Source organism: Sander vitreus, chromosome 17, assembly GCF_031162955.1.
Source record: "Sander vitreus isolate 19-12246 chromosome 17, sanVit1, whole genome shotgun sequence".
NCBI classification, from domain to species: Eukaryota; Metazoa; Chordata; class Actinopteri; order Perciformes; family Percidae; genus Sander; species Sander vitreus.
Window position 1 is genome coordinate 23,396,509 of NC_135871.1, and position 226,891 is coordinate 23,623,399.

At 38.9% G+C, this 226,891-nt stretch overlaps 10 protein-coding genes and 1 non-coding gene across 15 annotated transcripts; 5 read left to right on the top strand and 6 right to left on the bottom strand.

The window, feature by feature from the left end:
- Positions 1-8,312: 8,312 nt before the first annotated feature.
- Positions 8,313-10,489, top strand: myoz1a (myozenin 1a). The gene is made up of 5 exons (XM_078273649.1): positions 8,313-8,397; positions 8,669-8,856; positions 9,354-9,633; positions 10,009-10,171; positions 10,258-10,489. Exons 1-5 carry the CDS (start codon positions 8,313-8,315, stop codon positions 10,487-10,489), a joined length of 948 nt encoding a protein of 315 aa, XP_078129775.1.
- A 2,190-nt stretch (positions 10,490-12,679) lies between these two features.
- hhat (hedgehog acyltransferase) lies at positions 12,680-27,843 on the top strand. Of its 3 annotated transcripts, none has more exons than XM_078273313.1 (12): positions 12,680-13,620; positions 14,192-14,338; positions 14,436-14,500; positions 14,801-14,914; positions 15,010-15,204; positions 16,465-16,677; positions 17,049-17,226; positions 18,139-18,289; positions 19,627-19,662; positions 22,582-22,783; positions 23,287-23,431; positions 26,908-27,843. In XM_078273313.1, the coding sequence occupies exons 2-12, from the start codon at positions 14,218-14,220 to the stop codon at positions 26,991-26,993; spliced, it is 1,506 nt and encodes a 501-aa protein (XP_078129439.1). In that variant the 5' UTR covers positions 12,680-13,620; positions 14,192-14,217; the 3' UTR covers positions 26,994-27,843. The 3 variants fall into 3 exon arrangements, with proteins under 3 accessions (XP_078129439.1, XP_078129438.1, XP_078129440.1); XM_078273312.1 differs by having other exon boundaries at positions 12,680-12,846; XM_078273314.1 differs by having other exon boundaries at positions 12,680-12,846; positions 14,201-14,338.
- Positions 27,844-35,770: 7,927 nt separating this feature from the next.
- kcnh1a (potassium voltage-gated channel, subfamily H (eag-related), member 1a) lies at positions 35,771-77,591 on the bottom strand. Its single transcript, XM_078273022.1, has 13 exons — positions 77,519-77,591; positions 72,698-72,724; positions 70,542-70,665; positions 63,400-63,506; positions 63,002-63,130; positions 61,720-61,838; positions 61,073-61,465; positions 52,841-52,998; positions 50,398-50,666; positions 43,466-43,665; positions 41,566-41,818; positions 39,320-39,516; positions 35,771-36,640 (listed from the first exon to the last, which is right to left on the bottom strand). Exons 1-13 carry the CDS (start codon positions 77,589-77,591, stop codon positions 35,771-35,773), a joined length of 2,919 nt encoding a protein of 972 aa, XP_078129148.1.
- Positions 77,592-81,391: 3,800 nt separating this feature from the next.
- Positions 81,392-83,124, bottom strand: mrpl57 (mitochondrial ribosomal protein L57). Its single transcript, XM_078273682.1, has 2 exons — positions 82,996-83,124; positions 81,392-82,136 (listed from the first exon to the last, which is right to left on the bottom strand). The coding sequence occupies exon 2, from the start codon at positions 82,119-82,121 to the stop codon at positions 81,810-81,812; it is 312 nt and encodes a 103-aa protein (XP_078129808.1). The 5' UTR covers positions 82,122-82,136; positions 82,996-83,124; the 3' UTR covers positions 81,392-81,809.
- Positions 83,125-84,202: 1,078 nt separating this feature from the next.
- On the top strand, positions 84,203-90,750 carry LOC144531976 (cytochrome P450 3A40-like). Its single transcript, XM_078272388.1, has 13 exons — positions 84,203-84,374; positions 84,530-84,623; positions 84,897-84,949; positions 85,318-85,417; positions 86,528-86,641; positions 87,164-87,249; positions 87,363-87,505; positions 87,611-87,735; positions 87,897-87,981; positions 88,655-88,815; positions 88,948-89,174; positions 89,318-89,480; positions 89,588-90,750. Exons 1-13 carry the CDS (start codon positions 84,304-84,306, stop codon positions 89,660-89,662), a joined length of 1,497 nt encoding a protein of 498 aa, XP_078128514.1. The 5' UTR covers positions 84,203-84,303; the 3' UTR covers positions 89,663-90,750.
- A 3,734-nt stretch (positions 90,751-94,484) lies between these two features.
- desi2 (desumoylating isopeptidase 2) lies at positions 94,485-114,124 on the bottom strand. 2 transcript variants are annotated; one of them, XM_078272389.1, is made up of 5 exons: positions 113,463-114,124; positions 100,821-100,893; positions 100,494-100,587; positions 98,442-98,583; positions 94,485-95,344 (listed from the first exon to the last, which is right to left on the bottom strand). In XM_078272389.1, exons 1-5 carry the CDS (start codon positions 113,508-113,510, stop codon positions 95,069-95,071), a joined length of 633 nt encoding a protein of 210 aa, XP_078128515.1. In that variant the 5' UTR covers positions 113,511-114,124; the 3' UTR covers positions 94,485-95,068. The 2 variants fall into 2 exon arrangements, with proteins under 2 accessions (XP_078128515.1, XP_078128516.1); XM_078272390.1 differs by lacking the exons at positions 100,494-100,587; positions 100,821-100,893; positions 113,463-114,124 and adding an exon at positions 100,310-100,440.
- Positions 114,125-116,505: 2,381 nt separating this feature from the next.
- On the bottom strand, positions 116,506-123,599 carry mtrf1l (mitochondrial translational release factor 1-like). Its single transcript, XM_078273532.1, has 8 exons — positions 122,484-123,599; positions 121,970-122,049; positions 121,624-121,728; positions 121,167-121,245; positions 120,710-120,873; positions 120,090-120,207; positions 118,644-118,780; positions 116,506-117,511 (listed from the first exon to the last, which is right to left on the bottom strand). The coding sequence occupies exons 1-8, from the start codon at positions 122,911-122,913 to the stop codon at positions 117,302-117,304; spliced, it is 1,323 nt and encodes a 440-aa protein (XP_078129658.1). The 5' UTR covers positions 122,914-123,599; the 3' UTR covers positions 116,506-117,301.
- Positions 123,600-125,376: 1,777 nt separating this feature from the next.
- Positions 125,377-130,233, top strand: fbxo5 (F-box protein 5). Its single transcript, XM_078273652.1, has 6 exons — positions 125,377-125,492; positions 126,072-126,707; positions 128,275-128,445; positions 128,654-128,744; positions 128,901-129,122; positions 129,510-130,233. Exons 2-6 carry the CDS (start codon positions 126,094-126,096, stop codon positions 129,768-129,770), a joined length of 1,359 nt encoding a protein of 452 aa, XP_078129778.1. The 5' UTR covers positions 125,377-125,492; positions 126,072-126,093; the 3' UTR covers positions 129,771-130,233.
- Positions 130,234-141,205: 10,972 nt separating this feature from the next.
- Positions 141,206-143,866, bottom strand: vip (vasoactive intestinal peptide). The gene is made up of 5 exons (XM_078273770.1): positions 143,772-143,866; positions 143,389-143,493; positions 141,983-142,108; positions 141,646-141,757; positions 141,206-141,214 (listed from the first exon to the last, which is right to left on the bottom strand). The coding sequence occupies exons 1-5, from the start codon at positions 143,864-143,866 to the stop codon at positions 141,206-141,208; spliced, it is 447 nt and encodes a 148-aa protein (XP_078129896.1).
- An 11,643-nt stretch (positions 143,867-155,509) lies between these two features.
- Positions 155,510-155,582, bottom strand: trnar-ccg (transfer RNA arginine (anticodon CCG)). The gene has a single exon. It is a non-coding gene; the product is annotated as a tRNA-Arg (tRNA).
- Positions 155,583-159,359: 3,777 nt separating this feature from the next.
- Positions 159,360-217,214, top strand: anapc1 (anaphase promoting complex subunit 1). 2 transcript variants are annotated; one of them, XM_078272940.1, is made up of 53 exons: positions 159,360-159,543; positions 160,841-161,080; positions 161,524-161,688; positions 162,055-162,097; positions 162,209-162,306; positions 164,014-164,096; positions 164,249-164,322; positions 164,494-164,639; positions 164,719-164,876; positions 165,216-165,347; positions 165,591-165,809; positions 166,942-167,037; positions 167,326-167,416; positions 170,285-170,350; positions 170,484-170,621; positions 171,037-171,180; positions 174,169-174,229; positions 177,878-177,933; positions 178,303-178,434; positions 178,535-178,609; positions 179,641-179,742; positions 180,175-180,344; positions 182,257-182,348; positions 183,188-183,336; positions 185,766-185,844; positions 186,258-186,294; positions 186,779-186,852; positions 187,171-187,349; positions 188,118-188,204; positions 188,373-188,512; positions 188,912-189,030; positions 189,292-189,422; positions 189,578-189,718; positions 192,377-192,529; positions 193,704-193,785; positions 194,039-194,130; positions 195,769-195,903; positions 196,205-196,287; positions 197,221-197,299; positions 197,424-197,498; positions 198,232-198,284; positions 198,477-198,624; positions 198,791-198,987; positions 203,185-203,271; positions 203,651-203,768; positions 207,656-207,733; positions 207,974-208,041; positions 208,260-208,398; positions 210,276-210,362; positions 211,773-211,868; positions 212,258-212,447; positions 214,611-214,742; positions 216,283-217,214. In XM_078272940.1, the coding sequence occupies exons 2-53, from the start codon at positions 160,865-160,867 to the stop codon at positions 216,423-216,425; spliced, it is 5,928 nt and encodes a 1,975-aa protein (XP_078129066.1). In that variant the 5' UTR covers positions 159,360-159,543; positions 160,841-160,864; the 3' UTR covers positions 216,426-217,214. The 2 variants fall into 2 exon arrangements, with proteins under 2 accessions (XP_078129066.1, XP_078129067.1); XM_078272941.1 differs by having other exon boundaries at positions 198,794-198,987.
- Positions 217,215-226,891: the final 9,677 nt, after the last annotated feature.

Here is a 226,891-nt window from a genome sequence, read left to right on the forward strand (position 1 = left end):
AATACTCAACAGGAGAAAACACACACACACACACACTCTCTCTCTCTCTCTCTCTCTCTCTCTCTCTCTCTCTCTCTCTCTCTCTCTCTCTCTCAGGGTATGATAACAGCATAATCAGTATGGTTTCATATATTTTCTCTTTCTTCTCCGTCCCACCTGATTCCTGCTTCATCATGGTCTATTCTTCCTTTCTTTTCCTCCCTCGGCTGCTCTTTTCTTATCCTTTCCGTTTTCTTTTCTCTGAATATAAGCCATCTGAAGCAAGAAGAGAGTAATATCTAACATTTCCAGGCTTAATTTAAAACACCTTCACCCAGCTTGACACAAGCATGTTTTAATATCTAACTGAACACCCTGAGCTGCTGGTTAAATAAAGCTGTTGGTTAAAGTTTTCTTTGTTGGCAACAACTTCTCCTGAATGAAAAAAGATATGCTGATTGATGTTTCGTACCTGCTTTTGTGCTTCTTTAACAGAGATAAAACCTATCACCTATCAGTACCAGTATCACATTCATTATAAATGATTAAAATATTGCATGTTTCTCCTTATGTTTCCCAACCACATTAACTTTACACACCGGCAAGCACAACACACACACACACACACACACACACACACACACACACACACACACACATCGCCAGCTGTAAGTCATGACTGGTTTCCCGAAGTACGAGGCTCTGTTGCGGCATAGCTCTCTCTCTCTCTCGTAGCCCTTTCACGGAGCTCCCGCAGCTCTTTGTTCAATAAACTGTCGGTACACTTACAAAGTTCTCAATGCTTCGGTTAACATGTAGGGACCCTCACAATGCTACCGTTGAAGTTTGGTGATATTTTGAGCCTTTTTAGTGGTATAAATAGCGATTTGTTTTTACTTTCCCTGTGCCCTGAATACTAGCGTTGTAAGCTAATCAGCGGTCCGCGCTAGCTTCGTTCAAGCTACAAACACAATCAATTAGCATGAAAACATGTCCCAGAGAACGACAGAGTGGGTACACATCCGTTATTAACCCCTAGGTTCGTTTTGCGCCGGAATTGTCCTTTAATCAGTTTTAGCTGTTATATACTTAAAGGTCCAATGTGTAGGAATTTCTCCCATCTAGCGTTGAGATCATATATCGCAATCAACTCTCTCGCACCACGCAGTTCAAAGTACGTATTACAGCTACGGTAGCCTTCACGCTTTAAAAAGCTGGTCTCTTGCTCTTTTCAATATCCTTTTTCTTTTTCTGGGCAAAGAAGAAGACTCCTGTTTGTGAAATTTGGATTTTGAATACGTGTGGTCCTCCATGTTTCCATCTTCAAACTTGCTGGGGCCGGGAAGCTACATAGGGTGACCTGTACCGGTTTCGGTGACCTGTCCCCGGCTGGAGTTGTCCCCGGAAATGTTTTCACTGTGACTGACAGACCCGAAATTGGAATGAAAGAAAGAAAACATTGACCAAACCCTACACGTGCAGGCTCAAGACAGCCAGAGCAAGCGCTGCTCAGAACTCAACTTCAGTAAAGTCATAGACTGTATAGAGTAAAGTTAGAAAGATATTCACAGATTCGAACTTCCGGGATCAATTACTCTACAGCGAAATGTTATTAAATCACAAACGACGCATCTTTCCTACTGTAGTAAGGTAAACAAAGAGCTACAAACTCATTTTCATCTAAACGAGCCGTCCTCCAACCTGGAGAAATAACATTGGTCTCTACGAGCAGCTGGTGGTGAGACGGCAGTAAGACGAGTGCTTAGGGACCGTCTACAAACTACAACACCGAAAAGAGATACAACAAAAATATTTATTAATTATATGATATAATAAGTTAGTGTCTTCAAACTTACCTCAATTATAACTTGTCTCCTGCTAGTTGTACTACAGCAATTACTTAACCGTTAACGTTCAAATAGACAACATTTTCTTACAGGGGAGCATGCCCATGGATCCCCCTAGGGGGGCTTGTGCCCCAGTGCAGCTCTAGGTCTAGTGACGCCCCTGGGGCAGTGTCCCCGTTTTAAGTTTACAAAGATAAAAACATTACCTGTTTTGGAGGTATTTACGCATCTGAGCTGAAAATGTCCCCGGATTTTGTCTCACAAATCTGGTCACCTTACATTAGCAGCACTTATGAGTTTATCATGTGACAGCGAAAACGCGAAAGGCGGAGCAGTATGTCCTGTATGTCCCTTACCGGCTAACGTATTTCAAGATGGCGCATGAATATGGAGCGTCTACCCCAGTTCATGCGAATGCAAATGTTAAATTTCAAGCCAAAAGGAATATTTGAAATTGATGGTGGAGGTAAATATTCATGAAAAAGGACAAGTTTGTGAACGGGCAACACAGATTCTGATAATGAACAACTAAACACGTTACACACTGGACCTTTAAGATTAATTGAAATGTTACTGACAACTTCCAAGACAGATCCTGAAGTTATAAATTCTGAGGGTTGAATCGCAAGATTGCTATAGCAAGAGTTTCCTTCAGCATATATACAGCTCCATAAAGTGTCTAATGTGCCAAGAAAACTTATCCTTCTAGACAAGCCTGGTGAGGCTAGTTTTCAAGCTTGGTTTGAGTACTTTATACAAAATAAGATAATTAATTAAACAGGATAATTGAGCAGTACTTCATCTCTTACAGATTAGATTTACACTTAGTTTTGAGAATTACAAACATTTCTTTCTAAATTATTTACCTTGCAAGAGTCCCTTTTTAAATGCTTCAATGCTGTTGTCAATATCATGTTGGATCTTACACTTATACATTTTTGAGCACACAGATGCAGAGAAAATCAGACTATAATTGATAAAAAAATATGATAGTAAGATTAAAGGATGAGAATTGCAACATGCTTCTAACATAACTTCTAGGGGTGAAAAGATACAAGTAATGTGCAAGCAAATTATAGGCTTTGCCCCTAGAGGGTGCCACATTCAAAGACATATCCTACAGGGAAGCGAGAGACAGAGAGAGAGAGAGAGAGCGAGAGAGAGAGAGAGAGAGAGAGAGAGAGAGAGAGAGAGAGAGAGAGAGAGAGAGAGAGAGAGACAAGTCGAGACAGAGCTGCACTTCCTGACAGAATGCACAGAACTGCAGCCAGTCCGAACTAAATATTTCCCCAAATTCAAACACAAACACCCTACATTTGACCAAATAACCAACATAAATAAAATGCCAATCCGGTTGGGAGAACACACAGAGAGCTGCAGTCTAGCAGCAGAATATGTCTTTACCTGCCACACTTTGAGGAACAGTGAGTGATTTCCCCCCCCACACACACACACACACACACACACATACACACACACACACACACACACACACACACACACACACACACACACACACTGTAATATTCTTGTTTTTATGTTGTTGCTGATATCCATCAGTTTTGTTCTTATTGTTAAATTTTGTTGACATGATTGTTGCTTTGCAATGTTTTATTGTCTGCATCCTACTGTACAACTATATGTAAATGTGTTAATGTTTCCCTGTTTATGTGCTTTAGCAATACTGTGTCAATATGGTCATGCTAATAAAGCCTCTTTGTATATGAATGGGTTTTTGAAATCCAGGCTGTTTTATCCCCACAAGGCGTGGTGGGGTGAGGTGTTTGCAGAGAAAACCCAGAAAATGCAATTTCAGGACCTTTTTTTCAACACACTGTAAAGTGGTCTTTTCCACAGATCCCTATTTATCCACTGACTATGAGGGACGTGGTGGTAAGAGAGACTCTGCTGTTAACTGACAAATCACAGCATCTATCTACCAATGGCTAACCATAAGCAAAACAACAAATGTTTTCCTTTTCACTTTTTAGAAATGTCTCTACATAAGCATAAAAATAAACATCAAACTCCACACGCAAAATTGTGTGCACAATGTCTACATAAACTGTGCCATTGTTGCTACTTCTGTTTCATTCTTAAAATAGCTTTTATAATAATAAAAGTAATAGTAGTAGTAATAATAGTTTTATAGTACATGCGTAATCATTAAAGTTATGTGAATCAGAGTAACTTTGCCTCAGATCTTGACTTAATGTGTGAAAAGTCATATCTCTATCCTTTCACATTGCATTTAAAACATTTGTCACTACGTGGTGCCTTGGAGTCATCTCTGACTGAGCATGCAGTCAGAAGGGCATTTTGCTGCCAAATTCCACACTGAAAGGGTGTCTATATATAGGGCTGTTAATATCCAAAATGTAAGACTATTTATAGAGGAAATTACATTTTGCCAGGCTACTGCTGTAATTAAGAACATGTTCTTAATGCAACTGCTTAAAAAAGATCAAATAAAAGTAAGTAATAGAAGTAAAATAGAGGTACAACAACTTCTAATTCCTCACTTATCTTGATGTCACATCAACCATTAATGTCTCCGTTCTTTCTCTTTATTCTAATTTTGTTTACGGAACTCTAGTTGCAAATGAATTATTTGCCCCCAGAGAAAAAGAGAAGCACACATTAAATTATAATACATAATATAATAACACATGTAGAAATCAGCCTGAGAGGGCCTATGTACAGTAAATGAATATAAAGAAGTGACTTGAGGGAGACTCCAGCTCCAGAGCCAACAGGGACTCAGACAACGATGGATTGCCTTGCTTTTTCCTTTATGTAGGATCCCATGTTGTCAGAAACAAGATTGAAAATATTTCACTTGAAAAGCTGACTGTGTGATCTGTGCGTGTGAAGTTATCATACAGTGGGTGATATAAAAAACCCTCTCTAGATTTTGGATTAAATAGGAGTTTATGGATAGATCTAAAATTACCGAGTACTGAGGGGGTCAAGCTCTGTTATTGTGAGAGAAGGCTGGACAGAACATGCTTGAAATAAGGCTAAACTGAGACAAATGTAAGCAAGTATGTAAATGTAAGAAGCATTTGCGCTGAGGAACTATGGACTCAATTCAGTATTTCTAAAATCCTAGCCCAAAACTTAAAGAATGTGTTTTGGTCCAATTTACTTTAAAAATCAACACAATCACAAAGGATACTGCAGGACCAGAGATGTATAGTAACGAAGTAGAACTACTTCACTACTGTATTTAAGTACTAAAAGGCTGTATCTGTACTCTTCTGGAGTATTATTTTTTTCTCCTACTTCCACTTTTACTTTACTACTTTACTTTTACAGTACATATTTTCAATGAGTTTAATACTTTTACTCCGATACATTTTTTATGTGCTGCATCGTTACTTGTTACAATTATAAAAATGTTACGAATCATTCCAAACCCACATTATCACTGTCCGAGTGGTAGATGACTCTGTCACCAGGTTTGATGAAGATGGCTCATCATTGAGCAAATCAAGCGATCAAGCTGTCTTATAAGAAGACCGCACGTGCTCCCGGCCTTCAAAAATTCACCTTCGAATTTGAAGAAACAAATCAAGGTAAGTTAGAAATATAATACACAAATGGGACACCAGCTTGAGCTATCAGTAAGCGCTAGCTAACTAGCTATCCGCGGTTCATGACATGCTGCGGTGTGGTACATTCCTGTCCTTGTACTGCTGCTACAGCCAAAGGAATTGTGAGTATCCTTTAGGCTAAACATTTGAAATAATATAAACAATATGATATTCAAACTTTTGACTGCTTTCTTTAATAACTACATAACCCAATACTTGTACTTTTACTTTCAGTACTTGAGTAGTGCATTTTAAAATAAACACAAAAAATGTTGAATACTTTAGTACTTCCACTTAAGTGTGGTGCTTAAAGAGCACTTCAACTTCTACTCAAGTCACTTTTTTGATAGAGCACTTGTACTTTTACTCAAGTCTGGGTACTTTATACATGTCTGTGCAGGACAAGACATGCATCTGCTTTAATGTTTATTGGCCTTTGGATGCTCTCCAGTTTATTTGCATGTGTTTGCACCAGTTGTTTTAGCCATGCAAACACTATTGTTAGACTATCTGACAGCTTTATATTCACATGTCCATTATGCCCAGTAACATGATGCTTCAGATAAACTGAAAATGTGACAATCTAATGTCAGGTTAGAGTAATTTAGGGAGTGAAGGAGCTAACCCTGCACTTGTGTCTACCCCAAACACACCCCAGAGTCCTTTGAGGTTATCTTATAGCTGAGTTCTGTTCCCCTCGTTCTTTGCTACTAATTATAGGCGTCTGAACCATCTGTGAGAATGATTCTGTTCCCTTAATGTCCCCATCAGCACTTTCAGCTGCCCCCCCACCCCTATTCATACTCCTACCCTACCTCAACCTCGTCCTCCGGTCTTGACACCAAAACTGCTGCTACCCACACCCCTAACCCTCTGAAAGATCTGCCATCTGAGTGTAGGGTGGGTTTTGCACTTCCAGGGAACCTGGGTCCAGCCATACGTAGGGTCAGAGGCACTGAAGGATTTGTAAATTTGTGATCCAGATCACCACCATTGAGCCCTGGGTCTCTTTTTCTCTGTTTGGTATTTATAGATCTGTCTCTCCTCCCAGGATTGCAACAAAAACCTGGTGAGTGGATATGCATCCCATTGGTGTGCTTTATTCTACTAAAACAGCTTGGATTTAAATTCAAACTACTATAAATATGGGATGAGGGAATAAAAATGTGCAACATGTTCCCAATCATAACTTTTGTGGCGTGTGCAGCTGATCTAAGGAAAAAAATGGAAGAGGACTTCATAAACTCAGTAAACATTATAACTTTGGTTGGATGCTTTTGATTCTACCAACGATTAAAGTAAAATGGCTCTGGGAGTGACTTTGCTGCTTTTAGATTTTCTCCGTACGTCTTAAAATGAGCAGAGGAATGACTAAATGTGCTGACCATCCCTCTCTGTGGGCGTTGCAGATATTTTATATGGTGTTACAAAACCCTGACATGGGGAGGTAAATCTGAGCGCAAGAGGTCTCTAAGCTTGTAATTATTTAAGGCAACTAAAACAGTGTCTAAAACCCTTCTCGTTAACATCCACAACTACTCCAGATCTCACTAGTGTTTTGAGAGAGGTTCAAACATACACTTAGAATCGATTTCTGGAGGTGTGTATTGTGTCCTTAAGGGTTGTGTCAAGCCCATTTGATAGTCGAATGACGCCATTACACTTCGCTAAAATGTCTTGGCTGGAAATGGCTTTTAAAAATAGCTGCAGTGGGTTGAGTTACAGTCAGTGGATGTGATGTGATGTTTTGCCACTTAACTGGGTCTTAAGGAAATTGTTGAGAGCTGAAGGCGCTGATATGCATGTAGCAAGACAAAAAAACGGTGTAAAATACAACACATAAGATAATGTAAGAACCAGATACATATCCCAGACTAGGAAGCCATTATGGGTTGTAAGAAATGTGGTTGTTTATGTTAATATGCTTCAATGGTGAGTGATATCTCGACCGATGAGACGGAGGAAAGTATTACTCCCACTTTCCCCCGCCTACATGTTCCTATGCCGGCTGCAGATTGGGGAATACGATCAGCTGCTATTTTATGATCCTACAGCCTTCAATTTTACTGCAGAATAGCAGCACATTGTTGACCAATACCTCCCTGAACCACAGCATTCTTCTGTTTATGTTGACTTAGCCTGTGTGCAGATCTTGTGTCCCCAAACTAAACTGAAGTACACATTAAGCTATATTTTTCCTTTGGGGCAGATATCTGTTTCGTTGGGGAATGTAGAGAATCTGACATCCCCCTTGAACTTGAAAAATGAGGAGGGCCCATGTTCTATGTCTGTCTGTCTGATACATTCAGGTCCTGTGGATTCACTTTCAGGGGTTGTTGATGGCTATACACCTACAGAACAGGCTTTACTGTAGGTATTGACGGTAAAGAGTGATCTTGATAAGTTGGAGATAATCGCAAAGCAGTCAGGTTTCTTTCAAGTGTATGAAATCCTAAAACTGTAGGAAAAACCCTCCCTTTAATGCATTTTAACCTTAGTCTGAACCTGCAGCTATGTATATTTTGAGTATTATCACTGTGAAACAGTTTTTTTGAATAGGAACAAGGTTACGTGAAATAAAACTATTAATAATATGATAAAATTCATGACATCAAGCAAAACTTCCTCAAGATGCTGCATTGAAAACATTGTTTGCTTTAGTTGTATTATGTAATAAACATTCTGAAATAGAAACAATGTTATTCATATAACAACTAAATGTTTTCTAAAGAAGTTTGACATTACTTTGTTTTTGTCTGTTGTGAGAAAGAGGTTCACTTTCATTACTTCTATCACTACTGAAAATGATCAAAAAACATATGTTCAAATGTACGTTTGTAACCATAATATGGTTACTGCTAACACTGAGTTATTTCCTGAACCTGCAGTCATGCCTCTGGGAAAACCTGCCCCGTTAAATAAGCGGAAAAAGCTCTCCAAGATCATAACTGACCTATCGCATATCAACCAGGATGGTAAGGCTGGCATGAACATGTGCAGTGCATCTCTTTCATATAAAAACAGAATACATAAATAGATGGATGATAGGTTATAGATAATGTAGGTGGGGAACTTATCTTACAAGATACGTGGGGTTTCGTCTTCAGTAAGAAAATAACACAAAACAACAAAATGTATTAACATAACTTTTATATATTACTCTGGGTTGACTTTGTTTATTTAAAAGAATTCATGTATTTTGCACAATCAGGATACCGTACGTATGTTCGAATGTCCCTTACCTAGAGTATGACTCGGAGCCAGAGGCATCTGAGTTGGACCTGGGAACAAAGATCAGGACTCCCAAAGACATCATGCTGGAGGAGCTTTCCCTGCAGAACAACAAAGGCTCCAAGATGTTTAGGATGAGGCAGAAGAGAGTGGATAGGTTCATCTACGAGAACAACCCTGACGTCTTCAGCAGTGAGTCTATGGTAAGAGCATAGTTCATGGAGAAAACAAAATCACTTTTTGGGAATTTCAAAGGAAAATTTATGAATTTTATCAAATTTAATGATACAATGTGAATAAACCCACCAAAAATTCAACATAGGAACTTGTGGCAATTTTTCGAAGAAAGTTATCTATCCGTGTCACTGTACAATCCTTAATCCGTCCTAAAGCACTAATTTCCATTCATATTATAACCATTTGAAAGAAACACAGTACTAGGACTGAAAACAGACTTTTACATTTTGAGTCACCTGGACCCATGATGTTTCAACCCTTTGCCTTAGATCTTTACTGATCAATCAAACCAGCTAGATATGAGTTTTTTAATTGTCTGGAGGAAGATAAAGTCCTCCAATACACAATTAGGACTCAGTGTTCTCAGTAATGCTTGTCAGGTGTAACTTGAACAAGTAGATAAACATGGTCAATCATATGCTGTGTGGCATATGGTTGATTATATTGATCATATTTCTTTCAGGACAACCTCCAGAAGTTTGTTCCCTCTCTGGGGGCTCAGATGGGAGGTGACATCATAAATGTTGGTGGGCATTTTGTTAGCAAACAGCTGCATTTTGGAGGGATCCTTCCCGGAGGGGCCCCTGTGCCTCCTCCGAAACCTGGAAGCAAAGGTGCAGGAGCAGGAGGAGCAGGAGGAGCAGGAGGAGCAGGAGGAGCAGAAGGTGCAGGAGGACTGGGTGGGGGTGACCATGGGAAAGATGGAAAAGGAGAAAGAAATAGTGGGTGGTCTCCACTGAAAGGTTGGTATCATTTTCTTTGGCCATTTTTAAGAGGATTTAGTTTAATGGTCCAGCACCTCTAAAGCTAACTCACACAGTCTCTACACACAGATTTTGAAATATGGGGACAGAGTCTGGCTCGCTGCCTCCCTATGTTCCCAGTCTTTGTTCTAAGCTAAGCTAACCAGCTGCTGGCTCTAGATACATATTTAGCGTACACGCGTGAGAGTGGTATTGATCTTCTTATCTAACTCTTAGCAACAAAGCAAAAAAGGATATTTCCCAAAATTGTCAGATACATAAATGATCAGTCCACAGACTGTTAAATATATTTTACAACTTTAAACTTTAAATCGAGAGTGTCTTATGCTCTAGACTTGGATGTTTTCTTCACAGGAGGTGGGGGGGATTATGCATCTAAGCTGCTTCATTTGAAGTCATACGTGTCACCATGGGAGAAGGCCATGAAGGGTGATGAAACTCTGATAGCCACTCTGGAAACTAGAATGCCTGTTCCCACTGAAAAAAAGGATTCGCGCAAGTACAAATGCTTTAACAGGTACTTCCCTCAAGGCCATTGCAGGACATTGTAGGTGCTTTGTGACAAACAGGGGCTTTAATAATCCACTCACCTTTCTCTGCCAGGTCTGCCATGCCCTTCGGCGGCTTTGAGAAGGCTAACCAGTTCATGAAATTCCAGTTGCCCGAAACTGAGATCAAACAGGAGCCTGAACCCACAGTCGTGTACCAACATGACATCGCCTGCCGGCCCTCCTTCAACCGCACTCCTATTGGCTGGGTGGGCAGCAGTGAGCCCGGCACCATTAATATGGAGATAGATACTGTGCCCTTTGATGGAGAGACTGACGAGCTGTGAAAAAATACACTGTGCACATGCACACATGAATGCATGCATATACTGTATGCATATACTGTATGTTAGCATGCACACGCACACACACACGCACGCACGCACGCATGCACGCACACACACACACACACACACACACACACACACACACACACACACACACACACACACTCATTAGCTTACATTTAACTTATATTGATGAATTTGAATCTCAGTGTGGTTAACTGAAAGCGTACATAAAATGTGATCATGTTCTCCTTTTGCTCTGTATCTGGTTGTAAGGCAAAGAAACAAGCTGTAGATGTTGTCGGAGGAATGAAACATCAAACGTTTATTTGATAAATTCTTAAGTGGAGTCTAAACACTCAATATGTCAGAGAAGTTTTTGTTCTTGGTGAAGAGTTGCAGATTTTGTCAATGAGGAAAGAATGAATCAAGTGTGACGGATTGATTTATGCATGTTACTGTTGTGAACACTGTTTTGATGTTGTTACCATATTTGTTATTTCCCATTGCCTTTTTTGTTATTTTGTTGAGCTGTGAAAACCCTACACACCTGTCTCGTTCACAGTGCATGCATATAGTTAGTTGCTGATCAATTAACCTACTAACTATACCAACGCAGTTTCTCCACATTAAAACCTAGAGTGATTAAAATGTCAAGGGAAATCATTTTGTGTGTGTGAAAATTCTTACCAATTTAATTTCCAATCTTCAAATATATTCGTACAATACAGAATTTCAGCAACCTTTCAATCAGAATAGCTTCAAAGTTAAAATCAAAAGAGGGACTATTTTAGCAATCAATGAGAGATCAGTCATAAATGCATCATATTTTAAAAGTTGATCATAGTTTTTGTTTGAAAATTCTTCAAAGTAGCTATAGCTTTCAAATACACCTAGTACTTTGATGAGGTAAAAGTATAAGGTAGCAAAATGAAAGTAATTAATTACAGTACTTGACTTTCCACCTCTGGCTAAAACCTACAGCATATTAGTAGGTCTTTCTGTCATAAACGGACAGCCACTCCTGCACAGTTGGGGGCAGTCATGCTCTAAAAGTTGTTTGCCTGTCAAAATGAATGAAACCAAGAAAAAGAAGAAGAAGAAGTCAATGAACGTTATGACAGGGTGTTATGTTCCTCTAACAGCATTGGGATAACACAATAAAAGGGAGATATTTAGACTTAATCCAAAAAGGAGTAACGTTAGGTATGTTAGGTTAAGAAGTAGGGGAACACAACAGAAAGAGCAAGTAACAATAAGCAGGCTGAGGATTAAACATAGCTATCAGTTTGATGGTTTTACTATAATGAGTATAGGAAAGCATCCAACTGTTTTTTGTGATCATTGTGTACCAAAAAACTAGAGCATGCTTGTTAGTTGCTCTTTATAACAGATGGTTAGTTGCGGGAAAGATGTATCAGAAAGAAAGGACATGTTGGAAGAAATGAGACGATTTGGGTTAATGTACGAAAGTGGACAAGGCAGGAGATGCTTGGCTAGTTTCAGTGGTGGAATGTAACTAATTACATTTATTCAAGTACTGTATTTAAGAAAACATTTGAGGTACTTGTACTTTACTTGAGTCTTTTCTTTTAATGCCACTTTCTACTCCTACTCCACTACATTTCAGAGGAAAATATTGTACTTTTTACTCCACTACATTGATCTGACAGCTTTAGTTAGTTACTTTAGAAATGAAGATTGTTGCACACAAAACACATGTAGTTTGTAAAATATGATGTTTTATTATAAGTTAAACTAACATTACCCAACAATATAACAGCCAACAAGTCTAGCTGAAATGATTAGACCATTAAACACAGAACTGTTTTGATCATTTCCAGTTTCTAAAATGTGAGAATTTTTCTTCATTGAGTACTTTTACTTTTAGGTAATACTTTAAGTCCATTTCCCTGTTGATACTAACATACTTTTACTTAAGAAACATTTTCAATGCAGCAGTTTTACTTGTAACGGAGTATTTTTTAAGTGTGGTATTAGTACTTTTACTTTAATAAAAGATCTGAATACTTCTTTCACCACTGGCTATGTTACCTTATGACAACAGGACTGATGAGGAAAATCCGACATACTGGACATTGTAGGAGTCAGCTGGCTAACGTTAACTCCAGAAGATGGCAGTAGTGCAACATTAAGGATGCAAGATGCCTTTAAAACCTAGCTAGCTAAAGAAGAAGAAAAAAAAAAATCATGTTCCTTTGGTCCAGGCGCAGAGCGTTCTCTTAATACATCCATGGCGCAGAGGCTCTATCCATAGACAGTAAAAGAAAGGCTATATCAGACAATGCAGTCTACAATTTACAGCGTCGCAATGGACACCGGCCCAGTAATATTAGGTAACACTGCAACTTGTTCAAGAGGCTGTCTTATGTAGCGTTAGCTAACTGGCATTCGGAAGTTTTCAGTAGCCTTACAATGTGGGAATAAAACGAAACACTGAATTAGCACCAAAACACACGGTGACTTGGTTTTACTGGTCTTGTAATAATCTCAAATGCCAAGACGGTACTGAAGAACGGTAGTATACTGGTGTGGTCACTGAAGTAGCTAGCTAGCTAACAGCAAAGATCTGCGCAGTGTTACCTAGCAACGGCAGTGATTGGTATTTGACTGTTTGGCGTAACCTCACGATGTATATGCTGCATTCACGTGCTCCTAGGATGGTCCCTTTTCCCGATTTGGGAAGTTGTTTTTCCGACTTTGGTGTGTTTATAAGCTTTAAGTCGTAATGTGGAAAAACAAAGTGACTTGGTTTTACTGGTCTACAAGGAGGGTGTGTTGCATTGCATTGCTCAGAGCCTAAAACCATATATTTTTCCAGTTTATTTCCACTTTAAAGCTTAATAGTACTGATTTTGTCCCAGACTTGTTGCAGCACCAGTAACAACTAAAATATCTAACGTTATGGCTAACGTTCCACCATGGATGTATTAATATAAGACCTCTACACCAGTAAAATAACACAATACATTGCTTTACCTGACTTATCAGAGTTAATGCTAAAAAATAACTTGTCACTCTACGTGCACGGTGCACAGCAACCTCAATACCACAATACCATATTATAAATGACATGATGATCAATGATACATAAAAATGTATATGCATACGTGAGTTAATACAATGTTTCTTATCATTAACATTTACTTTCGTACAAGTGGTGTAGCAAAAATGTCGCCGACTTCCGAGTCATTCCAACTTGAGGGGGCATTCCATGGGGCATTCACGTAAATGTTCCCACTCGGGAACTCATTTTTACGATTATTCTGAAACCACGTCATTAATATTACTTCAGTCAGTACGATGAAAATAATACCAAATACATAGGTATAATTTTAAATTTGTTTCGTTACTTTTGTCAACAGTAGCGTACCTCAATTTGTTGTTTGATGTGGTCAGATATGTTTCCAGACTTTAGGATGGAGCTAAAGATGTATTAAGTGAACCTCTAAGTGTTGCACCCTGGTTGCACCATTGTTTCATTTGATTTAAAAAAAATCTCTGCAGGTGTTCTTGTCTTAATGTCCCTGGATCACTTTTTCAAAATTAGTATTATTATTTATTGAAAACAGACATTTTAAAATAGAGTTAAATAAAGTAATTTCAGTTTCACATCCAGATGATATTTTATGTTTTTAATCCAAACTTAGTGTTAGTGCCAATTGACTCACTCTGTTTTAGGTGTACTAGGACAGTGACTTTGCCTGATGACATCTAAATCAAAGGCCCAGTTGGCACCCCTGCCATGGACAGAGATCCTTGCATATTGGGTGCTGTCCTTTGGCTCTCATTTGTACTCTTTCTACCAACTGCACAGGTTCTCTAAAGGTAAGGTAGATATATATAATATCTGTGGTTTAATGAATTGAGCAGGAAAGGTAAAGAAAAATGAAGCTGTCATTTCCTGTTTTTTGTTTTTCCTCAGAGCATGAAGCAGGATTAGAGAGAGAATTCCAGTTGGGAAAAGGCCTTGTTACAGGTTTTAAAAGGGTAAGTTTAGTGTGGAAATTACTGACTAAAAGCCCAATCTAAACCAACATTATCGTGTATCTCATTGAAATCACAGGTTTGTTTTAAGCACATAGTCCTAATGTCTAATAATATTTTGTGTCACAGAATGCTTTGAAATGTTTTTTTTTTCTTCCGTTATATATGTTTTTTAAAATACTTTATCCATTTGATTGATACATAAAAATGTACTCAAAACACATTTTGACTGTTCAAAGCCTCTATTTAACAGGCTTCAAGTGTAATTTAAAGGCCCATGGTGACGTTATTTGCTTTTGTCAGGACCTATCAGACTTTGAGTGGACTTTCTGGACAGAATGGGCTAAGAAGTCTTTGCTGTGGACTCTGATTGGTCATGGCTTAATATCAAGATTGACCAGCATCTTTTACCCCAAGGTACAAAGCAGCTGCTACAGTACTGTTTAAGTGGAATATTGCTATCAGGTGGGAGATGTTTTAATCCAACATTTTTTTGTATGTTTCTCTAATAGTTTAGGGTGCCAGCACTCACGACATATGGCCTCTTAGCAGCCAGCAGTGTGTTGGGGATTAAAGGTGTGAGTGTGCTGCTGGTACATCTGGGCCTGTCCTTTTCAGTGGCCCAACTGCGAAAGCCCGCTTTGTCATGGGCCTGCAACCTGCTGCTGCTCTCCACACTTCACATCCAACCACTGCAAGAGATCCAGGTGGGTTATATCACTGAATTATATCTGTTCCTGATTTTGGATGACTGTCCTTATTTTCTATGAAGGATAAAAACATATGTTTCAAATTAAAGTGAAAGACACATTTAAAATGCTTTTTGCTATGTAAATATGAATCAATTAAATATGTTTAAAAATGTTTGTGGGTTAAAAAAACTAAAGTCACAAAACTATAAAGATTTAGGTTGAGGGCAAGCATCTCCACTTGATGTGTGTCTATACTAGCATTGTACAAATTGACCATTACTTTTATATTAAGAATAACTGTTTGATCAGATTGTATTACATTTGTTTAAATCATCACTCAATGTCATATTTGCAAAGAACACAAGAGGGCACAGGATACCAAGGGGATGTACAACCATTTAGCGACTCAGCTGCATTACAGTGTGTCCATACCACAAGATAAAAGTTGAGTGAATTTATTGGAAGCATACATACTAAGCATGCTATTTCCAGTTTTTCCTATTAAAGGATGGGAAAACACTTCCTACAACCAACATTTGAGTGTGAGGCAATGGAAGACATACTACCAGACAGTATTCATATTCTTAAAGTCAAACATTTATTGCAGTGGAAATTAAAGAATATCAACAAAGTGGCATTTTACTTAACTGCCTTTTCTTTATTAATACAGCATAACGATGACAACAAGTATTTCAATTCAGTTTTAATATGACTTAAGGAACACTATTCCATTCCTGTCTATACTGATTGCTTTTTATGGACATTGGTTCTTAGTGTTTCACTACGTTTGGGTTTTCTTAGCATCCTCCTCTTATAAACCTGCTCACACATCAAGAATGTTTACAACCAGGAAAATATGCTTCAGTCACAATGGTTGGAAATTTGAAATTAGTAAGTGAAATAGACGTGACAGACCTGTGCATGCTTATACAAATGTGCCTCTTTCACTCCTTTGCTGTGCTCACACGCTTTTGCATGCAATTGAGTCCTGTGTTCACACACGATTTTAAAAGCAGTGAAATCCCCAATGCTGTTAAGCAGACCTCATTAAAGGTTGTGTTAAGCATATGTTTATTAGTACGTGTTGACAGATTTTCATAACCATTTGTCCAAATATGCTGTGACCTGCTAATATTCTCATTTTAAAGTCACATGTTTAAAAAAAAGTATGATTTTAAAAAGCATATTTAAATTTAGTGTCAGACTGTCACTATTAATATAAGGATTCCTCAGAAATGGTTTGAAAATAATTGGCCTTCCCACTTTATTACACAGAGAGGCTGGTATAAGACCGAGGAGGAGTACTATCTGCTACTGTTCAGTGTTGCTGTCTGTGGTCTACGCTTCATCAGCTTCAGCCTGGAGCATTGCTGGTGCCCTCCAGACCATGGTGGAGTTGTGCAGCTTTGTTGGTTGTTTTCATACACCTTCTATCACCCTTTTTTCTACAATGGACCCATCATCACGTACAAGGACTACGTTGAGCAGGTAAGAGAGCCAACAAAGGCTACTCCTGAATTAAACTGTGATTTAGTCTCTTTTGTTTTGTCTGGAGGAGGCTAATTGCTGCTACAGATGATCTCAGGTCACATTTTAACATAGTAGACATCACATAAGTGGTGGGCTTTTTACAAAAGGATAGTGACTTGAATGTTTTAGATTTGTAGAGAAATAGCTATCTGACTGTCACTTTTACATCACTTCTGCGCCTTTTATGCCTGCTTGTTTTTTTAATACCCATCTTTGGAGTAGGTTTGTACATATTCATATAGTATGTGCTTGCTCTTTTATTACAATCCTGTTTATTTTTTCCTTTAACCAGCAACTCTTAACAACAAGCTCACTTTCTACACTTGCAGATGCGGAGGCCTGCTGAGGAGTGTGACAGGGACAAATCTGTTTTTAGTTACTCGGTGCTAAGATCAGGACGGATCATACTGTGGTGGTGCATTGCAGAATACATGATCCATGTAATGTACATGCACTCCATCCAGTCTAATGAGACCTACTTAGAAATCCTTCCTCCCTGGGCCTTGGGTAAGTCTTTATACTGTATGTATGTTTGGCTGTTATGTACAGTATAACATTGACTTGCAGCTTTAATGTTTCCCTGACAGACTTTGAACATGTTTTCAAGATGCAGAATTTAAAAACATGTTATCCCCACAGGATTTAGTTGGTTCTAAAACTCCATCAGATATGCTAATTACTGTCTTACTCATTGTCCTCGATTCATAATGCAGTCATCATGATCTGTGGTGTGATTTTGTTTATATTTTAATAAAGTGACAGAGTTTGTCTGTCTGTTAAGTATTTATTTATTTACTTTTATATTTTCACAAATTAATCAGCCAGTCTAACCCTGTCTTTGCAGGACACTTGAGTCCTAAGTTTTGGCAAGTATATGTAATTTACACAGGTGGCCGCTGTGCATGCACAGCCTCAAGTTTGATCACTAATTCAGTCAGTCATTTACTTACCGTTGTCTTATCTGCCCCCTAGTTGCCATAAGCAGATATAGAAACGGTATCATTATCATTTACTGGCCTCTTTTTCGCAGTTCTGCTTAGCTTTTCTCAGCAGCGCTTTAATGTCAGCAGCAAATAATGTTTGCCGTCATATATTGATTCTTCTTCTGTTGCTCCTCCTGAGGTTTTCTTCTCTCTTTCCTAATTAAACGTTTTTTTGGGAGTTTCCCTATTTTGAACAGAGGGTCTAATAATAGAGGATGTTGAATGCTGTACAGATTGAAGAGGCCCTTTGAGGTGAATTTGGGCTCTATAAATAATAATGATAATAATAATAATAATAATAATAATAATAATAATAATAATAATAATAATAATAATACATTTAATTGACTTATAACAAAGATATAAAATTGTCTTTGGAAAGTAAAGAACTTTGCTTAATCATTCTAACAACACACCTTTTTTTCCCCCTTCACAGGCGGTCTGGCCCTGGCCCTCGTCCAGTTCTTCTATGTAAAGTATCTGGTGCTGTTTGGCCTTTCATCCATGCTGGCTACTTTAGATAAACTAGTCCCCCCAAAGCTTCCTCGTTGTGTCAGCATCATGTACAGTTTCACAGGGATGTGGAGGTAAGATCAAACAGTGGAACCAAGTACAGTTAAAACCACTGACATAAATACAGTATTATATTAGTCTAGCAGCATTCGTTTACACTTCAGTGTCTGGAAAAGTTAAAATACCTGGTGTTGTTTAAGGAAAAGGTAAATCGAAGGTGAAGTACTGAACAAGTGCAAGTGCTCACTGTGCTTTGGCAATTAGATTCAGACTGGGCACAGTGAATTGTCTCATCTTCTGTCATTACTTGCAATCAGAACAATAGGTCACCTCTGCACCAAGAACATTATGTCATTCTTCAGTGCAAAAAAAAAAAAAGTGCTGCAAATTAACCTGAGGCAGGAGAATAGAAGTGTGGAGAGTTGCAGGAAAGGAGATTTATACATAGCTTTTGTAGTTCCAACAAAGACAAGAAAGTCCACATCTATTTCCGAGCAGGTCAAAAAGGTAGTTGAACCAGAAACATACATGCTACGCACGCACACACACTTTCTGTCCTACCTACCTTAAATGGCATGATGATGATCTCTACATTTATTAAGCTCATTTAACACTTCTGCAACCAAGCAAAGGAATAGACTATGCCTGGTTTATGCTGAAGGGGTCACAATTGCTCAAGGTAAATGAACACACACACATTGCAGTGCTTGTTACATAGTGATAAAGCCCCTTAATCAGCAAGACTTAAAATATAAAAAAGCCAAAGGCAACAGCATTATATTTCAGGACATTCAGCTATATGGTGAACATTTTGTGGCACAGTGCCATTTGTGTTTCCCATTTAGGAAAATAAGAAATATACGTATGGTTGATGCAGTGCAAAATATGCTGTAATTTAACCATATTTTTTGGTTTTGAAACCAAAAACTGATGCCTAGTTTTCAGCCTGGCAACCACTTTTAACTCTTCTCGCAAAATCACTCTGTTCTTAAATGTAATTAACAATGAGAAAATGCTCTCTTAATTCAGAGCACATACAATTAGATAACTGTATGTTTGGTTTTGCCGTAAAAATGCACTCGCTGTAGACCAGCTCGACCAATATGCTGACACCAATGGACTTCAAACCAGCCTGTGTGTGCTGAGCTGGGCAATGTTGACAACATTGATGGAATGCATAAAACTGTCCACTGACATCACAAAACAGCTTCAATTTACAGGCAGCACAAAAAAACAACCAACCCAACAACCCTTTTTCTAATCTTCTTAATGATAAAGAGTGTGCACACATCCATCATATATACTGCATATGTTTATATGAAGCCCGGTGCTCAGATGTTTCTTACTCAGTGCTATATTATTATGTAAATTTGTGACTCAATATTCATTTCTTTTTTTTGTTCACTCTCAGGCACTTCGACGAGGGCCTGTATCGATGGCTCATCAGGTAAGAGGCACTTCATGAGCGGTGGACAGACTAATTCAGATGTTAATACTTACTAAAAATGTGAAATGTCAGCTAAATCAAATAATCTCTCTAATGTAAAATAAGCTCTATAATGTATATGTCTGTCTGTCTGTCTGTCTGTATATCTATCTATCTATCTCTGTCTACCTATATAGCTATTTACATGTACATACAGTAGCTTTTTATCTATCTATAGTTGTATTGCCTAATATGTAGAAAAGTGTGCTTAATCATACTGTATCTGTTATGTATTGCACACTTACTGTAAAGAGTTCATTTCCTGCAGGGCATTGAACTTGTTGAATAACCTTAAAAAGGTGCCATTCTCCAGCTGCCTGCCCACATGTTTTATCATAATGGACAAGGATGCTGCATTTGCATGTAGGCTTTCTCATGCATATTGTTCCCTAACCCTGGAGAAATGCCTCCTTGTTTAATATGTGCATATGTAATGGCAGCGTTATGTGTTTGCTCACTTGTACTTTGGACAACGCACATTATCAGTTTTGTCTGCTTTTTAATGATGCACACTTGGCTGAATGCAGCCTAATGGGAGGTTATGTTCCGCTTGGTAGACGCGGGTTGCTACATTAAGGCAACGCTAGAGTTGCACGGTTGTCAGTAAACACACTGATATTCTGTGAAAATGTTCCCTTGTCTCGGTTATTGTTTGCTAATTAATTTTTGTGTTGACACATATGATGGCGTACATGTACACCTGCTTTTCAGATGTTAAAGATGAGTTTAGAATGAAATCAGACTGCTAAAGAGGCTCCACATAATTTGCTACAGATACCTGAATTTAAATTGCAAATGCAAGTTTCCATTTTAATCTGTGTCCAATGGACATTGTTTTCTTCTGCTTAATGGCATCACTTGCAATTATCCTACTGCAGATGCAAGTGATACACATGACCCAATGCGTTCCTTCTTGTGAAAGTGTTTTTAAAGAGGTTTTAATGCAGTTCTGAAAATCTGTTGAAAATGGACTGAAAAGTGCTAGATGAGTGTGTAGGTGTTAAATGATGAGCAGCTAAGTGGCTCATTCTTCACCATTCCATTACGCTTTCCCTGTATGCCACTGTGTCTCATCAGGTTCTCTGTTTCATACTGTAATCAGCCAACAAAAGAGCTCTTACTAGTTTTTTTGTTTGAGTTATTGCTGCTACATATGAGGAGGAACATTTGATCCCAAATCGTGGAGGAAAAAAAAAGATCAAGTACACTGTGTGTCTCTATAGAGCACAGAAACCAACAATAATAGTTGCCTGATGTTAGTATGATAGTTGCCTGTTGTCTGATTTTTACTGTCAGTCTCCAAACCTTTTACTATATGCATGTTGTCTGCTCCATCTGCTTGCAGTAGTCAGGTGTTACACTGTACTTTGGTTGAAATAAACACATAGTTTACTGATTTACATGTGAGTCTTTTATATGTGTTTTTATATGTTTGCTGTATACATGCTATAAGTATTGCTTTTTTAAATGGAGTCTGGTGGGTTTAGCGCTAGCGACTTCAGAGCTGTTTCTGGTTAAACAGAAAGGTCTCAAAGAGGTTTTAAAGGTCTATCTCTGAAGGGATCATTTCCATAATGTTGTCAGACACTTAGAATATTAATATGAGCCTGTCAGTGGCAAAACGAGCACTGTTGTGAAGTTAAATACAAGCTGGACAATTGCCCTATTAACTTACATTGTAGCTTGTTTTGGCGCGGCTGACTGCAGTGATCTTGCTTAATACTGGACCAGTGTCAAATATTGTTGTTCCCATCACTCACTTAGACACAAAAACATAGGAAAATAGGGTCTAGGTTGAAAAAAAACGGTAGTTGCCCTTTAACATCTGTTTAGAATCCGTCTACACCTAAATAATTTAAATAGACGGAAAGGTGCTCAGTATGTTTATGTATTCAGTCAGCTCTTATTTTAACACTCTGGTTCCTCTCCATCTGTTTTTGCACCTACTTTCGTGCTCCAATATGGCCAAGCTGGCCACTCTATTTAAGGCTCATAAAATGCTGGCTCATCTTTCAGGAACATTGATTATCCACAGGGTGGCTGAGATAATTAGTTCCCAGCTCAGCAACACTAGACAGAACGTGATGTTTGTTTCCAAGTGTGTTGGAGTGATGTTGAGACTCTCGGTACCTCTGGGACAGACGAGGCTCTCACAATATCTGAGGCCATTTGTCTTCACAGCATGCACCACAGTCTTTACTGATTGGTGGGATATTATTCACATCATGTGGGCTATCACATGAATACACAGCTGCTATTTTTATACCAGATGCTGTGTAATCTTATTTGAACCTCAGTAGAATTAAATGCATGCCTTATCTGCTAGATATTTGCTGTTTGTTTCAACCAAAATGTTGAAATCAGACCTTACCCAACCAAAACAAGAGCAAGCTGAAGTGATGAATAACAAAGTATATTTGACAAAGAAAGTGGGTTAAATGTGTGTCAAGGTTTTTGTTTGAATCACAGAAACCACTTTGGAATCATTAACCCAAATGCAGCATTATTAACAACTTGGTAGGATTGATATTCCCTCTAGTGCCTCTATTTTTGCACTGGGCGTCAGAGCAGCGTTTATTTGATTAAAAATCATTGAACATCATACGATCATTTGTGTGACAGGTGTTCTCCATGCAATTCATTGCTGCATTGTGGTGCCATTTTTAACACCCCGTTGTTTCACATGTGCACTATTCACTGGCTGCAGTACATCTGTGTCCATGTCCTTACAAAAGATCTGTCTGTTATTGTATCACTTATTTATGTACTGTTTTCTTTGTGTTAGGCAGGTTATGATCAAATTTAAAGAGCTGTAACATTTTATTCATTCGGATTGTGTCATTCTGACAGATTTTTTCATGTTGTGTACTCATGTTACAGATACATCTATGTGCCGTTGGGAGGTTCACACCATGGTTCTCTTTACAAAATATTATCCACTGGCCTTGCATTCGGATTTGTATGCCTCTGGCATGGTGGCCATGACTACTTGCAGTACTGGGCCCTGATGAATTGGGCTGGAGTTCTGGTGGAAAATGGACTGAAGTCTTTCTTTTCCTCGTCTTTTATTCACTCCATTGTTGTAAGTTTGAAATTCAAATCCAAGTTTACCTCTGACAGTGCAGAGAAAGGATGTCAAAGAGATTAAAATTGTACATAGACATAATTCCCTGGTTATTCAATCAATTGGATTTTCAGTTAAGATACGTGAACATAATGAAATCTTTCCTGTAACTAGAAACAAAGGGGTCATGTAATCTGATTTAATAAGAGATCATGCCTGGAGCTGCTACAGTAAGTACAGACTGGAGACAAACTGGTTGGAACCTGTCACATCTAATTGGCACAATACAGTTAACGGCCATCATTTATGTGAGTAAAAGTCTGTTTCCAATACATTAACAATAGAAACGTTGCTACTTTCGCCTCTAGTCTTGGGAGAACGTTCATGTTCTCAAAATAGTAAGTAAAGTAAGTCTGATGGCAGACTCTGTAATCCTCCTAGTTTATGTTCACACAGTTCATTAGTACCAGGTGCTTTGCTGGTTCTCCTGCAATTTACTTATTTATTCCTTGATTTCCCAGGAGCGGAATTTATCTGCGGCGATGGAAAGGCGTTGTGTTGCCCTTCTCTCTGCCTTCTCCACTGCCATGCTCATCCTCTCTAATCTGGTGTTCCTCGGGGGGGTACATGTTGGCAGAATCTTCTGGAAGCGTGTCTTCATTCAAGGTATATTGCCTCCCTCAACACTCACACATATAATATAGTAGGTCTGTATATTTCGTAGCGTTTTCAGTGGATACTGGGGTATTTTATGCATTTGCATGGGCAAAGTCTCCCCAATAGAGAGAGAGTCTAGGGGACTGGTTGTGCCAGTCCCTGTTTTGCTCTTTGTGTCTTAATGTGGCTAATTTGGTACCTAAAGCAAGATGGCAGGCCCTCCTGATAGTCTGTCTACTCACGAAAAGCAGTCTGAGCTGCACTCGCTGCTGGGTTGGGCGCAGAGTCAGTGCCGAGAGCTTAGCTCAGTGCTGATACTTCATCATATAATATAATAATATAAATTTAAAGAACATATTTGCTCATTTTTAAAGCAGCATTATCTAATTTTTGGCCACTTGGGGGCAGTGAAACAAGATGTAAACACAACAGTGACATTAGTCTGTAAAGTTAGCATTATGTGCTAGCAAACGGTTTGCATTTTTACACATTCAGCAGACCCAGAACAACATTAGCATTTTCTGATGTTAATGTCGCACAGTCTTTCGGCCTCTTAAAGTAGCTATATGTAACTTAAATTTTTTTCTGAAACTGTAATTTTTCATCTGATAATCAAAAATGACCTGTAACAGCGAGACTAACGAGACTAACAGTGAAAAGAACGCTATTTTTATATAGTTTTTATTTATGCCTTTGCCTGGATCCGATTTTTCCTGCAAAGTTAAAAGTTTCATTTAGCGCGGACGTATTATTCTTTTCAGTCCGTGTTTGTGTTGGCCTACTATTTATAGGCCCCCTGTACTTGTAGTGTCCTTGGGTTTCATGAAATGCGCTATATTAATCTGAGTTATTATTACGTTGGTTGCTACAACAAACTCTTAATGCTTTGGCTCGTGACAGTGACAGTGATACCTGGTTTAGCTCACGATACATCCAAAGTAGACTAAGTTACCGTATGCAACACTTGAAATGCAACGATGCATCTGTAACGTATTCTCTTATTGCAAATAAATTATTTTTGTCTGAGCAAAACATTCATCGCAACTCTATATGACCTCCCGGTAACGCTAACTCAGTAATATACAGTGGGTAACACAGCACCGTAAATAAAAGACCTTTACGACAGCAGGTGTGGTAAAAACTCTACCGCTTTTGTCCAAAGCGGCTGCTGGAATCAACACAAACTGAAAGATACATATAGCCACTTTAAAGTCGAGCTTACGCAGCCTGACAAAAGTCATATTCTAGTCACCAGTTAAGCTTTGTTGTGACAGTAAAAATTTGTTGGAAGTCCGGCAGGCTCACAGCAAACTGTGTGTAACATTATGCTTCTTCTTAGTAGGCTTGATGTAAATAAGTTAATAGAAATCTAAAAATAAGAGCAGGGTGTTTTAAAATACCATTTCTGTTGTGAATTATTCAGAGTAAGACCTAGAAACTAAATGGAGAATCTCAGTTTGCCTTTACGCCGGTTCATTTAGACCATTAAAATACTAAAAAGTAAAGATATAACATGGCACTGCCTGATGCTTACTTAAAATGTTTAAATAGATAATTGAACAAACCACTTCATGTTATTGCTTTCACTGAGTAAGTTTTTGTACTTTAAATTGAAATATAATGCCTGAAGCTTTTCCTTGTGTTGTTAATGTTAATGCTAACCTTAATAAACCACAGGGGGGGGGGTGAGATCAATGCTTTTAAATCAGCTGGGATTTTTACTGGTGCAGTAGCGTAAATGCACTCTTTGACCTTTCTTACACTGTGTCTAAGTCGTACATGTTGACTGAGGATGCGTGTATATTGTATTCAGATGCCACCCAATAGCCCCCATGTAAGATTACTGTAAAGTCATAGTGCTGAGTGACATAGAGAGTTGTTAGAATTGTAACACACCGGTAGACACACTGCGTAGTATTAATTCAAAAGTATGAGTCTATGATGAAATCATATAGTTAGAATGAAAATGTTTTATGTTTTACTCCAGTAGACTTTTGAATGGTGCTTTTATGTCTGTTTAAGTATAATATCAGTAAAAATACAGTCAAATTAGTTTGACCTGATGATGGCGCAAGATAAAAGGTTCAGTAGTCACCAAAGAGACCACAATTTATCCTGAGTGGAACATGTCTGTACCAAATTTCTTGGCAATCCATCCAATATTGAGATGTTTCAGTATGGACCACAGACAGACAAATAGACAGAGCAATCCCTAGAGCGATGCCACTAATTTGGCTAAAAAAAGAAAAATGTTCTTGTTCCGATCAGTTTACTGATAATGTCTCCAGAAAGATAGAAAATGAAAATCTTGACTGAGAAGTTTTCAGTTTCTACTTCTGATCACTAATCAGTTTAATAATTAGTTTTAAGTTGCCTCTCTGTAAGTGTTTTTTTCACCTCATTTGAACACGAGGCATTCTATTAATCAAGTGGCAGAAGAAACTGTGGTGTAATTATAGCACTGATTGATTAGAGCCATAGTAACATGCAACTGGAGGAGATTTATTCATTTGTTTTTTTCCTCTCTCTTTGCGGGGACTTAGTAATTAGTAGTAGCAACAAATTAATTCATAACGTTCCAAAATGGCAAGTAGATGGGACATATTTCTCAGTTGTGGCCAGAAGTGTTTCTCGTTTGACTAGCGGTGTATGATTCCTTTAAGTTCTGCTTTTTACTCTGTTAGTTTGAAGTCAGTATCAACAAAGATTGAATTACTGGTTGGAGAATATATTTCACACTGAGGGCATTAATGAAATGTACATACCTACAAAGACAAAACGCTGGGACATCTTGGAACAGCAAGGCTTGCTCATGGTGCGTGCAGGGCACGAGCTGAAAGGCTTTGTAGGATTCATTTGGATGTCAGAAATACATAATATTTCAAGTTGTGCAAGGCAAATTTCTAATGTGATTAAACCAACATTAATAATTAGCTGGCATTTACTGGAAATTATGCACATTTTCTACATACTAACATTTAATGTTGTTTAAACTTAAACACAAAACTTCTCTTCAGAATATAGACATTTTAACTGCAAAAATATGTCTTTTCTAGCCCTAGCCCATGTAATCTTTCTCTTCCACAGACAGGAAACGGACAGTACAGCTGTGCATAAAGCAGCCCATGTGTGTGAATTAGATTTTGACATGAATGGAAAAGAAAAGACCATTGAAACGCATTGTGGGTGCAGGTGCAGGTTACTGAGATAATCTGGAGGCAAGCCAGTTGGGGAGGAGATGCAGACAGCTGTCCTTACCTGCCTGCTCGACCCTCTAAGAAGCAGCTATAAATAGAAAAAGAGAGTAACCGTAACACAGTACAGTATAGAGAATTAACCAATTACTGTATCTACTACCCTCTGTATCTCTAGCGCTTGTAAAAGAATGCAACTCGTTATAGTAGTTACCTTAAAAAGCATCAGTGCATAGCAGTATGAATATCTACAGATAAAACAGATGAGTACAGGTTTTCTTTTAATTTCAGGCTGGTCCACCATGGCCCCGCCTATGCTGGCTTTCCTCTACTGTTTTGCTCAGATTGGACTTGAGTGGACTTCTCATCCACCATGAGTCACCTTGACTTTGTATCGGAGCGAGATTACCTGCTACCAGACAACCAGCACAACCTGCTGAGTCCAATGCCTTGTCTTTACCAGCCAGAGTCTCTGTGGCGAACCTGGCTCACAGCCACAGAACCCGTCCAAACCTGGCTGAAGTGCAGCTGAGCAGCCACTTTTCACAACCTGCAAGACTGGGCAAAATCTGTCTGTAAGCTGAGACTTAAAGGATCAGTGCTGATTCTCTCTAAGGAGAGAGTTTCCTACTTTGTGGAAAGTGCACACAAACTGTAATAGAATGATATTCAGGGCAGTGTCTAATAGGAGCCTCTGCAGTGTTTTCTACCCAATAAGCTACATGGAATCATTGTTATTCTAAGAAACTGTAAAAGAAAATATGGACCCTGCATCTGTCTTGGTTTTATGACTCTGATATGGTATTGCTCAGTGGTGCGGTAAGACAAATGCTAATTTTATATTTACATCCTCCTCTAGCTCACCACAAACACATTTGTATTTTCAGAGGTAGACAAAAGGCCCAGAAGACTGAATAAAGCAGCAGGAACCTGATCAATGTCATTATTTCCCCAACAAATGCAATTTGGGTGAGGTAGAATGACACTTTATATTAGTAGATGTAGTGCTAAAAAGCTTTAGCGGAACTACACACTAACTTTTCATTCAGCAAAGTAACAATGATAGATGACATTTATCCATCAGAATACAGGGAAAGCTATTTTTGAGCAAGAATGTTAAAACAAGCTGTTTGTTTTGTGCTAATGTGTTATATAATGCCTCATATTTCCAAAATGTCAACTGTATAATACCTCAGTCTACGTTTGGATTAAAACTTTGTATTTCAAGTTTTCTGATTATAAATATCCATCCATGTTATAATGAATAACCATACTGTACCTGATGCAAGGCATCATTCACAATTTCACTGTTCAAGCTGTGTGTATGTCCTGATACATACAAGTCAGGAGTGTTTGGGTTATGTTGAAGGGGTTAATCTGATACCCCACAGACTGAGAAGCTCCTCCAACATAGACTTATAAAACTCTTTCAGAACTTTTTGTCTACTTTTGAAACAAGTTCTATGAGTATTGTTTAAAGGATAACACTGGTGTAACATTTTTCTTCAAATCCTGTGAAAAGACCAAAACCAACATGTTCCAAATCTGTTTCCGACTTCCCTACCCTGTCTGTGGCACTCTGCCCTCAGTCTCAGTTTTTAGCAAACATTACTATAACAATAGTCAATAATGTATTTTCAGCTGCAGATTGATACATAACAGTATTTGGTGCACTTACGTAGGACAGTTTTATGTGAGATCAACACAAAATACTCATACTTATGAAGGAACATGTCAGCCAGTGTAACAGTGACTCATTGATTAAAAAAAGATTTTAGACAATCATGGCGCTCTATGACAGAGGATTAAGCTATATCAGACAATACTTAGTGAGATCGATTTAGTTGAATTAGTTGTTTTTGGTCTTTTCGTCAGTTTTATTGACAATAAGTAAAATAAGAATATCACCAGACTTTTCCTTTAAGAGATGTTGAAGATGTTTGTCAAACTATTGGAAAGCGTAATGAATTCATTCATGCTCAATAAAGGCAAGGCTTTCCCATGACAACCAGCTTTAGTAAAGGGTTAGAGCTGCAGCAGTTAGCCAATTACCAATTAGTCGAACAGAAAATTTATCGTTAACAATTTTGAAAATTGATTCATCGTTTTACGTTGTTTTTTTAAGCAAAAATGCTATATCTTTTCTGGTTCAAGCTTCTCACATGTAACAATGTTCTGCTTTCCCCTACTCTTTATCATTGTAAACTGAATATCTTAGGGTTTGGACTGTTTGTTGGACCAAAACAAGACATCTGATGACCTCACCTTGGAGTCTGAAAAAATGTGGACTTAATGTATTCTGACATTTTATATCCTAAACAATCCATGAATCGAGAACATAATAGGCTGATGAATGGATGACAATCATTGTTATTTGCAGCTCTATTTATGGTCATCAGGTTGAGGCTGTCCCACATGAATGATGAGTTGATCTGATGTAATGGGAGAAAAAGCTTTATCTTTTAACTAAAGTTTGACCAATGAGCCGCAGTTTAGTCTCACACCAAAAAGTACATTACAAACAACTCTTGGTGATAAATTTCCAATCTCAAAAGTTTGCATTTTACATTTCAGATTACAATGAATAGTTCACTTTGTAATCCAGTAGGAGATGACTAGTTTGTCACCAGTTTCTAAAGACAAACGTCATGTTCCGGGAAGTAACGGGAAGCTGCTTTAAAAGCTTATCTGTGCTTATTTGTCTTTTGAGCTTAAAAGTGTGATGTGGCAGAAACAATCTGATCCTCTGACTATTTACTGTGCACAGCAATGAAAGCTTCAGGGTATGGTTTCCAAGGAGATTAGTTTAAGACTGAGTGGATTTTAAATCAGAGGTGTCATCGCTGACTGATTCATCATTAACATGAAACTCTCATGTTGCCTTTGGTCCTCTGGTTGTTTATTATTGCGCCACAACAATTGACTGTTCCCAAGGTTTGTATGTTCAGGTTCTCAATCAGTGAACTGTCTTACCTGTACAGGTCTGTAATTTGTCAATCAAGGTACAGTATAATAAACAGTCTTATAATAAAATAACTGTGTAATCTACAGTCTGTTGTTTTGCGGTGAGCCTCGAGTGTCTTCATTAGTTGATGTCTGTTCTTGGGATTATGACATGGCACTGTGTGGCATTAAGTAGGATTAATGTGAGCCTGGGGTCAGTGAGGAATCCTCTTAAATGGGCACAAAGTGTGAAGTTTATCTGACATAAGAAGATCAGCAAGAGAATAGACCTGCTGAGGTACACTTTCTCTGTAAAGTGCCCTTATCACTGGCAGAGTAGCTAAAACAAAGACTCACCGATGAATGGATTATATACGCTGCCATGCATTCCCAAAGAGAACAGACGGTAAAGTATGTATAAAATATTTATTATGAATAGTACAGTATGTCACAGTTCATAACAAAGAGTTCCCATTGTGCTTGAAATAGTTACATTTCTCATCACTTGACGGGTGTGAACATAGAGGCATGTGCATATTACATAAACCATACACCAAATTCAAACTTTTCTCTTTCTTTAGAATCTAAACATTGCAATATAATGTGTGCATATATATGTGTGTGTAGGGTTTTATAATTAGGCAGCTTTCTAGAGCTGACCACAAAAATAGTTCTGTGTTCAAATCGTTTCAAAGGATTAATTTTGATTTATCTCACTGCAGGCCTGGAAAAGGAACATGGGGCAATATTATGAAGGCACAGTTTTGCATGCTTCTCAGTAACAATAATAACAAAAAATCTTTAAATAAATGTTACAGCACAGAACTACATATTGCTTTCAAGAATCCTGTCTAAGTTTTAGAGTGCATCTACATCCCATTTTAGTAACACATACAGTGGGGCAAAAAAGTATTCAGTCAGCCACCAAGTAGTCAGCCACCAATTGTGCAAGTTCTCCCACTTAAAAAGATGAGAGAGGCCTGTAATTTTCATCATAGGTACACTTCAACTATGAGAGACAAAATGAGAAAAAAATCCAGAAAATCACATTGTAGGATTTTTAATGAATTTATTTGCAAATTATGGTGGAAAATAAGTATTTGGTCAGTAACAAAAGTTCATCTCAATACTTTGTTATATACCCTTTGTTGGCAATGACAGAGGTCAAACGTTTTCTGTAAGTCTTCACAAGGGTTTCACACACTGTTGCTGGTATTTTGGCCCATTCCTCCATGCAGATCTCCTCTAGAGCAGTGATGTTTTGGGGCTGTCGCTGGGCAACACAGACTTTCAACTCCCTCCAAAGAGTTTCTATGGGGTTGAGATCTGGAGACTGGCTAGGCCACTCCAGGACCTTGAAATGCTTCTTACGAAGCCACTCCTTCGTTGCCCGGGCGGTGTGTTTGGGATCATTGTCATGCTGAAAGACCCAGCCATGTTTCATCTTCAATGCCCTTGCTGATGGAAGGAGGTTTTCACTCAAAATCTCACGATACATGGCCCCATTCATTCTTTCCTTTACACGGATCAGTCGTCCTGGTCCCTTTGCAGAAAAACAGCCCCAAAGCATGATGTTTCTACCCCCATGCTTCACAGTAGGTATGGTGTTCTTTGGATGCAACTCAGCATTCTTTCCCCTCCAAACACAACGAGTTGAGTTTTTACCAAAAAGTTCTATTTTGGTTTCATTTGACCATATGACATTCTCCCAATCCTCTTCTGGATCATCCAAATGCTCTCTAGCAAACTCCAGACGGGCCTGGACATGTACTGGCTTAAGCAGGGGGACACGTCTGGCACTGCAGGATTTGAGTCCCTGGCGGCATAGTGTGTTACTGATGGTAGCCTTTGTTACTTTGGTCCCAGCTCTCTGCAGGTCATTCACTAGGTCCCCCTGTGTGGTTCTGGGATTTTTGCTCACCGTTCTTGTGATCATTTTGACCCCACGGGGTGAGATCTTGAGTGGAGCTGGAGAGGAGCCCTGGATCGAGGGAGATTATTAGTGGTCTTGTATGTCTTCCATTTTCTTATAATTCCTCCCACAGTTGATTTCTTCACACCAAGCTGCTTACCTCTTCCCAGCCTGGTGCAGGTCTACAATTTTGTTTCTGGTGTCCTTTCACAGCTCTTTGGTCTTGGCCATAGGGGAGTTTGGAGTGTGACTGTTTGAGGTTGTGGACAGGTGTCTTTTATACTGATAACAAGTTCAAACAGGTGCCATTAATACAGGTAACAAGTGGAGGACAGAGGAGCCTCTTAAAGAAGAAGTTACAGGTCTGTGAGAGCCAGAAATCTTGCTTGTTTGTAGGTGACCAAATACTTATTTTCCCGAGGAATTTGCAAATAAATTCATTAAAAATCCTACAATGTGATTTTCTGGATTTTTTTTCTCATTTTGTCTCTCATAGTTGAAGTGTACCTATGATGAAAATTACAGGCCTCTCTCATCTTTTTAAGTGGGAGAACTTGCACAATTGGTGGCTGACTAAATACTTTTTTGCCCCACTGTATGTATGGTGTTGGTAAAGAATTCAGCCTCTTGAAACAGGCGTAGGTGATACCCCTCCACATGCCATATCTTTGTTGTCGGGGCTACATTCAATTAGTGGCACAAAATCAGATTTGTAGCTGAAACAGATTTTATCTTACTGATTTTAATATGAAAAATCAATTGTTCTGTTCCCATTTGGTACTGTAAATGTAAAGAAACTAAAATAAATGTAAATTTACAGTGTAAATATAACATGGGAGAATACAGTACTTTCAACAAAAACAAATTAAAGTTTAAGATTCATAGTTTGTGTCATTCAAAATAACCGTTACAACAATATACTTTACAACTGTTACCAATTATGTCATTCATCTGTGTCATTGGTGAAGTGAAACAGCAGTTTATTTGGGCTGAAATGAAAACATTCCACCATAAGTAACTTCAATGAAAACAAGTCAACTGTCATCTGTTGAAGACAATAAATATTATTTAGCAGGTTTAGTATGGTTGAATCACATAATAAAATGACAAACAGCACCTCATTGTTGTTAGTATTATTTAAAGTAAGAGCAGGCAAAAATATATATATATATATATATTTATTTGTTTTAATTTGTTTTAAACAGTTTGTGATTAAACTGTTGTGTAACATTCAAAGATTCACACCTTTAACTCTACATAACGTGACTCAAAGTGTAATCTCAAACTGTCATTCATACTATTCCAGACAAAAGCTCTTAAGCACCATTTTGTGTTCAGAAAAAGTCAAAGACATCAATTCAGTTCCAATACGTTTTTTCTCTCTAAGGAAAACATTCTAAAACAAACTTTCTAGCCCACAAAGTCAATAGTTTGACATGTATTCACTTTTTTCCAGAGAGTTAGATGAGAAGATTGATGCCACTCTCATGTCTGCATTATATGGAGCTAGAGCTGGAAGTCAATTAGCTTAGCTTAGCATAAAGACTGGAAGCATGGGGAAACAGCTAGCCTGGTTCAAAAACACCTACTGGCACATAACTCCCAGTAAAACCATTCATTTGTTTTACATTTCTGACTAAACAAGGGTTTAATGAATGAGCTTTAGATTACCTGGTTAGCGCTTATGAACTTTTAGCCAGGCTGATTGTTTTCCTCTGCTTCCAGTCTTTATGCTAAGCTAAGCTAAGCTAGTCAACTCCTGGCTCTATCACCGCAGTTGACGTAAAAACATGAGATTTCTCATCTCACTCTCGGCAAGAAAGCAAATAAGCATATTTCCTAAAATGTCAAACTATCCCGTAAGATTGTTTAAAAAAAAAAACTTTGCATGCTATTTATGCGCTGCACAATCCTTACGTGTACTTGGTTGAGCTTCTAGTGATGTATTAATTTGACAGATTTGACTGATGCCAAGTAGCCAAATAAGAGCCTCAAACTCGCCCAATTATCATAAAAGTAACCAAAAAAAAAGAAAATTTCCACTTAAGAGTTCTTTGTGCAATACTTTGATACCTACTATGTAGTTAGGTGTGTGTGTGTGTGTGTGAGATGATTTATAAAAAATAAATAAAAATAATAAACACACAGAGCTTGGTTGCAATTACAACAATAAACATAACTGCATAACATTACTGGATTTGTCATGTGGTAATCTCCACCAAGTCTTTTGAATAACGTTATATAATGAATTGAGATTTGTCAGTCAGTTTAGTTTATAAGTCAGTGTGCCTGAACTAAGTGCCCCGAAGTGATTGTGTAATATCAATGTAATCCCTTTTTACCAATTTTATTTTTTAATATTTAAAGATGTCAAAGATAAAGGCTGTGTCTATCATTACATTGTGTTTAGATTCTGTCTTTCACAAACGTGACTAAATTCCTCAGATACTGTCGGCCCTCTTTTAGCCTCCTTTTGATTTCTGAACTTGTGTGTAAGCAGCAGCTTTATGAATTCTCTGATAGAGAAGTCATAGTCAGATGATTTTAATGCTTTTCCCTCTGTAAGATCAAAAAAGCAGACCCATAAAGACCCACAAACACTGGCTCTAAACCAAATGAGTTCTCACTTATGTGATGACATGCCCATTTATTTTTAAGCAAGCTACATTTTTAATGGAAATGGAGCCACAAAATGTGTTTGAGAGAAAAACCCTGTTCGTTTTTTCCTCTCAGCTGTGTCCTTCTCAGCTTGTCTTTAGTCTTGAGACGAGAAAAGGCATGCAGGGAACATACATTTTCCATATGAATAATAAATAATATAGAATGATGGTTATTTTTTGCCATGTGAAAGACTGTAGAGAAGCAAACTAGTAAAGCTCATGACTAAGACTTGCAATAAATTTGTTCTGGATTTTACTAAACTGCAAAAAACTGTTTGGTTTAAAAAATAGTCACGTTTTTTAAATATTAGTTTTAAAGTTCTACTGTAGCAAATAAATATGCATACCTATTGCTTGATGATCATGGCTCTGCTTTACTTCGTGTTTAATGCATCTTTTTCTGTGGACATAAGGGTTCTGTAATAAATGAAAGTTACTACAAAAATGCTTTGAAGCACATTTCCTTCCTGTTGACTGATTCTTGGTTTTGGGTTAGCAAGTAGATATTTCCTCCAAATATTGGCCTCAAAAAAAGCAAAGCAAGAACTGCATTGCAAACACTTAGCCTTAACATTTTCATCATCTTTGTCCTTTATTAATAGTTAACTTGTGAAGACAGACGATTAAATCAAGCATGCTAACAGGTAACAAATGTAAACATGTACCTCAGTGGCCATTAAAGGCAAAATACATCTCTAAAGCATGTTCCATTAATTATCTAGGTCAATTTACGTGAACATACCTGCACTTTGAAGTTTTACTTTAATTATATATAAATTTTATTTTTGAAATATTGTGCAGTTTTAAAATAAGGTAAGGGGTGCAGCCATTATCAGTATCATCTGCATCACCTAAATATGCATCACCAAAACAAAAAATGCACGGCTCTAATACAATATATGTATCGTGTGTGTGGTTGTAGTGTTTATATATGAGAATAACAAATACTTGATATCAGAAACGATGGAACTCTGAATGCTTGTTGAGTTAACAGTTGTATTATTCCTAATAATCCTGGCAGTTGATATAAAAAGAAGAGTTCATCAATTACTTGAGGAAATTACTCTGAGACAGTTTCAACATCTGGAAAAACTGTCTTTTCCCACCGTCATGGTGAAATAATGCAAATGAGTCGCTGTGTGGCCTCAATTAATAAAAGATGCACCATCTGCAATTTAAGTCACACGTCTATTTTACGTGACATGCAAAGAATCTCTTACAAACGATTCAATAACAAACCAGTAGGTCATGCTGTTTCTATTCTCTTCCCAACAGAGATACAACTATGTTCTTCTGTTGACACTCGCAAAATCGAGATAAAATCAAACCGCTCAAGCTATTTTTCCATCATAGTGCGATGGGAAAATAAATCAAACGTATGTACAAACATAGAGCTGTCAGTGTTTTTGTAACCTTCCAGTGTTCAATTTTACAACAACAGAATCTGGGCTACGACCTCGACTTCTCAACATGACGTTCCCTTGTTAGCCAACAGCTACACCCCTGGTGCGTCTTCAAGACCACACTGTTGCCTAATCTAAATGGTGTGCCCAGTGCAGACTCAGCTCTCCAAGTAATGTGGATATTACTGGATTCCAGCTGAGTTCACAGTTAACCTGATCAGTTAACCTTCCACTCTTCAAGAGAAAATGTCCTCTTTGTCCAGTTCTGGTGAAGCAGGTCTAGAAATGTCAAAAAGAGGCTTCGGAGAGCCAGCACTTGATCTCCTCACTTTGAGGAGTTGAAGTGCTTCTGTGAGTTGCGCCTCCAGGCCGGACATTCGAACATTCAGGTTCTTGAGGTCGTCCTTCAGCTCTAGCTTGAGCTCCTGAAGCGAGGCCTGAAGCGTTTGCTCTTGGATGGGGTAGAAGGCGCTCTTGGTCTCCGGAGGCTGGACGGGACTGCGGTCCTGGGGCGTCATGCGGAATTCGCCCACTTTGTCCAGGCGCAGGTCACTTTTGGTGATACCGCTGTCACATGAGTCTGTCTTCTTTAGAGACATCTGTGACTCATGCGCCTTGGTACGTTCAGGTAATGTCTCCATGGATTCGGCTTTAGACACTTTGTTCCAGTTGTCGGCTTTGGCCATGGACTCTTTGAAGCGACCCCAGCCTTTGACTTTGACGGGTTCGGCAGCCCGGCCTCCCACCAGAGAAACTGGAGTTGGGACCTGCAGCTTCGCCTTGTTTGAGGGATTACAGTTAGGGGATGTTGAAGATGAAGGCCTTGAAGATGAGGGTGTTGCTGGGCTTTCCGTCACTGTGACGATGCTGGTAGTTGTGATGGCTGTTGTAGTTATCGGGATGTCCACGTACATAGGGCCCTTCTCGATATCAAGGTCATCTAGTTCTGGTTTGTCGGTCACCAGGCGGGCTTCCTTCTGCTGTCGAAAGCGCTGGAAGAGTTTTCGTACCGGATGATCTGGTGGCAAATTTAGAGGGGCTTCATTTTTACGTCTCTGTCGCTCCTCTTCCTCTCGTTTCACATCACTGATCTTTCGGAAGACGATCTATAAGAGAATTTAGAGTTCTCATGACTAAAACACCATCATAATAACCATGAGGTTTGTTGTGAATGCTACATGCACAGAAGCAAATTATATTGCAATGCTTCTTCTCAAAGTCAATTTAGTCTCATGAAGTGAAGAATTAATAGTCAAATCAAAATCAGTTAGATGAACAGGTGCATCTATCTAACTGATAGTATAGTTTGTGTGAGGAAGTCAATTTTTCAAAATATGTGTGCTTTGTAAATGTCACCTTTAAACGGGCTATTCCCATGACACAGAGGGGAAGTTCATATCATGCCCCTGGCTTCAGTGGGCGTAGACACACTGTTATGCCTTATTTCCACTGCATAGTTAGGCTCGACTCAACTCAATTTTGAAACCAGGTCCTTTTCTCTAATTCGTTTTACACTGCAGATAGTACCCCATCAAATGTAGGTGGGATTTTCAGCTGATTGCAATAGAAACGTCGTGTGAATCTGCCGTGACATAATCCTAAACACGGCACTCGCTGAATCCAACCAAACAGAGGAACGTCTGCACCTTGTCAATTGTACGCCATAGTTTTGCGGGCTGCCATTTTTTTCAAATCTCACGCGGCTGTAGTTCCAATGAGACAACGTGTAGGGGGACCGAAGCAGCGGGACGCGCGAGCTGTAGTTCCAATGAGACAACCTGTAGGGGGACCAAATAGGGAAAAGTTACATAGTATGCCTTTAAAGAAATTGCGGTAGCTTGGTTAATTCAAAATGGCAGGTTTATGCAGAATGTCCCGTGTCCATGACAATTCTAGTGACGATACTCAATGTGCAATCAGTGATCTGCAGTGTTTTAACTCCACCCTCTAGTATCGGCTCAGCTTGCTTGGAACCTTAAACCAAGGTGTTATTAAAAAAAGTACAAGGTACCAGCTACTATCCACAACTTTTGTCAATGGAAAACCAAAAAAGAGCAAGTTGAGTTGAGTAAAGCCATTCCGTACCACGCAGTGGAACTGCTTGATAGCTTAATTCATATTCCATATTTTTATGTTCTAGGTTTTTGTTTTATTTGGTTTTTAACAAAAAATAATTGCTATGCATGGTAGTTCATTCTTTTTCTTGGAAACAGTAGATTGACAAAACAATCCCAACTTAAGATCAATTTACTATTTTTCTCAGCTGAGGGTAAGCAAAGCCGTTTTTTTCAGAAAAGCCAATTAAAGAATCACTCTATGATTTATGATAACGTATACATTGTCTGGTTAGAAGAACAGAGGTTAGCTGAAGATTTTTTTTTTTATCTATATATTTTTTTTATCTTTTTTTTGTCATCTACTCGAATGTTGTTCCGGGGCATAATGCTGAAAGGCAATAAACACAAAAGCAGTCATTATTAAAAAAGGTAAGACAAACCATTTTTCTTTTCAGTCTCATAGCAACACTGTTTTTACAACTTTAAACTACTCAAATGTGGAACATATCGTGTGCTAGATTTCCAAAATCGAAAACACAACCTCCCAAGCTCCATTTGAAGACAGCGTTTGGCTCCTTATTCAATCTATCTCTGGATTTCCCTGCTGTATACATTCAGAAAGTATGGGACCCTGGTGAATAGTGAGTTAAATGCAGCAGATGAGATTGCCTCTTCATATGCACACTTTTGGGCAGGCTTAGCTTATTATCAATGAGGTAAGGATTGGTAGCCACACTTGAGTTGTTGATCGCAGCTGTTCATTTTTGAATGAAGGATGTAAGAGTGGCTTTAATATGTGGTGGCTGTTAATGGAACTGTGTTTTTGTTTGAAGTCTAATATATGTTGTTTAGATGGGCTTGTACGTCGACATTACTGTTATTAAATCTAGAAAATGTACCTTTTTCTAAAGGATTTGCATGTGGAATGTTTCTGGTAGCAGCCACATTTTGGGCTTTCTTGCTAAAAGTTAGATGATAAGATCGATATTACTCTCATATCTGTCTTTAGAGGTGCTGGTAGGTGGATTTTGTACGTTTAGACAGAGCCAGGCTAAGCTGACCATCTCCTGGCTGTAGCTTCATATTTAACTGACACAGAGTGGTTATCAATCTTCTTATCTAACTCTTAACAAGAACGCGACTGAGCGCGATTCCCAAAATATCAAACTATTCCTTTAACATGAGCAGCAACTGTGGCTAAACACAGAGAGAGAGAGAGAGAGAGAGAGAGAGAGAGAGAGAGAGAGAGAGAGAGAGAGAGAGAGAGAGAAACAAGCTGTAAAGAAAAGCACACATGTAGCCCACACACATTACTATGTGACCTCTGGTAAGCACAGTGCAAAAAACTACACAGCAATTATGACTCGTCACCAAAAATAAAAACAGCATGCAGGATGTCTAAACGTTTAAAGTTCAAGCTCTTATTTAAAAAAAAAAAAAGGGTCTGACCAGAGAAGGAGTAACAGGTCAAAAGGAGTTTTTTGTAATTGGTAAGAAACATGGTAATGGAAACGTCTATATAGTTTGACAAATTGTGCTCCGTTCTTAACATATATATTGTGTAAAACTTGAATTTACTCAGTTCAATAAATGATTTGTGTGTACAGTTGTTGTGGAAACGAGAGAGCTGAAGTCTTCAGACATTGAAAATACCATGTAAAGCCCAAATCTGAACTGAGTGAACTGTAACTTTTTGTTTTTTTAGCTGCTCTTTGAAGAGTCACTCACTCTCTTTCGCAGGTTGTAAGTAAGCAGCAGATTTCTTGAGAAGTGGTTGGAAAACGCTGTGTAGAACTCCAGCACTTTCTGCAGGGCGTCACGTTTAATGACGTGGAGGTCGCAGTAGGTCAGAGCTCGGACGTTGGCACAGGCTTGAGCGAGAGTCACTTCTTTCCAGAAAACATCCCCAAACACATCTCCCTTACCTTTGGAGAGAGGACACAGTTTAAACCAGGTAATTCTTCCAAAACGTAAAGAAATAGAGAAATATTTACCTGTTAATTCAGTACCACTTCTTTTTTTTTTTTATAAGGCATGTTTTATAAAGGGTTTAGAAGTTGTAATGGCTTTAATTATGGTTAATAAATTATTTACTTTTTTTTAATTTACTATAAATGAGTTTTGAATTTTGGGTAGCCAGTTTAAAAAAAAATCCCATTTGCAGTTCTTAAGGCAGGTCTCCAGTTGAGAGGGTATTTCCATACAACTATACAACATTGTGTAGATACAAATAAATACAATTTATGAAAACTTTATACTGTATAGTGCTAATAAATGCTAAATAAAGAGCTGAAAGAACTAACTAAAGAAACTAAGTAATGGTGTGTTTTACAAGCTGTCGACCTGAAAGTTCTTCTTTTGGTTTATGACAGACTTACGAAGCATTAACATTATTTATTAACTACTATAAAAGCTATTGATTATAGCTTATTAACTTAGACAAAAAGCTTATTAGATAATTTAAGAAACTTAACTATTTATAAGTGCTCAACATGCTGTTATTTGTGCAGCGCAGTCAGAGCTGACCAAACTAGATGCAGAGAGAGCACTATTTTCATGTGAGTTCTATGTTTGAAAAGCTCAACTTGACCATTATAAATATAACTATGAACCATGCAAGTGTTAGTGACTCATTGTAATCAAAATCGACAGCTTCTCATACACTGTGGCTGCAGAATATTCAGGAATGTAATTTCACAAGACTGAAAACATCTGATTACTTCTTTGAACTGCAGGATAAAAAACTTATTATTAGCTTATTAAAAAAAGACCAAGTTGCAAAAGCAATAATCAAACTATCTCTGACATCCAGATGAGTTTCAATAATTAGGCTAATAACATTTAGATCTGCTGTATGTAGAGCGGTCTGGAAATGAGAAGTCAAACAGCACCAGTCTGAGGATAAAATTAGATAGTGTGTCTTGTACTTTACATGTTTCGGTTTTACACTGCCATTAGGTTAATGAGAACCTGGTTTAATAGTAGTAACTTGTTTATCACTTCAGGCTCCATTACAGTCTCCATCCGGCCAATGGTTTTAGCTGGATAGTATATTGATCGTTGCAAAGAGGAACCGATAGCAGGTTATTGACAAAAAACAGCCAACAGCCCACACTGGGCCTGCCAGAGCAAGCGATCCATTATTCACTAAATCAATTATCTGACAAATTAAAATGAAGATGTAAATTGGAAATACTCTGCTGGGATTTAACCAGGCCAGCATAAGCAAGGAAATAATTATTTATCACATTGTTTGATTACATCAAGGTGCTATGGAAGAAAAACGGGGCTCACAAATATTAAAAATGTCAAGGCAGTTAGTAATTGGCCTGGTTCTTTCCTGTTCAATATGCATTAGACATGGGTTACTACAGTTAAGAGTACTTCATAGAGTCAGACAGCATCCAAATTATACTCTAGTCAGGTCGAGAAGGGTCTCATTTTACTCCCACAGGTCTCTGGTCTGTAGTATGTGTCCATATATCTATAATCCAGACCGTATTCAAAATGTTACTGAGAGGGATCTGTGACAAACAAGTTATTGTTCAAATCCTGAGTTCATGACTCAGCAGACAATGATCCCCAAACTATTAACTAACCATCTATTTTCACTGCAGTCGGAAACAGCTTGTAAAGTGAATAAAAGAGGATTTTAAGTAAAAGGAATATATTGTTACTATGACGCAAAACCGTTTTGGAGGCCAGTTTAGCTGAAATGTTTTTCCACTGTCATCATCACTGCCAATTTTTTCTGCATCTTAGATCTTAAGAAATCCATAACTTTATGTAAAGAAAAAGTTGAGCAGATCTGGGGCAGGTCTGTCAATTGGGGGAATGGGAAGCCTTGACTGCCTCGTTCATGAAATAAACACAAGTGGTGAATTGCATTATTAATTACGTCATAAATGCTCAGTGTAGTTTGGTGAAAAGACAGATATGCATCAGAAATTGTTACAAATGTACTTAACACTCACCTAAAATGGCCACCACCTCGTCATCCTGAATGACCTCCAGTGATCCAGACACCACAAAACAGAGACTATCCACACTTTCACCAGCGTGGTAGATCAGGTCGCCAGGGGCGCAGTGGATGGTCTGAAACTCCATGGCCAGCGCTCTGAGGCACCCATCGCTGGCCAGCCGGAAAGCCGGGTGCTCTTTAAAAACCTTCCGGTTAAGATGAACACAAATATCTGCTCTCATGTCCTTTGGACAAATCTGCAACACCTGGGAAGAAACAAGAGTAGAGAGAAAAGCTGTATGATGACTCATCAGATAATAATGAAATATACTTTAGAGCTAGTAGACATGGTATAATGCTCCTAACCAGAGGGTAAATGGTTAAAGGTTCACTGACATTAAATATAACCTCATTCCTTTCTTGCACAGAAAAGTGCCCTGTGCTCCTATTGGTTAACGTCATGAAAGTTCTTAAGGCAAGACATGCTAGTCTGTTTTTGTATCGATGTATTGAACTGGATACAGCGCGACAGTGTTAGGTGGGTATACTGTGGCTTCTATGACCGATAATGGGACGACAGCAACTTAATTGACTTGAGCATAGATATTCACACATCTGTAAAAGGCTTGTGTTTGAGAGGAAAAATTGCTTACCTTTGGCCTGGCACGAAATAGATGTCATATATTTTTGGGAATTTTGCAATATAAATGTTTGTCTGAAACTTAAAGTCAGTTGAACCCTACAGTCATAAAGAGAACATAACGACAAAATATAAATGTTCAGAGAACTTAAAAAAGCTCTTTTGAATCGTAATGATGTTAAGGTCCGTCTGTGATATTTGTGTGTTTTTATACCACAGATGATTTAGAGCTTCTTTCTTTTTCAGTAGCTGGAGGAAATACTTCACTAGGATATGACTTATCTATTGGTTGGGACTGAACATGTCCAGTATTAATTACCTCGCCTATCTGCTGTGTGTCACTCAATGGTAGCATGTTGTTGAAGCACACCTAATCAACAGGATGCCAGGCGGTCGCAGGGCTCTGCTTTTAAAACAAATCTCTTTGAAGATGAATGTCAAGCAGAGAGGGATTATAGGCCATTTTTAGACACTACACAGTAAAGAGAACACAATAAGTATCACATTTCGATTTTGACTACATATTTCCGAGTGATAAAATCCTATTATAAGATAAGATATAAGATATTATAAGTTATATAGTTATGTTTCTAATTTGAGGTGAAACTTTTTCCATGATTGGATTTTTGGACAGGTGGATTTAAATGGGACAGCGTTATGAATGCTTTCTGGCTTCGAAACAATCAGAGCACCACCGGTTCAATCTATCTGCTGCCAGCTTTTAATGCTTAATTTCCACACTCAAATCATTTCAGCATCATCTGCTTTCAGTGGGATGGCTGGTGTAACTGTGACACAAAATAACCGTATGACAGTTTTTACAAAACCAGTTAACAAAAAAACCCAATTATTGATAGATAGAGAGATAGATAGCTAGATACAGAGAGAGAGAGAGACAGAGAGAGAGAGAGAGAGAGAGAGAGAGAGAGAGAGAGAGAGAGAGAGAGAGAGAGAGAGAGAGAGAGCAAGATAGAGCATTAACAGCATATGTTTGTGTTTTTGGTTCTGCAGCCAACAACCTCAGAAAAAAAAAGTGAATTCTATAATATACAATATATATTTGATTTATATACTATTTATATCAAACAAATGATTCTTCATTTGTATACATTATTAACAATCTTGTAATTAACACATTAAGTCAAAATTGGTTTTCATTATTTCCATAATAATGGTAGTCTTGAGGATGATAAAGAAATAGCAGGATTACAAGGAAACTACCAGTAATCAAATGCCTTAACAGAGCCCTTAAAGATGAGGCAGTCTGACGTACCTTTTCAGTGTCTATACCCCGTGACATGGACCAGGTGGAGGCAATGTAATCCATAACTCTTTCACTCAAGCCCTTGGGCACCTGGTAGAGCTTGAGGAAGTCCCGGACGCTGTTAATCATCTCATGGTAACGATTTGTGTTGGCGTACATCTGCTGGAAGATTGTTGTCACATTACCAAAGATGGTGGCGTAAAGAAGAGCTGGGGAAATACAGAGAAGAAAAGGGAGAGGTTTACATTTTGATACAAGTTGTAGATATCTACCAAGTTTTTAGCTGCTTGTATGGGCTCAACTTCATGAGGAAAGGTAAATTATGTGCTAAAATAAATCTGTGTAAATGCAAATAATCGTCAATTTATTGATTTCATAGACACTGTGCACATACATTTGGGTATCTGGAGTGCCTACCAACCCACCATCTGTAAATTAAATAAAATTATTTTTTATTTTATTTTTTTTAGGGGGGGGGGGGTGCCAAGATCAGAAAACATGGGAATCAATAAACTATTCCGATTGGGCTCTCCTTGTTATGTCATATGCAAGCTCATTACAATCTTCACCCATGGTTTGAGAACTGTGGTGCACCATGTTTTTCTAGCAAGCCAATCAGAGCCGACTGGGCTTTTCAGGAGGAGGGCTTAAAGGGCAAATGCTAGATCGGATCTGCTAGACGTGTCGGCGTAGTTAGGTTTAGGCATGAGGAGTGGGGATTGGTTAGGGTTAGGGTAAGAATAACAGGGTAAGCCAATAAGAGGCAGAATAAGGCAAAAATATATGTGGGCCACAAGGCACGTCCTGCGACGTCGACATGTCTAGCAGATTCGATCTAGCATCTATCGGCTTAAAGAGACAGGTGCTAAAACGGAGCGTTTCATAAAGAATGAGAGAAAGAATGTTTTTTTTCAACATGAAATCATGTAAACATGTTCGATACAAAATACAAGTATGAACCTGAAAATGAGCATGATACATCTCCTTTAATAGGCTTATAAACCCAGGGCAGTACATTTTAAGAATAAACATGAAAATCTTTAAATCAGGGTTCAAAATGACATAAAAAAATTACAAAAACCTGGTTTACGAGGACAAAAGTCTCAAAAACTTGGTTAACGAGGACATAACATTTCCAAAAACTGGTTTAAAAAGACAAAAATAAATCTACAAATCTGGCTACTGCTACTTGGGCGGCGTGATTAGCGCAAAACCTGAAAAGTACCGTTACTCTCTGTTCCTCACCATGGGGCTTCTCAGGTGCTGCGTGCAAATTACTTCGCCAAAATAGCTGAAGTAGCAGTGCCTTGCCTTCTGAGAATATAGTTCCCAGTTTGTATACGGTTAGAAGATGGCTGTGTCTCATGTGACCAGGGGCACCGCCATGAATTTTGGGCCCCATGACAAAAAATCAAATTGGGCCCCCTCTGCGCAGCTGTTGTCACCACATCTCTAGGACCTAACTGTCCCATCAAAAGCTTTACATGTCTGTACAACTGTCTTGCTTCTTGTAGTTCAATACTAGTACTAGCACAATATTTACTGCTGGTGATTTGTACATGCATGCAAGTCTAGTATGCAGTTCACTATTTGATGCAAGATTAAAAGCAACCATAAAAAAATGTGCTGAAGGCCATCTTTTACAGTCTCAATGTATTTGTATTGTAAAATTTGACAAAATGGAAAATTCTCTTAACAAAATTATTATTATTAATTATTATAATTATTAATGAAAGCTTTAAAAAAAGAAAAACGAACAAACTTAAATATATGTTAACTTTTCAATCAAAATAAATTAACATCATCCTCTCAAAACAATGAAAACAGCAGATTTTTTAACTTAGCTGCACATATATGCCAACAAGAAAATAAAGTGGACATGTAAAATGGAATTTCCACACCAGGGTTATTATAGTGCTACAAAACAGATGAAGTGATCACTAAATCAAAATGTTTTGAGGTTTGGAATATGGTCATAACAAACTAACAGTACCAGTTAAATTAAAAAGGTATGAATAAGAACAAAGGACTCCTGGAAACCCCAACTTTTCTCTCAAATAACAGGCATGACATTGAACACAATGTTGCTCACCTTCTTCACTGGGACAGGGAGGGGCACAGTTAGGGGGAGACTGGGGTCCTGCTGACTCATCTGTTGTTAAGTCTGCTAAAAGGGGTAGGGACAATGATTTAATATGAATATCTTGCTAAACGTTTCCCTGCACTGATTAAATGGTGATTAAATGTAGGCTAACACTAGTCTGTAGCTAGCTAGCTTATTTCACTATGGACATTTAGCCAACAGGTTAATACCACTCACAGACTATAGGCTATCCACCTTTCTTGGTGAAAAACTGGGTTACGGTTTGACACCCTTTCCTTTGTCTTTCCTCTCTCTCTTTTCTCTCTTTTCTTTTTTGAAAACCAGATTTTGATTTAACGTTACTTGGCAACACTGTGGTCCCTGTAGTTCTATCGCATCTACTGACTGCAGCCAAAGAATTTCTAATAAGGGAAGAAGTTCCACTCTCTCGTTACTTCCGGCTTCTGAACTGGTTGCAGTTCCACCAGAGTTCCATAGGCCAGTGCAGAATGAATGGGACTCTATGGAGCTATACCCCTCAAAATCCACTTTTCTCAGGATATCATTTTTTGTCTAGTAATTTGAATGTTGCATTCGAAAGGGGAGGCTAAGAAAATACACACTGCTGGGTGTTAGATTTTTTTAAAGTGGCTTTTTTGTTCTAAAAAGCCTTTTAAAATGTCAATGACGTCATACACATATACGGCCAGAGATAATGTTTTATGGCAAGCTCTGAGTCGCTTCCTTTGTTCTCTCGAAGCATCGACAACACAGCTGACAGGTTAGGCTCTCCCTGTTAATACACGTGCTAGAAAGAGGTTTGCTAATGTTTTAAAGACCACGCCGAAATATTCACTCTGACATTCTGGTTCTGCTTTGGATGCCATCAAGCGGGATCTCCGATCGTAATTAGTCCTTCACTGACCAATCAGCATTCATTAGCAGAATGCTAGCGTGTTATGGGCAACAATGACTCAACCTGTAAGAAATTGAAAGGACACAAGTACTCGTTCATTCAACTTTTGACCTATAATCCATGTTGAACTTGCAAAAACTACAATCAAATCTGAGATTTCTCAACGACAATCAGGCGAAAGAGACACATTTAGCCGTCTAGCTCCATAAAGTCCCATTCATTTAGCACTGGACCGCGATCACCCCCAGTGGAACTCTGGTGGAACTGCAACCAAATTTGGTACAATGGGGCTGAATAGGGAGTGGAACGGCTTTCCATAGACGGGCTTTGCTGCAACTAAACACCGTCACTGAGTGCATACGGCAGGACCAAACCATTTCATGCAAATACAGGGGGGTGGTCAGTCTATTTGGCTGTTTACTTTTTGGTCAATGGGGATATTTAACTTTTACTGCCAAAAACAAGTAAAAACAAAGAGATCATTAATTGTATTTATTATATTTGAAATATATATACTGAATGATGATGGTTTAATATTTTTATATTAGTTTTTACCTATTTTTTGGGGCCCCTGTCAGTCATGGGCCCTTGGAATTGTCCTAACTTTTCCCCCCTATATGGCGCCCCTGCATGTGACCTTGTTATTTGTACACGCTGTGACTATACAAATCACAACATGTAAATAGGAAAATGTTGGCGTTATTTTGTCACTTATTGGGAGCAGTAGCCTAGATGGAGCCGGCTACCTCCAGGATCTATGCTAAGCTAGGCTAGCGGTGGGTGCGTCAGACAGAGTTACGACACGCACGGAGATGAGAAGGGTATGTATGGACTTATCTAACTCTGGGGGATACGATAAATAAGCTAAAGTCCCAATAAGTCGGCGTGTTCCTTTAACTTGTCTTGTGATAGAAGAATTAAAGAAAGAGTACAGCAGTGCATCTTTGAGGTGGTTGAACTGTTGAAACAGCTGGCGTGTGAGTGTGTGGATCAAAGCTATCAGATGTCTGCTCTGAGTCTGTAGTGTTCTCTTGGCAATGGGTTGCCCTAATTAGCCCTGCTAGAAGGGACGGAGAAGAAACATGCCAGCCACACATTTCAATTATTCTCAGATGATGACAGTAACCTGTACATGCATTTGTCTGTTTGTTTATTTCACAGCACACAATCAAAGTGTTGTAAAACTGCACAGGGAATAAAACTAATTAAAAAAGCGCTCAAAAGTCCTCAAGGGCGAGGATAACCACAACTTTCCTACTTTCATCACCATCGCTCACTTGTACAGCCATGCAATCAAGCCCTGCAGTATGGTATAATATTCTTTATCACCTATACACAAAGAATATGCTCTTGTTTGTAACACACTTGCAGGCATCGAAATCAGCATGTTAACAGATCAAGAAAGGTTTTGCAAAAAAAAGCCAATTAAATCTAAGATGATTTGACAATCTTCTCCTTCCTCGAGCTTGAGCGCAGATGGCAACGCTCACTTCTCTGATAAGCAGAAAATACCGTAACAAAAGAAACTCAATCTGTCCCTGTGGAGTGGTGCTTCGTTTTGTCCCCAGCATAGCTCTGTACTTGCTGACATACACAACTTCGTCGCAGCGTTGTTCGCCATCCAACAGCTGGCTTGTTTGAGGTTAGTTAAAAAAACTGTTGTCAGAAACTCAATCCCCAGGCCAACAGTTGCTATAGAAACAGGAAATATGTATAGTGCCCCCCTACCCCACGCCATCCCCCAAAATCCCTCGTCACACTGATCTTCTACTGCCAGCACCGAACCAGTGCTGGTGGTAAAAATAGAACAGTATCAGAGCATCCATATTTCATAGAGAACAGCTATGGACTACAGTAGATTGCATCTACAACTGAATCCACCTGAGGCTGTCTGGTTTATTAGATATTCAGATGTGTATCTCACAATGAAACATTTAGACAATTCTGCAGATTAGTTTTGCTAGTTTCCCTGAGAGTGTATGCATAAACCTGAGCATCAAAAAGGTAAAGAGAGAGTGGGGGGGGGGGGGGGGGCAATCGTCCTCTCATCTCATGGTTGAGATTGAAACTGAGAAAAGTACACTAGAGGTGCAGGAGTGATTGCAGAGGGATGAGAGGGAGCACTGTGCAAAATTGATCCAACGGTCAGTTATTGCTACAAGGTGTTGCTGTCCACGCGGAGTACACAATGGCACCACGCTGTACACTGTATTGTGAGCCACACAAGCAATAGATACGTTATAAATGTTTAATATTGATATGTGGAAAGAAGGGCAATCTGTGAAAATATCCCTCCTTCCTATCAGATTAGATGTATTGTAAGTTAGTGGGGGCAGGTATCTTAATTAAATTATAATGCAGTCATTGTTACATATCTGCTGCATTGGTAAACCACATTAAGTGACATAAATAAACATTGTTCATACTGTTAATATCATGTTTTTATCCTTTTTCAGATTTAATGTATTTGATAGCAGTTTTGTTCAGATTTATGACTCATGTTTCATTGTACCAAAAACATATACAGACTACAGACAAACTGCCAGTAAGCCACAGAATTCGTGAAAATGCTCCACTAAACTTCAGCCTCTGAGGAGAAGCTGTCTTATTCACGGTTTGGATTGCTTCTCTGAGACATTACAGAACAGTTCCGCACAGAAGACTGAGGTAATGAGTCTATTGTAGGCAAGAATAACAGAGCTCCCGCTGTACTGTATAATGTCACTGTAGACTGGAATTGCCAGCAGTGTTGATGAGACTGAAAAAGAAACTGGTGAAGGCTAGATAACAATTTGAAACTCATTACAGCTTTATTTATTTGACATTATATAAATGTCACATACAGTGTTATACTGTTATTGATATACTTTAGTTTTACTACTTATAGTAGTAAGGCCTATAGTTACTCAGTATTTCCACTAGAAACTGTTAATCTGGTCTGAGAATGCTACCTCTGTGTGTCAGACCCAGAAAAATAGCTACATAAAATTGCCTCAAAAACAGTGCCACACATGGGGGAGATCAACACAGCTGTACACCTCAGTCACAAAGCGAAATTCATCTGTGCATATTTGAAAAATATCTGGTTGTAGAAGCTTGGTGATGTACGGACTGTCAGTGGCGATAGATCGATAGATAGATAGATAGATAGATAGATAGATAGATAGATAGATAGATAGATAGATAGATAGATAGATAGATAGATACGGATATAGATACATTAGTCACTGCTGATTTCTTAGTGCAAAATAACAACCCATCCCAAAGACCCAACCCATCTCCACAGAGGCCAGAAAATGTGAACAATTATTTTTTTAAATTCACAAAATTAATGTCAGAAGTTTTTAACTGGAATAAGAGATTAACTATGCAACCATCATTATCAACAGATGTTCACAGCAAAATACTGCCGCATTGACATTCACCTCCCCACACTTGAAAGAAACATGAAAAGTCACAAATATATTCAACACACGTCATTATTGAACACAGTTTTTAGAATTTAAACATGAAAGTTCCAATCTCTCTAGTATATCATTGCAGGTAAAAATGGGAATAAAAACAGACATTTGTAAACCAAAACTGTGCCCCAAAAGGGGCTGTGCTTTCAGCCTTAAAGTGTTCATGTTTTGTTGGAACATACAGAGCAGTAAATAGAGAGAGATGAGAACACAGGCCTATGCTACTGTTGATGCTACCATAGTTCTGGCACTAAATCATATCCAACCTGAGCAGCATATTCTGGGTTAAAAGAGAGTTAGGAATATTGCTCAGCTAATCATCTGTAAAGTTCTATTTTCTTTTTTTTTCTTCCTTTGTTGGCTCTATTCATAATTCATTTATTCATCTACCTCAGTGGATTGTGGCTTTAAAGAGTATATTTAACGTCTCATGTATCATGTATCTGCTACACTGGATGAAAGATAAAACGTCTCCACTCACATCCAATCATCATCATGGCCACTGCAAAGATTTTCTCACAGTCTGTCGTAGGGGCGATGTTGCCGAAGCCGATGCTCGTCAGGCTGGTCATGGTGAAGTACAAGGAAGTGATGTAGACAGAGTCTTTGTTGGGCCCGCCCTCCCACTTGCCTAAACTGGCGTTGAAGCGGTACGGTGTGCCCGCCGTCTCAGCCAGGATGTAGAGCCAGCTGTCCATGCGCACGATGTTTGTGTCTTCATCGATAACCTCATAATCACCGATGCTGAACCTGGAGAGCCAGAAATGGTCAAGAAATAAATAAGCAGTGATGTATTAGAGATTGCATTTCATTACTATTAGTTTATATGATGGTTTAACTTTTTCCAACTAAATGCTGTTGCTCAGAGTGTGACTATTTTTGGAGCAGCACCAGCTTCAATTCTTAAATATAATTCTACACTTATTTTATATAAACATTACATTTTACTTTAGGTATGTCCTTTGGATGTGCTTTTTAATATAAGCCATTACAGGTTTCTACCACACTGTCACATGTATTTTATATTTTTTCAATGTGAGTTGTAATTGTGTGTGTGAAACAAATAGACATAAACAATTATTCACGTTTGATTATACTGTCTGAGCAAATAAACAATGCTTATAATATTGGTTAGAGCCTCTTGTGGGATCCAGACTCCTAGTTTGTTAACCATGAGAATAAACAAATATGAAATCTTGCATATTAACATTGTTTGAAATCTTTTAGACTGATATGATGTTGTAGTTAGGAATATATTACTTTAAGATGCCTTCTAATGGTTATTTTGTATTGTTGGAAGTACGACACAACATAAATTGCAAAGGAATAATTGGTGTTCATCAACTATCAAATACATTCTCCCTGTTTGTATGTATGCAGGACATTAAGTTGTCATGCTGGTATGTGTGTGAGTGAAGAAATTCCCATAAACATAATAAATCAACACGTAATGGAAACTCAATGCTTCCACCACACTCGCCCCCTGAAGAGTAGATGATCTGATTATACTTTGGAGGCCTGCGCCATAAATTTACATGTTAATGAGAGAAAAACAAATTCTCTAGAAACTGCTACAAATCTTTCTGGCTTTAAGGTATTAAAAACATACAGTTTTGATGCGTGAAAACAAGTATGTTGACAAAACATAACGCATTAATTAGCTCAATCAATGGCCTCATTATATTAATTGGCTTGGCTGTTAATGTATCACAGTGATGACAGCAGTCTATCAGAATGTGTTATGTAATTTATATGCAAATACAGTAACCTCTGTACACTTCCCTTTTTGACAAAAGTTACTGTATAAAAGCAAATTTGAAAGTCTACATATTCTGTAATATATATATATATATATATATACACACACACACACACACACACATACAGTGTTGGGGAGTAACGGAATACATGTACTGGCGTTACGTATTCAGAATACAAATTATGAGTAACTGTATTCCGTTACAGTTACAATTTAAATAGTTGGTATTTAGAATACAGTTACATTGTTGAAATCAATGGATTACATGACGATACTTCTCTGTTTGAAAACGAAAAAATTAGCTATTTGCGTGATCAGTCACAATAGAGCCGGAACCGGCACAACAGAGCCAGGGCAGGAATGTGTTTCTATCTTGGAAATTCAAACAGCATTTCACATTAAAGAAAGAACAGGGAGAAGGAAATATAACTGTGCAGTGCAGCCTCTGCTTGCCAGCAACCAACCTCCTTTCAATTACTCCACCTCCAACCTGAAGAAGCATCTTAAAGTAAGTTATTTTTTTAATTAGCCAAGGGTAGTCGTCTGCTGTAGTTTTACTGGTCAACTTGCTATTTTATAATTGACGTGCGAATTTACATTCTCCTATGTGCTGATTTACTAGCCCCAGAACCACTGAAAGACTGACTAGCCCCGTTTGACATGCTAGCTAACGTTAGCTAAAATTAGCTCGTGGTAGCTTAGACTGAGATTTTTGTAGTATGCAGTTCGGGACTACAAATACAACAATCTATCTGCTTGTTCAGGTACACATTCAGCCAGTTGGAACAGAAGAACACACCAGAATAGGCCTGTTTAGTAAGCTGTGATGTGATGGCCGCATTCCTACACTTATAAAATGCAATTCAATGTGGAAGTAATCCAAGTATTCAGAATACGTTACTCAGATTGAGTAACGTAACGGAATACGTTACAAATTACATTTTTGGGCATGTATTCTGTATTCTGTAACGGAATACGTTTTGAAAGTATCCTTCCCAACACTGTATGTATGTATGTATGTATGTGTGTATATATATATATATATATATATATGGCAGGAGAAAAGTGGGGGACATTGTTTGATGAACACTACAAAGTAAAAATTAATAATAAATTGATTATAAATAAATATCATGAACATATCAGTATGTAAGTATGAACATACCAAATGCAGGCCAGCCAGTGAGCGGCCAGTCCAAAAACACACACCAGCAGGACCAGTACAGCCGCCCCATACTCGATGTAGTGATCCAGTTTACGGGCAACCCGACCCAGACGGAGAAGCCTGACCACCTTAAGTGAGCTGAACAGACTGCTGATCCCCTAAAACAGAAGTGAAAGAAGAGAGAGACAGAAAAAGAGGCAGACATTAGAAGCAATATTTATACAAGACAAAAATAATAAAAGGTTAAGTAGAATGTTACCCAACACCGGAAAGTATATTAATAACACCAAGAATAATTCACAGTAACACTTGACTTTAAGTTCCCTCATGACAATATTAACATTTAACACAGTTTTATAATACACTATAATGTAGTTGTATGCACTTATAAGGACATTTATAAAAGTAAAAGTGTTCATTAATGTACAGTATTTGTCATCAGTTGGGATTTATAATGTGCGAGCTGGATAAAATTAACTTTTTTGGGGGTAATGAGGGAGGGACAAGTGCTGCTCTTTCACTATCGACAGACAGACAGACAGACAGACATACATACATATATATATATATATATTTATTAGGGCTGTCAATCGATTAAAAAATGTAATCTAATTAATTACATACTCTGTGATTAATTAATCGCATACATAATTAACGGTGCCTGAACTGATACTTTTTAAGAAAGTAAAAACAGAAAAGAAAAAAAAAAGGGTACTAAACAACAGTTGGTGACATTAAAGAACGGCTTGTTTATTGCTAAGGCCATATGGTCAAAATTAAATGTTTGATAATAATTTATAACAATAACTTAGTTCACTAGTAAATTGCTGTTGAACGACAAAAACAACCACCAGATGGTAAAGAACATTTACAATAACTACAAATGCACCACGAGAATGTAGTTTACCAGTTTCTCCGACGGCAGTTGCAGATTGTTACATCCCGGTGTTGAATCCTCTACAGTAAAACACAGTCAAACTTTACACCGTTTAGCGTTAGCTGTCAGCATTGTAACCGTGTTTAATCCAGCTACTAGCTAGCGGTAGGCTAACGTTAGCTGCTGTCGAGTATAGTGTTAACTAGCGTCACATGCAGCGGTGTTTGTGTTGCCGGTATCGTTTGTTTCAGAGCATCAGAGAGAAGCGCAGACATATCAGTGGCACCAGATTTCAGTAGCCAGGGTTGGCAGGAAGAAGATTTTTACAAGTAAATGTTCCAATTAATGATCCAGGCAGAACATTCTCGTTTCCCTCCTTCATTTTACAGTCCAATGGTGGCTAGAACGGCTCCGGGTCAAACGTCAATATGGAATGGATTAATCTGCGTTATTTTTTTTAACGTGCTATTTTTTCTCAGATTAATTAATCGAAATTAAGACCAGAATGTGCTGCCTGGATTATTAATTGGAACATTTACTTCTTACAACACTTACAAAATCTTCTTCCTGCCAACCATGGCTACCGAAATCTGGTGCCACTGATATGTCTGCGCTGCACTCTGATGCTCTGAAACGCAAACACCGCTGCACATGACGTACTTAACACTATACTCGACAGCAGCTAACGTTAGCCTACCGCTAGCTAGTAGCTGGATTAAACACGGTTACAGTGCTGACAGCTAACGCTAAACGGTGTAAAGTTTTCCTGTAGAGGATTCAACACCGGGATGTAACAATCTGCAGCTGCCGTCGGCGAAACAACACAGAAACTGGTAAACTACACTCTCGTGGTGCATTTGAAGTTATTGTAAATATCCTTTTCCCATCTGATGGTTCAACAGCAATTTACTACTGAAATTAGTTATTGTTATTGTTATACATTATTATTAAATCATTTAATTTTGACCATATGGCCTTAGCAATAAACAAGCCGTTCTTTAATGTCACCAACTGTTGTTTAGTACCCTTTTTTTTTTTTTCTTTTATTACTTTCTTAAAAGGTATCGGTTCAGGCACCGTTAATTATGTATGCAATTAATTTCGATTAATTAATCACAGGGTATGTAATTAATTAGATTACATTTTTTAATCGATTGACAGCCCTAATATATATATGTATATATATATATATATATATATATATATATATATATATATATATATATATATATATTTATTTATTTATATTTATATATTTTCTGGCCTGGGAATTGAACCGACGACCTCCCGGTCACAAGCTCGCTTCTGTAACCTTTAGTAGCCTGGGAAAACCCTGATGAACTTCCGGCAAATTTGCTCTGCAAGTCAGTCTGGCCAAGAGCCCATTCAAGCCTATTTCCAATTTTTCCAAATTGAGGCACCAATCACAACCGTTGAGGCGGGCTTTACACAATGACAATAGCGCAGCGACGGCAAGCAGCTTTTTGTTTACATTCAACATAACGGTCACCGAAGCACAGCAACCGGTTGATGCCACTGTCGCTGCTACGTCACCCGGATCGTTGGTCTGATTGGTTGAAGGACTATCCAATTGCGCCCAGAGGCATTTGAGCGGCGTCCGTTGGTGACGCCCCTTTGGAAATGGGCTGTGAATGAAGCTTGCCCAGACCCAATCTCAGTTACAACTGAGAAGGGTCTGGTGTCAACCAGGTTAAACCTTTAGGCCACCACTATCCAAACTTTGATAGCTTTGTGTAAAGAAATACTGGGCTAGAACTTATACACACATATATGATATGCAGTATTTGTTTCTTGCCATTCACTTATTTGTAATGGATTTAAACTAAAAAACGTCCGATTTAGCAAACCTCAGTATAAGGTGACAACTGTTAATTCACTCCAAATGAGCTTTTCTATCATACAAAAGAAGCAATGAAACCCACTGTGGACATAAAGTATGATGTACTCCTGTGTTTGCTCAGGGTCTCACTTCTATATCAGATAAACTAAACAAACATCAAAACACTTGAAAGCATTTTAAAGACTCACTATGAAAGTCTATGAACCTACAGTAAATGTGATATGAAGATATCAGCAAACAGAATATACAAACAAGAGGAAAAACACAAGATTCAAAGAGTTAACATATGCTGAGTTGATTTTTAAAACATTCCTGTGCAATGTGATGACATTTTACAACTTTTAGCGGTTCCTGCCGCCTGCCTGGCAAGCAGCTAAATGTCGACTCAGCTTAACTGACACCCACTCAAACAGACAATTGCAGTCCCATCAGTTTGCTCCTGGTATTCTGTGTGTGTGTGTGTGTGTGTGTGTGTGTGTGTGTGTGTGTGTGTGTGTGTGTGTGTGTGTGTGTGTGTGTGTGTGTGTATATGGGAGGGGAATTGATCTGCTAATGTGCTGTGGTCTGCAATGTGAGTACAACTGCAGCGCTCGCTGTCACTTGATCTGATCTAGCTGCCTGCCAGACACCTCAGCTTCTCTAAATTCACTTTACAGACCTGAGCTCCAACACAATTCAATCATCAGTGCAATCGTGTTTTTGAGTTCTGCTGCAAACTCTGCAAACACAAGTTGGGAGAAAAGTGAATCACTCAATAGATATAAAAATATTTCATTAAAAGGAATAGTTAATCATTTTCGAAAAATATGCTTATTTGCTTTCTTGCAGAGGGCAAGATGAGACTCTGGTGTCCATATGCCTAATGTGAATGACAGGGCCAAACAAGCCTCTCAAAAGTTATATATGTAAAATTATAAACTTTCTGGTGTGCAAGAATGTTGTGGTAACTATTTTATGTTTTGTAAGCCAACGAGTTCTACAATGTCCAATAATGGTAAACATCATAATGAAAAGTCATACATTTCAGCTTCTGATACCCAATGTGGCCAAGTTAGCCAATTAGGAAACTCAAGAAAAGATGCTGTCAGGGTGGCTAAAAGAAAGAGGTGGTTCTTATAATGCACAACACACTATGTTAAAAAGTTCCTCTATTAAAGCATATTTGCATTGCCAGGATGACTTTTATTTGGAAATTGTAACCGTTGTGTTGCTACAGTCAATTTGTCACAATTGACATGTTTGTTACTGCTGACGTTACGACTGAATCAGCTACCATGCAACTTTAATGATGCCGTTGTTCCTTTTCAAATTGTATTGCAGAACATAATCTGATAGACGTTATCTCCTGGCAATGAAAAGCTTTAACAGGAGAAAAAAAAACAAGCATCACAAATCTTAACTTGCTTTCTGTGACATTTATTTCATGCATTGATGCTTCTGCTGTCGTAAGCTCATCGAGCACCACAGCTGAAATGTTGGTGCAAGAATAAATGTCACAATGTGGAGAGTGTGTGACTATTGCTGTTAAAGCCTGATGGAGAGTTTATCCATCAGGTCTTGATTGATTTACTGACTAGTGGATGTGTCAAACACAACGACAAATAAAGGAATCTTGAATATGGAACGTGTTCGTCAAGGGTGCATGTGTGCAACACAAAACTGTTCATAATCATATTCTAATCAAACTGAAGCCTACTTGAGTGACAGCTCGGTGGTTCCAATTCTTCCCATCACGTCCCATGCATGAATACAGGCAGAAGAGGGAGGGGAGGGGAGGCCATGCAAACAGAACGGATGAAAAAGAAGAAAACAAAAACGAAGCACAAGTAAGAGAGAAGACACTTGATCAGTAGTAAGCGATGAATAAACACATGACAAAATCAATATTCAATAAAGGCTTCAAATAAAAAGAAACATAAAACCTTTCTCTTTTTCTCTGTAAAGTGTGTGCAGTATGACCAAAGCATGCACTAAAAGCTCTGTTAACTTTGTCAGCTTTTGTAGCAACATACAGTGAATCATTAGTGTTTTTGGGTTATCAGTCATTAGTAATTCAAATGACATGTCTCAATGTGACGTGCGGAGTGCTTTAAGATTGCCAAGAACAACTTTGACAGCCGCTCCTTGTTAATGATCTTCCCCTCCCTACTTGGAAACCTTTTGGGGAAAACAGCCATCAAAGTTATTCATGTCAGTCGTTATGGTCTGTGGCAGCAGCATGATGTTTCGGCTCCCGGTTTAATAACACGGGCGATTGTTTACCCGCTCTCATTTAGCCTTGCCATGGATTGCCTCAAAGCAATTTGGAGCAAATTGGAGTCACTGAGTTGTTGCAGAGACACACTGGAAGATGATCCTGGAAGTGGATAGTCATCTTTCATGTTAGTTTACCACCACTGTGTCCATAATCTTACCGTAGGCTAAATGTACACTTGAACCTCACATGTATGAAGCTGTACTGCAAAGTGTAGGGCTGGAACTAACAATCAGTTTCACTCTTGTGAATTCTTTTTTTAATTAATTGATTGCCGTTAAGTCTATTAAATGTCCCAGAGTCCAAGGTGATGCTGACTAAATGCTTGTTTCAGTCCCAAAATAATCAATGTACAATTATATAAAACTGAGAAAAGCATCAAATTCTCACATTTGAAAAGCTTTGTGAACCGTTGGATGTTCGATAAATAATTTTAATGACTGCAACTTTAATAACTGATAAATCATTTCTCAAATAATTACATAAATGACTTGTTTCAGTGGACAAAAGCCACTGCCTGACAGAACAATGTCTAAATAATCTCTTTTCATGGGATTTGTTGACAATAAGAAAACATATCTTACAGGATAAAGCTGATGATTAATCTTTCATTTTCGCCAACTTTTATAAAAAAAAATTAAAAAGACCAAACCCAAAAAATCTATTATGTAGTCAAAGCCTGATATAGCTTAATATTCTGTGACATAATGCATTTAAGAGCCATACTGTTGGACTGGGTAACATGTTATTTCATTACAATTACCACATTTTTATTCTGAACAATGCGATGGCTGCAATTTCAATTTTTGGAAACCATTGATAACATTTTGATCAACATATCAAATCACTGACCCGCAAATTGGCAATGTTTCTTTCAATTAAGAAATATTGCCAAAGTTAGAGCTGTTGTTCCACATTCTGAGCTTGAGATGATCATTCATGATTTTATATCATGCAGTTTTCACCTGTCTCAGCAAGTCGTCCTAGGACCATCTACAACTGGTCCAGAACTCTGCTGCAAGGCGGTTGAACAGGTCCAGCAGGATGTCACACATCACTCCTGTTTTATCCTTGTTACAATGACTTCCGATCAAGTTCAGGATCCAATTTAAAGTTCTTGTTCTGACTTATAAAGCTTTGCATTGTCAGGCACTGTTTATATCTCTGACCTGCTCCATCCATACACTACTAACAGGTCCCTCAGGTCTTCTAACCAGGGATTACTGGTGGTCCCGCGCACTCGCTTTGAAGCGGTGGCTCCAAACCTGTGGAACCCCCTTCCAAATGTGTTACGTTCTGCAGTCTCTGTTGAAGCTGAAGACGCACTTGTTTAAATTCTGCTTTGCTTGCTTATTTTCTGTTGGATCCTACTGTATTTTTACAAATGTTTATCATGTGACGCACTTTGTGACTATGTGCTATATCAATTTATTAAAACTTTATTATTGTGAACACAAGCTATACAGACAATCCTTTTTTTTCTTTTTTCTTGATAAAACTAAAAAGATCAAATAACACCAGCCTCATCTTTTAAATTCACAAGAGCTTGTTGTTTTTCCCCTTCTGCTGACCCCTGACCACTTCTGCTCCGGCCACTTGAACTTGTCAGCGTTTAGGATGCTGAAGCATTGAAAGACTAGAGGCCAAAATGCTGGACCTGCAAATACAACTCTCGGCCAACCAACAAGCCTCTTTTTCTAAAGCTTTACCACAGTATTTCATATTCACATTATTATTTTGTACTGTGTGAGCTAGCCGACAGCCCCTGAGAGCCGACATGCAGTGTGCTGCTCGCTGTGTGACGCGCCACGTCGTTTAATGCTTTCACAGCATTTCAGAGTGGCAATAACACACACACAACATGAGACATGACACATTTAAGCACACACAAACACACAATGATGCATTATTAGAATGAAAACTGGCAAGTGCAGTACCCTGAGGCTCCATTTAATCAATTTGTGTGTGAACATTTGGACCTGACTCAGAAGCTGTGGTTGCACCCTAAAATATATTTTCAATCAGACGCAGCTAGAGATGGATGTTTTGCAAATAGATTTTATCTGCCAACATACAATATTTTAACATGATGTAAGCATTCTGTAAAGTTATTCTTCTCCCTTAATGAAACACATTTAGGTAGGCATGGTTATGTCATACCTGAACAACAAATAAACAACCTGTTTTTCTTTCCCCTTTGCACAAGAAAACAGAGTTTCAGTAAACCTTAAAACACCTTCATACAGTTACATTTATTAACGTATGAGTAGATAGTGATAGAGTTGAAAGTGACTAACTCAAAATGCTTGTTTGGTAACACAACATGCCTTAGTTCACAGTATGATTCAGTCCCTTTTTCAGCTGTCATTAGGTGTTAATGTGACACAGCGGAGTGCTGAAGAGTGCCTCGGTTTAATAACGGAACGCTTCTTCCCCAATTAAAATGTGCCAATTATCTCAAGATCCTGTGATAGCTCTGCAGACACTCCTTATTTTGGTCCAACATTTATAGATTCACAAACAAGCCTATTGCTGTATTATGTTGCTCATTCCCACCTCGTTTTTTCACTGTCGCTATACTTAACAACAACAACCAGTGAACAGGATCTGATCGCCACTGCCATGTCATTATTAATGTGCCTGTGTGGAAACCTAATAACTTGTTAATCACCTTAGAAAGGATCATCTCTAGTATTTTTAACGCTGTCTCAATTTATTGGCAAAAAGACAGACAGAGCACATGTGCACATTTTCCAATTTGTTAGCATTAAGATACCTCTATTTTTTTATTTATTGCAATTGTAAAAAGCAGCCACTATTTGATTTTGACCTTATCTTCATTCTTTTGTTTGGTCTGTTTCTGGCTTTGTCTCTAAAACGTCCGCTATTGCTAGTATAAAGTAAAATGTCATAGTCATGTTATGTCATGTTTGGCCTTTTTTTCTTAACAAATGGCTTAAACAACTAATCAATTATCAAAATAGTTGCTGAAAGTGATATATTCTAATTGCTTGTTATGTCCCACTAAGAGTCCAAAACTCGAAAATATTTGGTGTACAACCACCTAAGAGAGAGAAAAGCAGCACATCTCCTCATCTGAAAAGCTGGAACTAGCAGACGTTTGCCATGAAGTCTTCAAAGATGATGAAAAGGAATAACAGATTATCAAAATATTTGCAGATTCTGATTCCTTTCGATCGACTAATTGCTTCAGCACAAACACAGAACCACCGCACTCACCTCATCTACATTCTCGAAGGCGTTGATGACGTCGTACGGCAGGCAGGACAGCAGGTCGATAACAAACCAGGTCTTCAGGTAGTTCATACGGATCAGCTTGGGATCTGAGATGACCTCGCCGGCGGGTCCGACAAACGTGGTGTGGAAGTTCAAAACAATGTCCACCAGGAAGATGACGTCCACAATGCTGTCCACCACCAGCCACGTCACATTGTTCTGCTTTGTCTTGAAGGAGACATTGTAGGGCACCATGATGGCTGTGTAGAAGGTGAGAATGAGGATTACCCAGTCCCATGTGGTCTTGAAGAGACAGTAGTGCAGGATGATGTGGGGAGGGGTTTTGGGGGTCTCCTGTTTGTATTGAGGTAGGATATCTGAGCCGAGCTGCAGTACCTGACGAAAAACAGCAAGTCAGGAAAACTCAGCAGACAGATGAATGTATATGCACAGCAGAAGGCCAAAAATAATGTAGCTTGGAGTTTAAATGATGGCGGCCTGACTGTAACTATAGCTCAAATGCAAGTCTTAAAAGTTGACCTGATCTAAATGACTTACAATTTCTCAGTGTCCATAGTTTGTTCCCTAGTATACAGAACTGAGTTTTACTGAATCAAATCAGAAATCAAAATCACGTGTATCCTTCGTACCTCAGCTAAGCGGGAGTGCTTGTGGACATTCTCTCCTTTGTGAACTGTGGGCTGCAGCTGTTGTAAGACTCCTCTACTGCTTGTTAGAGCTCGAGTCAGTCGGGCAAACTTTCCCCAGCCTGAGGATTATAAACATACAGTACGCACAATCTTTAACATGATGTTTTTCAAGATGTTTTCTGGTACTGTATATTTCCTGGGGCTACAGCATGTTTTCAGAGCTTGAGAGAGTTGTGAAAAGGAAAAGACTCACAGAATAAGGTCTGAAAATACTTTTTTAAAGTATTAAACAATTGCTAAGGACTCCAATCTGTAAAGTTTTGTAAAAAAAAAAAAAAAAGCATACATTATAAATTGTAACGAGTGTAAACCTCACAGATGTTAATGGTGCTTATTTTTTGTTCTTGTTCTTTTTCTTAATAGTTTGATAAAGTAGATGTAAATTAGTAGTATGTATGTATTGTTTAAAATGGTCTATTTAATTTATTTTGTTGGACTGTAATTTTGTTTGTGGTGAAGACTCGGGGTAGGATCTGATAAGATGATGGCTTATACCTATCCCTTTGAAAGGGTGTGTTATGTTGACATTTTTTGCAATTCTTTTATACATTTTATATATATATATATATATATTTATATATATATATATATATATATATATATATATATATATATATATATATATATATTATGGTGAGGACAGTCCTAAGCTTTTGTGGGCTACTGCATTTTTTGTCTTCATAGGATTCTTTTCCTACAGTCCCCACTCTCTACTCAGACAGTGCAAACCCATGCTTGGTATTGTTGCCTGCAGGCCTAGTCCCATGGAAGATAGAGGACTAAAGCTAAAGTCCTCACTGATACAACAGCCTTCACAGTGGAGCGCTGCCTGTTGATGCAGAACTACAATCTCAATTTTATTCTAATTACACATCCTATTTTGGTCTCTAGTTGCACTAATGTTTGTTCTATTTTGTCTGTCTTCATCTTATTTGACAGAGTGGGTGTTTGCCAGAGAAGATGCACAAAGCACAGGGTCTGATCATGATCGCTGGTAGACTAATGTTACCTCTGCCTCTCTCACTTGATAATCTCTGAAAAGTTTTAGATCGCGCGTGTCTGCCGTGCAAATTGAAAAACATTTTAAAGTTTTTTTTGGGCCATTTGAAGTATCTGCATTTTTCCTACTTTAATCACTCTGGAGTACAATTAACTTTCATTGGCAGCTTCAGAGAGACATCCTTTTAATAGAAGGAAATAAATGAAATTGGTTGACTCTAACCTTTTGAAGAATCATCTTCAATTGGCTGTTTAAAGGCTGTGATGTCACTAAACGTGCAAAGAAACAGGACCACTTTCTCTTGTTCATTTCGAATGGGAGCAATCTTCACAAAAAACCAAACAGGCGTCCCTGAAAGTATAAAAAGAACAACACACATATATTTAGCTGCATCATCTGCTTATTTTTAGAAGAAATGACAATCGCTACCTTTTTCTGGGGAAGGTTTCTTTTGCTCTGGCTCTCTACCAATTAGCACATTTTTACAGAAGCAGAACTGTTCTGGGCTGCCTTTGAACTCCACTGTATGTTACAGGAGCTCTGAATACATTTGCATGCCAAGAGAGTGGAAAACTTCCCATTTTTCTCTTTTCCTCATATAATATGGCATTGCTACTTACTGTTCTTCTTGTACATCAGTATTTCAAACGAGTTCATTTCATAATTCTCGAATGTTAGTCGCACGTTTTCCGTTGTGTCCTTGTCCGTGAGCTCCCCGTACATGAAGCTGGAAGACACAAAGGAAAACAACAATTTGAATATTTAATAGACAGCGGCACATTGGACAAGCATGCTCGTTCTTGCACTTAGAGTGTTCCGAGAAAGGCTCGAATGTGTGAAGGTCTTAATGTGTTAGTTCCCAAGTATTCCCTGGTTACATTGTGGTACTTTGTTCTGTTCTCCCATTTCTTTGACCACACCTTTTTACTTCTTATTCATGTTTTCCTCCAAAATTTAACTGTATATTTTCTAAAAACAAAATATGCCATTTATCAGGAGTAGACGCCTAAACTGTGCAGACCAGCTACTGAGGGCTATTTGGCGATCTCTAGAGACATACACTGCAGAATTAGGCTGTATTAAATATAGAGCAGAAGTAGATTAAAACTCCTTGAAATGTATCCTGAAAGCATAAAAAAGATAAATGTAGCTTGATGTCTAATTGGCCGAATGCAAAGTACCTCTCAAAAACAAATGAAACCTGAAGATGGATCAAGTAACCATGCATACATTTAACCACGCTGCAGAGACATTCATCTCACTTTGCTTGTTACTGCCACCATCAGTAACAGCTTGTTCCAGCATGATCTAAATATAACTCCCAAGTTTGTTGTGAAATAAAAAAAAGGAAGGCTAAATTAAATGAGACTCCATCCTGACGCTGCAGAGTCTTTTCAGACCAGTGCTTGATGTAATATCACTGATGAACGTCCCCCTTTCTACTCTTTTCTCTCTCTCGCTCTCTCTCTCGCTCTCTCTCTCGCTCTCTCTAAAGAAATGCGACTTGCTTCAAAGACAAAACAATTCCTCAAGTGACTTTCTTGTCATGCATGAAAAATTACCACAGGTTTGTCACTGTATGTTTACAGGATCTAGCAATGGACAAAAAAAAACATGCATAAGAGCAGTTGAGATGGAAATAAGCTCTTTGATCCACACACAACGATGCTCAGATATTAGACTTAAACACTGGGGAGATGAGCATACATTTTATGTTTGAGTCATCCTCAAAAACATCAAACATCCCTAACCTTAACCCATCCACACAGTGAATGTTTAATGGCCTCATAATCAGGCTCATGGAGATGTGTTTTGACATAAAAACAGCTAAAAAAAGACCAAATGATTAAAAGGTATAGAGGTATATTTAAAGAATATAGAGATGAACCGACACTGTAGCACAGTTTGTAAGTTAGGCTTTGAGCTAAATGATAACATCAGTATCTACAGCTGAGGGTGACACCATTAGTTCTACAAGTATTTGGTCATGAATCAAAGTATTAAACAATTTAAGATTTTGACCTGATGATGCCGCTACATGGAAAGTTAAGGGATCACAAAATTATTGCCATTCATCCTCTGGGGAAAGAGATACATTTTCACCTAAAATCTTTAAAAATAAATAATTGATACATTAAACTACGCTTAAATAATACATGTATTTAGTTTACTTTTTTACATGGTTACAACCAGCTTTTAGTCAAATCTGTTACAGTGTAAATATTGACAAACATCTCTTATCTGCTTTCCAAATGCCCTTGTTGGAGTATTATCTGCATTCTAGTCATTATAGAGGTTTTGTGATGGTTTTGTTTTCGATTCGTTACTTCATTTCTTTAGTTTACTGCTAACCAAGCAAGCCTAGCTGTATGGGGCTAATGTGTCGTTATATAACAATGAAATAATGAAATCTTACTGTTACGGTACTTATGATATTTTACTCTGTTTACTCTTGTGGACTATGTATACTGTATGTTCATTGATTACTGTGTTGTGCTTTCAATGAAAACCTAATGTTGACCTTTCACTGGCAGTACTAATTCATTGGGTCTAGCTCTTATTTGAGAAATATTGTTTTCTGTCAATGCATTTGCTGTCCAATACTGTTTTCATTTTCACTGTTGCTTCCAGTAAATACAACAAAGCTAATTGTCATTTACTGAAATTGTTGGTAATATTTAGCCATACATAGGATAAAACCAACTGCATATAAACTATTTACGTGTAGACAAAAAGAGACAATAGAGTTTTCTTGAATTGGATCTTGAATACAGAAGATTTTAGTTCTGTTTTCCTTCCTGTTACAAAGACAAGACTTCATTTCATCTAGCATCCTAAAAATAAACCTAAAACAAATCGTCACACACGCTGTTCAATATTTGTATTGGCAAGTGTTCTAAAGCTTATGCTTAAGGACGTGAGGGTCTAAATCAGTAATAGCCGCAGTTCTGGCTGTGACAAACGCCTTCTCCCACAACACAAGAAATGTCCCACGGTTTTCAAATCTGGCAGCACAAACTGTTTCCATGTGATCCTATTAATATAATGCTTACTGGCATGTTTATTACTGGCACAATAAACACAGGTCCAGAAACTAGTCAATAAAATATGTAGTTCATTTTATTCTTTTATGTGAACAGTTTTGGCGCCCTCTCCAAAACTGTTCACATAAACGACCCCGGGTACACAGTTTCACGGTTGCAGTCAGTGATGTGGACGCAGTTTCAGTTGTTACAACCTGATATTAACCTGATATTATTAAAGATTTGTGTCTTAGTTATGTGGCTTCTACCACTGACTGTAAATAGTAATAGACAGAGCATGTGTGACGTCACCCATTGGTTTGTGGAGATCTGCCATGAGCCGTCGAGTTTGCCGTTACGGGTGCAGCCATCTTGGTTGGGGATGTGACGATTTTAGACGAGAGGGAAGAATCATAGACTGTTGGGCGCTATCTGACTGTAACGTTAGCTGAGAGTTGGCAACGCTGATTACACTCTACGTTACACACTTTCACTGGCAATCTGGATGCAACCGCTGCTGAAAGCTAGCCTACATAATTCGAGGTAAGATTTAGCTTCGCTAGGTTTTAAATATATCTTTGTCCGAACCATAGTTTTTAAAATCAACAAGACCATAATTCAATTAATGAACATCATTCTGTATTGCAGAAGACTTAAAACTAGCGATTGCGACTCATTATGGAAATGTTTACTGAGGTAATAAATCAAGTGAGAAGTGGGTCACTTTCTCATAGACTTCTACAGAAACCGGCCTCCTTTTGCAACTGCACATGTCTCCCCCTGCTGGAATTCAGATAGAATGCAGGTTTAAGGCACTTCCGCATTTGCAGCACTTCGCCGAACCGGATGCTTTGTCCATTAATAGTAACAGTCTATGAACATAGCCATACTGAGAAATACAGAGAGAGTTGTGTGGAGCTGATAGTCTTGATTAGCTTTGTAGCAACTCATTTGGCAATGGCTTGAATGTAACAGACGTTCATTAATATCAAAAAGTTACGTACTAAAGCTTTAACTGTCTTAAATTATGGGAAAATCTGTTGAGATGCTTTGCTGAAGGGATTTGGAAGATGTAGTTGATCCAGGATCTCCTCACAGTTGTTCTAGTATAAAGAAAGGCCCCTGAAACTAGAAAACTGAGCTCCTCATATTGACCATGAGCATAGCAACCCTGTGGACAGGCACGGATTAATGCACAGGCTTGCGTAGGCTGCAGCCTAGGGGCCCCACGTGAGCAGGGGCCCCGGATTGGCCAGACAATGTATTATTATTTTAAATTTACTTCAAAAAAAAAACAAGCAGGTGATTAGATCTAGATGTGACTTGGGTCACATCTATCCAATCATAGGAGGGAGTCTGAGACAGAGGGGCCGGGTCAGAGACTCCAGCCACCCGAAGTGGAAGCGGAACATTCTCTGTAATTCAGCGGGAATATTTTTTTTGCGTAATTCTGCGTTAAGAAAAGCATTAAATCTTCACATTTAAGTAAAGAATGTCAGGAATAAAACTCAAACAACATCTTGAAAACGTTAGATGAGCCTTTAACATTAATCATTTAAATAATTATTAAAAGGTGCCGTAGGTAGGACTGTGAAGATCCAGGACCTAGCCAAAGAACCTGAACATCGACAACTTCTGCTCGTGGGTCAGCCACACCCCTGGCAGAGATGGAGGGAATCCCCGCCCCCCCTCCATCTGTTGCTGCGGAGGAGAGGACACAAAAAGAGGCCGAAAAATCCTGCTACCTATAGCTCGGAGCCTGCATGTTGGGATAAAATTGATGAATACATGAGGGCATATTGGATTAAAATGGGACCTAAAAGTTGCCAGAACAAAGACGCAAATGTTGCTGCCTCAATAAGACAACATAAACACCAAAAGAGGTAGGCTACTTTTCCAAAACCCTGTTTAAAATGAAATGGCAAATGGTGAAACGCAGCCAAGAGAATGGCTGTTGTATTCCTCCTCAAAAGGCATCGTGTTATGTCGCACAAATTATTTGGGAACAGTGATATTCAAGTGACTGGAAAAATGCAGCTGTAAGCCTAGCTGAACATGAGGGATCCGAGTGCCACAGATAGGCAATGCTTGCGTATGTTACGCGCTGTGCTGACGGTGGGCGGATAGATTTGGAACTGAAAAAACGAGTTGACAAGTTGACAATGAATGCGAATATTGGACCGAGGTTTTAAAGAGGGTGGTTGCGGTGGTGAAAATCAAGAAAGAAAAAATTCTAAAAGGTAGGATGATTATGCAACAATATGTAGCCTACATATGTATTATTGTGCTGCTGTTTCATTATTGCTGTTCATAACAGTGTTATTATGTGCTGCTGCTACCGTTTTTTTAAATTGTATTCACAGTTTAGTGTATTGCATAGTGGTACTCATGTACTGTACAAATTTGAGGTACTTGTACTTTACTTAAGTCTTTTTTTTATATGCCACTTTCTACTTCTACTCCGGTACATTTTAGAGAAAAATTTTACTTTTACTCCACTACATTTACACTACACTTACTCCACTACATTTACACTACATTTACTCCACTACATTTACACTACATTTACTCCACATTTACTCCACTACATTTACACTACATTTACTCCACTACATTCATCTGACAGCTTTAGTAACTAGTTACTTTACACATTAAGATTTCTGCAGACAAAACACATATAGGTCTAGTTTAAACAATACAATGTTTTATAATAAATTAAACTACCCAACAATATTTTGGCCTACAAGTCCACCTGAAATGTTTAGCCTATTAAACACTTAGTTGATTGACAGAACTGTTTGGTTTGTTTAAAAAATGTGAGGATTTTTCGACATTCAGTACTTTCACTTTTAATACTTCAAGTACATTTTCCTGATGATACTTGCATAGTTTTACTTAAGTAACATTTTCAATGCAGGATAGTATGGTATTAGTACTTTTACTGAAGTAAAAGATCTGAATACTTCTTCCACCACTGGTAATGATGTTGTGATTTTGGCTCAGTAAAACCAGGTGTTCTGCACTGATGCAGATGCTGTAGCCTACCCGTTGATTTATAAAGCTAAAAGTGATTACCAGCTTGCTGTTGAACTGTGAATCCAGGGAATTCTGCTGCTTTGCTGTTTATAGTTACATTTCCACTGTAATTGTTTTGGTGCTGTGGTGGCAGAGGATAATATCTGGTATTCTTTCCACTTACATCTCTGTTGATGTTAGTTTTGGTTGTAGTGCAAGTGTTTCTTGATCATAATTAAAGGGCTGCTTCTAAGCACTGGGCCTTATGCTTGTTTGTATTTATGTTTTGTTTGTAATGTTCAATTTCTCATTTTACCTATGTGGTGTGGTGATAATTGTTTGCTGTGTGTGTGTGTGTGTGTGTGTGTGTGTGTGTGTGTGTGTGTGTGTGTGTGTGTGTGTGTGTGTGTGTGTGTGTGTGTGTGTGTGAGTTCACCTTATTTGCGTGTGGACCATGTATGGCACTAAATACATTTTTCCAGTAAAGCACAATGATTAAGGGGGGGCCTCACACAAAGAGCAGCCATGGGGCCCCTGACCACCTTAATCTGCCCCTGCCTGTGAAGTAACATCTCTGTATCCATCTAATTGTTTTTGAAGCTTGAAATGATAGCATGTTAGCATGTAAACACACTAAAGTAAGATGATAAACATGCTTAACATTATTTCTTCTAACATCAGCATGTTAGCACTAACATTGTGAGCATGCTGACGTTAGCATTCAGCTCAAAGGACCGCTGTGCCTAAGTAGAGCCTCACAGAGCTGCTAGTATGACTGTAGACTCCCTTCACTACAACAGACTGATTCAAGGACCACATTGTTTCAGCCGGTGACCACAAGCAAATCTCACTATTTGATTTGAAAATAATAGTTAAAATCTTTCTGCTGTACTGCTGATGCATTAACTCTCCCTCTCATCCTGCTAATGAATAAGGAATTATGCAAAATAATCTGAAAACACTGCACACATGTTGAGTATGTGCAGCATTGTTTCTCTTTCTCTTAAAAATAAGTCCAAATGTTCCAAACCACAAACATGAGCATGAACACCTGCACACTGTAGACACCTGCAACCGATTACATTATCCTCCTCAAATAAGCCTCTCCAATTACCTCAAAATAAGGATGCTCTGCCTGGTGGTAGTTCTAAATACAAATAAACACAAGTAGATACAGTACATAGAATAGAAAATGTCTTCTACAGTGGCATAAAATAAACTCATTGTATTTTCAGATAAAGTAATGTCAAACCACTACAAAAGGTCCATGACTATATGACGCAGGGTTCTAAGTTAGAGTTCCACACAACTTCTTACTCCAGGCACATTTAAAAAAAGGAAGTCATCCTTTCTCACACTGTAGTATAACTGCAGCAACAGCATGATTATTTTAGCTTCGCCAACCAAGATGAAGCTCATCCAAATTAACAAGCTGTTAGCCGTCACAAGTTCTTGCATTGTCACTTCATCTTGTACTGTATCTTTAAAAAAGAATCTGTAAAATACTACAAATTATGCCAATTCCACAATAATAAGTAATTATCTTATCTTAAAATTAGTTTGGTATCCGGATGAGGTAAAACACAAAATGCTGTGTTTGATATGTTCTCTCATTATGTTTCTGTAATAGATAAACACATATGTGAATATATTTATAAAGGTATCTTACCCCTTTAGCATTTGAAAACTGTAATATGGTAAAACACACCGATCCTCTTGCTTACCTGCAGGTGCTGCTTTTCTGCATCACCTCTGCTCTGTGGTAGCCCGACAACTTGCAGAAACCATCATTGCTGTAGACGATGGGCCAGTCTACTATCTGAGCATTTCCCAGGACAAAGTTGGTATCTGATGGAAAGTAAATAGGGAAGATGGTTGCAGTATTTCCTAAAAAAAACAACAATATACAAATACAACTACTTAAACTAGTATACTTCTATAGCTTGGGTTGAGAAAAGGTTGAGGCTTATTATATTTGATCTAAATCAAAGTCAAGGATTTGTTGGAGCTGCAACTGAAAAAGAAATTGCAAAAAAGTTATTCAAAGAGTTACAGGACATACAACTACAAAGCAAATGTTAGGGCAAAAGTAGATTTGAAATTAAATTTTTAAGTGTCTAACCCTGGAACATTTTATTGTAAAGTATATAGTTGTTTGTAGACTACTTCATAGATTCTCAACACAAATTTACAAGGAAGAGAAACATTGAGGATAAGAGTGCAGTTATAAACAGCCATTATGGGCTGTTCAGTGACAATATAATGGAGGTAATCTCCTCACCATGGACATAAAAGTATGATTTAACGTCCCTTCATGCTGTATATGTCTATTTAAAATGTTTTTTGAAACAGATGTCTTGTTAAAAAATGTGCTTTGTCTTGTAAGGCTCTCCCCAAAGACTTAGCAACCCAGCCTTCAGGAGCTAACACACTTTAAAGATTTTCATTAGTGTCCATAATGGTCTACAGCCCATTACACACTCCACACGGGGCGCTTACACACAAATAGGCCAAACACAAATTCTTGCTTATGTAGAAAACATCCAAATATCTGCTTACTTTACTTCTTATTAGTAGTTAGTTGCTTGTTAGCAGTACTTTTCACAAGAACAGCTTGTGTTGTATTTTTGTCTGTTGCTTATACAAAGTGTAAAGGAGAGAGAGCGAGAGAGAGAGAGAGAGAGAGAGAGAGAGAGAGAGCGAGAGAGAGAGAGAGAGAGATGGTGTTTTTCATTAAATGGTCCAATTTCTAGCTAGTGATTATTATGAGGATGTATTCCTTATTGGCAAGTATACTGTACAAATATTTATATCTGCTGTCATTGATTAAATGTCATGGCAAACAGAGTCATTCTCATGTGGCATTGTTTGCATATTCAAATGTTAGCAAAGCCTCCAAGGAAAACTTATTAATGGTCAAAATGTTGATAAACCTAAGTAATCATTGAGTTGCACATTTGTAATGGCCTATTTTGCTTCAGTCCTATTTTAAAACCTTAGTGATTTTATAATTAACAGTCACATACTGTTACTCAGTGTCATTACTTAAACTCCAAATGGTCCTCATGTCACAATACATAAAAACAATGGATAACGCAGGTGTTTTTCATTTTCACAGCTGGCTTTTTGAACTAAGGATGATTGTAACAAGCATGCAAATGTTGCATTGTGTAGTAATTGCCATGGAACAAATATGCAAACAATTTGCCTTGGCTTTAAACAAATGGCTACAAAAAGAATGTGTGTTTCAAATGTGCACAAACTTTAAAAAAAAATCCCAAATCCATACTTTTGGCAAAAGGCAAAAAAGGAGCAGATGTAATGGTTTTAAATGGGACAGGAGAAATGATGATAACTGTGGTTAAACCCTCAAAAAATTAAAATCTCTCTGTATGGCAGATCTCAAAACAAACCACTCTGCTACAGTATGCACACAGACTACAACAATGTGACGATAGCAGTGAAAGAGCAGGAGAAGAAATGAAAAACACCTGGCACAAAATAAATTTATACCACAAATGAACACACCCACACAAAAGATTCTTGATCAAGACAAAATAAAACACCTTGAAATGACAACTAAAAGGCATGGGAAAACTGACAAAATATGATGCACGAGATGTTCCATGCCAACGTGTTATTTTACAATGATCAGATGAACGTTAATCTTGCGAGTAAAGAAAGTCCATTACTGTTATTAGCCCTGGATTTGCTGTGTTGCAGCAAATGTTCACAAACATTTTTAATAATCTCAAAATGTCTAATTCGTTAAGTGCTTTGCAAATAAACAGCATTTGGTATAGAACATGTAGTGGTACATTAAAAAGAGATAGATACTGTAAAGAAAACAAGCAGCACACCCAACTAAACTGTATAGTACCTGTCTGTCTATGTGACAATGTCCAAACTGAAATGTTTGAAAAGGAAAAAAGGTTAACATATTACAGTGAGACACATCTGTTGAACCTGAATGGAGGCTATAGGCTAAAAACAATGCAGCTAATTTGTAAAGAAACTATTACATTTAAGTTATACAGAAATGGGTGTTATTATTACTGTTGACTCATGCTAATTAAAGCTGCATTAATCAATTTTTGGCCATTAAAGGAACAGATAAACTCAGAAACAAGCTAAAAGACACACAGCTGGCCTTAACTGCTGTGGATAACATATTAGCATACAGTTTACTTACACATGCAGCAGACTTATAGCCATTTAGCATTCATTTGGAGTCATGTTTCTGGCCATCATATGCATTTATGTCAGCTGTTCACTCTACTTTTAGCTTTCTATTTGTCTCCACCAACTTCTGAGAGAAATATGTGGCTCTTTAGCTGCTAATATATTCAGCTTTCTTCAGCTAACATTAGTCGCTAACTTTGTCTGCCTGTTGTTTGATGCTAGGCAAGTCACAGATATTGAGCTAAATTAAGATACATATCACCATAGATCTATAAAGTTAAAAGTAAAGAAAATGTAGTCATTAGATTCAATGTAAATATAAATAATGTGAATTAATGCAGCTTGTTTAGCTGTCCAGCCCACAACTTTACTGTTTTGGTTCACTCTCACCACTCAGCGTTGTTTTTGGCAGCAGGAAGCTGTTTTCAGTGAAAAAGCTATAATCCCTGTACACTACCTGCTCAGCAGACACAGTTAGTGACCGGGGGCCAGTTTCACAAAAGCAGAATATATAAATCCAGGATAACTGATAAAGCGAGGCTTGACCTAGTCTAATCTGTGCATCCTGGCTTGGTGCGTTTCACGAAGGCCAAGCCAGGCTGAGGAGGAGCGACTAGGTCGAACCAGGATGAAGTAATTCAGATAGATGCGTGTCCATGGCACCGTGAGGTCGATCACAAATTTACTGATGCCAAAATGGAGAATACGCATTGTACATACTTTATACAGAGTGAGCAGCAGCTTCTTGTGGAAGTATGATGACGTGAAACACTTTATTTGTATAAAAATAAAAGAAACAGCCGCTGTAATGAAACAGTGAGAGAAAGCGTAGCAGACGATCATGGACCGACCGCATAAGTAGCCTTAATATATACATTAACTGACCACTGCTCTGAATTGTAACCGTCATAATCATTCCATTCAAGGATTAGGCTACTAATCATTTGCACAAATTAACAGTTGTACTCTTTGCCTTAAAAGTAAGCAGAAGATAATGTTACTCAGGAAATTTACCATGAAGATCAATTTTCTACAACGCTAGAATATGACGCGTAAATATCTCTTTCACTCTGTTCCTCCCTCTCTCTCATGGGCTAAAATATAAATTTCCTAAGTCATATTAACTTCCACTGCTCGCTTTTAATGCAAAGTGTACAACTGTTCGTTTTTGCAAATGACAAGTGACTCATTGAATGGTTTCAGTTAAGAGCAGTAGTTCATAAATGTATATTTTTAGACTATCATTCAGTCTGTCCGCTAGCCTATTATCTGCCACGCTTTTTCTCGCGTTTCTTTTATTTTTTATAGAGGACGAGTTTCCTTCTCTACATATTATATGCCTTGCTCCCTTGTATATATGGACATAGACATGAATGGAACAGAGTATATTCATCAGTTATTTCCCCCCCCAGCAAAATATAAGGTCAAAAACCATTGGGGTGTCCTCTCCCTGTACAGTAGCCTACATCACTAGATAGTTACTGGTCCAGTAAACTAAGACTATAATTTGGGAGGATTGTACAATTAGGATATCTTCTTTAAATTGTACAGTTCTCCCAAATTATAGTCCCAGTTTACTGGACAACACAAATTGTGTGCTAAGAATGCCAAATACAATGTACATGGAAGCTGAACAAACTTCTTTATTGTGCATTGGTCAACTATAGAAATGTACAACATTGTCTGTATTGCCCTTAGTAACAGACTTCATTTAAAACACATTTGAAATTTTATCAGCCTTTTCTACTTATGGGGAAACGGGGGAATCCCGGCTTAATCCCTTACCTTGGTTTTGTGAAACAGGGCCCAGCTGGTGAACATAGTGAAGCATTTATCAACTAAAGAGATATATATTTCCTTCAGAAGTTGTTAGAGATCAAAAACAGAGGCATTGGCTTTTTCAAATATGCAGCAGGACCACAGAGGCCAATAATGCACAACTAAAACCAGTTGTGCATTATACAACTTCCCCAGCAAGATTAACTGTACCTACCTGCTCCTCACCTCAAAACATTTCAACATGCAAATAAACTTTACAGTATTGCTACGTAGAATAAAACTAGACCCAACAAAACATTTTTGAGGATTTCGGGGTGTACTGTACGTGTCAATTAAGTGGTCCAAGAACCCCTTATATTGCATTATGGGCTACATTTCATGTTAGAATCCTAGTTGCAGCCAGGTCTATATAAGATAAAGATAAAGTGATGAAGCTGAGCAGCTCAGATAATTACAGGCCAATAGCTCTGGCCAGTGTTATGTCCAAAGTGCTGGAGACAGTTCTATTGTGTAGACTTGAGAGGTATGTCCTGTCTACTGATAACCAATTTGGTTTTAAAAGAAAGCATGGCACTGATTTATGTATTTTTGCACTAAAGGAAATTTTAGATAAATAGGCAAAATTCCACAATGTTCATGTGCTTCATTGATGCTTCTAAAGCATTCGATCATGTTAATCATGAGAAATTATTTTTAAAATTATCTAACAGTGGGGTCCCTGGATTTTTAATAAGAATCTTGGTTTATTAGTACTTGCATCAGACAATGAGAGTGAGATGGGGGAATGTTATATCTGTCCCCTTCAAGTGACCAATGGTGTCCGCCAGGGCGGAATTCTGTCTCCTTTTCTTTTTAATATGTATATGAATGATTTGTCTTTGATTTTAAATGCATGTGGTACAGGTTGTAGGGTTGGTGACTCACTAATTAATCACCTTATGTACGCAGATGATGTGATCATTTTTAGCCCATATAGTGCTGGTCTCCAACAACTTTTGAGAATATGCACACAGTATGGTGCTGATTTTTATATAAAATACAATGCCAAAAAGAGTAAGATCATGATTATTAGAAGTAGAGAAGACAGACAGTCAACCTTCCCTGACTTCGATCTGTCTGGTACTGCACTTGGGTTGTGCAGTGAGATTACATATTTGGGCCATATTATTGCAAATGACCTGTCTGATGATAAGGATATCTATAGGCAGCGTCGGAAGCTGTATGCTCAAGCGAACATGCTGTGTCGTAAGTTTAGCATGTGCTCTGTATCTGTGAAGATCTCACTCTTCAGAGCGTATTGTACACCTTTGTATACTGCCTACCTGTGGTGTCGTTATAAGCAAGGCAGCATTAGAAAACTCATAGTGGCTTATAATGACAGCATGAGGCTGCTGCTGAGAGCTCCAAGAAGCTCCAGTGCAAGCCATATGTTTGTCAGTGTCGGGGTACCTACCTGCTCTGCTGTTTTACGTAACCTGATTTATTTTCTGTATAGATTTATGTGTACGGTATCTGAGTCAAAAAATGACTTGATCACTGTTTTAGCTAACCCTGTACGCAGTTCTGTCAGATTTTCTTCCAGACTGTGGAAACATTGGCGAACATGTCTGTATGTCAGACACTGAACATTGTGGAAGGTTTTGTATTTTTGTATTTTATGTTATACTCTGTGTGTTTTTTATTGTGATATGGATCCCCCTGGGTCTGAAATAAAGTTTATATATGTTATTGTCCATGTTTTCAAATGGAACGGAGTCATCATTAATTATATTAATTGCACTTGTGCATTTCCTGCTATGACAGGTTTAAATGTAGAGAAGAATGTTATGTAAAAACAGACTTCTGTATGTTATTCCTTGTATTTGAAGTTAAATTAAGGTGGCAAATTACTAGACGTGAACATTACATCTGAAATAGAGACAAAAAAGTACACTCTAATCTTGAACATTGAAAGTTAGGTAAAAAAGAAATATGTCATTGTTTGTGAACGCCGCCCACCCACCACTGTGTCTCTCACAAGTCACTGGGTCTCAGTGGCATCCGGCAGATTATAGCCTTTGCTCTTTTCTTCCTAGTCTGGGAGAGATTAACTGTTTGCTAACATGGACCCCTTAAATGCTCTTTAAGGGCTAAGACATTAGCAACAAAAGCCTAGTAGTTTCATTTCAAAACTAATCTGTAGCTTAGAGGGGACTCTTGCTGATGTTTTCCCACCAGAGACCATGCTGCGCTGACTGAATTCTACATGTCTTTAAAAATCCATTAGTATATTTACACTTCCTGCGTTCGCATTAATCCTGTAGAAAGTATCCAAACAAGATATTTCTGGTCAATATAATTTTTCAATTAAGACTTTCAGAAGCCTTATGACATCAGTACGCTATTGAATGATAGTAACCTGCTGTGATTTTCGCTCTCCATGCACTCCTGCAGGGACTGGCAACAGGAGCTCTGTCAGAAAATGAATTCAGTCATTCTGAAAATTATTACTAAAATCATTTGACGTTTTTAACACCTTTTTTTGCTACGTCGCTCAATGAAAAGACGAACTTTTTAATGCACATGGAGGAGAGGGCGCTATCACTAATTAGCCCCCTTTGTTTTTTTACTTCGTTAATAAGCCTAATTGATTGGCTTGATTCGACAGGCTGATGGTAAATGAATGTGCTCATGTTCTAAATACAGCTTTAGTTTTAATAATCCTTTAGTTCCATGTACGATATTAAACCCTCACCCTTACCGTTCGACCGTCTGACAATATTCTCCAAAAAAGTATTCTGTGGGGCCACAAGTCCCCTCCGACCCCCCGCCATCCTGCCTCTTCACTCAGTCGTCTGCAGGTGAATCTTTACTCCTCGATCTGCCGTTTGTCTTCATGGTCTCTCCGGCTCTGAGACGCTGCGTGGATGTCTTAGTACGAGCTGTTTGTCTGGTCTGCTCATCGTCTACCTCCTCAGCCCGGTGCGGCGGCGCCTCCTAACGCACCTTATCATCCAGGAGACAAAAAAAAATGCATGGGCTCACCGCACAGGAGGGGCCGGGGCTCTGCTCCTCTGTATGTGCCACTAACACGACCTGGAGCTCCATCTGCTGGATCAAACAAGGTGTAAACTGACAATTCTGTGATGTGGTTCCTGCCCATGTCCTGCCCTCAATAAAGTCACTGTACATAAGTAAAATTCTGAGGTAGCCTACTTTTACTTGAGCAATTTCATAGGCTACTTGAGTAATTTCATTTTGCTACTTTATACTTCTACTCCACTACTTTTATTTAAAAAAAAAAAAAAAAAATATATATATATATATATATAGGCTAGGTACTATACTTTACAGGTTAAGGTTAAGATTTACATTTGTTTGTAAAAACACATTATAAAATGCATTGTTCAACATTTTTTAGCCATTTTATGTCATTCAAGAGTATTTTTTCTGCAGAACAAGTAGGCCAACTTTACCTTTTGATACTTTAAGTACATTTTGCTGATAATATTTCTGTATATTTACTTGAGTACGATCTTGAATGCTGAAGAGAAAGGTTTGGATGGTTTAGGACTGCTTGTCAACAAGATCATCCTCTTTATAGTGCTATATGTATTACGCTGATGCAATAAAAATCTTCTGTTTTTAAGAATTCAAGCTGGTTTAATATTTAGCAGAGTGACTATGTTAAACCAAACTGAGAAAAACAGTAGGCTACAGGGAACAGGGAAAGCTTTCTGCAGTCGACCCAGGAGGATTGTTATTTATTTTTAAATGTATTAATCGCTTACAGTCAGGTTTTTGAAATGGTTGTCCCAAAGTAGCAGCAACACTAAGAGGTGGATCTTTTACCTTTTGACTCCTGCAGTAGAATTATCTCTTTCAAAGACTGCATTTTCCCTTGGCTTATTAATCCCGTTCAATTATTTTGGACCCTGCAGTTCCCATACTAAGACAGACCTCAAATAATTCTTCCGGTAACAACACTTCCATTATAATCAAACAAATACACAAAAAAAGACTAGGAAAAAACAATAGTAAAAAGGTTTCTCACACCTATGGTTTCTCAGCTTGTTTTCTATCCTCTTTTTGTTCATTGAGTTCATGTGTTGCCAAAGGTGTTAATTAAAACTGGATGGCTACTATGGAAACCAGCATGGCTCTGTGTGCTGCAGAAGCACAGGAAATGTCAGTTTTTTGCCTAACCAATTAAAAAGGTAACAAATAATACCTGAGCCATGCTGTTGTTTCTTTGTCCACTTAGTAGTAGAGCACACATCAGTTCTGGCTAGCAAGGGAAAGTAAAGTGTTACCAATAAAATACCAAATAGCCCCATGTCAGTGGCTGTATTTAATGGCAGAGGATTGCTGAGTCAGTGTTTGCTCTTTGTTTTATGGTGCACACACCTTCTAGCTTTCTAAGAACCCTACAAGGTCATAAAAAAGGTGCAAATGACTACTTTAATAAGACTACCTGCTGCTTTACTTTATTATTTAATGATATATTGACTAAGCAGTCTATGCCACTGACTATGCGCCAAGCCACAATTTCTCTGCTGCCTAAGCCCAGTAAGGATCATTCTGAAATGACTAATTTCCACCCTATAAGTATGTTAAACAATGACTATAAACTATTTACTAAAATCCTTGCTATGCGCATGGAGACTGCCTTTTCTTCATTGATACATATTGATCAAGCAGGGTTTATTAAAGGTTGACTTGCCCACTCCATCTAATGGCGACAGCAGACACTCTACAGCATCTAGCCATTGCCATATTGCTGGATGCTGAGAAAGCCTTTGATAGGGTAAAATGGCAAGACCTGTTTATGTTTTGTCGTTATCAGCAGGGTGAAGGCCCTCTATAACAACCCTATGGCTTCAATTAAAACTAATGGCATTATATCTGAACCTTTTCAACTCCTAAGATCTACCCGGCAGGGTTGTCCCGCTTCCCCATCCCTCTTCATTTTGGCCCTAGAACCTCTGGCATGTGCAATCAGAGCTGAGAGGAAAATCACTGGCATCAAAATTGGGGGTTGTGACTTTAAGGCCAATTTATATGCCTATGATTTGTTATTAACATTATCACAACCACAACAGTCAATTGCACAAGTGGTGAAATTAGTTGAGGAGTTTGGAAAGTTTTCAGGATGGGTGAAGCCATCCCACTAAACCACTTGACCTATCTGTCACATCTTGGTTCTGTTCCCATTCAATGGAAACCACAAGGTATGAGATATCTTGGAATTAACAAAGTCTCCCATAGATGAGATTTCTGATTTAAATGGTCCTCCCCTTCTTAAGACAATTAGGGAGGATGTCAAGAGGACAGTCCAGATAGTAAAGGATGGTGAAATGGTACCATTTAATGAGTTAAAAATCTGCTATGATTTAAGAGATGTCGACATTTTTGCATATTTACAACCCCAATCCTGGGGTTACTTATTTCAAAAGAAACCTACATGATCTGGACAAAAATCTGAGGGAGACTGCCACAGGGAGGAGAACAGTTTCAAAGCTATATACATTATTGTCCACTGCATCCTTTGACAGCTTATCCTCCATCAAACATCAATGGGAGAGGGACTTGGGCATATCTCTGACTAATGCAAAGTGGGAAATGGTTACTAGAAACAAAACAGCTTTATCTAAATGTGTAAAATACAAAATTCTAAAAGTAGCCTACTACACAGAGCGTATATAACCCCAAGCAGACTTAACAAAATGGACAACTCCCTCTCACATCAATGTTGGCATGGTTGCAGTGAGACAGGGACACTGATACACCTCATGTGGCAGTGCCCCGCAGTGAAGAGTTTTTGGAAAGAAGTTATATCTAGATTGTCTTCCATTCTAATTGTAAAAATACCACTCTGCCCACTCATCTGCCTTCTAGGCAGTAAGGTAGATAATATACAGTCAACACGTATTCAACGCATCATTGCTTTGGCCTTTTTGTCTGTTAAGCGAATTATTATGATGAACTGGAAAACTCATGAACCCAATTGCTTTAACACAGACAATTGGTTAAAAGACTTTCTAGACTTGCTGTCAATGGAACGGGCTGCATTAGCCCTCTATAAATTTGACAGAGGAGATGACACTGGACATATAAATGAACTAATGGTCCTGCAGCCCCCCCCCCGTCTGTTGTACTTTGTATTATAACGTTTGATGCGTTTGTGGTCTTGTGTTGTATGTGGTTTGTGATTGTCAGAAAAAACAAAAATCTAAATAAATAAAAAATAAGACTACCTGCTGGCTTGTAGTTATGTATTAGTGTTAGAATCAAAAAGGGTTATGTAATAGCAATAACTGTTATCAGTCAAGTCATAGACCCAGTATTTAGTATCTAACAGATTGCAGATGTAAACTGAGGTTTAATTGAGGGTCAAATTCCTGCACAATGATCTAATAGCCACTGACTAACAGGTATTAAAATATCAGCAGAAGCAAATTACGAAGATTTAAGAGAATCACAGTGCTCCCCATACAAAGGACTTACATTTTATGAGAATCTATTAGGTGAGAGCATTTCCATAAACCTTGAAATTGTATTCCTTCCTGGTTTTTCTAACTTCAAAGGTTCAAAAGGAATTGAACACTCTAATTTCAGCTACACGTGGGCTTCGTGACAGTCACAACTCTTTAATACATTAAATGTAAAACAGCAGAATGCATATTAGAGTAAAATTAACATTTAATAAAATGACAATTTTGCCCCAACCTCTCCTGACTACTCCTTATGGAACACACTTCAGCAGTTCATCTACTTATAGAGTTTTTATAACTGGAGGGATGCCTGGTTTTCTCAACTTGAAAGCGTGTTTTGTTAAGGCGAGCGAAAGTAAGGTCCCACAGATCAGGTGTAGAACGTTAAGCAGTTTTTATCCAATGAGCTGCATTTGAACTTTTCACGGTAGCTTTTCAGTTGACATACAAACTCCTGCACCTATAAATACACATAAAGAAACCAAACTTTCTTTCATACAAACATGTGATATTGTCACATTATGAAGATAGTATTTGCATGTAATGTCTCTGCTCACATTAACTTGACCATGTCTTAGTGATTTTCAGATGACTCAAGTGATCTGTGATGTGCTTGTGTTCAGGAAAATTGGCGAATTTGGCCTCCTTGATCTTCAGCCAGTTCTGGGCTCTGCGCTCTGCGGCGTGGCAGTACTCCTGCTCCGGAGTCATGTATGGCCGGCTGATCCAGTATTCGTTCTCAGCCTCACGCTCCAGATGCTTCAGCGTATTGCGTGTCATCTGCCATGTAATCTGTCGCGGGCGCCGATACTTTCCGATCCACTGCTTCCCAGGAATGCCTTTCCGCAGCAGGGTGAGGGTGAGGAACATGGTGGCAAATTATTTCTGAAAAGGCAAACCCGTTTCAAAAAAGATCAGCTATTGCTATAACAGAAAAAGGTGTTCAACACAGGTATTGTATACTAGTCATATCCCAACAATACAGATGAGTTCGGTTTTATAGACCTCATTTAAAGAAGACATTTTGACTTCTGCATCAATCAGCAGCTATGTAACAAGGATTACATGATGTGACGTGTTAAAAAAAAATTCTGTTGGCCCAAAGTTGCTTAAACAACAATTATTGCAGATTTAACAAATAGTTAAAAAAAAACAAAAAATCTGTGGCATTACTAAATGCAATTGTAACACCATAGAAATCACCTGTAGATACAAAAATAATCCTAACAAAGTTAAGTTTGATCTGAGTTGGCTAATGAGCAAGCATCGATTTTTTAAATCTTTTTTCACAGCAGACATTATGAGTTGTTATAGCAGGAGAAGCACAGAAGTAAAGTTGTAGTTTCTTTCCACCACTGATACAGTATACAGTGTGCATAGATTTATATTAGACAGTAATATTTACATGTTAAAAAGTGTGCATTTTAAACTATAGAAATATATAATTTAAGGGTACAATGGATGTTAGCGTTACAGGGTTATTGCAATTGTTTGTTTCAAACTGTTATCATTACATCTTCTACTCTCCCAGAAACGCTTTGTTTACCTCCGTGAAGTCAACATATGACCCCAAAATTACGGCTCGTGTGTGTGCAGAAGGCTAAATAACAATGTGAAGCTAGCAGGCTATCTTAGCCGTAGGCTAACGTTACAAACCAAGGGCAGCTTAAAAAAAAGGCACCATTTAATACTAATAACAGGTATAGCTACATTTGTAATACGCGTATTTTGTTCGTTACTTCACCTTCTAACTATGATGAATGCAGTTCACTTTACGACGACAAAATGCAAAAAAAAAGCCCCAAATCAGATGAAAATCACCGGGGAAATGAGCCACGGTTGGTTGGGGGTCATTGATCGAACATCCGGGTCATCTATCTACGGTGAAAGAGAAGGCTCAAACATGTTCAAAACGAAGACTTTTAGCGATTCATTTTCATTTGCATTTAAAAGTGCTACGTTGTGTATAATTGTGTTATTAATACAAGGAGGACATATTGCGCTACTTTGAGCTCCGATATTAATTTATTTGTATTTTATTTTTCTCTTTATTGACACATTCAGGTTGAACCGGTTGAACATAGTAGCAGAGAAGGTTTAGAATTATAAATATATCTGTTCCAGCAGTAAAAATGAAACATCTAAAATAAAACAATAACAAATAAGAAGAAATAAGAAAATAAGTACATAAATTGTAAATAATGAAAACATCAAAACAATATGATAAACAAAAATGGTCTTCAATTTAAATTAAAGGTTACTAGGCCTACATTCAAGTTTTATTAATGTGTACAGTGTTACACCTCTTAGCAGTTATTTTGGACATTTCAGGGATTTACAATACGACCGAAATGTATTCCAAAAAGCATTAAAAACACTTTTAGCATATTTACAAGCAGTAGGCCTTTAACCATCAAAAATAAGTTATTGTAAATATTGAATTCATGTTGAATTTAAATGTTTCCACGTCTTTTGTTTGCTGGATGATCATCTGCTTGGTGAGAAAAGAGATTATATTAGATAATACATCCATGAGCCACACTGAGTTGTTGGATGGAGTGTGTTTGCTTTTCTAGCTCAATCTGAGTGAATTTAACAGTCTTGGAGTCACAGCTAAGTGTGTGCCTGGTGTATCCTAATGCCCTTAGCATACCCAGGTAGAGCTCTGTGGGCTCCACTCATAGCTCCTGTACTGTAGTTTTTGCAAGTTCAACATGGATTATAGGTCAAAAGTTGAATGAACGAGTACTTGTGTCCTTTCGATTTCTTACAGGTTCTTTCTTACTTACTTCTTACTTTCGAATGCAACATTCAAATTACTAGACAAAAAATGATATCCTGAGAAAAGTGGATTTTGAGGGGTATAGCTCCATAGAGTCCCATTCATTCTGCACTGGCTTGTGAGCGCCCCCTATATGGAACTCTGGTGGAACTGCAACCAGTTCAGAAGCCGGAAGTAACGAGAGAGTGGAACTTCTTCCCTTATTAGAAATTCTTTGCCTCGGTACAGCACAGTAACATAACGTATAGTTTGTGTCAATCGGCAGTCAAAATGGTTGTCTTTACCTTGTTTTCAGCAACCACCTGGACTTTGCTGGCTCTCTTCTTCACCATGTTTATACTGTGAGTAGTTTCTGTAACTGTCAAAGTAGTAGTATGAGGTTGTCAGTTTGGTCGATTTACTGCACCCTACCATAACGATTGCTCCTTAAGATGTTGCAATATATTGAAACCTGTGGGTATAACTCTTTTTTCTTTTTCTATTTTTTATAATGTAGGTATGGCATTTGGCCATATAGGTTTTTCAAAAAACTGGGAATACCCGGACCAAGACCTTTGCCTTTCATTGGAACACTTCTAAACTTGAAAAAGGTAAGGAGCACACATACACACAAACCTTAAAGACTGGTGTGTAGGCTAAGGAGTTCATACATTTAAGAACTGAAGGTCTTCTTAATGTTCTTATCATGTGTAAATCTGCTGACAATGAATGCCTTTTTTATTACTTAAACATATCTCTGCAGTCTCCGTAACCTGCCTGGCACTTATACTTTTCTTATCTGTACATTTGGATGAGTGTAAGTTACCTGTTGGAAACTCTGTGGTCCTTTTTAACACGTTTTTTTGTAATGACATTTCTTGTAGGGAATGATTTCTTTTGACGGTGAGTGCCAAGCCAAGTATGGGGACGTCTGGGGGTGAGTTTCATATTTCAAGGCCAACACCTACGGAAGACATCAGTGGTAAAAGTAGTACTCAGATAGCCTACTTTACATAAAAGTACCAGTAGGCTACAAACTAGGAGCCGGGCCCCCTCTTATGGTTACAACATAAATCAGAAGGGTTATGAGATGATCAAGGCGACAGGACAGAAGAGCTTTTTAAAATTAAAATATTTCCTCTTTGGGCTGTAAATAATGAAATTATATTGAAATTATATTATATTATATCTGAAAGTGGAAATCTCTCGTTTGGTGGAAACATGATATAACTACATGTTTTTTTAACATATTAATGTTTAATCAAAAGCTCATAGTTTATGCTATGATGTTGTGTTTTTGTGCAGGGTATTTGATGCACGGTCACCAGTTTTAATGGTGGCAGACCCTGAGATTATTAAAACTGTTATGGTGAAGGAGTGCTACTCTGTGTTTACCAACCGCAGGGTAAGAGAATCATCTTGTTGCATGTTATTGCACACTAGAGTGTATGAAAACTCAGCATATCATGTTCAATGACATGTTAACATTTGCAATAAGATTTATATCATGTGATCGTATTTGATATTCATCAAATTACACAACTCTGGGTCCAATGCAGCATTCTGCCAGGAGGCATGTGGCATATTACAACACCTTTTCCTGCAATGTTGTAAGAATCACAAAAGTAAAAAGATACTTATGGAATGGCAAATCTGTATTCTTGGTTCTATATGGTTAGAAAAACTATTTTGTCCACTCTATCAGGCCGAGGTGTATCCTATCATTTTAAAGTTCATATCTCAAAGTTATTTTACTGAACCATAAGGGAGGAATAAGGCAGCTAAGTATGCCTTGTTCAAGTCAGGATGTTTGGATTTGTAGTAAAATCCTGTATATTACACAGAGATTCAGATATTTATGCTCGAGGATTACACCAGGCTGCACACACAACAGGCAACTGGGGGGAAAAAAACCTAACGGCACTCTTCATTGTTCCCCAAGTGACGAGAAGTAAGAAGCATCTGTGGTTTTAGTAAAAATGTACAACCAAAACTGATTCTGCTGAAAATCCCTGGGGCTCATTTTAAAGTGAAGTTTTAAAGTGCTGTATGACTGCTGGCTGTCTTTATGTTAGTCCTGTTACATACTGTTAGTATGTCACCTGCCTAGGGACTGCAGATGAAAAGTAGTTATTTTTACTAATTCTGGCATATTTACATGGTGTTTTTTATACAACAATGTTCATAAATATGCATGGACCCTATCAAATAAACCAATAAAATAAAAAAAATAAAAAATAAAGTCAAAACAAGGCATTTTGACATATCCTCTTGTGTCCTCCCAAACCTTTGACTTTTGTCAGGATTGATACAGTTTCATTTTGTTTGAAACCACAGCAAGGAAGTTCATTTTATGTGCAGTATGAAGATCCAGCTCTGATATGGGAAGTTACATAATTAGAGCAGACAAAATAAGTTGTATGATATGAGAAGAGGATATTTTGGAGGAAGCAAACTGTAAAACTCTTTTGTACACAAATGTAAACATTCAGTGTAACTGTTCTTGTGTTCACAGGAAAATATGGTTTCAGGACCTTTGTCTGATGCAATTACAACGGTTAAAGATGAAAGGTGGAAAAGAATGCGGAGCACTTTGTCACCGTGCTTCACCAGTGGAAGACTGAAACAGGTCAATACTATGTTCGTGCAATCTGCTCCCTTTGACCTAGTGCAGGCAGCCATACAAATACGTTTATATTAGGGCTGCATGATATGAGGAAAATATGCAATAACATTGTTGAATATCACTATAAGGATATTACTTGTGACAAACCAGTTTTAAAGTGTACTCAGTTCTTCCTTGCATTGCTTGTTGAGTTAAAAAATGAAAGGACATTATTTCCAACATTCTTTTATTAAACAACGTAATAAAAGGCTCCAAAAAAAGAATGATGGGTGCATTTGAAAGTGCCATTTTCTACTGATACTCTCTTTCAACCAAAAAAAAAATCCCTGTTTCAGGGTATGGTTTATTGCGCCAGTTAACATCGCAATGACAATTAAAAAAAACTAATATATTGTGCAGCCTAATTTATGTCTGTAGTATGTCTACCTCATGTGTCTACAGTATGCTCATATGAGAGAAGTTGGCATCAATAATAGAAATGCCTATATGTACAGTACATTATCAACATTTCTTTTTTTTTTGCAGATTTTTCCGATTGTTGCTCACTATGCGGACCAACTCACAAAAAAACTGGGACGAACCAATTTGGATGAACCAATCGATGTCAAACAGTATATTACTTAATCTACTTTATGCCACCATGTCATTGCATTTGTCATAAAATAAATAAACATTATAGCACTTAGTCCATGTATGTCCTTAAAAACCCATCTCTCTGCTGTAGATTCGTGGCACCTTATAGTTTAGATGTTGTGACCAGTGCATCTTTTAGTGTTGAAGCAAACTCCATAAACAATCCAGATGACCCACTTAATCTTCATCTCAAGAAGATTCTCAACTTCAGAATGTGGCCTTTTATTTTAATAAGTATGTGGTCCTTTTACCTCTTTTATACGCAGAGATCATTTAATCATATGAGTACCTTGGGATCACTATTGTGCAAATAATGGTAAACAACCCTTCTCCTTTCAGTGATATTTCCCTTTGGTGCCAGCCTGATGAAGCTCCTGAATATTGACATTATGCCCAAACTAAGTGTGGATTTTTTTTACAATATCATCAAGAGATTTAAAGACAATCATCGTGCAGAGAAATCTGTAAGCATTTCATCTGTACCAAAGTGAAAAGAAAGTTAAAGGAATAGCTGACATTTTGAGAAATACTCTTATTCACTTCCTCGTCAAGATTAAGATGAGAACATTGATGCTAATCTCCAGTTTTTTTTTCAATGTTGAATGTTCTCTCTGTGCTGATCTAGAGTCGAGCAGACTTCCTGCAGGTGATGGTTCAGAATGAGATACCAGAAACGGAGATAAAGAGTGAACAAGATCAGCCAACTAAAGGTATGTTTGCATCACAGTTGTATTTCATGAAAGTCGAGGTAAGACTGAGTTGAAAAACTGTCCTCAGTTTAAATTTAAATTGTTCTGCACCTTCATTAAGCTTAAGAAAAATACATGTCTATTTATCAGCATGAAGTGAACTTTTGGGGGGACTAAATCTGCACCCAAATTTGCTAATGATTATTCTGGACAGCGGTGCATAAATGTCTGACGTAGAATAGCAATATGTATTATCCTATCAATATATTGGGGGTGGGGGGGGGACATTTTGAGCATATTTAAATATTGGGGGGGGGGCTCCAATATATATTATGATTACTGCCTTGCTATTTATGAGGCGATTCATATGATGGGCATTTTTCCACAATTTTCTGACATTTTATAGACCAGACGACTAATCGAAAAAATATCTGTTGGATTATGTGATCCTGATCATTTTGACGTTGGCTTTGATAAGGTCAGACATACACATTCAATTTGTGCCTATCAATATTTCTAAACTATCTTTTAAATTTCTTTTGACATTAAAAGTAAATGAAGTAAATGAATATTCAACAATAATGACACCAGTAGTAAGGTAGCTGTGAATAAGTTTGGTGTGAAGAAACATTTCAAAAGGTCTCCGCTTGTAAAGTAGTTTTCATGCTCAACATTTCACTCTTTGTTGTTGTAGGTTTGACTGAACACGAGATCCTTTCCCAGGCCTTCATTTTCATCTTTGGTGGCTACGATACCACCTCTGTCACTCTCACTCACATCCTTTACAATCTGGCCACCAACCCTAAAGAACTGCAGATCCTGCATCAAGAAATCGATGCCAGCCTACCGAGAGATGTAAAGTCATTTTGAATGTGATGCGTGACATTTGCAACTTACTTTTTTTAATAGCTGACATCATATACAGTATTGTTCTAATCCTTATCTGATTCTATTTGTTTTGATGCCTCCTTTACCTTTTGCCTCTAGGCTCCCGTTTCATACGAGGATCTGATTGGTCTTCAGTACCTAGACCAGGTTATTTGTGAGTCACTGCGTTTGATTCCCACTGCACCTCGGCTTGAGCGGATGTGCAAAAAAACAGTCGCGATCCACGGCCTCACCATCCCTGAAGGAACCCTGGTTGGGATTCCTGTGTACATGTTACACATGGACCCACGCTTCTGGAGCTCACCTGAGCTTTTCAGACCAGAGAGGTAAATGCACACTGTACTGAGGTTTCATTCTTTCCATTAATGAATCCACCACAAGGTTGACACAGTAGCCGTTCTGTAGTTCTGCTCTCACAACGATGACTCCATGACTTTAAGAGTATCTGTGTGCCCGTCTGTATGTGCAGGTTCAGTAAAGACAGTGGGGATGAGGTGAACCAGTGCACGTACATGCCGTTTGGGCTCGGTCCTCGTAACTGTGTCGGGATGCGCTATGCTGTCCTCACCATGAAGATGGTTCTTGTCAGTCTCCTACAGAGTTACACTTTGGAAACATGCAAAGACACTGTGGTAAGAGTAACACTCCACACACAGCAACACACACATTCATGTGCATTCAGACTGCCCTACTTCTCTGCTGTCGTGTTGCTGATTTTATTTTACATTCCTTTCATCAGATTCCGTTGGAGATGGACTGGATGTTACGGCCGAAACAGCCAATAAAACTCAAGTTTGCTCCCAGACAACAGTAGTCTGAGAGAGCATCTCAAATATACCTTGCCTCTAAATTATAAGATAATTCCTATCAAACTCAGATGTGTTTTAAAATGTGGCAAATGCTAACAAGTTTAGATTTAAAGTTTTGTCAAGTTTGTCAAGTGTTGCTTTACAAACACCCTACAGCACAAATACAAACTCACAAAGACATTTCGGCCAGATTTGTTCTATCATGTAGCACTAAACAAGGCTGTTGCCTTTCGCCTTTATTATTTGCTATTGCGATTGAACCGCTAGCCACGGCTATAAGGTCTAATCCAGCCATTCATGGTATGCAAATGGATGACTGTATTCATGGTCTGGTCTGGTATCTACTTGATATATTGTTGTACAGTATCCCTTTACTCAGCTCTAGGGTTGTTATATAAAAAATCCAATATAAGATATTGTTGAAGAAAAAAAAGTCTTTACACTACTGACACTCATATACTCAGTACTTAACTCAACGCACCTTGAACATCAGATTTTTCTTGTAATGTTAATAATCTAATATATTTCATTCACTTCTCCACTTTTCATAAATTGTCTTGAACTATAACTTGATGTTTAAAAAACACAAACGCACAACCTTTTCTTTATCTTTTTATGGTAGACTACAGGACATACATTTAATAATGTGAAGGTGTAAACAACGACTCACCTCAACTGTCTATTGTTAAAGAAAATATACATTACAGATTTGTGACTACAAAAAGGACAATACCTGCATAACTCCTTTGCAATTGAAACATATTCCTAAAAGACCTTTTTTGTAAGGGGAAGATTTGAGACAATACAATGATCCAAGTGCCCATTTAGTTTTTTGATAGGATTTTGATGCAAAAATCTTATCTATTCACACTTAACTGTATGAGCTTCATAATCTAATACTATATCTAATACTATAACAACATAAGAAGCTGCTGGTCATTGACAGTAACATACTTCACTGATGGTTGTAGCTGTATTATTGATGGGTATTAAGTCTCCCCCTAGTGGCTGACTCAGCCTCACCAGAGACAAACGCTTGCGACCAACTTCACATGAACTATATTTTACTGTCTTAATTAAAATGTAACCTACTTTTCGTGTTTTGTTTCAACGGCTGTGGTAATATCAAAATGGGATGTCAAATGCAAATATTTAATTGAATTAGCCTACTGATTAACACTGACATTTGAATGTGTTGTGAATTTAGAGCCTCCATTGAGTACCTGCAAAAAAACTAAAACCAGACTGACACTGAAAGAACATACAAACTACACTCTAACGGGTCAGGACCAGGAATTAAACAGCTATGTTTAAGAAAATCCAGTGGGTCACATATTGCATTCATTTTGTCCACTTAAAGATATACTTCGACCAACTACTCGCTTTTTTATTTTTTTATTATATATTCTCATCTGTCGTTTGTGCCAGGGTTGCCATTGTGACCTCAGCATTCCATACGTTAAAAGTTTACTCCATAGCGTTCCCTACACAAACTTTAAGGGAAAAGTCAAAACATTAAAAATTTTATTTAACCTGTTATCCACCAGAGGGTTGTATCTTCAAAATTATTTTCGTGATCTCACAGTCACAGATGTATACTGTCTGCCCGGAATAATACATTTGCTCATTCATCATAAACTAATTCATCAAAACAGCCATGGCACAGAGTAGGAGTCACATATTGTATACCTTTCTTTAATAACTTTACAACAGGGTACAAATCAGGTCCACTCTTCTGAAGGCTTTGTGAAAGTTCACTGTAAAACCACTGGAGTCAGTTTTTATGGGGTATGAATAACTGAGGTTTCCCAATCTACATTCATAGCTTACACACGTGATGCAAATGTCCCACAAATAATTATTTGAAAGGACATTTACTATAATAATACCACATGTAATCAAATGAGGGTTTCATTCCAAAATTACTTGTGTGATGACAATCCAATGGCTGTTAACAAAAAAAGATTGGTGAAGTTATAGCTATCTTTGGCCTCAGTAATGATTTGTGGTACTTTCAGTGTTGAGATATTAACATAAAGTAACTATGTTCTCCCCCAACATTTGGAAGCTGGTAGAAATTAGTGTTTGATGAGATATTGTTTATTTGTCAATACAAAGAAATGATCTTGTAACAGCCGAAAAATATCTGAAGCTGTGTTTTTGGGAAACCCCGTTGTCTGTGTGAAAAACCAAAGACAAGTAACAGTACAAATAACAGCCAGCAGAGGGCGCCAACATGAGCTCTGTGTGTGTGTGTGTGTGTGTTAAAAATAGTTTACTTTTTCTTATTCAGACTTACTAAAACGTATAAAGTAACATTTAATATTGATATTATGTAGAATCCTTTTAATCCAAATCACAAATACGCTGGTTTCGTGAGAAATGTCAGTCTTTGCTTTAACACTGCTTCTGTACTGTTTATTTGTTAGAAAACAAAGTCCTGAAAGTAACATTTTAATCAGTAGTTTTAATCTGCAAAAGTATCTGCCACTGCACCAAAATAATGTTACTGAAACTGTAGCTTAAGGACAAAAAGTTTACAGAAATACAATATCTTGAAGATGTGGCAATATTTAAAACACACACACACACACACACACACACACACACACACACTGGAATTTGCTACATTTGTTAGGATGGATCTCTCTTGCAGACTGTGTGTGTTTGATGTAGGGAAATTTGGCCCAGTTGGCAGCTTGTTGATACTAACCATTTATAATACAAGTGTGTGTGCACAACACACACACACTCACACATCCATGCACAGACAGGAAAACAGAGAGCAGCACAGGCTTACATCCAAACATCCAGGTTGTAAACAAAAGCACTTTTTTTAATCAAAGAGAGGAGTATAAAACTGTGCTTCCACAGTGTGTTCTTGAAAAGCTCTATGGAGTGACTACTGCATTAGAAAAAGCAACAACGCAAACATAAAATGTGGGATAAAAAAAGTTAAAAGGATTTTATTACAAAGCCTTTTAGAGTCCTGAGTTTATCAAACAAATAAAACAGACATAAAGGCCAGAGTCCATATATCATAGAAATACAGGATTTAAAAAAAAAAAAAAGGAAAGAAAGTGACAGTTTTCCTGGTTGTAGTTCAGTCTTCAGACTTTCAGCAAAACAGGTAAATTCTACTTAGAAATGTGTTTTCAATACATCCATTGCTCTTGTTTTGGACGATACACATTATGCAGCATATGTGTTGTTGTTGACAGCATATAAAGAGTTTTTTAATGAGGTGCTCATCACATGGGAAAAGCAGCATCTTCTTGTAAAGTGTAACATTATACTGCTATAGATGATTAAGGACAGTAATGTAAGTATAAACGCTTGAAATAAAACTTAAGATGTGTTGCTGTGATGATGCTCCAAATAACACCGAGCATCATCCGTAACTGAACACAGATGTGAGGAAAATGACTGACAGGAGTGCAGACTGATGGCAGGTCAGTTAAAGAGGGTTGGGGTAATGGGTCAGTTCCCATTTAAGACACACTCTTCCTCAAATTCCCTTCCTCGGCTTCAACTGCCTGTCGTCTTCAGACATTGAATGTAGATTACAAACCGCTATGGGCTGACATCATGTCCTTAATGTAAACTTGAACCTTGATTTACTCTGGTGAGGATATAACATTTTTGCTTAATGCTTACAAAGAAACACACTGACAACTGGGAGCAGCCCAGTACAACCACAGTCTTCTACTGTTGGCCACTGGAACACTTGTGGGTTTAGTACCTTGCTCAAAGGCACCAAGGCAGTTGCTACTAAGAAATAATTCACTCTTTTACTCCGGAATTTAAACCAAGAACCTTCTGATAACAAAAAGTATTTTCTAATTCATATGTCACTGCCTGCCCTGAAACCTAATTTCTAAATTATTTAGAATTTCTTTAACAAATATTACATTATTGGTTAGGAAATAACTTGCTTTTTTGATACATTTAAAAATCTGCTTCGTTGGGTTTAAGTTTCTCAAATCATGCGTGGTTATCCCATGATAAAAAAAGGAACAAAGAAAGGGACTTGGGAAGCAAAAATTACCTGGAAGTGAACCCATCCAAGGTGTGTTAGAAATATTCACCCATTTAGTCGCTGGTTCTGGATGTGTATGGTGTTTGAGGAGCGTGAGGCTGATGGTAGTTTTTTTTATCTTAAGTCTATCCAGCCTGCTGTTTGAGAAAAATAAAACAAAAAGGCTGAGGCCCTGATCCGGACACAGCATGTTGAGGCAAAGTGTATAGCTCCCAAACTCCAGCTGCTGCTTTCAAAATTTTACCAGCCAAATATGTAGGACATCTTAACAACTGTTGGCTGCAGTGTAAACATTTACCAGCCACAGATCAAATTATACCAGCGCTTGGCTAGTGGTAATTTAAAACTAAAATGACGAAATGTTCCGGTCTGTTTCTCTTCAGATGGTGTCAGATTGCAGATGTTCGGGATTCAGTGTCTCGTTGTGGGCCAAAATGCAACCACCATGGCTGAGTGTTGACACCAATGCAGTTGTGCTTTATTGTCCTCTACCTTCTCCACAAAAAAAAGCATAGATTGTAAGGATGTTCAATATGAAGAGACCCCTTAAGGCTTATTCACATTACAGCAGAAAAACAAGGGTCTTGTGCAGTGTGTTCCCCATTAGTTTGGTGGAGTTTTTAACACTCTGGAACTCCCGGTGGTGCTGTGGTAAACAGCGCCACCTTAACAGTGTTTTTGTAAAAACCTGCTAGCCTTAAAACTATCCAGTATTTCACAAGAAAAAAGAAGAAGAAAAAACAGTGAAAAGTTAATAATAATCATTATTTTCCTTTCTTATGCTTTCAATCCTTTCAATCATCTATACTCAATCACAAGTGCTTGTTGGATGGTCAAAATAGTTTTGGAAACGTCTGAACATCTAGGATTACTCAAATCACATTGTTCAATGTCAGTCCTTATAAACTGAGCCAAACCAATGCTCCTTTTCAGCATCTCCTCTCACTGGTTTCCACTACAACAAGGCGGGGATTAGCACCATCCACCAACTAGCTGCTGGTTAAAATCTTGATGTGGCTGGTAAACTTTGAAACACTTTGATGGGTAAACAACCGGCGTTACTTTTATTCTGTTGGCTGGTAAAATAATGAAAGACACTTGAGGGAAATAGTTTGGATGGGATGTTGGAATCCATCAGCCATGTTCAGAGAGATGATCCTGCCTTTGTCAGCAGCAAGAGTTCCTTCCACTGCTCTGGATCACTGCAGAGATTTGGCTGACATTTAGAGCAGGTAGCAGTTCAATGCCTTGCTCGAAGACAGTCAGAAGACCGGACTTTTGGCTGCAGCTGGACTCATCAACTGCTGCAGGTATTCTGTTACCTGACAGTCTCTAAAGTCCAGCCCAAGTCTCCCAGCAGACCTTGCAGCTTCTACCGGCGGGGCTGGTGGCGGGAATGACGAGGCAAGGAGGAAGGGCTGGAGGAGGATGAGGGTGAGCAGGGCGACATGGATGCCAGGGAGGCTGTGGCAGCGGCGTCCTCGGCCTCCTCCAGCTCTCCTCCTCCGTGGAGCTCCTGGCTGACGCTGGACTGTAAGGCAGCCGGGGTCAGCCACTCTTTGGGCAGGCAGCTCTGGAGGAATGGCACGCAGGAGCTGAAGTAGGCCAGGCGGTTGACCCAGCGAGGGATCTCCCTGCCACACAGGATCTGAGGAGAGGAGACAGGGCCAGGGAGGAGTGGAAGATGGAGAAAATGTTGTTGTAGTTCTTATAACAGCTATCACAAGCTTCTACAGTTTAATATTATCCTTATGTTAAGGCTGTGTTTATATAGCGCTTTTATCATTTACCCATTCACACATAGAGTGTATTTAACAGACCTATTCTGCTAGGTGGCACATTAGTATTGCCCTTAAAACAAAGACATAACATCAAATAAAACACAAACACCATGCCAAGCTTGAGGGTAGTAGCATCAGTGAAAAATAATAAATAAAAGTGATGCATTGTAGAGGAAATCTGTTTCTAATAACAGTTGATTCTTCTGTTAATGAAGTTACAGCTTTGAGAAATTAATTTAAGAAATCTTAAATGAATGTTAAAATGAACATAATTTGTGTTGATAAGCGTGCTTCTCCATTTCAAAAGTGGTTTTCTTTTTGCTTTGCTCTCTAAACTAAAAGGCTTTTATGATCTACACATTTCCTTCTTCTTTATGATGTGTTAATGTTTTCTAGGTCAGAAGAAATCTGAGCGGCGATAGAAGAGAAAAGACATTCAGAGTCTTTCCATGCATAGCTGAGCTAGCTGTGGAATAAATTTGAAACAATGAATGTGTTTTCATCAACTGAAAAATACATCCTGCCATTCTCATGTGAATGTGTCTAAAATGTCTAAAATATCCTGGAAACTGTATTACAGTTCCTGACATTCTATGCACACAAAAACAAATCCCATGACATTCCAGAAATCTCATCGCTGCTTTTTGCAGATGATGTGATCCTGATGGCATCATCGGTCCGTGACCTTCAGCACTCACTGGATTGGTTCGCAGCCGAGTGTGAAGCAGCTGGGATGAGGATCAGCACCTCTAAATCTGAGGCCACGGTTCTCATCAGGAAACAAATGGACTGCCTACTACAGGTATGGAATGAGCCTTTACCCCAAGTGAAGGAGTCCATGTATCTCAGGGTTTTGTTCGTGAGTAAGGAGACAACAATGGCAACAACAACACACCTTCCACGTTCTGTGTGTGTTCTGCGGAGGCTCCAGGCAGAGCTTCCGCCGTTGCCTACGTACACACACACATGGCCGGCTCGACGCACGCACCAGCGCACAAGTATAAACATCAGGCCACTTACATAGTATACGGCGAAAGCTCTGCGTGGAGCCTCCACAGAACTGTAAAACAAGTTCAAGTGGCCTGATGTTTATACTTGTGCGCTGGTGTTTGTGTCGAGCCGGCATATAACGACCAGCCACGCTGAGGCGGTACTAAAATCTGCAATGGAAAACGGACGCACAGGGTGTCGAGTCGAGGCGAGTCGAGCAGGTACCATGTAATGGAAAAACGCCATTACATGCAAATCACTCTGGCTTGCTCTGACTATGCAGATGATCTCACAGATAAGCACAGCCTCAACTAAAAGGAAGAAGCCTCGATCTGCTAGAGAGAAACATCTAATCCATAAAAAGTCTCCTTGTGTAGTTGACATAATAATCATCTGTAGCTGCAGAATTCACACTGCAGAAAGGCATTTTCAGAAATGCCCTTTTACACTCACAAGATAAGCTTTCAAATCACCAAAATTAGCTTTTCGTAGCAGATCAGCCGTCAGACACTTGAGTATGATTTCTAATAAAAAACACTGAGTAGCAGGCAAGAGAAGATAAAGAGAAGAGGCCTGACGCTCTTCTTCAATCCTTTTTAAACCCTTCCTCCGTGCAGGCCTCCATTCATTGATTTTTCGTCCAATTGGGAGCAGTGCACCAAACTGTAAACATTTATATTTTATCAACTTATAAAGTTGATCTAATAAACAGTGGCTCACCAATAATCTTGCTCTCATTTTAGTTCTATTTTGCACTCCATCAACTTCTAAGAAAGCTTTAGCTGCTAAATGCTCCACTACATTCACCAGCTAGTGTCTAACTCTGTCTGCAGTTTGGTATTCAGCGGCCAATGACGATGCTAAAGAGAACAGAACAAAACAGTGAAGTTGTGGGCCATAAAACCAAAACAATAACCTCAAAGGCGCAAAAACTCTCTGCAGAGCTGAGGAGTCGGGTGATAACTCTCTATGGGTTTGTCACTGCTAGTGACCCCTTTTGCACTGCAGATATTTTTATTCCATATTAATATGTAAATATGGATCAGAGTAGCTTTAAGAAGGGTACCAGCATGTGACATAATCAAAAGCAAAAGATTAGTATCTAAATAATAATAATAATAATAATAATGCATTTTATTTATATAGTGCTTTCTACTACACTCAAAGACACTTTACAGAGTTTTTAAAAAGAAATCCACACACTAAAAAAATCCACACACATTAATCAAACATTAAAAGCATAAAAAGTTTTGATTTGCCTTTTAAGAAAAGGTCTGACAGAGTCTTGCACATCAAACGTTCTCTCTGGAGAATGAATTGTTATGCTTGAGCTTTCAAAGCTGCAACAACCATCCATGTGTCCAATCATGTTCTCCTCTGTCTCTCTTTAAGTCAACCTTCCATATTAATGAGGTTACAGTAAACATGAGAATCGAATCCTGAGGGCAACACTGCTTCCCTATGGAACCAGCTGTGTTTTTGTTTCTCCATATTCTTGTGTAATGTGTGTTTGTTTGATTTTGTGTGTCATCATATTGATGTGATGCATGTTTGTGTCCATGTACTATATGTGTGAATGTCTGCATTTTAAACTCTATGTTTTACATGTTGTATGTACATCTGTGTATGTGTAGTATCGGCGTATGTTTTGTGTGCGAGTGTTTGCCAGTTGGCTCTGCATGTCTGGGCTTGTATCAGTGTCTTAATCCCCATCTCAGTGCTAGATGCTTACTGTAAGACTCACTGCTTAGTCACACCAGGATAAGCTGATTGAAAGTACACACACACACACACACACACACACACACACACACACACACACACACACACACAGAGCTAGTTTAAGTGATTACACTCAGATCAGGAGAGACAAAATCTAGAAACAGTTATTTAATTTAGTGAGTTGTTTTTTTTCTGCCCTTCATGTGAGGTAAGATCAGTTAATCAGCCATCTTTGTGTGCACACACACCTACCTCTGACAGTGCTGAGGAGAAGTGATTGCAGTTCTTGTGCATGAGGTGGTAGGCGTTGCCTTTGTACTCCTTCCCCATTTCCTCCACGATCCGTTCCACATCCTCCTCTGTGAAGTCTGTGCTGCCCAAGACTATGGCTTCTCTACAGAGACAAAGGGTGCGGAAGCAGGTGTTACTAGACATAATTAGTCACTGATAAAACTTTGGGGCATTTTGTTTAAACCTCTTTTGTGCAATCAATGGACCTCATCCAAGAACAGCTTAGACACAAAATATAGCTGAGGCTGAAGAGAATGTCATTAGTTTTGCAAGCTATTTAGTCATGAACCAAAGGATGGGACAAACAGAAAAAAGTCTGGGTATCTTCAATGTCCTTAGGGTTCATCCTCTTGGGACCATGAATGTCTGCACCAGATTTCATGGCAAACCATCCAATAGTGGTGGACCCACAGACTTACCTTGCCATCCATAGAGTCAAGCTGCTAGCATGGCTAAAAAAGTCAAATTAAGTTGGAATGGGATTTACCGGATCTATTCAATAATGTGTCACAACTTTTCAACTCGATTCAACTGGTTTGTCTCTTTAAAGTGTAAAGGAAAGAATATCTTGATAAAATATTTTGCACTGGGAGAGCGCTTGATTGGCTTTGCATTTGGCAAAGAGACATCTCAGTGGGTGATATGCCGCCATTTGTCCCAGATGATCTATACTTGTAGTCATGTAGCCTGCTTGGAGACAGCAAGTGTGTGTGGTGCGTGTGTGTGTGTGTGTGTGTGTGTGTGTGTGTGTGTGTGTGAGTGTGTGTGTTCGTGTGTGTGCCAGAGTCTGTCTAAAGCCACAGTGCAGATCAACTAGAGCAGAAGTAATACACAGCAGCACAGTAGCTCTGTGTAGACGCACACACAAACAGACCCTGGGCTGATTCTGGGAATCCAAAAATGTATTGAACTGACTGGGTGCTCTGCTGTCTCGCCACCACAACAGACGTGAATTTAACTGCAGTAAAAAATAAGACAAAATGGCACAACACAGTGCTGGTGTGAAAAGAATATCACACATTTACAAGCCCTTTACTTCCTGCAGTTAAGCTGTTAAAAAAATATAATAAACATCGAACAATATACTGCAGTCAAGTACAACACCACAAACCACTCTTCAATCTTTAAAATCCCCATAGAGTTGCACCTGACTACATGAACAGAACATTAAAAAGCTTTAAAAACATATGGTTTATTGCAGTAACCTTTCCATTTTAAAAATGACAGCATGCCGTATCACCACTTCTGCTCAATCTTCTGTTTCACTCTCTCTTTCTGTCCGAGACAAGTCAGCTGCCAGGAAGCATGAGGAACAACTTGTGAAATCATAAAATATCTGTCACATGCTGTACTCTCCATACATGTATTATTTTATGTCTTCTGTCCTATAGCAGCAGCAACCAGTAGCCATCATTACAGGAAGATACCAGCTCATTGGTGCAAAGTCTTTCTATGGAATGTCAAGCAGCCTGCACAGTCAGAGTGTATCCAGCAGCTTGTGACTGGGTGAATAGCTTGCTGACTAGATTACTCAGTATGTTTACATGTAGAAAAGAGGACAGGCAGAGCACAGCTCTTCACAGCACCAAACAGCCTGAATTTCACAAATAGTCAGATGTTCAGCGGTGGAAATATCTAGAGGCTACTTTGTGTTTGTTTCAATTTAAGTCACACTTTATTTGTGAACTGTGACTTACTGATTGAGCTACTGAGTGTGTGTCGCAATGATGAACTGACCAACTGGACTTTGAATAAATCCAGCTAGTGGTTGTATGACAGACAGACAGACGGAGTGACTGGTTACAGGAACAATTAACACACAGACTCACCGTAAACAGACTGACTGGCCCAATATCTGACTAGCTCTCTGGTTTGTTGTGAACTGTCTGACCAGTTGCTGACAGGCTGGATGACTGAATGAGCTGGCAAAATGCTGGATGCACATTTGGGAAACAGAGAACACATGTATACCTGTGATTCTGTGCATATAAAAACTAAATATTTCATACTTACTTGAACTTAAAGGTCTCGCCAAGTTCGGTTGCATCACCTGGTGTAATCTCAAAGATCCCTGAGAATGGGTACGGGTGTCCGCCATAGGCAAACTCTAAACACACACAACATTAAAACACACATTTGAGCACCAACAATTCTCATGCAAAAAGTCTCTCTTTGCCAAATGCAACAATTGAAACAAAACAATTGAAAATATTTTTTTTTGCCAGACGTGCTTTACCAAAGCATTATATTCTGAGTGTATTAAAAAAAAGACGTCCTTTCTGAAACGCCATCCCACAGGAAGTCAACTGACAAATGTGTCACATTTCTGGGTAATCTTACCTCTTCCATAGATCTCAATCCCTGAGTGAAAGACTCCGATGCCCAGAGTGCTGGTAAACTCATTGATCCAGTACTACAGACAGAAACAGACACTGAATAAGATTTCTTTTGCATATAGTCAACACTGCATGGACAGACAGTTTTAACATGCTGCATTTAAATAATATACTAAAGTATGTAGTGTACACAAAATGTACAGTATTCTCTGAAATGGGTCAACACAAACATAAACTCCTGTGTATTCATGACACTTGGGGCTTTAAGCAATTTGGATCTTTCAACGAAACATATCCAAAATATTTATGGTGTCCGCTAATTTCAAGTGTTATCCGATTTTATCTAAATTATTATATAATTAGTAGTGGACTATAAAAAAGTAATAGTGAACAAGTGATGGTCACTAACCAAGTGCCAACAACCACTATGACCTGAAAAGCGTTCAATATTGTTTTGCTGTTTGTGCTTTTTGACACTAACACACTACACGGTCAGCCAACATTAATCAGATTAGGTCTGCAACTAATGACCATTTTCATTACGAGTAATCTGTCAAATATGTTTAATTAATCCTTTAGTCTATAAAATATCAGAAAATAGTGATGTCCATCACAGCTTCCTAGAGATCAGAGTGATGTTGTCAAGTTGCTCATTTTGTCCAGTCAAAAATGCAAAATTATGTAAAAAAGAAAAGAGCAGCAAATCCTCACATTTGAGACGCTTTGACCAGCAAATATTTAGTATTTAAGTAATTACCGGTACTCAATTATCAAAATTGTTAAGGATTTTTTTTATGAATTTTCTATCGATCGACTAATTGTTTCAGCACTAAAGCAGACCACCGCATAAATACAATTCTTATTATTTTTCTATTAACATATGAATAAATCTGAAATGTGTGATGTAACCTTTACTTGGAAACAATTTTATCACTGCAATTACACCACAGATGCTGAGGAGGCAATGAGATCTGTGAGACTGATATTTACACAAGATCCTTTATACACAAACAATAAAAGACAGGCCCACATACAAACACAAGAAAGTGCACACAAAATCAATAACTGCAGCAGCAGTGATCTCTGCGTTATTTGAGTGTGTCTGTATAAAATCCTGTGGCTACAAGGTGATTGGTCAGGCTGTTGCTAAGCAGAGTTCATTTGTGTGAAAAAGATCTGTTATCACAGAGGATGGAGCAGGGGAATGTGTTAGGGAGCTTGATTTGACATCTGCGGAAGGATGCCAAATAATAACTCAGTATTTATTGGTATATTATTGGTTTATCGGTTTTATTACAGGTACCAAAATCAATCACATAAACAATATTCCATATAAAAAGTGTTTGGCTCAGCTGCCTTTCTACACATGCTGCACATAAACAAAGAGTCACACCCATGTCCAGTGTTTGACACACTACACAACATAAAAATATTGCAGGTAATACATTTTTATTAATCGATGATTAATATTATCGACAGTTACAGCCCTACTAGCTAATGTTTGATATTTTTGCTTGCTAAGGATTCATGGATTTTCAAAATAATTGGCAATTAATTTTCGGTTGATCAACTAATCATTTAATTGTCTAACAGTCTCAGCCCTAGTGATGATTGAAGTGTCAGAGAATAGGTAGTGACAGGTAAATAAAATGTTCACAGCTTTTATTTTTCTTCTTTTACAATACCACTGAGCCACTGCACACCAGAAATCCCAGAATATGATCCTGATGCAGACAACACCAAACTGATCACAGGCAGACACCTCTCCTTGGTGTTAACGGACCATTTGCAAAACATGTTTAGCAGCCTGATAACCACAGCAAAGTATTTAAAGCTATTATCATACTTCCTGTCTAGTGTTATGCAATTACAGTATGTGGCTGCACACAATCAGTGGTGGGAGAGCTGGCAGTCATCTGCATTGCAAATAGTTCTCTGCACACTATAACACACGCACAAACTGTGATCAGGTAATGAGGACACTGTATCGCCCTGTGGCTGCTTGCATTACATTTCAGACAGAGCAGGTCTTCTTTTACTGTATGAGTTCAGGGTATGGTGACTTGTGAACTCTTAACTACTTGTTGCACATCATATCAGGTAATAATAAACTGGTAGATATACAAGTTTATGCTGTTGTACTGTCAAGTGAGTATGTAACGCTGAAGAGAAGTGTCACCTTTCTGACTTTCTGAGCAGAAACATGAGATGCATATTGTGAAGGGTAACATAACCAGTGTAACTGCTTACACTGGTTATGTTACCCTTCACAAATAAAGTGAGTTCACTAAATGGCTAAACTTTGACTATTGGGATGGATTATTTATCTCAATTAAGTTTTGAGTGTCTGAATTCTTATTTTCATACTATATGGAAACTGATGTTACGGTATTCTGCCTTGGTTTCTCTACGGCTTTTGAAGTTACGGCAAAGACAACACACAATTTTCTCCCCAAAACAATAAAATTGACTCAAGATATTTGTCCACATGATAAAGCAGATCTTTACTGTTCCAAAAATGACAATAACTAATTTTCGACCAAAATTGAGTTACGGTCTTTTCGCTTTGCACGGCAGAATATTAAGAACATGCATGCAGTGGAGCTAAAGCATACAAAATATAGTATAGTGTGTTTTAGGCCTGCACGATTAATCGTTATAAAATCGCGATCTCGATTCACCCTGTTCACGATTTTATTTTTAAATAACTTCGGGTTTTTTTTGGTTTTTTTTAATGACTTCAATGGTCATTTAATTTTACGAGCCGACTGCATCACAAATGCTACTACTTTCTTCTGTGAGTTTTAAACATAGACTGTATAATAAAGGTTTTAAAGCGCTCCAAGCGCTGCAAAGCTCTCCCTTCTCTTCATTGAAGCCTCTGTGTTTACAGGCTTGTGGTGATGCGCAATGTGCTATAGGTGCCAAAATAAATCTATGTTTGGTACTGCCAATTTGTTTTGTTTTGTCATGGTTCATGTGTGCAAAAAACACTACACTTTGTGAGAAAAAAAACGTGGCAGAGAATCGTGATATCAATTCTAAGCAAAAAAATTGTGATTCATATTTCTCCCCGAATCGTGCAGGCCTAGTGCATTTGTTTCAGTTCATCACATGCTAATCCATGGTAAACACAGCATCAAACGTAAAGATCCCATGAAAAGAAATCTTTTAACTTCCTCAAAAAACAGTGCCTCTTCAGCAGTGACCTCACTAGTGGGTGTAACTGTAACGTCCCATCTTTCTACCCCTTCTATGAACTCAAACTGCCTTTCTCTACATATTAACAGCCCATTGGTTTACACTTAAGACTGACCGATCAATGATCTGTTTCAACAGAAAATACATTAAGGAAGAAAGGATGCCAACAGAGCTTTTCAAAAAGGGAATTATACAGTATGTTCTTACAACTACTAAAGAATAAGTCAGTAAAATCATTAACAGTAACAATTTGCACTACTGTTTACACACTTTTGCTAACTGTATTATCAGTATTAACTGTATTTTTTTCTCAAGTTTTCAGAACTGAATTGTACATTAATTTCACTACAAGTGAACACATTCCTGTAAATAATTTCTTTCTTTTTGCCAAACTGAATCCTGTTCATTGCCTCCAAGTAACCTTGATGAGCAAAAATAACAAGCATGGCTTGGAGTCAATGTAGGTAAAGGTAAGTCTGCTGAGTTGACTGCTCAGCTCTCTTTGTCCATTCGTTTAAAAGAAGAAAGAAAAAAGATAAATGTCTGTTCTTGGTTAACTGCACTTCTATTCTGGAAATGTACTGGTAAAGTACTGAACTCATACCCAGTTTATTCAGGGTAATGACTAATTCACATTTGGATATTTATCCCCCACTCTTATGTCATTTTGACAAATAAATGCAGTAAATTGGAAAACATTAGAGACAACATAAGACTGCTGAGCCAAGGTGGTTTTCTTTCTTGTGCAACATCTCAGCACAATGTCTCACACTGAAGAGTACCTCTGTTTCCTGACCTACATAAGGTTAAAACGTTGCACAAAAAAGCTACTCTATGAATCAGCGAATGGCTTGGCTTCATGACAGGGAAAAATCCCCTTTCAGATCCACTTTATTGGACTTAAAAAAAATCGTTCCCCCGAGTTTTGTAGAACATCGATCTCAAATCAGCTACCACTTATCATTTTATGTATATCAAGCTTGGATGACTCACAAGACAACCCCATTTCATTTAGATATATTAAGTTGTTGACAATTACAGGAGGCTCAGCATTTCACATCTCACCATGCAATTTCTGACATTGCTGTTGGCAGGGTTTTTTCCAGCGGAGATAGTTTCTCACATCAGCTGATCTCTTTTTATAAAAGAACTTAACAAAACAGCATTATTTAAATCCTGCTCGCATCAGTTGTGTGGTTGTTTCTCTGAGCCTAGTAATAAAAAACATCTGTGTTTACAACAGCTGGTTCTCAAAAACTGAGGAGAAGCCTTGGCTGCTATAGTCTGCTGGCTTAAGAAAGTCTGCTCAGAAGTTCAGACACTAAGTGTATCAGCTTTTCCTCACTGCTTCAAGTCTATGCACGGCTTTTGCTAAGAAGCGAGAGCTTTAAGTGGATCCTGTTCAAAAATCTGAAGACTAGGAATCCATAACAGCATTTAAATAGCAAAAATAAACCCACAGCTACGGGAGACCCCAAAAGCCACAATTTCACAAAGCCACAACTGATTTCATACAAACGAACACCAATAAGCATGTATACAAGCTTGCTCTGCAGTTGCACTATATTTAAATCCCTCTGAGTGGAATGTCAGTTAGATGACCAAACATGTAATTGCAAAAGCAGCCACAGGATGAGTCTCTGTGTGTGTGTGGGAAATATTTTAAGTAAACTAATCTGCTAGTTTAGTACGCTACTCCCCCACCTCGGTGGTGCAACAAGACTATTATCTGAGCCCTCTTTACTTTAAAGCTCGTTAAAACCTGCCTCCGCCACAACACAGACAGCGGGCTGAGTGTGTGTGTAAGCATGTACATTTGTGTGTCTGTGAATGAATTAAAGACAGAAAAGGGGAGGGAGGGAAAGAGAGATGGATGAAGAGAAACTGGGTGCTGCAGTTAATGCCTGTATACTTAATCATCCCACCATCCTGTAGTGCAGTGCTGTAATTTTCTCTGTTAAGGATTCTGTAATCTCTGACAGTGTTAAACAGAATAATTAGCAGAGAGATATCAAATTAGGGCTGCAACTAACAATTATTTTCATAGTCGATTCATCTTTCGATTATTTTCTTGATTAATCGATTAGTTGTTTGATCTATAAAAATGTCAAAACATGGTGAAAAATGTGGATCAGTGTTTCCCAAAGCCTAAGATGACGTCCTCAAATGTCTTATTTTGTCCAAAACTCAAAGATATTCAGTTTACTGTCACAAAGGAGAGAAGAAACTAGAAGATATTCACATTTAACAAGCTGGAATCAGAGAAATCTTTTTTTTTTTTATAAAAAAAAATGACTCAAACAATTAATCGATTATCAAAATAGTTGGCGATTAATTTAATAGTTGACAACTAATCGATTAATCGATTCATCGTTGCACCTCTATATCAAATGTCTTTAGTTTTAGCATGTGCAGTGCATCACTGCTTTGAAACTCTGTATCAGATTGTCTGCTGACTGAAACCAAACTGAAAACACAAATTGAGGGATGGAAACGGCTACCAGGTTGCAGCCACAAACTGGTACAGTTTTGCTGTGCTGCAATTAATAGTCTGCTCTAAAGTCTGCTCTGCTCCACCAAATGTTTATTGCCTACCCTGTTCCTAAATTGTTAATCAAAAAGTTAATTTTGGACACTGCGTGGCTAAAATGACAGATGACTACCTTAATAAGGTGATTTACTTCAGTCATTGATCCCAAAACTAGACTTAAACAGTGGACATGTTATGTCTGTTGTAGTCTCGCTTTGCCAGACATTCCACAAACCGCGGCGCTGCAGAGGAGCGTCTGGCGAGTCCACACAACATTCCGGGATGGGAGAAAAACGTGCTGGGGTTTATTTGCATTTCTTTAAACCAATCACAATCGTCATGGTCGTGGATATAGACTATGTCTGTTGCTGAACTGATGAAAGCAGTAAAGTGTGAAGGGCTATATTAGGGTGGGTGATACAGTAGATATATACAGTCTTCTACCACAGTATGTATATTGATGTATATTGATACACTCAGTGGCCATTTTATTAGGTAAACCTGTACAACATAACGCAATCAACAGCTCTGCCATGAATTCTACCTTTAAAAAGCTTATCATGTTCGGGTTCTAGTGACATTGCTGAAATGTGTTAATTCAATTACTGATGGATTTTCATTGGATTGCATTAGATTGTACAGGTGTACCTGATAAAGTAGCCACAGAGTTTATATTGTGATATAGCAAAAGCTCTAGAAACACAACTGAGAAATTCTTAATACACAAATAAAACCCCAGATTGGAATTGTATCTAAAAGTTGAGAAATTACTATCATCTTAAAGTATATAAAGTCTTAAACAAACCTTAGCCTATAGTACTAGGGTAAGTGGTAAGGGGTTCTAGCAGACATCTGTGTTTCTGTATGGTGCAAGATTTTGACAGACATGCAGGGACATTTTGCTACACGATACTACACTATCTTGCAGTGGATGCTGTGGTGTCCCAGAAATGGCACCGCTACACTGTTCACTCACCAGCTTACACTCTCCTAAAGGATTATTTGGAACACCTGTTAAATTTCTCATTTATGCAATTATCTAATCAACCAATCCCATGGCAGCTGCTTCAATGCATTTATGGGTGTGGTCCTGGTCCAGACAATCTCCTGAACTCCAAACTGAATGTCAGAATGGGAAAGAAAGGTGATCTAAGCAACTTTGAGCGTGGCATGGTTGTTGGTGCCAGACGGGCTGGTCTGAGTATTTCACAATCTGCTCAGTTACTGGGATTTTCACGCACAACCATTTCTAGGGTTTACAAAGAATGGTCTGAAAAAGGAAAAACATCCAGTATGCGGCAGTCCTGTGGGCGAAAATGCCTTGTCGATGCTAGAGGTCAGATGAGAATGGGCCGACTGATTCCAGCTGATAGAAGATCAACGTTGACTCAAATAACCACTCGTTACAACCGAGGTGTGCAGCAAAGCATTTGTGAAGCCACAACACACACAACCTTGAGGCGGATGGGCTACACCAGCAGAAGACCCCACTGGGTACTAGGCCTGTCGCGATAGTCAGTAAATCGATTAATCGCACGATTTTAAAAAATGAGCTAGATAATTTTTCCAATCGCGAAAATTTCCATTTGCATGCTTGTTTGTTTTCCTTGTCTCTCTCTCTACCAAAGAGACTGGATGACCACTCTCGGTTCCTTAGCGTAACGAGGAGTGAACCCTCTTGTCAGTCGCATGCTCTTTGTGTGGTGAGGCGGGATTCCTGGCGGAGAGAGAGAGACAGAGAAAACGCTAGTTGTTGGAGCAGCGTTTCCCGCAGCACTTTGCAGTTACGGCGCCGTGAAAAAGCATATGAGCAATATCCGCCGCGTTACTCGGCGTCCCGTTTTCTCCCTTTCATTCCAAAGCACACAGTTGACAACCTGCAGGTGGAGACAGGCTCGGACATACACACCGCTGTGGACTTGTCAGTCTCGCAAGTTTCAGGAAAGTGGCTGCATGTGGCCGACAATGCACAGAACATTAACCGGTACAAGCCTACAGCTGTCTGCGGATACGGAGTGCGGAAAGTGTGTCAGAGGCTCCCAGACGGTGAACTGAGACTCCGTTACCTGCTTGTCGGTCAATGGTTAATGATCGGTTATTTAATTTCATTGTGCTTTCTTTTGGAAGGCTGGCTGCCAGAAATCGCCACTTACTAGCTAATTAATTAGCCTGAGGTAAACAATAGCTATCAGTAAACAAAAGTGACGTGGTGGCTGGTGGCTGGTGTCTGGTGTGTGCGCCGTTTTTTGTGTGTGCGCCAGTGTTTGTGGGTGTGTGTGGGTGTCGGCCCGTCCCCGCAAAGCTCCGACCTGCAGACAGTAGAGGAGCAAAATAAAGTAGCTGCACTTTCACCAAAATGAAGACTGGAAAACAGAACTATTTTGATACATTTACTCGCCATGTGGCAGATAGCCACATAGACATAGATATAATTTATTAATTATATATTATTTCAATTTAATATTTAGTGTTTAATAAATAATTTTTAAATGTAGTACAGAGTTTGTAGTCTATCGCACAAACAAACACTCGACGAATGCTGCAAACATTTGACAGCCAGTACGAATTGCCTGGTAGAACATACGTGTCACAAACGGTAATTCCACAACTGTAAAGACGACATACTAAAGGAGATCAAAGACATATTGTGGATATTTTAAAATGTCTTCCAGTTCCAGTGTTAAATATTCTTTAGAAATAAAAGTTTATTGATCTTTGAAAAGGTGTACCTGCATTACTATGCCATTATCATTATATCAGATGAAAATTGTCTCAGACCGACAATATTATCGTTTATCACAATAATTTCTGGGACAATTTATCGTCCAGCAAAATTTGTTATCGTGACAGGTCTACCGGGTACCACTCATCTCCACTAAAAATAGGGAAATGAGGCTACCATTTGCACAAGCTCACCAAAATTGGACAGTTGAAGACTGTAAAAATGTTGCCTGGTCTGATGAGTCTCGATTTCTGTTGAGACATTCAGATGGTAGAGTCAGAATTTGGCGTTTAACAGAATGAGAACATGGATCCGTCATGCCTTGTTACCACTGGGCAGGCTGGTGGTGGTGGTGTAATGGTGTGGGGGATGCTATCCTATCAATATGGGCTAACATTTCTAAAGAACACACTTTCAGATACAGTAAACCACGGTGGTGGCTGGCAAGCAGACAGGTGGTGTGCAGATAATGCTGTCTCATTAGAGCAGCGTACTAAAGCACTCAGAGCTGGCCAGGAAATCCACTTAACAGAGATGGGAGCAGGACAGCGGGGAGGACCCGAAAGAGTGGGAATTGCGGAAGAAGAAATGGTGGTGGTGGGGGTCTGTACTTGTGTCTGCACAGATATTCCTGAAAGTCACGTGACAGCATTGATCGTCAAAAGCAAAGGGGAAATTGTCTTTTCAGCAGTCTTTTTGAGCAAATGTTCAGTGTCTTACTTACACCACAGTGCAGGCAGATTCACATGTTGCCCAAAATGACAGATACTTTCACCATGCTGCCCCTCAGCCCCCAACCAGGCTGCACTTCAGTTAGCACTCGCTGCCACTGTTTATTACAGAGTGTGAACAGCTGAGATGGCGGTGGGGATCCTGCAGAATGTGTCGCCATGGTCTTGACTTCTGCCATTATCTCCTCTTTGCAGTTTCCCTACTTCCTCTTAGACAAACAGCCAATCACCTAACCAGTCATTCAACCGGTCATTAAGCCAATAAATAAGGCCCAGAACGTCTGATGACTGTGAATTCTTTCTAAAGTTTAGCGGAAGCGCAGCGTCATACAGAAACGCACTGCTGTGGCAATTAAAGGTCCAATATGTAATATATTTACTGTAATAAATCCAAAAATGACCCCAATGCGTCATCAGATATTAAGGAAAAATGCTAAGTTGAAATACTATCTTTTCTGACAACAATGCTAATGCCAGTATTTTCTCCTTTTGAAATTTCCGTTCCGTGATGGAATTTCTGTTTGTGTTTTGGCCTGTTTGTTGTTATCAACTGCCCAGTTTGTCAGCCAGGCCGGGTTGCCAGATATACCTGTAAAAACGTAAACCCAGCGCGCTACAGCTGTAAGGTTAGTACAGCCATAAAAGCAGCAAACAAACGAACAGGATCAACGGAGATTGATTTTACCCGACAAAAAAAACGGCATGTTTCTAATAGTTGCGTGACCAGAGACGTAACAAACCCGCCTGGGGGTAAATATTGGAGATGTATTAGAAAGATGGAGACAGCTTAGATCAAAGAGCGACGCAGAGTTGGCTACTTTCCTCCTGAACAGGTACAGCATTAGCTCCAGGCCAATTTATCACGGCTACTAGGACTGGGCATTTTATGTCATTTCAACATCTGTGCTCGTTACTCATATATTATATAGCTAAATGCTCGGGAGGTTACTCACGAAAAACAATTGAGACAGCCAGTAAAGTGTCCCGACTGGTCTGGCTAATGCCACCATGCTAACCCTGCTACTGCTAATGTTATCGGAGGACACAGGCAGCACGGCTGTTTACAACGTGTAGCCTGTTCAGCGGCTGTAGCCGACAACGGTGAGTTATTTGAAGCCAGAGAGGGGGCTGTAAATCGGGAAAGAGAGGACCTTGAGTATGCAGTGTGTAGCGTTTATTGTTGCCGTAATTCTAAGCCAATAAAGTGTGTTCAGTCGGGATGGAAAAAGGACTGGCAAGGGTAGTGGGTATTTTTAGTGGTTCTATCGTAATTCTAAGCCGAGGAAGTGTGTCTGTCTGAGCGTGTGGGAAGGGCGACGAGGTTGTGGGATTTTTAGCAGTTCCTACGGTAATTCTAAGCCGAAAAAGTGTGCCTGTCAGTTGGGTACAGAGCTCCACATGAGCACGGGCTTTTATGACTGTCAATATAGCCAGCATCTAATGTTAGCTACTCCGCTGTGCTGTGGAGTAATGTCTGGCTATGTGAGACAAGCGTCTAGCAACATTGTTGTGGATGCTCCGGTATCAGCCTGGCAACCAACGTGAACTTTGAGTCTGGGGAGGAGGGGGCGGGGGAGACGACTCTCTCCAGTATTTTTAATTTGTACTGCAGTAACTATTTTAAACACTAGCTGTCAGTATTACATATTGCACCTTTAAAATGCACATTGCAGGTGAAAAAAAAACGTTGTAGCATGTACCATGTTGCACTGTGCTAACTCTACTATTTAGTAGAGTGGTATGAGAGTGGATTCTAAATCTCGGCGAGAAGGTGAATACGAATATTTCCCAAATTGTCAAACAGCTCCATTAACCCTAGTCAATCAAGAGTCAGATGAGCCAAAATGAAAAGACATTTGGGCATCATCAATCCCTGCTCTTTTGTTTTCTGCAAGTCAGTTAACCAACTAGCCGACAGCCAGTCTACCAGTCAGTCAGTAAGCACGCAGCCAGTCGTAATCCCCAGCAGTCAGTCGGTTGCTTTTCCTACTCAGTACTCAGGTCAGAACAGCTTAATCAATAGACACAGGAAGTGTTTAAGGTAGAGGATTGAATGAATGGACCGCAGCCATTGCCTCATTGTCTTCAGTGAGCGCTCGAATGCCACTGTAAACAATGTGCACACTTTTTCTGTCTCTCACAGAAAAACACTCCCACATACTCTTTTACACACTAAAAATACCTTAACCTCAATATACTAATGACAATTGAAGCATCAACGAATCAATGAACAGAAAACACGAGTGCCCATAACTGTAAATTCAAGTTACACATGTGTGTGTTAGAGTAGCTTTTGTAAGCCCTTGCATGTGAAAGAGTGCAAAGGGCAAGGCCCCTGCAGCCATTTACATGGATGGATGTGAAACAGAGATAAAATCTCTTCAGTCTTTTACAGAGAAGAAACTAATGTAGACTGCAAGTCAAGTGGAAAACCAGAGTAAGTGAAAGAAAGAGGGGGAGGAGAGGAGAAAGAGGGGGGGGGAGAGGAAAGAAAGAGTAGGGGAGAGGAGACAAGGGGATGACAGAATGTGAAAAGGAAAGGTAGGAAAGAAAGAGATGAAGGAAAGTAGAGCGTGAATCGATGGATGAGGAAGGAAGGAGAAAAGAGTGGAACATATACAGTAATTTTGCGGATAAATAGGAGTAGGAACAGTACTTACGCTATCAAAGCCAAGTTCTGATTTCACACAGTGTTATGCTACTTATAATGTGCACTGTATTAATTTATACTACAAGGAAACATCTTTGTACAGAGTCAATGTCTGTTTAATGACTGTAGCTCTCATTTAAACAACCTTCAACCTTCTGACCTCAGGCATGTGATGATATATGTACTATCAGCTGGAAGGGAACACGGAACAAGAGGATTATCTCCCCTTATTAACCTCTGGCTCATGTGTACCTGTTACAAAGAGACTGCCATGAGTTTTAAGTAATTTTAAAACTTTTTGAGCTGCTTTACCTGGTGGCCCCATTTGAAAACACTTTATTTACAGATGTCTTCTACTGTACTGTATGTGTTTTGCACTGAACCCACAAACAAGCTCTGGGTCAAATATTATCTGAATAGTGAAAAGCCTATCCAAAGGCACATTATTTCAAGAAAACTTTTTACAATTGATTATGCCTCTCGCTGCAGTGTTTCATTGTGTATTTTGCTGGAAAACCGATGAAGAACAGGTGAAGCAATTCCTAAAGGTAAAATTGTATTACAATAAGCAAGTCTGTTGTTGTGGGCGTATGCCGAATTGAAGAGTGGTTTATATTTATTTGAAAAAAGATCTTCAGTCTTTAGCTGTTGATAACTAACGCATCATTAAAACGCATTTTTTATAATGGAATTGGGCGTTATGTCCTGGCATTGACGAGAAAGCAATACACGATTGAACCAGTAACGTCACTTGGATAAAGTAGCAAAGAAGTAATAAAACATCCATCTTTCTGGTTCTCTTAACCACTTACCATATCATAAACGTTCAGGATGATCGGCTCGTTTGCCATCACTGGCATCAGGCTTTTGTCCCCCTACGTCCCTTCTTCTCTGCGGGTCTTCCTCCTCTGCACACCCCTTACGTTACCCCTTCCTTCGGAGCGAGCTCCAAACTCTCGGACCTCCAAAAAATATACCTCACTCCTCCCCTTATTCCTGGCACTTTCACGACAGATGATCAGCTTGATAATTCAATTTCACAATACGGTGTAGAAACGTTTTATTTCCGAGGATATTTTTACCGTCCAACATCTGACTGGCTTTGTCACCCCCGTTACGGAGCAGCAGTGGCGGATAGATGAGCCACTCGTCTTGTCAAAACGAACTGCCTTGCTATAACGTTACCCGTTCAGCTAACGTTACCGAGGTCGAAGTGAAAAAGTGGACTTTACGGAGGGGGGGTTGTCTTCTAGGAGGCGTGTTGGCACCGAAAAATCGCAAATTCATTTTCCCAAACGAATTATTCAGCAAAAAGACACAATGCTGAGGTATCAAAACATAATTTCTCAGTGAGAATGAATTGCTACTCCCCTATTAGCTAGCTAACGGTTGCGCTGGAGCTGGCAGACAGGATGAAACTGCTGGAAGAAAAATTGGACAAGAGTGGGCGAGCAGAGCGGTACGCTGAATCCACACTCATTTAATCAACCTTGGTGCTCTGAGCATTATGGGTGATGTAGTTGTTTAAAAACATCCTCCTTCATATTGTACATGACTGTAATGATCTTGTACTAAACCAAAAAGAAGAAACTACACGTTGTAGCCAAAAGTATGTGGACAGACTTTACATTTGCACTGGGATTGTTGGACCAGGTTCCTTAATTGCATTAAGGGAAATTTGAGTCATTTATTTTAGCAAAATTGCCAAATAATTATGTGGTTCCAGCTTTTCACATGTGAATATTTGCTGGTTTTATTAATTTAACAGTTAACTACATACTTTTGGGGTTTGTGGGCTGCTGTTGGGGAAACAACCTATTTGACCAACCAATAACTTAGGGACCGTCCGGTATTTATGGAATGGACCACCGGAGGAAAATAGGGGAGGGTCGTGTCTTTTTATTCTTTGCTGAGGGGAGGGTCATCCAACATTTTCAGTCCGGGGGGGGGGTCACCCAACTTTTGCATTCATGAAACAGCAAAATTTCAAAGTGGCTTGTTTGGTGCATATTTTTTCCATGTAGCTCCATGTAGCTCTCTCAGTCTCTGCCCTTCTTCGCTACCAGATGGGTCTGACCCATGAGTTTGCTGTGGGGCAGGGCATAGACATATGGGGCAGGGGGAGCTGCCCCCCTGGTGGCTGAAACGGATAATTGCATTGTTTAAAAAATGAGTGGAATAATTCTGGCATGATCAGATATTTTATAAATATCTTAAATAACACAAAACAACTAAATGGTGGTAGGTAATACCAAAGAATTTCTAATAAGGGAAGAAGTTCCACTCTCTCGTTACTTCTGGCTTCTGAACTGGTTGCAGTTCCACCAGAGTTCCATATAGGGGGCACTCACAAGCCAGTGCAGAATGAATGGGACTCTATGGAGCTATACCCCTCAAAATCCACTTTTCTCAGGATATCATTTTTTGTCTAGTAATTAGAATGTTGCATTCGAAAGGGGAGGCTAAGAAAATACACACTGCTGGGTGTTAGATTTTTTTAAAGTGGCTTTTTTGTTCTAAAAAGCCTTTTAAAATGTCAATGACGTCATACACATATACGGCCAGAGATAATGTTTTATGGCAAGCTCTGAGTCGCTTCCTTTGTTCTCTCGAAGCATCGACAACACAGCTGACAGGTTAGCCTCTCCCTGTTAATACACGTGCTAGAAAGAGGTTTGCTAATGTTTTAAAGACCACGCAGAAATATTCACTCTGACATTCTGGTTCTGCTTTGGATGACGTCAAGCGGGATCTCCGATTGTAATTAGTCCTTCACTGACCAATCAGCATTCATTAGCAGACTGCTAGCGTGTTATGGGCAACAATGACTCAACCTGTAAGAAATTGAAAGGACACAAGTACTCGTTCATTCAACTTTTGACCTATAATCCATGTTGAACTTGCAAAAACTACAATCAAATCTGAGATTTCTCAACGACAATCAGGCGAAAGAGACAAATTTAGCCGTCTAGCTCCATAAAGTCCCATTCATTTAGCACTGGACCGCGATCACCCCCAGTGGAACTCTGGTGGAACTGCAACCAAATTCGGTACAATGGGGCTGAATAGGGAGTGGCTTTCCGTAGACGGGCTTTGGTAATACATCAGATTTCATATACTGCTTTAGTAAAAAAAAAATATGACCTGGCTGACGATGGGAGCAGCAGGACGCAAAAAACGAAAATGACTGTTGTCTGGACATCTTACCGTGCCAAGGTTGCAATAAAGGTTTCCTAAATGCCACATTTGATGCCAGCTTACTAATTGATTGCAGGTTTTGTGTAGATTTGGACTTTTATACGTTTATTCCACTTGGTTTAAACGGCGAAGTGGAGAAAGCCTAGTGACAAGTCCATAGCAACCAGTTTGTGTGTTGAATGTTACCCAGAGTGCCTTGCTGAATGGTCTCAATATTTTATCGTTTTCATGTGAATACTAGTTTACTAGAGGAGTAACTTAGTATTTGAAGTAATGCAGTAATGCAGGAATTGTGCATTTAGTTTCCATGCTTATTTTTTTTCCACAACAATGTTAGTGAGTAAATCTACTGAAATGGCCGCCACACCATAACAGAGGAGTGGGATGCGTCATTTCAGAATGCAGAGGTTTAGTCTCGGATGTCATAGTTGTAAAGAAAAAACAATGGAAGTCTGTTTATATTTGCCAAACGCAAACCAATACAGAACGTATTGATTAATTGTTGGGGGAAGGGTCATGCCTTTTTTCCAAATCGTTTTGGAGGGTCGTAGAAGTTCTTTTACTGGCGAGGTGAGGGTCATGTCTTTTTTGGCTAAAGGTCCCAAAACTCCTCTGGTGGCCCCTTAAATAAATAACCAACAGTCCCTTATGGTTTCCTGATATTTTAAAGGCCAACAAATGAATCTATTATTCGCAAAAATAATCTACAGATTAATCTATCACAAAAATAATCAGCAGTTTCAGCCATACATGATCATTGAGACATTAGCATGGTTTCAACTTTCCCCTTTTCTTGTTTTAACATGACAGAATCAGAAGCATAAAACTGGCTTTATAAAGATATGGTTTTTCCAGTTTAGTTTGAAAGAACTTGACTGGCTTGCACAGAGCCCTGAACTCAACCCCATCCAACACCTTTGGGATGAACTGGAACACTGACTGCGATTCAGGCTTTATTACTCAACATCAGTGCCCGATCTCAGTTTGAGTGTCCGTATGCAACATTTGCAAAATCTGACGATATTAAATAAAGGCTCAATAGCATAACATTGTCTGCATCTGAGAGCCACCCGCTGCTGAATAAATGTAAACAGAAACTCAGGTGTTGGAAAGGAATGATCAACTAATGAGACATTATTACAGATCATGTGTTACGATCACACCATAGTTGGGTCATTTTATTAGCCACTTTTATGTTTGTGCTGACATTGCTGTCACCGTCACACACTGGACATGCGTACGGACATGAAAGTGGCTATACTTTTTTGGTTTGTCAGAAGCATTAAGACTTGGTCACTCTTTTAATCCATCATGGTCCTTTATCTCAGTTTCTCTTGCAGAATTTGAAGCGGAGTAGGAATTACCAATATTACAGTGTTTAGCATGCTTTGCTAAAACATGTAGCAAGAAGTTTCCATTCTATCACAATCCATATTTGTTAGATCCAAATTCATCAGCTGTCCAGGTTGTTTTCTCCCAGCAGTTCTGCAAGCATCTCCTGGTTGGAGAATTCCTGTAGCGCGGAGTTCATCTCGTCCAGCAGATCCTCTCCCAACAGGAAGCTCTTAATGTCGTGCACTGTCATGCTGATACGGTGGTCTGTTATACGGTCCTGGGCAAAGTTGTAGGTTCGAATCTTCTCTGATCTGCCTTTGGTGCCAATCTGAAGGTGAAAGATGAGGATGAAGAAGAAATGTTTCCAGGGGGGCAGGGGTTGATTTAGGTTTTAAAATATGTGAAACATTATTTAGATTTCATATTGTACTGTATTTTCTATCTTTATTTTGCTTTTGGTCTTGCTGCCTTTACTTTTGTAATGGAAAAATTACATAGACCATGATTTTCTTGACAATGATTGTTCATTTATTGAGTGATTTTTTTAATTATAAGTAAATCCTTCAAATATGCCTCTGAAACATGTGTCTCCTAAAGATATTTCCTGAAAGTAAGTCCTCCAGTGTTGAAGACAGCTGAAAATGTTATGACCCTGCAATTCTCCACTGTAAGCAAATGGTAACAAAACACAGGCGCCTCCAGAGATATGCAAAGGTCAGCTTGCCCGAACCTAAGGTTGGAGTCTGAACCAATCTATAGACGAGATAAATTTCTGACTTCTAAGATTGAATGACAACTACAGTCATTTTTTGACGCACTAGACAGATGTACAGGGACAGCTCTGGCTCCTAGAAGTCTGAAAAGTAAGATGAAGTGTGGTGTTCAAGATTAGAATGTTTTCCAAACATGGCCGTGTTTCTGCTGGGGAAAATGGGATATAAGGAACTGTCATATGTTACGCGAGGCACGGAACTGTTGTCACTTTGTAACTCTGTTCATTGTGAATTGCTGTTCTTGTCATTTTCGATTGTTCTCTCGAGAAAATAATTAAACCCTTCCACCGAATACCTAAACTTTTAATCCAGTTTGCAGCCTGTCTTTATTTTGTTTCAACAAGGTCTCTTCTTCACCCAAATTCCTCCCTCGCTGAACAGAAACTTCCATCACACTTTGCACTTGTTATTCCTTCCACTTCTTTTTAGCAAACAATATACAAAATGACTTGAACTTTCAAATATGTGGAGCTTTTTATAATTTATTCATTTACATGTTTGGCTGGTAATAACATGTTATTTAATTAACGGTAACGTAATAAAATTCAATGTCCTAGATGTTTCACAAATAAACATTATTCATATTTTGAAAAGAAAGCATCACTTCCCTCACCTGTATTTTATATTATACTGTAATGTCTCCACCTGGAGATCACATTATACTGTATACATCTCACTGTGTCTCACCTGTATTTTACGCTGGTTGTAGCGTTTGCTAGTCTCCTCCTCTAGCTTCATGCTGTACAGTTTTGCTCTCAGAGCCTTCATGGCTTTCTCCTTGTTCTTTATCTGTGACCGTTCCTGCTGGCACTCTGCAACCACGCCTAACGAACACACACAAGTATTAAAGTACTATTCTTATGTGGGTAAGTTGTACTCATTTCATACCCACTCTTCAGAGAAAGACAGACCCATGCAGACAGACAGCACTTAACCTAACTTTGATTGTTAAACATATGACATAGAACCTCATGTGAAGAAACAACAATACTGTAACTCCTAATAACACCTCTGATAATGTCTTTAGCTGAAAGTGAACTGACTTGACTTCAGGCTAGGGCTGGGAAATATATCGATATTGATATATGAGGCTAGATATTGTCTTACATTTTGGATATCATACTATCGTAAGGTGACAGAAGTGTTGTCTTTTTCTGGTTTTAAAGGGTACGTTACAGAAAAGTAATGTCATTTTCAGAACTCACAACAGCGTTCTAGCAGTTGTATTATTTGCCTTTACCCACCTAATCATTATATCCACATTATCAAAAATCTCATTGTGTTAATATTTTGTGAAAGCACCAATAGTCAATCCTACAATATCACCGCAATATCGATATTAAGGTATTTGGTCAAAAATACAGATTCAAGCCACATCTGCCTGCGTGACACGCAGGTCTCAGGCGCGGCTCGTGCATGCTAGAAATAGGACCGACGCCTATTTTTCACGCAACACACAAGCGTGTTGGAAGCGTTACCAGGCAAAATAGAATACGAAAAGATGTTTTTGTTTTTTTGGGCATTTCTGCCTTTATTGGATAGGAAAGCTGAGATATGAAAGGGGAGAGAGAGGGGGGAGGACATGCAGGAAAACCGTCACAGGTCGGATTCGAACCCTGGACATTCTGCATTGAGGAATAAACCTCTGCATCTGTGCGCCCGCTCTACCAACCAAGCTAACCGGCCACACGAAAAGATGTTCATATGTCATTTTGACACAAATACATTTAATAAATGACATTTTGATGTTTGAAAGTCTCTAGGTTTTGACATAAATGCAGATATAAATGTAATTTAAAAAAAAAAATAATAATAAATATCAATTTTCAAATATTGCACCTGTCAATACAGAACCAAATATTCTGTAGCCTATTTTGCCGTCAATACTGCCGACGTTGTCTTTGCTGTAATCAAATCAGTCTATATTTATGTTTATGGGAAACATACATGTGTACAGACATGGCTAGCAGCAGCAGCAGCGCCGCATCAGACACGTTTCTGGTATGCAAAGACATAGAAAACGCCACGCAGCTGCCACGCAACAGAAACGCCACACTCACGCCACGCAGGCATCGGGCAGGAGCCTTAATGTATGTTCTATCTATTATAACACAAGGTGTTTACAGTTTTTACCTGTAGGCAGATGGACTATTCTGACTGCACTGTCTGTGGTGTTGACATGTTGACCTCCAGCTCCACTCGCTCTCTTAGTTTCTATCCTCAGGTCCTTTGAGTTTATAGTGAAAGAGATCTGACAGGAAAACACAAACACTCGTAGTTTACTTACAGTACATCTAAATTAACAGCAGATGAGCAGAAGAACAGACCTACTCCATACATTCTACCTGCATGGTAAATCAGTGTTAAAATGAGGAATGGAGGCTAAAACAAGCACCATCATTTGAACAAAAGACATTTTTGACTTCATGATGATGACAGATTTATCAATAAATGCCAAAAATATAAAACTTGCGTTTTTGTATTTTGATATAAAAATGCATCACGAGCAGGTTGAAATATAAACAACAACCAATGAAACCTCACAGAGTTGAGTGCTTTCGCACAAACTAATCTTCACTGCATGATATGTGATACATATATTCCATTAGTGCGCAATTCAGAAAAATTTCCATCCAACATCTCATTTCATATTAAGGAAACAAGAAACTCTCCAAATGTTTTTGTCCTGTAGGAAAACTGAGTTTTTTTAAACTGGGTTGTTTGTACCATCCATCCATCATGTAAAGCTGTACCTCCGTGGGTTGGGGCAGTACAGCCACAGTCATGGTGCTGGTGTGCATTCTGCTCTGTTTTTCAGTCCTGGGAACCCGCTGAACTCGATGGACTCCAGACTCAAACTTCATCCTCTTGTAGCTCTGAGGGCCGCTGATGCTGGCCGAGGCGTGACGTAGTCCACCTGGTCATAGGTTAGCAGTAAGTACCTACTAAAATGTTACTGGTAACTGGTAGCAATGACATGTAGTTATTTCAAATGTCTATTTAAGTGTTTACATTTTCAACCTTTCCTTAAAAAAAATACATGTGACGCTTCTTCAGCTGTCTCTTTTTCACACAGGGCATACCTCGATGGCCAATCCAAGTCTGTGGCACAGACTTGGATTGGCTTGGATTTACCCAGACCTTTGGTATGCTCTGGGTAAACTAGAGCCCTTAATGTGGCTATAATTACAAGTGTCTGTGTCCGCTGACCTATTTCGCTGGTCATGTGCTCCAGGATGTCGAAGGACCAGCCGTGGTACTGAGCGTAGCCCTGGTACATGTCAAACACCTTCAGGAGACAAGTCGGCATTTAAATACACAGAAAATGTACTTGTTTTGTGTTGCTTCATTATGAGCACTCTCTCTTCTTCACATCTTGAATCCCTCTTTATTCATACTAAGGTTGTTTGTGTTGTCCTGATGTAAAATCATATGGTGTTTCTGAAAGCAGAGGCATTCCCAAGACTTAAAAACATTTCTGTTTGTTGCAATTGCCAATTTACATGGGCACCAAATGTGTCTAACTTATTATGAAATCTATTTATTTATTGTTCTCTCTCTAAATAAATATGCGTTAACTTTCTTCTTCAGGTATTATTTTAAAAAGTCCATAATCTTAACAAGAACTGTTTAAAATGACAAATATTAGAAAGAAGTACTTCCAGACCTCATCAGTAAACAGCATGGCCTCCTGACCCCCGACACCTGCTGTAACTTCCAGGACAAGGTCACTCAGATCTGCCTCCTCTTCAGGGATCAACAGATCCAGGATCTGATTGGTGAAGTAAGTTGATTTGACAAATAAACAAACAAAACAGATACGTGTGAATAACTGAATATCTGAAGTGCAGCAAGTACAGGGACAAAAAACAGCAAATGGAAACACCTGGAATTTGCTCATTGGTTTAACATTAGCTCTGGTAAATGTACTATGACCATACTAATCCTTCTTTTGCGTTCTGCTACTTTATGCTCCAGCAGCTTGTGGCAAAAATGAAATGTCACAATTCTACCTTTTGTCTAAGATGTTGAATATCTTGCAAACATCCTTCACTTTCCAGCTCCGCCAGTTCTCGCAGGGCTGGGTCTTCATCTTTGAGGAAAATCATAAAACATACAGTGAACTAGGGTTGTATATGATATGATGATTATACAGAAAAAATATCTTATTTGTCAACCATCAGAAAGTTTGCCAAAATGTTTATACAGTGCTATCCATCCCTTTAATTTCTCTGATGGTACTGGACTGATCTATGACAAAATTGGATTTTTACATTGATGTGAAGTACCTTGATTTGTCAGGTATTTAAATCACTGGATAAGCCTGAAACAGTTATTACCATCTTGGTTGATCCATGAACAGTTTCAATTGCAATATATTTTCCTGAAAAATTGACTGTGCCACTATTTATCACTATGTATCAAAAATGTACATTGTATCCACAATTGCCTTCCCTTACAGTAACATTAGTGTTTGTTAAAACTATTTCTTGTCCTTGTGTGGCAGCAGCAGCAGAGCAGTCTCACCTTTCAGGAGTGTCTCGGTCTCAGCCATCTCTTTTTGTTTGGTGTCCAGCTCTCTGATGCTCTGGATAAGAGGAGCCAGCAGGGACACTTTGGTCCTCTTGACCCTCAGTTCGTCCTCACTGTACTGCTCCTCTGTCACACTGCTGTTGACTGCTCTCAAACATTCACTGTACTCTGTCTCCATCCTCTTGAGGTATTCCTGCAGAGACCTCTTGGCAAAAAGCTCATCCACAGAGAATAACTTGGCCACCATCAAAGGTGTACCAGTGTGAAGACTTCTTGTAGTTCTGCCACAGTAGTTATTGGCGTGTTTATGAAATCTGACAGTTTGCCTGATGACATTTGGTGATTTTTGAAAACAAGGTATCGACAAACTAAAGACACACTCCTTTCTTTTCGGAATGAGGTTTAGGGCTCTTCTGTAAGCCATTGTGTAAGCAGATTTGTTTGGAAAATTTACTGTGTAGCAGAACAAACATATCCCGATATGACTTGGCTTTGGCACATGTTCCTTTAGTTCGGAAGAAACATTCGGCCAAAATCCATTCGAAAATGTTAAGATTTTATGTTTTTATCACTAACAAAATGTATGCCCCTGTAATTGCTTTATTAAGATATATTATGTATCCGACAAAGGCATTTTTTAATTCGGCATGTATGTATTACGACAAGCAGTGCTTTATTTTGATGAAATTAAAAAAAAAAAAATAGCAGGTTTAGCTACATCACCAACCACAATCACTTTTGTGCGGTATTTCTGTTGAAGACGACTACCACAACCTCTCCGGGTTTTTTTAAAATGTGTAATCACAAAATCCTAATAGCTATCAGGGCTGGATTTCAGCCCACTAATTCAAATGAGAGCATTTGAGAAAATAAACAACTCACTGAGTGTTTCTAGCTAGCTAGACAATATGGGATCTTGGAATCAAAAAACAAACGACCAAATGCCTCCGTTAGATATATCCTGTTATCGAAAACATCGCTGTAGCTATAACTAACCCGGTCTCAGTCATAAATTGGTCTGGCAACCAAATATTAATGCTTGTTATACAAATGTTGTTCCTTTACCACCTCGTTGAAGGGCGCAGACATTTTGAATGTGACACGCATGCGCAGTAGAAAGACATCTTCTTCTTTTTGTAGAATTCCGGTCATAGATCTTTTTACCTTTTACAGTCCCGGCCTCCGGCAGTGTAGACGCTGCTAAACATAAGCGTATGACTGCCCTCCAGAGGTCAAGGTTTGAACTACATTCTTACAGTCATGTGTCATGCAGGAACTGAAGAACTGATTTGGAGGCCAGTTGATGTTTCTCTTTGTGTCCAAACAAAGATGCAGAACAGAAAAAGTCCTGCCAGCTTAACAAAGAATACTTTTCTTTCCGTCCTATAATTTCTTCTACATTATAGGAAAACATGACTACTGTCTCTAGACTAAAGACATATTTGTCTGCAGACAAAATTACAAGCAGGGCCGGCTAAGGATTGTTCCCACCCATAATTATTTCACTTACCAACAAAATAGAAAGCCCACTAGTGAAAGCAAATGCAGACGTCAAGGGACATTAAAACGAGGTTTGTTGTGTGTCCCTTAGTTTTTGGTTATTTCAATAAAAACATAATTATAGGCTAATTTAAAAATATGCACAGTGTGAGTACAATGTCAACAAATACAATTCTTAAGGGATAATGCAGGACTTAAGACCTAGCATTTCAGTTGATATTTTGGTTTACTGGTGCATATACTCATACCTAAAGTGCCTTATTTGCAAGCATTGTAGCAGGAAGTAAGGGCTTTCGGGGCAGTTGCCCGATTTGCCTGTTGATCTTCTGTAGTTTTAATTGGAATGACTGTGTGGACAACTGGATTGACGCTGGGATCATTATTTAATTAGCATTATGCACATTGGTATGCAAAGATGTTAAACGTCGGTGCTCAGAAGGTGCCCCCTCCCCACATCTACATACACAACATTCACACTTTTTCTGTTTCTGCCTGTTTCACTGCTGGCCTCAAATAGTTTTCTTATTTCCCTATTTCACTGTTTTGTATAAATGTATATATATATATATATTTTAAAAAAAAGACCTAATAAAGTTTGGTTATGTTTTGGGTGATAAGTCTGCCACTGTGTATGTCGTCTTTGTCTGTCATGCACAACAAATACCATAAAGTGAAATGTTTCCAAACTACCACATCCTGCAACTTCCCCCCTGTCTGGTTTCAGTGAAAGAACCACTTCACACATTCCAGGCGGGGGTGGGAACTGAACTGTCCTGTGAAGACCAGTCTTTTAGCTCTTTTTCTCAAACAGTGGGATTCTGTCATGACAGAAGTTAGAAGTGGACAGCTAAAGACCTTAAACTCGTTATCTATAAAGCCGAGGCGAGCTGCAGATTCAAATGATATTGTTATTGATAATTGTTGATAATGCTCAGCCTAAAGAAAATAAAACGAATAGTGAATGTGCACTATTTAAAACTAAAACTGTATCAGAAATATATACTTAGGCCTACTATCTAAAGGTTGTTAACAATCATGTCGATTTACCATGAACTCCTTTAGCAATATTAAGCACATGATGTTGACCGTTCACTACCTATTCAATAGCCCTGCTTATATTGTTGAGAGCCTAACATTTAATTCGGTTGAGGTTTACTAGTGTCAAATACATCAGTACTGTAGTAGATATGACACAGTTTTACGCTTTACGTCGGGTGGGAAAATACCCATAAACCATTAGGACCACGTTGACTGCGCGCTGACGTCACAAACTTGTTGAAGTCTAAGCTCCCATTGGTTGATGGTTTAAAAGGACAAAACTCCACTTCGCTGTGATTGGTTTGCGCCTTTTGCGCACGGATTTCAAATAGATGCAGCAACTGGCGGATTTTCAGTTGTGGAGTGTTTTATTTGGGTAGAGCTGGTGTCAGTCGAAAGTTAGCTCAGCGCCTAAAAGGAGGGAAGAAAGGGTCTGCTTTGGATAACGACATTACCAAACGTCAGGTAAGAAGCTTAACCTAATATCTTCCATCCTTTCAACTGCTAATATTAATCAGTAAGTATCACGATGTTCACAATGTTAGCTAGCTTCTTATTTACAAGCTACCGTCACTTCCCATACATTCCACAGTGCCAGCGTAAATGCAGTTCAGTAACGTTAATTTAGGCTTTTTAACATTGAAATATTCAACTGTTAATGTGCAACAGATCATAACCCCTGAGGGATTTAATGAAATAACCCACTTACTTATTATGCATTTAAATACTGCAAACCGAAGTCCGAGTATGTTCACGTCACTGCTACGTTTCCGCCAAATCTAGCTACATCGCGCCAAAATCAATTATTTAAAAAAATAGTTTGCATAAGAGTTCCCAACTATATTCAGAGTTGCTATGTTAACAGTTAAATAGCATTAGTCGTATGTCATGTTTCCTTTATGTCAAGGAAACGTACTAGTTTACTACGATTAGCGATAGCTAGCTAAGATGGCTTGCATGAGAGAAGCCATGTTGCTTGGCAGGCTTGACAGTCACATTCAGTATTTACCTAACGTTACCTACTTATTTGTCTCCTTCATCCAGAAATATACATACTGCAGTGTATATGTCCCACTGTAAGAAAGCCATCATGAAATTCCCTCGCTACGAGGCTACCATGGCAAACAAAATGGAGAAAAGGTCTGCTGCTGCAGAGTCCAGGGTGCTTAACCTCAAATCTTCCCCAGTGAAAGAGCCCATCCCCATCAAACCTCAGTGTCCACCTGCAGGAGTGACTACAGTGTTCTCTCTCAACAACAACACTACAGCGGTCCACAACAAGGAAAACAGTACCAGCAAGGAGCATGACCGGATTCTGGATGAAGGGTTTGAGGACAGCGGCTATCTGTCTCTGCAGAATAGTCACATCGATGATCATCATGGGGATCCGGAGGATGAACACATCCAGGGAAAACCTACAGTAACCCAGCTGCCTTCTGCTGCTGCACACCAAGAAAAGGCAATATCACCAAATAATTCTCCCTCCAAATATAAAGGGAGGACACACTCTAACCCTCTAGTGACAGCTTCCACTCCTGTGGATCATCATAAGAGGAGGACAGCAGCACAGTTACTGTCATCCACCCCGTCAGACCATCACAACGACCCCAACCTACCTATACTGAATTTCCAGCAGGCCGTGTGTGTAGAGCTTGCCAAGAGCTATAAGAAGAATAAAAGGTAGGATTACGTTCTCAACAAAGGCTTTACTCCATCCTTGATTCAATTGTAAAAGGGGGTTTGTTTTCCATCATTGTCCTGTATTCATTGAAACCATATTAAAGTGCTCATATTATGCTCATTTTTAGGTTCGTAATTGTATTTAGATGTTATATCAGAATAGGTTTACATGGTTTAATTTTCAGAAAACATCACATTTTTGTTGTACTGCACATTGCTGCAGCTCCTCTTTTCACTCTGTGTTGAGCTCTCTGTTTTTAGCTACAGAGTGAGGCATCTCACTTCTGTTCCATCTTTGTTGGGAGTCGCACATGTGCAGTAGCTAGGTAAGGACTAGGGCTGCACAATTAATTGGATTTTAATCATGATGTTGGCTTCCCACGATCAAATTCACGTGATCGAGCGATATTTAAAATGCTTCATTCTGTTCATAGAACGCTCTGTATCAAAGTGCCCCTTTAAGCTTTAACGGCAGACTGTTGTACGTCCCGCTGTTGGAATCCTCTACAGTGAAATACAGTCACACTACACCGTTTAGCTGTCAGCATTTTAGCCTTGTTTACTACTGTAGCTAATGGTAGGCTAACATTACCTGCTGTGTAATGTGTTTACTAGCGTGACATACAGCGATGTTTCTGTTGCCGCTAACGTCTGTTTTGGAGCATCAGAGCGCAACGCAGACATTTAAGTGACACCGTAATCCGCGTCGCTATTTCGTCCGGTGGATACCAGGCACCGGATTTTAACATGCGCCGTTAACATGAACTGAAAATTACGTTGCCTGTATCTTTTCACAGCAAACGCGCATGTTTGGAAAGCGGTCGCACAACAGCTGAAATGGCATACTCCATAGTATCCTTCAACAAAGGAGGAATGTAGCACAATATGGATGTGAAAGCAGTTATAATTAGCCTATGTGACAATAACATTTTGTTTTGGTTAAAATCAACAAATAATCTTGATCAATATATTGATCAAAAATAATTGTGATTATCATTTTGGCCATAATCGTGCAGCCCTTGTAAGGACTACCAGCCAGTTAGAAGCAGAGTATGAGGGAGTGCCACGCTAGCAGCTAGGCGAGCATCATAACGTGTGTTACAAAGTGACGCATGTTCGTCACGGAAGTAAAGGCTGGACTACAATAGAGCTGTTTGGAGCAATTGGTGAACAGTGTTTTCTGTTGGAAATGGTAAGTCCCTTTGGGGTGGACTTTGGGCTTTTTTTACTTTGTAAACCTATAACGTGAACAAAAAAGATGTATAATACAAAGGGGAAAAAACATAATATGAGCACTTTAAGGGTTAGTACCGTAAACGTAACCATAAACATCCACTGTTTGCTTTGTAAAATGTTAACAAATCCTACCAGACTTAACACTGGCACACATGCTTAAGAGAAATGTTGGGCTCTCATTTCGCTGGGTAACTCTCAGGGCAGTGTAGCCCAGCCTCAACCAAATTGAAGTTTGATTCCTTGTTTCAGTTGTACCTAATGTGTTTGGACTTGCATCACTAAGCAATGTCCAGTAAATAAGTGAAATCACAATTGCTTTCCTGTGTCTCAGGTATGACTGGAGCATCGTCACAAAGGTAGCAGAGGATCATCTTTTGGACCGGGTGATCGGAGGCCAGATGGGCCGGGAGTACGTTGACATATTTTCATGTCTTTTGTCCAGGAACATGAGAAGCATCCTGACCAACATCCTGGCCCTGCTGGGAGACATGGACCTCATTAGGTAAATTAAAAACGCTTCCCTATGTGGAGAGGGTCTTCAGTCTGCTTAAAACCAAACCCAACTAGCAACTGCTTTAAAAAATAAACTAATTAGTGTCATCTTGTTGATTTAAATGTTTATGAAAGTAAAAGTTTAGAGAGAAATGTAATCAAGATACTTTTTTTTTTTTTTGTGTATATTAATAAGTTCACGTGTTCTCGCCTCACAGCTGTAGGAAAGTGAGCAAGACATGGAGGACGATCATCGGTGAGGATACAGCAGCTCTGAGCAGGTGTCAAAGAGCCGAGCAGGCACTCGGGGTGAGGAAACGCACACAAATCCATAAAAGTGCACTGGCTCTAAAGAATTTTTAGGCATATTTGGTTAAAAAGCTTTAAAGTGCTAAATGTGTGTCTGAAACTTACTCCATGTGTCATTTCATGTTCTAATATGTAACTCTTTTTCTATATTTTTAGGAGTCAAGGAGCTCTTTGAGTCAAAAGAGTTGTAGTTTGACAAGGGACGTAGCCGTGTCCAGGGTGGTGCTGTCCTGCATGCAGACACTGGCATCCTCAAGTACTCCATCTTCTTCATCCTCCTCTTCCTCCCCGAGCTACAGGGTTAACAGACTGAATACCCACTCTCAGAAGCACCGACAGGCCAACAGTCAATGTACACGGTTCAATGAATACGTGCAGGTGAGCATTTGTGTATAAATTATTTTCATTATCGATTTATTTCCCTAATTAACTCATTGGTTTTTAATGCGTCAGAAAACACTGAAGGCCCATCACAATTCCCTAAAGCCCAAGGTGATGTTTGAGTTTGTTGACCCACAAACTCAAAGATATTCATTTTTAACTGTAATGTAAGACCAGAAAAAGCAACAAATTCTCACATTTGAGAACCATCAAATGTTTAGCGTTTTTAGTTGAACAATGACTAACGAGTAAATGATAGTTGCTAGCTGCCCTACTATAAAGGTCATTAGAAGAAGCCCCAAATTCACGCCATGAAAAAAACAAACATTTAATTTTTTTGGGCCCTAGCTTTAACAAACCGGCACGTTTTGTTCTTCTGTCCAGGCCGCCAGCAGTCTGAAGCAGCACGAGTCTCTGCGTCCCTGCAAGCGCTGCGGCTCACCAGCGACACATTTGTCCGAGGTTCAGAGGGCCACGTGCACGCGTCCCAGCTGTCTCTTCGACTTCTGCACCCACTGCCAGGAGGCCTTCCACGACTCGACCCCCTGCAGAGTGGTGCAGCCCCGACCCTACTTCACCACCCCTAAAACCACCCCCATCATACCAGGCAGCGCTCGCAGCAAGAGGAACGTCCGGCGCCTATAATGGAGCTTTCCGGAGTTTTTATTCACTGACTGTTTTTAACTGAGTGGGTCATGTTTCTCTTGACTGATAGCTGCTGGCTCAATCCAAAGGTCGAGAAGCGAGGAACGTTTTTTAAACACGAGCTCGGCCTGGAATGGCTTCTGTATGTGCACTGCGGCAATTACACTTACTGAAGCACTTGTGGTGACGCTGCTGGGACAATCAACCAGAAAGTGTAATCTGGCTAAAACTGTTGTCGTCTATGAGCGACCAACCCATCCGATGCCAAAAAAAGATAAGAAATGCAGACTGATATGCTTTATGTTGTAAAATTTTATTATGTTTTAAAATGAAATGGATGTAAATATATTGTCACTTTTTTTTTAAATAGTTTTGTATGTTTTTAAATAAATGTTGGTCCTCGAGGTTGTTACATGTTCATATTTACTGTATTTCCTGAAAAATAGACATTTCATAAAACTTACCTTGTGTTTTTGTGGTTCTTCGACGTGACCTTTATCCCAGAGTTGACTGCAGGCTCAATTTTAGTTTAAACTTTAAACATTTAAACTTAAATTACTAACTTAACTATCTGTATGCATTTCCAATTTTTCTCCTTTGACTGGATGCACTTCTGTCAATTGTTTGAATACCGAGCATGCATTCATTTAACTTTGAGTTCTGTTTTTTTCACACTATTATATAATGTGGTTTGCAAAACCCTTAACACAAGTGCAGACACTTTGAGGTACTTTTCAGATAAGTGTCATTTACTCCACTCGCAACATTTATAATCTTCCTAATGGAGGAAAATGTTTCTACTGTGTGAATATGCAGAGTTAAAAAACACAAACTTTTCTATAATCAGTATCAAGTCACTTGTGAAGGAACAAACGCTGGTTTAGTCACCTAGCCTGGCGCCGCCCTCCTACGTACCTCCGCTCAAATTTTCCTTCAGTACTCTCTGTACAAATGAAAATGTACGAGATTCTGGTAGGACCAGGCTATTAGTCACCTGGTAATTGCTAAAATATAGAAGCAAAGGGAGTATGAAAGCAGCTGTGATGTCATTGTGTGTAGGAACAAGAATTGTCCAACATATTGGATAGCGGGAGGTTCCATTAGACTGCAGGGCAGCAGCTCAGGACTCTTGCAGGGATGACCGCAGGTTTGAACGTATGATTTGATTCACTCTGTTGAAAAAAGTTTGTTTTACTGTCTTGGATGAGGGTTTATCTGTGACAGTATTTTCTTTTTAGATACAAGTCTGTGATTTTGATTATTGTGTGAAGAGAACACAACATGTTTTGGAGCTTGCATTTGTTTAAAAAAAATGGAAACACTGTTGTGCTCTGTGTGTCACCCCCATTTTTAAAACTGTTAAGCCAAGGTTTGATTGTCAAGACAAGGTGTGAGAAATGAATGAAGGCAAACTGATAGACAAGGTCATGTCTCGATTTTCTTCAGCAGAGGGCAGCATTGTTTCCTCCTCGTCTCTTGATTAACTGTACTGTGTCTCACCACCTTTTCTTTCTAGTCAATAAATGAGCTAAATGTATAGTTTTCACTAGAGATGGCCCGATAGCATTTTTGGTATCGGATCGGTGCATAAACTCCAGTACTTCCCGATACCGATACCAGCGTTTTAGGCAGTATCAGAGCCAATACCGATACTGGTATCGGTATCGGCTCATCTCTAATTTTCACTGCTGCATATTACAATACAACAGTCTTTTTATACTACAGCCACATACTGCAACAACTAATATCATTAAAGAGATCAGACCATAGAGACAATAGAAACAATTTCCCTTTCAATAGTTAGTCAAATATATACATAAAAGGATGAATTGACAAATCTAATAATACATTGGATTCAACAGAAACTTGAAAGAAGGAAACATTTCCATTCTCTATTGTGTATACACAAGCAGTGCTGCAGAAAAAAAGGAGTTAGCTGCACTCTGACAGATTCATAACGAGTGATTCAAATGTTGCTTCCCATACAAATGCAGATAAGTAAATATCACTAGCAGTTATTGGTATATACTGCTGGATAAGCCAAGGCCATATTGTCCCTGCTGGTTTTCCATCATACTTTCATCTTCATCAAACAGGTATTAAAATGCATTCTATGTGGTATTAAAAAGGTCTTTAAAAGTCTTAGGGGCGCCTGGGTAGGTCATCTGGTAGAGCAGGTGCCCATATATAGAAATTTGCTCCTCAACACGGTGGCTGCAGGTTCAACTCCAACCTGCTGCCCTTACTGCATGTCCTCCCCCTCCCCTCTCTCTCTCCCCTCATGTCCTCAGCAGTCCTATACAAATAAAGGCCTAAAATGCCCCCAAAAAAGTATTACATTTAAACTTTGCAGAAACCCTGCTCGGCCTCCGCAGCATCAATTTTGGTCATTCTTTTTGTCACGTGAACCAACTTTACGGAGACTACATAGCTGGAACACTGTTGTTGTAGCAAATCATTAAAGACAAAGAGGAACTTTTCTTCTTCCAGTAAATCATGGCATAAAGGTCTGTAAATTACAGTAAATTCAGCATGATGTTGGTCCCTGATAAAGGTTTTTTCACATTATATTTGATTTATCACTCTCTACTCGCTACTAGTTGTCGTGCACTCACAGTGTGCTTTTATTCTACTTTATAATGAATTATAATGCCTTGTTATGAGCATCACCAACTTCATGACGTGATTTTTTCATACCACAGCTAAAAAAAGTCTCTGCATATTAGTCAATTTATTATAGGTTTGCTTTTATTTTCAGAAAAAGACATTTCACATGACTTGGAGCATTTGGGAAAATACCCAGGTAAAACAAACACTCATCACCCTTTGAAAAATTCCGCCCTGGATAAAAATTAGCCTCAGAGAGTTTTCCTTAAAAATGAAGTTTGTATTTGTCATTACTTTTTTAGAAGTTTTGAGGTTTAGCATCACTGACATTTGATAGTTACCTCTGACATTTACAGGGTGACCCATTTGTCTCTCTTCTCTCTTGTAGCTGAGTTCATGTGTGTGTGTGTGTGTGTGTGTGTGTGTGTGTGTGTGTGTGTGTGTGTGTGTGTGTGTGTGTGTGTGTGTGTTTTGATGTGATGACACATATAAAGATCAGTCAACTTTCAATCATGTGTTACCTCTTGCATGAAAATTATCTGTTCAGCCGGACGTCCTGTGACGTAAAAAAACCTCTGCTTGTTCTAAGAAGAAACTCAAACTGCAGTAGTTGTAGTACAATGTATCACTCTGGGAGTGGACTTATTAGAGCTCATCACAAAATACTGTATTACCTAATGTTTAGTGTTTAAAATATGTGGGTTAGCGTTGTCACTTGTTTCCAGTTGAGATTTATTTGCTTCAGTTGCAGGTGTAGGTGAAGCATAAACGTTCAGGACAAGCATAAAAGTTTTGCCTTAGAACAAAAAGACCTTGTAAGTGCCTCTGTGATATTTACCCTTCTCTTCTGTCACGGTTTAGTAGTTTCAATTATTGTGTCCATCGAACTACTGGGCCTGAAAATATCAGTAAAAAAAAGCCTCAGTGCTTTAAGAGTGACTTGGAATCTAAAAACATTTTGTGACTGGCTTTGATTACAAAGACAGGCTGCTTGTCTGGATAACTCACTATGATGACAAGACTCCAGAAATAAAGTAAGTCTTTAATTTGCATGTCTGTGTCCAGGGGCCCATTGTCTCATAATCTGTCCATGAACAAGAGCCTGACTGATACTGACTGAGTATGTTCATGTGGAAAAAACTCTTTCAACTCGCAAACATCAATCAACTGCAAAAAATCCACTAATGTGCGCCAAATTACTTCAAATGTTCAAATTTAAAGCCACAAATGTGTTGTCTGAAGAAGAGCGACAGATGTGTTGATATACAGGAGAAAAGAGCAGCAGCTGTACACCTAACCTGTAAGAAAATGTCATGATGATGGAACTAAATGGACTATTTTGTAAAACGTCAGAGGTGCTGATGTCACTGTGGTAAGCAGCTGCTGATTACTTAGTGCTGTGGCCTTTTACTCCCATAGAGACTCAGGATCATTTATCTGCTGATTTATTGATTGATTGCTGCTGAACACAATACAAGTACACAATCAGGATGGCTGCTAATTGTAAAAGTCATTAGAGCTGGCTCCCTCGGTGTGTGTGTGTGTGTGTGTGTGTTTGTGTGAGTGGTAATAAACACGTGTTTAAGGTGAAGTTATTTCATAAAATACGAGACTATCCCCGAATCCATATCTTTCTTTTCCCCATCAACCATGCTTCTTTCTTCTTTTCTGTCACTATTATTATGTTTTTTCTGCTCATCCTTCGAAGTTCACTCTTTTTCTGCTTTTTTGCATAAATAGCTCATTTCAGCCCACGGATAGAGGATGGGGGTTATTGTAGGACAGGGCAACATCCGGACCATGTGAGCTATGTGTGTGTGTGTGTGTGTGTTTGTGTGTTTTTCAGGTTGATGATCTTGATGCACAGTGACTTCTGCATGTCATTCGGCCGTGTGTCACCAAAGTTTAACTGTAAAAAACCCTGAAACAAAGCTGTCACTTGAGCGCCTGCAGAGAAATGAAGTAGGAAGTGAATAAAGTCCTCAGACTTAGGCTGAGTAGGGAAAATGAAGCCTGGCTAGTGACTTTATGGTTTTTTTTTATCTAAAAAAGGCCAAACAAATATGCCACGTAGCCTACTGCTGTGGTGTGAGCAGGCTTGTAGCGAATGGTGGAAAGTTTACATTCTCCTTTTCAGCAACACCCACCTCAGTCTTCAAGCATTTAAGAGGGATTGTTTGGTTTTGGGGGAATTTCCCCTAGCAGTACACAGTCAGAAAACAGATTCCGTTGTAATGTCTTTTGTGATCAGTTTGAAGGAATGTTAAACAATAAGATGAGCTTAGTTTAGCAGAGTTACTGGATTTCAATGGGATAATTGTACTCTTCATTTGCATTTACTTTTGTGACAGGATAATTCCACTTTATTACAACTTGGGTCTCATTTGTAAATAAGGAGTTTAGACAATCTGACTGAATTGTTTGTGTAAAACCACTCTGACTCTCTCAGTGCTTGTATGTCTTGCCCTGTTTGACATAGATGCACCAAAACGTTAAAAAATCAATACAAATGATGACCAAAACTACTTAAATAAGACCTCTGTAATAAAAATATAAAAAAATACTTTTATCATTATAGTGCATAATTTTTTTCCAGCACAAAGATAACTATAAGTTTGATGTTTTATTTTCCTTTGTGCACAGCTCTGCAGCCTCGCCAGATGTTTGCAGTCTGGGAGAGGCATTAGTGATGTATAAGAATATAAGAATAAGGTGTTATGACCTGAAGAGGCTCATAAAGCACTTCATCCATCAGTCATCTATAGATGTATGGGTGTCTCCAGCAAGTAGTTTTCAACATAGAAGGAGGAGCAAGCAAGCAAGCAAACACACACACACACACACACACACACACACACACACACACACACACACACACACACACACACACACACACACACACACACACACACACATGCACAGTGATTGGTGTTAAAAGGCTGCAGCTCTGTCTCTGTCTCTGTCTATTTTTACTCTGTTTGGTCCATTAATATCAACAGTGATGAGAGTGAGTGACCCCTCCACAAAGCAGGCAGTAATCACAAATGTCCAGGAGAGCACGCACGCGCAGAAACACACACACACACACACACACACACACATATATATATATATATACACACATATATATATATATATATATATATATATATATATATATACAAACACAAAAATACTGTATGTATAGACAACCACAATGCTTACACAAAAACAGACATATTAACCAGTCTTTTTCAAATAATTATTATTTCCCAAGATTTTTCCTGAAGAAAATAAACACTGTAATTTGAAACAAATTATAGATGAACTTGGAATGTCCTTCAAGGAAAAGCGCAATTTAATCCAAAGTAAATTTAAGTAGTAAAGTAAATTAATCCAGTTCAATCATTTTTCATTTATTACATATTACATTCAGATTATATTGTTGTCATAATAATAACTTCCTTAGACTTTTAATCTTGTGCCACCACCAGATCAAAATTTTACTTTGTCCAATACTTTGGTTCATGAACAAATGACATTTCCATCAGCCTCACCTATACTTTACTTTAGTTTTTTTTAGTTTAGCTTAAAGTACTACTGTGGTTAAGTAGAACCCAGAGCCGTTAGCATGGCTTAGTTCTGTTTTACCACATTGATACCACACTGGTAAAACAGAACAACACTGTTTTTACCACACTGTTTTACTATCTGATTGCAAACTGTGACATCGATGTGAGCTAATGCTGAATCAGCAGTCTGTCATCCACACAGAGTGACACCTTGGCCTCTAATTATAGGATTGTCTGATATGAGTCTAGCCCTGTAGAACATTGCTTATGACATTTATGAGTCAAATATCCCCTGCCATTTTGACACTTGTAAACAAAGTGAGTCATAACAGAGAGAGTGAGCAATTACATTTTAACATAAACACTAGAATGTAGTCATTTGGAGGAGGAAACCCTGGTCGCATGAAATCTGAAAAATTGTTTGGAATTTGTTTTCATTTGTTTGTTTAATTTTCTGACTTTGTTGTAACCATGCCTTGAGATAGTAGCCTACAGGTACAAAGAGAAGTAGTATAAGGGGTTAAAAATCACACCTGAAAAAGAAAACGATAAAAGAACACTTGCAGTATTGGCTGACCAGGGTCTTTGATGCTGAATATCTAAACTGTGTTATTTAAATATTTAATTTATGTATCTACTGTTGACCTCTAATTTCTCCAGAACATTTACAGTTAGGCCTCCTTGTCTAATCTGTCTAAGGTTGGTTTACAGATGTTTAAGAAGGTGAATAGATCATAAATTAATTAACAAAATGTTCGAAACAGCAGCCTTACGTAAAAGAAAGAAAAAATACTGCAGCAATAACATGCCAGTAGGTGGTGACATCAACATGTCTATATCTGCAAGAGCTCTATCTTGTGGTATATTTGCCGCCCGCTAAACAAGAATGAGTGAGTTTGTGACACAAGCCGCGAGGTGAGTCATGTCTAAATAATTTCCTTTATTGCAGAAAAGGGCACCAAAAACTTAGCATTAGAGCCACTAATAGAAAACGCTCTCATGAACTGCATATATGCTGAATCACTATTGTGTTGGTGCAGTCAAGATAACAAACAGCAAAACAGACCTTTAGGTAAATGTCACAGATTATGACCTAAACTTTGCATTTAGGCATGTGGGGTCCAGTGAGGTTAAATCATCCTGAGATGACATGAAGCAATTAATGAGAGAAACCAAGAAAAACAATGTGTAATGTCACAAATATGTGAAGAACAGGGCAGAAGTGAAGAGTCCATTTGCACGTCTTTCATCACCTGTTTCTGGTAAAAACGTCCTCCTAAAGTGGGAGCCATTACAGAGCAGAGCTGTAGAAACTCACAGTTGGAAAACTGAGAAGTCTGGTAATGGCGTGAAACATGACATGACTGAAATGGGTACTTTCAGACCTTTAGACATCACACAACTAACCTGCAGTCCATTAGCAGTATCCAATGACATACTTTCACTAAAACTGTGAAGGCTGGCTGAATAGGAATTAAAGGTGTATTATTACACTGACTTTGAAGGCTGCAATGTGATTATATCAATACAATGTACATATTTTGAACCATGTTTATTAACACAGATGTACCACAGAAAAAAACTTTTCATTGGCGACATGGTAGTTTGGGGGTTGCTAATGTGCACAGTCAGAAATAAGGAGGGTGTAATTACAGTCAACATGATCGAATCAAAATCTGGGCTTCATCACAGCTGCTTATTACCTATTTATCATTAGCTCTGTTTGGTGTTTTCTGGATATGCTGATTGTATCAGTTGTTTTGTAACAAATCATATTGTACTGAAGCAAAGCCTGGGTTTACTGCTGACAAAATCTTTTCAGGGTAAATCTTTATATATATATATATATATATATATTTATGAAAGGCTAAAAGGCTAAATTATTTCCCAAAACAGCTGTCCAAACAAGCAAACAAGAGAAAGTAGTGCATTTGTTTCCACAGTTACCATTTTTTTCAGTCACAGATAAAAACACATTTGGTGCACTAGTGAGTATTTAGTAAGGCAGGACAGTTTATGTAGGATAGACTGTAACTAAACAATTTTCATGGGATTTGTTATAGAAATATAGATAACACCAGATGTATCCTTTAATTGGAACAGCACAGATTCAGTTTCCAACTCCATTTCTAAAGTTTTCTCCAATTGTAACTTGAAGCTGACCATAACTTTAAGCCATTTTGTTCATTTGCCTTAACCTTACCATTATCAAACCACATTTATGTCATAGCTTGTCAGTACTTTAACCTATGGAGAGAGAAAAACAATACACAAAAATAAGTCTGGACTTCTGGAGTTTCTCATCAGTAGAAATGACAACCTGACGAAATACACTGAGAGATGATACTGAGAGATGCTGGGAGGGAGAAACATCTTTGTTTCTGGTTGTTAACACTTCCTCATGTCAGTTTGTTCTGAGGAGACCACATGTAGTATTGCAATTTTGCAGCAACCACCTTCTTCTCCACTCCCCAGTTGATTTGAGCTTCCCTTTAAAGGTAGCAGGTTTGACAGCAGTTATGTCATCTGCAGACCTGCCTGAGCTAAAACATTATCACCCATTGTTTTTCACTGGTCCTGGTTCTGGTTCCTGGAAGTGCTTCAGAAAGTCTAACTGAAGGTCACACAAAATTGATTTAAAACAAGAAAATGTTTGGGAGGATAAAGGTACAAACCTGTGAACAAACTAAGCCAATATCCAACTGCTGGCAGAGTGTCACTGTCCAGGGTGCTGAAGTTCTTGTGCTGTCCATTCAGTCACACAATCCCTTTGTTGTGTTTCTTACTGCTCATTTCTTCTTCTCACTTCACATTTTCTTCTAAGAGCCCATCACAAAAAAAGTTTACTCAACAGCATGAAACAGCATGACAAATCATCAAATGGTGCAACAAATGAGAAAACTCTCGTAAAATAGATTTGAAGCATGTACGGCCTCTGCCTTTACAACCATTTCAATAGTATTATTGGTTTATATAACACTAAACTATATTCTACTATAGAAACTATAATTAGCTGACCTGGGACAGCAATGTTTGTTTTAAAACAATAAATGCATGCTGAATAAATACAATTTGAATAAATATAGCCTACATAGCAGTTGATGGGTTTGTATAATAGTGAAAATGGCATTCTCCTTTAAACGGCTACTGAACACCCAAAAATAAATTACAGTGGAGAGATTTAGTGTCTCATAATTGTTTAAAGGCTGTTTTTCACCCCAACAATGACATTTTAGAGAAAATACTTAATTCTGTAGTATGTTTTGATGCATTCGAGAAGTAAAACTGCCAAAAGCACAAATATCAACCATCTGCTTAAATTCTACATGTTATCTCTCAAAAAACCCACACTGATGAAACTCATCTCATAAAACACCAATTGTCAAACAATCAGTCAGACAAAAAGACTCTCAAAAGAGCTTTGAAAAATAAAACAATATCTTTTATTTGGTGAGTGGTGTACATCACTATATGTGCACAAGGCAGGTCTATGCTCAGTTATAATGTATTTGCTCTACATATTGAATAGTATAAAGTGATTATATGCATCTGTGTCCATTCATGTGTTCCTCTTGCTGTCAATCCTGTATCTCCTTTTTATCATTAAATGACCATATTTGATTCTCTAAAGCAATTCAGTCAGCACTTAGATCATGGCTGCACCACTGGAAAGGAATGGGACATATGATGAAACTTCCCAATGTATTGTCCCATGTGTAATAGAACAATGAATCTATGGAAAGCTTGCATCCTAATGAAACAACATCAATTTTGAGTTTTTAGTTTAATTGTAATTTTATGCAATTATTGTTCTGATAAAGGTAAATGGGCCAACTGAATTTCTATAAAGCAGTGATTCCACTGAAAGCCAATGGTGCTAGAGTTCTCTATTGAAAGATGATGGAACTATTGATTATCGAACATTAATCAGAATCCAATCATGTTTCATTTAGAGTTAATTGGACAAATGTTTCACTGAAAGCTAACGGGATAATAGTTACACTGAAAACAAAATAGATAAATGAAAACAATATCTGTTCCATTGACGTTCAACAGGTCAAATGTTCAACTGAAAGTTAATGGGATAAATTTCACTTGCATTCAATGGAACAGTTGTTCCGTAAAACTTTATTGGGAGAAATATTTCCATTGAAAGTTAATAGGACAACAGGTATCTTGAAACAAAATGTTCTATTGAAATGTATATAAATCAGTGATTTCACTGAAAGCTAATGGTGCTAGTGTCCCATTGAAGATTAACCGTACAAATACTCTATTGAAAGTTAATGGAAATATTGGTTAGTGAAAGTGAGTCAGAATTCAATCACACAGATGTTCCACAAGCGTTGGTCACTTAAAGCTAAAGAGCCACTGAATTTCAAAAGGGGTGGTTTTTCTATTGAAAGTCACTCAAATTTAATAGGGCAGTAGTCCCATTAAACACTCAGTAAAATGGTTCCATTAAAAGTTTAATCTTGAAACAAAATGTGACAAATGTTCCATTGAATTCCATTTTCCAAGTGTTCTTACTAAATGTAAATAGAGCAATGGTTCAGTTGAAGTTACAGTTTGTTCCACTTAAATTTAAGCAAGGCAGTGATACTGAAAGTCAAATGTTCTAGCGTTTCACTGAAGATAAGTTGGAAAAGTTATCCATTGAAAGTTAATGGAACATTTTTGTAAGTGAAAATTCATGAGAATTCAATCAGACGTATTTTCCATTCAAAGTTGTCTGAACAAACATTGTCCACTTAAAGCTAAAGTTACAGTAGATCCACTGAAAACCAATGGGAAAGGTACACTACTGAAAGTAAATGCTGTTCTATTGACATTCAATGGGTCAAATGTTTAACTGAACGTTGATGGGACAAATTTCACTCAACTTGAGTAGCAGTGGTTCCTTTAAAAGGTTGTTAGGAGAGAAATGGTTCTATTGAAAGTTAATGGAACAACAGAGGTCTTAGAAAGAAAGTAAATGTGGTACTTCTGTTTTATTGTTGCCAGTTGCTGTTTTCAAACGCTCATTGATCAAACTGCACATGGACACGCATGTTGCCCAGTGCTGCCTGGAGAGTCTATATAGTATAGTATATATACTGTATATATGCAGTGTAAACATGAACTGTGTGGATGAATAAATAGATAACCACATTGGAGAACACATTATCATTGGCTGATTTGACTTTTGAGTGTCCTTTGGATTAATACTGTGTTGGTTTTGGAATGAGCCGTTTCATGAAGATGACTTGAGGTTTTCACTCGAGCACAGGCCCCTCCTCAAAGTGGCTGCAAAAAAACAGGAGAGGGGAGAAAATGGACAGATAAGACAGTTAGTGATCTAGAACAACTGAAAATCCTATAGTATTAATATAGTAATATATCTCCACCACTTTATTCCCCTTCTTCTACTCGTTTATAGATTTGTTGCAAAAGTCATGCATCCTTAAATGTGTGAGTGTGAAATATTGGTCCATGCAAGCCATTTGAATGTCCACATATGTGGACATTATGTTTGTTCTGTTTAGGGTTAAAATATGAATTAGGTTTAATTGCAGTTTTATTTGGGGTTAGGGATATTCTGTATTTGTGAAGGTTAAGGTAAGGTTTAGGGGCTAGGGAATGCATTATGTCAATGAGAGCTGTGTGTGTGTGTGTGTGTGTGTGTGTGTGCGCGCGCGTGTGTGTGTGTGTGTGTGTGTGTGTGTGTGTGTTCCTACCAGATGAAAATTGTTTAGGAGGTGATCTACGTTGATGTCATCGTAGCTCTCCTGGAAGTTGTTGGGTTCGTCCCTGGACTCCTCCAGGTCGCTGTTTCCAGGATCTTCTAGGCTGTGCGTAAAAAGTCAATAAATATGAATAGTTTTATCGTGTCAGATTTTTTTAAATACAGTTTGACTTAAATATGAAGGTATGGTGTTGTCAGCAATGCCAAAGATTCATTCAACTTTTTTCAGGTGCTTTCAATAAGACATAATATTATTTATGTTACCGTCATCTTCAGGGAGAGAATGACACAGAGATGTATAGGTTAATGTAGGGAGGACTGATGCCTACCTTCTCTTTCCTGTTAAGACTGAATTCAGGTACTTCTTGACGGCCATCTGTTTGCGGAAGCGGCTGTAGTTGTCTGTAAAAATGGCGTCTGAGTGGCGCTTTACTGGCTCCTCCATCAGCTCGTCACTGGAGAGAAAAGAGACCATGAAAGAAACAAAGAGAATAATGAAAGTGTTAGAGCATCACCACAGTTCAGAGAGCAGCAGGTTCCAATGCAAAGTCAGTGCAGTTATTCATGGTGTCTTTATTCTCTGTGTGTGTGTGTGTGTGTGTGTGTGTGTGTGTGTGTGTGTGTGTGTGTGTGTGTGTGTGTGTGTGTGTGTGTGTGTGTGTGTGTGAATCCCTCCTGGCTGTATAACAAACGTGTAATGAAGCGGTAATGGCATAAATTAACCTTTAAAAATGTTTAGTCAATTACAAAATGCATCATCAAGCAGGTCGGGTCTTTTCATTGTAAATGTCAGTCGGTCCTCTGTTGTTCAACTGTCAACATTTCAAAAAAAAAATCACCTCTCTCTACATGAAATAATGAAATAAGATATATATTTTTGCTAAAGGTTTCCCCTGACGTAAAAGTTGGAAAATGTGGTTTTGACAAGAAATATCAAAACCTTTCATCAACTTCATTTGTATTTCACTTGTTTCTATAACTAAAGGAATTTAAGGATGCCGTTAATGTAATTTATCACAAACTTCATTAACTTTATGACTATTTTTCAAGCGCATTTCAGAACTGTGCTATGATTAGAAATAAGCAGACTAGAATTGAATAGGTTAACTTCTGTATAAAGACAAACCCTGATATTTTCTCCATTTACACCATTCAAATGGACAGTTTGTTATACTCTAAGGATAAATCCTTTTAAGCTGACATGCTGGAACTTCAGACTTCCACATACATTTACATCTTATCTACACTTATTTTCTACTTTTTTACTTTCAAGTTTTGAACTGTAAACTCTCTGGCTTAGGTTGTTAAAGTGATGAGGACAAGACATATTGGTCTCATGGTTCCTTTTTTAAATACGTGTGCATCAGGAAGAGGCTGATGCTGGCTTTCCCCCTTTTTCTATTATCACAAATAGAAATATTTTTTTTATACATTTGAAAGCAGGTTTAAAAAAAAAAAAAAAACTTTTGATCTCTGGTTTTCAATTCCGTCCAGGTTTGACAGGTTAACACAACAGATTATGAAGCCTTCAGACCTGGTTTTGGCTATGTCTTGACTTATAAAAAGCTGTCAAGTGAAAAGGTGTTTGAAATAGTCTTTAAACTCGTATTAAAACCCAAATTACAATTTGGGGCGACTATGACAAATGAGCTACTAAATAAAAGCGAAATTCAGCCTCGTGCTCTGCCGGCCAGCTCTCTGGTTTCCGGACTGTGTGGACAGGGAGGTCACCTACCTGACCCGTTTTCCGATCAGTGACTCCAGGTACCTCCGCGCAGAAAGCTGTCCGAGGAGTTTGCTGTATCCGCTGGTGAACAAACCGTCTGCGTGTCTCGTCGGTCTGCACAGCACCAAAGAACAGTTAAAACGAAGTTACACTTGATACATAAAAACACCAAATAAGGCTAGAATAATGTCGAATAGACGCGCACAATCTTCAATTCGGAAGGTATTGCAATAGGCTAATGGTGGGCATCGCGTTTGATGTTACGGTGAATAAACCTGAGCAGGAGTCCGGAGACAAACATGCTCAAATTACATCCACAGGTCTAATCATACAGCGCTGGATTGTTTCCCCTTTTAGCAGTTTTAGATGAAAAGAATACAAGTTTCTCTCACCTCATGGATGTGTATGGCAGACTCATAGTCCGGGAGTACAGCACACTGCACAGGGCTATTAGGAACAGCAGCTGGGGGCCGGTCCGTTGTAACATCGCTTTACACCTGAGGATGGAAACGACAATGGGTTATTCTCCCTCTAACCCGAACACAATGCGGAGGTCTTTTCCCACCAGTTTACCGGGATCATGTAGGTTACTATATCTTCTACTCATTAAAACGTAGGTTTTATTAATCATCTTAAACTTACGGGGAACAGTCAAGTCGTTAACAAGTAGTTAATTGCTCGGGGCAAATAATAAATAGAAGAGTACCTTAGCCACGAAGACCCGTTTGGACATTGATCTTTAATAAACCGCTCATGTAGGCTAATGGTGAGAAACAGAAAGCAGCAGAACCCAATGCGTAATTACGCACGGCTGGCAAGGACAAAACCTATTTTTACATACCAGAGACGCTCTGTTGCCCCTCAAGAGACCAGAAACCAAATTTAATATGTTGAGCTTCTACCCACAGAAACGTCCCATTCCTCAAATGAGTTCACTGCCGCTTTCCATTTACCAAAAAAAAATAATAATCAGGGTACACTTAACTGTGGAAATGTTTAAAAAAAAATCTCAAGTGTGCTTTTTCAGACTACGCCTATTAGAGATCATACAAAACAGTTTGGATTTTCGTCTTTGACTGATTCAACTCTCTGACTCTCAGTGCAGTCCTTGCCAACTGGAAATGTGTGGATGTGTTTAGCCACGACGAACTGCTAGGATATATTAATCTTTGACAAAGTCCTCGGTTGAAGGTGACTTGACAGAGAGAAGACAAATATCTTAGCGGAATCCATTGCGTAATTACGCACAACGCCGACACCAGCAAGCAGTAAACATCTTATTACAGCGCGGGGACGCTGCAATTCTGTTGCCACCATAGACCACAACCCACATTTAATGTGTCGAGCTGCTGCTTACATTACAAATGGGAATTTATTCGACGTAAAACTCAATATTCGGTCATGTGGAAAGACTTATCCCAAACCTGGCTGGAGCGTGCAAAAATAACAAAATCACCATCATCAAGTTCAAAATGACCAAACACGGAGACCGCAGAGAACGCACCATGTAAAGAAACTGTAAAATAATTTATATGTAAATATAAAATCTTACATGTGGTCTAGAGAAAGTTGCCTGCTTTTTGTTCTGTCCGCTGCGCTGTCCAAAGTCCTGATCTCGAGCCGCTGTTGTATCTCCACTCCGTTGACCCGATGTTTCTTGACTCTCTTTCTGTTCGCCTTCAGCTCTGCTCCCGTTTTATACACCTGGATGTTTCCCATGGAGCACGAGGGGGCATCAGATTCGATCAGGGCCCTAGACGTCAGTTCGCTGCTTCCGTCATCATGGTTTTTGCTCATGGTCGGAACCAAACAGGCCTATGGTGAAATTAGTGGGACGTTTTTTTTTTTCTTCTTCTAATTAATCGTAGGAAGTTTTACGCCAGGGTTGATGGCTTTGACTCATCTGATTATTTCCCCTGGGCTCTTCTCCAATCACAGTGCAGGTCAGCTGCTGCAGGAAACCAGCAAGGGTCCTCGAAAGATCTGAGAAGTTAAACTCAAGAGTCAGTCAAGGGTCACTCAACAGAATTGGTAAAATAGGCTAAACTGAAAGTGTAAAGCCTCAACATGTCTACAATGTATGTAGATTTAAAGAAAAAATCCTCTACATAAAGGTTGTTTCTTCAGAGATGATGACTCTCTTTTACAGATGTCTCATTGAAATCTGTTTTAACCTTGTGTATTATGTTGGTATATATTATGCTTGGTTTGGAAATCTAAATCTGTCCAATAAGAATAGACTTGGAAGTCTTGTTGAAATGTCCATCAAGATTTCAGGGAGGTGTTGGGCCTAGCTCTTGGACATTTATAACAGGCAGGTCCTTAGAAGGGCTACTGCGATATTGGACTGCCAGGACCATCCACTCCTGAAGGAACTAGCTTGCCCTTAGGATGTCGTTTCAGGGCACACATTAGGAGAACTAAGAGATGCCAGGTCTCCTTCATTCTAAGTGCTATTGGTATGCTTGTAATTGCAAATAGCACTCTGACTGCATTCCTTGAACCCTTGCACACTTGCACACCTTCACATTTGCCCTCTTGTACATGTGTACTTGGTATTGGCTCTGTGATTTATTGTGTTGATGTGTCATAGATGTTGTTTTTTTATATTCTGTTTTTATGTGAAGCATGGCTTCAAAACATCCAGATCAGATCCTTGAACCGTTAACCTTCTTCACTGCCAAAATGCTTTCCAGTTCCTTAAACAAAGTCGTCACTCAGAGTAGATGTAACTGTGTGTACATGTAACAGTCACCACTGTGCCTTGTTTTAGCCTACACCTAGAGACCATTTACACCTTTTCAGTCTCAAAGTAAATCAGCTTTCCATCTTTCCAGTCGACGTTTGACTGGAGATAAGTTGTAACCGAAACATCAGTGTAAAATTTGCAAGTAATCACTTAGAAATATATTGCTGTTTATGTCACATTTGAAACACTAAATATCAGTAAAAAAAAAAATCCCCTAACGAAGAACCAAGACTTTGATGAACACTTCTGCCAACTAATGGATATTTGTTAACATTTGATGTGTTTTATACAGTTTTCATTGGCCTCGAGTTATCAGAGACATTGGACATATGTGGTAGAATGTTATTGTCTTAAAATATATACATACATGAAAAAAATATAGAGATTTGTCAGATTTGTGCTTATTTCTTTCTCCAGTTTTATAAGGCCGAACAAAGGTTATCACAGGCCAACCTGAGCATATGGACTTCACTGTGTAATGGCCCTGATTCTTGTCATGAAAATACAAAGTTAAGGACTGAATGAGATGTGTTTCCAACCATAATTTTGCCCTGTCATGACACAAATATTTAATTATCCATCAATGTTATCAAAATCCTACTACAGCCATTAATATCAATTTGTTTATATCCACAGCAGTAAACGCTGAGCACCACAGACAGTGCTGAATAAAAACACAAGGACGTTGCAGATTATTACACTTTAGGTAAATACATCATTTTAGAGGATGTTACTGACAAGGTTTTCTATTTCAGGTTGTGCTGGGCTTTTACAAAAGAACACCACACAGGACTGAAGTGTTTCTAAATCCACCCACAGTGTCCCTGATGATTCTGATTTGCTCTGCTGGAATGGCACAGTGAATTAGCCATGACGTCAGTCGGCACTCCATCCATCCATCCATCCATTCATCCATCCATCCATCCATCCATCCATTCATCCATCCATCCATCCATCCATCCATCCATCCATCCATCCATTCATCCATCCATTCATCCATCCATTCATCCATTCATCCATCCAGAACAAAGAGATACTAGTGGTGTAAAAATAAACAGATAAATAGATTAAAAGATCAACAGTTATCAACTTTAAATTATGTTACATTATGAAATATGTAAACATACAGGCAACAGTTGTAATATTTCCATAAGTATCACGAATGGATACTATTTTGTCTATACTGCATATTCATTATTTTGACAATTTGTATGCAACAAAAAAAGTATTCACTACAGCCTTTTTTGTGTTTCCCGTATTAGTATCTCTAATGACGTCTCCCTCTGTGTCAATGGTATCCTGAGTTTTGTCATTTTAATGATAAGTCTATAATAATTGGAGAAGAAGAGGGGCTGATGGTTGGGTTTTGGTTGGAAAAGAAACACCCAAATGGCACAAGAAGTATCCCAAATTACCAAAAGCCGTCCAAAAACATTTTTGCCTGCCCAATCAAATTAGGGGCGGACAACACAATGTATAGGTTTTTGTCCCCAAGTGGCAAACAATCAATTCAGTCAATTAATGCAATGTTAATAGTTTCATGTATTGTCCATTTCAGATACATTCATTATTCATTTCTAAACCTGATGTGGCATTTACTAGAGACTTTATAGAGTAAAATGCAACACAGATTTAGTTTGGTTTGGATTTTACATTTTGTGCTTACCATTGGCCGTCAACTTTAAAGGGTCAGCTCACTCAAATCACAAACAAAAAAACAACAGATTTTTGGTACAATGGATGTGAGTTACATTTTTGTGTTCACAGTAATGGAAATCATATTTGAAAACTTAAAAAAGTAATTTGAAATATATGATGAAAAATATAAAAAAAGGTCTTCTGAAAAATATGATTCAGTTTTGCTTGCATTTGTTGTTGCGTACCTGATGATGATCACACATTTTATTTCGCCACGACGTCATGACAACAGCATCTCTGTCCTTCCCGGGTCTTTGATATCTCCTCCCAGTCAGCAGATGACCTCCCCTCTACTCCCCCTCCTCCCTCTCCTTAACCATGATGGCACCATCTGAACCCTAATGTGATCAGTCCAGAGAGAAAGTAGATTACGCAGAAGTCCATGGGAGAAGGAGCTGGTCTAATTGACAGCAGTGATTGGACACAGATCCCTGCAGGAAGAGGAAGCTGATGGAGGAAACATCAGCGTTATTATGTTGATGGAATGTAGGAAGATAACGTTCCTATAGACGAGTAACAGGCCGCCTTAACTCTGTATGCAGGACGACACAGAGAACAAGAAAATAGAACGTCTTTACTCAACAGGTTCTATACTTCTATACCTAGCTTGTCATGGCTGGATTAGGGGTCAATGGGTCAGAAAAAAGGCCCATTAGTCCCCCACTATTCCCCCATTCCTTCTGTTCTCTGTGCATTGTGTATTTACCCGGTCACCTGCAAGCAGTGGTGAAATGTAACTAAATACATTTACTCAAGTACTTTACTTAAGTACAAATTCGAGATACTTTATGCAACTTTATACTTCTACTCTACTTCATCTCAGAGGAAAATGTTGTATTTTTTTACTCCAAAACATTTAACTGCCTGCTTTAGATACTTTTCAGACTACACTTTTTCATACACTTTTTTTTCCACTATCCAAATTTGGTGAATGTACATGTTTGTGATAAACTGAAGGATGAGGTGTTCCTTTATCTGTTGAAAAAAATCTCCTACTTCTTTACCTAAATAAAGTCGTTAAAAAGTCTCTTGGATCAGCTGGAATATGCATCGTCACAAAACTGAAAACAGGGCTGTTTTTCTGACACTGTGAAAAGTTGACTTTTTAGAGATACGCGGTTCTCACAGGACAGTGACGCTACAAACATATGATGATCTCATAGAATGGGATGCATTGCTGTAGATTAAACTCTCCAAAAGTATATACAGAAGTTAAAATGTAGCTCAACCTTAAACATCTATTGCAGTAAAATGCAAACATTAATGCAGCAGTAATATGAATCCAGAAACATCATATATAATAGTAAAACACTGATAGGGAACATTTTATTGCAGAATGGGTACTTTTGATACTTTAAGTAGCCTAAATTATGCACATAATACTTATATACTTTTACTAGTACTGTAGTGGAGTATTGTCACAGTGTGGTATTGGTATTTTTACTTAAGTAAAGGATCTAAATACTCCACTGACTGCAAGTGCCACACCATCATGTACAGTTTGTAGTATGTGTGGAATGAAATAGATGACATCTCTGGTTCTGCTGCATCAATTTTGATCCTTTTTACACAACTGTCCATCATGAGTCTGTAAATCAGTGGAGTACTCTTTAAAGGTCAGACAATATTGTGATTTAGTGGTGCAAAAATTACAAACCAATTTGCATTTAGTGACTACTACTACAATGGCTACTACCTGTAATACTACTGCTTCTACTACTACAACTATTTTAGTAACGCTATTCATACAACGAGTACTACTGCTGTTGTACTATTATTAGTGATTTATCTTAAGGTCGCTAAAGACTAAGTCTGTATTAGAAAAATAAAATGTGGTGGAGATCACCAGCGGAATCTACTTTTAGGTCCAAATGGTGCAAACACTTTGCATCACGACTCTCTCACCAGTCAGTGTGATGAGGGGAATCCCCTGGCTTGCTGAGTGCCTCCTCTGCACCACATTATCCAATTAGCAAACTGACTATGATGGCAGATTACAGCTGGCAGCCTGACGAGACTCACTGGGGTCTCTCTCCCTCTCTTATGTATGTATGTGACATGTGGAGATATGGAAGGATAGAAAGAGTGTGAAAGAAAGACTGTATCAAAGACAGAAACCAAGGCAGAGACAAACAGAAATAAAAATAAAAACAGGATTTAAATGAAATTAGTATAATAATAATAATATAAATACAAGCAAGTTGTTTAAATGAAAGCTATTATTTACAGGCTGAGCTTGCGAAAGGCTACAGACGCCAAACATACAATAATATACACGCACCGAGCGAAAAAATCAGCAAAATGAGACTCTGATGTGGTGTAAATGTTAAATTCATTTGTTTTGCAGTAGGACGCTTGAACTACAGAATATAAAAACTGGCCAAGGGAGCAACTGTGCAGAGAGTACAAAAGTTCAACATTCACAATAAAAAAAGACTGCTTGTCTTCAAGCATTTTAAAGTTATGTTGAATACTAAAATTATTGCTGAGCTGAAATGCTGCATGTCTAATTGGATTAAGAAGAAGTATTCTTGTTGACCTGGTTGCAAATTTTCTCAAGATACTTTTGCACAAGTACGTGCAAATGATAACAATTTTATATTTTCGAACCATAATATATAAAGTTGCACTTTGAGTCTTGCCTGGAGCTGCTACCAATCCTCTATACATAGAAACTGAGCTGATATTACAGTTTACATGCATCCAGAGACATGAAAATAGTATAATAGTTAAAGCTGTCAATGGCTCAAAGCTGGACCCAGAGAGCGCATTATCTATCACTACCACTAACAAAGCTTGATGGTCCTCTAAAAGTGTTATTTTACTCACATTTAAATGTTTGGAACTCTTTAATCTGGATCAAGATCTGTATCACAATACACAGTAATAGACAACCACATTCATATACATGCTGCAGTTCATAAGAAAAAAGTAGAAATTTACGATTAAGATGTCCTTTAAAAACAGGATTAAAATATCACCTTGTTAAAAAAAAAAGTAATGTAACAGTATGATAAATACAATCTCATTGGCACAAAACAACAATAGGCCTAAATTTGTTTTTCATCCTGAATCTCAACATTGCCTCGCCTTTCATGTCCAAGACTGACACGAAATGTGTGAATGCTTTCTATTGTATGTACATATTTAACACATACAATTGCTGATGCATGTAGTGTGAACAGTGATAACCATTAGCAAAGTTAACTAAAAATCGTATATGCTTGTGTGCGTGTGATGGAGATCAATTCATGCTAAGAAATACTATAAAAAGAAAGTTAAAAAAAACATATCGAAAATGCATCACTGTGTGTTAAAATATGAGGAACTTCTCTGTATGAAGGAAGTGACCATCATACTAATCGTGTTTGTGCAGTGACGACTGTATCAAGACATCCCTCCGCAGAAAAAAATGACAGGCCTTTACACTCATCTGAAATGTCGTCATAGGTGCCAGTGTCAAACAGGTTTCCGTCTCCCATGTGGGAAGACGCTTCTGCTCCTGGCTCAGTGAGGACCCAGTTGGGTTTGGTGATGGATTGCCATCCACAACCAGAGCAGATTACTCTGATAAATTACAGCTAAACTCCCCTGATGGCTAAACCTGGTTTACTGCAGCAGGAGACAGGCTGCATTCAGAGCTGAAAACGGAGACAATGGGTCAACACAGCCGGATGAAATCTGGGAAATGAGCGTCATTAACACTGTAATGCAAATAATGTGTTTACGACACAAATGTGTTAACATAACTTTCTCCCAGATGAACAGTATGATAGCCTTTACTGGACATAAATGCCATTTTTACCATTTTAGCTAGGTTTGGGCAAGTAACAACTGCGGTTAAGTGTTAAGTGTATTGTTGTATTTGTTATCTTAGAAAAACGCTAAAACAATTGTATCAAAGTCAAAAGAACAATTCATCATTTTAACGTACGGAGCTGCAGTGAGGCTATGGTTAGCTTAACTTAGCATAAAGACTGGAAGCAGTAGGAAATCAGCTAGCTCTCTAAAGCAGAGTGAGTAATGCAATATGAGCAGTATGGGAATGTAAATGGACTGTTCTTATATAGAACTACTCAAAGTGCTTCAACATAGTACAGGAACCATTCACACACTGTGGCTGAGGACAATGCCGTACAAGGTGCCACCTGCTCATCAGATAAACATTCACACACACTCCAATGGCGCAGCATCGGGGGCAACTTGGGGTTCAGTGTCTTTCCTGGACTGCAGGGCCAGGGATCTAACCACCAACCTTCCGATTGGCAGGCAACCGCTCTACCACTGATCCACAGCCGACCTGAAGAAGAACACACACCTCACGTTATTCCAACTTGAGAATGTTAATGCATTATTCCAAGATGGTTAACCCCACAGTTAACCTTGTGGTCACACCATATGAATAGCCTTCTTAAATTAGCTTCTTGCTGTGTTACATATTTGTAGCAGTTTGCAAACAAGTGAAACCAAACCAAACACACTTAGAGTATTTAGCTCATTTTAAATTAGCTGAATTGATTGAGCATTTATTTTATTCAGATGCAACTGCAAGTGATGGTGGCTTCACAGCCATGTGATATGAGACAGAGATATTTAAAAACGTCAGGGAGAGTAGGTCTAATAATAAAAAGAAATAGCAGGAATAGCAAAGCAGTTTCGGTTTATGTACGCATTAAACAAACAAGATCAATTTTGTTGTTTTTTGTTGCACACTTAGCGGTGTATTTTTGTTTCTCCATGTGCTGCTGGTTTTAGTGTCGTTTTTTCTTATCTGGCTCTCAGAGAGAAAGCAGATAAGTGTATTTCCCCAGATGTTGAACTATTCTTTATAAAGGTTAGCAAAATATACTTTCCTCACAATAACTAATTCTTACACACAATCCTGCAGGAGTCCATGCTTCCATGGTTTTAGTATTTAGCTATATTTCATTTCAAACAAACACAGCAACACACACAAATAGGGACTCATCTTTTTTACTAATTCCATTTTTCACACACACACACACACACACACACACACACACACACACACACACACACACACACACACACACACACACACACACACACACACACACACACACACACACACACACACACACACCAACACAATCCACACACTCATCAGAGCCTGGCTCCCTGGAGGTTCCTTTAATGGAGGCCTTGTTATTGGTGTGCGGCCTCCAGTACAGCTGAACAGATCAATTAGGCGACCAGAGCTCTTCATTGCATCCTAAATGAACTAAATACATAAATACATTTGGCCTGGATTCAGCCCCTTGGCAGACATTACGTACAGAAATGTCATCTAGAAACTTTAATTAGCGCATAACACAGTCAAATACACAGTCACATTTCAATCATTAGCTCTCATTAACCAGCAAAAACCTTACCCACAATGCACTTGGGTCCGGCTCTCATGGGGACCAATCACATTACGTTGCTCTCTCTGTTCGGGGAAACAACGTCATCCGACACTGGATGATATCTATCTATCGATCGATCGATCTATCTATCTATCTATCTATCTATCTATCTATCTATCTATCTATCTATCTATCTATCTATCTATCTGTCTATAATAATAATAATAATAATAATAATAATAATAATAAATTTTATTTGTAACACACTTTATAAGCAAATCTCAAAGTGCTATCTATCTATCTATCTATTTAGCTATCTATCTATCTAGCTATCTATCTATATATCTATCTATCTATATATCTATCTATCTAGCTATCTAGCTATCTATGTATCTATCTATTTAGCTATCTATCTATCTATCTATCTATCTATCTATCTATCTAGCTATCTATGTTTCTATCTATCTATCTATCTATCTAGCTATCTATCTGTCTATCTAGCTATCTATCGAGTATCATGTCCGATGTGTCACCTGAAAGCTCTTTCTAGGGTAAGGGAAGGTGTCATAGCGTCAAACCAGAGTAAAGTCTTCATGAATGCTCACACTTCTTTCACTGCAGACATTTTAACTCATCAAACTGGTGCAAGTAATACTGTAACATAATACATAATGGCTGCATTCCATTTAGGTGGTGCCCTGCTATTGTGCATGCTGGGTCACCAGCACACCTGACTATAACAGAGCCATCATTAGCTGCAGCTGTGCCTTTCTGCTATGACATGTCAAAATGTCTTGAGAGAGGTCTTTTCCTAGTGGAATAAACTATGGACTGCATGTTACAAAAATCATCGTAGTAAGTTTTTTCCTTAGTTCCCAAAGATAATCTCAACAAATAAAGTAAGGTTTAGTGCATTTTTGAACCAATGACTGATGATGTATTTAATCCCAAATTTGTGAGGCTGATGCTTTCTCTGTTGACACTGTGGTAGAGGTGTTGATTCAACTTTGTGGTCATTTTCGTAAATATACATTAATTAGTGGATGTGCTGTTTTGGATTGCATTTTATTGACTCTACTCCCCTCTCACTTATCTCTCCTCTACATGTTACATATGTTTTACAGATTGCACTGGAAACAGTCCAGCTGCAATTTTTGTGTTGTACTCTTATGTTTGTTTTGATGACTACCTTTGCACTACCCAACCTTACGCCAGTCCCACTACTCCTCTTTTCTTTAGACTTCAACTTTACAGTCACATTGCACATGCACATACTGTGTGTATATACATACAGTAAGCATTGAATATTTCCTTCAGTAAATGTAGTTTTTCTTCCTTGTTATGTTTACTCAAGTGTACTTTAATTATTCTATTCTACTTTGTAATTGTAGAATGGAAGGGCTACACCTGCATTTACAGTAACTATTTATAGTAATCATGTATTGTGTAATGACAATACATCTGAAGCAAGATTAGATACAATATTAGAAGCAGCTTTCAATACAATATAACACAATCACTAATTACAGGCTTGAAAATGACCAGTGACCTTCTGTGATGCTTGAACATTATGAGCTTCACAAAGGTAGGATGTGTTGTAGGGCTTAAGTATTGAATTGCATTAGATTGTACAGGTGTATCTAATGCGTTTATAAACTGCATTTTTCACTTAGTGCCTGAGCAAGATCTACGATGGACTGAAACATTGCAAACACCATGGGAGCATCATCTCTGTGCAGTCTTCTTTCGCTGTTTAGTTGGAGAATTTAAGCCATTTTTCTCAAAGTATGAATGCTACCACCAGAGTGCAACTCTCTCCCTGTCCCTCCCCAGTCGGCTGCAGTGCGTCACCACAGGCAGTTGCTTATAGATGCTTTAGCAGCCCTGCAGTAATGAAATCTGAGCGGCTGTTATGGCAGGATGACCTCACCTCAAACAGCCAACCTGCCGCAGCTAAATGAATATAATGAGGTGTTTGTCATGGTTGTCTGGGCGTTAGTTGTTGAGTTACAGTACTGCAATGTTTATATCCTTGTTTTCATGGAAAGGCAACATGAAACAGGCCAATTTTACCCGACATAATTACAACGTGTCCAATAATTATTGGAACGTGTACTCTGTCTATTTTTCTAATAGATTTGCTGTTTTTTGACATTACAAAAGGCTGATGGTATCAGTACACCTACAATATTTTTAGATTACATTTTATTCCATGCGAGATTGCATTGCCATAGAAATTATCCCAAGTCACTGCTGTTTTGGCAGTTGTGTGTGTGGTATGTGTAGCAGTGACAAACAAGAGATACTTCTTGAAGATCAACCCAGGTGGGACTTGAACCCACAATCCCCAGCTCCGGAGGCTGATGCCTTATCCATTAGGCCACTGGGTCAGACACATTGCTGCATCAATCAGAATTTCAAAAGAAATTGTAATACTGCTCTTTAGCCAGAAACTGATGTCACCTTCAATCACCAAATTCATACACAAAGACACAAAATAGAGGGTAGAGAAAAGGAACAAGTGTGAGTCAGAGAGTTAGAAATTAATGCAATATTGGGGGGAAATACTAACATTAATGATCAGACCTGTTAAGACACACTTTCCACTTTCCATTTTCTTTTAGATTTAATACATAATGCATTCTCACCCTCTCTTTATTTATTTCTTCATGACACACACACACACACACACACACACACACACACACACACACACACACACACACACACACACACACACACACACACACACACACACACCACCCAGGGGGCTGCACTGATATTGTCTGGGAGAGTTAACTCAGTCAGATCATACCGTGTTGTCATGCGACGTTCATCACATCCATCAACAACAGCCATAACGTCCAGACTTCTCATTTTCCACTCAGGTAAAATTTTTCATGACCACCTTTTCTTGAATTTGATTTCTTAGATACAGAAGGAGTTACTGATACAGTACAGTATGTAGTCTGTCTATTTGTCAACAGCCTGAAACTTTATTCTACACTGGACGTTTCTGTTATACAGTAGATTACATGGTTATATTTTGAAGAACATTGTTGCATAGGATAAATACATATTAAGTAATTAGAGGAAGTTGATGTATATACATTTTCTAATGAATTGTTGTACTTACTAATTACAGTAATGTCCTAAATAGCTAGCATTCTACAAATAACCTAGTATTCACATAAGAAAACATATGAAGAAAAAAGTGAAATAAAATAAAAGACATATGTCTTTATGTGTATTATAAAAATACAATGTATATTAGTTAAATTATTGTTTTCTGAGTCTGAATCTGGGTGTGACTTTAAACAGATGCTGGTAATTACTCACCACTTCCCCATATAAATATCATCTTATTTATTCCTAATTGGGGTGACAGTGGTCCTCTCTACAACGTTCATTAATATCCTCCACATTTAACCATGTCATGAAGTCTGAAGCCCAGTTCAGACCAAAGATTTGCTACGAGACGAGTTGAAACGCCACCAATAAGACGAGACGAGACGGTGTATCTTTGCACTTCCACCCTAACTTCCGACTTTTAGGTTTTTTTGTAGCTGGATATATCATTTGTTTCGTGTAAATATGAATGTGGATAACGTTAGTGGTATTGAGATGCTTGCTACAGTTGCATTTCCAGTGATGAATCGATGAAAACACATTTGTTTCTTAAGGCTGTTTTATGCTTCTGTGTCAACTCTACGGCGTCGCTCCTATGGCGTCGCTCCTACGGCGTCGCTCCTATGGCGCTGTGACCCTTTCGGAGTTCTGCGTCGGGGTTGCTTTGCATCGCGGTGCATTTCACCGCCATAATGCTATGGGGTGTCGCCTGTGTCTGTGTCCCTCACCACCGAAACAGTACTCAGAATGGCAAACCCCATAGACTGTCGTGCTAAAATATTAATCTTATTTGTTTGGCCTTTTCTTGCTTAGATTTTGTAAAAAGTATCAAGAAATAGACACAGTAAAATCCATTGACCTAGTTACTGTAACCAGAAAATAAGTCGGAGGTTATTTGCGGGGTGTCTGCCAGCCAGTTTATGCTATGTTAGCAAGCAAACTTTAGCACAACTGCCCACAAAATACTGCTTGCTGGTGAAGTGCTAATTTCAAAACATAACTGACATATTGACACTACAAACAGATAACCCCGTCATTGTAACCAAAATATGTCTGCGTTTATTTGCAAAGCTTATGTCAGTGAAGTAGCATGTTGCTACTCACAGTAGGCTGCTTGAAACACCGACTATCAACACACAGGACGAGTTGACCAATCACAGGCCTTGCGGAGGGGCATTCGCGGCGACGCAGAGGGGTCTGCGGGGGTATGCTGTCGATTCGACGCAGAAGCATAAATCATCCTTAACGCTACTGGGCGCTCTCTCTCTTCAGTCACTCTCTATCTCGCGTGACCATATAATGTTACCGTGCTTTCGGGCAGTCGTTGAGGCTCCGTCTTAAGGCCGTTTTATGGTTCTGCATTGAATTGATGGCGTACCCCCGCAGACCCCTCTGTGTCTATGCCGGACCCTATGCCGTAGCCTGACATGCATTGTTGCGACATGTAGACATGCGTCGCTCGGCCGTGGCTTGGTAGCGTTGCATTTCCCCTGACTCATTTCCTGGTCCTCCTTCTCCATAAACAACATGAAATCAAAGAGAGGGTTAACTTTTCCTGCTAAAGATTTCCCACCTTGGTCAGAAAACACAGGGGAGACACTTTGTTTCTCTCACTATGACTCTAGTGTCGGTACTCTCTCACTTCTCCCTTGCTCTAACACACTCCCCACACACACACACATGCCGGCTCGACACCAGCGCACAAGTATAAACATGAGGCTACTTACAGCGAAAGCTCTGCGTGGAGCCTCCACAGAACCATAAAACGGCCTTTAAACTCTGCCATTTTGACCAGCTGTTTGTAACATAAAAATAAAATAGATTATGGATCATTTTATTTCTATAGTTTGTAGCTGACTTTACCAGCTGACTTGGCTGTTGAAACAGGTGACGTCCCTTAGGCTACGTTCTAAAACCAGCCTCTGCGACTTGAACAGAACTGAGTCGCAGCGAAACCATCAGCTGGCTTGAGTCGAGCTGAGACGGGCCGGTTCAGACCGCTGCAACTTTTCCCTGAGACGTTCTAAAGTTGTTTTGTCTCGAATCTTTGGTCTGAACTGGGCTTACTGTAAATAGGAATGAAATATAATAAACTTATCACAAAAAGTAAGGAAATTTGTGTTTGGTAGATTATTTCTCTGTGGTAACAATGCTTTTTGGCAATAAATCTTATGCCGTTGGAAAGCCTGTTTAGTTCCCTTTCAAATGATAAACCCCGCCCTGTGGGGGTGAGCGTTGTCATCTTGGAGGATAGAGTACGGTCCCAGACTGTGGAAATAAGGGATTGCCAACTGGTTGCAGAATCTCATCTCTATATCTCTCTGCATTGAGATTGCCTCCAATGATGACAAGCCTCGTTTTTCCAGTGAGGGAGATGCCGCCCCACACCATCACACTGCCTCCACCAAAAGGTGTTATTCTATTGGTGCAGCAATCAGCATAGCATTCTCCGCATCTTCTCCACACTTTAACCCTGCGATCCAACTTCCGTAGGCAGAATCATCCAATCCACCAAACACCAAATGAGTCAATGGCAGAATAAACTGTTTGGCATTGGCAGAGAAGATTTGGCAAATTTTTCATGGGCGCAACCCACATACTCAGCGCTGCTGCTCATCCCACAAATGCATGTTCCTTACAAATAGGGCACCATTTGAAAGGGAACTAAACAGACTTTCCAACAGTATAAGATGTATTGCCAAAAAGCATTGTTACCACAGAGAAATAATCTACCAAACACAAATTTCCTTACTTTTTGTGCTAAGTTTATAATATAAAATAAAATAATAATACTGTGGTATAAAGGTTTATCTTGTAATTCATGGTAAGACAACAAAACAGTTAGGCTACTGTTAAGCCACTGTATCAACATATGACCATAACATTCACATACAAACGTGACTATGGTGTCCTACTGTATTCTTCTGCACATCATCAGAAGCAGATGTTATTTTGAGAAAGTGTGCTAATGAAGGCAGCCTATCAGCTCTGTCCTCCCCCTCCTCCTCACTGCTGATTGGTTGACTCGTGGAGGCAGAGGATGCCGGGACAGCAAAGATGTCCGCGCTCATTTGAAAACCTGCGGTAGCCAAATCCTCAGTTTGGCACCTGATCTGAGTTGTTTTTATGTTTGCACTGGTGACGACGTTGTGCTCAAGCAAGATTCATACTAAGGAAAGACAAGGACTCAGCGACAAGAGCCAGACTATTCCATACTATCAGGTTAGCGGCTAAATGTCTCCCTGCAAACTCAAAGCTAGCTGAAGCTAACATTAGCTAGCGTGCTAATAGAGCCAGAGAAAGCAACGGTACTCTGAGGGTCTTTAGCGTTAGAAGAGTACTTTATAGCTAGCCTTTCACTCACAGCTAACTTTCAACAGTTTTATTCATATAAATTACACAATCATATTGGCTGTCAAGTACTGCTTTTTGTTTTGGGATAATTTGTGAGTTGAAAACTTACAGCTAGCTGCTAGCATGTAGCGTCTGTCAGAGTCAACAGTATACACATACAGTACATACAAGTTGTTATTTGGGGATTTGTATGTCGTATGGTCGTATTGTACCGGCTTCTAACAATGTTATTACATGTTGTGAGGGATAACGTTACAGATAGCTAACATAAAGCCCTGTTTGGTATTGTTTCATGCTAGCTAACTTAGTGATATGTAAAATGAGAATAAAGCCACAAACTAACGTCATTCACTTATGGCTACATGTCTAATCTGATTATAATCAAGTCAGATTGATGATCACATGTTTAGTCGTAGCGTTAAATGAAAGTAAAATGCATTTGTTTATTTTGAAGTGGAACACCATAACCACCTCAAGTACAACTAAAAACACAAGTACCATAATTTGACAACCGCCGTCTTAACAGTGCCACAACTTTGGGCTTTTTATTGTCTAAATTCATAGCTATTTGTTATGACAGCTATGAACAAATGATCCTCATCCACATTAAAGTTGGGCTTCTTTTAAGTTGTACTCTTCCAAGGTACCTTGCTAACGCCAATTAAAACCCAGCTGTCACTCTCTATCATCCACTCATTTTTTTTAATGTGTCTAGTAGGTTTGTCCTCTTCAAAAATAAAATGTTGTGTGACAATAAGTGAGTACAGTATTACCAAAACATGCTGCACCAGGTTTACAATGTAAGTGTAATAAGCATTATTTTGGTGGAAAAATGGGTTCTTATGTTTTCCTATAGGCTGCAGTTCGCTTTTTCAGTTTTGTCTCTGGGCCCCACACGTCATTCCCATGTAGTGAAAAATTCTTAATTTATGGATTTAAATATTTGCTTTACAACATTTGCATAGGTATTGCCCTAGATTTATTTTATGACATAGAAAGTCCTTTTGTCTCAACTCTCCTGCATTCTACATGATCTTCTCTACATGAACAACAGTGAAAGAGTCTGGTAGAATATGTTAAACCAATCAAACTGTGCTGTGGCCAGTAGGCTAAATGACAAAAGGTTTCTTGCTTATTTGTCTTCCTCATCCCCTATTCTTCCTAGAAATAATGCTGATATCTGGAACTCATGTCGGAAGTCGTGTATGAAGAGACAGCCACGATGATCGCAGCAGGGGAATTGCAGTCGTTTGTCCCGTTTGGCCGCGAGCACTGCAGGAACCATCCAAATGCCTTCAACCTGCAGCTCAGAGAGCTCCAGCCCGCCTCTGAGCTCTGGTCGTCCGATGGCGCCGCTGGCCTAGTGGGGTCGCTGCAGGAAGTCAGTCTGCAGGAAAGAGAGAGGGTGAGATTGCATGGCATTACATGTCTTTTATATAATTATGCTTATATTCCACCTATACAAACACTTATGTTTGTAAAATATTAAAGAGGATAAAAGCAGCAGTAGCATACAAGGAGAATAAATACAACAAAAGAAAGTAAGGAAATTTAATTTTGATATTGTTTTTTTTTCAGGTGTGTTATTGCTTTAAAATGTCTTACCTTGTATGGCACTAAAAATACCTTCTTAACAATGTTAGTTGACTTAACAACAATAGATAGTCCTATCTATTGCAGTTAAGTCAATGTGATGCAACATTACTTTTAACTTGGTACCAAGTTAAATGTATTGTTGCATCACTTCTTTAGCAATGAAACTTGTAATACTATTATATATAACTTGTAGTTTGTATTTTTGATTCAGTCCTTGTTGTGTTGGCTTCATGGATATTTTTTGATTGGCAGGAATGCTGGCAGCTTAGGAAGGGCTGCAAGGGAGTCAGGGAGGAAGATGTTGAGTTTGAAGAGGAGCTCTACGCAGCAGGAACTGTGGTTGTCTGGAGCCAGGGCAGTCGGACCCAGGCCTCCAACGTATATAAGGCCTTCACCGTCGACAGCCCAGTGCAGCAGGTAGGTTACTGAATGCTGTTTTTAGGCCGTAAGCTATCGTGATACCATTCTTCTACCCGAGGGCAGATCTAAGACACTATGTTGATTTCTGTCTGTGAAAGTGTCCTTTTGCTTTACAATAAGTATCTTTTGAGACTCAGTAGACAAATTAGATGGTAATTAAGGTGTCGGTTACATTTTATTAACATTCTTAGGTAAGACAAAAGCTTTTCAAATAACTTAATTGAGAAATACAAGTTTGGGAATGAGATTATAAGAATTATGGCTGTTTTGTATGGATGCATCATTATATTAAAAACGGATGGAAATAGACTTATAATTTTTGTCTTTGCAACATGTTGACACTGTTTTATATTCTGTCTGCAGGCCTTATGGTGTACCTTTGCTGTCCCTCAGAACAAGACAGACGGTACTGTGTCATTCAAATGTTGAGAAGCACGTCTTGTTTCAAGTTATCTATTCATATCTATTCATTGAAGTTCTGTAAAGAAGATACATACTCTTTATTGTTGTTTTACAGAAGAGGAAGTGGAGCAGACAGTGTGTATCGTGCAGAGTAGCTGTGTCAACGTTCACACTGTAACCGGGAAGGATTTTATCTCACCACTACCCTTTCAGGTGAGGAGGAGAGATACACTGGTGGGAAATGTTTTATCCCACAGAAGAGAGGAGTCAAGACATGTAGAGAAATTCAAAAGCATCTGCTAAATTTCAGATTCAGTCAGCTTCACCAACGTTTGATCTTTGTCACTTTGGTTTCGTTTGGTGTAACTTACCACAGACCAACCAGATTGGCAAACATGATGTTGATGTGTGCAGGTTATATACTTAATGATAAGAGCTTATGGATATTTAAATTCTTCAAACTTTAATATCCAGAAACATGTTGTGGCTACCTTTTGGAGCCTCCAACGAGAAAAGTTGCTGCATGTAGCAATAAACAACCATTTCAGTTCATTCAGTGTATCACAGAAAGGTTTCACCTTCTAATCTCTGAGTATATTAAAACTATAAAGATGATTAAATTCCAAAATGCTTTATTGTCCATTTTGGACAATCAGTCATATTGTACAATGGGCATGCTTACTGACTTTTATGTTCCTTTAAATAAAAAGTCCCTAGCTGTTTTCGTGTGTGTGTGTGTGTGCGTGCGTGTGTGCGTGCGTGCGTGCGTGTGTGCGTGCAAGCGTTAGTCAGATTTGTGATTTTCCCCAGGGCTGAACCGTTGTCTGGCTAACCAATAATAATGGAAATTTTGGATCACTGACAATTGTAATCAACCCAATCAATATTAGATACCTGTGTGAGAGAGAGAGATGTGTATTTATGGGTTAATTCTGTGTCTCTCTGTGTGTGTATTTGTGTCATTAGTCTGTTGCACAGCAACAATATGCAATTTGATTCAGGGATGTGTTTTAACCAATAAGTTGCAGAAACCGTGATGGTGTGCTGCTCAGAGGAAATGATGTTTCCTCCGTTTGTTTTTTCTTGCTCGAGGCCTATGAAGGTGGTAATGTGTTGGATATTTACTAATGGAAGGTCTGACACCCACTCTCATGAAATGATTGCAATGAACAGAGGCAAGCAGACAACATGTTGGTGTTTTGAGCAGAGCAAGAAAATCCTTGAGAGCCTTTGTGACAGGAAGCATCTCCACTGCTGGGGTGTCCTTGACACTAAAACCCTCAGGGTGTTGTTCTCTAGTTGACCCTTCAACTCTCTTTAGAAGTTGCAAAGACTAGAATTTCGTTGTAAGGTTCAATCGAATATCATATTATGAAATAATATTACAAATATTGATGCATTTACCAAGAATTTTCATGATCATTTTTCTTAATTAATGGACTGATCATTAGATCTATAAAGTGTTAGAAGATAGTGAAAAATGTCCATCACGTTTCCCTGAGCCCAAAGTGACCTCTTCAATTGCTTGTTTTGTCCGACTAACGGTCCAAAATCTAGTATAAATAATAATAATCATCATCATCATCCAGCAATAATTACCTGGCATTCACCACTTAACATCATTTGATGAACGTTATTTAATGTTTTTTGACCGAAATTGAGCCGTGGTATTTTCATTAACCGCCCATGCCTTTGTTGTTCTGTAGTTATGATGTGTCACAAGTGGCCAAAGAAATTGGTAATCGCAAGTTTAAAGAGTTGCCTTTAGGTCATTGAGAAGTTTGTTTGTCAAATTGTAGAAATGGCATCTGTTTCAGTACTGTGTGGAAAATTGAAACGTTAATTGTTGTCATTATTACACAACAACACAACTATATATTTAAAACGTCTCCCCTGTCTATCCCCTCTTGTCTCCTCCAGGTCTCAAATGTCTGGGCAACAAAGTTTGGACTTTTGTTAGAACGAAAAAACACAGCGACTGACGCACAACTCAGCCTCCCCGGGTACACATTAACACTGCACATGCATATTCATACACAAGTCAAGAGCTGAACAAAACCTGAACAAATGTGTCTGCATTAATGACAACCTCTTAGTCACACACTCGCACAAACCATTGTCATTTGGCAGGTAACTGAGCTCTTTTTCTCTACAGGGAACCTTTGCCCACAGTGTTCAGCATGCTGCATCCTCTAGATGAGATCGCACCAGTAGTGTGTAAACCTGCAGGTACAACACGACCACACACTTTCTCTGTGTGTCTCTCTCTCTCTCTCTCTCTCTCTCTCTCTCTCTCTCTCTCTCTCTCTCTCTCTCTCTCTCTCTCATCTCTCTCTGTTATCTCTCTCTCTTAATGAGTCATCAGCATACTTAAACCTGATTTTATGTGTGATTTTTCAGGTCTGTTTGAAGGATCCCATGTACAGTATGCATCTGATGCCACCATGAAGATAGTGTTCAGCTGCTGTCAGCCTTCTGTAGTTGTCTCATATGACACTGTACAAGGAATACACTCTGTCTGGGCCCTGCGCAAAGTGACACAGGATGTGAGTGAATACACAGACATACACATTCAAACACAGAGAGTCTACCTTTCCCTAACCTCGAGCTTCTTACCCCCATCAGGAGCGTTCTACAGTCCTGCGGTGTACAGCAGATCCAGTTGGCACTCCGTTGGGTCTGATGGCATCTGGCTTACTGACCTCTCACCTCCGTAATATCTCCCGCCTGGACTCCCCCGGTGGCAGTGGGGCAACCGGGCTCGGTCCCGGAACTGGAACAAGGTAAAAGTGAAGTGAAAGTGTTGTCCTCATATCAGTTTATATGTGAGATTTTTGGCCTTCATATGGAAATGCCTCATTATGTCTACAATTGTTATTAAACTTGTATGCTAGGAATGTCCCACAGAGACACAATCTGTTTTACAAACAAAACCTGGCCAAGATCGTCAATAGCATCAACATCAATAGCAGTATAAATAAAATGCATATAGAGAGAATACACGTAAAAACGTGCTTCAGCTATTTGCAATTATTATTTTATTTTATATTTCCACTGGTGACCTTTAGAGCTTCTCTGGTCTCTGACCTTGTCTGATCCCGTTCTTTGTTTTCTGCTCCTAGTTGTGCAGTTGGTCCTGGCTCTCCTCTCCACTACAGCGCTCTGCACGGCCACCAGAGCAGGATCATGACGTCTTCACCAGGATTTCACTCCCGTGTTCATTCCCCGAGTATATCCAACATGGCTGCCCTCAGGTGAGTTTGAGTTGAAAGTGAAGGGGCACGTAATTCTTTTTTTTAATTTTTTAAGAAACACAGATTACACATATACAGTACGTGACACAAACAGACAGAACAGGTGAAGATTTAAGAAAATAAACTTTTGCATATGGTCAGTCAGCCCCTAACTGAACTTTCCAGCCTGATTAAGAATGCCCTCTAAAACTCTACTGTGTACTATGTCCCTTTTTTTTGTCTTCCTCCATCTTTCTATCCCAGCCGTGCCCACTCTCCAGGCATGGCGGCTCCATCCTTTTCAGGCGCGGCTCGTTTCAACACGTCTTTCCATAGCCCGTCCCCCAGGGTGCACCATGGCATGATACACTCTCCCAACAGCACGGTCAATGAGACAATGCTGGTACCGGAGATGGAGCCCATCATACCCGACCTCTGCATGGAGCAGCTGTGGAGTGAGACGGTCACAGCTGGCTGTCACAGGTAATTACCAGGACTGAACCCTACATGTGTAGGCACATGCTTCATTTACATCAATGACAGACAATATTGAGAATTAATTATTGATATTTTTTTTTATTTTAATGGGATTTCAACTTTGTCTTTTAAGTGATGGTCTTCATTCTGCTGAGTTCAGTAATGTAGCTACTTAGCTTTCTTAGCTTTTTCTTGGCTATTTTAGCGACTGAACTTTCAGGTATATTTAGGTACATCACTTTTATGATTAAATGCCAGAAAATGTAATGGCTTTTTATCAAAGTTGTGTCACCAGCCATCATTATCATATAAAAAAAATGTTGTGTTATGTCAGATACATTCTTTTGGGAATATAATTATTTCTTTATGCAGTTATTTAATTTAATTTTGTAATTAGGTACTCCTCATAGGGGTGTGAATCTTCAATGGTCTTACGATTTGATTACGATTATCCTGTCAACGATTTGAATCGATTCGATATCACGATTCGTCACCTCCTCAATATTATTATATATTGCTACACATGGTTTTCATCCACAAATTCAAGCAGTCAGATATATACATGAACTCCCCTTTTTCTTGTATCTGCTCTTAAAAATAGACACTTCCTCAATGTAGTGGCGTCTGAACACAGCAGACAAAAGGCAAAAACAAAAACAGCAGTGACCGAAAAATAGTAAGTAACATCAGTAGGCAATAATAGATTACGGTCTGTCATCAATGCAGAATCGTCCAGGTCTGCATCGCGATGCATCGATGCGATGATTCATTTCAACATCCCTCACTCCTCATATACTTGATTTTGGTGATGTTTGGTAGCACCCAGGTAGAGAGAAGTGAAGCATTTCACCACGTCCGACCCACATTTTCCTCTTTATATAGAATTACTCAATTACTAAAAAGTTGCCATGATTTATGTTGACCTATCAATAACAGAGAACAGAACATCATATCTAGAAAAATCCTTAACCATTTAGCTAAAAAAGTTGGTCTGAGATCATTTCTAAATCACTGATAAGCTCGGGTCTCCTTCGATGGTAAATGTGAGATTTTGTTTTACTCTTGGTTTTGTTGCTGTTCTTGTTTAGTTACTACTGCTGTTGTTTAACATGAATCTTCATCTTTTTTGTGTTTGCAGGGATATGAGCAGCCAGGCTTGTAAAGTATTTCTGACCTCTGACCTCTGTGAGAACCGCTACCTCTGTTTCCTGGTGGAGTCTCACCAACAGCTCAGGTCAACAAACACACACAGTGTAGCCGCCATACACAATACATATTTGATAAAGACTTCCCTAGCATGCACTACTTTATATTGTGGAATCTAGGGGCCCATTAAAAGTCTAAAATCATCTAAATCTAATGGCCGAGGCAATATGACAGTAACAGTACTAAACATTGATCGCTCATGAACGTAGAATGCCAGACAAACCACTAAAGAATAGTTCAAATGTAACTTGCTTACTTTTCTTCATCATCACTCTCTCCACCTTATTTTGCTGTGTCTTTTTCATTGTTTTCACAGATGTGTGAAGTTTATTGAGAGCAACAATACATCTCAACTAATCTTCACCTCTGTCACGACCATCCCTGCCAAAGATGCAGAGCCTCTGCAGGTAGATCACAAAATTTAGTCTTCATAAGATTTACAGTGTGTAGGTGAAGGTTATTGACAATATGTTTCCAAATCAATACATACACACACAATCTACTCGTTTATTCAGTAAGTTAGTAAATAATTTTTTTTAGCTCAACAATTACAAAAATTATGTTTTACAGGATGTGATTGTACTGTACACTTGCGGTCACTTTATTACACTTGTACAATCTAATGCAATCCAATACAACTGTTCTGCCATAAAGTCTACCTTTATGATGCCTATAATGTTCAGTCTTTTTCATAAAAGGTGTTAAATTAATTATGTTTTAATGCTTAGGTCAATGGTGTTATTGTACTGGACTGAATTATACTGAGAGGTGTTTGTAATATTCTGCCACCTCATGTATGTAAATAGGAAGGAACAAAAATGAAACGATATAATGCAAAGTAATATGATGACCTCATAGTACTATGAACTATGACCTCTATGATAAACATATAATTGAATGTGCCTTTGGGGGCTGACTGCGCAAGACAAGCATGATTGATCCGCTTCTAGTAAATCTGTTTCTATTATTTCTGACAATTTGATAAACAAAACACCTAATATGCTTGAGTAAATGAAACCCCAAATACAAAACTGCTTTGAAAAATACTATTAATATTTAATAGTGCTGTCAGTTAAACGCGTTATTAACGGCGTTAACGCAAACCCATTTTAACAGCGTACATTTTTTTATCGTGAGATTAAAGTTCTTTTTGGCCTAGTAGTAGTAGTAGTAGTAGTAGTAGTAGTAGTAGTAGTAGTAGTAGTAGTAGTAGTAGGACTAGGACTAGTGGATCTAGCTAGACCGGAAACAAAACAACAGGCACACCGCACACACTTGTTTGGGCTTGCGAGCCGGCCAAAACTTTACGCTTTGAGTGGATGGTGAGCGCGAGACGCCGAAATGGATGCCATTAAGATTCTGAATGGAAAGTTTACTTTTAAAAAGTTGCCAAATGGTTCCATTGACAAGACCAAAGTGATCTGTGTGTTTTGTCGTTGTGAACTGAGCTATCATCGCAGCACGTCCAGTCTGAAATACCACTTGATGGCCAAGCACACAGCTGATGCAAATTCTCCGCCCCCTCGTCAAAGCCGTTACATTGTGTGAGAGATTATTTGCTCCAAGTGAGAATGTTAGTGTGAAATTGAACACTACAGTATATGTCAATGTTGTTTTCAATAAAAAAACATTTGCTCAAAGCAAGCCGGCGATTCACTTTTCCATGTTGATAAGAGCATTAAAATGAGAAAAAATAACAGGACAAAAAGAAATCAAGGGACATTTAGAATAGATAAAAATGTGCAATTAATTGCGAATAACTATGACATTAATGCGATTAATTGCGATTCAATATTTTAATCGTTTGACAGCACTAATATTTAAATGCTATCGTTAAAATCATCGGGAGAGTCCAGTACAGCCAGACTCTGGACGTTAAAACTGAGTTTAGCACTCCTATTCAAGTTTATTTTCTGCTTGTTCAACAATTGTTTGGTAAATTGCTATTAAACACATTCAGAGAGGTACTGAATTGCGATTTTTTTTCTCTCTCAATTTCTATTATTTTGGAATGTATTGTAGAGATGTTGTATTGAATTGCAATGTATGAAGCTCAAACAGTGTGTATAGGTAGGTTGTGTAGTTAGCAAAAGTTGCTACGGAACCAAACAATTAAATAAAGCCAATACATTTAAGTGTGAATGATGCATTTGTTTGAGTCTAATAATAGACTAAAATAACTGTGGCCTCGTATTTGCCACCACTTCAAACTATGAGAAATGATACTAGAAATATTCCAGGTTGCAGCTATGAACATTTACAGACGGGCTCATCTGCTTTTACTCTCTCTGCATTTGTCATATGTGTGTGGATTTTATGGCTGGTCTGGGCTGAAGCTTTAGCATGTTTATTTAACATCAAATTGTTGTGTGGGATGTTGTGACCATTGCGTAGGAGCCATTACTGTATCCTCTTTAAACCATCTGGATGTTTACGCTATCCGTCTGATATAATTAGGTCTTTACTTGCTCCTTTTACCTTTTTAGAAACCAATGTGTGTGTATTTAGCTGAGCTAAATCTCTGCCTCAGAGAACATTATTGAATTTCATCATTAGACCAGAAATCCACACACCAAGTCTTAATGACGGCACTTGATTGATGTATCAGTCAATACTTTTGCAGTTTTAATGTATCTGGAAAGGATTTGTACTAGATTAGGTTTCACATTTTAGTTAGAATAATCATTTCTGAGGTAGTATTATCCTGCATACAAAGTATTGATCATGAACTAAAAAAAAAAAAAAAAAAAACATGAATACCAGTGCTGGGTATTGCCTTCAACCTCACGATACAAACTGTAATACAGACGGTCTTATTTTTTGACTGATCTACTTTTTCTTCTATTCGGTGATGTAAATAAGCCTGACTTATAGGGCAGAAACAATTGGTTAATTTATAGAAAATTACGATAATCGATTAATCGTTTGTCATTTTTAAAGCATGGATGTTAAAGGCTCACTAGTTCTAGCTTCTTACATGTGAATATTTCTCACGTGAATATGTGAAAAGTACGAAAAGTTTTCTTATTATTCTAGGACAGTTAACCTGAATAGCTTTAGGTTTTGTACTGATGGTCAGATAAACAAGCAAATATGTCAACTTGGGCTTTGGCAAATTATGATATATTGGTATTTTCCACAATTTTCTGATATTGTATAGACCAAATGATTATTCACTTAACTGAGAAAATAATAGGGAGATTTATCGATAATGAAAATTGTTAGTTGCAGCCCGAGTGACTTAAGATGTTACTGACAAAACTTTTGGTCCTCAGAATATAGGTGCCATGCTGGTTTTGGAGGCCTGTGGCAGTCTGGTTCTCTACACAGGAATCACCAGGGTAAGGACGAATCAAACTTAATCAGATTAAAGTCTTTACATACTGTAGACAACAATTAACGGACATTTCTGCTTATTGAAGTAAATTCATGTGTGATTAAAAACATGAGGTTGCTGTCTTGGTGTTCCTCTAGGTCAGTAAGGTGTTTGTCCCCGGCCTCCTGTCACCCACCTTCAGTCTGACCAACCACCTCTCTCACCTCAGCACGCCGGTCGAGAATGTTAGCACGCCGGCTAACGCTGGCAGTAGGCACCTCCAAAGAATGGACGAGGTACCGCAATGTGTTTTTAAACGTATTGTATTGTTATGCATTGATAGTTTAAATTATTTTATTTTGTCATTTTTTGGTAATAATAAATTTTTTAGGTTACGAGATTGTGCTAGCGTTACTTTACTAATTTGCCATTCAATCTCGTACCGTCTGAGTAGCACTTTCCACGAAGCAAGACAATCTGTCACAGTCAACATGGAGGCTTGATTTGGTTTCCTGTTTTATAATTATTCCATTATGCTGCTTGAAATATTCAGAAAATAATCTCTTCAAAAACATTTCACCATACAAACTGTATTGCTTCACCCATGTGACATTCTGTCACCTCATCTTGGCTACTCACTTTCTTTCCTTCCGTTCTCCCCTTTTCTCTTTACTTCTGCTTCACGTCTTTATTTTTCCCCTTCTCCTCCAGGCCGCTATGCCTTCACCAGTGTCAGAGCTGAGGGGTCCAAACATTAAACACCACGAAGGTTCATTTTTGGAAGATTACACTTTCCAACATGCCACACCCTATATCCATGCCTTGCGGGACCCGGTCTGCAACCGGGTCACTTTGGTAAGTTTGTGAGTTTTCATGTGACGAGGTTGAATCGATTCATAACAGATGTTCTCCAAACTTGAATGTTGTGGAGATGTAAAGATGTACTCTGACTTTGAGAAGCTGCTGTTTTGGTAAACATACTGGAGGTGGATGAGACTGAATGGTAACATTTTCCACTGTAAATTGTATATATAAAGTTGCTTTACAGTGTAACATACAAAAGAGGTTTGTATGCAATGTAGGGTAATGTTTGCAGCTAAGGAAACTTCAGACTGACTGCAGCTGCAGGTCTAATCATTCATAGAAAACAACTCTGTGAGAGTCTCCCTCAAGCTTTGTTTCTAGTCAGTGATGTTTGTGTGTGTGATTCAGGCCCATCAGTTTTGTGTGAATGGGAGCCACAAAGAAGTCAGTATTTATGTGTGTTCTGCCTCCTGGGTCAGTCCTGTCAGACTTGGTATAGACAGCCTCTTCAGCCCTGGGACTCTACAGAATACACACACAATAGCAAAAACAGACCACTCTCTCTCTTCTCTTCTCTTCTCTTCTCTTCTCTCTCTCTCTTCTCTTCTCTTCTCTCTCTCTCTCTCTCTCTCTCTCTCTCTCTCTCTCTCTCATATCAACAGAATGTGCAAAACGGTGTCTGCAGGCTGCTGCTTTTTTGACATATTGCCTCTGTTCATTGATTTTTCCTTTTGACCCCTTGATGTGTCAATCTGAAGGCTAATTGTTTGGTAATGCAGCTCGCTGGAGTTTTCAAAGCACCAGCTGCTCTCTGTGTGTTGTCAGGTCGACGGTTTATTTTCTTGTCAGGGTTTCTTTCTGATCAGTGATGACAAGAACAGGACCAACCCTGCTGGAGAAAATTACAAGATGTTGTGATCGTTTTTTCCTCTATAACAAACCTATTTGAAATAATCTACTGTGATAATGTATATTCTTCTAAAAAAACGATTTGCGCTGCTCATACACTGATAACAATATTCACTTAAAACATGAACAATTGCTGTGATTATTTAAAGGAGCACCACAGAAATATTATTTCATGGTCATGAAATATTTGGAAATGTTCACACTTGAAATGGTGAAGGCTCCTGCAAATGACAACGTAATACAAAATGTAATCACACTTTGGTGCTTTCCATTTTACCTCTATACTGCAGTTTATTTTTTACCTGAATGTTTACATTTACAATGCACTGGGGTTGTTTGGACCACTGGAGTGCTGCCCTTTTTAATGAAATGAAAAGAATATCAAGGGTATTCTGGGTTGTAAATAAAAGTTTAGATATATTTCTTTACTTTCAGAGTTTTGAGTGAAGGGCCACTAAATACAAAAAAAACCCAACATAAAACACCATATGTTGTCAACACATTTATCTCACAAATAAATATACATAGAAAAACACAACTTCGTTACAAGTGGTTATAGCTCACTTGCAGTCAGCATAAGGCAGACTGTCTCTAGATGCTGCAATTAATAACCACCTGCTGTGTAATTACTGATTGGGGTGATGTGTGATTCAGTGCTGTTGGTGTTTGGTGTACTTGGAGACAATCAATCATAGCACACACCAATTTACTTTTCTATTAACCTGGAGTTTTGCTTCTCTGTTGAGGTATTTCATCGCCTTGTGGTAAACTATTTTTTTCACAGTAGAATTTTTTGTCACAGTAGGAAAAGCACAGCTGTAAATAATGAGATTAATGGTGGTCTAATTCCATTTAGCTGCTTTCAGGGTCCTAACTGTGCATGCTGTCTCAGGCCCTGTTTACACGTACATGGTTATTTTGAAAAACGGACACATTTCCCTTCATTTGTGCCCTTCGTTTACACGCAAAATGAGAATTATCCCGATTCTTTCTAAAACCTCCTGCCAGAGTGGAGATTTTGGAAAACTTTGTTTGCACGTTTGCATGTAAATTGAGACAGGAAGTGAGGAAGAGAAGAGAGAGGAAGTGATTCGTTGCGATTCGTTGCTGTTGTTGCTAGGGCTGCAACTAACGATTATTTTCATAGTCGATTAATCTGTCGATTATTTTCTCGATTAATCGATTAGTTGTTTGATCTATAAAAATGTCAAAACACGGTGAAAAATGTGGATCAGTGTTTCCCAAAGCCTAAGATGACGTCCTCAAATGTCTTGTTTTGTCCAAAACTCAAAGATATTCAGTTTACTGTCACAAAGGAGAGAAGAAACTAGAAGATATTCACATTTAACAAGCTGGAATCAGAGAAATCTTATTTTTTTTTAATAAAAAAATGACTCAAACGATTAATCGATTATCAAAATAGTTGGTGATTAATTTAATAGTTGACAACTAATCGATTAATCGTTTCATCGTTGCACCTCTAGTTGTTGCTATTTTCGGGATTCTGATTGGCTAACGTGGGCTTGAGCTTCTCGTTACACTGCCACCTACAGGTTTGGCATGCTCTTGATGGCATATATACATGGGTACATGTAAACGAACACTTTTCTGAAAACTGACAGCTGTGCAGGATGTTATTTTTGAAAACGGAGAGGTTGAAATGTCCGTTTATGAAAACAGCCGGCCACGTGTAAACGTAGAATCAGTGTATTGACCTACTGGGACACTACCCCTTTCCCACTGGTCAAAAAACCCACTTACACCCTGTAACATCTGTCTCTGCTCAAGCAGGGCTTGAACATTGTTCCAAATTAGTCAACACCTAGTTTGAAAAAGACTGAATAAGTTTCACTGGCCTCCGTGCTGCTTTCTACTGCTTTACTAACCCTGTTTTCTGGCGTGTTTGTGACGTTAAACGAGACACACAAGGAAATTTTTTTATTAATAACAGCTGTGCTTTTCCTTCTATGACAAGTTAAAATGTCTGCCGTTTCCAATTTTTCTTTCCACTGGAGGAATAGATTTAGAGTTAAGTGTACAATTTACTGTAGATAGTTTATTGTCAAAGCACTCACATGAAGTTGAACTGAAAGTGTATAATGTTAATTTGTGCACAATCTCTGTCTCTAGGAACTAAACAGTGGCACCATGTTGAGGATCTCCATCCCAGAGATTGCTACCTCAGAGCTTGGTGAGACACACACACACACACACACACACACACACACACACACACACACACACACACACACACACACACACACACACTTGTTCTATGTTTGCTTTTGTTGAAGCACAGAAGGATGCAGAAAAACAAGCATACATACACATTTAAAACTAGGTATTACGGCTGTTGTTGGTCAGTAATGCTTTGTGTCATTAAAATGTAGAACACACACAAACGCACGAACACACGCACACAGCTGAGTCAGGGCAGTTAGGTCCTGGAAATTAGGTTTGAGAGCTGCCCTACGTTATAACAGTCACGTATAATCTTGATGTATTGAGGATGCCATTACAAGACACACACACATACACACACACACACACACACACACACACACACACACACACACACCCCCGCACACACACTGATAATGATTAAGCCACTACTATTACAGATGCACAGGAAAAAAAACATTCTTGTTTCCATACCTTTTTTTATTTTCATTCTTTCAATGTATTTTTCTTCTTTATTATCTGTGGCACACGTTAGTTCAAAGTGGTCTATAAATAAATATGAGTGAGACTGAGATCTTTTTTTAATCTCTTTGGAGCTTTATGTTTTACAAAACAAAGTTAACCCTTTAAGACATGTGAATAAATATCTACTGGTGGAATCAGTGGAAAACTCATGTGGGTAGATGAACTGAGAGAAACATGGGAAATGTATTGTGTGGGAACCTCAGTTACAGTAATTAGCAAATGAACACGCAACCTGTCTGTTCCTTGGGTCAATTCATTTCAAACCTCTTTAAACAGTTGTTCAAACTGACCTGTCAACAAATTGTAAACATATATGTTCCAATTACATTTACCATTTTAACGTTATAATAAACATTTGCAAAAGCTACTTTTATACCATATTGTGTCAAAATACAATCTAAAGTACTTTAAACTAAATGTATTTGTCGATTCCCCAATAAAACATATTCTAAATCTCTTTACTAACTATGTCCTGTTAGATGGTTCATTTACATTCATTTACAGCTTTCTTTTAACATTGTTTTCTTATTCATGTTGTGTAAAACACAAGGATAGTATTTGCCAGTCAAACATTTTTTGATTCAGACTGTAGCTCTGTAAAGATTCGTTTTAATATTTAAAGCTATAGTGCGTAGTTTCTGCCGCCCCCATGAGGACGCCACAATCTTCTGAACATAGCCATACTGAGAAATACAGAGAGAGTTGTGTGGAGCTGATAGTCTTAATTAGCTTTGTAGCAACTCATTTGGCAATGGCTTGAATGGAACGGACGACATTCATCAATATCAAAAAGTTACGCACTAAAGCTTTAACTTTAACCGAAATGTTATTTTTAAAGTTCTATTCATTCAACTAAGGCTGACGGTGGAAACACATAAGTTGAGGCGTGCTGCAGATAATTTCGTGTGCATTTTTCTGTTGCAGAAACTTCCACAGAAATTGAAGTTCTTGGAAATGACTTGTTACTAGAGACACTGGCCAAAAAGCTTTATTTTCACTTTGGTTTTACGTCTCCTAAGCAAAAATTAACTGGTGGAAGGAATAATTAATATGCATAACACTGACAATCTATTTTATTTTTAAACCAGTTAAAGCAGAGGTTTACCGGTTTATCTTTTATTTTGTTTACCACTACTGGGTCCCTGGGTCTGCTCAGATCTCAACATCTGCTCTGACCATGAACCTTCAAGTTCCTTTTAAAAAGCACCACTAAGGTGTGTGTATAATTTTATCTGCCTTGTGTGTGTGTGTGTGTGTGTCTACCTCTGTCTTTGCCATGCATTGCCCATTATTTAGTAATCGATCTTACAGACAAGGCTTTCTTCCTCTAATGAAATGGCATTTATCCACCTCTTCCCTGACCTTTCCCACTCTGGATGTCCAATTAAGATAGCCTTAGGAATCTGATTGGTCAGAGTTGTTAGGAGACACAGTAACACTAACTACTGTTGTATTGTTGGTTCTTTTTTAATTTCCTTTTTTGTTTTCTGATGTTAAGGAGAAGAGGCCAAAACATGTCACAACAGGATGGAGATCATCAGGAAAAAAAGCAATTCTGTTAAAATGAAGGAAATGTTAGTTTTTAAAGTTCTATTCATTCAACTAAGGCTGATGGTGGAAACGCATAAGTAGAGAGAGCTCTATGCTCTTCTCTTTCAGTATTTATGTGCATTCTGCATTTGTTGAAAATTACTTAAACTCTTTCTCAAACCAGGTATCTGAGTTATCTCTACTGGTCCAGAGATCCAAACTAGCAACCTTCTGGCGTTACTTGATTCACTTGATTAGACTTGGTATTTAGTATGTCTTATGTGGTCCCAAGACATCTTTAAATTTCAACTCTGTAATGAGTAACATCACATTCGTGGTTGATTTGAAAGCAGATCAGAATGTTTGTGTATGCTCTTTTTTTTTTTTTAAATAACTCAACACATGGCGTTCCTCTTCATAAGTGTCGATTTGAGGAGATCAGGGGGATAAAGTCCAGTTGTGGCTACCTCATATTTCTGTCATTTTAAGATTATGAATTGAAGCTCAAAAATGAATGCAGCTATAATACTCCAAAAAGTATTTTTAAGATTGGACTGTAGTAGTAGCCAAGAAAGTTGCATGTTATTGTTTATGAGGTTTCAGTAGATGATAGCAGATCATATTCTCCAGTAGCTATTCAACTCTAGTTGAGACGAAAAAAACTTTGAATTGAGTGAACTTGAAACATATTTTTCATATAAATCATTTTGTTCCAAATTGAGGTATTTATCATTTGGAATAAACATAAAAAGTCAACTGTTAAAAAATGACAACAAGCTCAATTAATGGTCGCCGTCCTAAACCCCCAGGCCACCAGGCACCCCATTATGGTCCTTAAAGTGCTCATATTATGCTTTTTGGCTTTTTCCCTTTCCTTTATTGTGTTATATATCGTTTTTGTGCACGTTATAGGTTTACAAAGTGAAAAAGCCCAAAGTCCATCCCAAAGGGACTTACCATCTTCCAGAGAAAACACTGTTAACAAACAGCTCTATTGTAGTCCATTTACCATTTACGTCCTTTACTTCCATGACAAACGTGCGTCACTTTGTAACACGTTATAATGCTCGCCTAGCTGCTAGCATGGCACTCCCTCATGCTCTGCAACTGACAAGCTAGCAGTACTTACTGCGCATGTGCGACTCCCAACAAAGATGGTACAGAAGTGAGATGTCTCACTCTGTAGCTAAAACAGAGAGCTCAACACACAGGGTGAAAAGAGGAGCTGCAGCAATGTGCAGTACAACAAATATATGATTTTCTGAAAATTAAACCACATAAACCTATTCTGGAACAACGTCTAAATACAACTATGAACCTGAAAATGAGCATAATATGGGCACTTTAAGTTAAAACTTAAAGACTTAGTTTGGTTTTGATAGATCTTTTATATTTTACTGATATGAAATGTTTTTATTTCCAAATTGAGCATATCGCTTATTAACTCTCAAAAAAACATTATTGTCAAGAATAACTTTATTTATTGCACAAAAAAAAGAGAAAACCCTTCTTTTTTTTCTAAATGTCCTTTTCCACCGCCATATCTCTTGCATTTCTCCATTTTCACCTTTGTATGTCCCTTTTCTCCTCTGATTTATTTCAGTGAGGAAATGCCTTCAGGCGATTCATTTCATCCTGCCCAAGGAAGCTGCCATGAAGGTTTGTAGAACTGCTGGTTAATTCTGGTAAAACACTACAAAACAAACCTATGCTGGCATGGCATTATTTATTGGTCAGTAAAGTCTAAAACCTTTACATATAGAATATGTAACCGTGTGCAGGAAGACTACACTCAGAGAACCAATGTTACAGTGTAACCAGATGTTCTGTCTGCCATAAAATGTAACCATCATGCCAAGCCTACATCACTATTTTGGTTGACAAATGCATTGTCATAGTTCTCATAAATGTATATTGATATAAACATTTTCCTTTGCTGGAGTAAAAAGGTTTTGTGATTATGGAGAAACTTGCATTTCATTCCAAGTTGGCTTTTTTAATCAAAATGGTTTACATGTTGCTGTGCAGGTTTTGGTGAAGTGGTACAACATCTACAACGCCCCCGGTGGTCCCAGTTCACATGCAGAGTGGAACCTGTTTGTCACCTGTTTCATGACGCTGATGGGCTACAACACTGAGCGTCTGGCGTGGACACGAAACGTCAGTCAGCTGTGTGTTTTCTATTGTAGTCTTATTTAAACTTTAAACACTAATACACATGTATTGACCTTGCTCTCTGTACTCCCCCCTCTTCTCACAGCTGCATTTTGAAGTGCCTCTCTCTCCAGTGATTGCAGCTAAGAAGGCCCGTCCCTCTGATGGAGGCTCTGAAGAGGTGTGTGATGATTGCATGATCTCTTCTGTTGTGATATTTGTGGCACAATAAAACAAGATAAATACTCTCAGTTTTTGGTAAAGTAATTTGATTTTAATACTGATTTCCAACTAATATACAGTATCTAGATGATTTTAGGCATATTAACGAAAATAATATTTTTATTCTAGCATCAAGGTAAAGTTTTCCAGACCTTTTAATAGTAATACAAAACTAACTATCTTTGAAAGGTTTTAGGAACATCCTGGAAATAATTTTTTGAATCGTAGTTTGAGCTATTTAAAAGTGTATTGTATGTTTTCTAGGTTTTAAAGAATATTAATGCCAGCAACACGTTTTGTGTTTATAGCAGTTCCCTAACGTAGGATGAGAACCTGAAACATTTAATATAGCTATACAATTAAAAATACACACTGAAACAAATGTGCGTCCTCTCCTTGTGGCACCACAAGCCAATCAGAAAAGTAATTTAGCTTTCATGATTCCATGTGGGTGGGAAAATAAACTTAAAAAATGTACAGTTTTGGACAAAGGGAAAGCCCAACACTAAACCCAATTCACCCAGGGGACAGTTTCAATATGTGTCTGAAAAATGTGTCACGTAATGGATAAAATAACCTGTAGTCTGTCCTAAGGCTTAAATGCGTGAACACACTCACATATGCATGCATGCACACACACACACACACACACACACACACACACACACACACACACACACACACACACACACACATGCGCGTGTGTTTGACTTGAGGAACTGCATGAGCATGATTAAATTGAAGCATGCTGTTGACCCTGTCAGCCTGTGGCCCTTCCAAGATGTGGTGATGGTTTTACAGCCACAATTAATACACAGATTTGACAAAAAGGACACTATAATAAGATTTATTGCAATGTCTATTTAAACAACAATGCAGCATTCTAAATCTTCCAATTATTTTACCCCTAACACATGCTGCCTTTTTATCCATCAAAGAATATGTCTTGGAGATCCTTATGTGCTCTGTCTTTGTCTCCTCTATCTGTAGGACTTGGACTACTTGTTGGGGTCTCTTTACCACCGTCAGATGAATTCCCAACCTGTTTGCTACAACAATACTCTCGCCACTGAAACTGTGGGCCTACCTTCTGTAAGTAACTCATTCTTTAACAATTCCAGGATCGCTAGGTCTTTATATTAAAAAAAAATATTGGCCTTTAATGGATAGGACAGCTGAAGATAGGAAAGTGGGTGAGAGAGGGGGATGACATGCAGCAAAGGACTGCCTTAGTACATGGGGCGCACGCTCAACCAGGTGAACTACCAGGGCGCCCCAACAATATGAACTTATATATAATTAACCGAGTTAAATACAAATCAATACAAAAGAACACATTTGGAACATGACTGGCGGTTAGCCTTTTTGAATTTTGTCGTGTTTTAACACAGTCAATTTAGTACAAATTTGCTGCTTCATCATACAATAACAATCTCCCCTGTAAAATCGTATGTACACTGTTCTTTGCCTTGTTCCCTCACTATTTTAACTTGTTTTCCCTTTTCTTTCCTTTCTTTGCCCTAGATGTCCTCTCCCTCCAGTCCATCTCTGAAGCTGGACAGTTCAGCTCCTCTCTTCCCTCACATTCCTGCTCTTTTCTACGTTCTCCATCTGCTCTATCAGGAGCTGCAGCTGGATGAGCTGCAGAGAGCAAGAGCCTCATCACTGGTCTGTCTGCTGCAACAGCTGGCCAGGTAATTTGTGTGTGTGTGTGTGTGTGTGTGTGTGTGTGTGTGTGTGTGTGTGTGTGTGTGTGTGTGTGTGTGTGTGTGTGTGTGTGTGTGTGTGTGTGTGTGTGTGTGTGTGTGTGTGTGTGTGTGTGTGTGTGTGTTGCTCACATAAAACAGAATGAGTGTGAAACTCCAGAACATTGTTGCTTTAATACCTAAAGGTTAGAAAACAGAAAATAGACATTTATCTGTGCTATATATGCCATTTATCGCAACAAACGGAACCTGGTCTACTTTTCATCCAACCACATTTAACCATCAAAAGAAAAGAAAACATGTCATTGTTTTCAGGGAAAGTGTGTGCGCAATCAAGGCTCTTTAGCGATGTGTACTGAGAAATAAACTTCAAAAGGTTGTCAAGTGATCGTTGTGACTGCTGACAATGACAATAACAGAATAGGTTGAGTGGGAGAGTAAAGCCCTCTTCTGAGTAATTGCCCTGTGTTGGTTAGTGTGTGGGCTGTTGTGAAGTATGGTACACATTTTTACACCCTTTATGCTTTATCAGACCAACTGGTTAATACTAACATGATGATCCTGATTGTTTTTTTGTGATTGGTTTTAATTCTCTTCACACATCCTATATTACCATTTTATGATGAGGTATTTTTAAAATAAATCTCAATAAACATTGATTTAGGTCAATTTGAAGAATTTGACTGTTTTTGTTTTTCCGTGGACTGGAAATGTTTACAATATCATTTGTTATCATGGAAATGCCGTGTAATCAGTGATTTTACATTCACTTCAAAACAACTTCATTTATCCCTGTAATCCCTAGCTATTGTGTGCATCAACATCAAACACAAAACTACAAACAATCGAAGGCTGTAGCTTATAAAACATGCTTATATACATGTGGAATTGGTGATAAATACATAAATAAATGACTGTAAATACCTAAAAAAAGATACATAAGTTAATGAGGCCGTACAGAAAAACTGAGAAAAAATAGGAATTGAGAAGGCTGAAAGCAGAAGTGATAAAGGACTAAGATTAATGATTAGTTTTACAGGCATACACAGTTCTTACATACATTTTACAAACTATTTCCCAGTGTATAATGTAATACGCACACACACACACACACACACACACACACACACACACACACACACACACACACACACACACACACACACACACACACACAGCTGAAAATGGTGTGGGAGTCGGGGCTTGGTACTGGGATTAAAAACTATTGATTATCTGATGTAATCAGAATGGTAATGACTCACGGCTGTTAGAGCATGAGTTTAATTACTGCTCAAAACACAGTCTCTTTTAGCGATGTTCCGATACCGATACCAGTATCGGTATTATTTATGTATTATTATTATTTCGGTATTGTTTATGCACCAATCCGATACCACGTAATAAAGCCCTAAAGAAAATCTACGTCAAAGTAGTTTATTTATGTTCTTTTTCTGTTATAACTGACTGTCAAACTGCAGAATAAAAAAAAGTTTTTTCAAATGAGTTTAACCTGAGCCAGACCGACAACAAAGATAGAAATAATATCACATCCATACAGGGATAGCAGTATACAGCTGTTAAAACATAATACAATATATGACACACTGGTATCGGATCGGTACTCGGTATTGGCCGATACGCAAGTTCAGGTATCGGTATCGGAAAGCAAAAAATGGTATCGGACCATCTCTAGTCTCTTTGAGAATGTGGAGCCATTTTTAGATTTGATTCAAGGTACTGCAGCAATTTAGTGTCCAGTTGTGCAGAGATGGGCACTATTAAAGACCTGTTACAAGGCAGACTTAATACCCCAGTGATAAAAGATTTGTCAGGTACGATGTGTTCATGTTGCTTAAAAGAATATTAATATATATTATAACCGTTTTCTTTTTGTTTGCAGAGACCTTCAGTTGGATGAGTATGTGGATCTTTACTGGAGAGACTACCCCTCATTAATTAGTGGCTTCACAGAGAGCTGCGTCATAGACCATGGTAAGACCCATTTCATAGCCTAATAATGGTATCAAGTCAGGAAACAGACAAGACCTGTTGTAGTCAAATAGAGAGGGCAGGAGGGCCTGCTGCTGATAAAGGTTGTCTCTACCAGTCTCAATTTGTATGTCAATATCTTTTGTATGTCTGGGGTTTCTTGTGGTAGCATTCTTAAATGGTAAATATACACAGGGTTTGGACAGAATAACAAGAAAGGCACTAAACAGGAATATCTTGTTAAGTGCATATCAGTCACTACTCGTGAAATTCAACTTGTAACAACTGTAGGGCTAGGTACTGAATTCAATACTTACTGTAGGCACCGACCGAATTGCCTCTAAAGTATTGAGTATCGAAAAATGCCTGGTCATTCAATACCCAATTTCAATACCTAAGGAGTAAATCTCATCAGCGTCAGTGAGCCAATAAGCATGCAGCATGCTTCTACCAAAATCTAATAATGTGTGTGATTGGCTGTCTAATGTTACACGTCGTAGAGGCAGGCAGGAAAAACTCTGACTGGGCTCACATAGTAGGAGGGGAAAAATAACTAAAAAGATCCTTGACGTAATGTTGTAATAATTTCTTTTTGTTTTATAAATAAAAAAAAAAAAGTATTGTTTAGGAACCGGTATTGAAGTCACGGTATTGGTATCGGCACCGGTATCATATATTTATGAATGATACCCAGCCCTAAATCACTGTTTATCTTGACACCTGTCTCAAAAATGGTCATTAAGTTGAACACCTTTAATTGTCTCTGAACATCATGAGTGTTACAAAGGTTGTATTTATTGCAGGGGCTATTGTCTTTCTGTACTAAAAATATTTTTCCTCAGCTCTGATTGGTCAGATGCAGCGTCCGTCCTTCCTAAGGGCAGAGCCTCCATGTGTGCTCAGCTGGCTCAGTAGCTGTCTGAGAGGGGAAGAGAATCCCCCTTTCCCCTGCCTGCCTGGCATCTCTCAGAGGACCAGGCTGCTGGTTTTGGTAAGCTTTATTTTGTAACCTTTAAATGTGTGACCAAAACCAAGTCAATGTGGTGAATCCATGCAGAGCACGCACAGTGTAACAGGTTGGCCTGACATTCCAGGGGAAAAAGCCCAATATTCGGCCGAACCCGAATCCTGGATTCGGTGCATTCCTAGTAATTAGTAATATATCCATCTTGCCTTGTTTTCCTAGCTTTTGAGACAAGATCAATTTAAAAAGCATATTTTTATTACACGTCACAGGGAGTGAGGAATTGCAGCTGTAGTTGAGAGGTTAAGTAAAATTTTCAAATTGTGCAACTTGACTTTCATAAGAGCAGATTTGTCATAAATTACGGTATTAGAGGGCTGTAGGGATGTCTAACTGTGTTTTGTTCTTTGACAAGGTTCTGTCTGTGTTTTTTTTGGGGGGCTTTTTTGCCTTTAATTGATAGGACAGCTGTAGACAGGAAAGGGGGAGAGAGGGGGTGCAACATGCAGCAAAGGGCCGCGGGTTGGAATCGAACCCAGGCCACTGCGGTAAGGAATGAGCCTAGGTACATGGGGCGCACACTCAACCAAGTGAGCTACCAGTGCGCCCCATGTCTGTCTTTTTTAAACTTGATTTTCCAGCTGCTCCCATGCTTTCTGATAAGTGTGTGTGTTAGGGAGAGGGAGTAAGGGTAAAGAGTTCAGCTTTGATTCAGGCACAGTCAGATAATTAATTTGTGTAGCATGTCTGTTTCTTTTTCTGAACATTAAGAGCAATTGCACCTGGATGTGTGCACGTCCGTGTGCACGCGCGCATGTGTGTGTGTGTTTGTGTGTTGTGCTGATGGATTCTACCTTCACTTATCAAGAAAGGAAGGGCACTTGAAAACAAGTCTCCTTTCCAGCTGCCGTTGTTTCTCGAGAGGATGATGGAGGTGATGACGACTATGAGACAGACAGAGACAGATCAGAGAAACATGTAGACACATAGATACCGTAGATTCATATGTACATATAGACAGTACAGATCAGAAAGTGAACAGGTCCTTAAAAACATGCGTCATATTATCCTTACTGAGGGCATGAAAAGTTCCTTCTCATTTCCTGTCATAAATTTAAAATTAAAATGTCTATAGCGATAAATCTGTTCAGTCATGCGGACGTACATTTTCATGGGTCTGCATTTGTTGTCTAGACTAATAATCAGATTTACTGGCCATTTAGTTTTACTTCATTCATTCTATTAAAATCAGAGATCTGGAACCAGGCTAATTCTAACACACATTTTGAAGATCTTTTAAAAAGGCTAGAAATGACCTTGATGAAACTTGAAATGGGGGAGTGGACAAACAGAAAAATCTGACTTTTTAATATGACATATTACAGTGAAAACAAACAAAAATGGTGAAGCGCACACTGTTGGGTTTTATTGTAGTTTTGTTAAATAAATATCCTGTTAAGTTTTTTTCAGATGTTATTATGCTAAATATTTCAAATAGGTTACTTGTTTTTTTTTTTTAAACAAATTTGTTAAAAATGTTGAGCCATGTTTTCCTCTTTTGTCATTTGCTACTGCTGGTCAGCAGGTGTCACTGGTTGTTACCATGGAAACATGGCTCTTATTTAAGAGTTAGCCCTGGGGATAGGGTGGCTAACTTTATACCTTTAAAATAAGTCAGTCATTATTGATTTTGTGAAACTGTCTAACTAATTAGACTAATCTAAGAGAAAAAGGAAGGCTGGCCTAACACTACAGACCAATCCAAAATATATTTGTGAACTGACCCCTGTTCTGCCCATTCTATCTTATAACATCAGCTATGTAAATGTTCATTTAAATTTCAATTCTTGAATACGGAGTACTAGACAGACTAGCAATGATTAAAAGACAGACAGGTTCTTTCTTAAGTCTTGTTTACTCACTACTGTGTGCATGTACAATATGTCAACATGTATTACATGTCAACATGTACTATAGGCTTTGGTTACTAGCTCTAGCTTTTGTTTTTACCCTCGTACGTTTCCTCCTAACACTATGCTGAGATGTGACAAATGTAATGTCTGCTGGGATCTGCAGTAGGAAGTGTAATGCTATTATAGTGAACATTTTTAATGAGCTAGCCCTCTGGTTCACCTCCATATATTTCTAAATGCCTCTTGAGTTAAATATGTTTTTCCTCTCAGGATCTTCAGTCCTCTTCAGTCATCAGGTCATCTAAGTTCACACAGAGGCCTCAACTGTAGTGATATTTAAGTCTCAAATTCATTGTATTACTTTTAAAAAATGTAAACATTAACCACCGAACATTGTAATGTAGTTTCAAAAATCGTGTTGATGCAACTCTTATATTTTGAAGTCAAGGTTTTTGTACAAATTATGCCAGTTCTTGTTTTGCTTTCTAGTATTTACCTTTGTCTCTCTTCTTTCTCTTTGTTTCTGTTCTTCTCTTCTCTCAGAGTTATGCTCTCTACATTATTGGAGATGAAAATGCAACTTCATCAGATGTATCAAAGTACCTGGCCAAGCTCTCTCCAGGTGTGTGTGTGTGTGTGTGTGTGTGTGTGTGTGTGTCTACCCTTAAAGATCATTTTACTTGTCTTTGATTGCATCCTGGGATGTTGTGTTTCCGACTGAAACCTTTGACTGTGATTGTGTATGTGTGCATGTGAACATTTATTATGTCTGCCACATAATGCAGTCCTCCACTCACCAGGAACAAAATGTCACATTCATTTATTGATTTAAGTGCTCATTCTTCTTAGTGACACATTTTAGCAACCAATCAGTAAAGGTTTGAAAAGTATTTAATACAGTTGAGGGTTGCACAATTTGCTTCAGGAAAATATGATGATCATTATTTGACATCTTACAAATAGGAGAGCAAATTAATAACCCCATTGACTTTTTTCTCCTGCTATCTTCCTCTCTCTCATCCTCCACTTTCTTAGGCCAGAAGTCCTATGCCAGTGAACCGCACTACAGAAGGTAATTCAGCTCACAACAATGTATATTCTACAAAATACACCATTATAATTTAAAAAAAGCATACATACATACATTAAATAACTAAAATTGTAATGGTGTCCTGTGGATGTTTCTTGCAAAAAAGCATGTTTTCTTGCAAACCAAAACACATTGCGTGTAGCCTTGAGGTCTAACAAACACGTTGAATGTATTCATTTCCTCTTCAAACATTTGTTAAGCCCTTTTTTACATTTTGAAACCTGTATTGTTTACACACTTGTTAGCTAGCAGTCTTCTCCTTCATGCCTTTTGTGGTGCATTACTGAGTTTCTTGGTGCATTACTGCCACCTGTAGATCAGTGGAACAGTGTGAAAATGTGGACAATTTTGATAACTGCTGTTTCTTCGTATCATATTCCATGTTTATTACATGTTTTGCTTTTCATTTGATTTTGATAGTCAGCAATCCATTGTTGTAACTAAAATTCATGTGCATTTATTCTAGACAGAGCAGTATCAATGTTAAGTTTTCCAGTGAGAGTCTGGCTGAGCAGCTGGTGGTCTGGCTCACATCAGAAGGTAAGACAAGCAGGTCTTTTTTTCAGCTTTTATCTATACAGAGGAAAGTGTGCTGCAGCCATAACCTCTATTTCAACACTGCACTGGTTCACGCTATAAGTATTTAAAAATGTATTATAGTGATTTGATAATGTGGGTTCACATGTACTGATATGCACTATTAAACAACATGTGACCAAAAGGAGGTTAATATTTGCATTTGGAGGAGTAGATTTTCTACCTGTTGTGACACATTTGTTTTTAAGTTTAGTTTAGGACGCCACGCCACTTCTTATTTAAACAGATAATACATCTACCCTCATCCTTTCGCTGGTTTAGGTTTCACCCTTAAGGACCTGGAGTCAGTCCCCTTTGGTGTGGCTCTGCCCATCAGAGAGGCCATCTACCGTTGCCGGGAGCAGCCGTGTTCTGATTGGTCAGAGGAGGTCTGTCTGCTGATTGGGCGACAGGATCTGACTAAACAAGCCCACACGATGACCCTGGCCAAAGGCAAAGCTGTGAGTGTTAAATAAGTTAACACCCAAATTTGTGAGAACAGTGAATGCAAATTCCACCAATCCCTGCAATATTTGTGAGGGCTGCTGCTGTGGTTTTAAGGCGCTGACACACCAACCCCATTATCTTTCAAACTGACCTTTGTCGATCAAAAAAACAGACAGATTCAGCAACTGTATGGCCTATTTCTCGCTTAAAATGTTTTCAGAAACATGTTTCGTTTAACTATTTTCGTAAAATATGAGATCGTATTCCGAATGAGCCACCATTATGGTCGGCTTTGAAATTCGGGAGAAGCCAGACCCACGTGACGCGTTTGTCATTTCCGGTTTTTTAATTTTTTGGCCGACAATACAGATTAGCGCCACCTGCTGTTATGGAGACGTGTTACGCAGCTCAAGTTGGCGTCGCTTCGGTGTGTTCCAAGGCACTTTTTGGACCGACGGGAGCGGAATGATCAGTCCGACTGCCTTTTCTGCCAACGGTCGGCTGTCGGGTTGGTGTGTCAGAGCCTCTAAACGTTGCTACAGGAACAGTCAGTACCTGCAATACACAGAGGATTCCATGTTCAAAAATAAAACTTTGACAGTCTCCTGATGTGTGCTTTGCCTTCATACCAGTAATATTTTTGTGGGAGCCATTTTCCCTTTGTAATAAATCTTAAAACCAGTAAGGTTGTTGAGATAAAACATTATTCAGTGAAGACGGCCCAAACTGCCATTGTGGCTGTGTGTGAATATGTAAGATGTGAATCATTTGTGTGCGTCCAGTCTGTTGGTACAGGTCTCTCGTTGGAGTCTCCTGCGACCACAGAAGCAGATGAGGAGGAAGATGGGATGTTGGACATTATTCAAGAGGTGACACACACAGTAAACATTATCTCTTACATTTTGTTCTGTCTTCACTCTAAAGATAATCTTATCTAACCTTTATTAGATATCTAAAGAAGGCTTGTTGTTTATACCGAGGTGTTCTGTTTTTGCAAATACAATGTGAGTGAACATTTGATATGTTCTCCTCTCCAGGTCACAGGACTGATCTGGAGTCAGGATCTGAGGGTCCAGGAGGTCAGGAGGCTCCTGCAGAGCTCCCGGCCGGCTCGGGTCAGTGTTGTCCAGTTACCAGAGGTCTCTGATCACGAGTACATCGAGGAGAAAGAAAACAAGTGAGTATAACTGTGTGTGTGTGTGTGTGTGTGTGTGTGTGTGTGTGTGTGTGTGTGTGTGTGTGTGTGTGTCTCCTTTTTTGCCTGTTGAACATAGATGCTCATGAAAGCAACGCTTTTGTCATTCCTTGATATTTTTTGTCAATCTGTACGGTTTCAGATCAGTCTGTCTTTCACTGACTTTTCTTTTTTCGCTGTGTACATCTTTGGTTTGTCTCAAGCTCTGTCCTTGTCTCTGTCTTGCCATTTTACACAGAGAAATCATTGGGATGACTGCTGTAATCAACAGTGGCCTACACCTCCTGTCAATTATATATATCTTTTCTGACTCAGTCTGTAATGTTTCCTTAGTTTTAATTCCCTGCTCTCTTTTTGTCCACATCTTTGTATCTCCCCCAGACTTCTGCAGTTGTGTCAGAGGACCATGGCTCTTCCAGTTGGTCGAGGACTCTTCACCCTCTTCTCCTATCACCCTGTACCAACCGAACCTTTACCTGTCCCAAAACTCAACCTGACAGGTAATGTGATAATGTTGAACTACACACATTAACGTCATTAAATATATGTAATATAGTGAAATTTGTTTCGGACAGGGAGACTGCGAATGAATCCTCTGTGCACCTCAGGTTGTGTCAGGGAATTGATAACTTAAAAGAAATATAGCAGAGTGTATTTTGCTGGTCATGAAGTAAAATGAGGTTTTAATCTGGTTAAAGTCAGGATTTTTGTATTTGTGTATTTATTAGATTTTATTGTGTACTTGTGTTTTTCTATCCCAGGCCGCGCCCCTCCTAGGAACACGATGGTAGATCTGAACAGCGGGAACATTGATGTTCCTCCTAACATGACCAGCTGGCCCAGCTTCCATAATGGAGTAGCTGCTGGACTAAAAATAGCGCCTGCTTCACAGGTTACTTCACAGGCATTTGCGGAAATACTGACACCAACTTATAGAAACTCTGGTCCCAGTTGTTCACATTTGCATTGTAAACATTCTCTCTCTTCAGTAGACAAACCTTGCTTATTCTTGTACAAATAAATGTGACTTTGTTTTTGTTTTGTAAGGTGGACTCAGCCTGGATAGCCTACAACAAGCCAAAGAGCCCCGAGCTGGCGAATGAGTATGCAGGCTTCCTTATGGCCCTGGGCCTCAACGGACACCTCACCAAGCTGGCCACGCTAAACATACATGACTACCTCACTAAGGTACACGCATATGCACACAAAGGCGTACATGAGCAGAAACTATGTCAGTATTTGTCTCACACCTTGAGTTTCACAGCACAGACAAAACTAACATGGACTTTTTTATTTAAAACCCTACATATACATATTTCGGGTTTAATGGGTACTTTCTACTGTAATGCTCAGTTTACAGTAGACAACAGTTTACAGGCTTAATTACTGTTTCTTTCTGCAGTACAGAAAATACACACACAGTAAACACCAAGTCACAAAGATTTGCAAGAAAAGCAAATAAATATGGACTTAAATACAGTTTATACATACAAAGCTACCCATCTACTGTAATTCTCACACACACACACACACACACACACACACACACACACACACACACACACACAAAGATTAGCAAGAAAGGCAAACAAATATGAACTTAAATACAGTTTATACAAAGCTATCTATCTACTGTAATTAACAGACACACACACACACACACACGTTTCTCTAGATGACTGTAACTGAGAGATGTAAACTCGCATTAGAGCCAGGCGACAGTCAAAGCGAAACTCTGACCTTATGAGAACTTTCAAACAAGACGAGTCCTTCCCACTTTTAAGTGAGAAAAACAACAGGATGCTGCAAGCCAAATCTTATTTTTGCTTAATTAAAACTTAAGTGTTACATGGTTAAAGATGTATGGGAACCATTGCACCAAATCCACACAGAGAGTATCATCCATGGGTTCAAGATTGATTCATTTTCAGTTACCATACTGATTCAGGATGAAAATTGAAGCTGCAGTTCATGAAGATCAAAGAGCTTTACTTATTAGTCATGTCTCTATAAAATAAATTTAACGATGTTTTTATACATTTTAAATACTTGAAATTTGGAGAAAGTCCACTTCCTAAAATGGTTTGATTCAAATATTAATGCCCCAATCAAAAAAAGAAAAAAAAAGAAAAGGTTCCTAAATTCTCCGTGTTCCATTCTCAAATGTTTTTTCCTCGTTGTCTAATAAGGCTCAGATTGTTTTGTATAGTTGACCATAACGGTTATTTTGTTGGTCCAAATGCCCTTTAGCAGAAGTTGCAAACGTTGAAAGATAACTCAGGGTAACACACACTGATTTATAGTCCACATAAAATAGCGTGAAACACTGCAGAGCTGCACACTCACAGTAAAATGTGACAGACAGGTGTGTGTGTGTGTGTGTGTGTGTGAGTGTGAGTGTGAGTGACAGCCCTCAGTCTAAATGAAAGCCATGAACGTGGCTTACAGTGACGTCTCGTTTGTAGCTGGTGGTTTTCTGTTAGCATAATTTTTGGATTACAGCTAAATAGAAACTGACATACTTTGGATCAATTCATTAGAACTGTATATGGTTGTGGTTTTAGAGAGGTGTGTGTGTGTCCCTGTAGCATCCTCCAGCTTCTCAGTGTGTTTGCCTGGATGTTGCTGCTCTTTGCAAAGACAAACTTAGCCAGTGTAAATTTTTTTTTTTTGTTAATTGTGGCTTTATAATCCCTGTGTTTGTTTGAATCATCTGTGTGTTCATTTAAAATAAATGTGTTTCTTTAGAATAAAGTCTCAGCTGGAAAAAAAAGGTAACCTTTTGTATTTGTATCTTTAAAATCTATCGACTGATTGAGGCATTCATTTATTGGCTGGATGTTTGATTGTTTAGTTGGCTCATTGACTAATGACCAATTGTAAGGTTAATCAATTAAAACGCCACTCAGTTTGTTGAATGGAGTGATTGATCTATCAATTGACTATCCTTTTTTTTTTTTTAAATTACGTTACTAATAACGTTAAAGTGACACCGATACCAATAGAGTACTTCATTTGAAATAATCCTCCTGCATTTTATGCATTTCTTTTTATTTTACGGCAACGTTTTGGTGGCATCTCGGCACGCTAAACTGCCAACATCAAATACACTGTGCTCAACCTTACCACACCACAAACTGTATGGGTTGTTGCTGCTGCTGCGGTAGTGGGCCAATTTACATGTTGCATTAAATCGAAGAACACTTGCTGTGATTGGCTGCGAACAAAACCATACATAGTATAATAGACTTTTTTTTTCTAGATCTACGTACAATAAAGAATCAAATGCAGCCAGGTATCGTTTGACTGGAGAAGTTTCGATACTACGTAGTACTGCATTATTAAAGGTATCGAGTACTGATACCCAGCCCTAATCAGTAACAATCAGAAATATTCTCAGCAAACTGGCCACTGAATAGCAATCAGGAATAGTTCTTCCCAAAACAAAACTTTTGTTGATTTCTTTAAAGTGTTCATATTATGCTCATTTTCAAGTTCATAATTGTATTTAGAGGTTGTACCAGAATAGGTTTACATGGATCTTTTAATTTCATTATAGAGCAAAATCTCCAGTATTTACTTTACAAGTAAACACTTTATCTTTTCTCAAAATTGTAATTTACTAGTACAGAGCCTGTTGAAAATGTGCCTGTTTGGAATGGGTGATTGCTTGGCCTGTGGTATTGCTGCTTGTAGAATTCTTCCAAATTACCAAATTGTGCCCCAAAATTACTTACAGAAGGACTTAAGAATATTCTTAGAATTTAGCCAACTCTTTAACAACCCAAATCCTCTGACGTTTATGCTCTAAAATTGACCGACTTTCTGCTCCTGTCGTTCCATCAGGGCCATGAGATGACCAGTATTGGGCTCCTTCTGGGCGTGTCTTCAGCCAAACTGGGCACTATGGACATGTCAATTACCCGCCTCCTTAGCATACACATCCCTGCCCTTCTCCCACCCACCTCCACTGAGCTGGATGTACCACACAATGTTCAGGTAAGAGTGAGTTTGCATAGTTTAATGTCTACATAAGAATAGGGTTGGGTACCGTTTGGATTTTTACAATTCCGATGCCGAAACCGTACTTTTAAAATGATTCCTAAACCAATTCTTGAAAAACTGAAAAATGATATCAAAGAAAGGATTCATAAACAAGACATACTGATTCCACAGTCGCTTATGGGTTGTAAGCTGTCTGCACTGACAGCTCTCAAGATATCCAAGCACTTAAGAAGAAGTGTAGCTACTACCTTTCCTAACAAGCTAGCCTAGTAACCAGAACAATCAAAAACAGAAACTCAATGCAAGTTACTAGAAAGGAGCAGTGCAATGCCCAGGTAGTGCCACTAATATATAACCGTGTATACATAAAATGTAGTGCTTTTCACCTGTAATTCAGCCCGCTCCACCTCCCATTGTGCTCTCTCTACTTCAAAACGGGCCCATTCGTGCTGCAGAAAGTGCAAGATCCACCTCTCCAGCGTCGCCATCAGGCAGCGGTCCTTTCCCACCGCCGAGTAAAATATAGTTGTTATTGGGCCACGCCTGTTCGTCCATGGCCGGGCTCGGTGGAAAGCTCTGCTCTGTGATTTGTGGTGCTAGACATCAACGGAAAGGCACAAATCTATCGACGGCGCTCGGTATCCTCGGCTCGGGATAATATGCTTTTACGTCCGTTTTGGTCAGCCCAGAGGGAAAATACGGCATTTAAAAGTAGCCTACATTTACGGTAGCTAGCTAACGATAGACTATAGAGTAAGCGTGATATTTTTACGTCCGTTTCGGAGCAACAGAGGGAAAATATTTCAGTCGACACATTAAGTGGAACCGAAATGAGGAACCGAAATTTGTGTTCTGATCCGGTCCGAGTACTACCGGTTGCGTAGGAACCGGTTCCATAGTGGAACCAGGTTTCGGTACCCAACCCTACATAAGAATGGATTGGTGTATCAGTGCACACCGAAATATTTATTGTGGACTGTGAAATTGCATTTACTGTAAGTGATTGCATATACTGTATGTGAGTGAGTGAGTGTGTATATATGACTAATTACGCGGCTATTAGTGTGTCTGTGTTTATTAAGCTCTGCAATCTGTCACAAATATTTACAAGAATGAATACAACAACTTAATGATAATCAACAACAATTTATCTCTGTCTGTTCTGCAGGTTGCTGCTGTAATTGGCATTGGGCTGGTGTACCAGGGAACAGGACACAGACACAATGCTGAAGTCTTGCTATCTGAGATAGGTGTGTGTGTGTGTGTGTGTGTGTGTGTGTGTGTGTGTGTGTGTGTGTGTGTGTGTGTGAGAGAAACACTTTTCAAGCAAACATGTTTCCAGCTTCTATATGAGGATTTTATGTTTTTGTTTCTCATATTATGATAGTAAACTGAATATAAAGACAGGAGAATGAAAATAACAAGAACATTGAATACATCTAATTTTTCTGTAATGGACAGATGGTGTAAATCTGTTTTTGGCCTTCTCTGTGTGTCTTTCAGGTCGACCTCCTGGCCCAGAGATGGAGTACTGCACAGACCGAGAGTCCTATTCACTAGCTGCTGGACTAGCTCTGGGCATGGTCTGTCTGGGGGTAAGTCGCACGTAAAAACACTCTTCTAGTCGAATAAATATTTGCAAAAACATTTTAATGTTGTTTCAACCTCTTTGAAGTTCCAGGTGGGCTGGGTTTGTCATATCTGATGGTTCCTCACCTCTGAATTGTTCAGTTTGGTCTCTGTAAATTATGGAGTTTGGTCTAGACCTACTCTATCTGTAAAGTGTTCTGAGATAACTTCTGTTATGATTAAACTAGTGCTGTCAGTTAAATGCGTTATTAACAGCGTTAACGTTAAAAGAAACAAAACAACAGGCACGCAGCACACACTTGTTTGGGCTTGCGAGCCGGCCAAAGAGTAGTAGGCTAACGTCACGTTTTGAGTGGATGGTGAGCGCGAGACGCCGAAATGGATGCCAATAAGATTCTGAATGGAAAGTTTACTTTTAAAAAGTTGCCAAATGGTTCCATTGACAAGACCAAAGTGATCTGTGTGTTTTGTCGTTGTGAACTGAGCTATCATCGCAGCACGTCAAGTCTGAAATACCACTTGATGGCCAAGCACACAGCTGATGCAAATTCTCCGCCCCCCCTCTCCTCAAAGCCAGGCGACAATGGATGACTTCAGACCATAGACTGTATATTAACAGGCTATGCTTCAGACAGAAGCACATGGATACCACAACTAAGAACAAACTTAAAAAAACATTTGCCCAATGCAAGCCGAGCCACTTCTTCATGTTGATAAGAGCATTAAAATGAGAAAAAATAATGGGCCAAAAAGAAATCAAGGATTTAGAATAGATAAAAATGTGCGATTAATTGTGATTAATTGCGAGTTAACTATGACATTAATGCGATTAATCGCGATTAAATATTTTAAGTGTTTGACAGCACTAGATTAAACACTATAAATAAAATTGAATTGCATTTTAGGGAAACTCTTGGTCACAGATAGTTACATGAAGTTGAACTTACTTTTTTTTTAATGATTATATATTTTGGTACTATTTTCCTCTGGATTTCTCCCTGTATATTTGCTTATCTTTGATGCCGAATGGGAACTCTAGAGAGAAGCACTTGCTTTCTCACAAAACCTGATGTTTTTTATTGAAGGTTTAGGACAAACATTTTATTTGCAGTTAATCTTTACTTAAGTTGGATTGTTTTTTGCATTTTGTCAGGCCTTAACAGTAAGAAGAGGATTGATCCAACAAATCTTTCCACTAGAATGACCAGTAGTTGTTTCTTGCTAATAGTACAGAAGTAAGGCTGAATTTTTCTGGGAGGTAAAGGCTAAAGGATAGGAAACTAAAATCAACTGCTAGCGCCCTTAAAAGTCAATTATCATACACTTAGTGATACTTTATGTACTTTTGTCTCTTTCTCCTTTCACTGCTGATGTTCTATAACTTTCTGCCGCTGTTTACTATTAACCTTCATTATCTCTTGCTTTTCTGTCTACTTACATTATTTACTTTCTCTGTCTCTGTCCCATCTCTCTCGACTCGCCTCACTCCAAACACTTGCACATTTATTCCCTCATCTCCATCACTCCCTCCACCTCTCTCTCTTTGTCCTGTTTCCTTCACTTCCTCTTCCCACTCTTGTCTCATCATGTTCACTCTTCCCATCCTTATGTCCCTATCCTCCCTCCCCTCTCTCTCCTTGCAGCATGGCAGTAACCTAATTGGGATGACGGATCTAAATGTCCCTGAGCAGTTGTATCAGTACATGGTTGGGGGCCACCGCAGGGCTCAGGCTGGGGCAAACAGGGAGAGACACAAGTCCCCCAGCTACCAAATCAAGGTAGAAGGACAAATCATTTTGTATTAATATTAGAAAAGAAATGTGTTATTTATTATTTCACCCTACTGTAATAACACTGTAATAATGTAAAACATTTTGATATATTATCTTCGTGAAGTTGCCAATCTGTTTCACCTTTCTTGAAGTCAAGGGAGTGATTCATAACAGTCGTCATAGCAATTCACAGTATAATAACTTTACTATAATGTGTAATAGCTTCATTATATTGAAACAAGACATACTGTCATGGTTTTTCACAGATATATTGTGTTGTATAAATATTTTGCTCTTGTCGTTCCAGGAGGGTGACACCATAAATGTAGACGTGACATGTCCAGGCGCCACACTGGCCCTCGCCATGATCTATCTCAAGACCAACAACAGGTGAGAAAAGACAAACAACTGAACTAAACTAAATTCTTTTTATAAATGTAAAATATCAATGACTTGTACTTTCCACGTGCTGACAAGTTGGACCACCTGGTGCTACCTCCTTTTTGTCCAGTGATGTACTTTTATGAATCACTTGCACAACATTATTTTAATTGTTCCTTTGCTTCAACAACTGCTTTTACCAAATAATAGCACCAACTCGAGTAGAAGTATTAAGTTGTCCAATCATTTTCTTCTTACTTATTTAGTTTATTTATTAATTTGTATCTCTTTTCACTCACAATTGGCATGTGTGTCATGTGTCTGCATTTACTGATTTATGTTTTTACGACTCTTCTACTCAAGGTTTGAATTCTATTAGATATGGACACAATTTGTATTATTGATATGACTGTGTACTATAGCAAATCAAAAAGGTTTTGATGTATCACTCAACCACTTCCCATTTTGTTTTAAGAAACAAAACAATAAAAAAGATGTTAAAAAATACATAAATGCTAATTATGTACAGTTTAATATTAAGAGGATGGTTATGCCATAAAATGACATTTGGTACCTCGGAGTATTGTACTTTTGTGAATAGCAAACTGGACAGGTACAGAATCAGTCACCACTGCTGCGTTAACCCTGACGCTGAGTTTTATAAATATAACCAAAGTGTGGTGCTTTTTACTTTTTACATTTCTTGACCATGTGAACATCAGAACATCCTAACCTGCCTGATGAAAAATGTTATCCCTCAATGAGTACAGTTGTCACATTACGCCACAGAAGAACAGGCTTCTCCATCTTCTAGCTTTCTGCTATAGGTCAAGAAGTTCCTGTCTTCGTCAAGGCTCATCTGATGTCGTCTTTCTATTGGTTGAGAGGGTGTTAAAGGAGTGTATTAACACCTCCTCATCTCTTCCTGGTTCTGTCCACTAGGTCAATCGCTGATTGGCTAAAACCTCCAGACACATGGTTCCTGCTGGATTTCATCAAGCCAGAGTTTCTGCTGCTGAGGGTAAGTGTGTGTGTGTGTGTGTGTGTGTGTGTGTCTGTGTCTGTGTGTCTGTCTGTGTGTGCGTGTGTGTTTCCCATCTTTCCATAATCTGATATACCTCCTTCTCGCCTCTCAACCCTCTCAGACTCTTGCTCGGTGTATCATCATGTGGGATGAAATCCTCCCTAATACTGAGTGGGTCAAGAGTAACATACCCCAGGTGAGAAATTGCACACAAAGAGCATTATTGAGCTGACATATTTGGAGCTGCGATGCTGCAGACCTGGAAATAAGTCACCGTGACATATAAAGAATATCCCAGTTATGAGGGTTTCTGTGAAGGGGGCCAGGTTGAACTGTTTCAGATATGTCCAGTTCATCAAAGCTTTTCCATTTGCTGTTATACACACTCCCTGTCTAGTAGTTCTTTTCTGATGCACAAAAGAAGAACTGAATAGTTTGCATGAACACAAACAGCCACCCTAGATAAACAAGAAAAGAGCATTAACCATTTCATGAGCAGAAAAGGATGTTTGACAGGTTATCTAAACAAAGTGCAGTGTGGAACCACCTTACTACTACATGTGGCTTGACATATTTTGCCCCTTCGTGAACATGGGAGTCTCTTAGAGAATTACAGTACGTGATATTGTAAGGTAATTCAATGCATAATCCATAATCTAGAAGTCATTACCGGCACAAAATAATTTCATTCTAGGTGATTGGATGTTTTTTCCTGCAACACTCCCTGGGAGTTGTTGTCTTTTAATATACAGTGTCTTGTACTTTTAATATCTGTCCAGTAACTGACAGTTATTTTCAACAGCAATTCATTATTTTTTACTTTTGATTCAGTTGGAAGAATTGTATGCCCATTTAAATGTTAGAAATGTTCAAACAGCCAGTTACATAACACTGTCCATAGAAAGTACCTACATTTGATTTGTTTTCAGATCATGAGGGGGACTTTTGACCCTTCAGAAGACATTAACATGGAGACAATGGCGTGAGTATTTAAGCCAAAAACTGGCATCTAACTTTTATCATATAAATTCTGGGTTAAACTTAGAATATTGTACTTTTTCAGGGGAATTTAGCGTAATCCATGATTCCTTTATGTGACAAACTTCTGGTAGTGATGTTCTCCTGAGTTTCCTACAACCAGGACTGATCTGATCATGTTATTTGTTTCTCTCAGCCAAGCTCAAGACTACATTACTGCCGGGGCATGTATGGCATTGGGCTTACGCTTTGCTGGCTCTGCCAACTCTGATGCCTTTGACTGCCTCTACGAGTTTGCCAGGAGCTTCATGAAGATCATGTCCTTTGCTGGTACAGCTGCGGTTGTAAGTGTTTGTATAAGTTTGTATATTTAAAGTTGATACAGTCATGGAAAGTGCTGTGTTGCCTCTTATATTGCACTTATACTTATTATAATTAGATAATTATTTCTTATATTTCTCCTTTGCTCTCTCTATCTGTGTCTGTCAACCTGTATCCTGGTTAAATTAGCAGACAGGTTATTACAACCTGCAGACCGGCCTGTCAATGATTTTGCTGGCGATGTCCATGGTGATGTCCGGCACCGGGAACCTGAAGGTCTTGCAGCTCTGTCGTTTCTTCCACAAGAGAACTGGCGGCGAGATGAACTACGGCTTCCACATGGCTCATCACATGGCACTGGGCTTGCTCTTCCTAGGAGGGGGCAGGTGAGATGCAAACACACGCACGCACGCACACGCACGTACACACACACACACACACACACACACACACACACGTACACACGTACAGGTAGTACTGTATAGACCTTTTTCCACAGCAGCCATTTAAACTAGGGCTGTCAAAATAACGCGTTAATTTCGATTAATTAATCTGAGAAAAAATAACGCGTTAAAAAAAACACAGGAAACACAAACCCCGCTGCATGTGACGCTAGTTAACACTATACTCAACAGCAGCTAACGTTAGCCTACCGCTAGCTAGTAGCTGGATTAAACACGGTTAAAATGCTGACAGCTAACGCTAAACGGTGTAAAGTTTGACTGTGTTTTACTGTAGAGGATTCAACACCGGGATGTAACGATCTGCAGCTGCCGTCGCGAAACATTTGAAGTTATTGTAAATGTCCTTTTCCTATCTGGTTGTTGTTTTTGTCGTTCAACAGCAATTTACTAGTGAAATAAGTTATTGTTATTGTTATACATTATTATTAAATCATTTAATTTTGACCATATGGCCTTAGCAATAAACAAGTCGTTCTTTAATGTCACCAACTGTTGTTTAGTACCCTTTTTTTTCCGTATCGTATCGGTTCAGGCACCGTTAATTATGTATGCGATTAATTTCAATTAATTAATAACAGAGTATGTAATTAATCAGATTACATTTTTTAATCGATTGACAGCCCTAATTTAAACGCTATATTTGGGGTCAAAAATGTGCAACTACATAAACAAGAAAGAAAGTGCAGGGGGGAAAAAATCGAAAATCGTATACATTGTGAATTTTTTTTTTTTGCGACAATTTTTTAAATCGATTTATTTTCCCTAGAATCAATATTTATTATTTTTATTTATTTATTTTACCAATGATCTACCTAAATAAGTTCTGTTTATACGGTACCGCTGACGGCGACTTTATCATATCGTTTCCAGCAAAACAGACTGAAACCAGAACATTCAGAAAATGCATATATGTACTTTTATACAAATGAAATAAATGCCAGACCGATGTCATGTGCATTCTTCTTAGAAAACAATAGTTTTTAGAAATGTCTTATGATATATTGTCTCTAGAAGTGTATTATTCAACTTTTGTTTTTGTTAAAGAAGGAAAAGAAAATCGCAATACTCAATAGCGAATCGCAATAATCTTAGAATTGCAGTAAATGAATATCGCAATACAAATTGAATCGCCACCCATGCATCGTGAAAGAAACAAATCAGGGCAAAAGCATATCGTCCCAGCCCCACAAGAAACTGACTCAACATTTATTTCACAGATTCTCCACGGAAAAAAGAAAAAAAAAAACTTGGCTGAAAACATGTTTGAATACACAACATAATGATCTATTAATCAGTGCAATTATTTCTACACCTTTGAAATGTCATTTCAGGGCAAATAAAACTGTTACTGTCAGCTAGCTTTTAAGCTTTTCATTCTGCTAAACACTCTGATCGTTTGTAGGATCCATTCGCTGTTGGTTTTGCCGTTTTTCATGGGATTTGTTGATAATAAGGAAAATACCAAAAAGGCAACTGTGAACCTAGTATCAGTAATATCTAAAACATATATTTTCATTTTGGATTTTAACTGATGGTTCTTTGATGAAGACACCAGGTATTTATATTCTACATGTAGTCAAATGGCACCTGAATTGCTGTATGCCAACAAGACTCAAATGGACACAGACGCAGGTGCAACCACATACACATACTATGGGTCTGTTTTGAGTGCTGTCTTGTGCATAATACATGATATTTACACACACACACGCACACACACACACACACACACACACACACACACACACACATATATACCAGGTTCTTCCAAACACTGACCCTGCCCTGTGTATTTTTAAGAGAAACAACGGCTCCCACTCTGTCATTACACGTTGCAAATGTTTCCCCACCTACAGCTGAAATCAGATAACCCTTTTGATTTTATTCAAATCATGTGTTGTTTTAGACATGCCAGATGAAAGCCCACGCAGCTGCAGGGACTCAGCTTGAATGTCATGCACCGTAGTGTGTATTATCATGAGTGTGTTACCGTGGCTCTGCAGAAGTTAAAGTTCATGTTGGTGGGCAGACTCATGCCATGTCATTGTTGTATTTCCTTCATTCTCTCTCTCTGCTCGTCTGTCATTCAGTCTCTCACCTGTTTGCGTTGAAAAAAATGTATTCACATTTGCTTTCCACGTATTTCATCGGTATCGCATCATCACTGACATTCTTTTTTTTTTTTCAGTCTTCCTCCCTCACTCTCTCTTTCTGTTGTCTCAGTTAGTTTTTTCTTCCCGTTTATTCAGTTTTTGTTTTTTTTGTTTTAGGAAGGTCTGAAGTGAAACTTAAGTTTTTCCATCCATAGTCACAAATGGCGTTCAGACCACAGCATACTGTAGGTCTATATCAGCTTATACCAAAGCCTGACAGGGGCTTTGCATGTCCTTCCCATGTTTGCATTGGTTTCCTGTGACTGCTCTGGTATAAATACTTCTGCCATTGCCCTATGACCAAAACACTGGCCTCAGAACTGGATATGGTACCTGGATGTTGCCCACTGCTTCTAAAATAGTTAGCATGGGTCAACTTCAGAGGACGAACTTCCCCCACAGGGACAAATAAACAATAACTTCACACATCTTTATGGGTAATAGTAAAACAGCTACACGTTCTTTTTCTGCACATCCTGGAAGTTCATATTATCAGAAGTTGAAAATGCTGAGGACAGCATAAAAAAGTGAGTCAGAAAAAGTTGTTGCCAGGAATCCTCCTTTTAACGGCTCCCTCATCTTGTTGTAGCAGCAGTGGACCCTCAAAGCAGGAAGTAAGTACTTAACCATATTCAGTCCAGAGAGGAGAGCAGTGGTTTCCAACCTTTTGGCTTAAAGCAAATCGATATCTACTTGCGACCCTTGTCATTTGTTTATTGGCTATAGGCAATTCGACCAAAGAATATTTTCCCCTTTTCAGGATGTTTTTATTTGAAGGATTTTTAAAATGGCGTATAATTGATTATCAAAATAGCTGCAGATACATTTTCTGTCTCTCTAGGGGTATCCCGACCTTTAGATTGGGAACCACTGGAGTACACTAGAGGAATTAAAACCTTTGGTGAAACACAAAATTTTACCAGACAGTTCATTTTCAGTTAAAGTTTTGTTCTTCCAAGCTGACAAAGTGTAGCAGAATACTTCTTTGTATACATGAAGTGACCACCCAAAAATTCTGTTTGTTTGGAAGAACATACTTGCTTTAAAAAATGCAAAGAATGCCGATTCAAATTCACAAAATTTTGCTAGCTATTTTATACCAAATATTATATTATATTATATAATACATATATATTGCCAGTGCAAAGATGGCAGCAGTATCTGTTATTTCATTCATTTATTTTCACTCTTCCAACCATTGAAACTTTAACTGGTGAATTTAGACCGGATTTGCTCTAAAATATGCCTTAACTTCTTCACCTTAACACACTACGGGTCTCTATTTTAGGATGTTTGAATTGTAAAATTGTGGGAAAAGAATGTAATGATCAGTGTGGTTTAAACATGCTTAACATGTCCCAAGCAGCCATTTAATTGAAGAGCATCCTTTACCTCAGTTGATCGTTAATAAGTGCTCTCACAAGTAACCTTCTATGTACAAGCAGCCTTTATTGTCTGACCCAACTTTATTATAATTACTCAATTAGTCAAAGCACACACTTCACTGCCAACTATTATTTTTAAGAGGCTCTGTTGTAGCGTGTGATGACGTTAAATAGAGTTCAACACTCACCTGGTGTTACTACCAGAGAGCAGAGGGTTTATAAAAAAGTGTTTTATTTGGAGTGCGTCTTTCAAAACATGTGCAATATTGGCTTTGCTTTGTGTTATGTTGTAAGGGGGAGTAAGAAATACATTCCTGCATTTATTGGATGATAAACACTGTAATTTTATTTTTTATTATACTTAAAAGTAAAAGTATGCTTTTTTTTAACCATCACTGGGTGAATGTGGTAGCGTTGGTTGTCGACTGTTACGGCAAGTGAGCAATTTTTGTGCACACTTTGCTGTTGCTTGTGTTCAGTGGTGAGTTGTAAGTGTGTGTGTGTGCGTGGTCCAGGGTCTGGGTGGCTGGCTGCCAATGAATGAATGTATTTTCAGTATTTGTGATGATTTTGTCTGTTAGGTACACCCTGAGCACCTCGAATTCAGCCATCGCTGCTCTGCTGTGCGCCCTGTACCCACACTTCCCTGCTCACAGTACTGACAACCGGTGAGACTGACACACACACACACACACACACACACACACACACACACACACACTATGATTAAAAGACCTTGATCAAATAGTGTATACAGATGCTTTAGAAAGTTTGTTTTGGTATGTATGTTTTGTGCTGAATGGATGGTGTTTGTCGCATGTGATGATCCACATATTCCATAGAAATTAGATAAATGGAAAAACTTTAAGTAAAAGTTCAAGTAAATTCAGCAGGTTTTCCAAACCTTTTTTCTGTTGGTTTGGTAAAAGAGGAGCTTTCATAATACAGGACAGACATACAGGTCTTTTTTTTTTTTTTAAAGACAATATACTAGATCTGTCTACTGAAAGAAAAAGTTGTGTGTTGATGTTGCTCTTGTTGCTGCAGCTACCACCTGCAGGCCCTGCGGCACCTGGCCGTGCTGGCTGCAGAGCCACGCCTGCTGGTCCCTGTGGACGTTGACTCCCTGAAGCCCTGCTATGCCCTTTTAGAGGTAACCTACAAGGTAAGTTCATCAAGGTTGGTCAGGCTGACACAGGTAGCCACAAACCTGTGGATGAAGGAGAAGCTCCCATTGCTCATGGGCTTCCCTTCCCTTGAGCAAGCCACTCGTCCCAGCACTGCTATAGTGTAGAGCAGGGCTGTTCAATTACAAATTCAATTGGGCCAGATTTTAAAACCACGAAATGTAGATAGGGCAGACATTTTCAGCAACCTATTTAAAACCTGGGGCTGTGTGTGGCTGCTTGTCTCTGTCACACACTATTTAGACACAACTGATAAATAAGTGAAATAAGTACCTAGTTCAAAAAGCACAATTACAGTACAAACAACAGATGATATTCCTAATAAATATAGTGGATGGGCAGACACAGAGAAGAGGTGGAAGTGCTGGCTTCCTTTCGGCAGCCATGTTAAGCAATTGGGCCGTTCAAACAGGGTGCGCCGTGGCCAGCTCGCAATAGTCTGTGAGCGTATCTGGCAAGAAAACTTTACGATAATCTATCATAAACGATATAAAGGATATATTGTATATACCAGATTATGTTGGGCCACTGTGAGGTTGCTTTTTAGCATAGGTGGCTGCCAGTTGAATAGGCCAGGTGTAGAGGCGGAGTTTGTTTTTAAAATGGCGTCACAAAGCAACCAGGACTGTAATACATTTTTATTTGAGAATTGATTAGTGGTAATTCCTACCTACAGATTGTATCATTGTTTCACCATGGCTGAAGATGGAGGTTTAGAAATCACAAGCTTAGTTTAATTGCCTTAGTTTAGCCATGTGTTCTCCTTTTACTGTTCAATCTGTTGAACATGCCCCAAAACTCAAAGTACAATTTGTACAGTTTTTCTGTATGATAGCATGCACTTCCTCCCTTCCTCCCTTCCTCTCTCTCTCTCTCTCTCTCTCTCTCTCTCTCTCTCTCTCTCTCTCTCTCTCTCTCTCGCGCTCTCTCTCTCTCTCTCTCTCTCTCTCTCTCTCTCTCTCTCTCTCTCTCTCTCTCTCTCTCTCTCTCTCTCTCGCGCTCTCTCTATCTCTATCTCTCTATCTCTATCTCTCTCTCTCTCTCTATATCTATCTATTGCTGTCACACATACTTAATTGTCCATTGCTGCACTTCCTCTTGACAAGCTGTTTTACATGCAACCACATTCACACGAACACGCTAACACAAGCTGTAATTTACAATATGTGCTGGTTTGAGGTCATCAAGATACGCAACAAAAATGGGCCTGTCCACCAGACACGTCAGCCGGATGGCTTCCTCAACCTCACAGTACAGACACTTGAAGTGTAATTTGTGCAACTTGCTCACACCATTCTGCCAAGGCCAGTGGTCTGCTAACAAGCAGATGAATGAAGTTTAGCATTTGTTAGAATTAGTAAACTACCACTGTAAAAAAGCAACTACATAGTACCAATTTTTAACCAAGTGAAATTGTTTATAGGATTTCCATTTGCTTCTGTGATTACAGAGTTAGATGTTTACATTAGTCCATATTAACAATACTATATTTCATTTGCAGGCTGAAGCTGTTTAGATAAGTATTGTATTTTAAGTGTGTTGGTAAAAGGTTTCAATCTGAGGAAGCTCTGTCTCTTTCAAATCATTTGTTTTAGAAACATCCACATTTTTGCAGAAATATTCCGTTAAAACTGGTCGGGATTGCTGAAAAAAACGGTAGCTTTTCAAATCCAAAAACACTCAAATGAAACCAACAAGGAGTTCTAGTTCCTCTTTGTTATTCCAGTTCTGGAGAGGAGCCACTGTGATGCAGTCCACAGTGGTTGAGACTTCCGATTTTGCGTGACCGACATGGCACAAGACTACAGTGTGTCCATTCATTTTTGCCACAGTTATGTCATTTGGATCATGTGCGCTCTGTCACGACCATTTCAATGTGAAGCAGAAAGCAGACATACACTGCCAGCTGGTCCTGATGCCCATTTTTAGAGACACTTTTAAAAAACCCAACCGTCTGTTATAATGTTCAACCACAAAATAAGATGCTAACTGTAGATGTTTTTCAGTGCTCCATATTTACTCAACTATTATTTTACTCCAGTCTTTCTGGAGTGCCCCAGCTTTTTCATGTGCATGTACATTCAACAGCCTTTGTTGCAATACTGTAGTTGTGTATTTAAAGATGCAGTAAATAGCTCCTGAATTACAGGAGCAGTAATTCCTAAATCACCCTCTGTGAGGTTTTGTTGCTGCTCTGTATACAGTACTGTAGATGTGGCTTTTTTTTTTTTTTTTTAGAACTCTTTGTTGTCGTTAAGCATTTAGATTTCAAGCCTTACTGATTTTGCAAGTAGTCATTTAAAATTCTTCTTTAAAGCTTTCAGTAAACTGTAGTCCATTGTGGCTGTCTGCTAAAGCAGAATGTGTGACCTTTATATGGAAGGGGAAACGCTGAGAAAAGTAGGAGTGTGCACATCCAATGGGAGGGTAGGTGGTAGAGATTTATAGAAGCAAGATGGTTTGGACTGGAAGTTTCCAAATTTAAATCCCAGATCAACTGGAAATTATTGTATGGGAAAGTGAATAAGCAGCTCAAGTATGTTTGGGGTGTTTTTTATGTGCTTTTTATAACGGATAAAAGAGAGATGTAGATGGTTAAATTGGGGGGGGGGCAGAGTTGTTTGTCCTAAAGCCGGCAGCGGAGGTGGTAACAGAGCCGAATCAACGTCTGTGTAAAAGGGACAGCCAGTACAGCGGGAATACACACACACACACACACACACACTGGGCACTGTTGTGTTTACACTTCACGCCTCTTTTTCTCCCGGAATGCCAGCGTGCTGTCTGAAGTCCGATCTCATTTGGTTCAGTGTAAAAAAGAAAAGCCGGCGCAATGGCGGATCTACAATCTCTGTGTAAATGAGACTAAAGACTCAGAGAGAAAGTTCACCTTAACCCTTGTTTTCTCTTCGGATCTAATTTGACCCGTTTTCTAAATGTCTGTATCAGAAACATGGGTTTCTTTTTAACTACCTCATTTTGATTGCCCAAAAATAACACAGATGATTCCATACAAAGCGCTTCGAAGTACAACAAAAGATCGGATCTCTACTTCCATTGCATTTTTCATTTCAAATAATTTTTTAATGTTTCGAAACAATATCCTCACTGAACGTTGACATATATGCTTCTGTGATTATCCTTCCTTTAAAATTAGTCTAAATAATTCATAATTTATGCCTTTTTAACTCAAGAATTAGATATGATTTCCTATAAATGAAGATTATTATTGACCATGAATTCCAAAAATAATTGTAAAAGTAGTGGGAATAAGTTGGTGTTAGTGGTGTTTATACTTGGTAGTGAAAAGCAGCATTAAACGCAACAACAAAAAAAGTGCAAAAAACATTGATAAGAGCGGCAAAAGTGTCAAAAAAGAGACCTAGAAAGGTTTTAATTTTTGAGCTGGGAGGACGAAGCATGGTCGAATGGACGACAACACAACGATTAAAATGAATTTGAATTAAATAATTCTGTTAACATTTGGGAAGTGCCGTCTCTCAGGAGTCAGTTTTTGGCATTCTGCTGTTCTGTATTAATACTTCTTGGTAACGTTAAATGTGAGTAGATGAAGCTGTGTCATTGCTACACAATGCACAATTGCTGCAATGACACAGCTATGCATGACATAGCTCACATGTAGCAATGTTAAATCTGTACACTTCGATGCAGCTGTAATGTGTTTAGAGATCTTACAGTTCAACTTTAGGTTGTGAGAGTGTGAAACTCTTTTGGCTAATTCTGGCATTTTTAACCTATGTATAATCATGTGTTTTATTAATTTGCACTGTCCCCTTGAATAAACAGAATTGAGTTGTATGTTGTGTATGTTCTTGTGTTGTAATGGCACCTTTTTCTGTTTCAGGAGACAAAGTGGTATGATGAGACCACAGTAGAATTGATGGCTCCCACCATGCTTCCTGAGCTGCACCTTCTTAAACGGGTAAAGCCTAAGAACAACACTTCACAACTTCTGGACTTTGTAATCCAGTGGAAACTAGACTGTTCAGTGTATCTCCCTCTCTGCTGAGGATTAGCTAAGTGATGTGGGTGTAGAGTATTGATAAATGCACAACATGTTCAGTTTTAATTTTGTATGCCACCCAAATATGTCGATAAAACAGGCACACACTGATACCATAATCCTTTTATTTTCTAATTTGAGTTTATTTATTGGTTGCAGGTAAAGGTGAAGGGTCCACGATACTGGGAACTGTCCGTAGACCTCAGCAAAGAAACACAGCATCTAAAGTCAGTATAGAGGGACATTTCAGTAAACATCATCTGTAACTTGTTCAATCACTCAAATAATACGACTAAATACACAGTGTGAAAATGATACCGGACCACCTTTGTCTTCTTGTGCCACTATTTTGATAAGTTGAATCCAGGGGGAAGCTCTGATCTCATGAATTTACTCAATGGTCGACTAACTTAAAGGACAATCTCTCTCTTTACATCTCCCTCAGGTCCATCCTATCCAGAGATGGGGTGTTGTATGTTAAACTGCGGGCCGGCCAGCTGCCCTACAAAGACGACCCTCAGGGCTGGAAGAGCCTGCTGGCCTCCACCGTCAACCACCGCAACTCTGGAGTCAGAGCCTTCGAAGTAAAAACATATAGATGTCACACATACCCAGTAGGGCTGCAGCTATCGATTATTTTAGTAATGGAGTATTCTACCGATTATTCCATTGATTAATCGAGTAATCGGATAAGAAATAATTTTGCTTTATAGTAAATGGCAAAAGTAAATATACAAAAGAGAGGTTTCCTTTTCAGAAAAAGCAACATTTTTATTGCTTAAACTGCATACAATAACAGGGATAGACGCTAATGTTTTTGAGGACTGGCTGCACAGGCCTCAAAGCCCTTAAATTTGTTGGCCAAAGTACATTTTTGGCAGCCCAAATGTAAACCTCTGTAATTAAGTCCCAACTTTTCCGCCCCTCTTCCTCTTCATGCTTCTGGCTCTTTACACTGGATATGCAAAATAGCTGTTCACAGCTAAGCCCAGGTAAATGTGTCTGTACAAAGCTTACAGCAGGGCTATTCAACTATACTGTTCAGGGGGACACCTTTTCAGAAGGCTAATCTAAGTTTAGAAAAAATGAAGAAAGCAGACATCAGCGGCTAGATTCGATGATGTCATCGACGTGCATCAAAATTTGCCATGTGCAGGTGCCACTGGTAGAGAGAGAGGGACTGGTTTGTCTTTGCCAGTTTACAATCATTTGTCCAAATTTCAAGATTCCTGGCAAACTAAGATAAACGGTTAGACTACAAACCGACAGCTTTTTGTTAATGTTACCCTGTGTCGGGTCCGCTCCGTGGAATGGATGAGTAGACTGGATGGTTTCTGCTAAGATGCTGTAATGTAAGCAATGGCGCCATACCATTGTGGTAAGCTAGTTCCATTTTACAATAGACACACTGTGCAAAGTTTTACTTTTTTTTGCAGCTTAAAATTATCCCAAACTTTCTGTCGTTTTCTCCGCCTGTCTCTTCTCTTAGCCCCTCATTACTTTTGTTCTCTTTCTTCATTTGTAATTCACGTCAATCTTCACGGCCACAGCAGCGTCAGCCCATTGTGTGATAGTAATAATCATCCGTGCGGAAACACAGTAAGCGGTACAGTGTTAGTTACATTGATTAAACAAAGCTTCAAGGCAGAGAATTTTACATCAATGATTTTTAGTAATCAGTTATTCGAGTTACTCGAGGAATCGTTTCAGCCCTAATACCCAATAACACCAACTTCCATCATTAGAAGTCCATTTAGGTTTTGTAGAGCTGAGTGATGTGGTGGTGATATATAATTTATGATCATCTGTGTGTCAAGCCTCAGTTGGGGCTTCATTATAACCACTTCCTGCTGGAGATGTTCTGACATGTTGCATATTGCAGTTTATGTCGTTTATAGTGTTTTAATTTAGATTTTTGCTTTCAATAACATTTCCTTTAATAACTTTGGTTTGAAACAGACCAACACATTTTAAGAAATAAGTCCACCAATACCCAGATATAAATAGAAGTGAGGGGAATTGAATTGACCAGGAATTGAATCGCCTCCCCAGTGGCTGGTTGTGTCCAGTCTTGGCAGGTTGTCACTGCAGGTTCAACAGGCAACTGTGTGGTTGACAGACTATTAATGGTTTCTTGATGGCCTCAGTGTATGCTGTCAACCCACCTGCAGGTCCGGGTGGGGGGGAAAACACAAAAAAAAACATGATTTACTCCACTTGTCCTCACTGTCTCCTTCATCCTTTTCTTTTTATGCATTCATCTTACCTTTCTTTCTTCCTTCTCTAATTATACTCTTTTCTTCCATTCATCCTTTGGCTTTGGATTGTCTAAAATAACCCTTTCCCTTTTATTTCCTCTTACTCCTCTGTGACTGTCTTTTATATTCGTCCTTGTTTCTCCATACAAAATAAATGTAATTCATAAATTCAATTCAATAAATTTCTTCATGTGTTTCTGCAGCCTGAAGCCATCTCCACGTACACTTCAGAGCCTGCCTTGGTCTCCTTTGCCGAGTTCTTCTGTAAAACATCTGAAGAAATTAAGCACGTGAGTTTAAGTGGATGTAGGTGACCTCTGTGTCTGTGAGGCACCAGTGAGCCTCCCTTCTCGCATTTTTAACGGTTCACACATGGCGCTCAAGCGTGTGCACTGGAGCCAGCCAATGCCGTTTTGACTCCGATCTGGGGCTTTTGTCGGGAAGCTGAAAAATGATAACAACAACAACTCATCTCTACGTAAGAACTAGTTTGTATTGTAAAACTTTAGAGGTTTATTTTTTTAGAAGAAAACACTGGGGAGGAGGGGTTTGGTTAATGTTCTCAGCAAGTCTGAGTGCATCAGGGGATTTTACAGTGTAGATGCTATGTGCTTGATAGCCTTATTCACACATTCATTTTATTATAAGGTTGGCTTCAGTCCTCCCCCCCCCCACACCCCTTTAGAAAAACATTAATTAACCAGGAAGGAGTTTTTAGCTCCTGGAGGTGCTCTGACTTTAATAATGGAAAATCACGCAAAGGTTGTTGAATGTTTTATCGGAGCCAAAATGGAAACTGAGCTCTAATTCACACTTTCCTCGACATTAGTTTTGAGTGTGTAGTTGGTCTGGCTATCACTACAGAAACTCCGCTCTGTTAAAACTCGGCTCCAAGCGCTTTCCTCCCAGCCAACTGGTTTTGGGAGCGAAAACACAAAGATGTGTTTGTTGTTTTTGTCAAAAACAAAATAAACATAGTTAGATTCACCCTGCAGCCCTACTAATGTGTATCCTGAATCAGTTCTTCAGGCCAGCATGTTGACAAGCAACATGCATGCAAACACACTGAATGTTTCTATAATAAACTAAATGTGTACCATAATTAAAACCTTACATCACAGAGTGCAAAATGATTCTACAAGCAACTACGGCATCTTTTAGGAGAGATTGATTAAAAGTAAAAGAATAACAAGTGTTGACCAGACTTTCATTCCCCCTCTCTCTCCCCTTTCATATCTAAGCTGTCCTGTTACAAATAAAGGCCTCACAAAAAACAAATACAAACTTAAATACACTTGGTATATATGTAGTGTTTACGCTTAAATGCCAAAAACCTCATGAAATGGGAACTCTCGCTCACAAATGAGGAAAAAAAAACTTAATCCAGCTGCTTTCATGCAAATTCATCATAAGGTCTGCGTCTGACTAACACGATATGTGCGGAAAAGCAAAATGTTTCATGATAAAGCATTTAAACTGTAACGTACCAAAACAAGCTTCAAGAAAAAGCATAATTGTTGAATAAATTACTAAACTAACTTAAAACTGTAGCTGCTAAACGAACCTAAATGAGCTCGGTGTTTGAGATTTATTTGCTGTCATGAAGCCATCTATATTTTGTCAAAATGTCTGTTGATGTAATTTTAGAGAGAATTTATCTAATGTATGCACTAACCTGTTTGTCTGTGTTGTGTTTGCAGAGGGATGATACTCTTGTGTTGTTCTCGGCTATGCTGTATGAATGTGTGACGCAGGAATGTCCAGAGATGCTGCCCACATATATTGCTGTTGAGCAGGTAACACAACACACACACACACACACACACACACACACACACACACACACACACACAGGTGTGCGAATTGGTCCTCCTTTTACTTGTCAGTCCTTCTCTTACTTGTCGATGTTTCAGTATTTGTAGTGCAATTACATTACCAGGCAACAACAATGAAAACATTTCTAAAAATGTATAAAATAAAGGCAGCGTTCCATCTGATAGGTTACTCATCTCAAGTTAGTTTTGTTTCCCCAAAATTGATTTTCATCACAGAGGCTTGCTTCATTTTGAAATATCCAGTGACAGATACACTGACAGATGAAAACCTAAAGTCACTGGCAAAGATAAAAAATGAATTCTGCCCATGTGATGGTATGTTAACGTGTTTCGTCGCTGATGTCTTTCAGGTGGTGGGTGCTCTGCGTCGGGGCGACCTGCTGCAGACCTTCCCCTTGTGGCAGATGCGTTTGGTGGTGGAGTTGTGGGACAGCAGGGTGCTGCGGGATCCAGCTAACCGCCACAACGCTCTGCTCACCTCCGAGTTTCTGCCTGTCATGAAGAACATGGTGGATGTAGCACTAGACAGCTGGCTTAAAGGTGAGGAGGGGCGGGATGGATGGAGCTAGTGTCTGAGTGAATAAGAAGGCAGATCAATAGAGTGAAGACAACAGGTTGTGAGTGCTAAAAAAAGGCTCAGTAATCTCCACCTCTTCATTAACACACATCTAGCAGAGCCATTTCCACTGCCATCCTTTTCCATTACAGTAAATAAAACAATGTAAATACAGCGACCTGATGGAATAGACCCAGATTCAACACAGTTACTGTGGGGAATTCAATTAAGGAACGACACGACTTGACCACATACACCTAATTAGTGTTGCAGATTGATTTAACAGGTAAAATGTTACACTCCATTATAAATCAGAACCTAAAACCCAAAAAGGTATCTATGTCAGGACCCCCATTAACCCCTTGCATCAGGTATAAATGCAGCGTAAAGACAGTGCTGCAAGTTGTTTGAGAGAGAGAATAAACACCAAACCAGTAAAGTCAGCTCAAAGCAGCAACTAGTGTCCTCTAATATGTCCTCCTGTTTTCCTGGTACCTTGATAATAAACAAAGCCTGACATTAGCGGGACCCGGTGCTAATACGGTTATCTACCGGACGGAATTGCAACGCGGATTTCGGTGCCTTATTTAGGTGCCACTGAAATGCCTGAGATGCTCCGAAACAGACGTTAGAGGCAACCTAAACATCGCCGCATGTCACGCTAGTTAACACTACACTTGGCAGCAGGTAACGTTAGCCTACAGTTAGCTAGCAGCTCAATGCAAATCAAACCAGCTATTAGGCTAACTGAAATAAAACCATGCCAATCTCTAGGTATTATCAGGATGCATAGTATCCTGGATCCATGAAATAACTGGCCTTTAAAAATAAAAATCTGCCTGCCTCTATGGGAATTTAACATAGGGGTATGTATAATTATGGCCCCTGTATTTTAAGGAAGAACATTTATTTATTTACAATACATTATTCATTCACAAAAAAATTGGCGTCCTTAAAAGGTTGGATTTTTCATCATTTTTTTAATTAAGGCATTAAGGTCAATTTCCAAAAGATGATTTTTTTTATTCCTCTTTTTAGTCAACTTTAGCATGGGTATGAATACTTATTGAGCAGCACTGTGTGTGTATGTGTATGTATATATATATATATATATATAAAAATGTGTCACCGTTTTCAGCCCTTCTGAGTTTGCAGGTATGATTTAAGAAAGCATGAGTTCTTTACATAATTCATTTCACTTTGAGTACATGAGACAACAATTTAAATTTGGCTTGGGTTAGCAGCAGTGTCACTGGTTGAGTATTTCACAAGCTGGGTGTGTTTCAGCTCGATTTCCTATTCAGGGTACATCCTGCACAATAATGTTGAACAGACTGCATACACTCACACAAATGCACATTCCATCACATACTTGCACACGCATGCACACACACCTACAGTAATACATGAGAGGCGTGGGAAACAGGTGAAGTCGTCAAATGAGACTGTTATCATGTAAACAGTTGAAACGTGCCTTCACTGTCATGTTTCATGAAGCCTCTTGGTTCTGTCACGTTTCAAAGGAAAACCAAACTATCTTGATCTCAAGCGTCAGGAATGTTGCTGTTCTCTGGAACCTTCCCACGAATGAAATCTGTTTCAAGATTTCTTTGTTATTGTTTTAGGATTTGTGTTTCTTCTCCTCTACTCTACTCAGTGCCGTTTGACTTTCTATTAATGAAAAAGTGATATACAGACAGCGGACATTATTGAAAGGAATGCAGTTTGTGGAAGTTTTCCCATACAGAATTTGAAAAATGATGATGTCGTGAACAGAATATTAATTTTGCATTGAGGTTGTTTTAGTTTTATATTTAATTTTAGTTCATTTCGGTTTCATATTTAAATTATAAATTCATTTAGATTAAGGCATTATGATTCTTATGTCAAACAAGTGTTTTTTTCCCTCTGTGGAGAAAGACAGATGATCTGTACTTGACTTGTAATAGTAAACATGTTTGATCATGTTTATTGCATTTTGCAGTCTGTCAACACTATCCTGTCTGATTTCCTTTATCTTACATTTAATCAGAAACAAGCTTTTACATTTATCTTGTACAAAAAAAATGTAATTGTTGCCTGATTTATTTTAATGAAAGTTGTAGGTACACCTGACAAAATAAATTTGTTTGTGTATTTTCTCCTAGACAACAGCTCAGTGTTGCGATCCTACATGAGGGGCGAGGCCCTCCCTAAAAACGCCCAGTCCATCATGTTGGCCTGCTTCCTGGTGTACCGCTCCATCCCCTGCCTCAGGAGCACACACACACAGCTGGAGAGTAGGAAAAACACAAGTTCTCACCATATTGGACAGCTTTACCTGTGCACACTTATATTTGCATGTAAACAAACAGCATACTGTTCATACACACAGCAGCAGGAATATAGTTCCCTTGTGCAGCTTTAAACTCTCACTGCTATCGACTTACTCGGTGGTGGAAAGTAACTAAGTACATTTATTCAAGTGCTGTATTTATGCGCAGTTTTGAGGTACTTGAGTGTATCCATATCATGTTACTTCATACTTCTACTTTTACATTTAAGAAAAAAGTATTGGTTACTCTTTACTTGAAGGTATCTACATAAGAGTGACATGACATAAACAAACAAGTCATAAAAGTTCATGACATAACGCTTCTGCCATTAAGTTAGGGTTAGAGTTACGGTTAGGGTTCATGTGTCATGACAGTGTCATGTCACTCTTATGTAGATACCTTCAAGTAAAGTGTTACCAAATGTTGTTTTTTTTTACTTTTTGTTTTACTGCACTCTATTTTGTGACAACTGTAGTAAGTAGTTACTTTTCAGATTAAGATTTTTTTATTTAAAAAACACGTTTAGCTTGTAAAATTCAATGCATAATGGAAGATTAAAGCAACACTAGAGAACATTTCCCTCTTCGGTCCCCCTACAGGTTGGAAGCGGAATTGTCCATTACCATTCTCATTTGAACTACAGAGCCGCTACCCGATCTGGCAAACTTGCATAGTGCGGTTTTAACAGATAGAGGGCCGCAAAGCGAATGCAGAAGTGCCGTTCACCCTGTTAGGAGTTGATGAACCACTGAAATGATTTTGGAAACATTATTTTAAGTTACAAAAAGTTCTCTAGTGTTGCTTTAAACTTATATGGCTTGTGACCCGTTACAAAAAAGCAGTTTCTAGTAGGGGCTTCTTCTCACAGGTTTCAGATGTTCACAATTTCAACAAATTTGCTCTCTAAACTTCTCAGATGGTTTCATTTGAATGAATGTTTACAATCATTCAAGATTTCACAAAAAAAGATCAGAAAAATAAACCCAATTTTTTTTCTCTTTTCCTACGACATTAATCGTCTCATGACGAACTTGTTACTGTTGGACGGGGCCTGACCCCCCCGGGTCGGGAAAAAACTACCTAACGATATCTTAGTAGTTCAAGCTAGTTCCACTTTGAGCATCTACAACAGTAAAATGCTTACACATTGTTTCATTAGTATTAACAGTCAGATCATATAAAATGTAATATATGTTACAGTACATCTTCCAGCAAAACAAGTGCTTTTTATTTTGATACTTTAAGTACATTTCACTGATAATACTGTACCTTTGTAATGGAGTATTTTTTACATTTGTTATACTTGTAATTTTACTTGAGTTAAGCATTTGAGTCTGTGTTCCCCCACTGTACTTACATTGATCAAATTACATAATTGAGTCTCTTTAAGCCAAGTCCCATCCCAACATCCTGTTCATGCAGAACAACTACAAACTACCAAAGAAAATGATTCTTGGGGCAGTGATGTTTGACTCGTCTGAAGCTCTGTTCTCTCTCCCTGCAGGCTGCAGCTCATTTGGGGATTTATTGTCGCGTAGCAGCGAGTTACGCATCCCTCTCAGAGACCTGCTGAGGCTGGTTCCCGTCCTGCTGGGCTCTGCCTCCGGAGCACAGACACTGCTGGGCTTCCCTCTGAAAGCATTTTGATCCTGATGCTCAGTACTAGTCTGGTACTAGTCTGGCTAGTAACCTCTCATAGCCTTACGTTCCCACTATGAGCACAGGTAGGACAGATAACTAATTTCTACCTGTAACACCTACTGGTGTGTGCAGCAAGTGGGACAAAATGTCACCATAAGAGGTCTTACTGCATCACTGCAGCGTGGCTGCTCTGCCTCTGTAAATAACTGTTTGGAAAATACAGACTGTTTCCTTTTCACCCCCTACTAACTAATACTAGTTTTGTAATATAATATTTCTGTTTAGTATTTTTACAGCATAAAGACAGTTTAGGCTGCAGTAATGATGCAGTACATGTGCCATGTCTGTGGTACAACAAATCCAGTATGTGGACTTTTTTGATGTACCAACTTTTTATCACCCCCAACCATGGACAGAAAGGACTGGTCAGTACAAAATGAAAGGACTCGGTTGGACTCGTACCAGCGCCAATGCTGCTTGTGTGGGCTCTCATTTGATTCAGGCCCCTGTGTTGTGAGGACGAGAAGCCCGAGGCAAGACAATAAAATAGAAAAGTACCTGCACACCTCATTATTAATATTGTGGTTTATTGTCTTGATATTTCCTCACAAGGCTCAGTCAGTTCTTGCGATAATCAGGACGTCAACTGCCTTAATTGTTTTCTCGTGTTTTGTTTTTACTTTTAGTATGTGCACCACTTTGAAGAAAATCTTTCGGAAAGTATGTGCATTTCCTGGGTGTTTCTTACAAAGACCAGCTGAGGTCTCGCTGCTCATTAAAGAGAACTGTACTCTCCTTTTTTGTTTTGCTGTATTCTCTCATTAGCTGAAACTGATTAGACTTCTGACTGTGTTGTCCGTCATGTCTTGTATATTTAACAAAGATGTAGTTGTGGTGCCAGCTTTGCATCCCTAGAGCCAAGATGAAGGTCTTTTAAAGTGAGTCAAGGATCAAAACGAGCTGTGGGTGCGTTTGGGGCTGGTCACCTGCATGCATGGAGTCCCCTAATCTGTAATAAAGCAATGTCCTCCAAAGATGAAAGTGAATATACTCAACTTCTGCACTTAGTGGAAAAAGGTTGACTTTCTTGCATATGTTTTTGTATTTTACACTTAAATTGCTTTGTGATCATCTGGCATGGCCTATGATCTAAGATACCTGTCTCTAATATCTAATGTTATTTTGGCTTTTTTGCTAAGTGATACAACAAAAGACCAAACAAAACAACAATAAACCTATAACTATATTTCGCCTCACTAAAGAAAATGTAAAGTGTAAAGTCAACACATCTGGCAAGGACTGAATCTCTATATTGAGGGCTGAATTTTGTCTTGACTTGCCACATTACCTCAGGGCAATTATGCTTTTATGGTATCATTTTTACAGTTATAAGAGCAATAATCTGAGACGAGTTAGCCTAAAATGATGAAGGCTGCTTTAGCCACTCACCCCCAGACAATTCTGTCTTAACTGTTGGTTCAGAAATGCAGTTTGGTCTTTAAAGCAGTATACAAGTGAAAGACTGTTACGGATATGAGGATTAATGGCCACAAAGGTTCTCTCTCAAAATAAGTAATCTGATATTTAAATGATACAATTAACATTTAAAAATGTTAAGTAATACAGTCAGCAACACCCTGCTAGTGATGTGATATTGTCCACAGGGTCAGGGTGTTTTCCTGAATACATTTGCACATTTCTTATGTAATGCTGTTGCATTTTCTCATACAGCTGAATGTCAGTGTTGTGTTTAGCCAACAACTTTGAAACCTAAGACTGTGGGACTTTTACTACCAGTGCATGAATGCAGAATACATGCCTATGGCATTTATGGAGGCACTTGTTACGATTTTGACTTAGGGGGTCCCACGGTGTCGGACTTGGAAAACCTACGCCTTTACCTTTTAAAGTTGTTCAAACGTCTTGGATTTTGATGCCCAACTGAGTATGGAAACCTGTAAAGTCCTTAGTGTGTGGGAGGATGTGCATTGTGTGTTGGGCTCAGAGTCTTAGATCATTTCTAACCAACAGCTCTGAGGACATTCCAAAGTAAATGGAAAACATCCAAACAAACAAGTGGTCCACACCCTCCTCACAGAGCTGCAACACACAGAGCAGCTCCTCACACTCAGATCAAACTCTTTAGATGCTAAAATGTGAGTTCATTTTGTACAGTGAGGTTAGATGAATAATGTTAAAAGGGCACATACCTGCCTACAAATGGCAATATACTTCCACATACACTTTTTTAGTGGTAGTCTTTAGCTGCACAAAAAGCAGGTTATAATGATGGTCTTTTCTATCTGTTGTAAGTCTGCTCTTTCTCATACCAAGGCTAATGTCTCTGGTTTGCGCTGACAACAGCACATGATCAGATCTGTTGTTTAAGTGTGGGTGGACCAGCAAATTCATTGTGCTTTTTGCTGAACAAAGTATTAACCTTCTCTAAAGGGATTTTCTTAGCATTTTACATTGAAAATGCCCCAAAAATAGCAACCAGACATGACTCATATACTTTTTTAGGATTTGAAAGAAACATTTAGACCCACAACTGCATGGACAGAATTATTTATTTATTTATTTATTTATTTTTTGCCACAAGAGGACATTTTGTGGTTATTTCTATTATGTCTTACTTAGACACTTCCTGGCTTGTATTGGCACTCCCAGTTATTGGGTGGATACTTGACCTAAACACCAATGCTTCATTTTCTCTTCACTGTAATTATCTTTATTTTATTCTGTATATACTGTCATATGTATGTGACAATTGAGGTGTGTGCATCCCTTTTTTTCTCGAGAAATGGTTTTCTCTTTGTAATAGAATTCAATACAGAACACTCCAGAAAACTCACACTAACAGTCCTGTTGCTGCTGAAAGACGTAGTACCTAGTCGTCTTCGCCAAGGTCTCATGTAATCAAAGTAATCGTATCATCATACTCGGATTTGTTTGACATTTAAAGCTGCACAAATATATTTGTATTAACAATGGATAAATATGGGACTACGTATATTTTCAAAGATATCTCTCGCAGTGGCCAACCCACCGAGAATTATCACCTGACTAGAGCCCTCAGCTCTACAAAGTGCTTTAGCATTTTTTAGCTCAGTGTTTTGGTTTTCTGTCCTGCAAACGTCGCTCTCATCTACCTTGTTTCCAGTCGCAGCAGGCAGTTGTGTTTAACAAAAAACTCAAAAAAAGAAGGAACGTCAGACAGACACGGCTAATTGATAGACACAGAAACAGTGGAGCATTTAGCAGATAAAGAGCCATTCTTTATTGTCCTTTTCCAAGGAAATGTGTTGCCACAGTCCATACAAAGCCACACATAAATACATAGATACATAAATACATTATGCACCTAAACAAGACTAGATGAATGACCTCGGGTACATCCGCATTTATACACACAGACCTGTACACAGCAGGAGAATAAATATTGGACTCCAAATGAATGATAATGTTGCTCTGTGTCTGCTGGATGTGTAAATAGGCCACTGTTAGCTAACATGTTAAGGTGATGAGTCAATGTTGTGTTTTTAGCCTGTTCCGCTCCACCTAAGTGACTAGAAAAAGATTAAATGCAGCTTTAATGCTCCAAAATGTAGGACAGGTAAATAATAGTAAATGTGTTAAACACTTCTCCACGCATAGATTCTTTACTTGTGAGTTTTACTTTGATGCTGTCTGCATTAAACTTGTTTGAATAACTATTAGATTATAGCTTATCATTAGGACCTCTGCCACTGTAATTGACCTCCCTTCTAACTATGCCAACATGAATTGCATGTATCATATTTGACTAAGTTTCCAGCATCACACAGTGTAATTTGTAAGAAGACCAAGCCTTCAGCGTCTTGCTGTGTTTAACTTGCTGATAAGGTTGGTGGTTTCCTGGAAACACGTGTCACTTCAGTCAACTGTCTTATAAAACATTCCAGAGAAATGTCACGAACAGTAAACGGAGAGTGCAGGGAAGCAGGAACTGGAACTTCCTGTGGGTGTCGTGGAGTGTCTTAAAGATGCTCAAAGTCTGGTGGTTTTAATAGTCCTGGAGTCTCCACTGAAGGCCATTTAAAGGCCTCTTTTCTAAACTTGTATGAGCTACTTGTATGCCTGGTTTTGTGATGCCACGGGGCCCCAGTGTGTTCAAAGTAAGGGCTAAATACTGGGAATGGCAGGAAAAGAGACTACATTTCACCAGCTATGTAATACCTTGTGCTGACAAGGAGCCACTCAGTCTGAAGCATTTTAGTACAGTAAATGCAACAAGATGCAAGTTGTTTGTGGGTACACATGCTTGTTCATGAAATGTGTGTTAAGGTCTTATTTCTCCTCTCAAACCCAGACCAAAAGTAGCATCTGCCTGTTTTGACACATGGTTGAAACTAGGGATGGAGAATGAATAGTGGAGTCAAAGAGAGACAAGAATAAGACAGTGAAAGTGAAACTAAACTGAAGCTGACTTTCTCTAGTCTTCATCTCATTGCGGTTGCTTTTCTGGATTAGAAATACCAGCAGATGAAACTCAAATAGAAAACACGTGACACGAATGTGACTCAAGATTTAGGACATGGCTGCAGTGTTCAGGAACAGTGAGGCTGACTTTCTCAAAAAGGGGAAGGAAATTATGCCTTGTCAAATGTGTCTTCAAGTCATCGAGATCCTGACTGAGCTCGAGAACCAGTCATCTTCATTATATAATATCACATACATTAGCTTGAATTTCAGATCAATACTGTATAATCTAAATCAAAAGAAAAAAACTTCTGGTGGAACTGGTTGCAAGAGTTCTACTATTTGAAATAAGAGACGTTGAGTTTTAGACACACTAGCAGTGGCGCTTGAGAGATGGGGATGACGAGCCATTGATAGTGGTAGTCTTTCTATACTGCTATTGTTGAAATTTGCCACATCCTAAAGTTACATTTATGGTTCTTGAAAGATAAATCTTAATGATTTTAGTGATCATCTGGCTTCTCATCTAGTGGCACTACCAAGTTTAGTGATTCCCAACCAGGGGTACTTGTACTTCTGCTATTGCCAGAGGGTACTGCGCAGCTTTAACACCGGAACAGTTTAACTGGTTTAAACAGTTGGCTAAATGTAACGAATAAATGGTATAAATAAATTGCTAAAAGTATTGCAGCATAAGAGGCTGATATGGTTATCTAAAAGTAATGGATAAGCGGTTGTAACATTCAGCTTCGCTAGTAGTGAAATTTCTGACCAAATCAAGATAAATATTGAGGTTGAAAACATATCCACTTGTATATAATGAATAGTGTTATCCATTTGGAACATTCATTTGTAATTGATGGAGGGGTACGTACGTTCATCTGACAGGGCTGTGGGGGTACCTCAGACCAAAAAGGTTGGGAAACACTGTCCTAGTTCACCTTTCTCAGTATAGAGTATGCCAAGTTCAAAGCCCAGTCTTGGGGAGTTTTAACTTTGTTTGTTGAACTTTATAGTTAGGGCCTAACTTCAACAGCTAGTATGACAACATTATGCTAACCATTAGGCAGTCTGTCCCTTTATCAGCTCCAGATATAAATGCCCAACAGAATATAAGATTGTGTAATAATGTGGGAGTTGTGTTTTGTCCCAGACTACAACAAGGCATGTGTTGGGAAACAGACAGCCTCGAGTGTTTGTAATGACTGTGTCTGTATTGAGTCTGTGGAAAAAAGAGCTTTGCCTCCAGGAAGAAAATCCTTTGTTTCCACAATAAGCCAATCTAAGTGTGTCACAATGAGCACACCCCCTAACCCTGCAACTTGTTAATCTACACACGGGAGCACAGAGGATGAAGTGCATTTTGTTTTAACCCTTACATAAATCACCTAACAAAGGACATTTTCAAGGACTCTGATTTGACAGCAGCTTCCTTATTAAACCCAGCCTGACTGTGGACCACCAAGGAGACAAAACTAGGTGTAATATAGCAAAGTAGTAAAGAAGTGGATTTCAAAAATAGGGCTTTTTTAAGTTTACCTTAATTGTATCCTTTGAAATCTTTTAAGTACATCATAGGAGCTGACAGAACAACAGAATCTCAACATATACTTTCTTCCACACAGTTCGTTCCACACAGTTCCACTCATTCAATCAACTGGTTAAATTCCTGCATCATTGAGTAATTGACACTAAAGTTTGATATTGAAATGTGACCACAACTTGAAAGAAGAAATGAGAGAGAAATTACTAATTAACACGTCATATATTGTTTGTTTAATCCATACAAGAACCAACGTTTATTTTAGAGTATAATTTATGGTTGTATGGCAGGTTCCATCCATCCATCTTTGTCTGCTTATCCGGGGTCGGGTCGCGGGGGCAGCAGCTCCAGCAGGGGACCCCAAACTTCCCTTTCCCGAGCCACATTAACCAGCTCTGACTGGGGGATCCTGAGGCATTCCCAGGCCAGGTTGGAGATATAATTCCTCCACCTAGTCCTGGGTCTTCCCCGGGGCCTCCTACCAGCTGGACGTGCCTGGAACACCTCCGTAGGGAGGCGCCCAGGGGGAATCCTTACCAGATGCCCAAACCACCTCAACTGGCTCTTTTCGACGCAAAGGAGCAGCGGCTCTACTCCGAGTTCCTCACGGATGACTGAGCTTCTCATCCTATTTCTAAGGGAGACGCCAGCCACCCTCCTGAGGAAACCCATTTCAGCCGCTTGTACCCTGGATCTCGTTCTTTCGATCGTGACCCAGCCTTCATGACCATAGGTGAGGATAGGAACGAAAATTGGCCGGTAGATCGAGAGCTTTGCCTTCTGGCTCAGCCCTCTTTTCATCACAACGGTGTGATAAATTGAATGTAATACCCACCGCTGCGCCGATTCTCTGACCAATCTCCCGCTCCATTGTCCCCTCATTCACGAACAAGACCCCAAGGTATTTGAACTCCTTCACCTGGGGTAAGGACTCATTCCCTACCTGGAGTAGGCACTCCATCGGTTTCCTGCTGAGAACCATGGCCTCAGATTTAGAGGTGCTTGTTCCTCTTCAACATGAGGTTCGACTATCTACCGAACCCTCTTTTCCAGCACCTTGGATTAGACTTTACCAGGGAGGCTGAGAAATGTAACACCCCTGTAATTGGCACACACCCTCTGGTCCCCCTTTTTGAAGAGGGGAACCACCACCCCGGTCTGCCACTCCTTAGTCACTGTCTCAAACTTCCACACAATGTTGAAGAGACATGCCATCCAAGACAGCCCCTCCACACCCAGAGCTTTCAGCATTTCTGGCCAATCTCATCAATTCCCGGGGCTTTGCCACTGTGGAGTTGTTTGACTACCTCAGCGACTTCCACCAGGGAAATTGACGACAATCCCACATCATCCTGCTTGTTGAGGTCAACAGCATCCCATCCTTACTGTACACAGCTTGGATGGTTCCCCGCTTCCCCCTCCTGAGGTGGCGAGTGGTTTTCCAGAAGCACCTTGGTGCCGACCGAAAGTCCTTCTCCATGTCTTCTATGAACTTCTCCCACACCTCTTTCACGGCAGAGGCTGCAGCCCTTCGGGCCCTTCGATACCCTACAACTGCCTCCGGAGTCCTCTGGGATAACATATCCCAGAAAGACTCCTTCAGTTGGACGGCTTCCCTGACAACCAGTGTCCACCACGTGTTGTTCCCCACGGTAACCCACCACGGTGTTCGTGGGTTACCGCCCCTTGAGGCACCTAAGACCACAGCTCCCCGCTGCAACTTCAGCAATGGAAACTTTGAACATTGGCCACTCAGGTTCAATGCCCCCAGCCTCCACAGGGATGCACAAAAAGCTCCGCCGGAGGTGTGAGTTGAAAGTCTGTCGGACAGGAGCCTCCTCCAGACATTCCACTACCCGTTTGGGCTTACCAGGTCTGTCCAGAGTCTTTCCCCACCCCCTGACCCAACTCACCACCAGGTGGTGATCGGTTGACAGCTTCGCCCCTCTCTTCACCTGAGTGTCCAAAACATACGGCCTCAGATCAGATTATACGATTATAAAATTGATCGTTGACCTTCGGCCTAGGGTGCTCTGGTACCAAGTACACTTATCCCTATGTTCGAACATAGTGTTCGTTATAGACAATCCATGACTAGCACAGAAGTCCAACAACGAACAACCACTTGGGTTTAGATCAGGGAGGCCGTTCCTCCCAATCATGCCCCTCCATGTGTCTTCATCATTGCCCACGTGCGCGTTGAAGTCCCCCAGCAGAACTATGGAGTCCCCCACTGGAGCCCCATTCAGGACTCCATTCAAGGTCTCCAAGAAGGCCAAATACTCCAAGCTTTTGTTTGGCGCATATGCACAAACAGCAGTCAGAGTTTTGCCCCCACAACCCGTAGGCGTAGGGAGGAGGCCCTCTCGTCCACCGGGGTGAACTCCAACGTAGCGGCGCTCAGCCGGGGGCTTGTGAGTATCCCCACACCCACCCGGTGCCTCACACCCTGGGCAACTCCAGAGAAGAAAAGAGTCCAACCCCTATCCAGGAGTATGGTTCCAGAACCGAGTAATGTAGAGGTAAGCTACTTAAGAGGTAAGTAGAGGTCTGGTCCGTCGAGGCCCCTGACCTTCACTGCGACCCGTGTGGCAGCGCACCCGACCCCATCGGTTCCTCACACAGGTGGTGGACCCATGGGATGGAGAGGGAGGTGCCATGTTACTTCTTCGGGCTGTGCCTGGCCAGGCTCCGTGGCAAACCTGGCCACCAGGCGCTCGCTGACGAGCCATCTGGGCCTGGCTCCGGACGGGGGCTCCTTGGGCTTCCTCCGGGCAGGGTAACTCTACCTCTTCCTCGAATCATAGGGTTTTTGAACCATTCTTTGTCTGGCCCCTCACCTGACCACTTTGCCATGGGAGACCCTACCAGGAGCACCAAGCTCCAGACAACACAGCCCTCAGGTTCATAGGGACACACAAACTCTCCACCACGATAAGGTGATGGTTCCTGGAGAAGTGTATGACAGGTTGTGTGCTGTAAATATTTCTTGGCTGAAAATTGCCAGGCCATCTGTTGTCCCCTGTTTTGAGTCTTTATGCTAAGCTAAGCTAATCACCTGCTGGCTCTTGCTTCATATTTAATGGACAAATATGAGAATTGTATCAAGTAAGTGCATACGTGTATTTTCCAAAATGTCAAACTATTCCTTTAAAAAGTAGCAATGTCTTTCAGCTTTCTTACCGTGTTAATCATCTCATGTCAGATTTATCTTTGAACTCCATGTGGGGAACCCAACCCATTGATCCTGGTAATATTGTATCACACCCTTACTCACTTAATTTACTAAGTTTAAATCCAACATACAGAAATCTGTTCCTTGGATTTATCTTCTAAGAAGATGACAGTTGGGTTATTTGTGGGACAAAATTATTGAAACATCTCTACTAGTTCAAAATCCGGACATGACACCACATCTGTACTTTCCTCTTTTCTATTGTCCACTTTTCGACATTAAGGCAACGCTACTACCAACAGTGTTTCCACCACACACATTATGTAAATCGCAACAGGAAATTTCTCGCTAAGCGTTTATGCAGAAACAAGCCAGCGTTCATCTCAGTCCACTTTGTTAAACACAGAAGTGTGTCCATGTGAGGAAGTCATTGCATCTATACCATTGAGGCTTGACCGTGAGCAATTACTGACAGAGATTGAAACTTCCAAACATGCAGAGCAGTGACAAGGACACCATGTCCCTCTATTAATATCCTATGTGTACTTTTGAGCAAGGCATCAAGAGCTCAACGAAACACGCTGCAGGGAAGTCACCCCAGCGTCTGCCACAACTTCTGCTTTTACTTAGTGTGTGTGTGTGTGTATGTGTGTGTTTTCATGAAAATGTGCTGAATTTCCCAGACTTTTTTATGGTATTTTAATAGTTCTATTTATTTATTGTGGCATATATTTTTATGTGGTTTGAATCTATGGTTTCAGCTATTTATATCTTACAGTATGTTCTGTAATCAGTGTTTGTTGATTAGTATGAGAGGACGGTAATTTCCATGATTTTTGGATTAATAAAGCTTGGTGGTCAGTACGAAAACCAACCTACATCATCCTCTTTTTTGGCCACCCACATAATTGTACAGTAAATAAATAAAACAGTACTAGCTTCTTATAAGTAGGTTTGATTTACACTGCTTGGACTCCCAGGCGGGTGGAAACAAGAACTTGAAGCCCAATTGCAGTTTACCTTGAATTTTCTGACACTGGAGATGGCTTTGTCAGTTGGTCGGTCTACCACTTTGGTCCAACTGAAATATCTTAACAACTATTTAATAGGTAGTCATGAAATTATGTACAGACATTCATGGTCGCCAGATGACAAATCCTAAACACTTGATGATATCCTAATGTTTCAAAGATTTAATTTGTAAAATTATTTGATTTATGACCAACCTGCAACGTATGCCGTTGCTATCAGCCTCAGCTGTAGGCTACTTGGTGTTAGTTACTAATTAGCAAA

What these genes read in the sequence shown, in the direction of transcription:
- myoz1a (XM_078273649.1), top strand. Translation starts at nt 8,313, where the DNA reads ATGCCTCTGGGAAAACCTGCCCCGTTAAATAAGCGGAAAAAGCTCTCC. An exon ending in ATCGCATATCAACCAGGATG is followed by an intron (nt 8,398 to 8,668) that starts GTAAGGCTGGCA and finishes TCCCTTACCTAG; the next exon opens with AGTATGACTCGGAGCCAGAG. An exon ending in TCTTCAGCAGTGAGTCTATG is followed by an intron (nt 8,857 to 9,353) that starts GTAAGAGCATAG and finishes TATTTCTTTCAG; the next exon opens with GACAACCTCCAGAAGTTTGT.
- hhat (XM_078273313.1), top strand. Translation starts at nt 14,218, where the DNA reads ATGACATCTAAATCAAAGGCCCAGTTGGCACCCCTGCCATGGACAGAG. An exon ending in ACAAGGACTACGTTGAGCAG is followed by an intron (nt 16,678 to 17,048) that starts GTAAGAGAGCCA and finishes CTACACTTGCAG; the next exon opens with ATGCGGAGGCCTGCTGAGGA. An exon ending in CTGTATCGATGGCTCATCAG is followed by an intron (nt 19,663 to 22,581) that starts GTAAGAGGCACT and finishes CTCATGTTACAG; the next exon opens with ATACATCTATGTGCCGTTGG.
- kcnh1a (XM_078273022.1), bottom strand. Translation starts at nt 77,591, where the DNA reads ATGGCGGGGGGTCGGAGGGGACTTGTGGCCCCACAGAATACTTTTTTG. An exon ending in AGCACTCCCGCTTAGCTGAG is followed by an intron (nt 61,466 to 61,719) that starts GTACGAAGGATA and finishes GTTTTTCGTCAG; the next exon opens with GTACTGCAGCTCGGCTCAGA. An exon ending in CGAGGTGGTGGCCATTTTAG is followed by an intron (nt 39,517 to 41,565) that starts GTGAGTGTTAAG and finishes CTCTCTCCAAAG; the next exon opens with GTAAGGGAGATGTGTTTGGG.
- mrpl57 (XM_078273682.1), bottom strand. Translation starts at nt 82,121, where the DNA reads ATGTTCCTCACCCTCACCCTGCTGCGGAAAGGCATTCCTGGGAAGCAG.
- LOC144531976 (XM_078272388.1), top strand. Translation starts at nt 84,304, where the DNA reads ATGGTTGTCTTTACCTTGTTTTCAGCAACCACCTGGACTTTGCTGGCT. An exon ending in CCAGTGGAAGACTGAAACAG is followed by an intron (nt 86,642 to 87,163) that starts GTCAATACTATG and finishes TTTTTTTTGCAG; the next exon opens with ATTTTTCCGATTGTTGCTCA. An exon ending in ATGCCAGCCTACCGAGAGAT is followed by an intron (nt 88,816 to 88,947) that starts GTAAAGTCATTT and finishes TTTTGCCTCTAG; the next exon opens with GCTCCCGTTTCATACGAGGA.
- desi2 (XM_078272389.1), bottom strand. Translation starts at nt 113,510, where the DNA reads ATGCCAGTGATGGCAAACGAGCCGATCATCCTGAACGTTTATGATATG. An exon ending in TCCTGAACGTTTATGATATG is followed by an intron (nt 100,894 to 113,462) that starts GTAAGTGGTTAA and finishes TTCTGTCTGTAG; the next exon opens with TACTGGATCAATGAGTTTAC. An exon ending in TCTCCTCAGCACTGTCAGAG is followed by an intron (nt 95,345 to 98,441) that starts GTAGGTGTGTGT and finishes TCCTCTCCTCAG; the next exon opens with ATCCTGTGTGGCAGGGAGAT.
- mtrf1l (XM_078273532.1), bottom strand. Translation starts at nt 122,913, where the DNA reads ATGGCTTACAGAAGAGCCCTAAACCTCATTCCGAAAAGAAAGGAGTGT. An exon ending in GACCGAGACACTCCTGAAAG is followed by an intron (nt 122,050 to 122,483) that starts GTGAGACTGCTC and finishes TTTTCCTCAAAG; the next exon opens with ATGAAGACCCAGCCCTGCGA. An exon ending in TACTGCCCCAACCCACGGAG is followed by an intron (nt 120,208 to 120,709) that starts GTACAGCTTTAC and finishes TTTTCCTGTCAG; the next exon opens with ATCTCTTTCACTATAAACTC.
- fbxo5 (XM_078273652.1), top strand. Translation starts at nt 126,094, where the DNA reads ATGTCCCACTGTAAGAAAGCCATCATGAAATTCCCTCGCTACGAGGCT. An exon ending in GGAGACATGGACCTCATTAG is followed by an intron (nt 128,446 to 128,653) that starts GTAAATTAAAAA and finishes CTCGCCTCACAG; the next exon opens with CTGTAGGAAAGTGAGCAAGA. An exon ending in GAGCCGAGCAGGCACTCGGG is followed by an intron (nt 128,745 to 128,900) that starts GTGAGGAAACGC and finishes CTATATTTTTAG; the next exon opens with GAGTCAAGGAGCTCTTTGAG.
- vip (XM_078273770.1), bottom strand. Translation starts at nt 143,866, where the DNA reads ATGTTACAACGGACCGGCCCCCAGCTGCTGTTCCTAATAGCCCTGTGC. An exon ending in CTGATCGGAAAACGGGTCAG is followed by an intron (nt 142,109 to 143,388) that starts GTAGGTGACCTC and finishes TTTTCTCTCCAG; the next exon opens with TGACGAGCTGATGGAGGAGC. An exon ending in GTCTTAACAGGAAAGAGAAG is followed by an intron (nt 141,758 to 141,982) that starts GTAGGCATCAGT and finishes TTTTACGCACAG; the next exon opens with CCTAGAAGATCCTGGAAACA.
- anapc1 (XM_078272940.1), top strand. Translation starts at nt 160,865, where the DNA reads ATGTCGGAAGTCGTGTATGAAGAGACAGCCACGATGATCGCAGCAGGG. An exon ending in ACCTCCAAAGAATGGACGAG is followed by an intron (nt 170,622 to 171,036) that starts GTACCGCAATGT and finishes CTTCTCCTCCAG; the next exon opens with GCCGCTATGCCTTCACCAGT. An exon ending in TCAAGAGTAACATACCCCAG is followed by an intron (nt 197,499 to 198,231) that starts GTGAGAAATTGC and finishes ATTTGTTTTCAG; the next exon opens with ATCATGAGGGGGACTTTTGA.